The sequence below is a fragment of the Dermacentor silvarum genome, chromosome 5 (assembly GCF_013339745.2).
Source record: "Dermacentor silvarum isolate Dsil-2018 chromosome 5, BIME_Dsil_1.4, whole genome shotgun sequence".
Classification (NCBI taxonomy): Eukaryota; Metazoa; Arthropoda; class Arachnida; order Ixodida; family Ixodidae; genus Dermacentor; species Dermacentor silvarum.
In genome coordinates this window covers 93,635,433-93,884,838 of record NC_051158.1, presented here as the reverse complement: position 1 = coordinate 93,884,838, position 249,406 = coordinate 93,635,433, and the positions used below count along the sequence as shown (strand labels likewise).

General features: G+C 48.0%; 4 protein-coding genes and 1 non-coding gene across 5 annotated transcripts; 3 read left to right on the top strand and 2 right to left on the bottom strand.

Annotated features, from left to right (window-relative positions):
* Positions 1-10,635: 10,635 nt before the first annotated feature.
* LOC125945416 (uncharacterized) lies at positions 10,636-27,592 on the top strand. The gene is made up of 6 exons (XM_049667166.1): positions 10,636-10,782; positions 21,297-21,397; positions 23,623-23,685; positions 23,759-23,833; positions 24,591-24,644; positions 27,428-27,592. The coding sequence occupies exons 1-6, from the start codon at positions 10,647-10,649 to the stop codon at positions 27,509-27,511; spliced, it is 513 nt and encodes a 170-aa protein (XP_049523123.1). The 5' UTR covers positions 10,636-10,646; the 3' UTR covers positions 27,512-27,592.
* A 9,451-nt stretch (positions 27,593-37,043) lies between these two features.
* Positions 37,044-105,957, bottom strand: LOC119453621 (AP-4 complex accessory subunit Tepsin-like). Its single transcript, XM_037715678.2, has 12 exons — positions 105,820-105,957; positions 93,424-93,496; positions 86,799-86,893; positions 85,048-85,141; positions 79,746-79,795; positions 76,973-77,048; positions 70,795-70,878; positions 66,802-67,008; positions 61,486-61,633; positions 48,751-48,925; positions 41,840-41,974; positions 37,044-37,660 (listed from the first exon to the last, which is right to left on the bottom strand). Exons 1-12 carry the CDS (start codon positions 105,859-105,861, stop codon positions 37,616-37,618), a joined length of 1,224 nt encoding a protein of 407 aa, XP_037571606.1. The 5' UTR covers positions 105,862-105,957; the 3' UTR covers positions 37,044-37,615.
* LOC119453618 (tyrosine-protein phosphatase non-receptor type 21-like) lies at positions 99,057-105,825 on the bottom strand. Its single transcript, XM_037715677.2, has one exon. The coding sequence runs from the start codon at positions 105,296-105,298 to the stop codon at positions 101,921-101,923; it is 3,378 nt and encodes a 1,125-aa protein (XP_037571605.1). The 5' UTR covers positions 105,299-105,825; the 3' UTR covers positions 99,057-101,920.
* Positions 105,958-106,420: 463 nt separating the features above from the next.
* On the top strand, positions 106,421-207,625 carry LOC119453617 (fringe glycosyltransferase-like). The gene is made up of 10 exons (XM_037715675.2): positions 106,421-107,307; positions 156,566-156,614; positions 158,282-158,324; positions 162,997-163,056; positions 166,062-166,215; positions 167,207-167,292; positions 183,319-183,389; positions 185,117-185,211; positions 192,627-192,709; positions 203,227-207,625. The coding sequence occupies exons 1-10, from the start codon at positions 106,726-106,728 to the stop codon at positions 203,279-203,281; spliced, it is 1,278 nt and encodes a 425-aa protein (XP_037571603.1). The 5' UTR covers positions 106,421-106,725; the 3' UTR covers positions 203,282-207,625.
* A 22,368-nt stretch (positions 207,626-229,993) lies between these two features.
* On the top strand, positions 229,994-230,066 carry Trnaf-gaa (transfer RNA phenylalanine (anticodon GAA)). Its single transcript has one exon. It is a non-coding gene; the product is annotated as a tRNA-Phe (tRNA).
* The last annotated feature ends 19,340 nt before the right edge of the window (positions 230,067-249,406 follow it).

Sequence of the window (249,406 nt, the reverse complement as noted above, 5' to 3'; positions counted from 1 at the left end):
GTCTTCCAGCATGTTCCCTTGGGCCGCAAGTCAACTGTTTGTCATCGCATCGACACGGGTGCCAGTGTGCCACTGCGACAAAGACCATATCGTGTATCCGCGACAGAGAGCCGTGTTATCGATGACCAAGTAGCTGACATGCTCAAGCGCGGCGTCATTCAGCCTTCGTCATTCAGCCTGGGCATCTCCCGTTGTTCTTGTTAAGAAGAAGGATGTCTATAGACTTACGCATCGGCTATTGGCAAGTCCCCATGGCACCCGAAGACCAACCTAAAACGGCCTTTGTAACACCAGATGGCCTATATGAATTTCGTGTTATGCCTTTTGGGCTTTGCAACGCCCCAGCCACATTTGAGCGTATGATGGACAACCTGTTGCGTGGTCTCAAGTGGAAAACGTACCTGTGCTACTTAGATGATGTGGTTATTTTTTCGACCGATTTTCCCACCCATCTCTGTAGGCTGGAGGAAGTGTTACGGTGCCTAACTTCCGCCGGCTTTCAGCTCAACCTGAAGAAATGCCACTTTGGCGCAAGTCAGCTCACCATCCTTGGCCACGTGGTATCGAAACGGTATTCTTCCTGACGCCGCCAAGCTCCGTGCAGTTGCTGATTTTCCCAAGCCTTCCTCCGTAAGAGAACTTCGCAGCTTACTTGGCCTCTGTTCTTACTTTCGCCGCTTCATTCGGAATTTTGCGTCCATCACTGCTCCCTTGAATCAGCTTCTACGGAGCGACTTGAACGATTACGCCTGGTGGTCCGCTTGTGACGATGCCTTCCAAGAGTTATGTCGTCTACTGACCTCGCCGCCTATACTGCGTCACTTCGACCCGACAGCTCCGACCGAAGTACACACCGACGCCAGCGGTGCTGGACTCGGCTCTGTGCTCGCGCAGCGCAAATGTGGATTCGACGAGTACGTCGTTGCATACGCAAGCCGCACCCTCACCAAAGCCGAGAAGAATTATTCCGTTACGGAGATGGAGTGTTTGGCCATAATCTAGGCACTTGGTAAATTTCGACCCTACCTTTATGGCCGCCATTTCGACGTGATTACAGATCACCATGCACTTTGTTGGCTGTCCACGTTGAAGGACCCCTCAGGTCGATTAGCTCGCTGGGCTTTGCGGTTGCAAGATTTCGACGTGCGCATTGTCTACCGGTCTGGCCGCCGCCACACCGATGCCGACGCGCTTTCCCGTTCGCCCGTGTCAACCGAAAGCGGTAGCTGCCTCTCAGCCGTTGACCAGGTGCTTTCGTTCCCAGCAGGCTGCGACATGGCTTCGGAGCAACGCAAGGATGCCTGGATTAGTGCTCTTATCCGCTTCCTTTCAAACCCTTCGACCGTTCCTTCACCTTCTGATTTGCATTCGGGATGGACTTCTCTATCGCCGGAATTACGCCTCTGACGTCCGCAAGTGGTTGCTGGTCATACCTCGACATCTTCGTGGTGACATATGTTCTGCCTTCCATACTGACCCAGTGTGCACATGCGGGTGTCTTCAAGACGTACACCCGGCTTCGCTCCAGGTTTAATTGGCGTGGCATGTACACCTTTGTGTGCAAGTACATTCGGTCGTGTCCTCAGTGCCAACGCCGCAAAGTTCTTGCTCAGCATGCCTCTGCTCCGCTCCAGCCAATCCCGTGTCCGGCCAGGCCCTTCGATCGCATCGGCATTGACCTGTATGGACCCCTTCCGAGCACGGCTTCCGGAAACCGCTGGATAGTCGTCGCCATCGACCATTTGACGCGCTACGCAGAAACAGCCGCTCTGCCTGCTGCCACCGCTCGTGAAATAGCATCCTTCCTCCTGAAAAACTTTATTCTCCGTCACGGTGCACCTCGCGAACTTTTGAGTGATAGAGGACGTGTCTTCCTCTCCGAAGTCGTAAACGCGCTCCTTGCTGAATGTCGCATTGTTCATCGCACCACCACCACCTACCATCCTCAAACTAATGGTCTGACGGAAAGATTTAACCGCACACTTGGCGACATGCTCTCCAAACACGTCGTCTCTGATCACACTGATTGGGACCTCATTTTGCCATTCATCACGTTCGCCTACAACACTGCACCACAGGCGACCACAAACTTTTCCCCATTCTTCCTCTTGTATGGCCGCGAACCTTCGACTACCCTCGACACCATTCTTCCGTACAGACCCGACTCATCCGAATGTACGCCCATCTCTGAAGCTGCCCGCCTAGCAGAGGAATGCCGTCAGCTCGCCCGTTCCTTTACAGCCGTCGACTGATGGCAACAAAAATCTCGACGTGACGATGATCACCCGCATTGTCACTTTCTTCCGGCCTCCCTTTTGTGGCTTTGGGTTCCTGCCGTTCCTGCTGGACTCTCATTCAAGCTTGTTGCCAAATATCAAGGACCCTACCGTGTTGTAGCACAGACATCGCCTGTGAACTACCGTATATTGTCGAGCCTGTCACGCCACCTACGGACCAACGCTGTCGTGGGCGTGAAACCGTCCACGTACAACGCCTGAAGCCGTATTACGACCCAATGATTCTATGTTGACCATGAGTCGCCAGGATGGCTCCTTTTCTGATGGGGGGCGATTGTAGTGAAGAGGAATACCCGGCGCTGCAGCTACATCGCCAGTCGTCCGGGAGGCGCGAGCTCGAGATTGCCTGAGCTGTTCTGGTTGAGACACGCTGCCTGCTGTTCTCTTGTCCTGTACTCATATTAGAAAATAAATAAACGATAAGTCGTGATTACACAAAGAAATTCGGCAGTTACACCTGTAAGTGGTTTGATTAGATTTTTGATGGTGATAAGATATATATTTATGCTGCAACGCTATACGTAGGCTATCTCTAGACGGAGATTCAATAGTTTCAGCATTTGATAATCCAACCATTTCATTCAGTAAGGCACACCGTGTCATCGTTGGGCGCGGCTGATTAAAATATTTCATCCGGACCTTTCCCCTCGCCCGAAGGTTAAATACATCAAGCCGATTGTTTTGTTTTTTCAAGTATGGTTAGGCAGTAATTTGTAACTGCGGGAACTGCCCAGCGCCAGGACTTTGCGCAATGCAAGCGTTAATGGCGAAACTCGCGCGTCCTGAGGAGGCACAATACTCGCTGCCCAATCCGGGGAGACGTAGTAAAGAAAAGCATTATTAACGTCCATTAAGAAATAAAATTTAGCTTCAGTTGTAGTTTTCTTGGACTTTCCAGTGTGTAGCCGAAAGTGCCCGCTTTCGAAAGCGGGGGGGGGGGGGGGGGGGGGGGGGGGGCAAATGGCATGCTCTGCCCCCCCCCCTTTGATAGCGGGGGGGGGGGCAAGTGCCCCCTCTGCCCCCCCCCCCCCCCCCGGTATATACGCCTATGATCGCAGCCGACGGCGCCGCTAATATAAACGTGTTTTCTTCTTCGTGTACAAATATTGCGAAGAGTGATATAACAACGATAAGAAAATATTTCGGCTTGTGAGCGTCGGTAATTCATTCCGAAGCGCCGTCCGTTTTAGCTTTGAAGTGAGCCGGAAAAGGCCTAGCGACGACATCGGCGCCGTCGAGCGATCGGCGGCGGTGGCGGTGAGGCTAATGGGTCCCGGTCTCGTCCTCTCTACGGCAAGGAAATCTCGCCGTTCGCGAGGAAAACCGTCGTCAAACGGCGGCCCGCGAATGACAAACGGCATGGGGCGAGTTACTGTGCCGGTAACGGGGACGTGGACTCAGCGCTTTTCGGCTACCCGCTGTTGCCAGCCCGTGTTCATGCGACGCGTGCCGCTATAGACCCTTTGTTGCGCGCTCGTCTAGAAAGGCCAACACTGTCGCACTCTGTTCGCGCAGCTAATCAGACCGCTAAACACGACTGTGTTGGAACGCGAGCGATTTGACACTTGCGTTACGGGCTGTAATACTATAGAGGCTAGAAGGTTCCGATTCGCAAGGGCGCACAAGCGAGCAACACGACAAGGAAGAGCAGGGAGCGCGCGTACCTGCTAGCAGACTAACCGGAAGTCGTAGGTTCGTGTTCGACTAATGGGCATCGTCGCCGACGCTGACATCACCAGATTCACCCTGCTGACATCGTGACGACCGCTGGCGATACCGGAAAAGCCAGGAGAGAAGGACGGCTTTTTTTTTCTTTTTTGCGTGCCCGCGGCGCTTAGCGCTGCAGCGTTTGGCATCGTTGATCGTGACGGCATTCTGAACTCGATGCGCGTGTTTACTTGATATATCCAAAAAGTTATCTGAGGTGGTTTAGGGGCCCTTTAAGCAAATTCGCCCCAAATTCCGAGTTGGCCTATAACCCCAAATTTCAGCTGTGCTAACCCCAAATTTCAAGTTGGCGCACCCCCAAATTTGAGTTGTTCCACCCCTACTATCCACCTTGTGCGCTGGCACCGCTAGCGCCACCACGAGGCCTAGCGGAGAAGCTTTTGTACCTACCCTTGCAGACGCTACCAACGCGCTAACGCGAGAGAGAGGGAGCATTTCCGTTACTCCAGCGCTCCCGCTGCAACGAAAACAACTAGCGCAATCCTTCAACTATGCGCGACAACTGCCCTCTCTCACAACACTCTTGACGGTCTCGCTGCCTATTAGAAACTCCCTCTCCACGCTTTTGAATATTTTCGGCTACCGCGGAGAGCAACGGTCAGTGATGCCAATTCTAGGAATTTATCCCTAGATCTAGGGATTTCCCGGTCTGTTTAGGAATTTAGCGTCCTTCTCGAAGTATCTAGGGTTTTTTAAATACGCAGTTATCTCGCCATTTACGCGCCTATGCATACTCATAAGTACCCACGCAAGCTTTAGCAAGGTTACTGGAACAGGCAGCTCCTTAACTCTCGAACCCCACCAGTGGAGGAAGAGGAGCGCGCCCGGAGTAGCGGTCGCTAGAACTAGCGGCGCTGTAGTCAGTCGCGACTTTCTTCAGTTCTGCGGCGCTATAACGTAAACCAATTCCAAGCTTTTCTATTCCAATTCTGCAATCAGCCCTCCACAATTGGTCAAAAAAATTTCTGGCCACCCCTACTTCGCCTGTCTGTCACGCTACATCCCAAACCGCGAAAACTCAGCGCGTCAAAGTGACGTCTACGAGTTAAAGATGCATTAATATGCCGAACAAAACGTTTTTTTTTTTTCTGAAGAATCAGAGACTGCTGCTCCGTTCCGAAAGGAATTGAAGATGGCTGCCCACCAATCGCTCAGGCACTAACTACTCGCACCTATCGGGGAGCACGGATTTATTTCCGTATAATAAAACTTTTTGCGTGGCAGTATAACGTTATAGAGCCTTTCGGCACGTGTACGACATCGCTCTGCCACATTTTCGCTTGCTGAGATCCGTTTTAGTGGCATTTTTAACCTTGCATTGCACGCCGCCGCGCTTTTCGACCAGCCACTGCAAGCTAAGTAAGGGGAAGCGGACCAATCGCAGACGCCGGCAGCACCCTCTTCAACCAGTTACCTATTTTCACTGTGCTGGCTCGGCCCCATCGAAACCCTTTCCACTTGAGCGTGCTCCCCGCCTCTTGTCAGCCAATTAGATAAGAGAAACCGCTCAATGTAGGTAGGAAATGTTATTCGTTTTGAAAGCAAACAAAAGTTACCGTCTGTTAACGAGGAGAGCGTTTGATTGGGCTTTTCAGACAACGCTGTGGGTCACCGCCCGATGCTTGCGTCGTTGGTTACGTAAATTTCACGTCAGGAGATTGGAATAAAAAATTCAGAGCCCTTCCCCTGTCGAGGAAATGGGGGTAAGCGAAGCATATGGCAAGACGACGCTGTCGCAAGCGTTCCACTTCGTTTGACCTAAACACAGGGACGGCGGTTCTTCGCTGAGGGTTGACCTTAACATCGCGCTCCCGCAACTCGGGTTGCGCGGATCTTCGCTGACGTTTCACCTGGGCTTTGGAAGCCCTCACGCTAGAATCGGCACGTCGACGACGAGTTATTTCCCGAGTGAGTTCGCGGCGCCGTTGCTCAAACGCAGCCTGCTCATCGGCCGAACGCACCACTCGCGGCCTTCCCATCCCAACGCCGAAACTGATCTGAGGCGAGGGAAGCCCGTCGGAGCGCGCACCAACCTCCTTTCCTTGCCTTTCCGTCCCCGTGACACACCAAATGACCCTGGTCGCGCGCGTCACGTGATCCGGCGCCGGCGCAGCTTACGCCGCACCTGCTCTTTCTGTCTTTCTTTCTTTCCTGCCTTTCTTCTTTCTTTCTTTCCTTCCTTCTCTCTTTCTTTCTTTCGTTCTTGTCCCTAGCTCATACCCACGTATCCAATGCAGGTATGCGCCAAATTTGACTTTTTACGTGACTACACCGCCACCGAAATCTGTAACGCAATACAACCTTCGCTTGAAAACAGATTGGAATAGCTTTACGTTATAGGGCCCCTGGCATCGTAATAGGAGCGGGTGTCGCTGTTATCTTGACGGTCGTATGGGGCAAGTCTTTCGGCGGCCCTGTAATTGAGGTTGCTCTAGTAACATAGTGTTTCTTTTTGGCCAAGAAGGGCATTCAGCACTGCCACCTAAGCTTCGTTTTGGAGACCCTTGTTTGCTCCTCTTCGCGAAACGGCGAATAATTATTGCGGCTGGGTATTACAGGTGCTGCGCAGCGCGTGTAAAAGCAAAACTTCTGAAGCTTGGCCAGTTCTATCTCTCGCGCGCTCGAGAACGCATGCTTGGCAGTTTACAATATTTCTACTTTCACAGCACCTTATACGTTCATCGTTCCAAGAGCTAGCTCTATGTACAGCTGACACATAACCAAAGTACATGGAAACTTGTGGAACGGAAGGTGACGAGCAAGGTGAGCCGAGTAAAAAGAAACCAAATTACTTTCTCATTCAACAAGACATATACATATGTGAACAGAAGCGCGCACAAAGCTCTGCGGTCCCGTGAAGCATAGCGCACAACTATTTTAGGGATTTTTTACGGAACATAGCGATTTATAGGGTCTCAATCTAGAGATAATATGGCACACTGAGTTGGCAACACTGGCAACGGCACAACAAAGGTTACTGGAACCAGCAGTAACTGGTACGCACGGTAGCGAAGGTGCCATAGAAGCCCATATGTCCTGCAATGGTGGTTTGATGATGATGATGATGATGATTTAATGACCCCCCCCCCCTTTGAAGCAAGTCACCTAGCCTGCGTGATTTAATGAGGTATGCTATATATGTTTTTATCTAGCATTTTTGTATACATTTCATTACTATTTTTTTCCTTAATATCTAGTTTGTACCTTCAACTATGACTAAGATATCAAATCAGGTCGTATCAATCTCTTCCCTGCTTTTTTTCCCAATACTCTAAACGTCTCTTGCTTATCTCGACTGCTGACCGGCTCATTGTTTCGTCTACTTTAAACCCCAGCGCTTTGGAAGGTGTACGTTACCTACTGTTCTCACTGGGTGAATCCCTTCACATTTCATTAGGATGTGTTGAGTTATCTCTGGATCTTTGCTGCAGCATACATATGTCTCATCTAGTTCCGAATATTTGCTCCGGTATGTTTAGGCAACCGGCTCGAGCCTCAAATAGCAATGCACTGCCCTTTGTGTTATCGTAAAGATTTTCCCTACTAATTTCTTTCTTCTCATTCTTGTAAATGTCCATTGTCCTTTTTGTTTCCATTATTTGCACCCAATTTACTGTCTCTATTTCTCTCACTTTCTTTCTGATGACTCCTGGTTTTCTATTTACAGTTTGAATTATCCTGTACTTTGTTGCCAACTTTCTTGACCTCTTGCTCCATTCTGTGTCCACGCTTTTCAGTTCCAGATACTTGTGCACTTTAGCCTCCTCCTCTGTCTTCTCCACCGCCTGCGAAACAGATATGGTGTTGAAAATACGTTAACTTTCGGTGCCCAAGAAATGCCGTAGAAGAGCCTTGCGTCACTGGGGGGAAAACTTGGAAGCACCAGATGCCAGCAGGTAGACCTTGAACATGTGCCATCGCGACCATGGCTGCACGGGGCGACCCGGTGTCGGAAAGAATGGATCCGGCGAAAGCCATCGGGTAAGCGTGACTGGTTACATTACATTAGATTACATACGAACTGGCACCACCCCGTCGCCATTGTAATGGAGGAGTGATGGGACCAGCAGACCGTCTGCGTGTGGCATACTGAGCAACTTTGATAAACGTTCCGCCAATATACACAAGCACAGGGACACAGTGTTGCTCACCCTAAACACTGAAACCGAAACCACGTAAAATATGTACAGGATACAACACTCACATTTGGTACTCACCTTGCTTGTGGAGCCCTAAGAGTGCATCCTCGCTCTTGCTGATATTGGGGCCCAGAAGGGCCACCTAGATCAAGGTGGGCGGGTCGCGATGGCCACTGGAGTCCAAAAATATGGACCCACCCAGAACCCCTCCCTTCTCTTTCTTATCATCAATAAATATTCATTCATTCATTCATTCATTCATTCATAGCCTTCCTTCTTCTTCTTCAGGCTTTCTTCTAAAGGGAGTCCTGAGCAGGATAAATCAGTGCGTGCCATGTAGAGCTGCATTTTTCGGGGCTAGTACCAGCGAGCAAGCCTACATATGCACCCTGAAGGAATATTTTCGCGAAGGCAATAATCTTCATTACCCAAGCAATTAAGTAATGAAAGCGCTGAACTCATGTGAACAGCGCTTCAATGGCATTGGTACTTGGACTGGCACGGTCTTCAAAGCGAGGTCGCTGGTGCAGACGAAGACTAGTTGTCTCACAAGGACTCTGAAGCCAAGTGTGGAGATATGCCGCCATCACAAGGAGATCGTTGAGAACCTTCCGATCTTGAAACGAGTGAGTTGTAGCGCGAACAGTGAACAAGGTCGCGAGAAGGCACAAAGATTACACACACACAGCGCTGTGTGTTCTTTCTTTAATTATTCGTGCCTCCTCGTGTCCTTGTTCCCTGTCCGCTCTACAACTCGTTCGTTTCAAGAAGAACAACCAACAAATGCACATCGCCACTCTCATTGACATCGTATCTCAAGCTATGCTCAACTCAGGTTGCGGATACATCTGCGTGAACTGAAAGCACGGTTGATTGAGTGGTACTGGAGCAAAACATGCGCTGGAATCAGCCTCCAATAAATTTTGGCTAATTCAGTGCAACTATAGTCTACGTTTGCTATTTATTTGACGTATTATTTGGGGACGCGGCGGCTCTCCTCGCTGAATCATGCAGTGGGCATCACCTCTAACTTTCGAAATCCGTGAAGTGATCTAAATGTACCATGCAAACATTTTTGACCATTTATTATTTAGTTTTCAAAAGTTTAGGTGCAGAAATCATGAGACAGATGTGGTCTGTGGTTTCAGTTCACAACTGTAAACAAAAAACGATTTTTGGTGCACTAGCTCCGGAGACAAAGCTGTTTGAGCTGCATCCGAGCTGAAAAAAAAAGAAAGGAAAATGAAAAGGATACGCAAATAACTTGAATTGCAATAGGTCATGCGATATAACTTCTGAGAACGCTTCAGCGGGCTTATTCCTCGCACGAACGTCTGTGTATACAGAAAGACCATCTCGCGTCACCGCGCAGGCGCACGGTATACTGCGAATGAGATTGAACATGGCGCCCGCCGTAGCAGACGACGCGGTTGTCGCCACCCTGTATGGAGCGGCGGACGAGGAGGACATCGAGGCACCCTATGTGTACCGTGTTGCCTTGTCCTGCGGAAGCGAGTGTATTGGACAAACTTGGTGGTGTGCAAATTGATGTTAAGGGAGCATCAAATACAGATAGAGGAGCAAGGTTCATTCGGGAGCATTTAACGCAGCACGGCAATTTTCGCGTGTGGGTCCCCAACTCCCAAGACAGAACTCTCATTTATAGGTACAAACACACGGATAAAATGACAACTCTAGAGGCCTTCCACATTACGAACAAAGAAAAGTGCGTTAGTCAGGCGTCTGTCACATTGAGTGACAAGGAGGTAAAATTATTCCGAACAAATCGTAAATCAAGAGATTGTAGCAACGTGAACGCGCTACAACCATCATATTGGCTTTCGCATGTATTCTTGCATTCTCGGTGTTGAATTGCGCATGTGCAAAAAGAAAACGAGGCGAAGGAGTACACTGAAGGAATGTTTTCATACCATGTGTAATTGAGCCCAGGGATAGTATATTCAAACGTGTAAGTCAAGTCTACGCACGCATTTACTTTGTCCTTTTTTCTCGTTTTTTGAAATAAAATTCAGTTCTGAGTGAGCGCTATGTTCACTTCGTCTCTGTCCATTGCCTTCCCGTCGCACTGCAGTTAGTACTGAACCAACACAGACTATCCCGACTTAAGAGTTCCGTAAGTGATATATCGTAGCTGACTGGAGTTCAGCTGTGCGCAAATTCAACAATGGTAGTCGCACTATAATTTGATAGCCAGGAGACTAAAAACAGCCCAGGGCGCTTGCAATGCATGCACTTGTCCTCAAATGTGTAAACAAAATCTGACCTACCATCTATACTCTACTCGCGGCCGAGGTCTCTTGACACAGGTGCTCAAATCCGCGTTCCCATCACTCACGCGCACGTGTGGTGCCTCGAAGCACCTGTAGACGTCTGTGTTGCGAGACTTTCGTTGGGACCTCCCCATCACTGCGCCTCAGTGACGTACGCTGATCAGTTGTGAAAGTGCTGACCGCCTTGCAACATGGGCTTCGCTGGCGTTTCAGTCCGTGGGCGTGCCACCATTACCTCACCGTTGACCGTACTTGTCTTTGCAGTCTCAATAATGGTCGGCGCCAGCCACGAGCAAGAACGGCTGCGGTGGTGCGGTAAACGACTCAGTAAGTATACAGTCCGAATACGCACGCGCGCCGAGCATGATGTATCAGAAGTGCGAAACACTGTATCTGCCGGAGCTTGTTTAATGTTTAATCATTTTGCATTTCGACAGCACTTGTGGTCAAGACAGGCTCACCACTTGCCACTCAAAGTTAATTAAGCAACACTCCTTATTTATTTGTTTACTTGCTTTCTTTCACCACATGCGCGACATGTGGTATGAATTATAATCGTTTTTCATTTATAAGGTTCCAGAGAGGACAGAAAGCTGTTTATTTAAAAGCAGAGTGGTTAGCCGACGCATATTCACCTGCATGATACTCTGCAGGGAACGGGCGGAAGAGAAAAAAATACCTAGAAGAACGTGGGCAGAAGAACAAAAAAATTAGACAAGGTCGGCACAGTCAGGGTCCTAGGCGATGAATGCAGTTAATCGAGGTAAATCTTGACGGTTAGCAGATCCGTCGGCAGATCCCACGCGCTGTGGGAATATTTGATGTTATGCGAAGCAGAGTGCGGGGAGCCGACCAAGTTAACAGAACGACCATGAGAGCACCAAGACGTAGGTGGCTGTTTCATCACCTACATGACATGCATGCCATGACATTCATGTCATGAGTCCTCAGGAGTCCCTTCAACTATGCCTAAGAGACCTTAAGGTGAAACCCTTAGTCTTGCTCATGACTATGACTTCGACCATCAACGTTTAGCCTTTTCCTTCACTTAGTACAACATCCGAACCCATTCAATTGGTTTTTGAGTGTTACTCTTTCTTCGCTGAGTCATTGTCATTTTTGCTCATTTATGCTCATGATTATGACATCCACCATCATCCTTTAGTGTTTCCTTCACTTAATGCCGACGTCCGTACCCATCTCAGTGGTTTCTGAGCGTTAATCATTTTTCGCCATCATCCTTTAGTAATCATTTTTCGCCATCACCATCATCCTTTAGTGTTTCCTGCCCTTAGTACTCACGTCCAAACCTTTTACAGCGTAAGCTGTTATGGGCTCATTCCAATGGCCGTTTCGGGTCGCGATGATGCCGCCGCCGCCGCCCCGTAGCCGCTTGGCTGGGTCGAACGGCGCTAGCCATCGGCGATGGAACGCGTCGGCTTGCACGCCGCCGCCGCCCCGTAGCCGCTATCGCATGCGAAAAAAGTAAACGCTCTCCGCCGGGATTGGACCCAGGCCCGCTGCGTGGGAGGCGGATACTCTACCACTGAGCCACGCAAGATTTTTTTTCTTTATTGCATTGGTATAACAGTCAACCACGTAGTGACAAATTCATAATTTTAGAACTGTTTCATGTGTAACAAGCATTCCGTACGGGGCACCCAATCGGGTGCACACTTTTTCCATTTCGAGAAATTAAATGAGAGACTCGCGAAAGTACTCTATTGCAGGGCGAGCATCACCGTCTGAATGGCGAACAGCCATGCGTGACGTCCAAATACTATGCAGAGCCATTAACATAGTAATATATGAAAAAGCATCCTCGTTATCAACCATTAGGTACCTTATTTCCTGTGCATCCAAAGGGAAATCCTTCTTTAAGGTCCTTTGCAGGACATCCGAGAAGAACACGCCATCCCAGCATTCCAGGAAACCGTGTTCAAGCGCTTTCTATCCGAGAGCTGGAAAATGTACTATAAACACGCCCTATGCAAGCGCGCAGGCGCAGACGACGAGATGCGATTCAGACGCGCAGCGCAAACAACGCGGTCCCAAGCCTCCGCCGGTATGGTGGGCCATCTAGTTAAGGCGCCGGCAAACGCAACCTTTCAGACAAATTTTGCTGCCGCCTTAACTAGATGGCGCTAACATACCGACGGACGCTCGGGATCACGTTCATTGCGCTAGATTGGGCGCGTTGCAATGGGAGTGAATGTGACAGCCGTAGTTGCATTGTCGGCTGCTTGGCTGGGCCGACCGGCGCTAGCCATCGGCGATGGAACGCGTCGGCTTGCACGCGCGACGGCGTCCCAAGCGCGTCCCTGACGCATTCACTCAAATTACTAGGTAGTACTGTCGAAACGCTCTCTAGCTTACGCTGTGACTGCGCTGTGTGTGCCGCGCAGGCCTGGCATTTTTTCAGTGGTTTTAAATGCAAAGCATTTCTTGCCGGCGGCTCTGTCCCTCCCTCCCTCCATCTATCCGCCGTGCGGCGTCCACACCCACACTCCGCATGCGCATCCTCCTCCCCCTCCTCTCCTTGTCTCATCTCCTCTCGGCATTCCTCCTCTCCTCTCCGGATTGCGCAACGAAACGGCAGCGGCAACAGGCCGTTCCCGAACTTCGGGCTCGCGAAGCCGGTAGCAAAGTACCTCAACCTAACGTAAACGACGAACTGAACACTAATGGGAACTTGAGTCGACCCCATGGCTGCTTCACATACTACTCAGGATCCCCCTACGGGAAGATGGTGTAATTTTTTTTAGTGTTAATGTATTTTCACTGGTTCATTGTAATTTTAGGCGGGTGTTTCATGACCTATCATTTATGTTCGTCATGCACTGCTGTCATACTATGCCAATTTTGGTACCTACGAAGTTAACGAAACGGCCATGAGAGCACCAAGTCGTAGGCAGCTGTTTCATGACCTATATGACACACATCTTATGATATTCTTGTCATGACCTATCATTTATGTTCGTCATGCACAATTATCATACTATGCCAATTTTGGTACCTACCAAGTTAACGAAACGACCATGAGAGCACCAAGACGTAGGCGGCTAGACAGACAGACGGACGGACGGACGGACGGACGGACGGACGGACGGACGGATACTGTCAAAGTGGCAAATGTTCGCCAAGAAATGCTTTTCATTTAAAACAATAAGTTCTGGGCATTGCGCTATGTCGATAAGCAAGCCTAGGGACCCAGCACCCGTATCAAAATCAAGGAGCTTTGGTTAAACTTTTAAATGCGCAGCATTTCTTGGCGAACATTTGCTAATTTGGCAGTATCGATCTATCTATCTAGCCGCATACGTCGTTGTGCTCTCATAGGCACCGGGCGGCCGTCGTAAGGCGCCAGCGGCGCGCTGGCGATATGCTGGCGAACAGCGCCGCGAACGGCAGCTGTCAGAGCACTTGCACGTGAAGCGGACGACGGGACGAAGGCGCTTCCAGTGATTTGGCACTGCGGGTTTTAAGGGCCGACGCACCGGAAAACGCATTTTCGTGTGTCTGCTTTTGAGAAAGGTCATCACTTGTACGAGGCAGATCACATTCGTGGCATCAGGTAGTATATAAAACAGAAAACGAGCGCGAATTGCGATGCAAATGCTCCACGCGAACTCCAGCAGTTATATTTCAGATGTTATTTTGCTGTGCACGTTAACATTCTCGCGCATTTAATCATGTAAATAGGTGAAGAACACAAAATTATGGACAGAAAAGAAAGGAGACATACGTCTTCCTTATTCTGTTTCTTGAGCTGCTTCGCCGATCGCACATGTGTCAGTAAGTTCCCGTTCTCTATCCGTTGTAGCTCTTTTATCTTTGCGATCATTCCCCATTCTTAATTGCTTATAAACTAGCCCAATCTCCTGTCACGGCCCATTTTATATAGCTTAGCGTGACGGGAGCCGTCGGTGGCGGCTAGTGTGAACACGTCACGGCGTTGGCGTTCGCCTTCGATTCATGGGCCGGACGCAAGTAGAGTTGGGAATTGCTAGGAAGGACAATGTACATTAAAAGGAAGACTGATACACTGATAAGACGGCAAAATGACTGCAAATCTGAGTGTTCGCCTTCGGTGCCCAAGCTCCGGAGCCGTTACACTGCAGAGGTGAAGACAGGCAAGTGGGACACGAAGCTCTTGCGTATGAAGGGCTCTTTTATTAACGTTGGAACAACTACATCATAGCAAATCGGCGTCGGAAATGTACAGTGCCCAGCGATTTAAGCGCTGGCAGCGCGCGGCTGCCGCCGTTTTTTTTTTTTTTTTTTTTCGTGCCGCAGGTGAGCGCTGTGGGACCAAATGCAGTCATAATGCGTTACTTTCATTCTACAAGGTTCTCACTTTCACTCTACACCACAGTGCATCAGTTTGGTGTCCCCACTGCTTACAGTCAGTGCAAAAAGCGCTGGCGACCATGCGATTCGAGTATCGCACTGTACGCGCTGTTGCCTACAGACCGCACATATGCAGACTTTCCGCCTGAAAAACGCGATGCCGCGATGAACAACGATTGAATTGAATGGCCTAACCAGCTTCAGTCATGTTTCAGTAACTGTTGGCGCACCCAAAAACGCAACATGTTTGATCAGACTTGGTTTCACGGCAGCGCCTGCTGCGCGCGGCCCGGCCGCGACATGCCATTACATTCGCGGCGCCGCCGCATGAAGGCGCCACCGGTCCAAATTCATCCAGCGCCTGGTGCCTATGGTCGTTTCGTTAACTTGGCATGTACTAAAATTGGCATACTTTGACAAAAGTATCTGATGAACATAAGTGATAGGTCATGACATAAAGTTCATGACATGCGTGTCATGTAGGTCATGACAATGACCCAGCGAAAAAATATAACACTTAAAAACCACTTAAACGGATTCGGCCGTGGGTACTAAGTGAAGGAAACACTAAATTATGTAGGAAAAATCAGTCATGATCATGACTCAGCAAAAATTACAATGACTCAGCGAAAAAAGATTAACACTCAAAAGCAGCTGAAGTGAGTGCGGACGTGGGTACTAAGTGAAGGAAACACTAAAGGATGGTCTCTTAGGAGGTCTTGCGTGTAGCTAAAGGGACTCCTGAGGACTCACATGACATGAATGCCATGACATGCGTGTCATGTAGGTCATGAAAGAGCCGTCTACGTCTTCGTGCTCTAATGGTCGTTTCGTTAACTTAGTAGGCTCCCCACACACTGCTTCGCATAACATCGATTCCCACAGGGCGTGGGACCTGCCGGGTTTTTGCATGTTCAAACTGATACCTTTGTCGCTCATCTCTGTAGGGTCGGCACTCAAGCAAGATCTGCTGAGAGATTCCTCGGCGCCGCCGCAATTATACTAACATAGACTTGTAGTCAGACCATTGCGAAAAAGAAGACTGTTCACGCAACGTTTAGTCGAAGCCGGTGATAGCTCTCTAGATGCTATGGTAGCCTTGACTGGAGTTCCGAGTCAATGTTCCACAAAACTTGTAGTTGCTTGAAGGCGAGACCAGCTCCTGTTTCGTTCCGTGAGCACGTAGCACCGTGGCTTATGCCTCAATTTTAGTTTTTTAAAAATACTTCGATAAATCTAAAGTGATCGTTCCCGCTACGGGCTACCTCATCCGTTTTTTTTTTCATACTTGTAATACCAGTGTGTCCTGGAAGCCACAACCAAGTGCTACCACATGTCCACCGTTAGAAGTCCAGTGGTGTAGGCCTCCTCTGTCATGGCCAAGAATGCGACTGCTTGATATTGAGTTTTCATCAGCGGAGCTGTTTAAGCCGGCCGTAAAGTGTGCCGCCTGCCAACACAACCACCACCACCACCAAGGAAATATGAGTACGTGGACTGGGATCTCTTTCGTAAGTTGCGCAAGGAAACCAGCATAGTTGGCGAATGTTATGAGGAGCTTCTAAGTCAACTAAAGGCAATCTTATGAGGAGCTTCTAAGTCAACTAAAGGCAAATATTAAGAAAGCTACTAAATCAGTCTCGACAGAAATCGAAGTCCCAAAAATGACTCCAAACTAGCTCACGTGCTGGAGGCGAAGAATTCCCTCCTAACCAGATGGAAGAATCACAGACTTAATGGAAGACTTAGAGCAAAGATCGCCCAAGTTAATTGTGATATTGAAACCTACGCGGCTCAACACTCACGTCAACAATGGGACAAAGCTTGCTCTGAAACAGACGGCAGATTGTGCAGAGGAGGCAAATGTAACCTGTTCAAGCGTCTCCTTAATGACAAGCTCTCCAGAGGTACTACAAGCCTCGCCATAAACAGACTCGTCAATAAGCAGGTAGCTATAGGGCGGACAAAAAGAGAGGTTGCAAACGACCTCGCACACATGTACCTGCCACTTAAAAATGAATATGAGAAAGAAGCAGAAATAAGCGAACCTTAATCCGGACTTAGACAGTGACTTCACTGAAGCCGAGATAAGGCACGTACTCTTTCATTTAAATGGCAGATGTGCCCCGGGGCCGGATGGCATCACAAATAAGCTTTTGCAAAACCTGGAGGATGATGACATACACATAATCACGGTCAAAATTAACAGTCGCTGGAGATCCGGCACAGTCCCACCGGAGGCCAAGGTGACGTTTATGCCGAAACCCGGCAAACCACTAACCAAGGATAACCTCAAGCACATGTCACTTACATCAAGTATGGGCAAGGTAGCCGAACATGCTATTCATAACGGGATAGTAGAACACATAGAAAACAAGGAGCTTTTCAGGCACAACCTCATGGGTTTTTGGAGGGCATTATCCACACAGGACGACATGCTCATGATCAAACGTGCTATAATTGACGACCCTAGCAGGGACGTAAAGGGCCTCCTGGTCTTACCATCTTACCAAAGCATTTGATACGGTGGCACATAAACATATCCTAAATGAAATCTCAACATTGAACCTGGGAAGCAATTTTTACAATTATGTGGGGTCCTTTCTAGCTAATCGGACAGCTCGGGTCAAACTCGGGACAGTTACAGGCGGTCCATACAATTTAGGCAACAGCGGCATACCACAAGGTTAGGTATTGTCCCCACTCCTCTTTAACATTGCCATGCACAGGCTCTCGGAGGAATTGGCCAAAATCCTGAGCTTGGGGCACGACATATACAGGGTATCCCAGCTATCACGCAGCACGATTTAAAAAAGAGGGACGGCGTTACGCGAAGCAAACCTAGTGCGTATTGTTTCCTGTACAGTGGAGTAGCCGCGAGTAATTTTTTCGTTACTGATATTTAATTAGGTAACTGTAAATAGTTATCTAACTCGAGAAGTACTGTCCTAATTATCAAAGTGTCAATGAGAACGTTGTAGAGCAACATGAAAAATTCCCGATACAGGTTTCTGTTGCTCAATACGTGCTACATAAAAGTGTTTTTCCGAGCGTGAAAGAAGCCCGCGAATACATGCAGAATGGCCGCGCGACTGGCCGCTCGAGGCACTTTGCGTGTATTCGCGGGTTATTCGAGGCACTTTGCGTGTATTCGCGGTACATCTGAGCTGCTGCTCTTTAGACAGGGGAGGCAGGGTGTTAGGAACAGTGCGCCTTTAGAAACTCTGCCAATCAAAATCACACACAATGCAGGACGGGTCATACCCAGAGTAGACACAATTAAAATTCTGCGTCTCCTCATTGACGCAAAGAGCTGCAATGCTACGGCCCTAAACCGTCTCACAGGGCAGGTCAACAGTACTTTAAGGCTCCTGGGCGGGGTCTCAAAACGAAATGCAGGTCTCAAGGAGGACAATCTCATCAGAGCATATCAGGCCTTCTTCATCAGTCATGTCACGTGCATTGCATCATACCTGAACTGGGGGAAAGGAGAGAAGGCTAAGCTGAACGCACTTATACGCTCCGGACTCAAAAGCAGTCCGGGACTCCCGCACGGAACGAGTACCGAACTTCTCAACAAGTTAGGACTTCATAACTCTATAGATGAGCTCGTTGAGGCTCATTCGATGTCACAAATTGCAAGACTCTCCAACTGAAAGTCAGGGCACAAAATTCTAGATGAAGCCGGAATACTGCCTCGAGGAGGAGACGTCGCTAAGTTCGACCTACCCAAGGAGGTGGAGACACAATTACTCGTGGACCCCATACGTAGAAATATTCGTACTGCCCACAACAAGGGCAGAAGGGACGCCAGGGCGGCCGTCGAATGCATTCTGGGTAAACTGCACCAACAACTAAGCTCAGCTATTTTTGTCTATGCAACTAGTTATGGATCGGGCAACCGCTACGCTCTTGCCGTGGTCGATGAGAAGGGCGTCACTAAGAAAGAGCTCGATTCATGCCGCCGAAGAAGCAAGCATAGCACTGACAATTAAAATGAGGAGAAGCTCCACAATTTTCTCCAATTCCCGTACAGCTATTAGGAACTACTCAGCCGGCTTCGTCTCAGTGGAAGCACACGTACAAGTTACTTCTACACAGTCCTAATACTCATAATTACGAACAACTGGATAGCTCACACCTTGTCTGCTTTCCGGCTCATCAGGGCCACTCGGTCAGCCCCAATGGCTGCAATTCTAACGAGCAAGCTCACTCTGCTGTGCGAAATCTCACATGCCGCGCATCAGATCAGGAACTGCTCCAGGATGACTGCGGCTCCTACAAAGACCCACTTAGTACTTTTCACGCGATCACCTCACACTATAGGGATGGCAGGAGGTCACCCCCCCCCCCCCCCCTCTATCAGAAGCTCAACCGATCTCAGGCTGTCACATTAAGAATGATTCAAACTAAATCTTATCTCACACCTTTTGTGCTTAACAAAATTGACAAGGATTTTCCCGCGAAATGTCAAAGTGGACACACTCAGTGTCTATTTGATCATAAGTTCTGGCTGTGCCCCAACCAAAGGGCTTCGGATCTCAACAGTGAGGAGGACTGGAGTCGGCGCATATCCAGCGAAGACCTCCAAGATCAACTCATGGCCTTCCGGAGAGCTCACGACATCGGGAAAGCCTTTGGCCTACCGGTACCTACGTGGACGGAGCCACCGACTTAGCCTGGGGGCTTTTGCCCTCGGGCCCTAGTTTCTCTGGACCAGAATGAAGTTCCTTGCCATGCCATGCCCCACTACGGCGTGCTTCATGATGATGTCGTGGTTCTTGCACGTAAATCCCCAGAATTACATTTTTTTAACAGAAGAGGTCATGGAACGGACCACCGCGTGAACACTGCGCTCACACACTAATTAGCGCAAGCAACTTAAAAGACAGATGAAACAAGGAAAGACGGGGAGGTTAGGCAGACGTATGTCTGGTTGGTGGCCATGCACGGAATAAATAGGACGAGAGATTGAAAGAAGAAGGCAGAGGCAAAAAGGGAGGGAATTCCCGCGCACAGTTGTAGACATGGGGAGTCAAGGTATACGCGTCTGCTAAGGCCCGGTGATTTTATTGCGACAGCAATTATATGGACACTCCACGCGAGATTACGCCGCCGTCGTCGTCGTCGCTGTTGTCGTCGCCGTCGCCGAGAGGTTCCGTATAAAGTCCACGGGCGATAAGATCGTCGCCGCGCGCCATACGCTGTATGTGCGAGTTAAACCATACGACGGTGAGCCGGCAATCGCGGCACGCGCACACTAGGGCGGGAAGCGGGAACGAAGCGCGCAGTCATCCAGATCTCGTACAACACTCCGGAGGGAGGGTAGGGAGGTGGAGGGGCCGCGCCTTACTACAGTGGCTAGCCTTACTGCGGCTGCGCTCCCGCCGCGCCGGAAGTCTCCGGGGGGAGGGGGTTCTGCGGCGCGAGCGCCCGCCAGCGCGGCTGTATCTTGGGAGCCGTCTGCGGCGGGGCAGAGTCCGCCCTCCCTGTGTTTTCGCGGTTAATATCGCGTTGACGCAAGCGCCGGTGCGAAGCTCAATTCGTTCGCTGCTGCATGCTGCTGCGCTGACTCACTCCAGCGTTTTGACAGCCAGTTTCCGCAGTCATCGAGTGAGATGCGTTCATGTTTGCTTGTGCGTGTGACATCATGCTTGTTCATTTAGTTAGCATGCCTACGTTTACGAGTTTGTACGGCTGTTAAAACTACTATCCTTACTTTGTATAGCTGTCCACTAATTTGCTATCACGATCGATACTTGGTCTTTCGGGCGAAACTGCGACTTTTTATAGAAAAGATAATACAGTGCGCTTAACTTTCTGGCTTGATGATGTGTGATGCCATGCACCCAAGATTTGTGCCTCTAAGCCAGCTAACATTGATTAGCACTAACACGAGGTCACTGTAGCCTACATTGCTTCAAGTCCGGCGGCACTCAAATTGCTTGATTCGCTATGGCGACGGAAGTTGGCATGGTTCAAGCGCCTTTGGCTCCGAGAACAAGCTCGAGTAATTAACAGCGGAGCGGTAAGACAAAACGTTCGACGTGGTGGCGAAGGCATCCATTTGCAAGTATCATTTTACCATGCAGGCTAGTCTGCTATTTCTTTCAGTAAGGAGAAAACAGCAACCACTGGACGAGAAAATTGACGATGCCCACGCGTTTTGGCCGTTCTGCAAGCGAACCACGCTTCCATTATTAATCGTAAGCACGCGGCACAATCAGTTTGCGCTTTCCCACATGAAACTTTGGAATTTGGTAAGCTTGCTGTGAATCGAAAAAGAACACGTTAAGCATTAAATTTCACTTTTAGCCTTCCCCTAATGTTTGTGTACGGATGTCGGCCCACTCGTTTGGCTTCATGGTTTAAAGTGTATAGGCCTGCGCGCTATTTCTATGCCGTTTGGCAAAGATTAAGGGTAAAAGTAATGAGGTTGTGAGGCAAGTGCAAAGTGACTCTTTTTTGCGTGGTCTCGGCTTTCCACTCAGATCCGAGAGACTTCGCTCGTGCCATGCGGGCAGCGACAGATTTGATGCTGGCGTGCAAGGGGCAAATTATGTCGCTCAACCTTAGCCCACTAGTCCTCAAGGTAAGTATTTCGAGCACAGTATTTCGAACTCTCTCGCACTTGGCACAGTGCGTTCGCTCAGCTGAAGCGAAACAAGCAGGCGCGGATCCAGGTTCTTTTCAGGGTTCTTTTCAGGGAATGACCATCTCTTACCTTGAGATGGTCATTGATGATGATGATCACACGGATGCTTACGATCAACAACAACAACAACAACAACAACAACAACAACAACAACAACAACAACAACAACAACAACAACAACAACAACAACAACAACAACAACAACAATAATAATAATAATAATAATAATAATAATAATAATAATAATAATAATAATAATAATAATAATAATAATAATAAATTTATATTAGCCAATCCCAGTGCGTCTTCTGACGAACGGTTTCTTCTTTAAACAAGAAGCGTTCGCATTCCGGCATGCTGCTTTACTTTTGTGCTGGCCCCGACGCAACTGGTTTCATGAGGTATACACAGTCAGCGACCATGCAGCTCTATGTTAGTTTTGGCTGATTATTATAGGAACAAAAATATTTTAAAGTTAAATTATGCAGGCCAGCTGTGTGCGCTTTGTCAGTGAAGGGCCGGTGCTTAATATGTAGTCTGCGTTAAACAGGATTTAAAACGAATAAATCACATGAGGGCCAACTTGCGATGCTAAGTGCACTTTCGTTTAACGGAAATTCAACTTACTTGCGACATCAAAATTAATAGAACCGGGCGAGAACATTTATTTATTTATTTATTTATTTATTTATTTATTTATTTATTTATTTATTTATTTATTTATTTATTTATTTATTTATTTATTTGTTTGTTTGTTTGTTTATTTATTTAGACAGGACTCGTGTATAGCAAATTAATATTTTTTTCCTGAGTATGTCTCAGCCACCTTCATACGTTGCACAGCTCCCACGCTAATTATTCGGGACCAGCCATTCCGTGATCACGAAAGGTCCCTCATATTTGGCACGTAGTTCCTGGTCACACGTCGGGGTTTCCCACTTTACCCAAGCCTCGTCTACCGACTTCGTCCGTCGGCGCTGGACGATGACGCCGGTGCGGGCAGCTCTTTTGCGTGCCTCGATCGGCTCAGATGTTGCTCAGAAGCATCTCTCGTGCCACGGAGCGACCAGCATTTACGGGCGTGTCCGTGTTGAGCAAAGCCCCTTTATAACAGAGGGGCTCTAAGCATCATCATCATCAGCCTATATTTACGTCCACTGCAGGACGAAGGCCTCTCCCTCCAATCTCCAATTACCCCTGTATTGCGCTATAGCGTATTCCAACTTGCGCCTGCAAATTTCCTAACTTCATCATCCCATCTGGTTTTCTGCCGACCTCAACTGCGCTTACCTTCTCTTGATATCCATTCTGTAACCCTAATGGTCCACCGGTTATCCATCCTACGCATTACATGGCCTGCCCAGCTCCATTTCTTCCGCTTAATGTCAACTAGAATATCAGCTATACCCGTTTGTTCTCTGATCCACACCGCTCTCTTCCTGTCTCATAACGTTAGTCCTAAGATTTTTCGTTCCATCGCTCTTTGTGCGGTCCTTAACTTGTTCTCGAGCTTCTTTGTTAACCTGCAAGTTTCTGCCCCATATGTTAGCACCGGTAGAATGCAATGATTGTACACTTTTCTTTTCAACGACAGTGGTAAGCTCCCAGTCAGGATTTGGCAATGCCTGCCTCATGCACTCCAACCCAATTTTATTCTTCTGTAAATTTCTTTCTCGTGACTCTAATATTAAGACTCAAATCTGTATGGCTTCGTCCCAGCAGAACTCTGATACAAGGTGTTGATGGCATACGAGGCTGTTTGTAGATGCTGGCCCCAGATATCATCCGGTTTACTGTTTTTTGCAATACCGAGACAACCGAGCTTGGATGGTCTGCTTTGAACTTTGACCTATCGAGTAGACCACTGGCTTGGGGATGGTAGGCTGGTGCAAAGTGCTCGACTCCTGCCGCCTGGGTGTCGAACCAAACCGAAAATGAACCAAAAACCGGAGCTGCTACGCTATTTTCATCCGAACTGGATCCGAACAGAACCGATGTGTTTTGCGCCATCTAGGAACGTGAACCGGAACTTTCGCTGCTTTAAGTGTCACCCAGATAAAAGCCCTACAAACGAATCGCTGCCTGTTTTAAAGTATCCTGCCTGCCCTTTGCAAATACTCTAAGGCATTAGTCAAACCGGATCTATGTTATCGTTAATGCAGGAACATCGGCGGCTGTGCGTCATCCTCCGGATGTGCTACGCTTTCACCACCTACAGCGACGGTGTAAGTTGGAAGCACTGCTTTAGTTAAATGTTTTCTAGGAGCACATCTCTTGACACTGTACGATGCATTTCAGAATGAAACCGAATTTCAAAGGGCCTTCCTGTATTGTCTAGAGAGAATATTGCACACTGCGCAGACCATCAACCCGGTACGTACTCGAGCGTGCACTAGATATTATTGCGTACTTAGACCTTAGCCCAACTTGACGTGGAGAATTCGTCAAATTACTCTTTTAGGAACCATCAATATATTAATTTCATTCAGGTGAAAATTATTGCCACACTTATATAGAAAGATAAAGAAAGAATGTAGAAAGCTAAATGAATATGCATTTAGAGTACACGGAGCAGCCAATAATCCGGATAGTCTGGCCTAAAGACCCTGCTCGGTCGTCGTGTTCGTCACATTGACGAGCGTCGTCATAGTCGCGGACTCGCGGTGCTCACATGCAAGTACCGCAACAATGGCATGATGTCCCCATTCTCAGACGTAGTAAAGGTCCATATTACACTGCAAAGCACCCTAATGGTATCTTCTTAATGACCCGCAAAAACATCCTACTAATTGCACAGCGTGATATTTGTAACGCGGAGGTAGAAGTGCACTGAAAATGCTCTGGGGGAGTACAACAATACAACATTTCAATACACCCATGCAGCCCCCCCCCCCCCCTCCCCTACCGTATTTCTCTCGGCTTATACGCCTAAGAAAGAAAGAAAGAACACGAAGTTCTTACCATTTCTGTGGTGACAACCTCGTTACCTCGACATACCGCAGTAAGATTGCAGTATTGCAATCGTACGCGATAAGTTGGACTTGGGAGGTACACGATGGTATCAAAAAAGTAAGCAGCGGTATACGTTTAGAACTCTTAATGGTATTTTTTTTTTCGTTTTTCCACTAAGGTACTGATGGAGGAAATACGGCTGAATGTGACCAACCTGTTGAATGCTGCGAATGTGAGAAACGGAATTCTCTATACTTATGAAGGCTTGCTGGTTGGAGTTATTGGGTGCAAAAAGAGCGTCTCAAACTGCATGCACGTACTTCACCTAACTACCGATTAAGGCTGCGGACTTGCTCTCGGCTGGATGTCCTTAATTACTTGCTTGGTAGTGACCATATTTTGCTTATTCAGTTACACCATATGATTACACGAGACCCTATGCGTTTTATGCTGAGATATATTATATAGGAAATATTTCAACTGCACTATAAACAGGGACAAAGGAGGACGAAAAAGAAAACACGTCCATCCCTTGTCCCTGTTTCTAGCGCAGTTAAAATCTTTCCAATATCAACCTCCGGCGGAGCCACCGACTTGACCTGAGGGAGCCTTCGGCTCCCCCTGGCTAAAGCCCCTCCATCCACCCGCCACCGCCGACGCTTTTGCGGCGGTGGCGCGTGCACTGGTGGCGCCTGGTCGGCGAAAACGCGTATGGAGGGGCTTTAGTCAGCGTCAGCCACTCTCTAGCATGGGCATAGTAAAGCACTTGGTGCAGTATCTTATACAGCCGGCATTGTTTGTAGCTCGGGCCCTTCATATATTGGCTCCCCTGCGATCATATGGGACTGTTGAACATGGATAGCTTATGTATCACGCGACTTTTTGAAGCATGTCGTCCAACTATGGCCCACCGCATTCAATACACCTCAGTACGATTGTGAGCGCGCCTTTAGTTATTTTAGGGGTTGCGCACGTCCTTATCATCCATCACGGTAGCTCGGTGTCGATGATGTTGTGCTGCCGCAACACAAGGATGTGGATTCGATTTCGAGCCACGACGGTCACACTCTAATGGGGTATACCCGAGGCCGCTGAACTCGTGGACTGATGGAAAAACAACCTCGTGTATCGTGGTTATAGGGTGCGCTTTAAATAACCTAGGCGGTCCACAATAATTCGAAAACCAGGCAGACGAAATAATGTGTGCACGTTCACTCGTGCGTGCGTGCCTGTGTGCAAATATTCGCAAATATGCGCATTAGTCCGATACAGGCAGTCAACCACAAAAATTTACGGACCACGGGGATCTCAGAAAACGTTCAATTCCCGAGTAGCCTATAGCAACAGCCAGTAAAACTATATAGGACAATGTTGTTAGCACATTCTAGTCGAGGCCCGAAATGCAAATACCAGGCTGCATTGTTAGGCTGCGGAGATATTAAACTTTTTCTCAGATTTCATGGTCCGTTATATTTTGCGGTTGACTGCATGTTAGTGTACAACTGTTTGCGTGCCCGTGCGGTATACGTATTGGTACATGGGCGGGTCTGCGAGCAGCTTTGCAGTCCAGTGGAAGTAGCCCCAAACATGCGCCTCTCTCCCGGGAATAAAGCATTACCTCTGTTATGCGCAATGCATGATTAGTAGCGAGAAATGCCCTATTGGAAGGCGCGTCACAACGCGGAGATCTGCACTACTTCGCAAGAACAGGTGTTCAGGTGTGTAGGAAGGCTGGTTAATTTAATCTGATGCTTTATACATGGCATTCCATTTCATTTTTGCTCGGGTTGCTGCTTCTTTATAAACTTCCATCTTCGTTCCCGCCTATTAGCATGCGTCTTTTAACCCGCCACGGTTAAAAGTGGTTAAGGCGTTGCGCTTCCGAGCATGAGGTCGCGGGATCGAATCCCGGCCGCGGCGGCCGCATTTCGATGGAGGCGAAATGCAAAAACGCCTGTGTGCTTACGTTGTAGTGCACGTTAAAGAGCCCCAAGTGCTCAAAATTAATCCTGAGCCCTCCACTACAACGCCTCATAATCAGATCTGGTTTTGGCACGTAAAACCCCAGAAAGACGAAAGAAGCTAGATGGCGTCTTTGAATGCATTTGCATTCTATGGGTAATTCACGCACTTTCCGGGGACTATGTTTGCATGTGTGTGTATATATATATATATATAGGACTGCAGGATGTCCGCGATAACTTTTGACAGGTATATATATATATATATATATATATATAGGACTGCAGGATGTCCGCGATAACTTTTGACAGGTATATATATATATATATATATATATATATATATATAACCGTTTTTCTTTGGCGTCAACTTGGATAACTAGGTATGGGTCACTGGAAATGTGCCGATTTTGAATGACGAAAAATATCCATTAAATTTCATCTATGCTGAGCGGAATCGAACCCACGTCACAAGGGTTCCTCAAGGAGAGTAGCCGGACGCATTAGTCCGATAAGGTTGATAACGACCGATAATGGTTAATAAGGGTTTAAACTGCATGGTTGGATCAAGTTTGATAAGATTTGTAATGGCACCGGGCTGTGTGGAGATGAGCAAGTGGTACAATGATTACGCATACTTAGACAACTCCAGTGTAGATACTGCATTTTTTTTCGGGGATATTTGCCTGCAATACCGCGCCGCGTGCGTGACCCTTCCAAAACGTTTGGCGACTAATCCGCTAGGGCAAGGCGCATGCGCCGTCGGGCCGTGAGAAAGGTGAGTTCTAAGACAAATCCGTCAAGCACGAGAATACATTCGATTCTCAGTCAGTCGGTTCTCGGCCGCGGGGCAGATTAAGGGCGTTCACTTTCCGAGTAATAAGCCTTTACAGCGTATAGCTGACAACTTCAAGCTCTGTCCTTCGATTTTGCTATTTGAAATGAAACACGCGATGAATTATATACTCAGTATTGCCACATGCTTAGTTTCATATATTGGCTTTTTATTTTAGTATTGCTGTAATTCCCGGGTTTTATTCTTTTTTCGTTTCAGAGCTGCGCTTTGAAGCACATACCGCGTGAAGAAAAATACGCTCTGGCAATTTTGGCATACTTTGCGGACTTCGTTTCTGGATAAAATGAGATCAGTTTCACAAGAACAAATGGCATCCCACCTGTTCACTTACATAAGCGCGGATCTTCAAATAGAGAAAGTCAACAATCGACCTGTGTCCCCGTTTATTTTACTTCATCTTTACTATCACGTACGTATTCATATAAAGAGAAAATTTAACCAGACGCCGAATTTGTTAAGCATGTATCAGCAGCTGGCTAAGCAGCGTTCTTCTGCTTTGGGGCATTTCTTTAATGCCTTAGCATTCTTAGGGTACTCCACGCAGTTTCCGGGGGCTGTGCTTGTATCTATGTATGTTTCTACCGAACCGTGGTTACTGCACGGGCAGTCCGTGGTCGAATGGGTAACGCACTGGGCTGCTGTGTTAGGGTTCGAAAACAACCGTCCGACCAACTTAATTAGGTCAGTGAGTATGTGGCAATGTGTACATATGTGCCGCTGCTCTTCAACGAACATCTTTCTTGCCGACATGGGTCATAGATGCGGGACTGGGTATAAGTGCCCCTGCACGAAGAAACACTTTGAGGCCGACTGGGAGCACTTAAACGCGTAGTGCCGCTCGGTCTGTGCTGGTCTTCAATGAACCTCTTTGACGACAATTTGCGTAACCAGGTACGTGTGCCACGGGGAAATGTGACGCTCTACAATGACGAAAAACACCCCTTCGGTTTCTCTGATGTCGAGCGGAATCGAACCAGTGTCACCCGCGGATTCCTCAGGGACAGTAACCAGGCGCGCATTTCGCAGGCTGCGCCACAATTAAATGCACGGCGTATGTGCCGCTTTTCAATGAATTACTTTCACTCCAGTGCTTCAGCGAGCTGCGCCATAAATGACCATGAAACGCCACACGCGTCTCAAGGGGCCCGAAAGAGGCGCAAAGAAAGGCAGCAGTACACGCCACGCGACCATGAGACGATATGAGTAGGCCACTGTTGGCGGGTGGGGGACACCTGTGCCTTGGCAAACGCTGTTTCTAGGGCGTGAACAAAGCTGCGGACCCCGAAAATTTACACAATGCACACATATGTTTTGACCTATCTGCCTGCAACAGCAACCTACTTCCCCACCTAACGCATAGGCGGTGTTACGATTCCCTCGCACTGTTTTTGCCTCGCCAAAAGACCGGTCTCCAGAGCAAGCACATCGGAGCAGCACAACAGAAATCAGCGGACAAGAAACGGGATTTCGGAATCGACCCTCGGCGCCACAGCCGGGCATCCGGTCGTGGGGGCGATGTCCGAGCAAGCAGCTAATCGACGACTACGAGGCGAATGTCTGCGATGCCGGCGACGAAGAAACTCGCAGGGCTGTTCGACATCGTTTGACGAGCAGAGCCACGTGTCTGGGGATAAGCTATCCTTACCAATGCCCACTAACAACCTAAATAGAGAAGGAACTCAGGTAAACCAGCGCCTCCTCTACTCTGAGATGCCTGGCACGTCGGCCGCGCTCCTATTGTTCGCCCGGGACCGCTGTCTTTCTCCGGCTTTCCGCGAGGTGGCGCTAACTTCTGACACTACGCAGGGGGACCAAGGTATAGACACGTCTATACCAAGGTATAGACACGTTGTGCTGTGCGTGTGGAGAAGAAGAGGAAACGGCTGAACACCTCATACTTTTCTGTAAGGGGCTTAACCCTACAGTGCAAGGCAACGGGGCTGATTTTTTCAAAGCATTGGGGTTTAGGGACAGTGAAGGCAAAATAGACTTTAAGCGGGTAGAAATAACCAAACAGAGGTTATCTGATTGGTGGATAAAATTAAGGCAGGGGTGAAATTTCACCCACCACAAAGTACAAATTATCTTAATAGTCATGGCTAGGTGGCGTATGTCACCGCCCGATTTAAAGGGTTCAGCCTCATCCATCCATCCATCCATCCATCCATCCACGCACCGCTTGCTCCGCAATAGAAAGTCACTGCTCCAGTCTCTTTCCGAAGGTTTGCAGCGCTGAACTGTGGAAATTTTGTGCTTCAAGATTTGCAAAGCTCAGCAGAGTGAAATTATGTAGTTTTGAAGACGAAACGAGAAAGTAAATGAAGTAAAATAACAATAGCACACTGTTTATTTACTGCAGCAGAAGTGCAGGCTAAATATTCTTTGCTAAAAGGGCATGTTGCAGATAACGCATTTACACAGAACGGTAATAATGAGATCAGAAATTGATTCAATATGAAAAAGACAAAAGCAAGAATGCAAAGCGAGGTCAAACATGGGTTCATGTACATAATGATAAGGAAATTATGAACAAAGAATAAAAAAGAATATGTAAACAGTTCATGGCAGGAATAAGTATGACACTGTTTATGCATATTAGCAGCAGTTCCAGCAATGAAGAAAAATGCAAATGCAAATGGAGGTGCAAAACAGGAAATGACTTTGCTATCACAAACAAGGGTAGGGAAATGAGGGGCTTCGTTAATTATGCCATACATATGAAGGAAGCCAACAATTGTTGTTGGCTTCCTTCAGGGAAGAAAGGTTCCCCAATTCATAACACTGTTAATATCATAGTTTTTTATGTCGGCAGTCTGATAAAATCACTTCACTAAAAAAAAAAAAAACAAAGAACATGTCAAAGCCTACAGTTATTATATGCAGTTTCAATATTGATGTGATTAGGTGCAGATATCGGCTTCATTAATTTTTTTTTTCATATGAGCTGTACAAAAGCCTCCCGTGGTCGTCGTTGCGGCTTTCACATTTCAACACAGGCAAGACTGCGATTACACTCACGCTGTGCTACAAACACTGCTCCATAGGTTTCAGGAGAGATTTTCGGTTTGATAGCATTCCACATATTTCTGCAGACCACAAAGAACTAATGAGTTCTACTGTCTGGTAGTAGAGGCCACCCCTATCTTGGTGGGAAATCAACCCATCCATAACAGAGTTTCTCTTTGCCTTCTTAACTAAAGCCGCACAGTTCTCACACGCAATTTTTTCACTAACTACGCGAGATATACAAGACAGAAAAGCCAGGGAGCTTCTTGCGCTGGCTTGACATGCAAAAGGGCACGCAGCAATACCGTGTGGCTGAGCTTCAACTGCGGTTATTAGGCCGAGCAATGAAGCGGCAAGACAAACGATAAAAAGCAACACGTCGGGCGCCGAGAAAAACTAAGACCTAGAACGTTAATCCTGACTCCGAATGGGCTACCACCGATACTGCGCGGGCACTAGCGGTGCCGGTGGGGCGCACGATAGTGTCAGAACACAGCGCCGCTGCGCGGCAGCGGCGCACGTAAACAGGAGAGGGTTGAGCGGGGGCTTCGGCGCTGACGTGCCAGGCATCCTAGTACAGGAGGCGTTGGGTAAACACGTGGTCTCTTCCAACTGCGCCTAAGCAGCTATCCTCAAACAGAAAGGAATAATTACGAACGCAGTTTTTGTGCAGAGCGGCTGACTAAGTTTAGTTGGCTTGAGTACAGTTCAGAAAAGGACGCCGCGGTTTGATTTTGTTGCCGGGCGTACCCTAATACCAGGAAACGCGTACGCTAATAGAAGGTCACCCGATAGGCTGCTTATGCGTCTTCATGTTTTTGCCGCGTGGGGCACCAAACGTCATTTTTCGCGACCTTTAGTGAAGAACTAAAGATCCACGTTTAATGACAAAAACGTGGCCCAGGCTTTAACATAATTATTGAGGCAGCCATTTTGGCATTTGCGTCAACTCGGTTTTCAATGGGTGTTGACATTAAAATGTAATGGCTCTGCACATGAGGGGCAGGGCATAAGGAAGCGAGTTTGTGCATGTGGGGGAGCTCTGGGATTCGGTCCCCCTCTTGTTGCACCCTGCACACGCCTATGACTGTGTCCTGACGTCATGACACAGTATGTGGTCCAGAGTTGCGGAATGAGAACTCTGGAACTGGAATGACTCCAGAATCATTTCACATTTTCAAACACCCAGACGGAATAAAGTAGGAATGGAATGATGGCACCATTCTGACAGAGGGAATGAGAATAGAATATTGGGGCCTGAGATCCTGGAATGAAGTTGGAATAAATGGGAACGTAGTCTGGAAGTGTTAAAGGTAGATTTTAAGTGAGACTACAAAACTGGTAGATTTGCTAATCAGACTTAACTAGACTTCATCAACTTATTACATTTATCAATTTTTACTCAATACGGCTCTCTCAGTAGCTACCTACATGTGACTACCTCTACCGTAGGAATCATAAACAACATGGTATTCTATGCATTCTACTTTTAATGACCCGGAAGCCTTTGGTCATGACAATGTCGAAGTGCATTAAAAGACAGCAACTTTTATTTACCGTTAACCCCATAACATTTAGTTAAGGAGTTAAATTAGTTCATAGTTTTAGTGAATTTCGTGAAGGAGTTAATCTGCCAAAAATTTGATTAAGCTAAAGCATGCATGTCCTCAACAAAATGGTGCAGGCCAGAAACAGCCATGTAGATTCCAGGGCGATTTGGAAAGCGCGACATGTTTTCTCGCACACTGTTGAAAATACAGGTGGCGTGATAGCAGGAGGTCAGAAAGGTGTGCTGGAAAAAATGGCACCCGTTAATATAGAGTAAATGTGAAACAAAGTAAGGCAGCAGACTTCAGCGATTCCTTCGGCACTTGAGACGACCCTATCACATGGATCGGCAAACGAAAGAAAAAGGTGCACCCCAGACTCGTGAACGAAACTTTCATTTGCTTTTATCCCAAAAGACGCTGACCAGGTAAGTTTAGTTTTTCGCCTCTTTCTATCAGTGCAAAATATGCGTATTTAGCTTCTGAAAGGAAGACAGACGATACTGCCTATACAAGGCGTTCATTTTCTAGTTTTACAGAATTTTTAAAAATCGCTGTGGCAGGTAGCATAATTATTATCGTTGAGCCTCGTTATTCGAAGAGGCGGACATTAGTAGCACGAGAAATCTAAACACATATTCAACTAATTAACAAAAAGTCACTAATGAACTTCTTAGTTAATTACTCCACAACACATTGCAATTTACTAATTGTAGTCGGTGCGTTTGCAAGATGCATCGCATCCACTTGAAATGAATTTCCAGGATGACATCAGTTTCGAGATATTATTTCCCAAAGTGTGGGACGAAATACATGGGCGTTCCAGTTACTTTTGTGCTTCAATGTATAAAGCAGCATTTTGGTAAAAAAGTAAGTGGAACAACAGTGCATTTTTACGGCGAGTTTGATGGCGCATATGTCCAAATTGGCGTCATTCTGGAAATTAATTCTAAGTGCATACGCCTGACAAGCTCACCGGCTACAATTCGTAAATTGCAACATATGTCGTAAACTAATTAACTATGAAATTAATTAGTGCATTTTTGTTAATTAGTTGAATATGTGTTTCGATTTCTCGTGCTACTAATGTCCGCCTCATCGAATAACCCAGCTCAATGATAAGAATTATGCTACCTGCCACAGGCGATTTCTAAAAAATCTGTAAAATTTAAAAATGAACACCCTGTATATTGTAGGATGCTATGTGACATATATACTAGCTGCAAACGAGTCCCAGCTCTAAGTGTTGCCTATGAAGGTCGAAAACAGTCAAGTATCTCACCTGTAGCAGTGGAGCAATGCCCCGCACAAATGCTTGCAGCTAGCTTTCAGAGCGGCCACCTACACACAAACATGCCAATTCCTGTGCTAAAGACTTGCTAGAAAGGTTCTTTGTCTTTAAAGGAATCTGATGCAGCGTTTGCATGCACAGCGCAATCATTTCTCCGGTTTCGTCATTCAAATTGTTGAGACCGATCAAATAAGGTGATAGGCAGCAAGGACCCTTTCGACGAAAGAGTCCTTGCCGTCCAAAAGATGGTGGTGGCCTGGGCAGCGGAGGCTGCTGGCGCCCAGGCACTTTCGGCCGTCTAAGTCAGCAGCCATCTCTACAGTCCGGTTTTTGACCAATAAAGTTTTATCATCATCATCACCTCCTTTCGGTGCAACAATTCAGAAACTTGAGCACAGCATCAGCGAGAGAGCCATCGTGATGCTGGATATCGGTGTCGTCTTTGTTTATTTGGGCAGTGTTGCCACCACAAGTAACGGATCCTGGAGTTGCGAATAGCTTTCCCTGGCTCTTTTCCCCGCTTTCCTGGCGGCCGGACTTCCTCCAATCATAGGATGAGGGAGAGGCTATAGCCATAAGGTGGAGGAGAGGGCTGCCACGAGTGAACAGAAAGTAGGTCACCGAAGGAGAGGGAAAGGCACTGAGGTCTCCGGACATCGCTGGTTGGTCGTATATTAGGCTAATTACGAACCGGTGACTATAGAATTACGAGAGATAACGGTATTTGGTCATCAGCCCTCTTCCGCCGCTAGGATAAGTTTTGCATATTAACTACAGGGATAATTAGTGATTAAATAAACTACAGTTTAATTTTGCAATTGAGGGCATGAATACCGAGGGGACCAGTCGGGCAATGAGTGGAGTTAAAATTTTTAAAAATGATTAAAAAAGGATTAACCATGTCACTTGAAAATGTGTCAATATAGAGATTTACCGCATTCGGTATTTCCAGTACATGCAATGGCGCTCGAGTATAATACTGGATGGCCAAACACTGGCACTTACATATTGTGACTAGGGTTGCCAGCCTTCCCGAATTTTGCAGGAAAGCCCCAATGTTTCAATAAATGTCCCGAGTCTCGACTTGACCCAGTTGGGACGGCACAATGTATAATAAATTTACGGGGTGGCTAAAATATACAATAAAATATACAATATACAAAATAAACCAGTTTTCCTCTTTCAAATGTCCGTATGCTTGATTGCACATTTTTCTCTTTTGTCTTCTGTTGCCGTGTGATAAACGGAAAGGCATTCTTGTTTTTGTCTTGTTTTTAGTTGTGTTGTTGGCCATAACCGTTCACAGTACCTGTACCTCCACTTGTATCAGTAGCTGTGTAAGCCAGGAGGCAAGTACTGCCCCTGTTTAGTTGTAAATTGCAACATGGTAGGGCTAAAAAAATGTGTTCAAGTTTGTTTGTTGCACACACAGACTGGTGGCTATCCTGGCACTGAGAGAATCAGCTGTCGCCAGCCGCCAGGTATAGGCAATGGATGTCCACAGGATATCTACTGGAGGTCAAAGGACTCACTAGGTTAAAGCTGGAAAAGAAGCAAGTCTAGGGCCGATCAATGTAACAACATTCAAGATGGAATGATAAACAGTGGTAAAATAAGGGATATTGTTGGAGCCAACGTTTCGACAAGAGGATCTGCCTTCATCAGGGCAGCAGCAAGGACAACTCTCCTTGTTGAAACGTTCCTTGTTCTACCCCTGGTAATCACACTACAAGCCTCCATTTTCCCACAAATTTCTTAATTTCTTGGTTGGATTCAAAATGGCAGGAATATTTACAATACCAGCATTATAGGCACTAAAGGAAGCATTAATTTTTTCTGCTAGCATATAGATAGACCGTGAAAAATAATTGAAGCACTTGCAGCTGTCTGCCAAAATTGAACAGCTCTAATTAAGTCGTCTAATTCAACATTGTTATTAAGAGAGTGCGGATCTATCGACTAGGGGTGTTCGAATATTCGACACTTTCGAATAACGAATTGAATAGTGCCCTATTCGATTCGGTTTTCGAATCTAATAGCCACTATTCGTAAATGCGAATATTTTTCTAATACTTTTCGAATATTTCAGAGTGTCAACTGCGTCCAAATACACATAAAACTGACGCATAAGTATGGTAAGTTTCCACCCCCGCGAGCATAGCAAGGACATAAAACATGAGAACTTGCATAACGAAGTAGGCTATGTCACTTCGGTGGCCATACTTTACAGGCTGTTTCGCATTCTTTGCAGAGTCCTGTGCATGCGAAGGAACTACTTGTTTGCTCCTAATGCTCCGCTTGTGCTTTTAATAAACACCACTTCATGACGTACTATGTAATGGCAAAAACATGCTAACTTTAAGAATACTGAGATGTGAACATTGTTTTATATTATTGTGATAACGGTTATTTATTATTCAAAAACTATTCGGAAAGTATTCGATATTCGATTCGATTCGGTCTCAAAAATCACTATTCGCACACCCCTGCTATTGACCCTTTTCGCGGCGATCCCGTGGGCACTACCATGTTTGATCACCTAGAGACGCGTCCATTGCTTGCCTCGGCTGCCTCCATTGCCTCCGTGTTACAATGGATGTACATGGCGCCCGGTGCGACTCAGGAAACCTCTGTTTCAGGAGATATCGTAGACGCTGACTCGGTGGTCGACACAAAGCTTTGGCCACAGCTTCAAAGGACATGTAAAAGAGGTTTCGAAGCTCATTAAGCTTTGTCAAAATGGCGCGAGCAACGTATATATTGCTTGTTCTAATAGCAAGGCTAAACATATATTTCAAGCTATCCAAGCTTTCCGTTTATAAATTGAATCAGGATCAGTGTGTTTTGCTCTTCGTTCTTTATTTGGCCAATACTTTGAAGCAGCGACTTGTCACGTTCCTAACTCTAATTAAAGTTTGTCGGTGCGGTCCCTATCAGATTATTTTCTCTCTAATCGCTCGAGGGTGTGCTCAGTTGCATTAGGTTCTTGCTGCACACGAGGCTTGGAACGTAGCTGTTCTATTCTTTGTAATAGCTTGTAGCAAATACGTAATATCGCTAGTAACACACTTACTAGCGTCCGTCATGAAACATTCAGCTTCGACCAAACGTGTGCTGTCGGTGTAGTCGCTGTTACTCATGCTTCGGCGCATTGATTGAAGTGTGTGCCGATTCAGATATTCTTAATACATTGGCAATTGAGTGTACGTACATTTGCGTGCGAGTTGGGGTATATGTGTGCAGATAACATGCGCGAAACTTACTATGCCAGGAAGTGGCGCTACTCCCTTTGTCATTGTTTAACGAGCGGTACTCACGCTTGCTGACGTTCGGGGTTGAAGTCTTTTCCTTAGAGGTTAGCGATACAACGCTGACATGAATTTTTGTGAAAGGTGATTTTTTTTATCCACGAGGAAAGTCCGACATTGAGAAGGGCCGGTAATAGAGGCTGTCCATATGTAGCAATGGTCCGTGAACTTGGTCACACATATTCATTCCATTCCTTAATATGCCAGTCACTATTTTTCCGGCCAACTACTGTAGACGTCTTCAATCCATCGCTCCACATTTTGCAGCATGAATGGTTCACAGTGCATGAGCGAAAACGCAGTATCCTTTCTGACAGCTGATTGCACGGAAACGGCAGAAGCGGTAATGGTTTCGTATTCGTGCGCTGTCGCTGAGGCAAGGTATGGCGCACCGCTGAAAGCGCCATCTCGTTTCTCGTGAACGAACTGCTCCGAGAGAAGGTTCAATATTGTTGGAGACTGACAATGATTGAAATGCTTTCTGACAGTCCTTATGACTTGCTTACATCTCAAAAAGAAAAAGAAACAGCGTTCTTTGCCTCAGATATAACTTTCTACACACGTAGCATCAATCATGTGCGCATTCTTGCATAATTAGATTCTATCATCATCGCCTCTGCATGCTGACTCACCCTCTCAAAACGAAAATCCAGAACTATCCCTGTACACACAGTGCAAAAGGATTTGTTTATTAGGTTTGATACAAAAATTATCAGAAATGACAGTGGTAAACAAGAAAGCCCTGTCCCTGCATTTTGACTTGCATGACCAATTGACTTGTGTGGATGTGGCAGCGACTTTAATAAAGAGGCTAGACAAAGTGCTGTGTGTGTCCTGGGTGCAAGCCGCCAAGGTACTACTGAATCAAAGAAAAAGATATAGCCCGGTAAAACCTGCCGTGTCATCTTCGTTTTTGAGTCTTCATCTTGATTCGCTGCTGCACTCTGTCCTGCCAACGCAATAACTGTAGTCAGGAACAACTTAAGAAGAAATGAAAGGCCCCTCCCAGATGACAAAAGCGCAGCAGCCGATTGACTGAACAAATAGTCCCGCTGACGCCACTCGGCCCAGCTTGAAGCGCGGGCTCCCATGTTCTCCGTTGGCGGGGTCATCGGGCGTCCGGCTCATGACGTGAGTTTAGAGTGCGCACCCATTGGTGGAGGCTCGTGTGCATCCGCCTCTAAGTTGTACCCGACTATAGTTGCACATAGAGTAACATGCGTATACTTGGTAGTCATGTCTCTGGCTCCTCTACCAGCTTCTGGATGATCAGCGAAATCTGCATGAAAAAATACAAATGATTATATTTGAGAATTATAATGAAAATTATATATGAAAAATATAATAATTATACATTCATTGGGGTGGGATTTTATCACTGCACGTAAAAGGCAGAATTGCTACAATTTTTGCAGTCGTTGGAACTCTGCCCATAAAAGTGCTTATGAGTTATGCAACATATCAGTTGGATCAGCTGACACTCCATGGCTACCAATGTTAACGCCTAAAGTACAGCGGCAACATGAGACGACAAGCACATGCGCGAAACTCGAGACCTGGATAATGCAGAGACAAAAAATTTTGCAGATCCAATGCACATGTTGGAATCTATGCGAAGCGAAGCTTTTGTGAAGCAGTTAATGAAATGCCATAAATTTGCCCATTTTATTCCTGCGTCCTTGGCATAAAGGAAACTGACGTGTGCATGTGCTCTCGCACACCTGTGCTACACAATGTGACAAATCTGATATTGCCTTGTATTTCCTCCTTTCTTTTTATTTATTTTAATTGTACCGGCCGCTTCTTGGCCTATCCCCCATTGTAGGTGTGTGCGGTAGTATGAAATTGATAATCATGATAAACACACAGCTATCCTCTCAGAAAGCTATTTGGTGGCACGATATGTATCGCCCGCTTCTTGCCCAATCCACCTTCATGGTGTGCAGTACAGACAAGTATAGAGGACGTTACCTGAACCGCCTGATTGTATCACAGTGCTCGATGACTAGGTCGTATTGAAGAAATTTTAATCCAGTTGTGTCCACAAAACAGGCTGACTCATTTTAACAACTGCACTCTGTTTTGCCCTGTCAAAACTGGCAATAAAGAAAAAAAAAAGCGATTGTGGCTTAATGGTTAGAGCATCAGGTAAATGCACTTGGGAGGCCGAGGTTCGAATCCTGCCACCGGATGTGCTTCTTTTCTATTTTTTTTTCTTTCTTTAAAAGCGAGGTGGAGTCTACTCGGCAAGAACCCAACCAGCAATCCACCGACTGACCCAAGTGAAACCATGAGATGGCAGGCAAAGAAATTTAGGCATACAAGCTCAGATCCACAAAAGCAAAAGCACATAGAACAGACTGTCCAAAAAAATCTTCTCACTACAGCAAGTTCAAAAACCCAGCTTTGCCATTTCTCTTTAGTCGTGCTTAACAACAAACGTGAAGGAATTAAACCTGGAAAGATGTTGTTCTTCTCAAAAGCTAAGCCCAACGAATATGCATGAATTGCTCCTATTGAAATGAGAATAGAACCTATTTACCCATATCCTCAGCTTATCTTAGAGAGTGTCTACTGTATACATAAGTGCCAAAAAGGTTATTAGTAAATACCGCACCCCTACTATATGATCAAATGTTCAGCGGAACACCATCTGTTTAGGTAAAAGCATCATTTGTACAACAAGTTACTGGCCAATGTAACAAAATTAATTTCACTTGTAACCCGAAGAGGTGAGGCAATAGTTTGCAAAATATGAATTGCAGTATGCCTTAGACATACCCCTGTCACACCAGAAATGTAATGTCATTTACAATGAATGGCATTTGTTCATAATGTCACTGGTTTGCTACCACATGGGAAAATACACTGACATTCCTCCAAAACAACATTTTCAAACGAATGAGTCCATGGAACTAATTCGCATTACCTAGATTTGTGACCGAATGCATAGTTTCAACGCATCGGTAACTCATGTTTTCCTTATCTTTGTAAAAAACTAGCTTTTTTTTCTTGGTTCACCATAAGCAAGTGCCAGTTTATTGACGTAAAAGTGCATCACAAGTTTTTGACAAAAAGCGGTGAGGCAGGAGGGAAGGAAGGCTGGACAGGCTGCATAGTAACAGAAATTTCGGTTGAGGGGGGTGGGGGGGCACGTGTCCAGTGTGCCGCTCCCTGGCTGCAATTTCACTGCGAACTAGAACAATTGTGCACGCCCTAGTTTCCATTCGGCCACAGACTTACCACTCTATATTTCCTTTGTGTCACAAGTGAGAGAGTGTCAGTTTCTCCCATTCTTCCCTCATGACGTTTAGCGCTTTAAGAAGCTGCAAGTCTGCACCCGCCTTTGGGATAGGCCCACAGTCCTCAGTCCTCTCCTCATAGCAGATAACGCTACGAAAATGCCATGTGACACTTTATCGCGATCAGGATTGGCCCTGGTCATAACAGAAAAGGTTGTAACTCTTCGACCCGAAGCAAAGAAATAAGAAACTGTTGTAATGGCTTCGCTGTCATAATATCGTCGTCGTCTTGCTTCTGTCGTCACACACAGGCTCACGTCAAAGACAACTGCTTGCTCTACGCAAACACAATGGTCAATCTGGCAACTTTTCGAAGAACCCCAAATGCTGCTGAATTGCCAGCCACCCGCAAAATGCTTGACATAACACTGATTCTCACAGTGCATGGGATCTGCATATTTTTTTTAGAAACCTGTACTGCTAATCTGTTAGTCATAAGTTATAATCCTTGAAACACAATGAGAATTTTTTTTCTTTGTAATTTTCTTGGAAAGAATTTTGGGATTCCAGCGACAGCACCAACAGACGTTGGCAGACATCAAAACGACCAGGGGAGTTAGCTCATAGACTAATCGCCATAAAAATAAAACCTCATATTTCAGAATATGTACAGATCTATTGTCCACAATGAGCAAGGAAACTGTAACGATCCAGAAACATAGTTTTGTTTTTTTGGCATTGTACAGCGACCCGTTCTACAAATGATGCACCACTGCTGTAACCAAGTGGTCTTAGGCACCGTATCTTCCAGGCTTGGACAAATTGGGTGAAAACCTCAGTGCTGTCAAAGTATTTTTTCTCATTTCCCTCCTGCAAAATTTGGTGTCCGAATATATACCCCAGTGGTGGCACCCCTCTGAATAACAGATGCAGATCTCGAAGGCCATGCTTTTGCCAATTGCATGCAGCATAAGCAATTGCGGGAGCCGCAAGAAGGGGACGTCGGGTTTTGGACGCCACCTACTACAAACCAACAGACTTTCTTGAGCAGTTGCCCAATCTTCTGACCCACAGTCGACTGCCCGTAAAAGCAAAAGCATCATGACACGCCCCAGATGCGTGGCCATTCAAAACTGAGCAGTGCTCTGCAGTGTTTGCAATCCCAAAGACAGGCCAGTGCACACTTGTCAAAATTCCTGGCGATAAATCAAAATTCCGTACCGACAATATACACCGTTCACTTCCCACGTAGGTATATAGAAATGACTACCCATTCTGCCTGAAGCAGGCAAGTAGGGTGCCGTAATGTAGAACAATTATAGTATACATAGTTTTATTCTACATCTTGACTAATGAAGTCTGCAGTAGCCCTAGACAAAAACTGCTTCAGAGGCAAAAAAAAAAACACTTACATGCAAAAGTTCTAGCAAAATAATAGTTTAATAAGAGTCAAAGTGGTGGTGTTTCGTGTGCTTTGTTCATAAATATCAGCAAGAAAAATCCTGGAAACCAGGCCTTGATTGCACTGATCCAGCCTGCATTGTAAAGAACGTCCCACATCTGCCGCCACAGATCTAAGTGGTGCTGGCTAACACTCCCAGGACTAGGTCCATTACACAAACACAAGTACTAAAGAAAGTGGATGGATGGATGGATGGATGAACAGCTGCCACCCTAACTTGGTAGAGCACTGAACACGGGATGTGGAGGTTGGAGGTTTGGCTCCTGCTGGCAGCAAGTTGTCTATTCTTCTAATTTCATTTATTCCCCTTTCGCACATTATTTCTACATTTCGAATTTAAAGGAAAACAGTTAATTTTCTATGTGCTTTCCTTGGCTTCATTACATTGTTCGTAAAAGTGAGAGATACAGTCGAACCCGGATATATCAAACCCACATATAACGAATTATTGTAATTAATAAACAGCAGTAAAATCCACTTGAGAATTTTTGTATAAAATTTTTATTTTACAGATCGAATTACCAATATATCGAACTTTTTTGTGATCCCCTTCAAGTTCAATATATCCAGGTTCGACTGTGTTGTCATACATCAGTTGCAAGCCTTTCGCTAAGAAACGGAGAAAGGCACTTATGTCAACTGTTTTCTGCGCACGTCAAGCAGGGGAATAACTGGACCAAATGAGCGGAAGAACTATGGTGGAATAATATGCTGGAAAGGGGGAAGAGGTGCGTTGCCCCTTCAGTGGTCTCACCTTCCTCGCCTTGACTTGGACAGGATCGGATGATTTTGTCTGCAGGTCTTGAAGCTGTGCCAAAAGTGGCGCCCCCTGGCTGGCAAGATCGATGTGACCCTTTCGCAGCAAAGCTTCTATCAATACCAGAGCTCTCTGGAACGGGTTAGGGTGACACAAAAAGGAGCAGTGTCACTTGTGTAGAGTAGTGAAGTGACAGTCGGCACCATGTTCACAAAGCAATTGTGAGGATGTTATAATATACTGGTTGCTATTTCTTTTTTCTCCTATTTTTATGGCTAATAAAACCACAAGAAAGAAAAATTACATTGAATAAATGCTTAATCACAAATGAAAATGGAGGAAATTAGAAAAAAAAGTGTGGTCATACATGACTTTAGTAACAAACATCAAAATACATGTAATACAATCACTTTGCCTCGACAGTCAAGTGAAGGAGCTCTGACACTTCCAATGTTTATCTTAAAAGATGTCAAATAGTTCCCAGGCATGCTGGTCTACATGATCATAAATTTGAGAGTAAACACAAGGTCATGATATTACATATTCAATTAAAAGCGGACTTCCACAACAATTTGATAGAAACTCATCTGAATGAGAAGTAACATACTGCCACAAGCCTCAAAAAGAATGCTGACCAAAATTATTCGACTTGTCTTGACATTTAAAGCAAATTATGTATCCTCCATCAGCGCTTCATCTAACATGACTAAGGCTGCCACACATCTCAAGTTAAAAGGGACATTTTATGGATGCAGTGTCACTGTCAAGTGATGATGCCACAGCACTCTGTCCCTCCTTTATTTGTTATTTATTTGATTTGAAAACATATATAGTTCCCATGAAAGAGAGAAAAACGAAGCAAAGAGCAGACTGGAAACTGGCACTGGAAACTGGCACCGGAAGGGGCACAAATCCTGCCTATACTCTTCAAGGATGGGACAGAAGCACAAAAATGGAAGATACTTCCTTTCAGAAATTAACCACACATGTACAGAAACAAGAAGGATGCCGGCACCACAGGGATACTATGAACTCAAAACCAATAAAAAAAAATGCTTCAAGCATACACAAATAAGGGAGCGAAATTCAGCAAAAAAAAAAAAAGCCAGTCAAGAAAAATACAATGTTGACATGGTATTCTATAGTGCACAACATTTATACAGTGACTATGATACCAGCCATAATGTGGGTGCACGTTAGCAAAAAAAGACAGAAAGTAATTAAATTCGCAAGAAAAATAAGATACAAGCATGCAACAGTATTACTGAGCGCTGGTGTGTGTCCCCCTTCTTGTCTTCTTGTCGTGTTTTTTCGCGCTGTTTTCCCTTTCGACTATGTACTAGCCCAAGCCTCTACGGTCTTGCAACAGTATTACACATTTTCAAAGTGAGTAATAGGGCAAAGTATTCAACTAGCAACAATCAATCCTCAAGCATGACTCGTTGGAATGCGACAATGAGATAACACTCTCTGCATCAGTTGTAACCAAGCAACAACTTAGGTTGTTTATAAAAATTTGCGTCCTTAGAAGCAAGAAACTCAAAAGAACCCGTAGTCTTAATGGCTTATTGGAGAAAGCAACCAACTTAAATGTGTCTATAATGAGGCATCAGTTTCACTGGTCTTTCTGGTATGCAGCTATTGGCAACGTTCCTTCCTGTCTCTTGACACATCCTAACTCTCTTCATCCTTTATGGTCGGGAAAATATTGCCCCTTTATGCACAACCAAAGTGGACTTTGGTAAGGTACAACTCTATAAGGGAGGAAGGAAGGAGGAATAGACGGAAAGACAGGGAGGAATCCTATAAGGGAGTTGCCAAAAAAAACTGGGCTCCTTGAAGCTTTGATTCCTGCTAACTCAACTACTGCAAAAAGCAATTTCAAGCCTACGACTTCTGCCTATGTGTACAGAATTCTACATGACGTATGCAGACGGCATAGTGCTTCTAGCGGACGATGCAAGGCATTTACAGAGTCTGGCAAATAGATGTGGCAGTGAAGCGACATACCTAGCTCTTAATTTTAGCACAGAGAAATTGGGAATTATGATCTTTAATGAAGAGATGAGTAATGACGTGGTACCAGTTCAACAGAATGTCATACCCATAGTCAAGCAATAACTACCTGGTAGCATACATAAACAAAGGAGAGACCTATTCACACATCCACCAAGGTAATCGAGGAGTAAGGGGAAGCGGAATGCAGCAACAACGAAACGTAGATCACTTTGGGGCTACAATAAATATGGGGTAGTGTGTGCAATCTGCACAGAAGTAATGCTGCCAGCACTAACATTCGCAATGCTTAAAGGGGTCCTGAAATACCCCTCGGGCTTGGCGAGAAAACATAGTCCAAGGATAGCATACACTGCTGTGAACATCTCAGCCAAATTTTGCAGTCGTGTGCGGTGCGTGGAGCTCGCAAGCGGAGCATGAAGTCACTTTCCCTCAAACATTCTCTTTTCAACAGAAGCCTGCTCCTCACTCTTTTCTGGACGCTTTATTTAGTAATACAGCAGATTCCCATACACGGCTGCTATTGGCCAATAGCTGACATCAATCAAGAATGGCATTTGGATTAGTGCGTCTTCATACTGCTACTGTGTACTTATTGACGAAGTTTAACAGGCTGAACTAAGCAAAAACCTGCTTTTGAATTTCGAAAGTAATTACGTGCTTCCGGGAGAAGCCGACTATCATCTGTTCACGCTCAACCGCGGCCGCCCGTGTAGGAATTCAGCTTATCGGTGCAGTAGCCGTCGGGTCTTGCTAATTTCAACTAGTTTTGAACCCTCAACTAGCCTCAAACCACACGAAACTTAAGGTCAGACCACATGTGCACTTGCCACTCCTGGTTCGATGCGTTGGCGGACTTCACTTCCATACTTAGCTATCGATAGTGCTTCAAAATGCGCCAGTGCCACATCTTCAGCAGATTGGGCATACCGCGGACCAACGCTTCTGAGAACAGAACCCAGTTCGTCTGTGATGAGTTCGCAACCTTTGTCAAGAACAACATTATAGCACATCTATGGACGGCTGTATACAGTTAAACCTGCTTATAACGAACCTCCATATAACGAATTCCTGGATATAACGAAGTTTTTCGATCCCCCGCCGTTACTCCATAGAAGCACATGTATTTGAGACCTCTACGTAACGAAGTGGCAGCGGGAGACCCCCTCGATATAACGAATTTTCCCCTCCGACCACCTAGAAATTTCGCCCCAAATTTTGTAATTTTTGCGCGAGCAGCAACGGGAAGCACCTTCTCCGCCGCGATGGAATGCGAAGCGTGCGTGTGCGAGGCGGCCCTGCATCCCTCGACCCAGCGATCTTGCCCATGCCGCCGCGGGCGTGACCTTTCCCCCTTCCTTCATTCAAATCTGATCCTGCCGCTTGCTGCAGCTAGCCTAGCCCGCCAAGCCGGCACTCTCTCCTTTTCCAGCTGATGTTGACGACGCGCTGGTAGACGCTGTGGCACATCATATTCGATGAGCGCGGACACCGCTGTCAAACGCTGGCGGCGTGTGGAAGCGCCGCTGGAAAAGCGAGCGAAGTGACCTTCGTGCTGTTTATCGCTTCAACGCAAACTGAGCGCCGTGAACACACAGTACCCAGAAAGCTATGAGCCGCCGACGCACCTACACTGCTAGACTCTGCCCCAACGCAGATCGTTTTCAAGATACGGCCTGCGCGACCGCGCGCCGCCCCGCTATCCCTCCCCCCTCGCTCCCTCGCCGGTGCCTCGAGCGCAACGGAAGAAGGCGTGCTTCCTCCCTGCTTTTCTTGCGCGCGCGAGATTTAGACACGGTCATCGGCTCCCCTCGCACGTTTTCACTCGCACATACAGCATACGGCGCGCGGCGACTGCGTCATTGCCCTTGGACTTTAGGGCACGGCCACGCTAGCGGCAAAAACACGCAGCAAAAACGCGCGTCAGAAACGCGCGGCAACGCGTCATGCCGCGCGCGGCGAAAGCGGCAGGAATCGGGGGTCTTGCGGCGTGCCGCGCGAAATGGGTTCTGCGGCAAATGCCGCGTGCCGCGAGATGAAGAACCAATCAAGAGCGACGAGGGTGACGTCACGGAGCTATGACAACCGGAACGCCGCCGGTCGCGCTGGGTTTTCAATCGACGATCGTCGTCTCTCGCATGAAGCAACGAGCGGTCGCGGTGTTGCTCGCCCGTTCGGAGAGGGCGGGAGATCGCGCTGCCGCGCGGCGAGACGCGCGTGCCACGGTGGCCTCGCGGCAAGGGGCTGACGCGCGGCAACTTGCCGCTCACTGCATGACGCGCGCGTTTTTTGCCGCTAGCGTGGCCGTACCCTTATATACGGAATATCTATGAGCCAAAACCAATTTTAGGGCCACAACGCGTCATGGACACCATCTTTATATAGCAAATACGGATCTCAAGGGCCATACTTTTGCTGGCGGAAACCGAAAATACGTCACAGTTGTCGCCCCCGGGCACTTCGGGCGGCCAATGCCATCGTCAAGCCACCAAGCCAAGCGACATGAAAAGTCAAAATGGCCGCTCGGGCCGGCGCGGGGTGGCAGTTCGCAACGTATGATGCGGGAACGGTCCCACAGTTGCGACGCAACAGCGGGGTTACCAATGCATTGAGTTGTATGGGAGCTGTGCCGGGACCGGTCGAAAACGAAGTAACAGCCGGGAAAACGCAGCCCCCGGGAACGTAACAGCGAGGTTCTACTGTAACACGACGCTACGACGTCATCGTGACGCTCGCTCTTCGTTTCCGATGCCTCGCGCTTGTGCGAAACGACACGCGTCCACGCATCCGGTACCTGGTGTGACATTCCGAGGATGAGTGCTTCGACGAAAACGTAAAACGGGTGCGCGTTACAATTGAGGGCGCGTTAGAATCGAGTAAATACGGTAAACGTTTATTTTTCGAATTTTCGTGCCGAACCTGCATATAACGAAATCCTCTTTATAACGAAGTTTTTCGGGAATTTGTCAATTTCGTTATATCCAGGTTTAACTGTATCATCCCCAATCGAATGGCCTAGCTGAAAGGGCTGTCAGGACCATTAAGGATGGCCTCAAGAAGATTGGTGAAGGGTGGCTAGAAGACAAGCTGCGCAGGCTGCTTTTCAATTACAGGAGAACACCTAACAACTCTGGGAAATCACCGTCAGAACTGCCTTTCGGATACCAGATCTGATCCCACTTGGATACGTGTTTTCCAGCCGTACAAACAAGGCCAGCCTTTGAACAAGACGAGTGGACTTTTCCACCACAAGAAGCTGCCCACAACTACGTCACAGGGGACGTATGGTTGCCAGGAATCGTAAAGTCTATGACAGGGTCCCGAATGATTACCGTACAAAGACTAGCTGGTCCAATTAAATGGGACGTCGACCAAGTACATACATGGCGAAGGGTGACGCCACCATACGATGCAGACCAAAAAGTCGAAAATCAAACAGCAGAGATAGACATCCATGGCACATTTTCACTGAGACCATCAATTAAAGGCAACATGGCTGAGCCTGAGGCGCCTGAAGCTCAAGCAGAGGCTACGGCTAACCACACCATACTTGCGGATAACTTTCTGTGGCTATGAAGGGAAAGCTAGGGGTGCGTGGCTGCTGCACATGTGTTACCGCGCCAAGTAGTCCGGCAGCATTTGACGGTGCTTTTGGTAGCTTGTAACAGACGCTGAATCGACGCAACTTCCCCGTGCGACGGTTACACGTTTGGCGACATGCAAAATAAACATTACACTCAGTGGTGTGTTCTGTCTTATTAAAGCAGAGCTGTTATACGCTAGTTTCCAGCGGATCATTGTCTGCGTAGACCGAGTGCATAGACCAAAAACGCTTTAGCCTCGATACAAACCAACAGCGTATCGTCGGTGTGTCTAAGCTGCATTTAATAGCCACTGGGTGTGTCTCTTTGGCTGGTGAAGTCATGCACTGCATAGGCACGTTATCTCAGTTGCGTTCCGGATGTGTAATGGGTAGACTGCGTATTGTGCGGACCGAGGAAGAACAGCATGCCTACGAAGAACGACGGCGTGAGCAGAAGAGGGAATGGGTGCGAAGGCGGCGGGAGGCTGCGAACGCCTCCCGCCGCCTTTGCGCCCAATCCCGCTTCTGCTCATCGTTACAGAACCCATGGCTGTCTACCATGGCGACCACAAAGTTATAGTCACCTTAGTGACAAAATAATAATGACGGTAGAAAATGACAATTCATGTGGTATGTGTCTTTATTTAAATCAATATAGTGTATCACTATATATACAGCTTCGTCGGTCATCCACCTTCACACAGTGAAATGGCACTGAGTTTTTTAAGTGTTTCTAATAAGGTGTTTATGTTTTCTCTTCCCCAGCCTAAATTACCATGGATTAAAATGAGGGAATCTTTTCAGAAGTGCTCTCACTTGTGCACGCTTTGCCTCTGTAGCTTTCCCTTCATACCCACAGAAACTTGTCCGCGAGTATAGCTCGGCCGAAAGCAACAAGCTACCTCAAGCTTTGAGGCGTTCTACAAGCGAAAGAAGACCAGTACAGCGCCTACACTACTAAGGGAAGAGATGTTGTAGACAACAGCACCCTTCCACTCCCTTGTTTTATGCATATACTATATGCTCTGAGATAGAAATCAATAAATTGCATCCTGTTCCAAACCTTGAAATATGTGTTGTCAGCTTCAAGAGCACAGCTGGGTGTCCTAGCTATGCAACAATAAGATACTCAGAGAAGTAACTATAATAACATTACTCTGCATAGCAACTTGTTGCAGTAGTCTCCAAGCAGCGTTCTTGAGGTGCAGTGAACACTACAAGCGAGCAGTGCCAGTGGCTCTTTACTTCAGAGATCAAGGCACGTAATATTTGAAAACATAGTCATAACTGTGAAAGAGCAACACCTTACCATCTGCGTGCTCTCCTGCGGTGCAAAAAACTTTGCAGTAAGCAGCTGCGCAACCCTGTCCATGTTGAGAGCGGCACACCTCTCGCGAGCGTCATCCAGTTCTCGTCGCAAAGGTGGGAACTCCAGGCTTGGCTCGACAAAGGCATCCACGGCCTGCACCTCTTTCTCGTACAGCCTGAGATGATAACAATGTCAGCAATTAAATAAAGCTAGTCAAAGTTGCAGGGACAACCCGACGAAGTTCGAATATCAACGCCAAAACTACAATCATCATCAGCCTATTTTTATGTCCACTGCAGGACAAAAGGTCTCTCCCTGCGATCTCCAATTACCCCTGTCTTGCGCTAGCTGATTCCAACCTGCCCCTACAAATTTCTTAACTTCCCTCCACCTAGTTTTCTGCCATTCTCGACTGCGCTTCCCTTCCCTTGGTATCCATTCTGTAACCCAATGGTCCATCGGTTATCCATCCTACGCATTACATGTCCTGCCCAGCTCCATTTTTTTCCGCTTAATGTAAACTAGAATATCGGCTATCCCCGTTTGTTCTCTGATCCACACCACTCTCTTCCTGTCTCTTAACGTTAGGCCTAACATTTTCAATTCCATCGCTCTTTGTGCGGTTCCTAATTTGGTCTCGAGCTGCTTTGCTAACCTCCAAGTTTCTGCTCCGTATGTTAGCACCGGTAGAATACAATGATTGTACACTTTTCTTTTCAACAACAGTGGTAAGCTCCCAGTCAGGATTTGGCAATGTCTGCCGATTGCACTCCAACTAGCGATGCGGAACTATCGATAGCACTATCGATACTATCAATTGTTGAGCCACTATCGAACTATCGATGGCAAAAAAAAAACTATCGATAGCAATCTCTATAGTACTATATATTGTAATTTCAATAGTACTATCGATAGTATAAAATCAACCGCGCGAACTCATTGCAGCATAAACTTGGTTCGCCGAGTGCATAGTATATGGTGATGGTGGTAACTATGACAGGGCTCTTCGTTATCGCAGTCTACCCGTCACCGAGCTCTGCAGATGTACCCTACGTACAGTTGCTGGATAAAGTGTTAAGTGTCACAAATGTTCTTGCGGTGCTGGCAACAGCGACCCAAGATGCACCGTCTGGCGCGCCTGCTTCTGAGCTGAATTCGAGTGGGATTATTACTTCAGCACGTATGCTTGCTGAGTTTAAAGGTCAGCGCTTGAACTGAATCGAAGCTGCATAGACATAAAAGCAAGGAATGAGCACGTTGCCCTTAACACAGCAGTTGCGCACTATGATGTGTACCGCAGCACACCCCTCCAGCACTCTAAACAAGCCTGCTCATGAATGTACTATCGACCAGAAAAGTTTACGGACCAAGGGATCTGAGAAAATGCTGAATATCTCCGCAGCCTCCAAACGCAGCCTGGTATTCCCATTTCCAGCCTCTACTGGTATATGCGAACATTGTGATGCATGGTTTTACTGGCTACTTTTAAAGGCTGCTTGGATATTTAATGTTTTCTGAAATCCCGTGGTCCGTAAACGTTTTTGGTCGATAGTACATAAGTACAGACGCACCGTGGTTGCTTAGTGGCTATGGTGTTGGGCTGCTAAGCACGAGGTCGCGGGATTGAATCCCGGCCACGGCGGCCTCATTTCGATGGGGGCGAAATGCGAAAACACCCGTGTACTTAGATTTAGGTGCACGTTAAAGAACCCCAGGTGGTCCAAATTTCCGGAGTCCCCCACTATGGCGTGCCTCATAATCATATTGTGGTTTTGGCACGTTAAACCCCATAATTATTAAGTACATAGGTACAGTAGATGCAAGGACGTTGCTTGCTAGACTGAAGCGATGGCTGCACGTAAATGGTACCGGGGTTCAGCTTGCTGAATTGAAATCCAGGTAGACAACGGTCGAAAGCGAAACCATCGCAAAACATTTTAGCCTTCAGCATCATGCAATGATTTCGCAATGCCTTGCTTACCTGTAACAATGCAGCATTACACATGAGACAAACTCGCATGTTTCTGACTTTCCCGACGGGTAGGAATACAGTGCTAGCGATGTTGACATCACTAAAAACTCGCTTGATACAGGCGACGACCATGTGCGGCTTCGCTTACACAGCGGAAGTTTGCAGACACATACCGACGATGTCCAGTTTGTCATCGGTCATTTGTTTTACACTGACTAATACAAGTGTTCGCCTAAAACTAAGCGCTCACCTTCAATAAAACAACGCAATTCAATCGTGAAATCAAGGCAACTTGTAACTGCACCCAGACTGATCATAGACGGAGTCCTTCTTACGATCACCATCTTGGCTAGACCGCGGCACGGCTTGAAAATCGCCAATGTTAACAAGGCAGCGATATATAGCTCGAGAGAATTAAGTACTACAACATCAAGTGACCCGCGCCGCCAATATTTCTTTTTTTACTTCTTATGCAGTTTCGGATCTATTAGATCTGCCCACGGATTAGCAAAGCAAACAAAGAAGGTAGAAATCTATGGTACGATCGATAGTACCACCGATTGCACTATCAATGATAATACAATCAATATTGTCACGTAGTAGTGACGCTGAAGAAAACAGTCGTAAAACTGTGTACGACGAAACTGGTTGTTTATTGGGCGAACCTGTGCCCACAAAAGCAAGGTACACTCAAAGCACAACGATAGCGGCGAACACAGTCGGCGATCGTCGAAAATCTGATCAGCGGCGAAGCGCGTCGGCTTTTATACCTGAGTCATCGAAGGTTCCAGATTAATCCCTGATGCCCGCGTGTCTTCCAGAAAGTTCTAGACAATTCGCGTCGGTCATACAATCAGATAACATGAGCGTCGGTGAAAACAGGCAACGGAAAGAAGCATCGATAACGTTCTAGAAACTTCCGATACAGGTGCGTCCTGCGCCGAGCGATAACGTTTAACATTTGTTAGCCGGTGGAAAGCGGCCACCGGTGAAAGATAAACATGTGTACGTGTCAATACCCTCCCCTTAAAAAGCATCGTCCCGATGCTACAAACACGAAAGCGAAAACAAAACCATGCGTAATAAACAACAAACAGACAAACAAAAAAAATAACAAAGTAACGAAGTACCTAAGGTCGTCAGCGGGCGTAGAAAAGTTTAAGACGCACCACATGGAGGACTTCAGGTCGTGCCCGGCGCCGCTGTGATTGCAAAATGCCGTCTGGCACGACCTCATAGTCCAGTGCGCCAATACGTCGGATTATCTTATATGGTCCGAAATAGCGACGCAACAGTTTCTCGCTAAGTCCTCGTCGGCGAATCGGAGTCCAGGCCCAAACACGGTCGCCGGGCTGGTACTCGACGTAGCGCCATCGAAGATTGTAGTGTCGGCTGTCGGTTCTCTGCTGGTTCTTGATGCGCAGTCGACCTTCTTCGGCACGCTGCAAATAGGTGGCAACGTCGAGATTTTCTTCGTCAGCGACGTCCGGTAGCATGGCGTCAAGCGTCGTTGCCGGGTTCCTTCCGTAGACCAGGTTGAACGGCGCCATGCGAGTCGTTTCTTGCACGGCCGTGTTGTATGCGAAGGTCACGTACGGAAGGATGGCATCCCACGTCTTGTGTTCGACGTCGACGTACATTGCCAGCATGTCGGCGATGGTCTTATTTAGGCGCTCGGTGAGGCCATTCGTCTGCGGGTGGTAGGCGGTGGTGCGGCGATGGCTTGTCTGGCTGTACCGCAGGATGGCTTGAGGTAGTTCTGCCGTAAAGGCCTCGGTGATGAGGACTTCTGGGGCACCGTGACGCAGGAGGATGTTCTCAACGAAGAATCGGGCTACCTCGGCGGCACTGCCTTTGGGCAAGGCTTTTGTTTTGGCGTAGCGGGTGAGGTAGTCCGTAGCTACAATGATCCATTTATTCCCGGACCTCGACGTCGGAAAAGGCCCCAGTAAGTCCATCCCGATCTGCTGGAACGGTCGGCGAGGTGGCTCGATCGGCTGTAGAAGTCCGGCTGGCCTTGTCGGCGGTGTTTTGCGTCGCTGACAGTCTCGGCATGTCCTTACGTAATGGGCGACGTCGGCAGAGAGGCGAGGCCAGTAGTATTTTTCTTGTATCCTCGCGAGAGTGCGTGAAAAACCGAGATGTCCAGCCGTTGGGTCGTCATGGAGAGCTTGCAGAACCTCTGGACGCAATGCTGAGGGTACCACGAGGAGGTAGTTGGCTCGGAAAGGCGAGAAGTTCTTCTTTAGGAGAATGTCGTTTCGCAAGAAAAACGACGCGAATCCTCGCCTGGACACCTTCGGCACAATGACGGTCTTGCCTTCCAGGTAGTCTACAAGGCTCCTTAGTTCCGGGTCGGCTCGTTGTTGTTCGGCGAATTCGTCGGCACTGATGGGTCCCAAGAAAGTGTCGTCATCCTGGTCGTCTTGTGGCGGCGGTTCGACGGGGGCGCGAGACAAACAATCGGCGTCAGAGTGCTTTCGCCCGGACTTGTAAACGACGGTGATGTCGAATGCTTGAAGTCTCAGGCTCCAGCGTGCGAGGCGACCTGAAGGATCCTTCAAGTTAGCTAGCCAACACAAGGCGTGGTGGTCGCTCACAACTTTAAAGGGCCTGCCATAGAGGTAGGGGCGAAACTTTGATGTAGCCCAGATGATGGCGAGGCACTCCTTTTCTGTTGTGGAATAATTTGCTTCCGCCTTCGATAGCGACCGGCTAGCGTAACTTACAACCCTTTCTAGTCCGTCAGTCCTCTGCACAAGCACGGCGCCGAGTCCTACGCTGCTTGCGTCGGTGTGGACTTCCGTATCGGCGTTTTCGTCGAAATGCACAAGTATTGGCGGCGATTGCAGGCGTCGCTTCAGTTCTTCGAATGCTTCGACTTGCGGCGTCTCCCACTTGAACTCGACGTCGGCCTTCGTGAGATACGTCAGTGGCTCAGCGATCCGTGAGAAATTCTTGACGAAGCGCCTGTAATAGGCGCACAGTCCAAGAAATCTACGCACTGCCTTCTTGTCAGCGGGCGGAGGAAAGTTTGAGATGGCCGCAGTTTTCTGAGGGTCGGGGCGCACTCCAGACTTGTTGATGACGTGGCCCAAAAACAAGAGCTCCTCATATGCGAAGCGGCACTTTTCGGGCTTTAACGTGAGTCCGGAGGTTTTGATTGCTTGAAGAACTGTTTCAAGGCGCCGCAGGTGTTCTTCGAAGCTTGAGGCAAACACAACGACGTCGTCCAAATAGACGAGGCAAGTCTGCCACTTCAAGCCTGCCAGTACTGTATCCATGACGCGTTGGAAAGTCGCAGGTGCCGAGCAAAGACCAAACGGCATGACCTTGAACTCGAACAGTCCGTCTGGTGTTATAAAGGCAGTCTTCTCCCGGTCCCTCTCGTCGACTTCGATTTGCCAGTAGCCGGTTTTGAGGTCCATCGACGAAAAATACTTTGCGTTGTAGAGTCGATCCAAGGCGTCGACAATCCGTGGGAGGGGGTATACGTCCTTCTTCGTGATCTTGTTGAGCCGACGATAATCGACGCAGAAACGTAGGGTTCCATCCTTCTTCTTCACTAACACCACGGGGGACGCCCACGGACTCTTGGACGGCTGGATGATGTCATCGCGTAGCATTTCGTCGACTTGTTGCCTTATGGCCTCGTGTTCACGCGCCGAAACTCGGTACGGGCTCTGACGGAGTGGGCGGACATATTCGTCGGTTATAATGCGGTGCTTGGCGACAGGGGTTTGTCGAACTTTTGACGACGACGAGAAGCAGTCCTTGTATTGCAGGAGCAGAGCTTTTAGCTGTTCTTTCTTATGATTGGGAAGGTTCTGATTGACGTAGAAAGTTGGTTCAGGTACTACAGTCGTCGTTGAAGGTGCACTGGAATCCGTGAAGGCGAAAGCACTGCTGGCTTGTACTATTTCGTCAATGTAGGCGACCGTGGTGCCTTTGTTAATGTGCTTGTATTCGTGGCTGAAGTTCGTGAGCATCACTCTTGCTTTCCTTGCACGTAGCTGAGCTATGCCTCTAGCGACGCAAATTTCACGGTCGAGCAGTAAGTGATGATCGCCCTCGATGACGCCCTCCATGTCTGTAGACACTTCGGTACCGACGGAAATCATTACGCTTGAGCGAGGCGGAACGGTGACTTGTTCTTAAAGCACATTCAAGGCATGGTAACTGATGCTTGTATCCGGCGGTATCGCTTTGTGTGTTGAAAGCGTTATAGACTTGGACTTTAAGTCGATGACTGCACCATGTTGGTTTAGAAAGTCCATGCCTAGGATGACGTCTCTGGAGCAGTGAGGCAGGATTACGAAGCTCGCCGGGTAAGTGCGGTTGTTTACCGTGACTCGCGCTGTGCAAATTCCAGCCGGCGTTATTAGGTGACCTCCCGCTGTCTGTATATCGGGTCCTTGCCAGGCTGTCTTCACCTTCTTTAACTTGGCGGCGAACGTGCCACTGAAAACTGAATAGCCGGCGCCAGTGTCGACGAGAGCGGTGACGTTATGACCATCGATGAGCACGTCTACATCGGTAGACCGGCGTCTGGCGTTGCGGTTAATTCGTGGCGTCGGATCATGGCTGCGTCGGCTTGCTCTGCTGCTGCTACGTCGCGTCGGAAGGTCTTCGTTCGGCGGCGATGTGTTGTCAAGGCTGTTGCTAGGCGGCGTGCTGATATCTCGTCGTGATGATTCGCGAATCGGCGGCGGCGGCGGCGGCGGCGGAGGATCTTCGGCATTGCGTCGTACAGCAACCGCACCTCCATCGGTTGCTGCTTTTAGTTTCCCGGGTATGGTCTGGGAGATCGGCCCCGGGTTGGGCCGGCATACAGGCGGTGATGCGGCGAGATGTAGCGGCCTGGTGACGGCGAGCGTGAGGGTCGTCGTGGTTGCCACTGGGCTCCGGCAAGGTAGTCGGCGATGTCACGTGGTCGCTCGCCAAGCTGTGGACGTGGCGCGTAGATGGCGAACCCTCGTAGGCCCATCTCGCGGTATGGGCATCGGCGGTAGACATGGCCGGCTTCCCCGCAGTGATAGCAGAGCGGGCGGTGGTCGGGGGCGCGCCAAATGTCCGTCTTCCGCTGGTAGCTGCGCTGGGCGACGGGCGTGCGTGCTGGCGGCGGCGGCGGTGAACGACAGAACTGCGGCGTTACGGGGCCCTGGCGCGAGCGCGGAGGGGGGCCTTCACGACGGGCGACGGCGGCGTAGGTCATCGTTTGCGGCTGAGGTTGAGGCGATGCCGGAACTTCTGGCACTTCCAGTGATCGCTGAACCTCTTCTTTAACTATGTCAGCGATTGAAGCCACCTGAGGCTGCGATCTTGGGAGTAATTTCTGTAGTTCTTCCCGTACAACCGCTCTGATCACCTCGTGCAGGTCGTTGGCGCCTAGAGCTTGAGCTTCGGCGTAGTTTGTCAGCGCACGGCGGTTGTATTGCCTGGCTCGCATTTCAAGCGTCTTCTCGATCGTTGTCGCCTCCGAAACAAATTCTGCCACAGTCTTGGGCGGGTTGCGCATCAATCCGGTGAATAGATGCTCCTTGACGCCCCGCATCAAGAACCTAACTTTCTTTTCTTCAGACATGTCGGGGTCGGCGTGGCGGAAGAGGCGAGTCATCTCCTCCGTGAAGATCGCGATGCTCTCGTTCGGCAATTGAACTCTGGTTTCCAGGAGAACTTCAGCCCTTTCTTTTCGTACGACACTTGTGAAGGTCCTCACGAAGTTCTCGCGAAATAGGTCCCAAGTCACCAGGGTGGTCTCTCTGTTCTCAAACCATGTCCGAGCAGCGTCATCCAACGAAAAATAGACATGGCGCAGCTTGTCATCGTCGCTCCATTTGTTGAATGTCGCGGTCCTCTCGTACGTCTCCAGCCATGTTTCAGGGTCTTCAGCTGATGATCCACGGAAGGTCGGTGGCTCCCGAGGTTGCTGCAGCAGGATGGGGGACGTTGGGTCTGACATTGTGGTCGTTGACTTGGCCTTGATCGCTGTGGTCTTCTCGGGAAGAAGTCCGTATTCTGGCAAAAGTCCTTGCTGCCTACGGCTAGCTCGCTGGTCCTTGGCGACGTTGGTCTCGTCCTCCGGTTTCGGGCTTGGGTCGCGGCGTTGCGGGGGCGTTCGCTGCATGGACACAAAAGCACCTCCACCAGATGTCACGTAGTAGTGACGCTGAAGAAAACAGTCGTAAAACTGTGTACGACGAAACTGGTTGTTTATTGGGCGAACCTGTGCCCACAAAAGCAAGGTACACTCAAAGCACAACGATAGCGGCGAACACAGTCGGCGATCGGCGAAAATCTGATCAGCGGCGAAGCGCGTCGGCTTTTATACCTGAGTCATCGAAGGTTCCAGATTAATCCCTGATGCCCGCGTGTCTTCCAGAAAGTTCTAGACAATTCGCGTCGGTCATACAATCAGATAACATGAGCGTCGGTGAAAACAGGCAATGGAAAGAAGCATCGATAACGTTCTAGAAACTTCCGATACAGGCGCGTCCTGCGCCGAGCGATAACGTTTAACATTTGTTAGCCGGTGGAAAGCGGCCACCGGTGAAAGATAAACATGTGTACGTGTCAATATAGTACTATCAATATTACCATTGATAGTTTATTTATAGTAATACTATCGATAGTCTTTTTACACTATCGATAGTTTAAAAAAAACTATTGATGCTATCGATAGTCAACTTACTGATAGTTTTGCATCACTAACTCCGACCCAATTTTATACTTCTGTAAGTTTCTTTCTCATGATCAGGGTCCGCTATGAGTAATTGACCTAGGTAAACATACTCTTTTACAGACTCCAGAGGCTGACTGGCAATCCTGAATTCTTGTTCCCTTGTCAGGCTTTAGAACATTATCTTTGTCTTCTGCATATTAGTCTTCGAACCCACTCTTACACTTTCTCAGTTAAGGTCTTCAATCATTTGTTGTGATTTTTTGTATCTTGGTTGATTGAAGTCAAGTGTTGACCTGATTCTATTGGAAATTATCTTGGTGAATATTTTATAAAATACTAAAAAGCAAGCTCACGGGTCTATAATTCGTCAATTCTTTAACGTCTCCCTTTTTATGGATTAGTATAACGTTGGTGTTTTTCCAGCTCTCTGGTACACTTGAAGTCGTGAGGCATTGCATATAAAGGGCCGCAAGCTTTTCAAGTATGATATCCCCTCCATCCTAGATTAAATCGACTGTTATTCCATCTTCTCCAGCAGCTTTTCCCCTGGACATGTCTTTCACGGCCCTTGTAACTTCATCGCTAGTCATAGAAGGAGCCTCTGTATCCTATTCACTACTACTTCGAATAAAAGTAGCTTGGCTGCTCTGGGAACTCTACAGGTCATTATAGAATTCTTCCGCTGCTTTTACTATGTCATCGAAATTGCTGATTTGCAAAATTGCGAAAACCACAAAACTGTGGACGTAAAAAACATCCTTGAAACAAATAGTGATCAATCACTGCATTCTAACAGTTCTAACGTATGGGGCAGAAAGTTGGAGTTAACACAGAAGCTTGAGAAGTTAACCATACAATATGCGACGGAACGAAAAATTTTAGGCCCAACAGTAGACAGGAAGACAATCGGCGTAGATTAAAGAGCGAACATGGGTAGCTGATATTCTAGTTAGGAAAAAATGGAGTTGAGCAGGCAATGTAATGAGTAGGGCAAATGACAAATGTTCAATATTAGAGTTACAGAATGAATGCCAAGAGAGGGGAAGCGCAGTAAAGGACGGCAGAGAATTAGGTGGTGCGATGAAATTAGGAAATCTTCGGGCATAAATTGAGATTAGCTGGTGCCAGACAGGGTTAATTCGAGATTTCTCGTAGAGGCCTTCGTCCTCCACTGGACATAAAATAGCATGATGATGATCAAGAAGAGTGATCATCATCATGCTATATTCATATTCAGTGATCTCACCATCACTGAATAATATAGCTTGGTATGAAGCAACAGGCAGGTAACTACACTTACAAATGTATAGTCTGCAGGCCTTTATGCCATATCTTGGCTGTAACTGATGGCAGAATACTAGCTTTTTTTCTAGTGGGGATCAGGTTTACATAAATATGTTCAATTCAAGCATCAAGTGGTCACAGGTTGTGGCCGCTAAAGTATTCTTTCAATTAAAATGCTATATAGTTTATCAGATATAAGTTAATAGGTGGATTTTTAGAGGATAACATAAAGGCCGAAGTGCCTTTTTTTTTTTTTCATTTGAGCTGAAATCTCAGTGCCAGTACGTCAGTGTGACATCACAGATTTCAAAGTATTTTTTGCATATGTTGCCAAGTAAACATTCTTGAAACTTGCTAAATTTAACCTTTGGCTTTACAGAACACAATGTAGTCCACTTTTTACTAATACAGAGCAAACTAGGCCTGAGCAGACACTGTCAAAATTCATGACGCCACTGTGGGAACTTCAAGGCGGCGTCACCCCCTACCAGTCATTTTTACCTCTTTTCTGACTTACTGAGCCTCATATCTCAGGGAAAGTGTTTTTAAAAAATTTTTTTGTATTGTAGAGTAATTGACTAATACAACTGAAATCCTTTTTCTATTTAGTATCCCTTTAAGTGTAGGCAAGTTGCACACAAGCTTTTACAATGCAACATGCAAATGTCCACCTCTATGCTTAGACATACGGCATATGGCCGGCATTGCCCAATCCTGACTGGGCGCTTACCACTGTTGCCTGAAAAGAAAAGTGTACAATCATTGCATTCTACCGGTGCTAACATATGGGGCAGAACCTTAAAGGTTAACAAAGACGCTCGAGAACAAGTTAAGGACCGCACAAAGAGCGATGGAACGAAAAATCTTAGGACAAATGTTAAGAGACAGGAAGAGAGCGGTGTGGATCAGAGAACAAACGGGGATAGCCGATATTCTAGTTTACATTAAGCAGAAAAAATGAAGCTGGGCAGGCCATGTAATGCGTAGGATGGATAACCGATGGACCATTAGGGTTACAGAATGGAAACCAAGAGAAGGGAAGCGCAGTCGAGGATGGCAGAAAACCAGGTGGGATGATTAGGTTAGGAAATTTGCAGGGGCAGGTTGGAATCAGCTAGCGCATGACAGGGGTAACTGGAGATCGCAGGGAGAGGCCTTCGTCCTGCAGTGGACATAATATAGGCTGATGATGATGATGCCTAGAGATTAAATGCACTGACCATTTTATGTTCAGTTAAGTACTGAGATGGTCAAAAGTTCCCAGGCCACTCCACCCGGCCGAGGAGTGGCAGCTTGCCGCAACAGCTCGCCGCAAGCGTGGCGCTGCCATTGCAAGCCCACCTTGACGTTCTGGTTTCGAGCGTATGCGTGGAGGACGGTGCATCCCTCTCCCTTTCTTGCTCTCCTTGATAACAAACCGAGGAATGAGATAGTGCGGCATCTGCCCTCACTGTTCGCACTTCGAATTCTACTGCTGTGCAGTGTGTGGCGTAGGAGGCGGCAGTGTTCCGGAAAGTGACTCGCCATGCTTGCGGCCATGCTTAGTTAGACACCGTATTCTTGTCTGTAGTTTTCGGCTTCCTGGAGAGCAATATTGTGCATTTAACTTCCCATGGGCACTGCTGTGGCTCTCTCAGCCGTCTGCACAAGGAAATTTTCTGCATACGAACGCGGTCGGAGCCCGAAATGTCTGCTTGTGCTGCCGAAGAGTTACCTGCAATGTTGATAGCGCGCTGTCCTGAGCCGCGTGCTACTGAGTGGATTTACAGCCTTTTCGAATGCAACTCTAATGATGCTCGTAGGCTGGAGCAGCTAGCACGTGTTATGGTGCGCTTTTCAGAAGTGTTCGGAGCGTTCCTGTGCAGTACCTTCGATCTATCAATGCTATGTTTTCGGTGCTTACACTCGTCTGTCTGTGCTCACAAAACGGCGGACTCGTGTGCTATAATGTCAGAAAATAAACGCCTTACGTATGAGTTTCACGAAGCTCTGTAATATGCCCGATTAATGTGCTGAGGCCATGTGGGATGGTCTTGAAACTGCATGTTCCCTTGATTTTATTTTGTCCGCTGGCTGTGTGACGTACAGATAGATTCGTCATCGGAGGGGAGAGAAATAGTTGGTGCGCCGTGGCTACCTTCCTCTCTCTTGCTGTGTTTGTAGTTGGTGTTGCTGTCGCTCTATCGAACTCTAAGCACTTCATTCAGGACATTTCACGCTCCTGGTGCCATTCTTGCTCAACGTTTCCAGCTCCTCATTTTTTAAGGGAACAGTACAAAAGATGGCACAGGGTGGTAACAAACACATACACAGAGCGCTGACTTACAACTCCCTACCCACTTGCCCCACCCTATTGCTCCTAACATCTAGCTTTACTAATTACCCCCTACCCTAGCTACTTGGTAGGCTGTAGGGTAGTGGTAGTGGCAGGGTAGCTACCCCTACCAGCTAGCTCGGGTTAGGACCCTAGTGCTTTCAGCCCCTTCGTGAACGTTTGCCGTGTTATACGTGAGCAGTCGGGAAATTTCTGCATCATGTATAGATAGCAGCCAACTAAGGGCTGCTTTAGTTCTGATTTGTCAACTGCTACTGTTGCACATTTTATGACCGTTGCTGCTGAGTCATTGCTTCCCTTCCTGGGCACAGGCTTCACCAACAAAAGTGCAAGCGTTTATTTGTTCTTTCTGATAGTGTTTCTACTTCTTCATCATCACTACACCGTAGTAATATGTACACAAAATGTTCAGCAAGATGCACTGCTGTTGCTGTCAGCCCTTTCTGAAGTAGGCACACTTACTGAGCAACAGGTTCACTTGGAAGATCATTGGTCCTGGTGGAATCGCCGAGGCTTGCCGAGTCGCTCACCGTCCCCGACACGTTGCCATCGTCAGCCTCTTCATCTTCATCATCATCCCAGCCACCTCCAGCACGGCCCTTCTTACGGGCTGCAACAAGGGGTGCCAAATCATCAGTAAACCTTGTAAGCTCAGTTTCATCACTGCCAATCGTGGCCATTTTTTTCGTCAGTGCACACGTTAGGTGCTGAAAAGGTAAAGAACTGGTAGGCGCTCTACCTTTTCTGTCGTCCTTTTGTCTCTGCACCTCTTTTCATTTTTCTTAAGCACTGGAACATGTCTTTGTCTAAATTCCAACTAGCCCAACTTAAACCTGATCCATTAGTTGGTTGTGGCCAGACTTGTTCTGACACTATACATTACTTTCATGCCTATCACTTCTTACAAACTGATTTTGCCACAGGTCTTTTTTAATACGTTACTAGTCATTAAAATTACGTAGCATACACATTCAATAATAAAAGTGACAATCTTACATTTTCATTGCTTTTATTTTCGTATGCTCTCTGTATATATGACATTAAGATATGTGCATTACTTGACTATCTTACAGTAGTAAGATAGTCATTGTAATAGTAAGATTTATCCATTGGAAATTTAGTTTTACCATGATTCTTGCAACTCAGAATCATTTAAAAGTGTACTGCGGCTGAACAGACCATAATTTTCTAATTCTTCGGTGAGTTTCGTCAAGCCTACAAAATGTGGACTCCTTGGACGCCTTTCAACAGGAACGTCAGATACAAGTACATCAAGTACTTTATTAGGAAGCCCCGATCTAGCTGCTCGGAAAAATTCGGGTAGAACTCATCTACGATAAATATCCCAGTATGCAAATATCCGAAACGCGTCATGTATGGAGCGTGTGCTTCAACCGGGCTCCTCTCACGCCCTTCCCATTGGGCAGGCTGTGCCTTCTGGGGCCACCACAGTGAAGTCCACACACACCCAGTGGCACATACATTGGCCCAAGTTCGCGTCGGAGGTTCATGATGGCGGGGTGACGTAGGTAACAGGGGCACGATCGGAGATCTTTGTTCGAACCGCATTCTGTTCAGCTGCTGCAACGTCACAAAGTGGCAGTATGCAAAATTTGTGACAACGGGAGGGAGAGAGCAGCCAATCGGCAAGCGGTGAACCATTCCGTAGCCGCAGCCGCCACTTGGATCAAATCCAATCCTCCAGACATGCCAAGCGAAGTCGGTCTCGTAGCGAGCGGATGACCGCTCGAACTTCACATCTCTCGTCACGTTCTGCTCCTAGCAGATGACGTGCTCATAATCAAAATGATTGACACGAGCGTGTCGTCATTTTGACGTCACTGAGAACGACGAACTCCTCGGGCGTTTGTCGTTCGGGGAGTTCACCGCTTGCCAATTGGCTGCTCTCTCCCTCCCATTGTCACAAAAATTTTGCATACTGCCATTTTGTGACGTTGCAGCCACTGAACAGAATGCGAAACAAACAAAGATCTCCGATCGCACCCCAGGAATCCAACCGATATATCAGCGCGCCCGTTCTGCCGGCCTGACAACAGCCAGTGTCTGGCGCTACCGATGTGCTGGAACTTCCTCGCTAGCTTTGTTGGGCATGTATCACCCACCGGGGCATGAAAAGTGGTTCGTTACATTCGAAATTAAGCACATTGTTAGCAAGTGGACTTGGGCCGAGACTTTTGAAAAAAATGTATCATCCCAAAATTTGTTTTAGGCGTGGCCGTATCATCGAGATTCTACTATATCCAGATGTGCCTCAAAACGTTTGTGACAGATTTGAAACGGTATATTCTAGGAGGTGTGCGAATACTTCAATATTACCAAACTGAACTGAATAGTGAGCTTTCGAATTATTCGATTTTCAAATATTCGATATATTTGGTGTAAAGGCCGGCAGTGAATGGTTAAATGGATGCTATGAGCGTCCCCTTTGCAATGGGGCAGTGGGTTGCGCCACCAAGCTCTTTTTCTTACTGGGTCTAATGTCTTACCTATCGTTTTTTTTATTACAAACAAGAAATTTTCAGCATCATCAAACTTTCTGAACCACTATTGGGAACTTTGTTTTTGTACGCCTCCTGTTGTTTGCGGTATCCCTACTTTTCTGCTGCCAAAGCTCATACCGCCTTTTACTAATCTCTATTACGAACATGTTTACTTTCCCCCTGCTATCCCTGTACCCAAGGGCTTCAGGAGGCCAGAGGAACCTAAACCGACAGCTGGTATCTTCCCATTCTAACAAAACGTGTTAGCGCCCATCCTGTTCTCTCGTTCTTGTCCGTGTCTTCTAGCGCTATGACCCCCTCTCATGTTCCTTCGTTTCCCTAGTTTTACCGCAGCAAGCACATGCTTCTTTTTTGTGTACCTCACTTTACAACTACACGTTTTAAGGCACCCTGATCTCACTTCGAAAAGTAAAGAGCTCAACTTTGAGTTATCAAGAATTGTTTCTTTCCTGATTTCGATTTTACCTCATAGGTAGTTACTCATAGAAGGGTTCTTTTCCACTGCCACCACCCATGAGATTGTCTCAGCCTCTCTGACTTTGCGCTTGACATTCTTTGTTGCCATGTTACCTAGTATACCGGTTGCGTACTGGCTGGTAAGCTTTTTAGTTCTTTTCCTCCACTGTGTATCAACGTTTTTTTCCTGTACAAATACCTGAACTCCTCTCGCAACCCATTCACTTTCTTCCATATTCCTAAGTCATTGTTTGTAATCAATTTTACTCTGTGCTTTCCTCAATTCAAAACTTGTCCAGCCGATATCACCCTGCACAGCTTCACTTGTAGTCTTCCCACGAGCGCACAATGCGAGGCGGCCCACTGACCTTTGGTTGCCATCGAGTGCTGATTGTACCCCTGACTTCAAGCGAACAACCGCATTTCCAAATGTAAGTCCTGGAACCATTACACCTTTCCACATACCCCAGGCCACTTCGTATCTATTGTATTCCATAGTGCTCTGTGTTTCATTGTGGCCGCATTTCTCTTCCCCTTTGCTATTATTGTTTTTTCCTGTATTTCCATATATCTATTGCCTTCGTTCATCCATACCCTAAGGTATTTGTATTATTTTACCCAAGGTATTTCTTGGCCCAGTATTGATGTTGTCTGAGCACCGTTTTCATTGACTACCATATAAGACCTCATCTTTGATGCTAAATCACAATCCTAAATTCTCACCTTCCTGTCCACAGACATTGAACACTCTCCAGAACACACTCCAGCCAGACGTTGCACATAACTTTGCCTGTTAGCAAGCAACACAATGTCGTCTGCATAAAACAAACCTGGAAGCTGCTGCTCTACTACTGTACCCGCCTGTGTGTATGAGAGATTACACTCGGTATTGCTTCCCTCTAGTGCCCTTTCCATCCTTGCGATGTACATCATAAACAACACCGGGGATAGAGAGCAACCCTGTCTCAGTATACCTTGTTGATATCAACTTGCTCCTTGCTCCTCATCTTTTCCCATTCAACGGAAACTGTATTATCTAGGTAAATTTCTCTCAAAAGCTGCATACAGTCATTGTCTATACCTTTCCCCTTCCAGAATATCCCACAATTTCCACAATTTTGCGGTCTATGTTGTCATACACTCCGGTAATGTCTAAAAAAGCCACATATAGCGGTCTCCTTTCTTCTCTGGATATTTGAATACACTGAGTAAGGACAAATAAGTTATCATCCAGACGCCTATCGATTTCGAAGCAAGTTCTCCCAATATGCCATTATTCTCTGCCCATGCTTGCAGCTTCAATTTAATGGCCTGCATTGCTAACCTGTAGATTACCGATGTAATGGTCAATGGTCTATATGAGTGAATTCTATTGTTTTCCCCCTTTACATTTATAAATTAAATGCATTCCATTTAGTCGCCAGTTGTCTGATATTTGCCTATCTTGTTTTTTCCTACTGCTTCAACAGAGATTCCTTGATTGATCAGCCTTTTAACTAACTTCGAATGTGCTGAATGGTAGTCAAGCAAGGGCTTCTTGCTCCTAGGAGAGTACATCCAACACAGGGGACTATCATTTAGAATGATACCAATCTCTAAGAGGCATAGCTACTAACTGCCTGAGAACTGCTCTGGTTAAATCCTGTGAGCAACAGGTTTCCTGCAGTGTTCAGCAACAAGCAAGTTGTTTACGTAGGGCTGGGTATCCCAAAGGCACGTTCCTGTCAGTCAATGAGAGCCTCATTAAAGAGGTAAAAACTGGCCCGGCAGCCACTTGGTGCAATAACGCACGTCCCAGTGGGCGCCCCCGTGTGCTGCGCCTTACATACACGGGGTGTCCAACCGCCTGAGAAAGGTGGCGAACAAGTGCAGTCTTGGTGTTGTTTTTTCAGCATCACAAAAGCTCAAAAGAGTGTGCAGGTTGTTGGACAACGCCAGGAAAAAAAGACACATGTACTTAGAAGCATGCCACCCTCTTTGTTAACTGCAATATGGGGGTGGCCTACAAGATTCTACTTTCTTGTGGAAAGGTTATGTAGGACAAACAGGCAGATGCCTGAATGATCGTCTTAGGGAGCACCGGACCGCTTAGAGCGCTCTAGCAGGCACTGGTCAGTTGGCTGACCACTGCCGAAAGATGTAATTGCTCCCTGCGTTTTCATAACAAGCATGTGCTCAGACGGTTCGCCAGGCAGTTAGATAGGGAAATATTTGAGGTGTTTTGCATCCTAAACGCTGCTGATGAATACATAAGCGCACCATCCCTGGCGCTCACTGATAAAGAAGTGTTGCACCTTGAGAAGAACCTTGTTAATGCTTTGTAATGGCTCATTGTGGGCGCTTATCGGCTTCGTTGTACGTTTGGTTGTCTCCTACGTGGCACATTCGTTTACGCGTTTGTCTGCGCATTTATTTGAGCATACGGTGGCCTCTTTGGACGTTTATCTGAATAAAATTTGTCAGCTGAAGTCTAGCACTCTGTCCTGTCCCAACTTTTTCCAGTTAGCCATGTTCCAGTTAGTAACTATGTCTCAGTAATTGCAACAGGTAAGCAGTACAAGCAATCACTCTAGGAAGCTAGGCGCGGTGCATCATCGGGACATAAGATGCGTGAGCCCAATGCATTGTGCACAATAATATAGACAAGTCAGCACATCTGTCTCCGTAGCTCAAGATGCAATCCCACGGATGGAACTGCATGTTTCTTGCTACAGCAGAATGCTATAACTGCTGCGTCAATGCAACAGATCATAGGAGTACAACTTGATTAGTAAGTGCCTGCTTTCCAATACACATGTACCTTTCTGTGGTTTTGCCGCAATTTTCACAGGCTGCTGTGGAAGGCTAGTAGTTTTTCCGGGTATGGAAGCCGGGGACTGAACTGTCACTGGCTGAAACTTGGGCAGGCCTTCGGTCAGCAGGTCACTCCCAGCCTTGTCAGCCGGCTTCCCTGATATCTTGTCTACGACCCTCGCAATCCCGTCAGTCACTTGTTCAGCCAACGTCTCTGCAGAAGCAGTAGCATAGCTTGTTAGAATGCACCTCCTACACTGCCCTGCTGTTTGGCACAGCGAGCAAAGCAATATCTTTTCTCCTGCGTTTCTTGACTAGATCAATTAATCCGTGCAATCAGAATCACAAATGGCCTCAAAAACAGAGATCCACTATCTTACACTCAAACAGGGCATCCACAACATGCCCTTTCACAAGATGTGATATTGCAATACTTTGTGATTACACTCATGCCACATTTAGAACCACTTACAAGGCAGCTGATCTAACTGCCACAGAACTTCAATGCGAAATTTCAGCTTAAAGTTGTAAAGCTATTCGAGTGAAGCGGGTTGACAAGTTCTGCAAGTCACTTCATTAATATAGGAGGTTAAAAAGAGTGTTTAATCCATGAAAAGGTTTGTTGTACCATAACTATATATTAGGTTATGATAAGTACCATAGTGGGTGATTCAGGATTAATTTTTGACCACCTGGGATTCGTCAACATGTGCCCAAAACATACGCCGAATGAAGCCACGCCCACCGGCAGGAAGTTATCTTTTCCATCCACTTTCATTTTCTTTACTATTTCTACATTTAAACTTTAAAAAGGGCAGTGTTTACAGTTTCCTTTGCTTCACGGTCTGTTGTCTTCGTCAGGTTCCTGAGCTGACTTACAGACCAGTAAATAAATTTTTTCTTTGTATTTTGCATCGTTATCTAATTAAGGATGCTTTATCGTTAGATGACTTGTGATTTTGTTAGTACAGTGTGATGCCTGTCCTATTCTGACACTTTGTCACTGCATGTTCATGCTTAAGTTAAAGCATTCATGAATCAATTTTATTTTTAAATTGTTCTGCTTCCTTGGTGGACCTTAATGCGTTTGCATTGCTTAAGTGATGTGTTCGTTTTCTTATCTAGAAAAGAGAATATATTCAGTACTCAGTTTGGTATCTAAAGCCAGCTTTCTCTGAACCAGTCGCATTTGCTTCGATCACAAAATCTGGCTATCAAAAAGTCTCCTAGTCATGTAACACTAGATGAAGCAAGGTCATAAGCATGCCAGCATGCTCATACTTACGAAACCACACTGTAGGAATCAAGTGCACAAAAATGTAAGACTCAAGCAAAATGTCAAAGAGACCATTTTACATTGTAAATAAGCCAAACATTCTGCAGGTGGGTTGGGCATATTGTTGAGCACATTCACATGCCAGTAAACTTGTGAATGAGCCAGAAGCTGTTCAAAACAGTTTTGGATGTTTTGTTTGCTAAAGCGCACCATGCTTAACCGTTTTTGGACGGAGGACAAGCTGGGTTAGTCATGCACACACTTGGAAAAAAGACTAACGACGAGCCCAACTCGTTCAGAGCTGTTTTACTTCTCATGCATCTCTCAAGACGACTTGAGCTCATTTTCAGCTCTGTGGTTGTTGTAAACAAAACCACTAAGGTGCCTGTTAAAGAATGAAGTTGTGAATAAACACTTTTTTATTTTGTTGCTGTATCGCCAGCTGTCTATTTCAAATGGTGTCCCTCCGTGGGAAGAGTGATAGCTTCGAGTAGCATTGAAAAGAAAAGAAAGCGTGGTGATTCAGAGATCGAGCTGAGCCTTTGTGAGTGAGACCGATTTTGTGATACACTATGTTTTGTTGAAACATGTAAATAAGAAAAGCCAAAATGTGAAGTGGAACCAGCCTGTGTGCAGTGAAGCCCACCTTTGTTACAGTCCAAAAAAAATTTATTATAAAGTTCGACTTCCTGGCACAAACATTTAACTTGGTATTGCTTTATGTTATCAACAAAATTGCTTGCATGCAAAAAAAAAGAAATTGCATCGTTTTCGCAACGTGCTTTTTTTTTTTCATTTTTTACCGTCCTTAAATGGTTATAGAAGGTTTATAATCATCAGGAGCAGCAGCGGACCATTTTACAAGCATAGCAGCATGAATGCCTCTTTAGGTGATCCCTGTTTACACCCATCTTGCATCAGACGGCTTCATGCTATGCCTGCAAATTTTCTAATTTCATCAGACCACTCTCAGCCAATTGACCTCTACTACTGTGTTTCCTTTCTATTGGCATGCCATTCTGTAGCTCCAACAAACCACTGCTTATCTGTTCTGTGCATTATCTCCTTTAGGTGCCAATTAATTCTGTACAGTGAAAATTTTGGTCCACCCCATTTTTATTACCTTCATACCCAGGAAAAGTGTACAGCTGAGAACAGATAAAGAATTTTCAGTTCTTCAGTGCGTTTTGTCAAGTTTACAGAGCTTAGGCTCTATGCGAGAGCTCCATGCAGGAACATCAGATACGAGAATGCCAACCAATTCATGTCTAGAATACTCGGAAAACATTCATCCACCTAGTTGAGATATATCCTGAATTGAAAACATTGATAAAAACAATGAAAGGAGTGACCCTGCTACACGATCACACACCAATACCGAGAGCAAACACATAGCTGTATAGCTTTAAACTTGTTTTACTAAAGCACCTTACACATGTTATTCAAACTTGCAGCAGAGGTCCGATGAGAAGTGTTTCAAGATGTGTGCAACCATTTTAATTACCATTAACTAAATCAGTGATTTTGGACTTGATGCACTATTTTAAATGGCATGCCCAATTGTACACAGTGCCTGAAAAGGTTATATGGCCTGTTCAAAACTGCTTTTTCTTCTTAATCTCAACTAGAATGTCAGCTGCCTGCATTTGCTGTCTAATTCATAGTGCTGTCTTCCTGTCTCCTGATGTCCATGCCTATCGTTTTACGTTTACTCACTCACTGTGTAGTCCTTGGGTCCCTGTCAACTTTCTTTGTCAACCTCCTAGTTCCAACCACATAGGTTATTATTGACAGAATGCATTGATCAGTGATTATATGACAGCTGGTTACACAGTGAAGAAGTGTTCCATTATGGGAACCCCCAAAATCTCGCGAAATTATCTTTTGACTATTACTAAAACATAAAATATTGTTCAAGAGTGTAGGCATCACTGAGCAACTATATTTAACATACAACACCTACTTGCATGCCCCAAAAAAGAGATTACAGGAAGAAAAAAAAAGGTCTTAGAATTCCTCTCACACACATCAGTTTTGTTCCCTCAAGCCTAAAAGCACAAGTGAATGGAATAATCTGTCTGAAGCCATCATCCTTGCTTTCTAAAAATTTGCCTGGCCAAGCTTACACGTCATCTACTAGAAGTAACAGCAGGCAGCTATTAAATGTTCTTCAAAAATGATTTTCATTATGTTTCTGTTTTTTGTTTTTTCTATTTTGGTGATGCCAGTGTTTCATGACACTTTTGTATATTTAGTCCTAGAGAACACTTCACACCTAGTCACCATCCTTGGGCTCTCATCACAAGAGTCATGTACTCTTTAGTATTAGTATCAGTATACGTACAGTATACAGCACAGTAACAACTGTATCATCAACTCTTTAGTGTAATGTGTAAATAGCATGCAGGTAAAGATGTGAAGACAAAGGCTAGTCATGTCAACTGTGTGAAATTCTAAATATAGATTAAAAGTACAACAGTTTGAAGCTAGGCGAGTTGATTTACATTCGACATGGCAAACGTTGCAGACGACACATCCGTCTTGTTCGTATATTTCTTAAACCGTCGTATATATAATGTCTGCCACGTGGATCAGGTGTGTAACCCACAAGGGTTGCTTTGGACAATATAACAGCAAGTGAGGAGCAGTGAGCAGTTTTCGTAAAAAGCTAGTAGTACTAATCACTGAACAAAAAAGCATACTACTGAGCTCAACTGGACATACTTGGACCAATTGGCGCGTTTCCAAATCCCTGGTATTTCCCAGTTGTAGCCGCTGAAGCCCCGAGCCCAGAATATGACCGGGTTTCTGCAAAGCAATGAATGAGCACAGTTACAAAAAATACAGGCACACAGCAGACAAACCATTCTATTTAAGCTGCAAGACATACAAAGAGGAGGTGGTGCCACTAGGTGCCAACATTTACTTGATCTGCCATCTACATGATGGCTAATCACAGTTAAAACTGCCATTAAACTAAAGCTTTCACAAAGATAATTTCATAGAGTGCACAGGCTGCATTAGAATTGAATTAGGCATGTCAACTTGAATCTCAAAACAATTGCAACAGCTTTCATTTTCACTCTCTTACTAGCAGCAGAACCATGATGACAGACCTTGATTTTTTTTTATTCCAAGAAAAATGTCTTATCTAGGAAAGGTATGATCCGAGCTATGTGATCTTAGCCAAGTAACTTGTTCTTTGTAACAGCTGCAATTAAAGTGGGAAATAGTTTAAACCAAAAACTATAAATGAGGATCAACTGTACTACTTTCATCATCATCATTATCATCAGCCTATATTTATGTCCACTGCAGGACAAAGGCTACGATCTCTAATTACCCCTGTTTTGCGCTAGCTGATTCCAACTTGCGCCTGCAAACTTCTTAACTTTATCACTCCATCTAGTTTTCTGCAGCCTCGAGTGTGCTTCCCTTCTCTTGGTATTCATTCTGTAACTCTAATACCCGCCGCGGTGGCTCAGTCAGCTAAGGCATTGCGCTGCTGAGCACGAGATCGTGGAATCGAATCCCGGCCGAGGCAGCCGCATTTCCATGGAGGCGAAATGCAAAAACGCCCGTGTGCTTGCACTGTAGTGCACGTTAAAGAACCCCAGGTGGTCAAAATTTATCCGAAGCCCTCCACTACGGCGTGCCTCATAATCTGAACTGGTTTTGGCACGTAAAACCCCAGAATCAATTAATGTAACTCTAATGGTCTACCGATTATCCTATCCTACACATTACATGACTTGCCTAGCTCCATTTTTCTGGTTAATGTCAACTAGAATATCGGCTATCCCCATTTGTTCTCTGATCCACACCACTCTCTTCCCGTCTCTACCCATATGTTAGCACCGGTAGAATGCAATGATTGTACACTTCTCTTTTCAACGACAGTGGTAAGCTCCCAGTCAGGATTTGGCAATGCCTGCCGTATGCACTCCAACCCAATTTTATTCTTTGGTAAATTTCTTTCTCATGATCAGGGTCCCCTGTGAGTAATTGACCTAGATAAGCATACTGCCTGCACAGACTCTAGAGGCTGACTGGCGATCCTGGATTCTTGTTCCCTTGCCAGGCTATTGAACATTCTGTTTGTCTTCTATTAATCTTCAAACCCGCTCTTACACTTTCTTGGTAAAGGTCCTCAATCATTTGCTGTAATTCGTCCCCATTGTTGCTGAATAGGACAATGCCATCTGCAAACCGAAGGTTGCTGAGATATTCGCCGTCGATCCTCACTCCTAAGCCTACCCAGTCTAAGAGCTTGAATACTTCTTCTAAGCATGCAGTGAATAGCATTGGAGAGATTTTATCTCCTTGCCTGACCCCTTTCTTGATAGGTAACTTTCTACTTTTCTTGTGGAGAACCAAGGTAGCTGTGGAATCCTTGTAGATATTTGCCAAGACATTTACGTATGCCTCCTGTACTCCTTGATTACGCAATGCCTCTATGACTGCTGGTATCTCTACTGAATCAAATCCTTTTTCATAATCTATGAAAGCCATATAGAGAGGTTGATTGTACTCCGCAGATTTCTCTATTACCTGATTGATGACATTGATGCAATTCATCGTAGAATATCCCTTCCTGAAGCCAGCCTGTTCTCTTGGTTGGCTGAAGTCAAGTGTTACCCTGATTCTATTGGCAAATTATCTTGGTGTATATTTTTATGCAATACTGAAAGCAAGCTAATTCTTCAATTCTTTAATGTCTCCCTTCTTATGGATGAGTATGACATTGGCGTTCTTCCAGCTTTCTGGTACACTTGAAGTCGTGAGGCATTGCGTATAAATGGCCGCAACCTTTTCAAGTACTACTTTTACTGTTGTTTAAATCAGCTGATCAACAAAATGATAAAATTCTAGTTGATATAAGAACCATCTTGAAATGGCGTGCAACAGGACGGCTTAACAGAGAGGAAGACGAATACAGGCGCAAACTAACAACTGATTTATTGAAGCCAGACCCACAGGTATATATATATATATCCACAAGCTGTGCCGGCGCACCGTTACAAGGAATATGGGAACCATCAAAAAGGAAGTGATTACACCAGGCACGAAAGGAATTTCATTTCTGCATTGTACAGTGCAATCAATGTATCGCTTACACACTCCCGACCTGCTTTCCTGATAAAGAAAGCCTCTAATGTTTCACGAGCTGTTTTCTGCTTGCTCTTGCCTAAGATTTTTCATGCTATGGAAATGAATGAATGAATGAATGAATGAATGAACTTTTATGTCCCTTTTTAGGAAAGGGGGCGGGGGAGAGAGGGAGGTCTGTGTGCTCCAGTCCCAGCACCTTATGTTGCCAGACATCCGCCTACCAGTCGTGGTATGCCTGCGCTACCTCCTCAGCCCACCTCAGGACTCGGTCCTGCAGGGTGGGATCGGAGATGTGCAGGGCAGTCTGCCACAGCTCCTCGCTACTAATTAATGGTTTGAGGTCGCGGGGAGGGATATTTGATGGGGCATTTCCACATGATATGGGAGAGATCTGCTGTCTGGACAGGGCAGAAGCGACACTTGGGTGTTGGGTATGTGATGGGAAAGAATAAGTGCAAAGTGCGAGTTTGCAGTTGGCACCACAATATTTCTGACTGGCGCGTGCTCAGCACAGAGAGAGGTGGACACGTTAGAACCACTTTTCCATAGCGTGCAAATTTCATGGACACTCATGACATTCCATGAAATTTGCACGCTATGAAAAAAGTGCTTCATAAGTGAGACAGCTACTGCAGTGGTCAGCAAGATGCGCGTTTTCTCCTTATTAGCTAGATTTCTTGCATGCTCCCTAAGTCGGTCATTGATGCATCGCCCTGTCTTGCCGATGTATACTTTTCCGCAGGATAGGGGAATCTCGTTCACGACATTGTGGGCTCCTTTTAGTCTTCTGTATAAGTGATCAAGGTTGCAGGCAATGGTGGCAGGGGGGGAGAGGGGGACAATATCGGTCAGGAGACGGTCTGAATCGACTTCAAATGCTCAATAATTAAGTAAAATCAGAATGAGCTGATCAAATTACCAGTGACACAATGACATACTAAGTACAAGTTACTGTAGAGAGTGACACAAAGCAGAACATTTATTTTGAATATGCATTCTTGTCCACAATCTTTGTACACATGCTGTATGCAATTTACAAAGGCACAACAGCTGCTTTTCTGCATCGTGCATCAATGTCAAACACAAAAGGATTGCAAATTAGGTGAGTTTTAAAGTATTCATGATGACCAGCACACAGAACGTGCAGCTGTTAAACAGGTCTCATCCCGTGGGTTTCAATTTTTGTTTTGTCTCCTTGCTGATCATCCTGAACATCAAATGACTGGCATGATGCACAGCAGCCACACTTGTGAGAGTGGCGTGACCTTGCCAGGCCACTACATGCTCTTAGCTTCCCAAAAGACAATCATGTATGCTGTCTTCTATACGTAACAACAATACGAGGCCAACAGACAATGAAGCTAAGGAAAGCATGGGGGACATAATTATTTCTAATTGAAACAATACAGAAAAGAGAAGTGAAAAAACAACTTGTGGTCTGTGGGAACTGAACCCGCAACCTAAACTTGATTTGTGCAATGCTGTACCAAAGTACCCGTACTTAGCCATGGGAGTGCCACTCACGGCAAAGCTGGTGGATGCTACACATCCCCCTCCATGTTTAAGTACATACAATGCCCGTGCTTCCCAAGAGGACGGGAGGACAGTCGCCGCTGTGGCTCAATTAGTAGAGAATAGCACGCGACATGTGAAGGTTGTGGGTTTGGCTTCCACAGGCTACAAGTTGCCTTTTCTTCCACTTTCATTTTCTTGTTTATCATTATTCCTACATTTCAATAAACATAAAAAAAGTTATGCAGATCCCACACACTGTAGGAATTGACGTTATGTTAATAATATTGCAGATAGTTGGCTACATAACATCACTCGGGCTTCTGCAAGGCAAGCAATTCTGTGAGTGACACAAGCGTGTGTGATGACAGCAGGAAGACAATGATGGTGATGATGTATGATGGCAACGGTATTATTCATGCTGCGGCCGTTCAACGCGGGTTTACGATATGCTGAATGTTGGATTCTACATAGGCATTGCATGGGAGTAAGCAAAAGAAACCCAGATTGTGATGTCATAACTGACTACGTGTGATACAATTGTACACACCTATGTCTTATCATATGGCCTATGCTATAACGACGATGGCACCTCTACTCCAGCAAAGAAACGCTTACAGCTTGTTCAACCTGGGCCAATCACGAAGGCAGTACAATGTCGCACAGCCTCTACGTAGCATTAGCTGCCTTGAGGGAAGGACTGGGGAGTGCGGGCTGATCCTGAAGGCTATGCTGTCAAACACAGTTTCTCAATGTGCTAGCTGTCACAAGGGAAGAATGCGAGATACTGGCACTGGGACGCACGCACCCAAATGTTTAAGTGATAGTTGGCTTTTGCGCAAGAGAAGTACGTGTGCCATTGTGGCCTGGTGGTTCAACATGCAGCTTCGTGCTGTAGCACGAGGCTGCATGTTGTGCTGGAAGTCGGAGGCTCAATCCCGCTGTCAGCCACCCATTTCTCCTCATTGAAGAAGGTCCAAAATGAGGCGACACAGGAACCTGCCTATCTATCGCAAAGCGCCTGGAATGAGGCAAATATTGCTTCGCACTAAAATACAGCTAACTTCTCCTAATATTTCCTTGGCTTCATTGTCTGTTGGCTTGATTTGGTTGCTACCAACAAAAGGTCCAGTGGATCCTGTTTAGTCTTCTGTATAAGTGCAAGAAACCGACACATACATGAAGAAAATATCGACAATAGACTAGAACACTTGTGTTTCTTTACTTTGTTTTCGCTTAGCTTCTTTGCATAGCCACACATAACCACTCGACCTAACAGGTTCTTCAGAAGCAATTACAGCCATCTGTGCATATGGTAAACAAAGAGAGAAAGACACAGATTTACTAAGTTAAATCAAATCATATTACGGTGTTAAACATCCCAAAGCAAAGCACGGGCTATGAAGGACATCATAGCAGGGGGCTCGTGGTTCCACAGCTGTGGCCTCGTGCTTAAGTGTCGGCCTCAGCTGAAGGTGGACGTGGGTTCAAAACAACGCTGCCGCCGGTTACCCATCAGTCATTCAAATGGCCACAAGCATCCTCTGGCTCCCCGAGACTTGGCTTTCGTTAGGAGTGAACTGTGCTGAGGAAGGAGCACGTGCCATGCAAATCCCGTTGAACCCTGTGGGCACAACCAAACCCTGCAAGAGGATGGTCTGGGCTGCTTCGATGGCGGCTATTTCCCCTGTGGCATTCCCAAGCACTTTTTAGGTGGGGACACTCACAGGTTGGGGAGTACACCTCTTTCCAAGCATTGAAGTCCCATAATGGCTGAGCACCTGGCTGGCAGAGCACTGTACCTACTTTGCCAGTAAGTACCTGGCAGCAGCCCCCTCGCCTTTTCACAATTTTGTTGTACCCACAAAGTACAGCCAGATTTGCATGACGTGAGCTCCTTCCTCAGGACTGTTCATCCTTAAAGAAAGCCAAATGTCGGGATAGGGCAGGCCCTGTGCCTATTAGGGCAATTAGTGGGTGATCAGCGGAAGCGTGGTTTTGAACCAATGTCCTCCCGCAGTCAATGCAGACACTCAACCACGAGGCCACGGCTCCGGATTAATTTCGGCCAGCTGAGGTTCTGTAACGTGCACCTAAATTTAGGTACTCGAGGCTTTGTGCATTTTGCTCCCATCGGAATGCAGTGAACTCAGCTGGGAAGTGAACCCGTGATCTTGTGCTCAGCTGCAGATCACCACAGCCACTCGGCCAACACAGTGGATCTGCAGTGTTGCTATCACTGGTGATGTTGGCATCGTTTGGAGAGCAATTCACGCACCTTGCTGAGCAGTAGGAAGCTGGCCAGCAGTCTGGTGGCTCACAGCGCTATCATCGTGAACCGCATGGAGCAGGTCCTGTTAAGCAGGGAATGCAAAGCAATGCATTGAGAAACAAGGATTGCGAGCTCTCCTTGAAAATTCAGAGAACTGCCTCAGTAGTTTCATTTGATCAGACACTGCCCTAATCCATTCACAGCCAGACAACAATATTCTCCTGCACTACTCTGGGGCAATGGGAGAACCACTCTGAACTCGAAGCTGAGTGAACGGTTTATCCCTATCCTATGCTACCCTCCCCACCGGCACTCTCCCCTCTTTGCCACATGCTTCTCTAAAAGATATGTGGACAATACGTCAGTATCAAACTTCATGTTGGTGCTATTTTCTTGTTTGAAAACACCATTAACTTATGCTTGTCAAGACTCCATGGTTTCAGGCTACACACTGTTGTCGCCACATGAGCAGTGTGAAACATGAGGTGAAATCAGTTGATTGCGCAGGACACACAAGCAAGGCGATTAAGAGGAGCAAGCAGTATGACTGCATGGCAAAGGCATGCTAGAAAACGTATCAAAACTGGCATTTCCCGTATAGGGACCAATTAACAGCTTTCACCTTGGTGATGTCTTGTGCATAGCCCTGTTGACATCTCCATGTGTGAAGAAGGTACTGAACTAGTCCGCGGAGGAGTAGGCGACTGCTTTTGGAATTGTCAGGGGTGGTTTAGGGGCACTTCAAGGCTTATGATGCTGAGAATTCTTATGATGTTCCAACCAAACAAGCAGATTTAGATGCTATAATTTTTTTTGTTTCGCTTTTTCATTAAAAAAATATTGTTCGAAGAAGCTTATTATAGTGTATTTTTGCGTGCATTACTCGCACTAGAAGTTCGCTCCATTGCTATAATTTTGGTCATGATTCTGTGAAGTCTCTAAAGGCTTCCAGGGTATCGGTGTTTGTGTGTGTGCACACACGTGCATGTGCACATGCTTGTATGTACATGCGCAATGTGTGTTGTACCAACACTTTTAATAATAGTTCATGAGAATACCATGAGAATTGCATAGTGTGCACAATAGGCCCGCTTCACTAGCACTGGGACTTTGAGCACTCCTGATGCAAGGCCTGATACTGGTAATGTACCTCGTGCAAGTGCAGCAGAAATATGGCAATACTGATAGCATATTGCAACAGCAAAATGTTAAAAGTGCAAAGAAAAACAAAACACATACATGCAGCAAATATACCTAAGTTATCAAAAGCCGTATGTAGACTCAATAGTGAAACATTCTTGTACAGCAACTCGCAGGCCATAAATGTTGGTCACAAATGTTGTTCACTCAGTGCCCACTCGAATTTCTAACTCTGGTACTATCGGTTATGCTATGTCCAGTATCACAGCTCTCTTTGTTCTGTACAGGTCTTTATTGCTTAATTCTTACTTAAGTATTAATTACCTTGTTTGCCAGGTATTCCATAACATGCTTGTTTATTCAGTGCACTTCCTGTAACAATCCCTGATGGGATTGGCAGTGTGTCCTAAATTTAAAAATAATAGTAATAATAAAAAACACACAGTTGGACAACATTAGAACTGTCCGAACAAACTGGAATTATTACTACCTGGGTTCAAACAAATACAGCTGTCTAGGTGTGAGTTTACAGTCAAACCCTGATATAAAGAACACGGATATAATAAATTATCGGAGATATAAAAAATGCATCTAGAATGTTTCCCACTGATATCGGCAAGTAATAAATACCATATACATAGTAGATTTGCGTGACTCCACTTTTTTTTACCAATTTTGGCAGAATTCAACTTCCCAAGAGGGGTTGGCGATTTGCAATTCAATTTTGAGCTTACATATGCAAAAAAATCAAAAGGAACACTTTATTTCTGCTGTTACAACAACACGCTATCCAGCGTCTCTCTGCAGATGCACTTGTTAGCAGTCGTCATCTGTATTGCTGTCAACGCTGCTAGGACATGGTTTGTCCGCATTTTCAAAAAGGCAGTTGTCCTCAGTGCTGTCCATAACATGAGAAATGCCTAGTATGCAGTTACAAGTTTTCTTTCCATGGCAAGCAGTCATGCTATGCAGTCGTGGAAATGACTCGCACAAAGAAGCAGTGGGGCATGGCACTAGCAAATCACAAAGGGAAATAAAATGGGAAGGTCTCGCAGATAGCGCACAACCCTGTTTTCTTTCCTTCATTTATTTTTACTATTTTGCACCCTGTAATCATTCGACAACTGCTTAGAAGTATTGAATTACCCTTGTTTCTTATCCTGTCTAATTTTGGCTTTTGTTTCCTTTTTTTTTTGTTCTTTTTTTTGTCAAATTCTTTGTTTTGCCTGCGATGTATTTTATTGCTTGTTTTTGCTACTGCTGTTTGCTGCTTTAATTAATTTCTTTGCGTTCACTACTATAGGAGGTCTCGATTCAGTCTCTGACTATGGGACCTCCTTCTGCATACAGAAATTTAATAATTCATTTAGTGCCTAAATAAAACCACTTCTGACTCTGACTGCAATGTCCGAGATTTCTTTTTTTTTTTTTTTTTGCGCTGAGTTAGGGGGTGTGGCCCTCACATGCATGAGTGCGGCTAACGTATATGGTAGGTGCTTAAATGAATGTTGGATATGACGAAGATATTTTTAACTCATATGACACTTCATTATTAAGAGGTTCAACCATACGAGTCTTAGCCTGTTCAGATGTAAATCCCAGTGCACGGATTTTTGCATTGCATTATAGCACCGCTCACCTTGGCAAGCAAGCGAAGGCACTGGTTCTCTGAGCCACCGCCAGATACATCTGTTCCAACAAAGGCAGGAAAAAAGAAATAGAAAAAATTAAGAAAATCATAATGCTTAATGTAATGTAAGAAATGATAACAATACATGCCAAAATGCAATGAGCCCACTATACTCCATTTCATACGTAGCAGGCAACACTGCTGATGCTACGCAAGCAGTATTACGGTCATAGCGGTCTCTCTCCCCGCCTGTCACAAGGCAGATTTTGATCTGGGATGTGTTCTACAAAAGATCTACTTCATATTGCTACGGGACAGTTGCTGGTGACAGCAAAGCATGGGAAAGACAGCGAAGAGCTCTAGCATGAGCGGGATTTCACCTTGTTCAGCGTAGCGTATCCTGCTTAAATATAACCTGTAAATAGACTTGCATGTGTGTTTCCGTCCACTAGCATCCTTGGTGGAGGAAACATTACACATGGTGGGGATGCCTTACCATAAGCAACGATTGTCTATAACTTCTCTAAGCTAGCCTTACCATAAGCAACGATTGTCTATAACTTCTCTAAGCATGACACCGCTGGTTATTTTCCCTTTTACTTATTTGGCCAAAAACTCATGGTATCACTCGATACCTACCCTCCCTCTTCTAAGTGACCCACTAGCAAGTACGCATGTGACACCATTGCATGAGCGAATCATGTACGACAGATTGACCACATTGACAAGCAGGATTCCATCTTGCTCAGAATAGCGTGTTGCGTGTAAAATAACCTGTAAACAGTCTCACGTTTGTGTCTCCTTCCACGTGACAATATATAACAACTACAACTTGTGGACCCAAGTTTACGTCAAATCAGACATTACTTCTTCACACTTGTGCTTACAGATACAGGAGACATACTATATATATCCGTCACGAGAACAGGTGATGCGCTGTGGCCACTGGGCGCAGAAACATGTCACTTCACTCGTATGGTAGTAAATAGGTTCAGATTTCCGATGCCTGCCATGTAATAATTACGTCACATTTTTCAACATAGAAGTATGAAACTTATCATTTTTCACCGAATTACATGACGCTTACCTACAACACTATTTTCATATGTGGCACACCATTTCTTTTTGGTCAGATGCGGGCAGTGAGAGAAGTCTCTCTCACCTTTGTAGCATTGCCTGCTATGTATGAAACTAGAGTTTGTCATTTGCATATTAGGCTTCAAGGAGACCAACCGTGGCACTCCTAGAATAGTATTCTAGAGACCATGGTGGTACTGAGCTAGAAGACAAACGTCACTCACTATAGACTGCACAGCTATCATAATTATTAGCTGAAACATTTAAAAAAAATGTACCTTTCTACAAAAAATATATGGGAACGTTCAAAATACTGAAGGAAGGCTTTTCCACACTATTAGATTCCCCTACACAAGACAACCGACTTCCCGTTCACAGTACTGTCAGTGGGATGTCGGCATGGAGGAAGGAAACTAAACAGGAGAGGCCCTGACGTCGCTTTTTTGAAGCCGGAAGTGCAGCCATGTTGGTGTGCCATCTCTCTTTGCGCCTCCAATCAGGGGTTCTGCAGCTCGCCGGAGCAGATGGGCGCGAACTTTGAACTTGCATTGTTACGAGCCGCCGGAAGTGTGTGCTCCTGACGCGCGTCAAAACAAAGCCTACAAAACTTCTGTAGCAGGTTTAGTGAAGCAGACGCGCTCCTGTGTTTTTCCGTGGCACATTGAAGAAGACAACGAAGATTCGCGCCGTGATTGCTTGAGTGTATCTGTTGCTGGCCGACACTCACACTCACAGACCCAAAACACAACTTTCAAGCTTACACACCACACTCCAAAGTCAGCTTTTCTCGCGAACAAAAGGTGCTGCGGGAAAGACACCGGCGGAAAAATCGTATCTCACTTTTCAGAGACCGCGAGCAGCAGCGAAAGCTTCAGGAGCGCGGTTGCCATGGCAACGTTGACATTTGGGGTACCCGTCCCAGTGCTCCTTTGCGAGAAATAACACGTGACTTCCGCCAAACCTTCTCCAATACGTTTGTGCTGGCCAGGGCCTCTCCTGGGGTTTCCTTCCTCCATGGATGTCGGCATGGAGGAAAAAAAAGAAAAAAACTAGAAGGGAGCGTCATGCAATTCCGTTAGCCTCGTCCAAGCCAACCTGCGCCGACGCCGCCCCTCCCGCTTTCTGGGGCCTTGTGCGCGGTGCTTTTTGGGTAGAAATCAGCCCACATGGTTGCCGGACCATTCGAGATTGTTTAGTACATGGTCACATTTAGTGGCACCTGCCGTAACAGGCATGGAGGCATGCAGGAAGTATAACGGGTGGTTTTCTGCCACCACGCGCGTCGTTCTTTGCTTCAAATGCGTTGTCTTCAATCGTGGAGAAAGACTGGGGCGCCTGACCGATGACAAAAGAATTTTCAATGCGTCACGCGCTTACCAACATGGTTAGTCGGTTTTCCAGAGCTCTCGCCTCGAAACGCGTCCAGAATGCTTGAACGTGGTCTATAGTTCCGTCAAATCAGCTGTTGTGCACCTTAAACTGCAGCGCGTATTTCCTTGCTAATTTTTGTCCCACTGTCTTGCACCTATATAGGAAGAGATGAGACGTCTTGAGGGATACTTTTTGTCGCATTTTCGCTCAGTAAAAACTTCTGCCCTGCATCTTTTGCTGTGAGAAAAATAAATAGCATTAACCTGCACTCTAAACGCCGAAGTCGTTGCCTTTCCTTGTGATTTACGTGCACTATTTTGTAAGATTGTGTGGTGCAACATTGTTACGTTGTTTAGATGCGCCTGTTGAGTTCTCGCCAGTCTGCTGAGAGGCTGAAGACTTTGAGCAGAATGACAGCGTCGACTGGGACTCTCTGCCTTAACAATGAGACTGCACGGCCTTAAATATCTTCAGGGTCCCTGGCTCGCCAGTCTATGGTTGGGCACAAGAATGGACGAATTTTTTTCCCGCAGGAAAGCAGTCACTGCGGACCCTGGACATTCGCTTGATTGCCTGTCTATCAGGTCACTAGGGCCTACTTTTCCTTTATATTTTTTATAACTAGGTTTCAAGATTGTCACTGTGATGCTCCCTCCTATTGTATTCATTCCTCCATGGATGTCGCCCATCTTGTGTAGGGCATCTCACCAATGAGCCAAGAGTAGGATATAGCAGACGGCGAGGATATAGCAAGGAAGAGATGGTGGCGAGAATAGCATCGCCTGCTCATGTACTTCTGCTTTATTTACACTGGTAGGGTGATGTCCACAATTACGTGTGGGTTGAATGAGACGTGCAGGAAAGCGCACTCACAGAATTTCGCATATCTCCTTTTACAGTAATGCTGGAATCCATTAACAATCCGTTAACATGGGCTTTATGTTTTGTAACAATTAACAGGTGTAACATACTATAGTCCACTTTTATTTGTCAAGATAGCTGTGCAGGTGCTTTAGATGTTTCATTATCATGTCATCTTGGTGCTATTGCACGCAAAACTTGAGAAATTGTTCGTATAATAACCGAAGACCGTGGTGCCCATGGAAAACACAAAATAATTTATGCAAGGCAATTTCTAGCTCAGTAGCTGGTACAATTGCAGGGACACTGGCTCGAGTGCCTTTTTAGGCACGCCTCTCTTTATTACGCAAAAAGGCAATCTCATCTGCTAGGGGGCGCTGAGGAATGGTTGGCAATCCCAACAGTAATAAAAATGTTACAAGCCCTAGATTTTTTAAAAGTTTTTTCTCTGTGAAGAATGGAGTAAGAAAATAGCAGACTACAAAGTGCAAAACACGAAGCAAACCATTGTCATATTCGAGTATAACAAGTGAGCAGATTCACGTGACTATAGCATATGTAGATGTTGCATAAAAAATAAGCACACACCCTCAGTTACTGAACCACTTACAGTTACCTCGATTACCATGCCACGGTGTTCTGAAGTGATGTGGAACATTGACAAAAGTGTTATGCAAGTGCCAGTGGAGAAGTAAAACCGAAAATATCTGATAGGAGATAAACAGAACAACATGTGCATAATAAATTCAAGAAATAGAGGCAACATGAAGTGCAATAAAACCCTGGTAACTCGAAACTAAAAATTGAAAATTTTGAGATAGGCACAATTACAAAAATAGAAGCTTGGTGGCCTTGTATTGAGCACACGGATCATTTCCAAAATTCCACCAGTATATTATATTCTCGGTCACTTTCACACGCATAAGCATCAGACATGTCGGCATTTCTTGGCAGCGGCGTTTTTGGCACTGTGCCAATACAATGCACGTACTTGGCACAGAGTCACGATGATTGATCCTAATGCAATATTTTAAGCCAGTAATGCAAGCATAGCCAGTTCCAGGCATCCAAAACGGTGACGCTGCTATTTTCCACATTATAATAAATTCCAGACAATTTCACTTTAACAACCGAAACTGAACAATGAGAGGAAAAATGTCCACAATGTACTGGCAGCAGGTGCCACCACTTGAAATGCTAGCGCAAGCGAAGCTGCCGATGCTGCCCCGTTGCCTTTCTTTCTGGTATTTTCAAAGCAGAGATTTCGAGACATCCGAGGTCCGGCCAAAAACTTTTCGAGATAAGAGGCGATAAATACATGGGTTGACACAAAGGCCAGAAAAAATTTCAACTTAGCTGACATTACGAGATACGATAATTTGAATAAACGAGGGTTTACTGTATATGTTAATACACCACATTGGCTCAAAGGGGCCAGCTTTGGAATGCTCCAGCAGTTGTTCGAGAGGAACATGGCCAAACAGATCTCCGAGGGGCCGCATTCTTGGGCCATATGCATCACTGACAAGCCACTCTGATAACTTCTAGTTAATAAAACGCTAAAGCTGCCCAGTGCGAGCAGACTCAAGTCCAAGATCGCCGCACATGGCACGAAAGCAATGCCTAGTGGAACAGAAAATTGTGCTGGTTGATATTAGCTAGACATGATTTGCTCAAGTGCTAAAGACACAACACACGGCAGCCTCGTGTGCTGCCAAATGACACGGAAAGGGGCGAGGGCTGTACTTGTTATCTGCCATCAAAGAAGGCAAGAGCTGTGATAAGTAACCGCGTCATTGCAAGCAATGTAATGGCGCAACTGTTGGTGTCACTTCCATAATAGATAGAGCACGTAACTTAAGCTAGTCAGTGCAGTACACGCCCCCCACTATGATGTATGAGGCGGGGCTCGTGGGCTATTGAAGCATGAACAGAAAGCATACAGCAACAAGTGTAGCAAAGACAGCTTTTCATTATAAAAAGAAATAAAGAGCGTACTCACTTGCAGCTGATCTAATGGCAGTGTCTTTCCTGGTCAGGATAGTCCGTACGCTGGCATGACCATTGGTGAGAACATGCTGTAGGACCCTCAGGCACTGCTCAACATCAACATGAGGACAAAAGAAAAGCAATTTATAACAATGAATTATTGATCCCCGTTTTGCGGCCTCAACGGCAATAACGTGGTCTGTGCACAGTTGTCCTTCATCGGGGCATGGTGCAGGTTAACTAAATTTGTTATCCTATAACATATCTAATTATTCCTTACCTAAGGGGTGCTTCTTTTATCATTAACATAATTTTTAAACATCACCCATGGCATGTAGCACAATTCTACTTCTGGAGCAAGATTACTCTCCAAGAGGATATTACTTGCACGAGAAATCGGAATTAATATTTGACTAATTAACAAATGTTCTCTAAGTAACCTTTAAACTAATTACATTATAGCACATACTTCAATTCAAGAATTGTAGCCGGTGACTTCGAAAGTTATACCAAACCAGAATTAACTTTGAGGATGACACTGGTCCGTAGATGTGCATTCCCAATGTTTGCAGCAAAATGCGCTGGTGTTCCACTAATCCTTTAGCTTCATTGCATAAAAAGCTTTTTCTCTTTTTTTAAATATAAGTGGAACAACAGTGCATTTTTACTGCAAGTTTGACTGCTCTTATCTCAAAAACTGGTGCTAGTTTAAAAATTTTCGTTCCAAGTGAATATGCTTTCTGAAATCACTGGCTTCAATTTGTGTAATTATTGCAATATGTGCACTAAAGTAATTAGTTAAACAGTTGATTACCAAACATTCGTTAATTAGTCAATTATGCACTTTGACTTCCAGTGTAACACCCACCTCTTCGAGTAATGGCGGATGATGCCAGATCTGAGACCAACTTTAGTGTCAAATTAAAATATCTTACGACCTTCATACTTTCCAAGTGCCATTCTTTTTACATGTGAGAAGTGCGTTGTCGAGGTTTTACAACTTTGAAAGTATGTGTTCGTATTTGTCGCATCGAGGAAAGCGGCTAGGATTTCTGGCATAAAAAAAAGTGCAAGCAACTCTGTCTGATGGTAGAACACTGCGCTGTGAAGCAGGACTTGGGACAAAGGCGTGATGAACTGAGACACTATAGACAAACATGTGTCTAGTGTCTCAGTTCAGCGTTTCATTTCACGTGTGGCTTCAGATGTTTCTCTATGCTTCATGTGTGTATGGTGCCCCAGTTCTTCACATTGTTCTCCTTATAGTCTTGCTTTGCAGTGCAGTGTTCAACCATGTCTCAGAACAGACAGGCCCACTACCAAACTTTACAGGCAATTCTGTCCATTAGATAGCTCTATTAATTCTGAATGTGTCACCACCACTCAGAGTACATTGACGATAAATAAGACTGTGCATGCCTTTACAGATATATGTCATCTTCAAAACTTTACTGTAGCACGCTGAGCAAGTCAGTGTACATGCGGACCACGTCTATGTTGGTTGGTGCATTCACGGCTTCAGTTGTGGCAGGTAGTATAATTACTACTCAGTGGTAGCTTTGGCAGCTTACAGGGCAGGAGAGTTTTGGAAGCACTGACCAAGGCATTAAAGACAAAGGTTTACAGGAAGATGAAAACTTTAGGTGATGACAACAACAAGGCAGGTCTCCAGAGCTGACGTTTTGACAAGGGGATTGTTGAAACACCTTCTCCAAGGACATCCCTTGTTCGAACACTGTTGAAAAACAAGCGTGCCAGACTAACCTTCACTTTCGTTGGTGATGGTCCCTCCATTAGGGCGCCCAGAAGGTAGTCAACAACTTGCTCAGCATACTGACCATCGTTCTCCAATGTCATGGCTGTTTTTCATTCAGATTGAGAAAAATGGCAGCACGAGCTCAAGAAGGAAGCTCAAGTGTAGGATGGACATCTGGGATAGCTTTTTGCTGCAGCTGTTGCTGCTGATAATTAGAAAAACCAGTGCAAATGTAAATATGCAGAGAGGAGGGATAATGTGGTGTTCTTGTCTTCTCGTCTCCGACTTGTGCTTGTACTGTTTGACAGCTGTGCAAGGGTTCTCTGTCCATGCATACCTAACCAATATCATAAGGCACAATGCCTTTGAAAATGGCCCAGTGATCTACCTGCAAGAGTGTACAAAATGTCAGATCACAGGTGCAGCATGCCTGTGAAATGTTTTGGCAAAGTTGTCATGCCTTAAACTGTTGATAAACATATACATATATAGGTACCTAGAAAGATGAGCAAAGACAGCAGCATTGTAGATTTTGAATATTGCAATATTGAAAGACAAAGAAAAAAGAGGCCTAATAACAAGTGACTCGAATTTTAGACATTTCACAATTTCATTCACACAGAACAACTTATGAAAAACACATGTTAAAGGGGCCCTGAAACACTTTTCTAACTAATCTTAGAATGGCCTCACTGTTAAAGGACATTGTCTCACGATTCTCACGCCAAAAAAAGTTTTCGACTCCTTTAACTATAGATGGAGTTATCGCACTGATACCCAGCATTCTCTCGCTTTTCATCTATGCTAGTGCACTGGAAGCTACACAGCAGGGAAGCCAAGAGGGCGAAGCCCCCGCCAAAACTTGAGTGTTGCAGAAGTTAAAGCGGCCGTCGCGGCACCCGGTGGCAGCCACGGTAGACTACGCTACGCAGCACGCCACTACTGCCATCTCGGAGGCCACTCGCAGCAGACGCAGCTACGCGCAGTGCAAAGTTGAAATGCTTTTCCTGTCTTTTTGAGACTGCACACACATACATTTTTAATTTATTTAACTCAAGATGAGCAATTATCTATTACTAAGAAGACTCTAGCGACCACACAATTAGCCAATAGCGTTGACGCACCAGCTGTTTTCGATGACACTGCATGACGGCAATGCGGAATAGAGAGCAAGTAATTTTTCGCTGTTTCTGACATGAGATTGTAAAGTCCCTGCTGCATGCAGTGCAGTAATATTTGGCTCGCATGTTTACAGGGGCCTCTACGACAAATTGGCAATGTTTTCTTACCACGTTCCAAAAAGTGTTTCGGTGTCCCCTTAAATCACACTACCAAAAGCACTTGACTCTATCCTTACCACTATAAATGTGCCCATTATACGTGTTTTATGTTCCAACGTTTTCTTTCAAGACTTAGTAGTTGCAACTTATACAATAATACATGAAGTTGTAACATGACCACCGGTGTTCTGAATGGCAGTAAAACAGCGATAATTGCTCAGACAAATTTTAACATGACAGTATTAAGATGTGTCACAGAAAATCCGGGGTTGGTGTTGGCATCGTTGTCCATTACAGAAAATTATATTTAGGCATATGTATACGCCACGCCTTGCTATATGACATGCGGTATATGCGGGTTATATTGCCCCACCATTCTATCACCAAAATTGCTCATACCCTGTCTTACATTCCTGACAAAGTTATTCCTCAGAACTTTGAGAATGATAGCCCACAAACAAATGTCACGAAACAAAACACCGACAGCACATGCCTTTTATGTTGAATCTTCTTAGATAGAAATATTAAAAGTGCAAAACAATAACAGAAACCTGAAAATGATGTAGTTTTAATGGCGCGGCAGTGCACTACCTCCAGGATCGGCTCACACAAGAGGCCACGTTTCAACAAGAAAGCTCGCCTAAGTGTGCAGCGTTTGTCGCCAGCGTATCTCAGTAAACATTACGGTTACATAAGCTGCAGTTGCTGGGAAGCGTGAGAAACAGTCGGGGATCTATGAATGCTATCACGTTCCACTCTTAAAGGCGAAGCTTAAGCGTCCTCCAAGTTTTTGAGAATTCTTATGTGATACTTCAAAGAGGCACCTCAAGGAAACTGAATGAAAGTAATAACTTGCTTTTTCTAGTATACGTACTGATAGTAAAAGAATGAAATCTGAAATATACAAAACATGCACCTGGATTGTAGTTCCCACCTTCTGTTACTAGACCACAAAAAAAAAAATATATTATGCAGATTTGTTAGTGTCAATACTAGCCATCGTGATGCCCATGCTATGCAAGAAAGCCGTGGCTTCGCAAATGTAAAGACAGGTGAGTCTTGCAAAGCTTTGATTGTCCGGTCAGGGAGCATGCAAAAGGCGCCCCATACTTGATTATCAGCTTTTCTGTGCAAGCAAGGAGGTCTAGTGCACGTTTAAATGGCGCTGGAGCCTCCACATGATTTGTTCAGTTCCTATACAGTGCTGACTGTGTTGTACAGTAATGTAGAGTCTTGCACAATATTGTACAGTAAAGAATAAGAGCACTTGCACAGGAAGTGTTCAAAATGTGAGAGGTTAGACAGCTAGTCAAGCTTCGGTCGAAGGTCGGTCTGAAATCAACAGTGTGCTCTTATGTGAGTGAAAACCTCACACGGTGGGAAGGATTGCTCGCAATAATTTGTACATACCATATTTTTCCGCGTATAACCCGCGGAAATAACTGCCATGCAACGCTCAAATCTTTTCACAAACAGTTCACTCACGGACGCACGACTCGTCCACAACGTATCTTCGGCCAGCGGTTCTATTCCCCCCTCTTCGGCAAAGCTGATAAACCTGGATGCTGTGTAGCTTCACAGCAGCACGCGCTGCGCTGCTGTGAAATTACACCTCTGAGTAAAACTCGCGTATAACCCGCACCCCAACTTTTCTTTAAGCTTTTTGAATTTTTGGTGCGGGATATACGCGCAAAAATATGGCAGACAGCCGAAGCGCTGACAGATAAAATTAAACCACGGTGGGGACTTGACAATAGTTGCGCTTGATAATAGTCGAACCCGATTATAAAAATAACATGCACTCAAGAGCATCCACCGCTGTTTGAGACATCGTTAAAACAACCTACACGTTGGATCAGAACATTTACGACCATAGAGAAGCTTCCGTGTCTTCACTGCTGCTGTCATTTAAAAATTATGTTGCTGAGCCAACTAAAGCAGAAATTTAGTATCGTTAATTGAGGAAGCACTAGGATCACTGGAAGCTAGATTCGACGATACCTCCAGTCGACTCCCCACTCTGCTGAAAACTGTCAAACCAACAGTATAAAGTGCAGTTGTCATTTTATACAGTGCATGGTGTTACTAGTAGAAGAATTCAAACAGAAATGTTTAACAACATGTGGAAAAACTGTCAGCCAAATTGAAAGATTGCCTTGGGCCCGGTAAGGAAAGAGTTAACTTCTGCCGTAAAATAATTATGAAAATCTGTTGTACACAGTGGAATCTCAATGATATGATCTTCACGGCAACTGGAAAATAAAATGTATATTCCGAAAATCGTATTGACCGAAATACATTGCTCCTGTAAGACACTGGTCGGGAAATAAACAAAAAACTTATTATGCAGAATGGTATCAACGAGATTCCACTGTACTTAGTAGTTATTATTTTTGTAGCAATTATGTAATATTTCTGTACTGATTGGACTAACAGCTGTATATTTACTGTGAGATGCTTTATGCTGACTACTTTAACAGCACTAGTGTTTAGTTTTGTAATACTACTCTTCTCACTTATTTTCAATATTGAATGCGAAGTACACTAACGACTGTACTCCAAATACAAAAAAATGCAAAAGTGGTTATGTTGCCTGTGGAAGGGAAAGGTAGTCAAGCCATTTCAAGCTTTTTCTCTCTTTCACCGCCATCAACATTATCTGGATGGAAATAAAGCAATTAGTCCTTAGTATATTGAAACACAATGCTGTTAGCTCACCACAAGATTGCATATAATTTCGTGGGTTTTGCTGAGTTCACAACGTTTTCATGTACCATGAATGATGCAGAGCTTAAAGGATATTGATGTCCAATAAGGCTGCTTGTATTTTCTATTGTTTGTTTGTGCAACGAATGCTATACTGCTCCCTCGAAGACATGTTAATAAAATTGCCACCCCATCACACGCAACTATACTGGAGCAGGAGTAGGCAGTTGTTAAACAGTTATTCACAATGTACAGCTCTGTAAGCAATGAGACATACAAAGATATTGTTTTTTTCTTCTTCTGATGTTATAATCTAAGAAGGTAGCCGTATTTCATGCCCAACTTGAACCTTCCTTAAAACAGGAAATTACGTGAGGTGATAAATGCTAAAACACGTTTACTGAGGCATCACTTTTTGAAGTCTCGATTCCTGTGCGGGGCGACCCATTGGTAGGTCACTTGTCATACTTCTCTGGTGGGTCATGACCCACCGCTGAGTCACCAGGGGAGTTGTGCTCCTTTGAAACTTCCTTAAATTAAGGTGCAAATAGATGATGCCCCGACACCTCAGATCAGAAGCAAGGAAAGTTATTCCTATCCGTTGATGTCTCTAGCAAAGATGTCTCTTGCACAGGGAAGTCTTGCACAGCCACACAGGAGGAATAACTGCCATGACCCGCCTGCGACCCATGCCGCAGTGAATGTGTTAGCTGTAGCTAAACCCGCAATTTGCCTTGCAAGTGGTGTCTGCCTCTTCAAGTAATTGAGCTGATATGACAGAATAACAATATCGACTGCGGGAGATCTCTAATAGATTTGTTACCATTCAAACAGATAATTAGGCATACAGCATTCAGCTACAAAACTTATATGTGACTATAATGTCTTGTAGGACTATACGCATACTACTAAACGCTCTTGTACCTCGCCATTGTTTAAAGTATTCTGCACTACCCACAGGCTATCATGCAGTATCAACCAGCCCAAACTGTCATCTTCCTGAACCACTGAGTGCATTTATTAAAGGGGTCTTGAACTATCTTTCAGGCTTGGTGAAATAACACAGTCTGCGGCCGGATAGCATACGTTGCTGTGAACATTAATTAAATTCAGCCAAGTTCTGTAGTCGTGCACGGCCTGCGGAGCTCGCAAGCCGAGCGCGAAGTCACCTGTCTCTCAAACGCTTTGTTTTCGACAGAAGCCTGCTCCTCACTCTTTTCTGGACGTTTTATTTCGTAATATAGCAGATCATAGCATATAGGAATATGCGGCTGCTATTGTACAATAGCTGACATCAATCAAGAAGAGTGTTCTGATCAGTGCACTTCTTCCTACTGTTACTGTGTATATTTACTGACGAAGTTTAATAAACAGGCTCAAGTTAAGTGAAAACCTGCTTTTGAATTTCGATAATAATTATGTACTTCGAGAAGGAGTGGACTATAGCATGCTAGCGCTCAGCCACGGCCACCCGCGTAGGAATTAAACTTTGGCCACCCTGCTTATCGGTGTCGTAGTTGCTGGGTCTTGCTAGCTCCAACTAGTTTTCAACACTCAATTAGACTCGAATCACGCTAAAATTAAGGTCAGACCAAACACATGCTTTCCAGCGAGCACTCGCTCGTGGTTAGACGCCTAGGCAGACTTCACTTCGTATTGAGCTATTCACAGCATTTCAAAATGCGCTACTTGGATGTGGCTACTATCTGTCGGTCAAGCTGGTCAAGGACAAAGTCGGTCCGCATCACGTTAGCACAGTCAGAACGGAGCACTGAGCACGAGCACGCACTGAAGCCCAGTCGTGCACAAAGCAAACGCTGCACATATGCACTACAGTTGCATGTAGCTGCCGTCTGCTACGTAGTGTAGATACCGCAGCCGCCGTGCAGTGCCCAACGAGTCCGCTGGCTGAGCGCACTGCGGCTCGCTGAGGACAACAGCGTTTGGCGTGTTGTAGGAGCCAAAATCAGAAGTATTGGTGTCTACATGAACAGCCAAAATCAAAGTTGAACTACGCACCATGGTGATGTTCAGTAAGCGGAGTGTTATGGGCACGCCTCGCTCCATCGTAGCCTTCACAGTGCAAGTCATCGAAGAAGGACAGAGAAAGACTGCGTAGGGGATGTTTGATTGCCAATAACTCCGCTTCTGCTGAATGCATTGAAGTCCTGCTTACGGCAAAGTATTTATGAAATAGTGTACTTAATGTCTTGTAGGACTTCAAATGCATTTTGTGACTTCAACTTCAAATGCATTTTGTAACTTCGACAAAAAGTTGTTCAGGGCCCCCCTTTAAATGATGCATAGCATTCCTGACAGCCCTACCAACAGGCAGCATACTGGACCAATACAGCCATACTGTGTTATAACGAAGTTGCATTCAAGACTAAAATACTTTCGTTACATACGATATTTGTTAAAGCATATAATCGTTACCTGCCAATACCAGTGAGAAATATTACAGATATACTCTGTTATATGCAATAATTTATCATATCAAGGTTCAACTGTGCCAGTAGCAGTGAAAGTGTCTTTCTCCTTTTTTTGGTGGGGGGGGGGGGGGATAGACAGTAGTACCTACAAAAGAGGCCAAGCCCGCTCACCAACCTGGCAAAGGCCAGTAAAATGCCGACTTCTCAAAGGATACAGCTGATCTCCTTGTACAAGTAGCCAGGCACGGGGGCTTCAACATTGGACGTGGCTTCGGCCAACAGCGGCACCTGGTAGGAGACAGTACAAACAGAAATGCACTGTTATCTTAAAAGAGAGAGACTTTCACTGTTAAAATGTTGGAGGTCAGCCTGCAGTACACGCTTCTGACTTGCTTCTCCACATGAAGGGAAGAGTAAAATGGCACAGGTAGGAACAGAATAGGCGTGAAGATGAAACAATTGCATGATGTCACACATGGGGACTAGTAATGCTTCGGGCTAGTGCACAGAAGCCAGCATTGCCTCCACAGTCTGCATTACTTGCACTGTTGTTTTAGCTGCACGTGCGCTCAAACCAGCAAGCAACTGCTGCAAGGCACAGGCTGTTGGTTACAGATTACGGTCCTTCACTGTGCCATTACCAGCAATCCACAGCCACACCTGTGCGCGGCAAGTATCACGTTCATACGAACACTTCCCATGAACGTCCGTGCAACTTGAATCCCCTCATGGTAATAACAAAATTCACCAGTTGGAGCAAGTATGTTTCTTGCAACACAAATTACTCACTCGTAATTAAGTAATGGAGCAGTAAATATAGTTGCAATAAGCATCTATGGTTAAGGAATGTTATCCACATTCCTGTGTCATCACCGGTCAGACTGCTCGTGTGACACCAGTAAAAGATGTATACTGGAAACACAATTAACAGAATGCCAAACAAAATGGTGTTGTTGAAGGATTAGATGTTTCGGCTTCTACATAAAAGCCTTGTTCGCTGACTACAGTGAGCGAGCAAGGCTTCCGCATGGAAGCCGAAACATCTAACCCCTTCGACAACGCCATTTTGGTCGGGGTTCCATTAACTGTGTTTCTAATATGAATCTACTGCCCGAACAGACAAGATGTCATCCAATTATTGATTTCACCAGTAAATGAAGTTAGCAAAAGCAGGGTGGCAAATAAGAAGTTCTTGTGTGGCCAGTAAAAACTGGTGTGTGACATCAGTGCAACATAAAGCGGAATACCATTTACACTATGCTAGGCACAGAATCCGTGGTTGTAACTTTAGTGATATTTACATCATTGCTATGATGCTTGTTCTAGATCCACGCAATAAAGAAACACCTTCAAAAGCAATTTTTCCAGAAAGCTTGTGCTTATGACCTGACACTTTGTAATGCAAGAAATAATTTTCTAACAGAAAGGAAAAATTAAAGTAGGACACTGCCAATTGTTCATCGATGTAAAATGGGAGCATGTATAGATGTGAGCGTACGCACACATTCTGCATAATTGTCGTATATCGGTGCAGACTTATTTCAGCTTTACATTTCATGTTTCTGCACCCAATTATAACTTCGTCACTTTAAAATTTAGTCGGAACCCATTTCTTGCAGCTTCAGCATGATTACAAGCAGCAGCAGAACAGATATACACAATTTTAAAGTTTCAGCGAGAGACAGAAAGAAGATCCTCTTTACTGCAACCTCCAATCCGAGTCGCCTTTTCAATGAGTTTTGTTGCGCACACGAATGTGCCTTCACTCAAACCTGCAGTCCAAATCACATTTCGGATATAAGAACATGTGCTACTTCAACCCTAGTTTACTTGGAAGATTAGAAGTTTGCCTGATATACATCATTACTGCTAAAATGAGATGCGCATATACGTATTTGTGGCATTGTAACCGGCCAGACGTTGATTTTTCCCTGCCTTTTTGCAACAAATTTCACACACATTTAACAGATTTTACAGCACATGTATGTCAAAGAGCGTCTTAGAATACATAAGCAATGCAATTTAGATATCATTAATTTTGGTTCTGCTCATAATGTTAAAGCATTGTCATGGTGTGTAAAACTACGGATGCAAACTAAGGGATGCTGAAGGCGCATACTGAGGCAAGTGATGATTAAGATTCCAAGGAGTCCAAAGCATCACATCTGCCTACAACAAAACTTTTGTAAATGTGAAAAATGATGAAAACGTAAACAGGATCGTGCAAGTATGGTACCAGCTTCCGTGACATGACGTGCCTCTTAACTGGTAAATTGTAATCAACTGCCAGTACTAAAAGATCACAAGACTTCACCAATTCCTCTGGTTGTGAAGTCCAGTTACTGCCGATAGCTAATACTCCCCTGAACCTCCCAAAAGCCCCCCCCCCCCCATGTGCAAAACTTCAGCAGTCAAACAGGAAGTCCCTCCCACAGTAAGCAATGACAGCTGTATGACCACCATAGTGGCATGAAGAAAGTAATCGTAGCACTCTGCTGAACAACATCCAATCCGACGAAGAACCTCCTTTGCAGGATAAATAGCAAGAGTAACCGCAGCGGTGAACGCCGTACTGCAAATGACGGCCGCATCACACACCGGTCCCGCTATGGGAGTTCATTTCTTGCTCTTGCCTATGAAATACACTTGCAAACAGGACTGCACTCCGAAGACTGCATCACATGTACTCCAAGCCACGTACAAACTGCCAAGCATGGAAGACTTGCGACTGGTCGGTGATTAGTGCATCTGTCTCAAAATAGAACATTGTTTGCTGCAGTGGCACCAACCCAGTAGTGGTGACAAGCAGTTTAATCCTTTATGGTATGGTGAAGCTAAAGCTGAGGGTTAGGAAGCGATCAGACGAGGGCGGGTGGCACAATGACAGTACCATTATGACGAGATGACGATGTAATGGAATAGAGAAAACTGAGTTTTGGGCTTTTAACTGCTATTGCAGTAGAAGCAACATTGCATTGCAACGGGAAAACTTTTGGACAATTTGATTTTTTAATAGAGGAATCTGCCCACTGCAGAAATGAGTAGCCCTTTCAGTCGGTAATCTTTTTCTGCAACTAAGTCATCTCTTGGTACGACAGACATTGCAGTGTCTAGAAGGGCAATCTACCACCGAATTTTGGTTCAATGTTTGCATATTAGTGCAGCTTTAACATCACATTTATTATTACTCAAGATTCTGGAGGCATTACTTTTGTGCACACACTTGTAGATTGAGTGGCCGATGGTGATGTGATCACACAAGCATGACACATGAAAGCATTGCCCTTTGGTTATCCTGTGTCACTCTTAGGAAATGTTTTCCAGCATCTAGTGTTGATTACAGCCACGAGCAATGGTACAGGGGCCTCCATTCTTATCCGAAAAACTTCAAAAGAACATTTTGCACTCACTGCTGCTTTGTTCACACTCAAACTTTGCATCAAGAATTTGTTGGTCCGCACCATTTAACTATTATTACACTTCACATCTTTGCGTGTCTAACTTCTCAGGAAAAGATTGTTGACTTATGTATGCCAATATGACGACCGTCAACATAAACGAGTTCTTGCACCATTCGGACGTACTAGGGGCAGAGTCTAGGGATATGTTTGCTAGTTCATGGCCTAGCTCAAACGCAGTGACAGCGTTATGAGCATGGTCATTGCTGGCCGTTCTTAGGGGCCCCAACGCAGGCTGCACTGCAGGCAGCACCCCGATGCCAGCCTTCATTGCCGCAGCCGCACAAGCTCCTAGCTGACCTCCAACATGGAGCCGATATGATGTGACGTGAAAAACCAAAATTATGGACTACTAATTAAGGAAACCGTGCATGCAAGCTGTTGTCTATTTGAATGAGATCATCAACATAATCCTATATTTATGTCCACTGCAGGACGAAGGCCTCTCCCTGCAATATGTACAAGTGACTACTATTTTATAATCATTGAGCATTACATTTGAAGGCAAATTTAGGCCTCCGACACTAAGCTGCATTGCATTTACATTTGATACGAACCACACCAGCCTTCGCCACAGGAAAGCCATCGTGCAACTCCCCCGTAACAGCCTCACTGTAAAAATAACGCCATCGTATGCACAACTCATCATCAAAGAGCCAAGCTGCTACCGAGATGTGGACTGGTTTCGTTGCATGTTAGCAACTAAGTGTTCCAATCTAGCCAAATGTCAAAACCAAATGTTTCCTTGAATGATGTGAGCCAAGGAATGCAAATCTTTCAAAATTTGGGTAAAAAAAATGTCGCACTTTCACCCGAAAGGCGAAGCATCAATTGCGATAGCAACTTAGTACAGAGCTGTACGGAGTAAGGAAGGTAGTTTTATCAGCTGTATAAACTTGGACATGCAGCAGCAACAGAAACGCGCAGAACTGTTGTCGACGCTGTCACCGTTTTGCCCGCGTTCGCACCGAACGTGCGCGGTGCTGGCGACTGTTGCCGAGGCCTCTGGGGGCGGCTCGGAGGTTTTCAACAAGACCAGCAAGGGAAACTCGTCGATCAGCGTCGGAAGTCTTTACCACCTTCTTGCCTCGCAACATTTTTATATAAATACGCATTTGGTGCCGCAGCTAAACGTCACCTCCCCTCACTCCCTCACGTCCCCCCACGGCTTTTCGCGTGACGGAAGAAGTCGCGTTTGCTCTATATATATGGTGATTGTAAAGGAGGAAAGAGACGCTTAATTCTACAGCCCTTCAGGGAGCACGGCGCAGAACGCACGTTTGTTCTCCGCCATGCATTCGCTCCCTGTGAAAGCGCGCGTCCCTCGCGCCCTTTCACTCGCACATACAGCGTCCGACGCACGGCGATGATTTCATTGCCGTTGACGTCATACGGAACCTGACGGCGACGCTGACGGCAGAAATCCTCTTTGAGTGTCCATATAATTGCTATCGCAATAAAACAATGCATTAGTAAGTGTAAGACCTTCTTTTCAAAGTTGGGAGAGAACCCCTTCTTTAACCTGCATCTGGGGCCCCGCACTTGGAAGACCCTATGAATTTCCCCAAGTGCTCTGCTCAGTCTCCTACAAACGCTTGTCATCTGCAGACATTCAGGAATGAAGAACATAAGCGAAAAAGTGCTTAGGGGTGCAAATACACCAACCAACCAGCCACCCACAGACTATGCACAGTTAATTATGGGCGATAAGTTCTACAGGCCACTTATGCAGCTTCACAAGGACTTCACACATTTATGTAACAATTATATGCTGCATGGAAAATTGTGATATAAAAGTAAGTTACTGTATGTGGGCGCTAGTTTCCACCTGCGTATGTTGCCTCATCGGCGCCACATTTATGGTGCAATAACTATTCCGAGCCTTATACAACGCTTTCTGTAAACCACACCTTGTGCCACTTCGAACAGTGTCATGCAAGCTGAACAGGTTTAAAATTGTGCAGAAACCATCGAAGATAACTGTCACAGTAAGTAAAATTTATGCCGTTTTTAACCTATAGTATTCCTCTCGACGGTCTTCTCGTGTCTGGTTGAAGCATTCTTTTCTGTTGCACAGTTGCACCTCGCAATCCAGTGCTGGCGTGACGCCAAAAGTTGCAGCTGTGTCTAAACTTCATCGCAAATGTACATCTCCCTTTTGCTGTGTGTAGTAGGGTTGCAGAACATGTAATGCGGAAGGCATCCTTTGTGCCACCGACCGAGCACAGCAGTCCACTTGGCAGCGGATAACTGTGTGCACTATCCTCTCCACAACACCCATTTCCCCTCACATAACCCCCTCTTCCCTTTCTGCAGTCCTACAGTAGCACAATCAAAACCCATCCAAGACGGGAAACCTTACCAAGTTGTCAGAAAACGAAACAAACAACTTTTCTTGAATAGTTACCGGCTGTCTTTTATTATCGGTGGCAACAAGGCATTCACCTTAAGGTAGGCAACACAAAAAAGGTTCCAAAAATAGTTCTACATTCCTCTACATCTTCAGCAGTTCATGTTGTAAACAGTTGTCAACAAACAAGTCTCACCGTGGACGGATGCTACGAAAAAAAAAAGAAATAGAACAGCAAGCTCGGCATGACTCTCTACCAGTCAATATCGTCATCGGCGTTCCTCGCTGTTATGTTAACAATAAGTTAAGTGCACACAATTGCTCACGTTAAAAGGTAGTGACATACACAGTGACGGGCACATGACGTGTGAGCTCTCCGGTGAAAGAGGGCGCTAACAATGGTTATTTGCATGTGATTGTGCAGTGAAGATTTGCATCTACAAATTGCACGGTGTGTCAGTGTGCTCAGTACAGAAAGAGAAAACAATAACATAAGCGTTTGTGCACCGCCCACACAACACGGCTTTCGATGCCTTCTAATACACATTTCAACAAAGAAAACTGTTTAAAAAAAATGTACAGGCATAAACGAAAATCAGCTGCCTAAATAAACATCAGTTATTCAGCCTATGCCCACATTCGTTTTTAACTTTTTCACAACCAAAACGCTTCAAAAATGCTTCCAACAACTTGCCTATAATCAGCAACACAAACAGTAAAATGACCAACTGTAGATATAACAAAAAAGGTCAAGATATATTCAGCGCATCAGCTGCCATAATTCATATCAGTTATATGTCCACAACTACCCTTAACTTCATTACTAGTGAAGTGAATGCTTCAACACGATTTTGAATACTTCTGGCCTCAATCTATAAAGCACAATGGCATTGGACAAACCAGTACTCTCTTATCTAGTTGAAAACCAGGTCACCTGGTCGACGTTCACAATTTTGCTCTTTAACTCTTTCGCTATCATGTTACCAACTTACCAAATTACGTCACATTTCCAGTTCTGCTGCCTGAAACCAACAATGTAAAAAAGTGCAAAAAAGCAAGCACGCATTTTCAAACATTACCAACAGGTCCACAAAGGCCCAGCGAATGGCATGCAGATTTACACGTTCAGTCAAATTAAACAAGATCCGCTGTTTTGACTGCAACGATTTCCTTTTTATACATTTTCCTGCTTCAAGAAACCTGCAGGCAGCTAGTACTAAGTTAGCACTCTCAATGATGAAGACTTGAGTACTAGGCTCCACAAAAAGTAATCAATGCTTGCACAGCATCTACAGAGCATAAATAAATAAAGTAGATGGTCATAAAGGACTCTTTCAGCTAATCTGGTAGATTGTCCAAGCTCAAATTTCACATGCAGGTAGCATTTTGCAGTGTGTTTTGTTTAATGCAATGTTCGAATGCAGCGATTGCCCATTTCATTCAGAATAAATCAGAAGTAGGCGTCATTTGCAATGATATTGGACAAAACATGTCCATAACAATGACAGACAGTGCCACTGTTTCATTCACAAATATGCAGACGTTTACGGTACCAAATGATGTGTAGCTGTGATTTACCCTGGACAATAGAGGCAAGCATTACCCTCGAACATGGTATTATAAATCTTGCACTTCTAAGGCTACCTCTGCATGAAATTGAAGCATGGATGAGCCAGCAGTGCACCATGACCAGCCATTTATACCTGTCGCGATCATTCACATAACGTTCAGTATAGCGCTGCTAAGAGACCCGTGATGATGCTTCCTTGCAAAGGCAGCCTGTGCCTACAACGTATCTGACAGAGATTTCGAATAATTTGCTTCCGCTGAAAAGCTCTGGAAGGCCACTTGTGCAACTACAGCTATTCGGCTTTATGTAACAGATAACAAAATGTCGACGCCAAGGCACCAAACCTCAACTGACCCCCAGGGTAATTCACTGGCCAGAGTGAAACAATGTGGCCCACATGAATAGCTCGACCACCAAACACTGTGCGTCGCCGCAACTTTGTCAATGTACTCGTAATCTTGCTTGCCAAACCCGAGTGCATCATGATTTGCCGAACAGTAGGCAGAGGCATTCCGAGAAACCATGGCAGAGCGAGCCTCGAACAACGCACATCGACCCATGTGGTGAGAAAGTTCCCAAGGCAACATGCGACCACTCGGCAACTGTCATACCCCTGGTGGGTCACTTATTGAAAGGCCTTCGTCAACCGAAAACATTTTGTCAGCGAGTGTCCTTGAACTTGTTGATCAAAGGCACTGGAGGTTTTCCTGTTGCGAAATGCCAAAGTCTGCATGTGCATGATGTCGGCACTTCACAACCCCCCACGATGGTATCTACATACAAGTATAAACAGTGAAGACCTTTCCTTCCATCCATAAAACAATGGCACAGTTCACTGACACAAGCAGAGAGAGTCGTGTCTTGTAGGAGCTAAGTAGAACACCGACATTCAACTGCAGTGGTGAACAGTGGTAGATTTCAGCATCTGGGCAACAACCTTTGATTTCTTTTTGCAAAGTGCATTTGAAAGACTTGACAGTACTTTATCGCTTGGAGCAGACTCCAGCTGCGTAAAGAGGGAGATGTAGCACTGGCTTTTGATGCGTTTAGAGCATGCTTGTTCCCGATTTCATCTGCGTAAGATGCCAGTGTGTAGGTAGCGCACTACTGCTTGAAAGTTACAGTGGTTGCCAGACATCACTTGGTGTGGGTTTTTAGACAGGCGCTGGCACAGACAAGGAATCACACAACACAGGTGGTGTAGAGGACAGGCATCATGCGTTCGATGACTACCAAGCTGCCTAAAGTCGCTAGCAGTTTTGCTGGTAATGCCAAAGCATCAGCTCGTCTCTTCAGCATTCGATGATTATACCCGAGAATCGCCGCGCAAGGGCTTATATGAGGCGTGAATTCCGTAGGTACCGTATCAACACGTGGTACACAAACTTGTACTGTGCCAGAGTCTGTACACTGAGCATGCGCTGCATTCGAACAGAGCTCAGCACTCTCGGCACGTCCACTGGAACATTGTGATCCAGACAGAAGAGCAAGATGTCGCACAGAATCACCACACCCGACCTGCCCACACCTGCAGTGCAATGGACCACCATGGGTGTGTTGCGTGCTCGCAGCAGACGCTGGTCACCCGAGGCCAGCCTGCGCACAGAGTCCACTTCCTCCATGAAACCAAGGAAACCCTGAATGTCCCCTGGCGTGCCATGGTCAGGCCAGTCTGTATACCGAAGATGCCAGACGTTTCGGTGACTGCAAGCGACACCTTGGGATCTGCTCACAGTCAGTGAGGTCGTCACAGCCACTGCAGAAGACACGACACCCTTCCTAGTGACTCGGTATTCGCCAAATGACAGTGCTGCGTCATCACCATCAGCTGTAGGCCAGTACTGAAAGCACTTCTCACGGCCATGTTCATCTTCAGTTTCTGTCAGCATTACAACCACACCCACATGGTTTTCCCAGACCATCTGCCAGAAGCTTTTGGCAGTCTCCCTCGTGGGTCCCTGCGCCGCTATGTAGAAGCGCTGGCTATCCCCCACGCTCGCGGAAACATGGGAGGCATTAATATAGCCTGTTCGGTTGTCAGCTGTTGGAGTCAGTCGTACACGGTTCTCTTCGTATGGAAGGACATCGCTGAAGCGATTGCGAGAGGTGTTCTCCGAGAGCAGTGCCGTTGTGAAGTCAGCATTGGGCTTACGCTTGGCAATGCGTTCAAACTCGAGGAAGACCTGGCCATCCTCCAGTCGGCTCTCAAGGATTTGCTCAGGCCGTAACTCTTTGGACGTGGTGGTTGATGGCGACTCCTGATCCCCACTGCTCTGGTCACCGGTAAGCAGCTGGTCTGGCTGGGCTACTGTCAGAGTTAGACCATTCATGGCTGCCACCATCATGGGACCCAGTGGATGTGCTGGCGATGCCTCTTGACTTGGAGGCTCTCGTTTTTCCTCAGTCACCTGCTTCCTCGGGGGCGGCACAGGGGTGGCATCTACTGGCTTGGTCGCTGCTGCTGCCACTTGTTCCCGCGTCGTCGGAGAGCTGACACACACCTGAATCCTCTGGGGCTGAGCAACTCCAGATACTTGCGCATTCCATGATTCTCCGACTGGAACATAGGTTGGGAGCACAGGCCTTGGAGGCTCCACAATCGATCTCAGAGACTCGGACATCATGTTACCATTGACGGCTGCCTGGTAATGTGGCAAATTTGGCTCCGACCCCTGAATAGTGCTCTGGCTGAGGTGACGACGGGACACCAGATCTGGGCTTGCACTTGCTCGAAGCTGGTGATGGTTGCGCGTCAAATCTGGTGTGCTCGCACTCGGACGTTGGCCATACGGATATGGAGGTGGTGGCTTGTACTGATAGTTCAGGTGCATGTTGGCAAACAGCTGTGCAGGATTGACCTCGTACGACAGTCCCTGAGATGTCAACTCCGGAGTGCTGTATGTGTGCAACGGTGGAGCGAGGAGCGGTGGTGCTCTGCCATGTGCAACACCATCAATGCGGTTGTTGTTGTTCGCAAGATCACCAAAGGACATGGAGTCGCCAAGCTCAGTCAAATCAGCAAAGTTGCCATAATGCATGTAAGACAGCGGTGGAAGTAGAGGGTTGCAAGAGCGTGACAAACTCAAGTCCAGTTCATTTGTCGCTGCCGACGTCGTCAGTGCAGGATGCTGCTGGTGATACACTTGACTATTCTGTTGAGTTTCGAGAGGAAGGTCGTTGAGGCTACAGCTGGTGACTCCGTATTTGGTGAGCACTGCAGTTTCGTAGTCGGGTGCCTGTCGGTACGATGGCAGAAGTGCTCGCCGCAGATCAGTTGCACTTTCAGAGCTACGTGGGAGGCTCACATACGAGTGGTGCATACTGTTGACTTGCTGACCGATTTCATTAGACACCATTCTAGGAATGTGCTCCGTGGAAGCAACAGCATTCTCTCTGACAGGCAGAGGGTTGGTTGGATGATGGTCATAGCCGTTCTGGTTTGGGTTGACCAGTTCACTGGTGCTACCAGGAAATGTGTAATTCTCGCTGTTTCGCGTTTCAGTGTGGTAAACCCCCAGCTCGTCAAGTGACTCACGGCTCTCTCCAACATCTGTCCCTCGTTCCCCACTAGCGTTTTCCACATCTGGCACAGATGCCCAACGAAAGCTGTCGCCAGCACCAACGCTACCACTTGTCGCCCGCGTGTACGTCTCTCCCATCATGCCTCCCGGCGATGACGCAGTCTCCTGCATGCCCATAAAGAACCCGTGTTGCTGCACACACATCTTCCATATGTACTTTGCCGTGCTGACGTCGTCAAGGTGGAACTGGCCGGAGTGCGCGGCGTCGCGACCAACAATCTTGAAACAACGTTTGTGGTGGATGAGGTCCACGATTTCACTCCAATGGTACACTACATGTGGGAGCTGCTGCTCTTGGGTGGAAGTGTGCGCTGCAGCCTGCGAGTTATCCTGCTCGAAGCTCCGGCGCACATGTCGCGCGGTCACTCCCTGCACCGACACGCCGAGAACCATGTCGACGCCAGAGGCGTCGCGGACTTCGAAGCGCTCTTCGCCGTACCCTTCAAGCCTCTGCACGGCCTGTATGTAGTAGAGCTCCGCGGTCGCGTGATCCAAACCCTGCAGACTTCTGTGGGCGTTCACTATCTCGTCGAGCAGCGCCGCCTCCTCCTCTTCATTGGCGCACGCGAGCAGCACCGACTTCGGAAAGAGGGCGAAGTTGCGCAGGTACTCGGCGGTGTGGTGTTCGGGCCGATGGTCGCCGAACTCGGCCTGCAGGCTGTAGCTAGCCAGCCGGATCGCCTCACGCCGGTCGCACGGCAGCTTGCCCTCGATGACGTCGCTCTTGAGCTGCGAGAAGTAATAGTAGCGCGTCACGTCACTCTGCAGAAGGCGGCGAGCCTGCGCGGCGTCCGGAACGTAGAACATGACGCCCAGCTGTAGGCTGCAGCAGCCGCCGCCGCTTTCGCGCGACGACGCTGCGCCGTGCTTGTCGAGCTGCTTCTTGAGCGGCCGCTCCAGGTCCACCCATCGCTGCTGGCCGTCTCGCGTCTGGTATCGCAGGCCGAAGTACTCGGGTTGCGTGATCTGCAGTCGCTGGCACACATTCTGCAGGCACTCGCGACCCACTGTCCGAGAGGAGACGATGCATTCGACCGTCGCGTTCTCGAGAAGCTTGACGGCGATGACGCACAGGCTCTTGGAGACGACGCTGTAGTGCTTGCTCTTCTTGAGTTTGAGTCGGAACGGCATATTGGCGTTCGCAGGCCTCTCACTGCCGTAGCAGGTATCGTCACCGTTGTCGTCGCTCCCGTTGCTGAGGAGGCCGTCGCGACGCGCATCTTTTTTTCGCCGCCCTCTCACGGCATGCCCTGGCGGAGTGGCTCCTCCACCGCCGTAACGCGCCGATGACGAGTCACACACTCACTACTGCTGCTGCTGCGGCGGCAACGCCTCGCCTCCGATTACTGAAGCGCTCGGGAATGCCAAGCAGCGACGCAGCAGCGCCGATAGGCCTAGCGCTGTCATGGGGCGTAGGAGGATGGGCGCCGCGCCACTAGCGAACCAACGACGCTTGTTTGTGATCGGCGGTCCCGCTGTATAACTCGTTCTTTGTTTGGCACTTTCTCGTAGACACACACTCGCTCGCGAACGCTTTCAGCGCGCGCGCAGGGGTGGGAAAGCGGCCCTCGGCGTTGCGCCGAGGCAGCGAGGCAAGAATTCAGGGTGTGTTTGTTCCGCTAAGGCGGAAGGCTTCGTCAGGAAATGTGTACCTTTATCAGAAAACTCAGGTCCTCTTTCAGCGCTGCTTTCATTTTGCTTGCTTTTCGAGAATACCACTGCACGAACAAGGACGACGCACCCAGTTTATGTTTGTTTATCGCGTTATGTGGCTAGAGGACTCTGTCAAAGAGTTAAAAATTTACAACTGTTGCTTAAATTGTAACAATAATAATACAAATCTTTACGCAAAAATACTTAAATATAAACATTAGTGCTTTATATTTTTGTAATAATGAGACAATGAGAAATAGTAGTTGTAGTTCTATTTGTGCATGTGCGAACTTTAACGAATACTACCTATTTTTTTTATTTTGATGCCTTTTTTGTTTATACGTATCCCAAATTCAGCGCTGAATGCTTTATTTTTAACTTCAAAATGTTTTATTTGTAACATTAGTTTGTTACGTTTCCAAAAGATGGCGCAAGTTACTAAACACCGTGCGGAAAGGAGGGCAGTCTCTTGCGCGCTTTTTCGCGCTTCCCTCCCCTCGCTTGACCTCAAGCAAGCCTTCAACCTGTTGCGTGTTGCACGTGCGCACGCACACCCGGCAGCTGGAGTTGCCACTCTCTCTTCCTCTCCATCTACGACGCGCTCCTCTCTCCCTGCTGCTAAGGGAGAGATGGCTCCTCCCCGTCCTCGCAAGGATAATAAAAAGCAAGAGATAAAACAGTAAACACGAGGAGAGCTGCAAAACTCGCGGAGAGCGAGCACTCGCTCTAAAGAAAGCCGACCGCCCCGTCGGAGTGGTGCCGGAGCTGCGGCGAGCGGTGCGCGTGCTGGTGGTGAAGGCGTGCGGTTGTTGTGGTGCTGTGTGTGGTGTCCGTGCGGCCTCGGCGCCGTACGTACTACAGGGACCAGCGATGGACGGCAGCGTGAGGCCGGCGACGACGTCGTCATGAAGTTTCTCAGCGTGCGCAAGGTGACCCAGGGCACGGCTCTGGCCGTGTTTCTGGCCGCCTTCTACGGAGCCTTGCTGCTGCTCGGCTGGCCGCCGCTCGGCCTCGACTGGCAGCAGCAGACGACGGCGCTCGTTGCAGACGACGCCGCTCAAGATGGCGGCGCGCACAAGAAAGCAGCAGCAGCGGACGGAGAAGTTGCAGCGGCAGCAGCAGCTTCGTCCAACGTCAACAACAAGCTAGTGTTCCTCAGGGCCCCGCCCGGGTTTCATCAGAGTGCTAGTCGCAGGGTGTTGAAGGGGGGAAACGACTTTGATAACGAAGTGGAGGATTACGCCGACCAGCCGTCGGGCGAAGACTTTGCTCCCGACAGTGTCGGGGCCGATGCCGACGTACGCGACAGCAACAGGTCGGCGGGCCAGCGTACTGCGGTCAGCGGTGGGACGGTGCCCGAGGAACCGCAGCGGTCGCCCACCACGCGACTGGAGGACGTGTTTTTCAGTGTTAAGACGACGCGGACGTTTCACAGGACTAGGCTGGACGTCATACTCAAAACGTGGTTCGTCCTCGCACGCGAACAGGTGAGCATTTGCGATCGCTTCGAGTGAACGTGCTTGCGGTGCCGTGCATGTTCCCGTTCGCGAGACTTCGCGTATGTGCCTCTCTTGGTTTTCGCGTGCGTTTATCTGCACTTCCCGGGGCACGCGGCGAACGCGTACTCGCGCCGAGTGCGTTGCTGTCAGATCCGCACGACCTACGTCTAGGTAAGGTACGCTGTACTGACAGGAGACGTACAGCTACACACCTCTCGCAAATGTATGGCAGCTTACCTGTATATTGACATTTCCTTTCTTGAGCCATATATACCACATTCCACGTGTGGAATTCTGCGGGTGGCTGACATAACACCACAGTCAGGCTGATCGAGACAATGAGCTGTGCCGTGTGCTTGATGAATGCTTTTTAATAGCGTTCCATCGACGGTAAACACTCCTTAAGCTCGGTATTTGTTATCCGCGGATGTTTCCTGACCATTTCTGCGCTGTACGTTTACGTTTCTGTGAATTAAGTCTGTCGCTATAGGAAGTAATACTTTCTCACTTACATATAGGTACTTTGGCGTGCCCTCAATTTTGCGCACGTGCTCAAAAGCTGACCTGACACGCGTAATAAAATCGTACTGAGTAGACTGTCCGCGTAAAGCAGTACACGTGAGCGTGATCACATGTTACGTACGCGTACTCTCGCTCTACGTGCGTAGTGGCACCGAATTACGTCAGAAAACAGTGTAATTTATGGAACCATGATTCAGCTCATGTTAACTTATCGTAATGGTCTTCTTTTTTTTTTTTTTTTAATATGACTGCGGTGCATAACGAAATCAGTCATTCATTGCATTCACTTTTTTTTTTCGGTTAGATAAGACTGAAGTTTGACACCGAGATGATTTGACACCCTTGGCAATGATGATGAGGAACAATAAGAACAGTTTCATGAAGCAAAACGCAGCATGATAATTCGATTTTGAAAAAAAAAATGAAAACACGGTGAGAATGTTCATCTTTCTGAGTGGAAGCTCAAGTAGCATTGCTTAACCATTAAACGAGAAACCGTAAAAACAGTACAGGTGTAATCAAGAAACGGAAGAATGTGCATGCTAAGGCATTACAAAATACTCGGAGTAGGCCAACTAGTACCTGCTGTATAAGGGAAAAATGCAATTTGTACGCACAACGCATTTGCGTTTGAGTGGCAACACTGTTTCGTTGTTTCGTTCATCAGAATCGTACGCGGTGTTCGTTATATCAGATATTCGTTGTAGCAATGGGAACGGGAATCGATGTGAATAAGTGTGCGGCCTGCGCCTGTGCAATACGTACGGCGATGACCGACACGCGGAGATGACTTGGGGACCTCGTTGTGGACCTACGAATGCACTGGTGGTATATGCACCACTGTCCACCTGGGCAAGAATTAGTGCAGCACTACGTTCGGTGCGCACGAGCTACGGCGCTGTCGGGGCCGTGATGAGGTTCGAGGCAGCTTTGAGGGGAATGCCGAGAGCTGGCCGTGCCGTTGTTTATTTTTCCAGTGAATTTTAGGGGGAGGTTGAGGGGTGCCATGTCTGCTTAACCTATAGGGTTCCTCTGAACCTCAACCCCACTCTTGTATTCTGGAATCTTTTCTTTCTAGAGAGCTAAGCGGGTTTGTTACGGTGCACACACAAACGCTTCTCAAAGGGGTTGAGACACCAAATATTGAGGGTGTAAAAAGCCTGCTGCAGGCGTCCTCTGTATGCAAGAACACTCAACATGAAGTGTTGGACACAGCGAACGTTTAAAATACATTTTACTTCGCTTCCAAAGAGTGCCTAAATGCTCGTTCTCGCGATCGACACCCATCGCTAGCGCGATGGCCAGCGACGTCACTGTGTTGGAAGCGTAACGAAAGTTTTAGTGACGTCATACCACGTTAGAGTGAAGTACGTAAATGAGCGGTGACCCACAGCAGCGGGAAAGCCTCGAGAGTCTAGAGTTCAGTGAGCCGCATCGGCTGCGAACCGACACCGGGGCTCGCCTAGTTTTTCTCAGCGTATTGCCGAACTAGCCAAGCACGTGTGTGCGAGAGCAGACGATGCAGCAGTGCTTGCGTCACAGCTTTGTGGGCCCACGTGACCAAGCTTCCTAGACAGTGACGTCAGCTGCCATGTGTGCGGTATCGGGGATGGTATAATCCACGTGCCCGCTCCGGCAGTGCAAAAGGCTACGCCCAAATTGTTCTCCAAAGGCCATAGTGGCTTGCCCCGCATACAGTAGTTATTCAATGTGGCTGAGTGCTCGGAGGGAAAGGCCACTTGCCGCGTAGTTAAAATGCCAGATTCGAAACTGCACATCATGAATGATCGTCATTTTTGACATTCAGCTTTGTTGGACCTGGGTCACAACTTACAAGCGATGCGAGTTCGTGAATTCGGTGCCGCCAACCATGGAATTTCCTACAGAAATTACTAGGCAACTGTGGCGCAGCCATCGCTGACCTATAACCACGGGATTTCTGGGTAGTGCGTGGATTTTTTTTTTTTTTAATCATCGTGAATGTGCTTTCATACGTTCTCGCGGTGCATTACTTTCTGCGCTCGCACGTTTGACAAGCGCACACCTTAGACAGCACATAAGAAGGTAGGCGCTTGTCTTGCGTCTGTACCTTCTTTTGTCCTGTCTAAGATGTGCGCTTGTTGATCCTGCAAGCATGAACCAAATATTGCCCAGGAACTCGTTCTCTTTACGTACTTTTACTACGCTTTATCTTTCTTAATCGCCACGATTTTTTTTTTTTTGCTCTAAATGCGTGAAGGGCAATAAGTGCTTCCACACTCGCATAATCATTGCGATTTTTTTTTTCATTTATAATGCGATATTTTGTTAGCACTGGTCAATTTCGCGAAGTCATAGAGCTGCATTCAAAGTCTGAAAAACGAAGTTTACGCTGTGGTGCTATCCTGGGCATCGCCAAATTCCTCCATATTGTCGAATTATGCAATGGCGGTATTTTTGAGCCAATCAGAGAGGCCGTAGCAGCTCTCTGGACCAATCCGAGCCGACAAAATGGCGAATTGGATAATTAGTCGAAATTTGACACCGTGCAGAATAGCTAAACCTGGCTGGACCACCGTACCCGCTAGATACTATAGAGACCCCTCTCGGGCAACTTCTGCCACCAACTAGGCGATGTCTTGTCATCCCCGTTCATCACTTTACTAATGATGATAAGGATCATTATTACAGCTTCCGCCCTCACCCAGGTGGCGCAACAGTCGACAGGTAGCGAAATAGTGGGTCAGCTGGCGTTCCGTTTTTTCTTTCTTTTTTTTTTAATCGAAACACGTGTTCCTGATGGAAGTAGACTAACGAGCTACACACCGGGGATTATAGTGGATGTAAGATGTAACCCACTCGTGAAGGGGGGGGGGGGGGGTGTTCCTGCCGGTAGTCTGGTTGCGACCGGAAGCGGCACTGTGGGCGACTTCCGCAATGCGCGCGGTGGCGACTGCGCAAATGCCCGAAACCCGGAAACAACGTCCAGCTCGTGCAGTCTAGCCTAGCGACGCTTGTTGCCCAATTCGGGAAACGTGTCGTACACGTAGTGCGCGTCAAGCCGGTGCATCTGACGCGCCACCACGCCCCTTCTAATGTGTGCGTGCCGTTCGTGTTACGCAACAGAATTAGGCGACGTGCAGTGGTCGTGTCGAGGATAAGTTGGCGCATCCCAAAATGACATTTCCGTGACTTCGTGCGTGTCAACCGCGAGAAGGCGTTGGGTCCATCGCACGACGGGCGTCTGCCTTATTTTTATTTTTTCCTCCTCACCTCGTTTCGTGTGTAACCGCTGTTAAAGGAGTGCTCCGACTAAAAACGAAGAAGTACTTGGGCTATTTCATTTGTCTACTTACGGGTGGTCCAGCGCAGAGATTATGGCGAAACGGGCCCAAGAACAAAAAGCGGAAGTGTTACAAAAGAAAAAAAAAGAGGGGGGGGGGAGGGGGGTGCCCGCTTATTTGTCAGTCGTGTCATTTGTCTCAACTTCCGCGTATTCTTCTCTCTTTCCCATTTTGTAAGTGTGACTCGCGGCTTTTCCTGAATCTTGCGACCTGCCTTGCTATTGTTGTTCAGTGTTTTTCATGTCGGGTGCACAGACTCCATTGTAGGCGAGGCGGTATTATTAGCACGTGGGAAGGGGCTTTCTTTTTGCTTTTCGTTCATTTCTAAAGAAAAAGAAAAATTCTAGCGTTTTGCGTGCCACAACCTCAATTATGGGGCAGGTCGTTGTGGGGCACTCCGCATTAATTTTGAGCACTTAACGTTTCTGAACGTGTACCTAAATCTCTGTAGACATGCGTTCTTGCATCTCGCCCCCTTCGATCGAAAATCTGGCCGCGGCGGTAACCGAACCCGGGACCTCTAGGTCAACAACGCAATCTTTTTTAAAGAAAGTTTTTTTCACTTCCTTTTTCTTACCGAAGGCGCAGACGCTTGTTTAGTCGCACGCGTAACGCGACGGCAAGTATGACTTAGATTATGGTTTAGCGAAGATTATAGTTTTCAGGTTATCAGAAGGGGGGAGAGGACGGGGGGGGGGGGGGGGGCAACGTAATGATTATTACTGCCAACGCCTTGCAACAGTAGTAGTACGTAGGGCCTGCCTGGTCGGTGCAGTTGCAATATGTGTGCTCTTAGCTTGCATCAGCGTCACAAGATGAGACCACCAGCGATTGTGGACACGTCTCTGTCCCGGGTGTTCCGTGAACTGCATGTGAGGCGTTTACTGGGAGCCAAGCCGAGCTTGATCCATTTGGCTTCTTCAGCCGAACTACGACCCATGATAGCTACCGGCACACTGCTCTGTGTTCTTCACAGAGAGGTCATCGTGCGACCTTTTCATAGAATGTAAGGAGATGAGGGGGAGAGAGAAGAAGGTCGCTGCCTTGGCGGTGGCATCGCGGCATTGTTCCTGTTGGCAGACACCCCCCGTGGTGCCGCACCATCTGGGTCGTTGCGAGTGGCTCGGCGTTAAAAACTCCCTGCTTCGAGACGGGAGGCTCCCTCCTTTCACGGCAGGGAAAAAAGCATGCTCGTGCGCGGTGGGTCATCTCGCCTTTGTTGAAACGAGCGCCAGCGCGCGTACACCGGCAACACGTGCGGCATTGTGATGCACATGAGGGTGGTGTAGATGTGGAGACGGGTTGTTGTGCAGCGGTGTTTCCCTCGTTGGAAGCCAACGACCCGCGAGGGCGAATAAAGCCCCCCGTCGCTTTGCGGGAGAACACTGTGGATGCGTAGAATGACAAGTTGACCAGCTTTCTCTTGGGGAGCGGATTGTGTTACTGGAAGGCTCTACGTGATCAGCAGTGTTTTTTTTTTTTTCCTTCTATTTTATGTGATAAGGTGCACGATCAACTACTCCGGCTCGTTTAAGTTGTGCTCACGGAAGTCACGAGGTCGATAGCATCGCAAGCGGTGTCTTGCATACGTTGATTCCAATGGCTGATTAGATTCATCTTTTTATACCAAGTGGACCCACAGAGGCCATGAACAAAATGTCGTTAAATAGTTGGTACAGGGAGATTGCATAAAATCTGCCCAAATTTCCGTCCCACGCGCAGCATTGTGCACTTAGTCTCAATGAACCCTCGTTCTCTGGAGACAAATTTCGCATTTACTCGAAAGTTGCTAGCAGCTTTCTTCTCTCACAGCGTCACGCGACCTCTCAATGCTCACCAAAGAAACCTTTAGAGTCATTCGCATGCGCATGGCGCGCACATGTATTTCGGTGCCGTTTCGATGTCGATTCTGCTTTCCCTTTTAGATCGGGTCGCCGTGCACGGCGTAGCCGGAATACACGCACAAAAAGAAAGGAACAAACGAGAACAAGCAAAAAAGAAGAAAAAAACTGCAAAACAAAAAAGAACTAAACGTTCATGAGTATCGTTGTGCCCCATAATATTCCAATCTGCGCTTTGTACTGGGTACCGGTTGTGTGTTTGGGGCACTCGATGGTAATGTGCTCAATGGCCGACGTACTGCAGAGGATGATGCACTGTGTTTGCAGCCCGTCAACGTAGTGCGCTGACCGCTCTCTTTTCGCGCTGTTACGTCGATTTGCCTCGTCCTGATCCTTCCCTCTTTTTTTGCTAGTAGAGTGGGGTGTCACGGGTTTTGAGTCGAACGCACGCGCGGCTTGACAAATTCACTTCTCTCCGTCGTTCAGTGGTCATTAAAACCTGCCGACCAGCGCACAGTCGCGGGAACACCCCCGCCACCCGGGAGTCCGCTGGTCGCCTCCGTTTCGCTCTTTCCGGGTGGTCGGTGGCAAAATGAGCGCACGTTTCGGTCTAAAGGAGAGAGGAGGTTCAAGAGTGGGAGGGGGGATCGTTGGCTGATGGGAACCGATTTCGCGGTGTTTCCCGCTCGCTTGTACAGTTGTCCCAGCGGGGACAGTAGGCCTATATAGCTGCACGTTCGTGTATTCTTGCTTTCAAATTGAATAAAGGCGTAATGTGCGCTGGTTGCTGCGTCTGGGGAGGGGGTGTTGCTGATGGGTGATGATCTGCTCGCGCGGGAGGGGAGAGGGGGCGGGGCAGAAAGGAGGACCTTGGGAAGAAGGGGGACGGGGGGGTTCAGTTCGACTAACTTTACCGGGGGGGGGGGGGGGGGTAGCGGGAACGGGGTGTGTGTGGGTGGCTGTGTTATTCAATGTGCGTGTGTCAACGTGCGTTAATGGTGCGGCAATGAACGGTGCTCCCCCGGGAACCGGCGTGGGAAAAAATTGTGCGCTCCCGCCTTTGCTAGCATGCCGCGTAGTTAACTGAAATGCGCAGTTTGCGCGCGACGTTGTAGGCGAGTAATTCGACACGCTGGGGCGAGGAACGGCGTGAAGGAGTGCGGCTCTAGGAATCGTTGCCGAGCTTTCGGTTCAGACGAATTCTGAGGCTCTAGTGTCGTAGACTGCCAAATGACTTTTCATCGAGCTAGTTTAGGAAAAGAGGGAATTAGAAAGGTGCCTACGTAGCGGAAACAGAATTCAGCAGGCAGCCGCGTATGTAACTTGTTTTCGTGTAGGGATTCCTAAGGTGTCGATTTGATTCCGTAAATTCTTCTGAATTAACGCGGCACAAGTTTACCAAATCGAAACTTTCGATTTTGGCGTACCGCAGCTAGCTGCGTTGGTGAGGATTAAATCAGTTCTGGGCCATTTTAAAGGCGGAGCGGTTCGTGGTTTCAATGCGCGTTGAGCGTTTTTCTCTTCTGACCTGAACGCACAGTCACCACTAAATAAATAAATTAATATTCGGACCAAACCGGCGCACAAATGCGCTGTAGCCTGTGTTGACGCCTCATTAGGAAGGTGCGCGCGCGTTTGAGAGAGAGAGAGAGAGAAAGCCATTCGCCTATCTCGTTTAATTTCTTTCTTTTCTTACTCCGGGACGACGGGGGTATCGTGAGAGAGGGGCACTTAGAAATGTGGCGACGGGCCTGGCACCCGTGTTTATACACTCGCTAGCACAGTCGCGGACGCGCACTTAGGCCTTGTCACAAGCATGCCATGCGCCTGCTTCGCATTACTGCCGCTGCTTTTAGCGCGGTTTTCCTTTTTCAAGCGCTCGTGTGACGTCGGACTCTGGTGCGACACTCCAGCGTTGTCGTGTAACGGTATGCCACGCAGCCCTCGTTCGGTCGAAAGAACTTCGACCGTAACGAAGTTGCCAAGAAGAAGAAAAAAAGTCCACAAGGTCTTCTAGGAGCTCTGGAGAGAATGTGACGGAGGGAGGCCCCTCGAAGGTTGACGTAAGCCAGAAGCAGCCGAGAGTGAGCTGAGAGGAGGATACCCGAAGCGTCAGAGGGAAGAGGCACTTGCCAAAACGGGAGGGTTTACTGCATCTCTCCCCCCCCCCCCCCCTGCCCTTTGCTCTAGAAAGGATTTTTTTTTATATATATAGGAAAAATTGGTATCACAGCGAGCGTCGCCAACGTGACACTAAATAAAAATATCAAGTTCAACGACAAAATATGCCAACTTTATTATGAATGGACGATTGGTAGGCTGGGAAGGATGCGAAATTGAAAGACTCGTGGCGACTCCCGTCGTGAGATCTCTGCACTAGCTGCCCGTGACGTCGTGCAGTTTCGCGGCGTCTATTTTGAGAATACAACCACCCCCCTTCTCCCCCCCCCCCCCCCCCTCAAGCGAAGCAGGATAAGAGTACGTTCAGCAAATTAAAACCGTTATCTAACATAAGTCCAAGAGATATTTTGTGAAATAAGTCGCTAATTTTCTACCCCACGGTTCGTTCGGCTGAATGTGCGACTGCTTGTGCCTTTCACAATACGTGCGAAAGGTAGGAATTTGACCGGGAAATACGGAATCGCTCGTTATACGGGTCATTTCGTTATGTATGTAGTCGAGCGTAGTTGTTTACCATTGAAGAATGGTTACATCGCACTAGAAAGCAAGAAACTTCTTTGGGAACATTCAGTGGGTGTAAGAAAGGCCGTGACACGCGGTAACAAACTTCAAAATTCCTAATGTCACACTGACGTCGTTGGCGCTGATATTCAAGAGCGAAATGTCTCGACCGTCGTTTTCTCCGCTAATAATCCACCTTCTAGGGCTTGAGAAATGCGGACGGAAATTGCCTGTAGTAGCTTCAACATATTTATTTCGAAAAAGCTCACTTGCGCGCTCGCGCTAATCGGGCTCCCCTCTCGTTGGCCTGCGATGGCTCCAAAACGTGGCTGTCTTGTGTTGCGAGGCGATGTCCTCGACCGTGTCGCCAAAGGCGGCGACATTGCGTATTTGTAATAAGGGAGAGGACGCGCTGTCTGGCGTCCTTATCACCGCGGCTGAAGCTTATCTCGAAAAGTGTACACGTCGGCGCTCTTGTAGGGTGACGCCGCTCCTCTGGCCGTTCCCGCCGAGCGGCCCTGTATTTGCGGTTCTTCGGCGAGCCCACGTGGCCGTGACTACTCCCGTGTGCGCGGTTGACAAGAATTGCACTCGCGATATGGTTAACATGCTCAACGAATTTTAGGTTGCTGTCAAAATGAACAGCTTGATCGTCTGTTACGTTCCTTTGCTTCATAAGTATCGGAAAGTAGCGTTCTTAAGAATCTGGAGAGGCAATCTGAAATAAGCTTGCGGAACTTTTTTAGCCCCGAAGCGGCCCAGAGAGGGGAACACACTTAGAAATACATGACGTCACAATGGGGTCCACACGCTGAGGTAGATGTGGATCCTTGGGATATTCGCGAAATTTGAAAAGGGGGACTTTGGTCTTCGTTTTCATCAGTAACAATCAGTCTTCTTGCAGCCAAGCGGATAAACGTTTTGAAAAAATACCAGCATTTAGCGCTGCTCTGTATATAGCACACCCATTTCAAACGTTATGCGCCAAATATATATATATATATATATATATATATATATATATATATATATATATATATAACCTCATGAAAGATTATTGATATCGCCGAAGAGAAAACACGAACTCAAAGTGCGCACCAACGTTACTAGATACTTTAGTGCGCACGACTTGTGCTGGTCTGATGATGATAGTGATGATGACGATGTGGCTTCAGAATGTGGCTCGTACCCACAATGGGCTATAAGCCAAGAATCGGGTGGTTGTACGCATAGGCAGTGAATTTAAATGGGGGGGGGGGGGGGGGGGGACTTGTAAAGGTAAAATAGAGTGAGTAGTGTGTGATAGAGAAGTGAGACTAGATAAATGGGTGATCACATTTTCAAAGCACTAATAGAAGATTCATTGAACGATTTAGAATGGAAGTAATTTAAAAAATTTCAAATAGGAACTGTAACGACAGTAAGAAATAGCATGATGCACGTTTTGTCTGGCCTGTTCATTCCCGTTTCCTAATCCTTAGCGCTGTAAACCGTGTTTCATGATGCCAGCAGACAAATTTAAACAAAAAGTATCTCGTCCACTTAGTCATCTGCAAAAAACGCATGCATGGCGCATCTCAGACTTCGAGCGAGAAAGAGAGAGCGATGATGAGGCTAGCTTTAAAAATGAGCTTCGAAGTTACGCACAAACAAAACAAACAAAAAAAAAAACGCCGTCGTTGTCTTCTTGCCCCCAGTTTCCCCCCTAACCTGCCTGGCACTTTGCTAAGAAGCGGCATGCGCTCTTGGCACTACTTTCGAGCGGCAGCAATTACCCTCGGCAATCTCTCCAAACAGCGGCCACCGCCCAGACCCGAAGAAGATCGCTGGAGCGGAACGGCCCCCGTGACCTGTCCCACGGTCGGCAGTGGTCGTGTACATCTATCTAGTGTTATGATATAATCGTGCACGCTAGCGCCAGGTGCTAGTGCTACCAAGTTCAGCGTTCATCTACGCTGTTATGCTGAAGGGGAGGGAGCCTTGCTATGCTACTGCGTCTACTGTCTGGCCTTTAAAGGAACGCTCAGTAGAAAAATTAGCCTAGTTGTATTAGCAAAACGCTGCTACGAGCACAATTTAAAAAATGCCTCGCCATCCCGGCCCTACTAACGTGGATGTCCAGCGAAGCTGTGGAAAACTGCCATTACAACTGCTGGAAGTGGAGGGGGGGGGGGGGGGGTATTATTAACATATACGAATTCGTTATATGGCCCACGAAGGGCGAAAAATCCGGCGTCAACATCCGATGGCACGCAAACCCACGCAGCGAAGTGGTGACGTCACGTTTGACGTGTGACGAAACGTGATTACGTCATTACGTCGAGCGTTACGTGATAACGGCATCGTCACGTCACGGTATCGCCTGATGACGTCATGCGATGCCTCTTGGAGAGAGTGAGGGAACATTGGGGAAGCAGCATACTGTGTGCTTCCCGCTTCTTAGCACTGTCTCCGGGATCGGCCCACATTTTTGTGTGAGCAAATCTCGCGCCAACTACAGGCCCGACCCGACCATGTATACAGGCTGACAGCTTCGCTGCTACCCACGATTCAAAGTATAAAAGCGCGCCTTCTTGAACGAAGACAAGAAAACCGAAGTACAGGCAAGGACATGTACCGATTTCAAGAAGTCGCGCTGTTATATACGATACATTTAATCATGCAGAATCAAGCAGCCCAATCTTTGACGTAGGTGTACAGCTCAAACGCGTACGCGCCTCACGACAGTGGTAGCGAGTACACAACTCGTGCGTCGTACGTTTCCTCTGTCGTTTTGCGCATGCTCGTTTGCGCTGTATACCTCCCGTCATGCAGTGCCAGACTGTAGCCCGCCAGTCGGTCCTTTCTAATATACGGCGGTGCTTACCCGTGAAAATTGTAAGCCAGTAAAGATGCGAGACGGGTGGCGAAGCCGCCTTGGGAGTGCCTGCACCAGCTTCCCGTGGCGTCACAGATTTCTTGACGGTGTTTTCTGGGGCATTTCTTGCCGGTAAAGACGGCCTTCGCGGTATTTTGAAAGAGCCAAAGAACGATTTTGGGCAAGTTTCGAGAACAGTTAATGTGTGACAACGGTCAAAATACGTGCAAACTATTTTCTGTGACGTCGCAGTTGTTGCGGCTCGAGGTGGCGTTTGGGCCAAGAATCCACCAATCCCATTCCACCAATAAGGAAAAATGGTCTAATTTACATTATGTACACTGGCCCCTGGTACGGAAGCCCACTCCATCAGCAGCATATTAAACCTGTGAGTTCGCCTCGGGACACGTCAGAACCAAATGTGTCCGCTTATAAAGCAGTCGTCTTCCCTAGTTGAGCCGACTAGGGAATCTGATGACCTTGGTGCGGCCAATCAGAGGGGTTGTATTGTTCACAGAACTCCGCCTCTAATGTTGCATCCTCGCCTTCGCATTTGCTGCAACAGCGTGGCCATCTGGGAAACCGATGTATCGTTGCCCGTTCCCACGGTAGTAATTCCTCGAAGTTGGCCTGTCGCATCAATCCGTGGCATCTCCGTGACGGTCAGGTTGTCATGGTCGGTGTCGGGCGCTGTCGCTGTCTGGCCGGCGCTGCCTCGGGGCAACACCCAAAGGATGCGCACTGCCGATTTGGGACGCTTGTCTGCCCGAGTAGGGTAGCCAACCAGACGCATTTCTGGTTAACGTCCCTGCCTTCTCTTTCTCTCCTCCTCCTTGTCTGCCCGTCACCGTCTGGTACTGTCGCCGTCTGGGCGACTCTGATGAAAAAGGGTCTGCCTCGTGGGAAACGTCCAAGGTATACGCTGTTCCAGGTTGAGACGTAACACAGTGCTGTACCGGCGCAGGGGTTTCGGCGCGAAACTTATTGAGAATTGAACGTTGAACTTTATTATTTTCAACAGCGAAGCTGTTTAAGCCAGCCGTAACTTGTGCTTTGTATCAAGAAATAAAAGAAAATAAACTTTCCTGCCAAAGCGGGATTCGAACCCGCGTACCCATGGTCCCAAGGCGAGCGTCGTAACCACTAGGCGATACAGCCACGCTTGCCGGATGTGCATTTATGCGAACCATATGATTGCGTTCAAGCGTCGTCGTCTTTCTCCACAGCTGGCGCGTTCGCACGCTCGTGCTCTGCGAGGTGAAGAAGAGGTTTTGCGCGCTGTGAGAGCGAGAGAGAGAGAGAGAGAGAAAGACGCATTCACTGAGCGGGTCTGCTGGAACGCGTAGTCGGCATTGCAAGGCGGTGGAATGCGGTGTCGGCATTGCAACGCGGTGTCGGTGTTGCAAGCTGCGCTATGCAACGCGCAGTGACGGCCGTAAGTCCGAGACGCGCGAAAAAAAAATTACCATCATCATGAGTAATAACATGAGAAGTTCGCGCGCACTTCCGGAAAATGCTGGGCTACGATCGCCCAGCTTCGCTGTTTCAAAAGCTTCGCGGCCGAGCGCGAGGTTAAGCGTTTTCTTTTCTTTTTTTTTTTTTTTAAGATGACCAAGCGGACACAGCGAAGTTAACGAGAATAGCATTTTGAAATAATATTTGATCAGTCTAAAGTGATTTATTGTGTCCCGTTAGTTGTTCCTTTATCAGTGAAGGAAGGACGAATGGCAATGTATAAAAACTATAGGCGTCATAGAAGCGCATGAACTCAAGGTCTAGTCTTGCTAGCGACGCGGTCAACGTACACAGCCCAAAGACGAGCTAAATGAGCCAGTGATTCTTGTTTGGCAGCAAGCTTATTACTTTCCTGCTACGGGGGTCGATGCGTTACTATTCCGGATAGTTCAGAATGTTTTGCGGTCCCCCTAATAAGCGCTGACGCCAGAACAAGCGGTCATTTTTTTTTTTTTTTTTTTTGTAAAGCCATGTCAATCACAACTCTGCTCTTCCCCCCCACCCCCCTTCCCCACCCCCTTTTTATGTAATGCCTACGGGCATTACATAAAGACTGAGAAGTGACGTGGTTAGTGTCGGCTCGAACGAAACTGCAGTGAAGCGTTCTTTTAACCAATTCGAGCTGCGAGCCATTTGTTTAGGTTTGCTAATGACACGCCCGAATTTATAGCCACCCTCCCGGAATGTTTGCACTACGCACTCGGCAACAAGCGCGTATTCCATGCTTTGCGACTGTGGCATTGATAGACGTGCACCCACTAGTCCGTACCGCACTGACAATTGGGCGAGTTGGTACAGATGCATGGCTTCAGAACGGCGCAACAAAGAAGACGAAAAGATCACAAGAACACGAACGTGTTCGTGTGATCTTTCGTCTTCCTTGTTGCGCCGTTCTGAAGCCATGAGTCCGTACCGCGACGTTCGCTTGACTTGCAACCTAGCCACCTAAACCACCTCCGCGCCGCAGGGTGTTCTTTTATTTTGCTTGACCGGCCGGGAACCAGCGGGAAGGGGAGTGCTGTCCAGTCGGGAGGGGGGAGGGACGAGACACCTCACTCGGCTGCTGGCCGCGCACGACGCGTAATTCCGGCAGTTTTTCTTCGTCATCCCCTCTCCCGTTGGAACACTTCTTTGGAGCCAGCGTGCTCTGTCTCCCTCTCTTGAGTAAACCAGCACACGCGCGCGCGCGCGAAGCTTGTTTTGCCACGAGCCCCTTGCGGCTACTGCTTTAGTGACCGCCCCCCCCCCCCCCCCCCCCCCTTCATCTTGGACGAAGCGAGGGGGGGGGGGGGGGGAGACGATGCCGAGGGAAGACTTGAGGAGGAAGGGCCTGCAGTGCCAACCGGCCGTCGACGCGGGTGCCGTTCGCCTTCTCTACTCTGCCTCGGAGACCGGGCCTCCTGCAGGGCGTTTTGTATCTTCTTTCTTTCTTTCTTTCTTTCTTCTCTGCCGCCTTCGTTTACTGACGTTTCTCTTTTGCTTCGTCCAGTGGATAGATAGTTCGTAGTGGACCACCTTTCGGTACCCCTCGCTTCTCCAGCAAGAAGTGCTCGCCTTTCGCTGCCGTCGCGGTGGGGGGAGGGCTTTCTTTCTTTCTTGATCGGTAGCTGCAGGATAGTTGACTGGCTTTACCTCCTTTTCGCCCAGGCGGTTTCTAAGAAAGTCGGGCCCCTACTTCGGTTTACTTAGATTTTTTTTTTTTACTTCTGCTTTTCCTGCGGGTTTTCCTGCGGGTTGTACGGATGATGATGGTTTCCCGGAAAACGCGAGTTTCTCGCTTTATGCGAACTTTTCGCGACGGGTGACCGTGGAAAGGGATTCGTTGTACGCGTTATTTTATAGCGCTGCAGATGAAAAGACTGAGAGGGTCCCGGGAAACAGCCTGAAGTTGTGTATGCACATAAACTGAACTTCGAACTTCGTTTTCTTTGCTAGTAGCCAATACTGCCCCTTCACATAAATGCAGACGCAGTCGTGAAACGACAGGGTACGCGTTTTGGGAAGCCGTTAAGTGGGACGCCCGATGTTTTCAAATAGTACAGCACACTACTGCGTGGGACGGTCCCCAAATCCGGACATCCGATGGTCATCTAGTAACGCCGACTGGGATCTGCACGCTGTTGTTCAGCAACAAATGTGTCTCACATCCACTACGGAGAAATGGCCAAGAAGTGGGTGGAATAGATTCCACGTTACAATCGAAAATAAGTTTTTCAGTGGCGATACGGAGTAAATGATAAGGAAATGCGACATTGGACGTTAAATGAGAACGGTGCTGCCGTCATTGTATTCTGGACGCTGATCCTCTTATTTCTGCCTGCTACAAATGGGCCACTGCTGTCTTGTTACGACGAGTGCAAGCAGCGCGAGATGGCGTCTGACGCGCGGGCCCCTCCGACTATAGACCAGTATACTTTCTATTGCCAATCGTCCCTCCACATCGGTAGTTTCGAGGACTAGCTCCCTCTGTTACGCACAGTGCTCGCGCATGCGCACTCACGGCCCTCCTTCCTTCCTCGACGGTCCACTCGACTCGCGGAGGCGGAAAAAGAATAACGCGCGTCGCCTTGCTGCGATAAGTGGTGCATGCGAGCGGAGCATTCTCTCTGGAGCCATTTGCGCTGTCCACTGTGGCGAATGGCGGCGGGGACGCGCTCGGAGCCTTCTCTCTCTCTTTCTTTCCCTCTCTCTATCTTTGCTCACGGCGCGCAATCTTAAGTGGACCTGATTGCGGGGCGATAATGACTGTCCAGAGGAAGAGACGCTTGAGGAAAGCGGATGAAGTGGCGGTGACGACGGTCAGCCCTGCTCTGTCCGGGGAAATTCTGTGCAGCGTCGCTGTAGGCTTAATGCACTCGGGGACTCGGAAAGATGGCGTTTCATAGCTTGGGAGTGAGAGAGAGAGATAGCAAAAGTAAACGTTTTGTCTGTTGCTGCGGCAAACATCACGTGCTCGGCAAATTCGGGAGAGGTTAAGTTAACCAAATTAAGGAACATCTTTGACCCCCCCCCCCCCTCACTCTTCCCGGCGACGTTTGGAGGGCGGCACGAGCTCGTTTGAGTGCAGCGAAGGTGATTTGTTTGTTTAAAAACAAAAGGCGCGCCGACATTGAACAGAGCCCTCGAGCAAAGGACATGCTTCACGTTACAATCGACTCGGACGCAGACGGTGCACGAAGCTCTCTTTCATTGTCTCAGAGTTTGTCAGAAATGACTCGGTGGCGTTGTTTTTACTCGTACAGGACACTCACCTGCGCAATCACGGGAAATGACTGCCGAGTGCTCGGTAATTTCGACTATTCTGAGCTAAGAAATAGCGGTACAGTCCGAATGCTTGTTTTGTCACTTGATTTTTACTTTCTACGCTATCGCTCGCAAAAGCGATAGCGAAGTGTGATCTCCACAGGCTGTGCGAAGACTGTGAGGATTAAGCCTACAGAGGTTGGGCAGAATATCAAAATCTTTGCAATTCACGCTTCTCTGAATGTTTCCCGGAATTCCTTGTGACGTCCGACGCGATACTTGCCTATTCTTGCAACCACGAGTGAACAAGTGTCCGTGTTCTTCTATAGTTCCTTTCCTTTTTGATTTGAATGTAAGCTCAGGCTTTATAGACCTCACCGCAAGCAAACTTCCCACGTGATCGGTCGAGGAATACACAATGCCAGCGTCTACGGCATTGCACGGTACTGTCGAGGCAGAGCGTACAGTTTATCGTCGAATGTATACAGCCGCCTGTTCTTTCTCGTTCGCTCCTTATCTGGGCTTTTTCTCGTGCACGTATTGAGAACCTCACTTGCAGTCGATGATGGAGATAAGGGACCAGCTGTCCACTTTGTTGCCGGGCCGTAGCTGTCTCTATCGCGTCCACTTTTTCGTTGTTGCATATCGCGGAGTGCTATAGCGCGACTTTCCAGCACCCGTGCATTTATTCAGTTCGCCGGTTTTGCCTGTAGTCGTTGACCTGCCACTTTCGTGTGGGCCTTTAGGAAACGCTTTTAGCGCGAGCGTTTGCCGAATGATGTCTACATTAGGGTCCTGTCCGTTTCGCATTGGCAATGAATACCAACACCACTAGAACGAGTAAAGGAACTAAGATAAAGGTCGGACTTTAAGAGCACCCCTTTTATCAAAAACAAGAAAAGGTGAAGAAAATGGAAGAGAGGAAACGTTAAATGAAGTCGTTCGGGATAGGCATTTGCTGCTTTTAACAGTATCGAGAAAAAGAAGCCATCGAACTGGTTTTTCCCGAAATTTTGTACCTGACTTTCAGGTTTATTCAGAATTTCTTTGGCGGCCGGCACAAATGAAACTGCGGGTGAATAGACTGGAATGTATGTGCACATCAGTCGTGACCAGAGCGGAATAGCCTGTGACATTCGAGTAATAATAATAATAATAATAATAATAATAATAATAATAATAATAATAATAATAATAATAATAATAATAAAAGCGATAAGAAAGGACGCCAGACTGCTGTTTTTGCGCTTAAGTTCATTTTCTCAATTAGACTACGGAAATTGTCAATAAAGCATATGCAGAACTTTTCTTAATATAAAGTATGATGTACCCTATTATCAGTCTGTTTATTATATATAATCCATCGCAGTACGGTACCCTCTCCTATTACACCTGGCGTGAGTTATCCGAGTTATACCTACGAAGTTCCTAATCTCGTGGCACCACGTACTCATTTGTCGTCCTTGACTGCCTTTGCATTCACTTGGTAACCTTTACCCATACAGTCACGTGACCACTGCATGACACTACATGACCACATAAATGCTGTAGTCTTAAGACATAATACTTTGTTCCTGTGGTTAGAAAATGTGTTTTAAAACGATCTCCTGCTACGTGACTGTGGCGGTCTTTTTATTGAAAGAGTAGGTCTACATCTCGTTGATACGATTCGGCGTACTGCGTTTTTCGGGATAATACGTTTCCTTGTCTTTTCCCGGTAACACGATTTCGTTTTATATTACGTTGGATGATACGATTTTCGGATGATACGCTTTATTTCCTGGTCCCCGTGAAGATCGTATCAACGAGATTCCACTCATTTTGTTTTGTACCGGTGATCAACAGAAAAAAATTCTTGATTGTCATCAGCGGACGCCTTTGTCTTCTTTGCTCCCGTGTGGCTCCCGTCTTCCACTCCCGGCCATCATCGTTTGCCCGTGCAGCGAATTCGCTTCCTCGATTTGTGTAGTTTCGTATTTTCCAGCGGCGATGCCTGTAAAGTCTCTTTGTTATACAGATATGCGTGCACGATTCGTGCGAGCCAAGAGATCCAAGCCATATCCGTTAAGGTCCGTGGGAACGCGGGGTTTCCGATCGACGCTTTTCTTTCTGCCATTGCCGTGTTCACACGCGCGGTCTATTTCGCCGCGCCGGCGACGCACTGCGTCATTCTTTCTTTCTTTCGCGCGCACGCGGCCATCCGCGGTGAAACGACGCGTCCACACGCACACACAGCGCGACGACGTATTGTCCCTGACGCACACAGTCTGCTCCGCCGTGCAACCTGCACCGGTGCACTGACTGGCTCAATCGAAATCGTGCCTTTGTCTCCGCGGTGGCGCGTAGCAGAGAAGGGACCGCGGCATCGGCCGCTCACTTTGGCGATCGGCTCATAAAAGCGAAAGAACCGAGCCGGTATATAGCCATTAGGAGACTCACGTTCCTGTGGCCGACAGCATTATCGAAATGACCCCTCCGCGCGCGCCTTACGTAGTGTATCTGTATCTTACGTGCATGGAGCTCGGTGCATTGGCGCTGCGTTTGTCCACGCTGTGTTCGAGATACGGACCCCTGCGCAGTGTGTGTGTGTGTATTTTACAATGGCGCGGAACGCTGCCAATGCTGAGAACAGTGCCCCTCGTACGATCGCTGCGCTACCAGCTTCTGCAGCTGTCGCTGCCAGTCGGTTTTGAAGAAGGAAAGGGGGAGGAGGAGGCTACCCAGTGTGTAGTACAGCCACGATGTGTACGCCAGGCCAAAGAAAGTGGGCGTACCGGAGGCAGGGAAGGACCATTACGGTAGCGGTAGCACTGACGACCTGTACGCTTCGAGGCACCTTTGGAGGAAGGGAGAAAGAGACGGGCGTTCGAATTCGTGAGCTCGCGGCTTACTGAGCCGCCGCGGTCCATAAGCGAACTTTATGTGTGTCTGTATATATGCACGCGAGTAAAAGCGCGTTATGTTTAGCCGGCAACGGCGCTCTTGCGAACGCATGCGCGTCAGAGACAGTGGCGGCGGCTTCTGTGTGGGACGTCGGTGGCTCCTTCTCTGCGTCGTTTGATGTCTTTTTGGAGACGTTATTGTTATCTTCGTTTTCACTCCGTGGGAAGGCCCCGCGATGTTCGTGTTTCGTGCTCCAAATTGCCCCCCCCCCCCCCCCTCTCCGAACAAAAGGCGCATTACCGTAGAGGCGGGGCAGGTGCTACACCGTGCGGGATTCAAGAGGTGGTTCACTCAGGTTTCATTACTCTATGGCTGTGGTGATGGCTGCGGTAAACGATTTCTGTCTTCTTCTTTTTTTTTTTTCGCTGTACGTTTGCATGGAGGCGGATGGAGAGAAAGAGATATAAAATAAAAAGAAAAATAGACTACGTAAAGTAAAGCATGCACATCGGTTTCGTGAAACGAGGGATGCGTATAAATATGCGCCGCGGTGACGTGTGTTGTATACATGCATGTGCAGATCCGGATGTCTTTCCTAAATTGGAATTTCGTGATCCGCGCTACTGTTCGGCGTGCGGACGACATATCGCCTCCGTGGTCGATGTTTTTTTCTTCTTTTTTTCTTCTCATCGCTTATTCCACGATGCGCCACAAGTGCACGGGACAGCGCTTGTTTAGGTGCGGCCGACTGGTCACCGTCGCTGTTGTCCGCATTTTTATACATAGCTAAGCAAAATCGTCTTCGCCTACTCCGTTGTGCTTTAAGTTGCAGATGGAGCAGGATGAATGCTCTCCAAACGGATTTGCGCGGTTGTTCCGATGATATAGTAGATATTCGGAAATGCTTCTTAGCTTGAAGCCCATGCTTGATTTGACATTTAAATGACGCCTGGCGCGAGCGTGCCCAAGACCTTGCTCATTACGTTTCCTTTGGTGCGTTCACGACAGGCGTCATTTAAATAACAAGTCAAGCGTGGGCTTCAAGTTAAGATGCATTTCTGAATACGGCTGTAAGTGTAAGTGGCGTAAACCCTTTTAGCGGGCAGTTAAAGCTTCACTTCTTGTTCGCCGTGTATAGTTGCTTTAGCGTATATAGTAAGTCTTATAGCGTGATAACAAAAAAATAATAATAATTGCAGGAATACGCGAGGGGCACTTGTACAAGCGTTTTTTTGTTCTTGCATGGTCACGCATAGATTGCGTGGTTCCAAGGCATATTGTGGCGCCGAGGTTCTTACTCAGTAATGACAGTGACCAGAACGCTTATTACACACTCGCTGTTCCGGCATTGTTGTAAGAAAAGAAAGGTTATAAAGGAAAGATGCATCGCGTTGCGATATTGCAGTTCCTGCGTGGCTATGCACGTACGTACATTTGCATTCATTTTTATACACAGTTGAGTGTCCGAAGACAATATGACACGGCTTAGAAATAACTTATAGTACGTAACCACTACTGCTGCAGCCGTGCACGAAAATCGCGCGATTTTCCCTGTAGGACTGTACATACTTCTCCATTGCTTCTATATAATATACCGTATAGTTATAGTGTACTAATCGATGGTGTCGTCCTATGGCGTTCAGTTTAGCACGACCATAACGTAATGTCTCTCGCAATTGGGCCAGGACCTTTAATAAATAAATAAATAATAAATAAAAATAAATAAATAAATAAATAAATACAAGCGCTTTCCAAGTCCGACAGAAGAGTAAGTATACTCAGTGAACCCTGCCTGCGTGTCATTGGCTATCCTATATAAACTGCCACGGCAGCGAGAAGCCAGAATGACGCCTCCTCCTCCTCCTCTGGTTGCGCGAAAAAGCGCATTGTTCCACCCGGCGAGTGTCGGCGAAGGCGCACGCTTTGACCGGTGCTCGCACGATGCGTCCTTTACCGTGGGTCAGCGTGCGGTTTTGCGGGGCCGAGTCTGCGGCTATACAACGACCGGGATTACGAGAAAAAGAACGAAAAACAAACAAAAGGGAGAAACATACACGCGCGCGCAGTTGTTCTCCCGTCGTGGGAAAAGGGCCGCGGTCGCCCAGTAGCCGCGCGCGCGCGGGCGCCGCGTTTTGCCTTAAGTACCGCTTTGTTTGTGTGTCCCCCTTCGATGCCGCCGTCGCCGCGACGGAAGGGGTGGCGCCACCAGCGAGCCGGACAATTGCGCGCGCTTCTCTGCATGGTACATAGGTGGCGGTTAGGTAGCCTTCTCGGTGCATGGGCCGTCGAGAGCCCGACGCTTATATGTATCGAGGTCACGCGTTCGATTTTGCTGCAGCCCTCGGGGACAACGCCTGTCCACGTGCTGCGCGTATGATGTGCACGCATGTATGGCCGAAGCGTGGTTGCAGCTAGGGAGCGGTCTTTAAGGGTGTGTCGGCCATATAGTCGCAGATGACGGTTAAGTATGGACGGCAGCGCGGACTGGCGGCCATCTTAATTTCCCGTTCCGATACCGATTCGAAGCCCGGCAAAGATTTTCGAAGACAGCATCGAAGTATAGTGATTCTAGCGTACTCTAGTCGAAGTCAAGAACGATGTCTAAACAAGATGGCGGCTGAACGGCCTGCCTGGAAGCTCGGCGGAGAGTTCGCAGTGCGCACAGGAAAGCAGGGGTTTCATTTGCATATGCGTAGGCCACGTTGTGTTTTGCTTGGGTTCGCACGTGCATAGTGTTGATATTTGCGTTTATAGGGTTGGTATTTGCATTGCCTAGCTTTCTGTACGTGGAGACGCGAGGTGGCGTCCAGTCACGGAGACTGGTTCTAAAGGCGTTCATATGCGTATGCTTAGGCTAGAAGTGTCTCTTAAGGCTGTCAAAATAGATTGCTTTTAATGCTGGCCAGGCATGGAACATCCCATGCACTGTGGCGGCGTTATACGCGCAGAATCATCATCGTCAGCAGCCGCCTATATTTATGTCCCCTGCAGGACGAAGGCCTCTCCCTGCGATCTCCAATTACCCCTGTCTTTCGCTAGCTGATTCCAACTTGCGCCTGCAAATTTCCTAACTTCATCACCCCACTAGTTTTCTGCCGTCCTCGACTGCACTTCCCTCCTCTTGGCGCCCATTCTGTAGCCCTAATGGCCCACTGGTTATCTACCCTACGCATTATATGGCCCGCTCAGCTCCATTTCTTTCTCTATGCGCGCAGAATATTAGTCTGCAAACTTAGCGTGTGGTTTATTTTCTGTCTCTCTCTCCTTTCCTGGCTTCTTCCTGGCCCTCGTTAGGCTAAAGTGGCTGTCTCGCGTGATAGCTTCATGCCAGGTCACTTCGTTTAGGCAGTTGAGGACTTCCTTGGACTCGTATTGTCTTCCGAATGTATGCTGCTAGATATATATGTTTCAGTGACCCGTGTCCAGTCGCTCTTAAAGCGTCATTGGAGGTGTTCCGTTGCAGAGTATCACGTCACTGTCACGCATCCGCTGACGTCGCCCATACTGCGTGGCTGCCCTATTGTATGCCGTATAGAATCTGAGTGCGCTCGTCGCCGTATAATCCCCGCAACAATTTGATGCCCGCAGAACGCCGTTCGCACGTGACCCGCGTGACCGCCCAGGTCTCACCGCTTCCCAACCGTGTGTGAGAACCGCCCTGGGCGAGCGTGCAGTTCCTTAAAAAATAACAATAATAAAGAAATATCGATAAACGCTAAAAAGGAGCGCGGCCCGATATCTCTGCGTGTGCGCTCGGCCAACCGGAACAAAGTGCGCGCGAATTGATGGGGAGGGCGTTTTTCCTGCGCGAAGGTCGAAGCCCGCTTGATTCGGCTGATACGTGACCACTGACGGAGAAAAAAGTTCAATGCGAGAGAAAAACGCATCGTCGGGTATCAATCGCCGCGAATCCCCGCGTTTTCCGGAAACATCTTTGTGCACTTAAGTGACGCCGACTATAGAAATAATAAGTCATACCTGTGCTAGTAAATTACGCTTCTGCAATGACGGAACGGCCACTGTATATCAAGTAATCAAGATGAAGTAATAATAAGGTAATAAGGTCCGGAACAGGCCGCGCAGTTGTGACATCGCAATCTCGGAGCAGTGACCCTTCACAAGCCCCTTCAGATATTTTTTAATCTCTTTTTTTTATCAGAGCGATAAATGGTTCGCATCTCGCTCCACCGTCGGCTGATGAGGGACGCGGAAGGAGCCGTGCGTCTCTTTTTCGGCCCGACTCCTGTCGCCAAGAAACTCTTCGCGCACATCGAAGCGAACGAGCGCTCCAAATATAGAACCTCGGGAGTTGCACGCTTCGCTTTCGTCGCTGTTCCGACACTCCTCCGAAACTCCTCCTTAAGCCTCAGCTGCTGCTGCCGGTGTTTGGCTGCAGGCGCCACGAAGAAGGGTTCGCGAGAAAGAAGAAAAGAAACACGTCGGCGAGGACGTGTAACGGGGCTCGGGGGCCTTAGTCATTAGAGCGGGACCGGCAGTAGAAAAATAAAAATGAAAGGAGGGGGGGTTAAGTAAAGAACGCCGAGCGCGGACTTGCGTGAGGCCAAGCACGCGAAGAACGCGGGCTGCTTGCTGGTGGCACATGGTCACGTGCCCTTTCTCGGTCACGTGTTTGTGCCAGCAGCCGCCTCGCTGTATGCAATGGCAGTGTCTCACTCTCTTTCTCTCTCAACGTGGCTCTTTTTTTTTTTTTTTTTCTCGTTTTGCGAACGGCGTCAGCGTGGTCCCGTGGGAACGGGAGCGCGCTGACGGCTCCCGTATGCTCCCACCCCGCTTCGAGGGGAAAGGGAGAAGGAGGGGAGCATGGGAGTCTCTAGTTTCTGCTGTAGTGAATGTGTTAGCTGAGGAGTAAGGGGAAGGGGGGGGGGGCACATAGCGAGCATATTGTGTCTTTCTCTGCTTTCTATAGCCCCCCTCTCTGTAAGATTCAGAGCCAGACCTGCATAGAAATAGCAGCAGCAGTAGCATGCGCGTATATAAGGCGATGAGAAATGCCCCGGGGTTGGCGTCCCCGTGTTTGAATCGCAGGCAGTGGCGGGTTGATGTCGATGGGGAGGGGGAGGGGCAGCGTGTAGAAGGGGGCGTTTTTGGTGGATAGGAGTGGAGGTGTCTGGTATGGTGGGAATTCGCGAGGGCGTTACGGTTGGTCCGCGCCACTGCTGCCACCAGTGTTGCCGAATTATCGCATGGTTCGTGTGCTGGTGGCCGCCGTGGTGCCAATGGCTAATGATCCGGTCACACGGGACTCGGTACAGAGGTCGCGGTCGGAGCGCGGGTTCGTATTTGGCGCAGTGAGCAGCGATGCGTGCAGGAAGTTAACGTCGTCCCGTGGGAATATGTGTGGCTTTCTTCTTTCTCATAACTATCATGACGTCGGTGCATTTAACATGGCGACGGGAATCACTGACTGTTGGGCGGACGCTTGCCGTTCACTAAATCAACAGCCACTTTCGAGAGTTTTGGAAATATACCCCCAACCGAGGATTTCAGTTGTATTGCGTGGAACGTAGGCGTGACGCAGCAAACGCCGACACGGCTATAAATATTCCACGACCCACCGTATATACTAAACACGTGCGCACCACTGTAGACGCTTGCTCCCTTACGTAATTAGGTGCCGCGATGCGACGTTCTACGTGACGACAAGATTGTCGCGGTTATTTTGGAACCGCGGCGTGGCTCCGTCGTCTGGAATTTTTGCGGTGACGGCCAGCGAAGTCTCTTCGTTTTCACGCTGACTCATGGGCGCGGAAAGTAGAGGAGCGTTGTTTACCGTGACCCTGCCTTCTGCGCCTGACGTTGCAGTTTGCTTTAAATAGGGATCGGCCTCGCTCGGCTGTCTGTAGCGTGCTTCGCCGGCTTATTCGTGCAGTCCACCTATAAAAGGAACAGCCGCAATTTTGTTTCACATTGCTAAGGCATTCTATGGATCTTTATCCGCCGTGGGTGCGTGGTGGCATTGGCATTGCACTGCGAAGCCCGATGGCGCGGGTTCGAATCCCGGCCGCATTTCCATGGGTGGGGGGGGGGAATGCAAGAAAGCCCGTGTGCCGTACATTGAGTGCGCGTTGAAGAACACCAGGGGGTCAAAATTAATCCAGAGTCCCTCCACAACGCCGTGCCTCATAATCATATCGTGGTTTTGGCACGTAAAACACCAGAATTTATTTAATTGTGCACCTTTATTCTCAAGAAAACAGGCTGCCTTTTGCTGTGCTACTGACGGATGATGCTTGCAAGGTGCCCCATTGTGCCATTTCTGGTTTTGTCCGCGATTAGACTCACACAATTAAACTTTAAGTGAAGCGACCTTACGAATACGTGCACGACCATTCATCTGATATTATACGACAGTGGTGAATGTGTGCCCCATGCTTCGTCTCTTTTGAGGATGTTGGGAATCGGTAGGAATCGATGAGTTAGCGCGTGTAAAGTGAGTTCATCTTGACGCCGGACTGGTGTCTCAGAGATCTCTGGTGGGAGCCTTCATCCATTAGTGGACCAGATTAGCGGATTATATAGGCGAGGACGGTAGCTAATTGCGTTCTCAGAAAGTACGCTATTTCATGCGCAGTTTTCGTTGTGTCAGATCGAGCATTCAACACTGCACGCGATAACCATTATTGAGCCACGTTTCAGTCATTCACTCTTCCTTCGTTACTAGCGTATACTCGAGCTAGTTGAATGCAGTGTCGAAAGTTGTGGCCTCCCTCCGTATACGCAAGAAAACCTAAACTTTGCAAGGCCGCGAGCCCGTCCGGTGTGAAACCCCGACACCTTGCACCCCAACACAAAGCACTCCGACGCCTTGCGCTTCCTGCGTGCGCAATTAAGTGAGGTCATGTGCCCTCCCTCGTGGCCTGGCTCTTATACGTTCCCCGGCGCTGCGCAAGTCCCTGGACTATTACAAGGGCTCGTTCGTATATAAAACTGCGAAAACGTGACGACCACACAGGCGACACTGTATAGCCTCCCGCGCGGTTGACCTCTATTACCGTCTCTCCTCTCCTCTTATTCCGAGGACGCGGTCAGCCGAGGACGACGGTTAAACCGCGCGCATGTGACGCAAGCGCGGTCAGCAGTGGTGGTGGGCCCGACCTCTTCCGGCTGTTGCTGCTGATCTGGGTCGGCTCGGTGCTCTCGGCGCGTGGTGGCGGTCTGTCCGGCACTGCTGCTACTGCCGCTGCCGGACCACGCCTGATGGCAATCTACGGGTCCCCGCTGTACAGTAGACCTGCTTTCCGGAGCGACCGGCTGTACGTGGTTTTCTCCTGTCGTCCGCGGCACAGATATCGGCGCTAGCCCGCGGCGCAGCTTTGTACGCGTTTGCGTGTAGGCGCACCCTCGTTCGTGTTGAAAGACCTTATAGGAGGCTGGCAATTCGCCGTGGACGGTGATGTAGATATCGGCCCAGCAGCCGTTCGGTGTGTTTGCATATTGTTATCCGGCGACTCATATGTAAGCCTTAGACCCGGAGACTCGCTGCTGAGATATAGATATCAGTGTTCCTAAATGTTTTCCGGCTACTTCTCAGTGGAAAACAAACAGTGAACATGCTAGACGGAAAAAAAAAAACGTACAAAAGGGTTGGCTACACGGTGAATGGGAACTATATAGCAACTGACGTTGCTAACTAACGTGAACAAGTTCTCGTCCGGATCGTGTAGCCAGTTGTATACACAATACAATACATAATATGTATACATAATAGCGATAAACTGTGGGCTCAATCGCGAAACAAGGGCGCGGTGCCTCGTCCATTCGTGCAGCTGTTTCGCGATCCGGCTGCCAGTTTGTCAATGCTAACCTGCAATGTGACTGCATCTGTTGTCTTTTATCTGTCACGCTTAAGGCTGATTCACACTAGGCCGACACGGCACCGATTTTGGTCTGCCGACTGTTGGCGACAGCGTTTTCCTTTTTAAACCGTTGGCCACAGCGTTTTCCGTCGCGTTGTAGACTGCTGTCGTCATCAGTCGGCAGACGAAAGTCGTTGTCGTGTCGGCGTAGTGTGAATCAGCCTTTAGACCCATTTTACGCCGTTTTCCATGACACGTCGAACCATTCCACGGGCCGCTGTTTTCAGCTGCGCATATGCTAGGCTGTTCTGCTATACCACAGTATAATTAATTGATGAGCAGTGCTAGAGCAAGGAATGTTGCTGGAGCCGACGTTCCCACGAGAGAACTCTTCGTCAAGGCAGCAACTGTTTTCCTTAGCACTGCAGCGTTTTTATGTGTACTACGCGTAGCTTACTCTCTCCCCTACTCTCAACGGCGGAGGAGGAGGAGGAGAATAGGCCTGTGCGTAGAGTACTAATTCTGAATTATGGAAGGTGTATAGTACACAGCTAGTAAAGAGGTAGTTATGGGTGGTAAAGTTAGTAACTGCACCCTTTTCTATACCTTCTCACTAACTGCTTTTTTGAAGAGCGAGGCAGCGGAAGTCGCCATGCTATCGGCAACAGCAAATAATGTAGCGAAAGATGCACTGAGATCTGAAAAGTGGCTTGTCAGTCTCTGCTGTTCCGCGTTTGCTGCTGCTTGCGTCTTGTGTATAAATGTAAATCATCGTTAATAAATTGCGTATCTGTTCGACAAAAATTCTATACTTGGAACGCGTGCTATATCTCCTCTCCCGCTATAGTTATTTCCTCTGGATTTTAACGAATTTTAAGGTTCACAGGTTGGCTGGCAGTTAGACCCGGCGACAAAAGTTTACAGACCATGGGATCTCGGAAAACGTTCAATTCCAGATGCCGCCCGCGAGTCCAAGGACTTCGAGCCGACACCTGAGGCCACTAAAAGCAAAGTGCCGGCTCTTTAAATAAAGTTTATTTCTCCTTCTTCAATTCCAGAGCAGCCTGTGGCAGCATCCAGTAAAACTGTTTACGACAATGTTGCTAGCATATTGTAGACGAGACCCGACATGCAAATACGATAGGCTGCGTTGTGTGGCTGCGGATCGAGATATTCAGCTTTTTCTCAGATTTCATGGCCCGTAATATCTTGTCGCCGGGTGTATACGTTAATTATCCAGTCATAATAGTGGCGCAGTGTAACGTCGTACGAAATCGCTGCCCCATACGTCAGACTCGAATCCACGCATCGCAAGTAATCGTTCAGTCGTCTAAAAGAGCGGATTATACGGTGTTCCTTCTCACATGGCTCAGTATACTGCATGTATACGCGTATATGCCTGCCTCCTATAAAGAACGGCACGCGGAACGCGTGCGCTGTCGATCGCAAGGTCACCGCGTGGGCTGCGCGTTTCTTCTTTTTCTTTCTTTGCGAAGTTTAATTAGCGCGCATTAGCCGACCTCGCCGAGCCGTGTACCTACATCCGTGTCGGTGATCACGCGGCCAGTGCGAGCGCTTTCTAGGGCGCCGCGATTGGACGACGCGTATGTGCGAGTATACACTCGCAAATTTCTCGCACGTTCGCGCTCGGAGACCCCCGCCTCTAATCGCGCGTGTCGGTCGCATAATCGGAAATTCGCCCTGCAACCAGATACGATCGGCGTGATTTGCATGCCTCGTTGTCCGCGGTCTCCTTGTCGCATATATGCAACGCCGGCCTGTATATATAGTGCGGGCATAGTTAACGAGGGTTTCGCGTCGTTTCAGCATGCATAGCTAAATACCGCCTGCTGGTGTATAGTAGTTCTACTACACGTATGCGCACAGATGGGAGCAGCCATTGGTCACGTGGCTGTGTGCGACAAGACAGCACGCGTCGATTGCGTGTGTAGCTGCGGACGAGGGCACATATATACCCCACGTGTTGCGGGACTTACCAGCGAAGGCGACAGCGAAATGCGCGTATGCAAACTTTAAGGCGACGGGCAAACGTCGATTCATTGTCAATTGGGGCGACACTTGGAACATGTGAAGATGTGCAGTCGGCTGTCCTTGAAATGACAGCTTTAATTGCAAAGAAAGACTTCTTTATTAGTCCGGACCCGTGGTCCGGACATCTGCTCGAAATGTTATGGAGTCGATTTTATGCACAGTGACTCGCGATTGTTGTTGCTGTTTCGTCTTTTTTTTTTTCTCGTTGTATGTATATTAATTAATGTTCACGCATGCTCTATCTAGCGTCATTGCTATTATTAATAGCATTTCAGTCCATGCATTTGTTTAAGCATTTTTATATTCTTCCTATCACCGAAATGGATAGACGGAGGCGTAGTGCTTCCAACCTTTCTAGTTGGACACAATTTAACCGTAAGCTAACCTAACCTATAAGACAACGCATTAGCAAGCGCGCGTTATGTAGGCGCGCTTGTTTACGCGTTGCTTATGCGTGATGCGTTGTTTATGCGTAAGTGTGCCACAGCCGCGTGGCGAGCTTTCTGTGTCGTGTTGTCTCATTCGTGTCGGCCACTGCTCAGCTGCGATGTGCGTTGATGAGTCGTTCTTATCAGTGGGATGTTGGTTATCTACTCCAAGGAAAGGAGTAAAGAAAAAAAATAAGGGGGGGAGGGGATGCGGTTTCTCCCGGTGTCAGTACTACTGGGACAACAGCAGCTGGTGTAATATAACAATAATCCACTGCAAGATAAAGGCATGGAAATGCAGTCTCAGCGATTACATTTACACGACCACAAAATCGCAAGGAAACTTTGCGAAGCTGGTACGTTCAGGCGCTTTGATGCGATTGTCGATTCTCGATGGTTTAACATAAGTATATTCAACAGCACACATGTCGCAGTAATCGCTTCGCCGAAGTACACGCGATTCATGGTTTAATTCGTTCAAAGCACTCTGACACCGGGTGGCAGTGCGCAAAAGATCGAAGTACATATGCAGTCTCGAAAATTCTCTTTCTTTCTTTCTTTCTTTCTTCTTTCTTTCTTTCTTTCCTTCTTTCTTTCCTTCCTTCTTTCTTTCTTTTTTTAACACTCGGGCGTCAAATTGGCGCTCAGTAACTTGCACGTTTCGCCATTCGCAAATCTTGTTTTAAAGCGTCGAACGAGGCCGTTTGCTGTATACTATATGTGGAGCAAGTTCAGAGACCCGTGGAGTTGGATGTATCAAAATGGGGCGCAGCAGAGTCACGCGCTTATAAGTCGTCGCCGGGAATATGGAGCTTCGGCACGCACGCCGCCGTGGACGCGGCTTTGTGAATTCGCCGGTCAGTGGTCCGACTCGCGGATTTCGAATGCGTGTGTCCAGCGTGCGGGACACGAGAATGCGTTTTTCTCGTGCACGCATGAGTGCGGCGGTCCGGAACGGTGATGTAGGTGGGGCAGACGCACCCGACAGTCTATATATATGCGATTTTATATTCCATTCATGGGCGCCGTCATCTTGGGCTGTTACACACTATGAGTAGTGAAGTTTCGTAACATGGTCATGAAACGCTGGACACATTTATACAACTGTTTTTCATGCTTGCGAATCAACTGTGGTGACATACACTTCGTTGTTAAGGATATATAGAAAACAGCAGCGTTAGCAGCCCAAGATGTCGGCACCTAAACGCTTCCGTAAAGTAGTCTATCCTATGTATAAGCGCGCATCTAAAGGCGGTCCCTCGCGAATTAGTCTATATATGCACGTTGCGCGAAATGCGATAGATGTTTACTGTGTGGAGTTAATTGTTAGTGGAACGTAAAGTATATGCACTACTCTTGAAGAGAGCGTCTAATTGTTAGCAAGATCAACATGCGACTGGAACGTAGTCATGTAGAACTTGCTGCGAGAACGTGGCTGATGTTTGAAGCGCGAGGCAAACGCGGATGCGTAACAAACATTTCCGCAGACCTTTGTGCTAGCTATCGTATTCACCATCAGCGTAATTGGCTATATCAGGCTATTTAAGATTCATTGCAGGACGAAGGTCCCTTCCAGTTATTTCCAACGGCTCAACCGATTTCATTCTGTTGTTGGAAACTTGTTAAGCTCATCGCTACACCTTACACCAGCCGCCATCGACTGGCGTTTCCTTTCCCTTGGCAGTATTTCCGTATGTCTTCATACAGTATGTATTCGATGTCACCGTACTATCACGTCATAGCACACCAGTGAAAGTACGGACTGCGGTGGAAATTTTAGGGAGTGCAAACATAGCGTACGCTACAATAGTAGTGGCGGACTGCTTCTCCAGTACACAATCCGCTGTTTAAGAAGCGGTGTACGAATGCATTGCAGCGGATTTTGTGGAACACAGCAAGCGCACAGATTTTGTATAGTTATACACTGCTGTGAAAATCATGCATGCAGGCATCAGTTGAAGTACAGACCGTAGGTGTATTTGCTACAAAGGCTGCAAGTAATAGTTCACATGAAAGTGCGTACTGCTAGAGAAGTTTCAAGCTGGTTCGTTGAATATAGACTGGATTGCTAGCACGTCGAGCAGCCAGAGTGCAGAAATGCGTGTCATGCATCCGAGGTGTCACTATGCAGAAACGGACCTGGTGCATCTGCGAATCACGTTTCCTTGTTTTTTGCTCGCTGCTGAATACATCTGCATTTCGATACGACTTGCAAACCAAGACCTTGCATTTCTTTCAAGTTATTCGTTTCCTCGAAGCATAATGGGTAAGAAAAAAAAAAAAAAAGAATCGTGAAGGAGTATTTCTGCAACTTTTGCCTCAACAGCACAGGATGGAGGAAAAGCAGAAACTCGTTTGTAAACTTGAGCGCGGTGTAATCAGTTGCCTCTTCTGGCAGAATTCAAAATGATGATAAAACAAGAAAAGGCTCCGTCCAACCGTAATCCGATCGCGAGTGCTCGGCAATCAATTACTTCCTCGTCGACTAACGGGCCACGAGGCGAATAAACAGGTTCTCCGACACTGTCGCTCAGGATGTAGGAAAGTCGTTGGCTGGCTGGCTGCTATACTGCTGTTCTGTACGTATGCTGTTTTATGTATCAGCCGCGCTCCCGGAAGCGCGGAAGACTTGTTCGCGCGACGTCTTTTTATGCGCATAGGCCAAAAACGACAAATGTGGCTGTAACGGGAAGTGGCGTGCCACTACAAGAAGTCGTTGCGCCCCGATAAACCGCTTGGGGGCCCGGAATATCCACGCCGAACGCAGGCGTATACGTATAGTATAGTGTATACGACCAGAGTCGGCCGATTCCTTCGGCGAGATGCGCTCAACAGCCCGCCAAATTGAGTGGCTTCGAGGCCAGTGGGCCCCAACTTGCAGTGTCTCCGCGTCTCCGCGGAAAACAAAATTCAGAAAAATAATAATAAACTAGGCCGGTAGCCACGCGGTTTAAGCAATGGCAATTTACAAAGGTATATGCGTCTACGAAGCCAAACATGTTACGCTATACTTTACGAAACGCCATATTTATTTTTCAGTAATAAACGCAAGAATTAGTGGTTGCTTAAGTTAAGCAGTAAAATTAAAAGGAGCACTGAATAGCAAGAAAGTAGTTTACTGGCAGAACGTGTCCTGGTGGTTCTTCGCTTCGTTCTTTAGTCGTGCTACTCTCACAGTGGCGAAGTATCATCCTCTTTCAACATTAATTGCTTTCGGAATAATGGTAAACATGCGAAAGAAGATTGAAGGACTCTCATAATTACGGCTCCTTACGGCTCTCATTAAAGGGATATACAGGGTGTCTCTTTAGCCAAACCTTAAAGATATGCAGATGCCACGCAGCTGGACAGAACCAAGGTAATGTTGTTTGCCGTCGCTTGGAGATACTCAGATTATTTATTGCATTCCGCCTAATCGCATAATTAGTCGTAATTAATTATTAAAATTCTCAAGTACTATAACGTCATAGAGAAAATTGTGTAGCACCATTAAAAACTCCCGATACAGCTTACTTTTGCTCAATACGTGCTGCATAAACGTGTTTTTTCCGGGCATGAAAGAAGCCCGCGAATGCACGCAAAGCGCCCCGAGCGGCCAGTCGCGCGGCAATTTTGCGTGTATTCGCGGGCTTCTTTCACGACAAAGGCGCCCCACTCGCAACCCCTTCGCCGCGTCTTACGCCTTCTATATTGCGTTGGTTGGTTTATCTATCGTCGCGCATTAAAGTGAGCCAATTCCACCAGGCGCAGCACGCCGCTTCGTATCTCGCGGGTGCCGTACCGACCGCGCGCTATAGTCGCGCAGCCTTGAACGAATACACCGTCGAACAGATCCGCGCGTTGTGTAGACGCGATCGACTTCATTTAATACGCGGGCTGATGCTACCGAGCCAGCGAACCGACGTGCGCCCGTGTTAGGCGGTTTCAGAGACCCCCCCCCTTACTTTAGGACACGCCGTTATGGCTTCAGGTGCCTCTTTTTTCGCGGTTTGAGATAGGTTAGGTTAAACAAGGCTTATACCGACCTCGTCTACGAGGCGGACAAAAAAAAAAAAAAAAGCATTGCCGTCTTCTGAAAAGTCTTGAGATTCTCAGGTGGATATATAAGCCGAGAAAGATATATCGTTTGGAACGACTGCGGAACCACTGTCTTCGAGGTTGTCACAATGCTGCGCGCGCCGATTCGAGGTCGGGAGTATTGAAAACGCGCCGCTTCGGCATTGTCCGCTCCCCCCAATCCAATTTCTCGGCGACTGTTGAACGAAAGCGCGCGCGGGAGGACAAAGGCGGGCGACGGCCTGACTGCCTCCACAAGACGACAATAAAAAGAAGAGAGAAAAAAAAATGTAACAATGGAGGAAATGTGTCCCTTTTCAAACGAGTGAATACCGCCTGTCTGAGTCACGTGCAGCGACAAGGTGCATGCGAGGAACGAAAGAAGGACCTTGGGTATATAGTATAGTTTTTTTTTTTTGTATTTTTCAGTTTTTGAGCCCCCGTGCTGCGTCGAAAGGGGAGCACGCGCTGAATACTTGCCACCCGCTGCCGAACCGCTAAGTCCCCGTCGGCTTTTCCTTCTCGGATGGTCGCTTTCATCCTCTCCTACCGTCTACCCCCGCTTTTCTTTGGCGTCTGAATAGAACGGTGGATAGGATATCGAAAGGACCTCCGGGAAAGAAACAGAGAGCAAGAAAGAAGTCTCGGAACTGGCTCGGCCTTCGTTCGCATAGCCTCCTCTCTTATCTTCACTTTCGTGTCTGAATACAGCGTCGGACGAGATAAAGAATGATTAAATAGCGTTCGAAAAGATATAGAAAATGAATTGAAGAAGAAGAAGAAAAAAAGCACTTCTTCAGATTGCCTATGACTCAGTCTGTACCGGCTCGCCGTTGTGGCCTGAAGTGTCGGCTGAATCCAAAAGTACCCAAAAGCAAAGCGCAGCAAAGGAACCCCCCAAAGATGTAGTAGTGGCTTTAGAACGAAGTGGTATTTGACACTGGCCCCCGACGCGTCTTACTTCCTCCCATGGCATTTTTCTTTCTTTCTTTGTATTGCTTTGCTTTGATTCGCAGTGAAGTGGAAGGTGGTTTTTTGCTTCGGTGGCCTCGGGTCCTGGACTATCGCCTCCTCGTTTTTAGCAAACGAACGACCCCCGCAGAAGTTCTCTTTTGATGCAGTGCTTGACGCTAGCTTGCCTACGGCAGCCCCTCGCGGCGAAGAGGTGCCTCGACTCCTGTACTGTACTGTGCTGCGAGAGCGTCGATCCCCCCCCCCCATCTTTCTTCGCCGCCGTCTCTCCCTGTCTCATCTGTCCTGCGCAGGTCCCGTTTTCCAAGATTTGCATCCCTCTATACGTTGCACGTTCCGTACCACCCGTCGTGTCACCTCTCCCTCACTTTATTCATTTCTTTTTTTGGAGGTTCTCGACTCGTTTTGTCTTCCTTTCGCCGTTCGTTGCTACCCGGACCACCAGCCGGCTATCCGTGCGAGATGTTTATAGCGCCGTCACGACGAAGTGGCCGCTCTGTTTCCCCTGCATCTGTCGGACGGTCGCGCGAGACGTATGCTAAGTACAGCTTTGTAGTCATCTAGCTGTTATCTCAAGCTACTGCCTCTTCCTCCTCTCACAAACCTCGACGATTCGCTGTTTTCGCTGTACACCAGATTTCAAGCGCGACGCTATAAGCTATCCGCTATTTCGTCCTGTTCACTAGTTGCTGTTTTTGTATTCCTACCACGTATTTTTTATTTTTTTATTGCCTCTGCAACAACCAATATAGCTGTTTATGCCGCGTTACGTCTCTATCTCTCTCTCTCCCTCTGTCTTTGTTCGTTTGTAGTTGCTGTTTTGAACCGTTGGAACGTTGCTGTGGGCGCGGTATTAGCTGAAGGCGGAATACGTACTCCCACCTCTGGCTTAGGGCTCGAAAACTTCGTCAGTGCCGTGGAGGCGAGCATGCTACCGTGAAGCAGCTCTGGGAGCTCGTAAACCACACCAGATAGCGGTATAGGGCTATAACTTGATATTGCCTCCGAAACCTCCGGCTAGCGCATTGTATTAAACCGGTGGTCTCGGAGGCATTCCATTGCCGCTTTCTTTTTTTCTTTTCTTTTCTGTTTCTGTCTTCTTTTTTTTTACTTCCTTGCGTGTTGTACGGTACTGCCTTTGTATGCACTCTGCCGACGTTATCTTGTTATATCATCATGCAGTGACGAACTGTATAGGACTCCTATAGTCTGTTGTGGGAGCCTTTCGAGGAATCCCTTGTCATTGTCCCCGACTCCTCTTCTTTGTCCGTCGTGTTCTCTGGCGCTGTTTGCCACTATAATGGACCAACTAGCCGCACGATTTGTTTTGATTCAGTGTCCCTGTATCTCCGGTAATGAACATAGTCTGGAGGGCCCACTTTTCTTTATTAGCTGCACAGAACTTTCTTTTTACGCCCCCTCTTCTTTTTATGCATACTCGGTTTTCATTTAACGAATAAACAGTTATTATCGACGTCTGAGAAGTAGACCATATGCACTAAACACATTATACAGTTCGAAGGTCGAAAGTGTCATTTCGCAAAAAAAAAAAAGAGAGAGAGAAAGAGAGAGTAGAGTATGCACAGAGAACCCGTGGAACAAAGGCCCTGTGTTCTATTTCACAGCAGTTTTGTGGCTTGGCCTTGACGGCGGCAGTTTTGCGTTCTATGCAGGCTGTGGCCGTACGCGGCAGAGACCATAACTGTTATTGCAGTGTTCCTTCGAATAGTTTACGATAAAAAAAAGGAAATAAACAAAAAAGCTTTTTTTTTTTTTCACTTTGTTGGCTCTCTCCCATATTCGTACGACAAGAACTCCTGCGGTAGCTCTTCTCCTAAGCTCCCTCTGACTTTTGACTCTCCTCCAAGCTTTTTTTTTATGTCGGTGTCGAGGAGTCGTTTCCAAAGGCATACGCCGCCCGTTTTTACAGCGTCTCCCGCTTTGTGGAGCCCGAACGGTCGGGGGGCATGCTGTCCTTGCTACGACTGCACGTGTTTGCCCGTTGAAGCAAAGTTTACTGCCGTCTGAGAAACGCACCAACTCCCGCGTGCTATTTGAGTGAAAGTCCACGACGACGGTATCTACGGCTGGCGGTGCATCTCCGAAGGGACACCGCCATGTTTCCAACGTTTTTATTGGGCATTACACGCGGTACACGCTTCCTTTGTAACATTGTGCTGCGATCGCGTGTGTCTTTCTTACGCTTGTTGCAAAGGTTGTCCCTGTATAAGCTCGACTCGCGCATAGAGCGATGCGCGCCCGCGTCCGCCGATCGTAAAATTCTTTGCGGACCCGCCTTCCTTCCAAGTGTTATTTGCTGCTATTTGCATTTCCTGACGCGTGTTGTATTGGTCCCTGTAGAATCGATGAAGGAGCGAGAGTTGATCGTAAACATGAGCCCGACGCCGTGAACTGGTAAACTGGTAAACTGAAGAAGGTTTTGTTCGAGTAGATGTTTTAAAAGTTAGAAACGACGATTAAAAAAAAAAAAAAAGGAAGCTGCGATGTCTACAATCTTTGGCTGGTGCTAGCGAGACTGATTTGGCGGTGTGATGTTTTTTTTAAATTATTATTTAAGAATCATGGCGCGTAGAAACGCGAGATATACAGCGGGATAGTATAAACGACCGGCGGGGGCGCTGATTTATACCTCGTATAATCTGCTGCGCCAGGTGTTGTATTAGTCATCAGACTCTCGCTCCAAAAACGTGAGAAGTCTCGAGGAACTCGGTTATTTCTCCTTTCCTTACCAAGGGCTGTAAGTATATTACGGCTTCGCTTTCAGTGCGACCCATCGCTCCGGCAATTTCGACTTGGCGCATGCCTTCGCGTCGAACGGATTGGCGAAGAGCCAAGCGATTCATTAACGTCCCTGCCTTTCCTTCGCTTTATTATTATTATTTGTTTCTGCCCGATCGTATTTCTCGTGGCCGTTAACAATGGAAACCTAGTGAGTCGATCTGCCGTTGTGCCACGTACTTACGTGTCTCATCCCTCAGTCATGTACGACACCTTCGCTTATGGGCTTTCCGCGTGCGTGGAATTATGCACGAAAAGAAAATTGTCTCGAATGGCCATTTAAGAGGAAGTGCTAAATGGAACTAAAACCACTAGCAGCTGGCCTCACGGCGATGACTCACGTGTCTGGCTCGGCGTAACGATCCTGGTCGGTGGTGTTGTGAATAAATCTGAGTATGTTTTGAGTCTGCGGCACATATACCTTCAACCTGCGGCTGTTTTTAGTCTCTCTCTCTCTCTCTCTCTCTCACACACACACACACACACACACTCTCTCTCTCCTGTCTCTTTGGTACACCGTCATTTCAAGCGTAAGATCTGTGAAAACGTAACTTAAAACCAATACACGTTGCCGCCTCTACCGCATCACAGTCGCTGCTGATTTCGACGCCTAGACCCTACAAATGCTCACCGTTTCAGCGAGTAGTCGACTCCCCTACAATTTCTGAATGGGTTCTTTTCGCTTGTTCTATCGTGCGTTCGTTCGTTCCTACCTTGTTGTCATAAAGTAAGTTGTGCCGTCGACTTCGTGAATGAGTATTATCTCTCTCTCCCTCTCGGCTTGCCAATGGAGGCTCGCGAAATACCCTCACGAACGCGGTAGCGGAAGCCGTTCTCCGCAGCTGTTTTCGAGTTCTCACGGAGATTGTATACAAGATCAACTGGGCGGTGCTCGTTGCGTAACGCCGTCGCAATTTCGAACTCGTTGCGCGTGAGTACGCGTACACGCCCGATTGGAGCGCGCAGCGCCGAGGGTTGGTTTCGCTTGGCTAGGCTCGGATAGGCGGCTGGTTGAATGCGAGAAAAGGTGTATATACCGTAAAAGGGGGGCCCGCGGTTCGGAGCGTTCGTGCGGAAACTGTTGCGCGAACCGCGGCGCCAAATGTTTTGGTTTGTTACCGTGGTACACGTGGTACGTCGTCTCCTTCGGCGGTCAGCTTTCGCGCTGCTTCTATACGGATGCGGTCTGTAACGTCAGGTGCCGTGCAGTGGCGGCTTTCACGGCCGGTTTGTGTGCCGTGTGGCCGGCCGGCTGAAGCGGCGAGCCTCAGCGGAATCCGGTTGTTCGCGCTTGGCCGATGGCGCGTGCCAGATCGACAACGGGCGCTGCGTTAACAGGGTTCGAAGGCTAAAGGCTAATGCGCATGCGCGGCGCGTGGCGTCCGATCGTCGCGCCGATAGGCGTGAGGCGCGGCGGTGATTTGTGGTCTTACCCCTGCATCGCCCATTGTGTTGTCTGTGCGCGTTCAGCGCGCGCCGGAAAGTGCCTTTCCGGTCGTGGTGCTCATTGAACGGGCCAGGTGGTTTTTGTGGGCAGAGACGAGCATCGCGCATCGCTGACCGTGCCGTGCTCGTCGCGAATTGGCTGCATTGATTACGCGTGGCTTTCATACTTGACAATGTAGTTTGTAGGCTGACTAGGTTGCGCTTTGTGGTTCAGGAGTAACGCAGGTCGCAGCTAGTGCCCAGTGGCAGTAAAATAAATAAAGGCGCTCGTACTCCAGAAGTCGTCACGGAGCTGATTTCTAGATTGCATCGGTCGTCGAATGGCTATAGCAATTGCCACCTGTCCGAAAACCTATAGGCAGGTGGTTCCTGCGACTGCAATTTCGTTATGCGCGTGCGTTGCGCCTCAACAAGGTCTGTTCGGTTGCTTGGGACAAATGGAGACCGTATGCTCATTGACCAGTTGCAGATGCGCAGACGGCGTCTTCAAGTTACCGCATACTGCCACGTCTGCTTTTCTAAAGCGATGTCATCTATTCAGCGACAGCATGCGCACTGCTGTGCGCGTGCGCAGCTGGTCCCTTGCGAGATCCAGTCACGGCGTTAAGCTTACAGCAGTGTTTCTCAAACGGTGTTCGACGAAACCCTATGGCTTCTCGAGACAATCGACTCAAATCGGTCGGCGGGTGATTGTCTTGAGGCGCACCAGCCAGGAGCATTGCCTTCTGATTTCTAAAGCACCTACAAAACGTACTGCCATGCAGTTGCAATGACAAATCTGGTGTATTGCATGTATTCTCCACAGTGATCAAGATCGTGTCGGAGATAAGGTGCAAATCACGAACCGATTCAGGCTTCAACTGTCATGTTCATTTGAACCTTACGTAAGCACTGTCACTTTCGTTGTCCACGTTTGCCTTTAAAAAAATTATGGGGTTTTACGTGCCAAAACCAGTTCTGATTATGAGGCACGCCGTAGTGGGGGACTCCGGAAATTTGGACCACCTGGGGTTCTTTAACGTGCACCTAAATAATCTTAAGTACACGGGTGTTTTCGCATTTCGCCCCCATCGAAATGCGGCCGCCGTGGCCGGGATCCGATCCTGCGACCTCGTGCTCAGCAGCCCAACACCATAGCCACTGAGCAACCACGGCGGGTTTGTTTGCCTTTTAAAGCGAGTATTAATGCGAATAGCATTCTTAGCGTTCCCGGACCACTTTTCTTTCCGGCTGTCTAGCTATCCCCACAAAAGTGTGTGCCGATCCGGAAGGTAGTGCAGTCTAATATGTGGGCCGCTCACGTAGGTATGTGCCACTTTTCAATAAACCTCTTTGACGCCTACATGGGCCGCTGTGTTTGGGCCACTGGGCATGCGCGGGCTTCACGGCGCCGCCGCCAGAGGGCGCATCGGGCCCAGAGAGATACGCGGGAGTAGAGCCTGGCTGAAGCACACGCATCGTGCATGACGCGCGTTTCGGACGCGCGTTTCGGTACTATACTTGGATAGTCATAGTATAGTTGTGTTCTGCCCGAATTTTTTCATTGATCTACATCATATACGTGAACGGTCAATGATATACAGTAGTGGCTTCGGGTATAACTTTGCCAGTTGGTATTTGCATATGTGCCTGTTTGCGCGTTCGTACGTGTAAGAGAGAAAATGGTAAAAAAAGAGAAAACGGAGGATAGTACCAGCATGGTTTGGTCACAGATAAACGGGTCCGTGATACATAAAAATATAAAAAGTAATTAAATATAGAGTAGATAAAAAGTTCGAGAATCACTGGCGACCACTCTCCAGAGTTTAAAGTGACAGAGATGCAGTGAGCGCTGCCTCTTTAACTTAAGGGCACGCAGGAAGTTTAAGGTGTGTTACATGGCGTGAGACAAGACTTGATATTTTGGGAAAGTTGTCAGAATTCACTTGCCGAAGATTCTTCTCCGACGTGTGAAATAGGGAAGAAAAAGCCGGACTTCAGTGGTTGTATGGGTTCTTCCGCCTACATTACGCGTCGCCACGCCCCCTTTGTTTAACTATTGTGAACGCACGCGGCAGCAAGCGTGCAGGGCGGCACGGCAAGTTTACTTCGCTAGGTTGCTTTGCAGCCATATTTCTACTCAGCATAGTGTAAGCAGCATCGAAGTCCGTCGTCGTTTCCCCCGCTTCAGTTTGTGAAGGGTTCTCGATGCACAGGCAGGTCCAATATGAAAGGGAACCCCGTAATGGGCACTCAAGCAACTATTACTGTGAAAGTCTGACTTCATCTCTTACTTGATAATTAGCAATTCATTTCTACTTTATTCAGTTCAATGTAAAAACAAGGTCAGATCACGGTTATTGAAAGGAAATCAGATTGTGTTTCCTTCTTTTCTTTTTTCGGGAATACAGGTTGTCGCGCAGGCCCTAGCGACAATATACGGGCAGCCGGTGTTCAAGATACTCCTTTTTACAGCCGGTATATATATGCCGCCTATAAAAAAGGCGCGTATCTCACGCCCCCGCATTGGCTCCCCGACACTCGATACTGCAAGTGAGAGAGAGAGAGAGAGAGAAGGGAAAGGAGGAGGTTAGCGACGCAGCGCCAGCAGGCGTTTGTCATGCGCTTGCATTTTGTTTGAGCGACTGCCAGAGCGGACTCCCTCTGTCATACCGCGTCGCGCCAAGTCGTCGCGCCATTGCCGCGTCGGTGTGTCTACATCCAGTGCGGTTTGACTGCCGCGGGCGTTCTTCCCAGCGGTGTCGCGTTTCCTCCGCTGCCTGCATGCCTGCCTGCGTGCACTTGGAAAGAGAGAGAGAGGACGTGGGCGCTGAGATCGACAGGCGCTCACGCGGCCTGCGTGACGAACGCGCGCGTGAGAGAGAGAGAGAGAGATTGTGGTTGTGACGCGTTTCGTGGCATCTCGATATGAGCCATCGGGAGAGGGGGGCGTGTGCGTCTGGCGCGCTCGCGCCTTCCCAGCCCTTTGTTTCGCGCATTTGGCGCGCGCGCGCGCTCGATACTTGAGGAGGGCGGTCGCACGCTACGAAAGCACGCGGTATTCGCTTTTTGGCGGGAAACGGACGTCGCGCTGGGCCCCTGCACGCGCGAGAGAAATGCCGCGCCGTTTTTCCTCCGTTGGTCTCGAATCTCTAGATCTAAGGGACATGGAAAGGCATGAGATCTGTTGAGTTCATCATCGTAATTTATTTAACTCTTAAACACCCTATGTAGAACATTTTGCGCCTATACCCTATAGCGCCGGTTAAAAAAAAAGAACAATTATGGGGTTTTGCGTGTCAAAACCACCATCCGATTATGTGACACGCCGTAGTGGGGGACTCCGGAATAATTTGGACCACCTGCGGTTCTTTAACGTGCACCTAAATATAAGTACACGGGTGTTTTCTGCACTTCGCCCCCATCGAAATGCGGCCGCCGTGGCAGGGATTCGATCTCGTGACCTTGTGCTTAGCAGCGCAAAACCATAACCACTAAGCAACCAAGGCGGGTCCTAAAGCGCCGGTGATGTCAGTGCAGGCGTCACGGATTTCGAAGTATTTTTCCCGTATTTCAGTCGTTGTGGCGCAGTAAATGGTTTTGAAACTCGTAAGCTTATTCTTTGGCTCCTTTAGTATACAGTGTATAGTACACAGGCCTGAGCAGACGCCGCCAAAATTAATGACGTCACGGCGATCTTGTGCGGGAACGTCAAGGCGGTGTCGTCATCCATCTTTTTTTTTTTTTTTTTTTTACAACCTCCTCTGTAGACAAGAGTGGCTTTTGTGCTATTCTAGAAGCTTAATTTACAAATGCAGCTGAACTTAATTTTCTCTGTATTGTACGTCCCATTGAGTGGTCAAACCAGATGAAATCAGTAAGACTACGGCCTCTATAGACCTGGGATCTTTGATAAAAACGAAAAGTATATAGTTGTTCTGTTGACCACAGTATAGTGACGTACATATGTGGCGCTATATTTGGCAGACGTTGAAGATGACCCCGCTCAACACGCGTTAACATGTGTACATACTGAAAACTTGTCAGCATCTCACTGTTGGTGCACCAAAGATTCCTGTTTATCCTCGAGGACCGTACCGATGTGAACGGGAAACAAAATAGGAATGAGTCAGCCACCGCGATTGCTCATGGAGTAAATATAGGATTTGTTATGAAGTAGAACTCGGCAACGTTGACGTAACTGACGTCAGCGGAAGTCGCCTGTTTATTGCTTCTGCTGCGCCACGTCAAGTGCTGCTTGTTATTGCTGGCCGCCCGTGAATATTATGCAACGCAGACGTATTTACTTCTTTCATTATAGCCGCTAGAGATATCTGTCCTTGACTTCGAGCATCCGTAATGCATAGCAATCCCACAGCGCATTTGACGCTCTGCTGAACTTTAATGGTCGACAAGGGGAGACGTATATAGAACATAAGTTTGTGTGAGCCAGTGTTTCCCTTGGGACCATAATTTCACCTATGCTTTTGTCAAGATGTTTGTGTTTCTTTTTCAAATGCATTTCGGTACCATTCCTTACCGTGTGCTGTCTTGTATTACTTGAGTTGTCAAGTGTTTGTGGAGACAGCGGGGATAATTCATTGCCGCGGAATCTCAAAAACAATAAATGAAAACGACAGTACATAGCACTAATGTCTTTGAACCATAATCATTTGTCGTGTACGTTACGACACCCCACCTTCCATGCGACATCTGAAGACGTCAAACAGTATACAGATAAGAAATTCCTAAGTGAAACTTCCGAGCGCCTCAAACGACAGAACGATTTCGGAAGCCTGTACGTCAAGACTCTCTACACGCGGACGAAACTTACACAAGGAAGGCGCGCTCGACAAGCCGCCTGTTCTGTTGGAAGATACGTACTTCTTGCTTCGGCGGAGGTCTTACGTTGCTGTTCGGCTTCGGCAGGCGTGGGTCGTTACACGAGCGACGGCGATTTCAAAAAAATCGGCCGCCCATCAAAAGGCCGCATCTTGTCCCCGTGTCCGCCCAAGCGCCCCCATTATCGGAGCGCCGTCACCCAACCGACCAGTCCATTAAAACGCCGTCCGACAAGCGAACCTGATAAAACTTCGTGCGGGCAGTGGAGCCGATGTCCATGCGTCCGGTTCTGCCGAAGCGGATATTTCTGCGCCTTATGTTGCTGCGGCGGTGGTCTTGCTGTTGCTCGCCGGAGAGTGCGCGATGCCACGATTGGCGCAGTCGACAGGACCACGTCAAGCGAGGCCTACAAACGCAGACCCGCCGCGGTCGCTCGCCGATAGAGGTGGAGTAAAAGATGGCTGAGCTTCCTGTCAAAGAATCCCGTATGGTCAAAGCTTAATCGGGAGCTCTCTCTGCTGCGGTGGTCATTGGCCATGACATTCTGCTGCTGATAGCGAAGTCGCGGCTTTGATTCTCGGCCACGCCGCACAGAAGACGTTCGACACAGAAGACGTTCGTTCGCAAAATTAATCCGGAGTCCCTTACTACGGAGAGTGCCGGTTCTTACTACGTTCTAATTCCTTGCTTTATATCTGTAAGTTTTCAGTGGAGTTTCTGGATGTTATATACACTACAACTTAAGTTGATTTGGCACGTAAACCAAAGCAGTCATTGAATGAAGTAATCAACGAAAGCTGAGACAGCGCATATGATGATTAGTGATCAACGTATTCAACGTATCAACGGCCGTGCTGAAACGCAGGCGTTTTGCTCAACTAGAAATTACGAAGTTGCACTGTATAAAGGGCCAGATAGAAGGTCGCATAGCAACAAGAAAAAAAGATTTTTTGCACTATTAGTCGCGATATGTATGCTTCTTGTAAATATATCCTACTTACCGTTGCTTTACTAACGCCACACCTTTTAGCTCAATTTCATCCAGTAAACTTACCTATAAGTATACCTTGCTAAAAGCAGCAGAAAGCAAAGCACCTTTTCTACTCTAGCAGGATTGCAGAATACATTCTGCGTTTTCTTCAACGCTTGGCGTGTCATATAAGTTGTTGCGTTGGTAACAAAATATACTTCATTGCACTGTACTGGTTGCATTCACTCTAGACACCGTAATTTTACTTACGTTGTAGTCACCGAGATGTAACATGCGTCGGCCTTGCACACTTCGCGAAATTGCTTTTGTGCGCCACTTTCTAAACAAATTGAAAGCAAGCTAAGGACCGCGCAGTGACCAATGTGTATAAGGGAATAAGATAGGCGTAACTTATACGTCAAGAGATATAGGAAGACGGTCGCAGACGTGGGTAGCTGATTTTCTAATTGATATTAGGAGGGATAGCTGGAGGAGCGCAGGCCATTTAGTGCGTAGGACAGATAAACACCTAACACTTGTAAAGTGCTAAGGTATGCAGACCCCCCCCCCCCCCCCCCCCGTCCCCTTATGTAATGCCGCTCATGGGGCCTTTAAGGGTCCAATAAATGATGACGAGGATATGCTCGGGATAAGAAAAAGTTGCGTGAGCGGGATTCTTCAATAGCTGAACATCATACCAAATAGCAGTTAGTGAGGTGTTCTGACTTTCGCGGCTACAAGATACCGCTGTTTCAAGACAGATGAAGTGTTCCCTTTCCTATTGATGTGTGCGTCATATTTCCCACCCAGCACATGGCATGCCAGTTCGATAGCCAGGACACATCTCCAACCGATATCACTTTCACTGATGTGTTAGAGTATACCGAAATGGGGTCACGAGAAGAGAAACGCGTTCAAAATGGGACAGACGATTATAGGTGGCGTGATGAGATTAAGAAATTTTTGGGGTATATACGTGATTGTTGAAAGAGTGGCAGGGAAATGGTAAGTGGAAATCGTCCTGCAGTCGACCTATTTAGGGCTGGTGATGGTGGCGGTGTTTTACGTGTTCTCGCCATATATTACAATTCGCGCTTGGCTGCGTACCGGTGCCTAAGCCGATGCAGTATACACACCGCGTGTTCTATTTTATGCTTGTTCGTGTTAAAAGGAAAGCGCGTGTCTGTGAGAGAGGGAGAGGGAAAGACTAAGGTGTGGCCTGTATATTTCTCATGGCACTGTCGAGATTGAATGGCATTTTTTTTTCTTTCTTCATTTCGTCGCGCAACCCGGAGATCCCCATAGAGATCGTCGCGGTTGGTGGACGACGTGTGACGAATTCGTATAGCCCCCCTCTAGAACCACATAAACAGAAGGGGCCTATCTCTGTCCGTTTTTCACAGCAGTCGAGCAATAGAAATAAAGAAAACAGCCTGATCGTGCAGCTACTTGAAGAAGCTCCAGAGACCTTGAAGCTACACCACTAATATACAAAGGCGGCGATACACTATGTGTATACGAGACAGGCTTCTGCGGTCTTCGGCATTTCTCGCGTCGGTGGGAAAAAGTGATAGGGGGTGGGGGGGAGGGGGGAGGGGGGTGCGAGACCCAGGCACGTCCACAACGAACGCACGTAGCATTCTCGCTGACCGGCGCGATGGAATGCGGCGACAGCCGCTCCGCCTAACGGCCGCATCGGCCGCAAGACAAAAAAAAAAAAAAAAAAAAAAAAAAAAAAACTGGTTTCATCATTTATACACCGCGGCCACTGGACACCGCGCCCTTATCGCCTACCGAAACCGTCTCGCCCCTCTTCTTCCTTCCTGGCTTTGGCTGCCGCCATCGCTCTTATCGTTTAATTTCTTCCTCCTCCCCCGCTCGGTTGTCCGCAGCTATCTGGCGCCATTAGCGCTCGTTAGTTGGACCCTCGTATAATGCCCCGCTCTTCTTTCTTCTCCTTCTTCGCCATCTCTCTCTCTCTCAATCTCTATCGGCTGCTAGAGCTGCTTCGTCATTGTTGCTTCGTTCTTTTCCGTCTCGGTCGCTGGTTTCGTCCCCCGATGGTCGCGATGCGTGCCTGCGTAAAAAAATGGGTGGCCACGGGGATTATACGCTCGAAGTGGCCATATTTTCGGCACTTAAAGGAGCCGTTCGGCTGATAGAGGAGGAATGCGCTGACCGATCAAGGTGCTCCGGCGTTGGTCGTTTTTAATTGTTGCTTCGGTTTACGGAACGCTGCGTGCTCGTTCGTCGGACGGTGGCATGCGTAATGAAGAAGCGCCGCTGATAATAGGTTTGTGCCGTAATTGGTTTCGATACTGGTCAGTTTAGTTAATTTTTTTTTTTATGGTGCCTTCTACGATGAAAGCGTTTACGAGAGAAGGGAAGCATGCATGTAACAAGTCGGGGCACAACGAGACTGCAGCGTCCCCTCGCAGTAGCAGGGACGGCCACCTCGGGGTTGGTTCGAAGACGTGAGCTTTTGTATAGCACTGTTCTTTTAGACGGCTGTGTCGCCGTGCATTATCACTGCGCACTATAGTATATTCCCGAATTTACTACTGCTGTTTTGCTGTGACCGTTATCCACCTCACCCTTGTGATGCCCGCTCCGATTGTGGTGCTGTTCTTGAGCACGCGTGTATGCTTGCGTTATACGAGAGTGCGTTATAACCGGTACGCCTACATGGCTATATATAATCGTCCACACAAGCTCGCACGCCTAACGTGCCTATGAGCACGCGCTTGTTCTGAGCCGTGTTGCTATGCATGCGATATAATAGCAGCATCTGCATTGGCCTATGTTAACCTAACCGCGCTAGAAATCCCCCAAACTCACCTCTCCATTTTCTGTGCCCTTCGAACGTACTGACGTAATAGTTCAGCGAAAACCCGCCAGGTGGAGAGAAGCAATTAAATGGAAAATTGACGTCCACCCCAATCGTAGCAATTGCTAGAAGGGAAACCCATGCGGGTTCCTCGAAAGAAAAGCCTCGCAGTTAAAGATATTGCGTGTGCCTATAGAAAAAGGACAACCGCGTTGTTAGCGGCACGCTTTCAACGAACCCTCGATCGCCGAACCACCGCGACCGACTAGGTGGACTGGTCAACCGTGCGACAATCCGCCCTCTCCAATCGTGCTGGAATGCCCACACCGATCTTATCTATATATATACTGCGCTTCCTTTTCTATATCATGAACTTCTACTTCTTCTTATCTTTCTTTTTTTTTAAATCTTGTCTCTCCCTACAATTTGGTGATGAATCACGTGCGATTCGAAACGCCGGAGCCGCCGCGAAGCGCTCCTTCGATCCCCGGCCATGTGTCGCGCCCGTGTATATCCTAAGCTTGTTCTGCAGTCGCGTAATGGATGTCTCTCGTGCGTGTATCTCTCTCTGAATAGCTATTGCCTCCTCAGGATGTAGAGATAGAGAGAGAGAAGTGCGATCTCGCTGCTCTGCTAGCTTTCGGGGCCGCAAACGACGTGCACATCGCATATACGTGGACGAAGATGCAGCAGTGAGGAGGATCGCAGTTGCAGTTCCGGCGTTTTCAAACCTGTTCAATCCTGCCACGGTCCACGTACGCGGCAACTTCTCGAAAGAGTGGCCCGCTGGTAGGCCAGTACAAAATGAGAGAGAAAAAAAAAAAAGAAAGGAAAGGAAGAACAAGATACTGCTCTCGAAGAACGAGTCGACTTGGTTTCTTAAACGATCGGTCACTCTTGTCTCGTATGCTTCTGGTCTTTGCAACGACATCCCGAAGAAGAAAAAAAAAAAAAGAAGAGAGAGAAAAAAAAAGAAAGAAAAACTAGAAAAATATATTCCCGGGACTTCACTGTAATCCGGCGAGAAAAGTCCGGACCAGTGCTTTATCGGGTATTGCACACACCCGTCACTGTCTTCCTCTCTTTGCTCTTTTTTTTTTCTTTTATTTATATTTTACTTCGGTAAACGCCGCCGCGCGCTGAATGTTAATTGTCTCGCTTTGCACCGGACACACGCGATGTCACCGTCTCTATTTTTTTTCTTCGTTTTTCGATGTTGGAATGGCTTGGTGAGTGATTCGATCTCTGCGAACACTATAGGCTCTCCTTTGAATTTAGCAGTAATAAAGAAAACAACGAACAGAAAAAAGAACTGCCCCACCGACCAAGCGAGTCCATGCTTTTTTTTTGTGTGTGTGTGTTTCCCTGTTTACGACATGGCTCTGTTCTGAGAAAGTTGATGCTGACTAGGCGGCTGTTTTTCTATTATGGCTCACGGTAGCCATTCAATTTGTCAGCTGCCTTCTGGTGTCGCCATTTCAGTCGAGGTATGAAGTCGAGGGTTCAACGAAAGCTGGCATAATCAGGGGCACAACTGAAAACACACACTAAAAACCAGATGATTGAAAGGCGACACAACAAGAGGCTAAAATATATAACAACTAAAAACAAACGAAAGATCAGACGAATAAAAAAAAAACGTACATATCCTACACATATGCTGGAATCAGTGTGAATGGAAGCTTCCGTGCGGCGGTTATTTATAATGCGTTAAAACTAAATGCGATGCTCACATTGTCAATTTTAATCCTATGCGACGCGTAACCTCATGCATTGTTTATGTTTATACACTACACCCTTAACAAGAAAGGCCGAAATGCAAACAGCAGCTGATGGGGATTAGCATAAATCTGAATGACACTTAGCCGTGATCAACCCTCGCAGTGTGTGGTACACGAAAGACCAAACATCTTGTCGGATTGACGTACTAAATATGTCCCTGGCGTTTTCATTTCTTGGAAGTACCGTCACGGGCACAGTTTTGTCTTAAACGATTCTAATGGCGAGCTCAGTTTGGTTTTGCGTGGTTGAGGGCGTGACTTTTTTTTTATTTTTTTAGAAGTTGCATGACCTAGCGCGAGAAGTTGTCGTCCGTTTCTTTCGGCAATCGCTTACATGTAAAACTGTGAAATTTCACGCGGAGCGCATCCGTTCTTTTTCTCATTTCTGCGTTTCTGTTCTGCTTTTTTCAGACGTATTTCTTCACGGATGCGGCGGACCCGCTGTACCAGCTCAAGACAAGTGAGTCGTGCTTGTTTGTTTGTTTGCTTGTTTGCATGCTCATTTACAAGCCAACTTTTAGTGTACGTAATAACCTATTATCGTACTCGAGCATCAGTGCTTAGAAGAAAGCATTCTGCACGCTTCCCTGGGAGCTACATAAATTCAAAGAAAGGTGCCCAAAAAAATACCAAGCCCTAAAGAGTCCTAACCATAGCGTCAGAAACTTGACCGAACGTAACATCAACCACTGTAGACAGCAGTGCATTCCATTTCTAAATTCCAAAATTGTTGCAAGCGAAAAAAGTGGGTCTCTAAAGTGCTGGGTGCGACAAAGAACTTGAGTGAATGAGTGAGACTTAATTAGTGAATTTTCGCTCATTAGTCGATTATGCATTTCAATTTTTTGTCCAACTGATGTCCGCTTCTTTGAGTATAGACCAGCTCATGAACTAGCATTGTGCCACCTGCCACAGGCAACCTTTATAAAATGCGGGACGCGTACGTTGAAACACCCGGTATACCTTATAAGTGTTTCGCAACTCCATTAAGGTCATGGCCAATACTGGGACTTCTCATGACGCTGCAGCGCGCGCGCGCGCACGCCTGTGGATTTCAAGTTGCACATATATATATATATATATATGCAAGTTGGAATCCACAGGCGTAAGTTGGAATCAGCTAGCGCAAGACAGGGGTAATTGGAGTCGCAGGGAGATGCCTGCGGCCTGCAGTGGCCATAAACATAGGCTGATATATGAACCGCAGAATGAACTATGGGACGCAAAAATTTTGACACTCTGCGCATGAAAGTGTGACTGTAATCACTTGCGACAACAAGTTCAGGTCTCTTTTGCCTACGGCGCCGCTGACGTCCGTGCTCTTTGTCAGCAATTGCCCCTTTAATTGCACGTTGACGAAGTGGCGCCAACGTGGCGCACATACTGCGAACTTCGGGGACGTGTGCGTGCCCCCCCCCCCCCCCTCCAAAAAAAAATCTACAAGGTTTTGATGCACACCTCTGTCTCTTTTCCCACTTTTTCTTTCTTTTTTTGCGTAATTAGACATATGACGGTCAAGAGGCTTCAGACAAGATGATACGAAGCAGTGCACATGCTTATATAACCTTGCTGTTGGAGATAATCTGTTTCTTGGTTAGGCATCTAGGATGCACATGTGACACACAGTAGGCTTCAGATGACCGCCTTCCCGCTTATCTGAAGTGCGAACCATTTCCACCACTATATAGCATAACTTGTAGTTGCAAGTAAAAAGATGAGAAGTAATAAGAGGGAGTGACAGGAAAAGGTGACGGATATTCGTTTGAAAAGGGAGCCGCACGCTGGGATTAGTAATCGAAAATAATTTAACGATTTCAGCCAGCACAATTTTGTCGTAACCATCGCGTCCGTTGCGGCCACTCGGCAGCGGAAACGTAATACATACGCTGAGTGCGTCAAGCGATGCGCTGCACTGCACAGCGCGGCCTCAAGAATAAAAGAAGCCTTTACGAACGCACTCGTCCTCCGGGATGTTCTCAAAGAGCCCTTCGAGTCTGCGCGGTCGTATTAATTGCGGCGCAACTTTTCCTCGTCGAATTGTCACACTGGCGTGGGAACTGTCCCCTTCGTTCCCACAGTTCGCTCTCACGTCAATATCGTAATTTTCCTTGTCCTGTTCCGTTTCAGACGGTCACCTCATCAACACCAACTGCTCATCGTCGCACAACAGGTACGTGTCCTGGCGCAGAGCCACTTGTTGCTGCGTAGCTCAGCGACAGCATTTCTCCTGGGAAATGAAGGCTGTACGTGTGTGTGCGTTTGTGTGTGCGTTTGTGTTTGCTGGTGTGTTTGCTGGTGTGTGCGTGCCTACTTGTGTTTAAACGGATATTGTGGCTGGCCGCGGCTGGCTCTCAACGAGCAGTTAAAGATGTGAGCGTTTTGCGCTATTTTACGCATCGGTGCAGTCTAAATTCGGTATTGACAGTTTACCGAACCTTGGCGCGTTGAGATTCGCAGAACCACTTCGCTATACCCCACTTTTTCTACGTGGAAAACTTAAAATGATTGCGGATGTTCCTTTACTTCAAATAAAAAATGAGCTGCGGTAATTCTTCAGGATCGAGAATCCGCCGTTCCCATGTTTCAAAGAACGCACTACACCGCTAACAACGTATGCGGCTGAAATTTGGAGAATGGGAAAGAAGTTTGAGAAGGAAGGAAAAGCAGGGCGACAAATGGTGACGGTGCGAGTTAGACAAGAATATATACGGCGCTGTGGATTACAGAGTAAGCGCGTGTATAGCTTATATTGCGGCTCAAATTAATAGAGGAATAGGAGTTAGGTACGTCATGTAATGGGCAAAACAGAAGTAACCGGTGCACCTCCAGCGTTGCAGAATCAGGGCTTATAGTCTCCCTTCAGTGGAGGGGGGACCCTCACATAGGACTGTGATCAGAATAGCGCTAGCGCGCGCACATGCACACGCGCTGATATATATATATATATATATATATATATATATATATATATATATATATATATATATATAAGCGATGCGCCATAAATCAATAATCGAAAATTTAGGGTGTTACAATAGCCCCGCACCAAGGCACTACTGGTAATAGATCACTTCCACCGCTTGTCGAATGGGTGCCGCAGGGCTGCAGCTAATATGCCGTAGGGGGGCCGAGCCCCTCCTTAAAGAATTGAGGGGGAGGCGGCCCCAGCCCCCCCCCCCCCTCCTTACTTTAAGCACTGCGCAGAATGCATGTGTGCTCAATTCAAGGAAACATAATCGAGGTCGTGTGACGTGTGACAAATAAGTTAAATAAATTGTGGGGTTTTACGTGCCGACGTGACGGTTTCATCGATTATGAGGCACGCCGTAATGGGGAAAAAGTCCGGATTAATTTTGAACCAGTAAGGGTTAGGCATCTGTAATCAGCTGCACCTCAATCTAAGTACACAAGCGTTTGTTCTTCTTCTTCTTTTCTTCTTCTTCTTCTTCTTTTTTTGCCTTCCGCCTGCAGCAGCCGCTGCCGGGAGCGAACCCTCGACCTCCTGTTCAGCAGCGCAGTGCCATATAGTCAATGAGCTATGTATATATACCGCGGCGGGTTGCAATGAGCAATGTCGGAGGCATATAGGATGGTGTCAGCTTACGCTAGACAAGGGAATTGTGGAAATCGCTCGCAGCAGTATTGGCCCCTCGGTTGACACGAAATAAGTTGATGATGACGATGACCATGTGCGATTTCATTTCTAGAGAGTTCTCGCACGTCGTTGTATAGGTACACGCTCGCTTTGCGTCGACTGACAGAGTGAAGGCGCACTCAACCGAAGAAAGTATTCCGCGTACTCCATTGGGGGAGTACCATAACTGTCGAAAAAAAAAAAAAAGGGAGTTTAACTGTTGGACACGCAGTTACCTCCTGCAAGCAGGTGTTGCTAGTACACCCTTTGTACCTAAGAGTACGTCTCTGCGAGTCCGCATCGAGAAGGATCCGATCCCCGGAGCCGAAATAATTGCGCGGCGTTGCGTAAAGAAAGGCGACGGCACCACTGTTCCTTGCCGCCGCCGATTTACTCCCACCCACGCCACATCGCGAGAGGCTCGTCTTCGAAGTCGGCGGGGGGTTGGGAACGGAGAAATTTGTTCTCTGGCGGACTGAGCGGTGAGCAGAGCGCGCAGAAAGAAGCAAACGAAAAGAAAGACATCGCGGATGGCAAACGGCGGGTGTCTGCTCGCGCAGTCCGTGAATGCTCTGCTATAGTATCCGATGAAGCGTCTTTTTTGCCTCGTTCAGAGAAACCTAAGCCTGACCCCGCGAAGTCCTTGCTCCTTCTCTGTCGTCGTCTGCTTCGTTATCTCTCGTTCACGCGAATATACCGTGTATAATCGTGTACTATCCCAACGCGTGTAAAGGCCACAGAGCCAACCTTACAGCATGGCCGACGCACGACCGCGGTCTGCATTATTGTTTATTAGCTCCTAAGATGCACGAAGCTTGGTCACTGAAGCACCGGTTATCTCAAAAGCAATAGCCATGGGAACGAAAGAAAAAAGCGAGTCTATCTGGTATAGTTTCGTTTTCTTACGAGCGCTCTAATTTGGCTTTTTTTAAAGGAAAGGCATGCATTTATTAATGTAACATTAGAAAGTTTTGGAAATTGGTGACTTTTGCCGGAGGTCACTGTTAATGCAACGTTAGGAAGTTTTAGAAATTGGTAACCTTTAACTGAGGTCACCAATTTCTAAAACTTCCTAATGTTACATTAATAAAATCATGCCTTTTCTTTTAAAAAAATCCAAGTTAGAGCGCTTGTAAGAAAACGAAACTATACCACATGGGCTGAGCTTGTTTTCTTTCTTTTTCTTGGCTAATATTTTTGACAACCGGCGCTTCAGTGATCAAGCTTGCGCACAAGAAAGAAAGAGAAAGTCAACGCGATTGCATAGACAACCAAGCGGAGTTTGGGCTTTCGCACTTATGGCCAAGCCGCTTGGGATCGCCATTCTTAGAGCTCGCCCTTTTCACACCTGTTGCTCGCGCGTACTGTCGCGGGGTAAATTCAAACGTGCGTCCGCGGGTTTACGCGAGTCCCATGCGGCACACCGCGTGCTCACGAGGCGAGACGAGAGCGATAACCCAATCGTTCTCTTCCTTCCGATCGGAATCGAGCCGCCGTTCTGCGGGGGCCGCTGCCGCCGCGTGTCACTCTCTTTGACGAGCGCTGTCGTGCACGGTCCGCTGCTTTACCGACCTCAGCCACGCACGCACGCGGGGCAGGCAGGCGGCCGCCGATTGCTTCGCGACTCGCTCGTGCACTTTCGTTTTGTGCTTACTTCCAAACCCAGGGTGTAGTGCGTGCAAGGTGTGTGTGCGTGTTCGTTCGCCGACGCGGTGTATACACTTGCGCCTGTTTTGGTTGGTAGTTTTGTGTTGCTCCGAGTCAGCAAACGCTGACAGTGGAAGGAGGTCGGTAAGAGGAGGAGAAGGGGGGAGGGGGGTGGCCTGCGGGCGTCTTGGGTTGCGGAGGTGGAGGGTGTGCAACCGTGCGCTGAAGTCTGCAGTTGTATTGAGTTTGGAGCGCGCTATAGCGCGGCGACACAACCGGATGTCTTTGCGCTCCGCGATGGCCGGGCGAGATTGGATTCCCGCTGCGTGCACAGAGAGCTCGAGACAGCGGGAAAGAATAGAAAGGGAACAGAGAGACCTCGTTTTTCACGAAGCTTCTTTCTTTTTCTTTTTTTCTGCGCTCGTCGTCGAAGCCACCCGTCGTGGCCTTGTCTTTCGAGTCGAAAGTCGTTCGACTCGCCGGAATGCTTACTTTCTCTGCCCACAGCTCGTTAAGGTGCGCGGTTGTACTTTTTCTCTTTCGTCCTCTCGAAAATAGACCTCCGCTTTCGAATGGGCCTCCGGCCGCCCAATTTACGAGTAAAATGAGCCCGGAGTGCGGGCTCGCTAATGAGGGAGAGCTGTGCGCGTGCGTTGTTGGGGTTGCAGAGATACCGCGGCCTGGCTGCGTAAGTGTGGGCGGGGCGTCCTTTGTGTGCTAACAGTGCACGCGAAGCGAAGGCACGAAGCCGCTGGCTTTGGCTGCGAGTGAAAATCTATTGTTGTTTCTGCGCAGAGGACAGGGCAGAGTAGACAAAACAATGCGGCTGGACAACAACTAGAAGTTTACTGCGTATGCTTCCTAGCTTTCAACGGGTATCTGGACGAGCTTCGGCGTGTTCTCAACGAGGCGTTAAATAAAAACAGTGGATGTGCAAGTCTGCTTAGTATGCCTTGTTTTCATAACAGGCGGCGAAGCTTTTGGAGCTCTGAAGATTTCTGTAAGACTTGGAAATCCTCTTAGTATTCCGTTTTCCCATTAATCCCAGTGTAGGGTAACAAACCGGATACTCGTCTGGTTGACGTCCCTGACTTCCCCCTCATTGCTTTCTCTCTCTCTTTCTCTCTGTAAATCTGAGCAGTAAACTATCAGTGGATGTTCAGTGCTTGTTTTCGCCTACTTCTCCTGTCTCGTGTGCCTTCGCGCTGAAGTGGCGCCACGATGAATTCTGAAACAATGCGCGAACTACAATAACATATGCGCTATAACCGTCGAAGAAACAGTTTTCGATTGCAGGCTTTACAGGAACAGCGGATACGTCCTTATTCATTCCTCATTCGTTGGCTGTATTCCGAGTGCGAGCGTAGTCTTTGCCAACGACACCAGCGTTATCGCTTTATTTCTGCGTTTATAGTGTTTGCACCACGTGTGCATATGTGGCACTCGCAGTATATGCGAGAAACCTACAAGAATGCATACGTGCTTCGAGTTTTTCACTCCGAAATGTCTTTCCGTAGTGAATTCACTCTTTTCCTCCTTTTTCTGTCTGTTTCGTTTGCAGGAAAGCCCTGTGCTGCAAGATGTCTGTCGAGCTAGACTTCTTCCTCGACAGCACTAAGAAGTGAGTACATATGGTACACTTGTCTATACATACTATCCAGCGCGCATGTCTGCCAAGCGGCAGAGAATGACTTTGGGCTATAACCACGTGTGTTCATGTTTTATGATTAGAGTGTGTGAGAGCTTAAGTCCAAGATTCGAGCGTTCGCTCTCTCTTATTAGAGGTTGTTACTGTGGTTGTTGCTTCAAGACATGGTTACCCACGCAGGGTATCGGTCTCACTGTATTGATTGAAAAGCGCACCCAACGAAAGACAAAAAATTGGAAAAGTGCAAACTGTCAAAACGAAGCATTATAGGCAACTGCTTTGTCGGGTTAACCGCCGTACTCGTGCGCCAACCTCATCACCTCGTTGCCGTCTTTAATTTGTAGCTTCGCAGAAGTACGTTGCCCTATCACCTCAAATATTGTGAATCTCTAGTCGAAAAAAATGCGAGAAAGGTTCGGAGGTGCGCACGGACTGTTCGAGTGTGATGTTTCGCGCAGCAAACATGCTTCATCATTCTCATTTCCTAGTGCTCGTATCTGCCGCTAGAGGGCGGCCTCAACAGTATTTTTTTTTTCATTCTACTTTACATAATTTATGATAGTGCCTCCGAGACACTCAGATACTTCGTTCTTCTTTCTTTGGATAATTAAAGAAAAATGAATACGCGTCGATGTCGTTGCCTCACAGGTGCGCCAGTGATAGGTTGCTGCTTTTGTTTAATGCGTTTTTTTTTTTTTTTTTTTTTTTGAGGCAGCCAATCTAAATTTTTCGCGCGGTTCTCCGGCCGCACCCCTCTAAACGCCTGTCGCGCGTATGCGGCGTAGATATAGTATATAGAAGCATGCCTGTCGTCTAGGAGCGAGCCGCTCAATTAAACAAAGAAAATAACGAACCGAGCGTCTTCGCCCGCTCGTTAAGATGGGAGCGATGAAAGAAAGACTAAAACGGCGAAGTTGGCCAGGTCCACGGGAGTCGAATACAAAATGACAACGGGGCAGCCCCGCCGAAAACCGCAAAAAGTGGCCGCTCATGTGGCTAGGCTGCACAGGCTCTGTAGTACTATACATACTCTGTATACGCAGAACCCTGCTTTCTATAGCATCTCATCGTTTATCACGTGCTCTGCGAGAAGGAGCGCCTGGCTTTAACCTTCTTGTTTAGCGCACTGCCGGGGGGCTTTTTCTTTTCATTTCGAAAGCGAAGAAGAGAGATAGATAGATTAGCCAGAATGAGAAAGAGGGGAGGGGGCAACACAAACGGCAGATGCCACGGGATCACTTGTTATATATATCCAGCGGCGGCTGTCTGCGGAGCCGGCCGCTCCCACGGAGTCATTGCGCATGCGCTTAATTGGCAGCGTGCTGACTCCTCTTCGTTACACGCACCACGTGTCCTTTTCTCGCCGTGAGCTCGGCGTCGGCGCGTTGTAGAGGCTGATGAATCGCCGGCTGAAAGATGGCCGAGAGAAATATGACGCGTCAATCGATGGTCTTCTCCTTCCGTTTTGCGGGGCGTGCGTGCGTTTGTAATTTGTTGCGCGGAGGGCGACGGAGTTCATTTCGCCAGCTCTCGCCGTGCCACTATAGCTCTCATGCTTTTTGCTCTGGTCTAGAAAAATAGCCCACCTTTTCGGCGAGCTTGTTCCGCAGCACGTGATGCTCTCTCGACGGGGAGCCACATTCAGTTGGGCGTCCGCGGGAGCAGTCGGCGGGAATGTCTGTTTTACTCTCAAAACCTATAATGTATCCTGGTACGTATCCCGTACCCGTTATACTGTGTACCAGTGGTGGCGTTTGCGAAAAGAACATGTCTGTTTGGCCGAAAGAAATTGATATCCAGAACTCGGACCAGGCGATCGTTGCGTCCCTAGCTGTGTCTGTGTTTCTTCATTAACTGCCCTTTTCTTTTTTTAAGATTGAATGTTAGGCTTCGTGCAAACAGCTTTGTCTTCCTATATGATTGTCGTCGTTTTGCCGTAGATGCAAAGTGTATATATGCCTTTTGTAGACAAAAGTCTGTTTCCGGTGTTCTATTATTCGAGCGGTTTGCTATTAAGAAGCTGGTAACCATTCGTCTGCAAACTAACTGTAAAGTTATAAGCCCGAAGCATGTCTATAGACAACTACAGGACAGAGCAAGTTTAGTGGTATCTGCACAAGTTAACCTAGCGACAGTCTTGGAATGCTACAGCACTTGAGAGGATGAGGAGTGAAACATAGGGAGTGAGAAAACACACACACACACACACACACACACACACACACACACACACGCACACGCACACGCACACGCACACACACACACGCACGCACGCACGCACGCACACACACACACACACACACCACACACACACCATTTCGACAATTATATAGGCCTCAAAGAACAAGATCCGTAGAGTTTCTAAGCAATTATTTTATGAGGATTATTACTGGAACTTATATTTTATACGTCAGTAGCACAGCGAAATGTTACAGTTGATTGCTTTTCTGATTATTTTTTTACGATTGTCATTGAGTGCTTCTTTCAGGACACATCTGCGCAGTATATGTACGCCAGTAACAGACAGGTGACGTCGTACTCAATGGTTTGCTGGAAAGGAGAAATTGTCATCCACCCGACCGTAGCACGTAGCTACAAATGGAACTCGTACTCGGAGAAAGCAAACTTCGCAGTTTAAAAAAAAATGTATTCTTTCGGGGTTCGAACCCGTGACTAACGCATTTCTGGAGCAGTCGCTCTATACTATCTGAAGTAGCCAGCATGAGGAGCTCGCAGGAGCGAGGCCGAATTAATCGGCAACCGGAAGTTGCTTCCGGCTTCGAACCCCACGGACCAGGACAAATTTTTTGTTCTACTGCGAGGCTGTTTTTCTGTGAAACCCTTACGCGTTTCCTTTGCACACCTTCTTTCTTAGGTCGGGTTAATGACAACTTCTGCTTTCGCGAACCTTCCTCCACCTGGCGGGATTCCGTGGAACTAATCTGTCGATGGCTCGCTGCGTGCGAACGCGTTCGCAGGTGGATGTGCCACTTCGACGACGACAACTACGTCAACGTTCCGCGGCTGGTGAAGCTGCTGCAAGAGTACGACCCCCGCGAGGACTGGTACCTGGGCAAGCCGTCCATTCGGCAGCCGCTGGAGATTCTCGCCAGGGACAACAGCAAGCCGCAGGTACGCAGACGTCGGTCACGCACTGCTCGGAAAGACAGCGGCCTGCACATATACCTACAGTGGCCCAAGTTGGTTCTGCAGCGTTATTTGTATAGCAAGATAACTGTCAAGCGAATTATTCGCAAAAATAATCACACGCAGAGCGTGTTAGCAAGGCACTCTCTTCTTCTGTCTGCTTGAAGTGCTCGTACACAAGCCGATAACGATTGGTTGCATGACGTCTTGTGAGTCTCGTGAGCCGTTGGTTCTGCACTTAACCCGGGCCGTGTTACTGAAAGACAGGCGCACAAACACGGACACAAGAATTAACGACGAGGGCAACACAAACGCCGACAATTAACCTGAATGGTTTCAGAGTGGCGTAAAAAAGAAGGGGAACACAAAACTTGTATGCGCATGCTCAAAGGAAGGCAGCACCAACCCGCCAATCATGGACACATATATACAGGCATTCGCGAAACAAAACAATTTAGGCACAAAGATTCCTCTTTGTACAGGATAATCCCGGGATGACTTATGCGCGTTCTATACCGCTATTAATAATTTGCCACGCCTGTCCACGTGTCCACGACGCTTGGCGATGCCTTCCTTTGAACGTGCGCAGGTAAGTTTTGTATTCTCCTCCTTTTTACGCCAATGCGTGAGTAAAATTTTTGATTGATATGGGATGGCCCTCCGGCTTAGAGCGAGGGAGGGGCAATTAGGAAAGGGTTGAAAACAGTAGCCGCTTCGCAGTCCGGCTTCGTACGCTAAGTGTCACAGTGACATCAACGTGCTGCGGACGTCCAGTCTGGGCGGCCGGCTTAATACATTCATCCAGACAGTGCCACTCTTCAGTTCATATAGTCGCTGTTTGTGTTGTCCTTTTAGTTCCTTCTTGTGCCCGCGTGTTTGCACGCCTGCGTTTCAGTAACACGAGTCCTTAACAAATCGCTCTGCATTCAGTCGTTCTAAACCTAATCTCTCTCTTCCCCTTTGTTCTCTCCCACAGAGGAAGATCTCTTTCTGGTTCGCCACGGGCGGTGCGGGATTCTGCATCAGTCGCTCGCTTGCGCTCAAGATGCTGCCGCTCGCCGGGTGAGTCATATTGCTCCGGATTTTGTGCGTTTCGACGCGCTTCTGGGCCCGAATTCACAAAACGTTCTTAGGCTTGAATTGTTCGTAGGAGAAATTTTTTGCCAATCCTGACGCTGGACATATCATTAGGGAAGGGCAATGGCAGGAAGCAATTACGAAAGAAAAGCGTTGTGTTCTTGGCCCCAGGTGTTTTATGTGTCGGCACACCGCGTATCTTTTGTCCCGGTGAAAGTACGCGCATGGGGCGACCGCCTCGGTCTGGAAGCCCCTTTCTGACATCTGTGGTTCGTATAGGCGCAGTTGTAAGTTTCACTATGTGTACACGTACAGAGAGGGAGGGTGTTTTAATGAGGAGAATTTAAATGAGGAGAGGTGCGACAGAAAGAGCGCGTCTGTGGCTTGCTATCCTTCAACGAGGTAATTAAGGTGAAAAGGGGAGAAAGATGGCAGGTGATGATGGAGTGAGTATGCGCGAGTGATTTGGTTACGTTAATTTAATAAAAACCTGGTTAAGTGAAATTCCGCCTATACGACGGTCCCGCTCTAACTGAAGTCGCGCACTGAATACTTTCTATAGTTTTGCACTTCCTCAGCGCAGGTACTGCTCACTTATACGAAGGGCGGTGCTGACCGTAGCGACTGGATCAGCTTTTTCAAATGTTAGTTAACTCTCGGGGCCGACATTAGCGCGTAGTAAGGTGCTTGACTAGCCCAAGGGGCCGAAGTAGAGTGTTGTCTGTTCACACGCATACACGTACAATCACACACACACACACGCACACACACGCACACACACACACACGCGCGCACGCACGCGCGCGCACACACACACACGCACACACTCACATACACACACACACACAATCACATGCTTACACGCCAGCACGCACACGCACAAATTCAACGATAAAATATGTTACATAGCCAACTTACTTTGTTACTTTCGCGACGGCCACCTTCCCGACGCGCTGCAAGTTTCAGGTAACCGAGGGGCTCCGTATGTGGGACCTATCATTGCTCTCTTCTATGCATGCACGTAAATAGAGAAAAGAAAGAAAGAAAGTGGTATCTCCCGTCAAGAAGCACGCTACTGGAGCAGGAGGAGGGGCACTGACTCGACTGGCTGCGCCAAACAGCGGCGACCATTCCAAAAGATCTCACTATACCTTTCGGAACGGGGCCGTTGTCCCCCGTCGATGCAGCCCGGCATGAGGGTCTGGAGGAGGACACGGGAGGAGGAGGACGCTGCTGCGGGCAAACGGGGAGCAGGTGGTCTATGCTGCGGACGCCTGTCACTTTCCTCTCGGCGTGCGCGTTATGTGCCGAGGCAGCGCAGCAGTCTTGCATGTCTGAACGCCGGCGCATACACAAACAGGGCATGTCGGCTGCGTTTCTGCGAGCTAGTACACGCTCGGCAGCTATATACGCTCCGCTTCTTGTTTGTCCCTTGGGGTTCAGCTCAGTTGTGTGCATCATACATGTGGGAAACGAATGAGTATAGGAAGTCGTGTCTGAACGTTCCTGCGTACAGTCTTTCTCGAACGTAAGCGGGCGGCTACGTTGCCTGCGACGGCCGGGTTGTGTGCAGGCTATTTAAGTGAGATCCTGCGGCATGCCGTAAGCGCTAGCCCCTGGCAAGTGAAAATGACTCTCGTGATATCACCACCCAGAGGTCTGAAACAGTGTTAGAACGTTGAATGTCGTTGAAGCCAACAGTTGGACGAGGGGACACCCTTCACGAAACGTTGGCTTCGGCGACATGACTTGTTCGAACAGTGTTAATCATTTAGAGTCTACATCTTCCCGTCAACTTTTGATCCAGAAGGTGTGGTTGTTGAAAGCGCCATCCGAACCGCACCGCAGAACAGAAAGAAGTAATTTATACGGTGTGGGTCCCTATGATTTAGACTAGGGCTGTAACATTTGGATGGTATATTGGTAAGGGGGGGGGGGGGGGGGACTATACAGTTTCGGGCGCAGCTAACTTTCCCGAGGTATTTTGTCACAGCTGCGAGCACACGGCGTTAGAAAGCTGTGAGGCGCGCGATGATGGTTATATGTTGCGTTACGCAATAATCTTCTTCGTAGTTCGACGCGCTGTTTTGTAGGAACTAAAGAAACGCCGCTAGACGGCACAGTTGCGTGCATTAATTTAGTTAGCGCCGTGCTGAATGATGAAAGAAAGATTGTGAAGACTGAAGGAAGAGAAGGTACCTTGCGTATACACAATTAACAGTCGGTATTTCGTAAGGCAGCCAGTGCACAACTTTCACAATGACAAGTAGGTGATCTTGAGGGGTCGCGAGCATATAGAGAGATGCGAATTTAGCGGCTGCACACTGCAGCGGTGGAACCAAGAGTATTCGCATGACGTCACACACTCCATATCGTTGTCCTCTTCACAGCTTCCGCTGTGCTGCTGGATATGACGCGCAGCTTTTCACCGCGCTGGCTGTACAACGATGTGGCGGCCTCGATGACGTCAGCGCGTCTACCCCCTTATGCGTGCCTTCCCAGTCACGGGGTGCACCACACTGAAATGCGCACGATCTTGTCGCAGTACTGCTCGCAACTGCCGGGGTTACCGCGCCACAATCAGAGCGATGAAAAAAACCAGGGAAGCAAAGCTCTCGGCGAAAGCGACGAAACCGGCGAAATAAAGGAGTCGGTGCCCTTGAAACAGCTGCGCTTGGGGGTACGCCGTGAGCATGGGGCGCTGGCGGCGAAAAAGCAAAGTAATAAAACGCTTGTGAGACCGCGAAAATGGACGGACAGAGAGAGAGAGGGGCAGGAGGCAAAGAAGGTGGCCGCTTCTTGTTGTTTGGGTGGCAAATATTGCGGTACACGGACAACAAGAGGGAGGGGGAGGGGCGAGGAAGGTGCGGGACGGGGGGGGGGGGGACTATGGGTGAAGGCGACGGGCACAACGGTGCCGGAATGCACCCGGTTTGCGAGGGCGTTTGGGGGGAGGGAAACAGCTCCGCCATTAGCGCCACCTGCCGTCTCCCTCGGGGTTTGCGCAGTTCTTTTTGTTTGATGGTCAGGGAAACGCAGGGAGGAGTTCCAGCGGCTCACGACCCCACTTCGCCTCCCCCCCCCCCCCTCCCTACCCCCACTTTTGCTCGTCCGTATACCTGTACAGGAGCATACACACACACTAATCTCGAATGTAGCGGTAAGTTGAAGGGGGAAACCCCGGAGGCGCAACCACCGTTTCTGTGCTGACCCCCTGCGCCTCAGCGCCAGCACAAAAGCGAACGGGGCCCGCTCGGGACCTGCTGATACGTTGTTTTCTCTTTTTTTATTACACGCGCAATCTGTTTTCAATCAAGTCTTCTGGCATTATACTTCGTGCTGCGGTTCCTGCGCACGCGAGATTCTCCCACTTGTGCGTGGTGCGCAGCTGATGTTGCTGCCGCCCTGTATTTATGCTCCGTTCGTGAAGCGAAATCGCGTTGCATATGAGACGGCCGGTGGCGATTTATTCCGCACGCTTTGACCATGAGCCGGCCTTCGTTGGCCTACAACGTAATAATTTGACGCTGAATTGACGCTTATTTGACGCGTCGCGTTGAGCTGCGCTAGCGCATCGTCATCGCGCATTCGGTCGGCGGTTTCATTCGCGGTTCCTGGTGCTGGCTTACTTGGAGCGAATGCCGGCCGTGACGAGCAAGTTCGATATCGACAAGAACGGCAAGCGTCACCGCGATGTTGTTTGCCGACTGCATTATCGCCGGTTTGGCCGCACAGTATATAGAACGTTTCGGCCAGTAGCGTCTGTCCGAGGATACCGCCGTCGTTTCCTACATGTATATACATTGTACGTAGAGGGGCGTGGGAACTAGCGATGTTTATATTTCTCACAGCATGGAATGCTCTTTCAGGAAGGAGCCGGTATTCTTAGTCGATCCTTTTTCGTGGATATCACGTTGAGCGAACGCGGATTGGCTAAGCTAACTGGCCGAACGTACGTCGCCCCAGTGAGGCGTCTCACCAGAGGCCACGTCAGTCACGCGTAAGTGAAAATGTGGCCGGAAGGGATCGATCATACGGAATCAGCTGACGGAAGAGGATTAGCGTTCCTAAGTCAGCGACATTGAACATTGGGCACGCGGAGTCTTATGTTTTGGTTCTTTTGGACTCAGGGTCGAAATTGTCTTACTATTTCTAAAGCTCGCGTATTTTTCTCTCATTTCAGAGACAGCGTTTGGCGCTGTTCGTTTGTCGGGCTGACTTAATTAATCCCGTGGTGTAACATACGCCGCCTCTCGTTAAACTTCACTTGCAGCGTAACTGCCGGCGCTATTGTTCCGTTACTCATTTCGCTGCCTAGAAAACGCCACGTGTAACTGCATTCTCTAGAGCAAGCAGGCGGTGGATTGAACAGGTCCGAACGGTTTCATTACAGCCCTTTTCACGAATCGTTAGTGCTCTCCTCTCGGCTCGCCGTACACTCTGCGCTAAGTACACGTATTTCTTGCATTCACTTTGTCAACAGGGGCCAAACGGAGGTTCTATGTAAGTTTTGCGGGGTACTTTTTTTTTTTTTTTGGTTGTTTGCCGCGCGCAGCGGTATGGAAGGCGGTGTTCTGCCGTGCATTCTTCGAGAGCGAGCGCGCCTAATTGCGCAAGGATTACGTACTACGATAACGTGAAAGCTTCGTTTCCCTTCTCGAAGAGACGTTTGGGCGTATAGCAAGAGTCGACCAGTGTGCGTTGTTTCGAGCTCGGGGACCAAGAAAAGGAGGTCTTGCTTAGGTGAGGAAACAAACAAGCGAAAAAGGAGACTGGAGGAAGCAACGTCTCCCCTCTCTGCAGTAGCGCCGAAAGCGAAGAAGGGGGGGGGGGGGGGGCGATGGAAAACAGAAACTCGCAGTCTTAGCAGCCATCCCACGCAGTGAACCACGGAGTTCACCTCATCATTTCCAAAAGGAACCGTGGCAGAGGAGCGGGGGGGGGGGGGGGGGGGGGGGGTTAGTTTAGGGAGCGCTTGCATGCGTGCAGTGAGCGCGAGTGCATTTCACTTGGCCGCCGCCACTGCGTTCCGGCTGGGCGCTCACGCGATGCGGTCCGCACGTTCCCGAGAAGCACGAATAGCACGCGCATGCCAGTACCATCAAGCCTGAGACGGGCAAGCGAGCAAGCAAGCGCAAGGCCCTCTCGTGCTCGACTATGGCTGTAGGCCACGTCAGGCACGGGGGAGGAACGCGCAGCCAGGTGTGCCTGGTTTTTGGCCGCGGTGTACCGAGGCGCGTTCGGCACGCAATGCGATCTGCAGCATCAGCGCCGTGCACGAGAGTCGCGTGCAAGCGCTTGACTTCGCCGTGGGGGCAGGAATGCATTATGCGTGCTTGGTTTATCCGTCGGTGCAGTTGGCTGTGGAGCAGTAAAAAGAAACTTCCTCGGAGGAAAAGGTTGAGGGTGGCGTGGTCGGATGATGCGTGGCGCCGACCGAAAAAATTTCGCTGTTCGTCGTCAAGCGGTGTCCGGTTGACCTCCGGCGATCTCGCGTGTGTCAGCGCGCGCCTTTTTCCCGGAACGGCCCGACCCATCCGCAGTGGGAGGCCGCAGCGAATGCTGTCCCAACGGAGGGATGCATCCGTTTTGCGGCGGTCATGTGCGTGCACGGTCGTTTGGTCAGCGTGCCGTGCTACGACCGCGGTGCTGCCAGGCTTTAAAGCTTAGGAGGGATTGTGTACAGTGTCTTCCAGTAAAGAAGATGTGCCGGGTATAGCGCGTTAACGGCATGGTCAGGCACACATATGCAAACCACGGATACGTCCGTGTCTTTTTTTTTTTCGATTGAGACATTAGCGAGCGCGTGATAAACCTTCCGTGTCAACCCAAGATATGCGCAGATCATGCCTTGCGATTCGTTGGGTGGCTTCAATTTGGTGCATGGGAATAAGCAGAGCAAGTAGGCAGAGACATGGTCATTACCGATTGCAAGTGCACTCGCTTCCTACAGAGGGAGCGAGAAAGAAGTGGAGCTTGTTGTCAAATTACGAAGTAGCAACAATCTATAACTTATTCTGTAACATTTGGCGATCTATAACTAACTTCTCATAGAAGAGGGAGGGAAAGGGGGGGGGCGGATGGGATGGGTAAAATAGGACTCCGCTGTCAGCTTGTGGAACGCCTTCAGGGTCCGTTTTGTCTTTTCAGAATTCTCCACAAGAAAGAGCCGTCAAAACCGCCATCGATCTCATCTGGGTCTTGCAATAATACGTCTCCACAGACACCTGACTGGACTTCCCTTACGCCCCGACCCGCCGTGTCTTTGCGAAACGCGTCATTGACAGGCACAGCTCCGGTAGCGAGAGTACTTGAGGGAGGGGGGGGAGAGGTGGCGAACAAAGACGGCAGCCCACGCTCCTCAGCCGTCACGGTGTATACAGGTGTGGCTCACGCGGCACGATCCAATCTCTCTCGAAAACTGACACCTCCGAACACAAGTGGCCCCACGTGCGACGACGGCCCTGCTCATTTCCCACGCTGGAAGGAAGAAAATTGCATCTCCCATCTACGGGGACAACAGGCCCCGGTGCTACCGTGCCGGGCTTTCGGAGGCCTTCATTTTCGCCACCGTCACGACGCTGCTGAAGAAACGCGGGAGGCCGGGAATTTCTTTTTGACAGGAGGTCTTCATCATCGAAGCGCTGTCGCTGTGAGTGAGACAGGGAAAGGAAAGAAGACACCGAAACTGTAGGGTCTTGTAGAGTGTTCAGGCCTGTTCGTGCCTTGCTGGTCGTCGTTCGTGGTTTCTGCTCGTGCAAGATCTCCGCCTGACAACAAAGCGTGCGCCGGATTCTCACCTGCACGCAGCAGCTAGCCGATAGTTGTTTTCCTCTGGAGCACGTCGTGACTTTTTGTCCGGCTGAGGCCTGTAACTTGCATCCCCTATAACGCTGGAAGCTTGCGGTGTTGTTATTGCTTGGCGCTGAGGAGAGAGACATCACCGCTGCTGGAACTCCGGATCGGCCTAATGATATGTGTTACCATGTAAGAGCGACCTCGCTTTCTACAAAGCAAAAAAGAAATGAAAGAAAAGCTTAGAAGCGGGGGCAGCTGGCGGTTCCATCCACATTATTCATGCACGCGGAAATCGGCTTGGGAGCGAACCGAATCGGGAATGTTCGTACAACAAACCACGCGATATCACTATGGCGTGCCTCTTAATCCGATCGTGGTTTTGGCACGCAAAACCCCATAATTTAGTCAATAACAACAGACTTCAAGAACGATTATTTCCCTGAGCTGTCTTAGGGTCTGGTTAGTATATGGTGTCTTTCAAAAACAAAAGAAAGCCTTCAGTCGGGACGCCGCATCGCAGTAGCCGCGAGCATAAATCGGGATAAGTGCTCATCCCACGACGCTGTCAAAGGCTACTGAGAAACGTAAACGAATTCGAAGTGACGTAGGACCGGAGAGACGTCGATTCGTCACGCTGTGTTGAAGGACGCGCTCTCACGTCGAGGCGCAAAAGTCAAGATCGCATGAGTTGATAGAGACGGTAAGCCGGTGGCCGCGAAAAAAAAAAAGCAAAAAAGTCGGGCCGACCGCTGGCAAAAGAAAATCAGCGCGTCTAGAAATTACTCGAGAAGTACACGAGTGGATAGGAGGGACGTCTCAGTTGCTTTTTTTTCATTAAATGGACCAGGAGAGAGGGAGAAAAAAAAAGAGGGCTGGAAAATCAAGACCTAAAGAAGGACGACAAGATAGCACTGAAGTCGGCCGCGGTATGACCGCTCAGGTCCGCCACAAAAGACAAGCCGACACGCGATGCTCTTTTCAGAGCTCGTCAGAGCGGCGGCGTTTGACACAAAGATGGCTGCCAGAGAGGAGGTAGGGTGACTACGGTGGCGGCCTCTCGCGGGCATCTCCTGTCGAAAGAGTGACGAGCGCTTTGGCGGCGGCGGCAATTCCTGAAGATCGAGCCGGCGATTGGCGGTGGCAGGCGGTCTGACGAGGAGCATGGCGAGCGAAACGTAGCATCTCGGACCGACCCCCACTCGAGAGAGTCGTCTCGTCCTGAACTGTGCACAACCCGCGCGCTGGAGGGCACACAACGAACCGAGAAACAAAATGGCCGCGGCAACCGCAGGTCGTCGTCTGCTCCGCGTGGCACTAGCGGCTCCTGGCGGGGAAGGGTGGCAGACGACGGTCGTGCAGTGGCGGCTGCGTGATCATTTGACTTTCAGATTCGGCTGCCGCGTACCGCCTTCCCCACTCGGCTTCAGTTTCAAGGGCGGGCGAGACAGTTGGGAGGAGGAGGGGGATGCGACGTTCTCTATGTTGCGGGCACGAGTTACGAGAACAGTAAAAGTGTTTCGCCTCTCCGTGACGCCGTAAACTTCGTCTGTGCGTGCGTGCGTGTTTATGCCCAGCCTCTGCTACGACTGGAAACGGCATCGGTATGCGCGCCGCGGATGCCGGCTCGTGCCGGCCAGGCAGGCGGGCTGGCCGGCTCGCAGACGCAACACGACGTGCGTCCATCAAACGTCTGCCGCATCGTGGTCGGCGTGAAGATTCGTGATCGGAAACCGACTGAACAAGAGACAGTGACCGCTGCTGCTGTGCGCGCTAAGCACGTTCCGTCATTCTTCGTCGGCATGGCGTCACGTCACGACGTGGGAAAAAGTGAGCTCATTCCCCGATGCGCATGCACGGGGATATGTCGAGCTCGTTTGTTGCACTTACGGTGCTTGGAGTTGCACCCCCTCCCCTTCCCATGTTCGGCTCGGTCCTCTGCCGGGAAGCGCTGTGCGTCAAAGCGGCCGCCGAGTCAGTGACACCGGATAGGTGACGCAACAACTCACGCGGGCTTCTAAAACAATGGCGCAGCTGTTGAATGTCGTGTCATTGCTCCTCTTTTCGCTTTTAGCCATTTGCTACCCCTCCCTTTCGAGGACGCTTTCGGGCCCTCTTAGCTTTCTTTAAGGGTTCCTTAGTGAGGAATCGTATATCTCGCGTCATGGATCGCTCAGTGTGTTCTTTGCTGAGAGTAGTGAGTCGAACACCCGCCGTGGTGGCGTAGTGTCTATGGCGTTAGGCTATACTAAGCCCGAGGGCGCGGGATCGAATCCCGGCCGCGGCAGCCACATTTAGATGGGAGTGAAATGCAAGAACGGCCGTGTGCCGTGCATTGAGTTCAAGTTAAAGAACCTCGGATGGTCGGAATTAATCCGGAGTGCTTTACTACAGCGTGCCTGATAATCAAAACGCGGTTTTGGCACTCAAAACCCCAGAATTTAATTCTCAGTAGGGAGCCGACGAAGTGAAATGTCGCTGAGGGGGTGGCGACGGGATTAGCAGCGCGTTCTTGCAAGAGAAAAGTCCAAGCAGTTATAGAAGAAACCTCGAAGCTATCTCTGGCTGTCGGTCAATTCCCATGTTGGTTTAATGCGCCCTCGTTCCTTTTGCATCTGCAGGGCACTTACTCCGTCTGTCACATTTATCATGGAAGGACTTACATGTTTAGTTCGTACACGCTGCTTCTGTTTCGCTTATTTCTCTTTTCATCGTATTACCAAGTAGCTGCTTCTTCTTTGACTACTTGGCTTTACGGTCTTCTGTAGTTTCTTGCCTCTTCACATTATATAGGCTTGCTGTGCCTCCTCTTGGTTTGAAAATCTGCTTTCACTCGAACGGCTAGTAAAAGAAGGGTGCTGCCAAGCGTATATGCGCAGATTTCATACACGCAAGTTGCAAAACGCGTCGCCTCGCGCAAAACAGCGTGGTCATTACCATTTGAAGAAACGTTTATGCCCTACAGCCTCCTAGACAGATCCTGAATTCTGCCTTTTTTACGAATAACTCACGTTACAAAAGGTTGTTCGTTTAAAATCATAATGTAACTCATAAGTTACCCACTAATGCGCGGTTTTCTTTGCTTCCCAGTCTTGTCGTCGCACTGCGTTGTTTGTGTAATACAGTTTTTGTGCCAGATGTATTACGCAGACTGCCGTACAGGCATTTGTATTACAAGGGGAACAATGCGTCTCGTTGCTTCTGTTAGATCATGTCAGATAATTGGGTCTTTTCAGCGAACCTTGGACCTGTATCATGCGCAATCAGAACAATGCCAGCATCTATCGACAGGGACCGCAGCCGCGTTTCTGTCAAGAGCACTTGCGACTCAAGTTTGCAGAAAAAAATCGTCTGTACCCATATGTGAAATGTGGCATTGCAAATGACTTCATAATTACTGTTCCCGTTCTATCAGCTGTGTTAGACTTCTCCATCGGGCCGCCACTTTTGTTGACCTTGTTCGTCGTTATCCTGTTAAATATGCGCCGCCGCTCAAGTCTGCTTGCTTTCAAGAACACTTTACGAGAGCGTCTTCCCATATGACCCGAGTATTCCAGTTCTGACCTATTGAGTCCCCTTTATTCACTGACACCGCGCATTTTCGGCATTCAGGAGGCGCTTCTATTACGTTATCCGTCGTGAGAGCGCATTCTGCTCGGACGTGTCTCCTTTAACGCGAAAGCGTTAAGGGCCCCGTGTCGCAGAAAATCCGGTGTCGGCGCGGGCTCGCCGGCGTCGTTGGCGGAAATTATCATCCCGAACCACTCCGACCGCGCAGGCCCTCCGCGTGGCGCAAGGCGTTAGTGAACAAAATTGAATTTCTCAAGGTAAAATCTGTCAGAAAAATCGTAAAGTACGACTTCACACAACCTACAGACGTGATAGCTTCGGATTGTAATTTGAATATACGAGAAGAAAACTTGATAAGCAGCCAGGGATCTTTGAATGCTATCGCGTTCCACTCTTAAAGACGAAGCTTAACCGTCCTCCAATTTTTTTTTTCTTTTCGTTTCTTCCGCATGGCGATGCATTAAAATCAATATCTGAAACGCGAGGAATCTGCGACTACGTCCATCCTTCGATGTATTTTTTTTTCTTGTCTCTTATAATTACTTCGCATAAAGATAATGAATGACTCGTTACAGCGAGCCTCGTCGCGAGCGTCTAATAAATTTCATTCCCGCTCACTTCGCTCCACCTTTTCACTCGCAGCATCACCGCGTTGCGCGCACTATCGCCACGCCGAACGATTAAAGCGAACGGAAGCGGTGGCGCTGCGCCGCGCAGAGATATAGTGCGGGGAGCGGTGCTGGCTCGAACGGTCCACCACCGAGGAGGAAGGTGTGCACGCCCTCTTCTGGCTATAGCATGGGCGTTGGCTATGCAGTATAGGCTTATCTCTCCTTTGCCTGGCCTTATAGTATCTACTCTCTCTCTCTTTGTTTCATTTTCAATCTTTTTCAACGAAGGCCGCATCGCGCAAGCGCACGTCCAGTTTCGAAGGCGACCGCGTTCAATGGTTATAATGACCGGGCAGCTGGGGCGAAAAAGAGAAACCAATAATGGACTGGGAGAGAGAGAGAGAGAGGGGGGGGGGCACCCTGGTATATGCGGTGGCTGTTTGCTTGGTTCAATTCCTTCTTTAGTTCTATCGCACCGCGCCCGCGCCCTGCCTAATTGACCTCTCTCTCTCTCTCTCTGCTGTGTTTTCTTTTTCATTAAAATTGCGAACTGCTACCTACCTTTGATCCTGCTGTATCTTAGTTTTTTTTTTCTTCGCCCGTCGATTGATTGCTCCAGTTCCTTATGCTTCTCTTTTTACCTACTTCGACCGCTCCCCTTATTTTATCTGCGCGGCTTATCAGCGGACCTCCGCTGGACACTGCGTCCCCGAGGGGCTTGGCCGACGCCGATCTAGTCCCCGTATATAGCGGTCACCAGTCTTCATATCTTGATTGTTCATTTCTTTTCCTCCGTTCGAAGAAACAGTCTAACGGTGGGAGGGTTCGGCCCGGACATCTGTTCCGGTCCACCAGCTGCTTCTCGGGTGATTATAAAACAAAATGGACCGAACGCTCCGTATACGAGGTAAATGCAATCGACGTACTACACGGCCGCACTAGTGCGTCTATTATGCGCTATCCAAACCGCCGTGGTCGCGCAGCCCAATGGACCGGGACGCGGACGATATCAGAAGGACGCCTATCCGTTTCGCTCTGCTATGTAGACGCGTGCTTCGGACTTTGCAAATCGGCGGCAGCTGTCGGCGGGCGGCCGGTGATTATATTTCTTTTTCGAGGCTGCGACGAGGAGAAGCGGCGATGCAGTGCGCGGTGTGGCAGTGCTCCGAATAATTCGTGTTTTTTTTTTGTATTTTTTTTTCTGCGCGCGCGTTTTATATTTGCTGTTTTTATGTCGCTGGGAAGTTGCCAGGCGACGAGGCGCGGTGGCCTGCTTCTTGCGGCTGGACTGGCGTGTGGCTCGTGTCTGGACACGTTCGTTGTCTCGTATGCGCACCTGCCTTTGTGTGTGCGAGGAATGATAGGGGGGGTGTAGTGAAAGAGCGAGCGAGAGATACGGAGAACGAAAAAAAAAAAAGTGCATAACGAAAGACCGCTACACGAATGATCGCTACACGAAATCTCGCGATTTACACAAGGGCAGAACGCGGATTGCGAGGGCCGTTGTTGCGAAAACGGGGAGAAAATAAAATGTGTAATCGGTCGCGCGCTCGTTGCGTTGCGACCCACATTTGAGTCGACATCGCGTCTCGCCCACGTTGTTCTTCCCGCGCTGTGTGCAAGAAATGAAAAAGAAAAGGATCGGAAAGAAATGTTTGTGGCTTTGTGGTTTCGGGATTAAAGTAGGTGAACGCAGATGCTAAGCATCTTATCTGCCTTTCGCGACTGTGCGCGGACGCGTTTACATGGATGCGACATTATAGCGTGTACCGCGATCTTTGTGGTGCATCTAGTTGGGATAAATGGTCTTTCACGGAGTTTAACGGCCCAAAGCAACAACGAGCTATCAGAAACGCCGTAGTTTAGGGCTGTCGTTCCATGGCTGATGCCATGCCAGGTGCCGGGCGAAGGAGGGTTCCAGAGCGACGTCCGAGCGTTGACGAAATCGTGTTTTACGTACAAAGTAACGTTTGATGTTCGCAAGAAGGCTCCATGATTATGGAGCACATTACAAGTCGGAGTCTCTACATCTCTCACCAACCCCGCACAGTACCCAAGATCCGCTTTTTTTTCTTTTATTTTTTTTTTTTTAGGCGCAGCTGATTTTTCTCTAGATCGGTATACGAGGGAATTCAATGTCCTTGTCGCGTCCAATCGGAATGATGGAACTGTGCGTGACATCCCACCCAGGATGTCGCACTAACCCGCCGGACTCCGGCTCTGATGTCCGAACCTTCGAGCCGCCCGCGGCCTACGATGCAGTGAAGATGCAACTGCGTGTGAATCAGTGGTCGACGCTGATCCCACGGAAGTCGTCGAGGTTGGCTCTCCGTAACGGCCAGCTTGTAGCGATTTACAGTCGCTACCGCTTCCAAGGAATGCGGCGTTTGCTATCACCTTCGAAGGGAGCTCCTTTGTTGGCCGTTTGGAGAGCTAACGCGACCGACGGCCCGCTTCAGCTTGGGGTGCCAAAACTCGTTTATTTTGTCGGCTCTGGGTCGTCGAATATATAGGCGCGGTCAGTTATCTTGGCTGGTTTCGTCGCTGCTGCTCTTTGGCGTCGAAAGGATGGTGAAGCGAGGGTGGATTTCCAAAGCTGTGCGCTCGCCGGTGAAGCATCCTTTTCTCCAGAAGGAACGCCAGGGATAACAGGGCACTGGGTTAATTTTGAGCACCAAAGCTTCTCTTTAATTACTCTCGCGTCTGAACAAAGTCGAAGTTACTTTCTTTAAATATATCTATAGCGAAAGGTCTGTCCTTGGTGTCGTTGTTTGTTGCCTTATTATGATACGATTAACAAAATCGAGCTCCTCGGTTTCCCTTCTTCTCTCGTTCACACACACGTGTGTGTGTGCGTGCGCGCGCACATATCATATCATGATAGCATAATAAGCATACATATCTTCGCTTGCAGAGAGTCAATGTGAATTCCGCCGTATAACTTACTAGAATTATCTGAAATCGCTCGGCATCGCAAATGCGACCTTCCTTTCACCAGCAGTGTACGGTAAATGGTATGCCGTTTACATTGCATGCTGTGAGAACGGCCTCTACGTGACTACCACATGCCCCGCGATCCTCCGGACAGACCGCGCGTGCATCGAATTCCATCGAGAAAAAGCGGAAGTGACGGCATATGTATATATACGCGCAGACAGGATGTGACATAAATGTCTGACAGCCGCCAAATAAACTCCCCTAGATGAATGACCGCAACAAACTTCCCAACGTGGAGCGTATAACTAGATAGATGATTGAGAAAGGAAAACACGCAGTGCGAGCGGTTTGTTGTTGCTCACGAGGCAGTATATAAATTGCCGGGAACGAACTACCGCGTTGACTCGCATGCAACCCCATCCCGCATCTCCCTCACATCCGACCACCAGTCCGACCACCAAACAACCAGGAAAACGGGCGCAGGAGGAAAAACAAAAAAGCTATTCGCTTTAAAAGAGCCACATCGCAGGCTGTCTCGATGGATCAGACTGACAATTGTCTATGTGATATATGCCGAGACTGTTGGTGAACGTTGATCGAACAAGGGATGCCTCAAGCTGAAGCCAGCGTGTCGTGTCAGAGCTTCGCAGAAAGGTGGACAGTGTTCGAGTAATAAATGTCTGTGGAGCCGACGTTTCGACTAGGGGACTTCGAGTCGAGACGTTGGCTTCACAGACGTTTATTACACGTACGAACGCTGTCCACCTTTCTGTGAAGCTCTGTCTTGTTGAAACGTTGTGTTCTGTACTGTCGCGTTACAGGCGCGAATGACTCAACATTGGTGGCTATGAATAACCAGGATTAATTTAGCTGGCATATTTTTTTCTTAGGTCCCAAATGACTTAAAGTTGTATGGCTGTTTTCGAGTTTCCTATGAACTAATAAGCTGGACCTCGCACGGGCTAACCGTACCCCCATATTTCCCTCCATTTCCTTTATCTATTCGTCTTATAATAAAATAATATTTCTTGCTCAGTCGTCGTAATATATATATATATATATATATATATATATTATTTCTAAGAATCTCAATTCCATCGCAGGCTCGCTATCGTGCGTAAAACGCAGGTGCTTAGAGTCGAGTAAACGCGGTAGTTTTGGGGCGCCGGTGTACGCGCCGCATCCGGGTGGCTCGACCGCGGCCCAACCCAGGCGCGGACCTCGAGCGCCTGAATCACGTGTCGGAGGTCAATTTGATTTCCTCCTCCGTTGGGCGGGGAGCATCAGCTCGCCTGGGAAACCGAGCGACGCGGTGTATAGTGACACGCGCTTGATTGGGCCCGTCGTTGACGCCAAACCGACACCTTGTTAAGCTGGCGGATGGACACGCCCTTCGGATGGAAATTGATCGTTGTGTTTATTATTTTTCTTTTTCTCTCTAAACCTACTAGGAAACGGCACTTTATCGAGAAGATCATGGGCGATTAGATATATGTATAGTCGCGTATACACAGAAAGCGCGCAGACATCAGGGGGGGGGGGGGGGGTATTATCTAAGTGTCTACTTAGTGGCCATGTCCATTTCCTCTGCTGCTGAAGTACTGATTGGCTGCGCTAGGGTGCGCGTCAGAAGGAGACAGGCGCTCCCAACCAATGAGCACTTCGGCAGCAGATGAAATGGACATGTACACTAGATGGACACTTGCAGAATGGACACTTGCACCTCAGAACGGTGTGGTATTTATTACATCGCGGCTTGTGCCACTAGGTGGGACTAATCGTTCGTGTTTTAGTGCTTGTATCTAGCTTTGATTGTGAAATTTACAGCAAGCTCTTGTTTTCGTGTGGCGAATGTGGTACACAGGTTACATCAAGCCGTTTACAGCAAGTCATTCGTAAATTGAATAGAAGACAAAGAAAGCGGCAGGCAGTGAAGGAATTGGGCATGTTCTTTATATATATATATATATATATATATATATATATATATATATATATATAATCAGCTAATATACTCGTGAGATATCGAAGCAAGAAAGCCGATGTTTCCGTGTCAGAATCACCATTTGAAAGCATATTTTTTTGTTGGCTGTTGCAGGCGTGGGAAATTCATCAGCATCGGGGAACACATCCGGTTGCCCGATGACGTCACCATGGGCTACATTGTGGGTGAGTAGTCATATTTCCTGTAGCTGAATTGTGTGTTTTCGTACCCTGCGGCAGTTGTTTGGCATGCAACTGTCTTAACTGGAACATGCCGTGGACGAGGTGTAATAGCACACAGTGCAGAGGCCGAATCCCTGTCATCGGGGCCAAATTTCTTGGCGTAATGAATCGTGGCGGAAAGAAAAAGCTCTTAATTTGCCCAGACAACAACAAAGGGGCACTGGATAAAGCTGCAAACGGCACAGGTGGCTTCCAGTGTGGACGCGACTGGCTGACGATTGTACAGCAGCTGACTCTGGCTCCTGGCCGCGTGAAACCTCGCGCATCTTCGCAACTGGTACAAATAAAAACGTTTTGTCGCTGCTAGGCTCTTCGAGGAGTATACCGACTCATATTTCCCACGTTGTAGAAACTTTACAAGATGCCCCTCGCTCGTAAAATGATTATACTTAGCTGGTGTGGAGGTCGGGAAACGCTTCTGTGTTTAATTCGATGCGAAAGCCAGTTTGCAAAGGCAGACCTGGCGTCATCGACATTATCGTTGATGTCACCACACGCGGCAAAATTGGCTGACAATGCTGGGTACGTAGGTTGATGCTACGCGCCCGCCGTCGCGCGAACGTATCCGTGCCAACGTATCCGTGCCAACGTATCCGTGCCAACGTATCCGTGCCAACGTATCCGTGCCAACGTATCCGTGCCAAGGTAACCATGGCAACGTATCCATGACGAAGTGACGCATCCATCTATAGCTCCTTCATGAGTACCGTAACCGAAACGTGGTTCGTAGATATTTAGGGCGTCCTGGTACTTGCCATCATTTTTTATGCCAAATGGGGGTTTTCCGATCCCCCCGCCCGATCGAGGGCTCTCTCTGGGTAACAGAAGCCCTACACCTGTCGCGCTCCGTCGATGCGCAACAACGCGCGTTTTCTGAGCTTACTCGAGCGCGGCGAGAAGAAGCCAGCACGTGGCCGCCGGTGGCGCGGGTGTGCGTTCGCCACAGTTGGGCGGCTAAGCCTCCCGGACGGTTGGATTTTCGCCGTCGCCTCTTTTGTCGCTCGGCTGAAAGTGCGTCGCACGTGCGTGACTGGTGGCCCGCACTGAGCCTTGCTTCTTTAAGGCCTCAAATGCTTCATCAGACGGTGGCCTTGAAAACGCGGCGTGCGGTACAGAAAGTCACGTGAGCTCGCCTCGCGCAGAGACGCGCTCGTGCCACTGCTCGCGCGTTCGTCGTCGTCGTCTGCTTCATCAGCGGGTTCCGATTCCGCTCATTATGCCAAAAAAGTTAAAGTTAATTAAGACAGAGTTAATTTATGTACTCGAACCCACGACCTTCGGTAGCAGTCGAACCAGCGAGTTTATGTGGGGTGTCGAACCCGCGACCTTTGGTGTCAAGGCGAGGTTAATTAAGGCGAAGTTAATTGATACAGAGTTAAGTCACTCCAACCCATGACTTTTGGTGGGAGTCGAACCCACGACCTTCGGTGTTAATTAAGGCAACGTTAAGTGAGGCGCATTTAATTAAGGTAGCGTCAATTAAGGCACTCGGACCCGCTGCCTTTGGTGGGTAAAAACAAGTAATAAGAAGTAACAACGCATTCGAACGACAACGTCAAGTAATTTAATGAAGGTCCCTTGAGCGCGTAGGCTTTCTTCTTCAGCCTCTTTGGCGTATGCTAAAGTGATGTCAAGTTTTTTTTAATTTTTATTCTTTTTTTCCCCTGCAGAGCACCTTCTGAAGAAGAACCTGACCGTGGTCGAGAACTTCCACTCGCACCTCGAACCCATGAAGTTCCTCAAGAAGGAGGCCCTCAGCGACCAGGTCAGTGAACGCTAATGTTTCATCTGCTCCCTTCGTTAAGTAATCTTAAAGGGACGCTAACAGAGCGACGCCAAGTCTGTTTATTCTGGTTAAGTGTTCATTCCGAGATATTTTCATGCATTTGGCGATCATACGAACGAACATGTTGGTAATCCGTGCCAAATGGAACAGCGCAAACAAAAGACGAGGATGGCCGAGACAAGACCAATCGTCTTCCGTTTGCGCCGTTCTATTCAGGTTGGCGATAGAGATCTCATTTATAGCAGGTAAGATTTAAGCTCAAACTTCTTCCTATTTTTAAATGTCGCCCCAAAGCATCGCAGCCGGTGGGCCAGTCGCGTCACCGTCTCAGCAATCCGAAGCGTTTTTCTCGCATTCGGGCCGTATTGTTGCAGGAAACGCTATCGAAACTTCCTCGACTGGGTGTTTTGCTCCTTCAGGATGCGGCGTAGTAGAATTCTTTCTTTACCGATTAAGCAGTCTACCACACTCGCGTACACGATCTGAAAAATCCCTGGCGTCACAAGTAGCTGTTGCGGGAACTTTGGGACGGCGTCGGTACTTGTCCTTGCTCCTTGCTACTCTTCTGCCTTACCAAGCATTCTCTAACGGAAACAATTTAAGCTGTCATGCTGTAAGAAAATGAAATTATTAGAAGGTCATAGTTGAATCGAAGCCATTCTGAGCAGCCTACCCTCCCGTCTTTTTATTGAGGTCTGCATTTGGAAAGAAGCAAAAGAAGAAAAAAAATGTGAGCTTAGGTTCTCGCGAGCACGTAGCTGCATGCAGCGGGGAGTGGTTCTTCTCGCAATCTGAAGGACTGATTCCTTCGTCTAATAAGCACTGTGCCTTCTCGGCAGATTCGTATCCGTGCCCTCCTTATTTACCTCTCCGCGTGAAAAAGAAGCCCCGCTCCTTCTCGTCTTGCCGAGCAAGGAGGAGACCGGCTCCGATTTTGCCGTGTGTATGCGTACAGCAGCAGTAGTAGCAGTACAGGTCTCTGTCGTGAGGCCATCGGGTATTTATATGTATAGTGCGCTCGTCAATCGACGATTTGCCTTTCTTCGGCGCGGAACCGCAGTCGGCGCGATTGTGATCTTAGAAATATGGGTGAGGGGGGGGGGGGGGGGGAGCGTGCTGCCAATTGCACTAGTTGCACTACAGATGCATTTTTCAGACAGCGATGCAATTGTGTCTCCTCCTACTGTCGCTGTTCTTGTTGAAGACTGCGAAAGAATGGCTGCTCGACTCCCGTTGTCAGCGGGAGGGCTATTCAGAGGGTGACCGATGGGTCCGCGTTTTGCCGTGGCCCGTCTGGCGTGCGGCCGAATGCGGCGACTCGAAGGCTCGTTCGTGCAGTAGCTTTGGTATAGGGGCGGTTCGAAGGAAGAGAGGAAAACATTATGCGAAAATCGTTTTCTGAAAGTAGGCTACTCTTCCATTTTGAAGTACGCTTCATGCACGGCAATATGTTTGTGAAGTGGCACGTTTACCAACCCTATTACTCTATCTCTCTCTTTGTTTTGCTTAGTAAGGGCCGGGGAGCGGGAGTGAGAAACGTATACTTATTGTTAAAGGTATACACGAGCGCAACGACGTGCCGGACAGCTTTGAGAATGCTTTTGTTATTTTCAGCCGAGAAATATTCAATACAGAGTGGAACATGATGGTAACGTCACACGGTATAGGCGCAACGGGGATCGCAAAGCCAGAAACGTTAGGACCATCCAGATAATAGGGACAGTGGTAATGGCTAGGTCTAGTCGGGTACAACTTTACAAGGCAGCGGCATTTGCCCCTGAAAGTCGGATGCGCACGAGCCTCCGCCAGTGGGCGTGCACTCTACACTGACATCACGAGCCGGACGGCCGGTGACCCCGCCGACGGAGAACATGGCAGCCCGCGCTTCGAACTGATATGGGCCGAGTCGCGTCAGCGGGACTATTTTCTTTAGTCGTGGAGGCAATCGGCTGCCGCGCTTCGGTCATCCGGGCGGGGGGCCTCTCCTACATTCTTAATTTGTACCCGACTATAGCAGTTCAAACCATGCCTTACTGTCACGGCCTGGGGTCACCAGTGCACTCGCACCACTATCAATGTGTAAGCACCGACGGCATAACTGTATTGCCTTGCGAGCACCATTCAATAACGGACTGATGTACTCTTTGCACTGAAATGAAAAAGACGTGTCGCTGCGAGCTCCTGGTCTTCTTCGAAGGATCGAATTTTATTGCAGAAGCATTGAATTGAAGGATGAAATTCGCCTATCTGCTAACACCATACAGGAGAAAAAAAAAGAAAGTATAATGTGCAAAGGGTGCTATTATTGTCGCAGCAACACGACGTGGCCTTGGCCTAGTTAATAATCTTGATAAGTGAACACGTTGGGCGCGAAAGAGACACCACAGAGAACAAGACGGAATATTGTCTGAGAGTCGCATTTCGCAGTGGTGACGTACGCCGTTTTTCTTTTTCTTTTTTTTTCTTTTTTGATGGCACCTTAAAACACCCCCCTTTGCGGGTCAGGCTGACGCCATACGTCGCCCCCTTCTCCGACGTCGTAAAGACGCCCACGAAAAAGGCGCAACTGCCGCTATACCCAACACCAGGTGGCAGCACTTTGTCCCCACGCGAAGTTCCTCTCTCTCCCTCTTCCCATTCGCACGACTTCCAAAGTGGCTGCTGCAATTTATCCAGCCGTTTCTTCTCTTGCCAAGACGTAATGCACGACGCTGTCCCCGGGACCGGTGTCAACGTCCTACCACGTCGCACTGTTCCTATCGCGGACCCGTTTATCGCTGCATCTTCTTTCAACGCACGTTTTCCAGCTCTTCTTCCGTGGGCTGCCTTTATAGTCCACACGTCTTTGCTTGCGTTTTCCCGGAGGAAGGCATTCGTTAGGTGTCTCCGCGTACGGTACACCTTCTCTGCCCACCGACGTTTCGAGTGGCAGCTGTGATGCCACCTGGTGCGCGGAATCGCCGAAGTTTTTGTTTACGTGTGGAATGCCGGGATGAAAACGCGGACAGGCCGTGCTCGCTATGACGAGTATAGTGATGCGGCACACAAATTAAAATACCGATACATCCTGTGTAACACTTCGCGGCGGGGAATTCTGTACTATGGTGTTAACAAGCTTGCTTCGCTGCAAAAAACGTTTACTCCTGAAGGTGTAACACAGCGAAGCAACGTAGATAAGAGGCCCGTGCACATTTCGGACTACGTGAGCACATCCTGTGCTGCTTCCGTGCTGGCGCACGTGTAAATTACATTTGTCTGCATTGTGTGAACGTGCATTCTGATTTTCGTTCTGTCCTGTTGTCTTATCATGAAATTTTTTTCTTAACTTTTGATTCATTGACTGTATCATTAAGCGAGAAAAGGAGTGGGCCTTCACCACGCTGTCAAGTCTCCAGTCATATTTTCAGTCCAACAATGAAACAGAAAAGAGACCCACGCGTTGCGGGGTTCAGCAATGTCACGAGATGTCGACGACAACGCGATTATAACTGTAACGTTATTATTATAATGTTCTGCTGAAACGAACAGTCCATAACGCAAACGTTTATAGAGACCAATACTCTCGTCACATGCAGGGGCCGTTCCTGGCCACGTGCGTCCCCCGCGACAGTTTAGACGCTTAAATAATAAACAAAGACGACAACAAGGAACAACAACTAGAAAGGTCCACAAATCTCTCGTCTCGAATTAAACCGGTGAAGGTAGCGAAGCCTCGTCCTGGACCGGCCGGGAGCCAGCCGCTCGCTTAAGCCTGCACGACGCGGGAGACAAAATTACACCTTTCCAGAAGTGATGATAACAGCGGCGCGGGGCAAGTCGGCAGCCAACGGAGCGCAGGCCGCGTGGGAAATTTTGGCTGGGCTGGGTCCATGCCGGCGGCGACGGCGGCAGGGCTATAGTGTGCGAGCTTCGGCTGCATCGCAGCCCTGTCTTCTTCCCGCTGCTCCTCCGTTCGCTAATCTTTCTTTCTTCTTACTGCTGCCGAAGGCGGCGATGGCGGCGGTCATTAGCGGCTACCGGCTTTGGCTCGGATTGCCCGCAGGCTTCTGCCGCCGACCGCGCGATGCTAAAGAGAAAGAACGAGAGCGAGATAGGCGCTCGTTGATGTAGCGAAGCTGCTGATGAACGGCCGCCCTGGTGGGACGTCCCCTAGTCGGTCCTGCTTCCGCGTGCTACCGGTCGAGTTTTCTATACGCGCGTTTAACCGCCCTGTAGGGTGTGCGCAGTATCGCGTAAAGCTCTTCCGGGTGATCCGCTTCGTTCTTGTTTTGTCGCGAAGAGCACCCCGCCCCCCTTTCGATCGAAACCCATTTAGTCGGTGTCTATACTGCAAGCAGATACGTTGCTCCGTAATCAAATCGGGCCCCTCTTCCAAAACTCGCGTTCTGTGAGATCGCGCTTTGTGCGCGGTCCCGTTTTACGGTCCAGCTTCCGCTAAATCTTCTCTCTCTCTCTCTCTCTCCCTGCTTGCACCAGCGTCCGACTCCTCTTCCGCCCTTTACCGCTCCTTCACTTGCAGATGCTTGCCGTCCAGCGCTCGCTGTCTCCGCCCTGTCATTCTATGCTGTCTCCCATCTTCCGCGCTCACGGACCGCGGTCATGTAGGCACTATCCAGCCGAACCGCGTGCTTTTCTCAGGTGGGCCGGCACCGCTGTTTCTTCCGAAGCGTCCCCTTAGCTGCGCGGCACGTGCTTCTCTCGTTCGTTCCGTTCCTGTTAAGGTCAGCTCGCGACGGCCCCGGTAGGAGACCTCCAATTCTCGGGCCGCCTCTCTCCTCCGCCGAACCCCGCGGGCGAACCCGCGCTGGCGAAAAAAAAAAAAAAAGGGGGGGGGGGGGGAGGAGACCCGTCCGACCGTCATGAAGAAGGCGGCTCAGTGCGTGTTTGCCACGGGGGTCACGGCATGCATAAACACGTTTCGTTCTCTTTCTTGCCTCCGACATATACGTCTGAAAGCAAGCTGGACTCACTCGTTGCTGGCGGCAGAACCAGCAGCTCTTCTTCTGCGCCTCCGCGTGTTCTTCTTTCTTGTCCGCGGCTCGAACTTGTAGGCACAGGGAGCGAGAAGGGACCGCTTCTTCTTTTCGTGGGGCCACGCGAAAGAGCACCGAGACGCTGTGCTGTGTTGCGGGTGTGTGTGTATACTGCAGAAGAGGAAGGTAGGAGGGGATCCGGTGGAGAAGATGCGATGCCGCAGGGCGCCGTTCGGGAAGGCGTAGCACATAGCAGCGGGCGGCCGCTTGACGCCGTAGCCGCCACTTGACCTGTCTTGGCGCGGCTACCGTGGTGCCCGCGACAAACAAGTTGCTGCTGCTGTTTCTGCCGCCGCCGCCGCCGCTGTATTCGGAGATGCGGTCCCTCCCCATCTCTCGGAAGCTCACTCGGGGCCTTGTGCGTACCGCGTTTTCCACTGTTCAGCCTCGGATGTCGCTGCGGGACGCATTTTATTACCCAGCACAGTTTCACTCATCGTTAAAAGGACGACCACACACGCGCACGCCTGTCCACGTGCGCTGTATAGAAGTCCGCAGGTGGATGCGACTGAGCCGAATTTCGGTGCGCCGTGTATACAGCAACAGTGGCGACTGCTCACTGGAAGGTGTACAGACGCCTAGAAGGCGGATAATATAGCGCGACAATTTTCCAGATTAAAAATTGGCCGTGTCTGTGAGGCCTCTGGTATATCGACTTGTATTGAATCTCATTTATGATCGCAATATCGTTATATGCTGGCTATTGGTTTGATTTTCGCCTCTAGTCAGGTGCTTCCTTGATTTACAGACAGATGGGAAGAGAGAGAGAGAGATAAAATTTCTTTTTTTTTTAGGAAACAGGGTAGTTCAGAATTAATAGTAGAATATGTTACTATCCCAACAAGTATCCGCTGCAATTGAAAGCACAGTTGTAGCACAGTGACAAGTTCGTGGTTGACCATGGAAGTCGCGGTGTAGCGGATCCGGCCGCGACGACTGCATTTTTCGTCGGGGGTGACGGCATAGTCTGAGGTTTTTGAAGTTTAGGCGGTCTCCGGATCAGATCGAGCAGTTTAGGGCATACTCCATAGCGTCCCTCGCAGCCTACAGTGCAGCATTGGGAAGTTGCAACATTTAGCAATTGCCTTTCTTCTTTTTCTTCTTATTCCTGTGCGGCAAAGTCAGTTGCCCCGAACGTTGAACATCTGATTCCTACGAAGCAGCGTTGTGAACCAACAGAAGTGACCTGAGAGTTAAATAAATAACCGACCAATAGCTTCGTTCTCAACGATATCGGCGGTCTGTGCGAGAGAGGCCCACGAAAGGAGTGCATCGGGTCTCCGATCTATGTAATCTCAATGATTTTTGACGGTGATCGAGCGATTGCATATCGCGGGACGTGTTCCCTCCGGCATTCTTCGTGTGAAACGCTTAATGACTACTGCGCACTTTGGGAAAACGCCTGCACGTTCGGCGACCCAACTCCGTGCGAAAGCTTCGGGTCGACCGTTCATTTCGTCGTCTGTATATATAGAAGGACAGAGCGGATCAATTGGAATGGAGCGCCGATCTCTGGCTTTGCTGCTGACGCTCGAGACTCCGTATATAGAAATGACCGCCTTAAGCCTGAGTATACCAAGCTTCTGCGGCCTCCTTTCATGTACGGCGTTAATGGACTTCCCTTTCGTATTCACCTGAACCTTGTGTCTACATATTCTGTGTCCCTGTGCACGGTGCATATACAAAGGAGCAGAAGGACACCTTCCTCGAGCGGCTAGCTGTCCGATGAATCGTGCCGTACTTGATGGATTGACGAAACAATCTGGCGGGACTTTGGATCACGAAGCGGCACTTTGAGAGGCACGCAAAATGGCCAAATGAGGCGCGCGCTCGTCTTCCGCATGCAACGCCCTCCCTACTGGTTTGTTTGGACGTTCGTAACGGCTGCAGCTCCGTCTGGGATTATTAGCCTCGCTTCCGTTGGCATTGCCTCGTCAGTAGGCTAGAAGCTCGAAAGAGAGTCTGCCGGCGAACAAGTCGTCCTATACAAGACGTGAAAGCGCGTGCATATACATCACGGTATTGAAAGAGAACGCCGATTGCCTTGTGCGTGGAAGAAGTGCGTCGACGCCGAGTTTGGCTATTCGGACGCCGGTGTGTGCTAAAGTATGTATCGAGGGTGCGAAAGGAGTGCGTGTTTGCAGCAGATAGTTGCACAGAAGCTTGCACAGAAGTGAAGACCTCACTTGCTGTTTTTTGTCTGCTGCTGGACGCCGTAGCCGTCTTCTTGTCTCCTGTAACGTTGCGCCCGTGATTTTTTTTTTTTTTTTTCGTTACACCGCTCGCTGCGTAAAAGGTTTCTGTGTACCAGCGATTCGAGCACTGATTAACCTGGGCGCTCCTTTCCTCGTGTTTTTGCAGGTGACCTTCAGCTACTCCAAGTTCGGCAAGGAGCTGAACGTGCTCAATATCGACGGCTTCCCGCTCAGGGTAGACCCCACTAGGTAAGAAGCCACTTTTTAATTTCAGCATTTTTTTTTTCTGATTATTCTTGAACGAACTGCCATGTCATGTCAATCACTGTTACATACAGCCTATCGTAGAGAGGTAAAATACCAGTCGGCCGTTGCCCGGAAAGGGCAACTGCAGGTGTTACTTTTGTCATAAGTCGTAGTTATCAGAAAACGAAAGTGAAATATTGACGTCTCGTTTGAAGTGTTAGTGTTTACGGAATGGCGGGATTCTGGATCCGTTGGCGTCTGCGCCATTATACTGACATCTTGTGACGTTGAGTTCAACTAGAGTACATCGAACTAGCGTTGCAATTACCTATGTTGCGCTAAGCTGCTTGCTCTAAAGGCGTAGACAGCAACAAAATCTTGTCGAATACTGACTTCGACAACGACACTTGCGCAACACGAAATGTATCCATTGAGCGCTGTCGTTGAATGCTGCGCGTCGAACATTGATTGCCACGACCGGTACGGCACCTGTATTCGTCACTCCATTATTGTATAAACTGTAAAATACGCACACAAACGCGCTAAATCACTGAAGATAAAGTTTATTTTTTTTTATTTATTATTTTTTTTGTAGATGCCCAAGTGCAGTGATATCCAGTGCTGCGATTCTAGCCAACGTGATCGTGTCAGGTTTAGCCGGAGCCCAACGCGCGTGGTGAACGATTGTCACGTGGTGAACTGCGCCGACGAGACGGTGGCAAGTTATACGCAACCGTACGGATTCGCTGCATTTGCACAGTTGTACTCCGCCATATATTATATATACTCGGCCATCAGCAATTCATCAACCGCCTGGAGGTCAATGCGGAGAAACAGCCTTTTAATCTCAATGCTGCGCGTCTGCCGTCGCGAGTTGACTGCCTATTAGCAGTACGTTTGCTCGAAAGCGTCGTACGTCATTATCCCATAATACGATCGTACGAGCACCTATGTAATTGAGAATACCGTGAAATACCACCCGCTGCGGGCCGAAATAAAGTGCCCGTATGGACGATTCAGCAGATGGGCGTCGCACATACAATTCCCGTGACGTGCGCTTAATTTACGTTCCCGCATCTTCCAGCGTTACATGTTTCATCGGCGCTCTCTTCCAGTCTACCACAGTCCTAGTGCTTATACAGTATACTCTGGCAACAGTCAGAATAGACACAGCGCCTAGCCACCTGTAGTCGAGTATAGCCACGTATCTCGGCTTCGGATTCCGCGCTCGATCGTAACTCGCGGATCGAATTATCGCACCGGACAGCCGGACCTCCCGTTCCGAACCCCCCGCTGCGAACGATGACACATCGGCACGATATATGATGAAAAGGACGAACGAAGTATACACGGCGAGGTTGCAGAAGGGTGTGCGGTAGACGCCCGCAAGGGCAATCTAGCGTTGCGCGCGCAGTAATGCGGACGACCGTAGCCATTGTCTGTTGCGATGATGATGGCCGCTTGTCATTCCGAGGCAGGCGAGAAAACGTTTCCCGCTGGGAGGCGCTCCGTCCCCGTGCGAATGAATGCCCCCGTGTCTCCCCTCGTTGACAGCCGCGTCCGGGAGTTTCGCCAGAGTGCAACACTCGATGTGTTGTTGCTGCCTCGCCGCCGTTCGTGCGTGGCTTTCGACCGGGAAGCCAGTGGCCAACGGGTTGTTGACAGCTCCGCTCTCTTCGGTTTCTTTTTGTATCCTATGTGTAATTAGAGCGTTATTTTGAATCGTTTTGTTCACCCTTTATTTACAGCATTTGTCTGTCGTTGCCATCCTGTTGTCGTGCATCTTCAAATAATTACTCGGGAAAAGAAAACTAGAGCGAGAGATGTGCATTTTACCCTGATATCCTTGTGGGGAACAAAGGCGTAAAGGGGGCCCGAGCCACTTTTTTTTTTATGAAAGTGGAGAAGGGCATTTGAAGGGAAGAGAGCCACTTTTTTTTTTATGAAAGTGGAGAAGGGCATTTGAAGGGAAAATAGGCTATTTCAGAAACACTTCGCCGCAAAAAGTACTTCAATGCGTTCAGCAGAGGCGGAGTTATTGGCAGTCAAACACGGCCTTTGCAGTGCTCCCGTTCCTTCTTAAATGCCTTGTACTGCGAAGGCTACGGCGGAGTGGGGCGTGGCCACAACGCTTCGCCTTCGAAATGTCACCGTGGCGCGCAGTTCAAATTTCATGTGGGATGTTAACGTAGACGCCACGACTTCTGATTCAATTGGTGCCTACGACGCGCTAAACGTAAGCCAAACGCGGATGTCCTCAGCCGTAGTGCGCTTAGCCAGTGGACTGGTGATGGCACCCCGTGGCGGCCGCGGTGTAGCCGACCGCAGCGACCAATAGCAGCCGCGTACTGGAGTGTGCTTTATTACGAAATAAAGCGCACAGAAAAGAGCCAGGATCACGGGGTTTTTGAAACGAGAGCGTTTGAGAGAAAGGTGAATTCGCGCTCCGCTTGCGAGCTCCGCGCACCGCGTACGAGAGCAATACTTGACCGAGGTGTTCACAGCAGTGTTTGCTGTTATTTCACCAAGCTCGAGGGGTGGTTCAGGGCCCCTTTAAAGGGAGAAGCGTAAATGTAGCCTGAATATGGCCTGAGCGCATTTGTCTTTCCTAGTTTGTCTAAATGGTTCGCAGCAAGGCACATAACTTATAAATGTGAAGAATGTTGGCTCGGGTGCGCTGTAATACTGCAGAGACAACAGGCTCTCTCTGATGGTGATTGCGGCTTCCTGTGGCGTGTACAAAACGTGTTCGGGCGCATCGGTTGCTTTTCAAGGGGCGCACGCCGTCCTTCTGCGCTTGTGCATTTCTTTAGAAGCGCCTGTAGTTTCACCATACAAAGAAACATTTTCTTTTCTGGGCACACAGCGTAAATAATTATACGCAAAGCACGCATTATAGTCTCTGCACCGTGTGCGTGCTCGTAGATCGGAGTAAATATAGTCACTTGGCAATTCAGGCTCTTCTCGTTAATATACGAATATTGAGTATCTTCTCCGTGTTCTTTGCGGCTTTCGCAATGCAATTAACGATTCGCACTCCTTTACTGCAAGTATCACTAGCTACATACTGAGTACAAACACATATAAGAGGCCGTGCTCAGAAAGAGTTAAGGGCAAGGGCGGTGTGACGCGACAGACTACAACGGTTGCTTTCAGCTATTTATCATTTCTTAGAGGAAATTGACGTACTGAAAATGCAGGTGTCACGAGCGCGAAAGAACTGTACGTGCGCGGATTTCGAGAAGCTCACGCGAATAAATGGAACGCCGCTCTAGCGGACTCTCCGGCACAGTTGTCCGTGCGTGCGTGGGACAAAGAGTTCGCCATTGTCGTGCACCGTGCATGGACCCACGCGGCGCGCGACTGTCCCGACTTTCTCGCGCGAACGCGGGCGTGATTTCACAAGTGCCGCAACTGTTCTCGGTCGCGGCCACTCGGCGCGCTGTGCTTGCACTGTTCGTCGTGCTCTCGTGCGCCACTCGTATGCGCTTCGCCTTCGCTGTAACTTCACTTCATTACTTTACGCCCGTTGCCACTCCCGGCGTGTTTCCTCGCGCACGCGTTCCAGCGTGGCTTCTTCTTCGTACTTGTCCAGCCGAACGTGTCTATCCGGGCAAACAAGATTCGTCTCCTCGCGATTGAGAGCGCGCAGGCAGGCAAACTGACGCTGTAGTGTCAGAAGCAGCGTTCCAATCCAAATATACTGCCAGGCTCTTCGCAGAAGAACCCATTGTCTGAAAGCGAATCTGGGCCGGTCGCGTATTCCCATCTGTGCGCCGTCTCGGTGAAACAATGCGTCCCGCTGAGTGACCCGCAGCTATACGTGGCTTTCGCAGTAAGCGCTCTTTCAGATAGACAGAGAGAGAGAGAGAGAGCGACCGCTTGTTTTCTTGACGAGCTGGCCAATTGGCCGGGAAGCCAGGGTCCACATTGACTTGGAGGAGGCGGCGTTCACCATCTATAGGCACTTGAAGTGGAGGGGAAACTGCCTCCGTTTGGCGGACTCTGTATGCCCGTCTCTGGAGCGATGTGGACGATGCCGGTTGGAGAGCTCTCGAGCCTATAGCAGGTGGCTCGATTGCTGCTTTGTCGATACAATCGCGTGTGCGTATGCGGAGTGACTGGCTGTTTCGAGAGCGGAAAGTGGAAAACAAAACGTCGCCGAGCGTCCTGGAGGGAAATAACTAAGAAATCGAGCGAAGAATCCATTGTTGCCCGTGTCCTCTTGCGTTCACTAGAAAAGAGCAGGTCGAAACAATGGGCAGCACTCCAGTGAAATCCAGTGGCGGCCCCACTTAAGCCGCGTGTCAAGATTTTCGCGTCGGTTATTACACTGTTATGTGCTCGCGACTGCGGTTTGTGTGTGTTCATGCCGGGTTGCACTCGAATCGACTAGCTGCTGCTGCGGGGTAAAATGAAAGACAGGGCTCCACGAGTGCCGGATTTGTGTGGGGAGAATGATAACATTTACAAAGTTGGCATTGTTCTCACTTTTACGAAATTTCCCGCGCATATCCTGCGCTCTATAGCACTGAAGCGTCGGCAGTTCATGTCGATCGCGCAAGTGGAGGTAACCGTGTAGGCGGTAGAGATTTCTGGCCTGGTAATGTTTGGCTGTACATTTCGTGTCGTCGGTTTTCTTTCTCTCCTTGCTCACATAACCAAATCTGCCCGCACGTGCATAACCTCTACGTAGGCTTTCCTCAAGACGCCGTCATTCCCCTCGCGAAAAAAAAAATGCAGGTGTAGACAATACGTACAGTTTTTAGAGCGTCGATCATGTTAGCAGATTGTATAGCGAACTCCGTCGGGGCGGCAGCACCTTATGCTTCAAACAAAACTCGATGCCACCATGTCGTGACCTTTTCTTTTGGTGCGTGAGCTCCCATTATTTTCTAGAATCCCCAGATAAGTAAGTGTGCAGCACGCACGCACGCGTTGGCGACCTTGGCGCCACCTGCCGTCATTCCAAGAGTGGCAGCAGCAGCAGCAGCAGCAGCAGCTAGAAGCCATCCAGCCACTAGGCCCGGGGCTTATTACGCGTCGTCACCGCCGCCGCCCCAGACAGGTCGCAGACGCGGCGCAACATCTGGTAGCCGAGGGAAGCTCGCACCGCGATGAGCCACCCCCCTCTACTGCGCTACGAAGCACGCGAGCTGTCTGCTCCCGGTCACAAAAAAAAAAAAAAAAAAAAAAAAAAACTACACAGACATAGCTGGAGGAGCCGCGGACTGCACTGCATGCGGGGGTCAAGGAGCAACAGTCCTCGCCCGCGGCGAAAGCACGAGCGGTAAAAGGCGCCCGCCATCTCGAAGCCGTCCTCGAAGGAAAAAGAGCAGCAGTTCGGGGGGGCGGGAAAAGTCGAGGCGCGCACCGCCCCGACTGGAACTCTACACGTGGGACGCAGTGGATTCCGTCTGCCTCTCTTAACTGGTGCTTGACAAAAACAAAAAAAGGAAGCTGTTACAGGCAAGGTGGCCGGGGCCCTGCGCTACGGCTGCCTTCTTATTCACGGCGCCGTCTGGAGCTTGTCACTGTTCCTCCACCGGGATATTGCGTAAGCAGTGTTGCGCTGCCGGTGTGATGATCGGAAAGATCACTGTGGGAATTTCAGCAGCGCTTCTGGACATAAGTTCCTAGCAGGGCGTGGTGGTGGTTGCGCAACCTTAATACACAGGGTCCTGCATATTTCGCTGCGCCTGTTCGAAAAAAAAAAGGTCTTGCGCTCACGGCTGCACTGTTCTTGATCCAATTTGGCTGAAACATCTCATTTTGGAGTCTACGTCGTTTAGTGTAACATTAACCGCAGTTCATTGCCTGGTTTTTAAGAAGAAGAAAAGAAAGTGCAACACGCGGCAAACTTCCCAGACCGGCTGCAGAAAGCAGCCGGTCTGGGAAGCTTGCCGCGTGCCGAGTTTACGCTGGCGCCGTCGCTGCAGCAGCTCTCATCCCCACAAGTGAAGGTAAATTTGCACTTTTTTCTTTAAAACCGGCCAACTAACTGCGGCAAGTGTTATACTAAATGACGTACACTCCAAAATGCGATCTTTCAGCAAAATGTGAGCAAGAACAGTGCAGCGGTGAGTGAAAAACCTTTTTTCTTTTTTTTTTTTTTCGAACGGGCGCACCGAAATATGCACGACCTGTATTTAGTAATTAGTAATTCCCAGGATCCGTTTCCTCCTCGCTTCGGATATACAGCTTGACCCCAGAAACACCCAGTGACACTCGCAGCCGACCTATACCTCTGCCACTATGATGAAAGTAATCGGGCTTTTCCTGCGCGTATGGCTTGGACGCATTGTGATGGAAGCTCCAGAAAACGCCCAAATGTGAAAACGCAACGACAGCCGTTGAAGGGAAGACGGTATTCGTCGCACTGTGCTGCCGGGGAGTACGGAAATCGTTTTGTATACGTTCCTTGCTGAGAGAGGGTAGTACACTTCATGTGGGTTCGTATTGCGTGGTTGTGTTCACAGCAGAAATATGAATGTGCTGGCCGGAGTTAATGTCAGCGAACAGAACAAGAATGAATGCATAAAGGGACGGCAGGGGATTGAGTAATGAACATATTCGGGGAGAGGCAGTGTATGGCTGTTGGAGAGGGCTGAGCAATATAATAAGCTTCCGCCCGTGCAGTTTGGTTGGTAACAACTTTATTGATAGTCCTGCAGAGCTTTTGCCGACGGGGCCTTATAGGTCTCCCACGTGGGGACGTTTGCCTTGCTGGTGACAATTACTGTGCAGTTACTGGCCAATCACCAGTAACTGGTTATTGGCCAGCTTTCATGGCAAGAAATTAAAACAAAAAAAACTGCGCACTGTTGCACATGTTGATTGAAGTGCTCTGTTGGAACAAATAAGACGCAGAAAACGCAGGGACGAAGCGCAACCTTAGCAATCACGCCTGAACATACGAGCCACCAGCAACGAGTTCTGACTGGGATTTATTAAAAGCGGAGTGGAAGTTTTAGGCACCTGCAAGTGAACTCCTTATCTACGCCCCTTTTTATTATTATTATTATTATTATTATTATTATTATTATTATTATTATTATTATTATTATTATTATTATTATTATTATTATTATTAACTGCATTATCTTGAGTGCTTACTTTCCCGCTTTAAGCATTGACTTTCGCATATCGACGGTGAGTTATGTTCAATACAATACGCTGGCGCCACAAGAATTCGCAGTCTGTGTCAAATAGTATAGTTTGCTCCCGGACATCTCTGTGGCGTTCCTCCGATTGCACTCGCAACAACTCAAGGCACCTGAGGGTGAGGACAACGTTTCCCCTGCCCTCAACAGCAAATACTAGGCTAACTTCAAACCTTTTCCTCTCACGGTCAAGAGTGCCGCCATCTTTTGACAAAGACGTAGACGTAAAAGGACGTGCAAAAGCTGCCATTTCTCGGGTGACGTACAAGAGCGAGCACAGCACGTTGTTATTGTTAATCATTCCGTTTTGTTTCACGTGTTACCTCCAGCCAGCACACTATAGTAGCGGGCTCAGAGACGTGCTGCTTCGTTGGTCGACGCCTTCCTTGTATCTTCGGCTAAGGTATCCTCGACGTACTGACATTTTCGCCAATAAGCTTAGGACTTACCGAAGCGTCTCGGAAGGTACTAGACGCGCTCGCTAGCTTGGAGGGACACTTTTCACGACGATTATGCGACCTTCTGACCTTTGGCCTCACGCGAAGGTGGTATTTCCATGTCTATGCCCCGTCCTGATCGCGAAATAGCGAAGGCATACGAGATGAACTCTTCAACGGTTCATCGCATATCGCGTGGCCCGCTCGCGACCCAAAATCGCTCCGCTGGACGTTTCCTCCTTATTTTCGGGGCCGTGTCGCAAATAAGCGCATTCGCACCGAGAGGTCGCCAGGTCACGTGCAAACGCCCCGTTTGCCACCGGGATTGAAACATTCGGAAGGGCGCGCGTCGGACCGCGCCGAGGTTATAGCGCGAAAACGGCCATGATTCGGGGGCCCCCTGTTATTTGGGTGCGCTAGCAGGTCGCCGATCGCGGCGCCACCTATGATGACGGCCGCTGCCCTGCACGCTGTGTTGGTGTCCTTTAATCGTGCCACTTGCGCAGCTCCGCTTCAAAATCTGGCCGTCGACCGTGACTATGCATCAGCCCTTCGAGTGACTTGCGAGCGCTGGAAGGCATGTTATTTGGCCTCTCTCAGTGAGACAGATGGAGGGGTGGAAAAGAACACCTGGGTGTGCGTGTCACTGCGACGTCAATCGTGGAAGATATTTGGGTCGTTTTACTTATCGCTGTCTGTATGCCACGCGACACTTCGTAGACGTCTAAATTGTGCCTTCGAACACCGCGTCGGCATCTACTGGTTGATAACCGTATCTGGGGCCATATTCACACACACGCAAAAAAAGGTACTTGGACTAAGAGCAGATGCAGGCAATCACGAACATATTATTAGAGAATGCGGCAAGTCTATGGCAAACAGAACTTACGAAAGAAAAGTTCTGTGAATTCGACCCCGTGGTCCTTTGCCGCGAGCGCCCTATATGCACTGTGTCCGTGCGCGCGGTGTTGCGTGGTTCGGCGTTGCCATGGCCACCAACAAGCTGTCGCTACTAGGAGCTGTGGCGCCGGACAGCGCTGTCATGTCGCCATGCGTGGCTCGCGTTGAGCGGAATCAGCGTCCACCGCTTTTTTTTTTTTTGGTATGCGTGTGCGCGTGGTGGCTTGCATAAATTAAAACCGGCGGATAGTCGAGGGTCGCCTTCTAGGTAGTTTGAACACTCTTTGCATTTTGAACACCCCGTCAAGTGCCTGAGCACCTCAGATGGTAGCGTGGTCGTGTTTTGCAATTCTTAAAGATGACCACGGAGAGTGTCCCAACAGGCGTGATTAAAGGAACATGCCGCCTTCCCTGTCGGAGTTTGTTGAACGGGCTTTCAGTCGCGTCATTCTCCCTGCGGGCTTTGAAACAACTTTGTCCGGCGGCGCCTCCCGGTCCCGACGCGTGTCGGCGGACGGGGAGGGCGCTGCGGGCGCTTTGTGCTTTTTATTCGTATACGCTCTTTTCTGCCGCGGTCGCCAGTGGGCCGAGGCTGTGTTGCGCTTCGTAATTACAGGGACCCCTCGGTGACTACGGCTCGTTCGCGACCTGTCTTTCATCTGGGGCCGTTCTGGACAGCCCTCTCCTCCATCTTTTTACTCCACCCGATGTCGTGTCGCTTTTCTGCTCATTTTGTTGTCTCAGTCGCCTGACCGGACTCAAGCGTCGTTTGTAAATTGGCCTTGCACAACCGCGCGATCATTGCGGGCGACGAGACCGGGCCAGGTTAATAACCAGTTCGAAATGGCGCCGCCTTGAACTGCTCCATTTCTTTGTTTTTCTCGCCTCGGCTGGGCAGTCTACGTTCGCGAGTTTCTCGAGTGAACCTGTTTCTTTTTAACATTATTTTTTTTTTCGCGTGGAGTGCTATTTATCAAACGCGGGAGTAAAAACAGCACTTGACGTTATATAGTATAGGGCCGCCACCCTGGGAGAACCAGCTCCCCATGTCTGCTGTCGGAACACCACTGTCCTAGGGCGTCAGTTTCACTCGGCGCATGAGGTGTCTCGTGTCGAGCGCTAAGTGTCGTCCTTGGTTGGGGTGCGGTGACGTATTTCGAAACTACCCGATAGACTATAGCACTTCAGTGAAATTAGACACGTGACTGTACTTGCGCAGCTGCGGGTCGCGGCAGGCATTGGAAACTGTGGTGTTTGTCTCAGAAATTGCTTATACTTAACGCTTCTGCGTGTATGATGTGTGTTATCCTAGTTCTTGCCGTCTTGCGTATATTGTGTGTGAGAGAGAGACAGAGAACACGAGGAAAGTTGGGAGGTTAACCGGAAGTGGTCGGTTGGCTACCCCACTCAGGGGAAGGAAGAGGAAGGAATCGACAAATGCGCGCGCAAGATCGAGTGTCACATGGTCAAAGGTGATCCCATAGACAATCATTAAAAACACGCCGTAACGCAGATTAACGGCGTGTTCTGTCTAATCATTGTTTATTAGAATAATATAACGAAAAAGCAAATGAAAGAAAATTATACTTCTAACCGCACTGAAATTGTGCAGCATCGGCTGATGAAACCCCGAACGGCGGTTAGCAGCGATGGGAAGTGGGTGGAGGAGTAGAAAGACCGTGAGAGAGGATAGGGTAAGAGAATGCCAGCTGTTTAGATACGTACAATCCCAGTACCTTATCTAGACTGTAGGCAAAGACTGGTCGCGTGTTTCATATTTCGTGCTTACGGAGATGACGCAAGAGCCTGGTTTTTTGTGGCTGTGCATTCGTACGTTTTTCTCGTGGGGTTTTTGTGACAGTGCGGTTAGATTATTCCTGCGTAGTTCTTTTTTTATCTATGTAGCTGTTTGTGTGTCGCGCATGGCATCTGGAGTTTACTGCGCAGAAGAGTCTGGTTCCTCCGGGAATCGAGACAGGGGTCTCATTCTTCTTCTCTTTTTTTTCCTCTATTCTCCCAGGTTCCTGTCCTTACACTGCCAGCTGTTCCCGAACTTCAGCTTCTGCCCGAGGTAGCGACACGCCTGACGCGCGCGCTTCGGGAGTGCGGCGCGGAATGTGCCAAGAGCCACGATGCCTGCCAAGCACCCGAGAAGAAAGAAGCACGCCGTCAAGCTGCAATCGACAGCGCGTTTTCTTTTGTAGTGCGGAATACTGTCTGTGTGAATTGTACGAGCGCACGTGCTTCAGCCATCGAGGACATTACAGCGGGGCCCTCTACAGTGTGTGTGCGGAACTGTGGTGCGGAACATTGCGCAGTGAAGCCTTGACTGTCAGTTTTGAGACGTTGCTGTGCGGCGGTGACGGCGCTATGGGGGCGGCGCGTCAGCGTTGATTCGACGTTGGCGCCTCGAACTTCGGTTAGTGCGGCAGTGTGACGTCACTAGTGACCTTCCAGCTCCGCGGAAGACAGTGCCTCGCTTCACGTGGTATCGCTGCATGGTGTGCGGACTTTCCTTCGGTCTCGTAGCGTCAGAAGGCTGTGAAGTTAAACAGTTCAGTTAGCTGAGCCCCCCCCCCCCCCTTCTTTTTTTTGGTAAACCTGGCTGAAATTTCTTGCCTCGTGTACCGGGGTACGAACTAAGCACAGATCTCTATTTGGTTTTGCACCTTAAGCAGAACGTGTACAGAAAGACACGACCGTATTTTTTTAGAGGGGTCAGGTTCGTGGACAGCGTCAGGGAACAAGTGTCGATGCTCGCCACAAGTGCCAGTAGACGCGGCCATATCTGATCACCTAGTAAGACTGAGTAGCGTGCAAAGGTAGCAGTCGCAGCCTAAGGAAACTGCGGACTCACGGCAACGTATACAGGCAAATAATAAGCCTGCAGCTCGCTGTTTGTTCGTCAGCGGCAAAGGAACATTCAGTGCAACTATATATGTATGACGGAGGCCTTCGGGCCCGGCGGGTCACTGTCGTAATACTGAAAATGCTCCAAGAAAGTCTAAAATATTTTCAGCGGCCTCTGACAATGACTCTTACTATGCCGGGTGTGTATGTAACACCAGAGAATATTGGGATACGATGTGATTGCTTATCGGGACTCGGCGCGGTGGGGTCGACGTCGTTGGTGCAAATTTCTATCGTAAACCTGTATGACGCCATGACATTGAACTGTCATATCAGGGTGAAATAATTCCTCCTTACCGATCCCACGTCGCTGGTAACTCTCGTGTGTTCGGACGTGCAGCGGAGATTCGACCCTTGATTGCACGCGAATTGGATTAAACGCATCGGGTAATGTGGTTACCTTCGTTCCAGGACACATCGGAATTAAGCCTGCTGTCACAATCATTGTGCCATTTCGGAACGTATGGTGTTCACTGTTCAGGTTTCCTGCGCTAAACGATTATACCTGCACAGAAGACAAATCACGTGCGTTGACGCAGCTCTTACTGGTGGCGAGGAAATAGGGCGTTTCACAGTCACGGCATGCAAAATAGTAATGATTATATAGATATTGAGTCACCGGTTCAACGCTATGTGTTCAATGTTGAGGCGTTCGACTCGCAAATATTTCCTTCGATACCGCTCCTTTTGTACAGTATATATTTTATTTCGCTTTATCCTTAGGAATCCGTCGTACTTTTTTTTTGGTTTCCTTCTTTTCACGGAGTGGTTGTTTTACACCACCAGTATATGGAATATCTGTATTCAGCGTGTTCAATTGGGCTCTATTCAGTTATCGACACGTTCATTCATGCGGTGTCGCACTTGAGTCAGAAGTTGTGCACGAACCGTAAGACGAGGTCAGCCAGAAATGTAGTCACTACTCTTGTTTATTCGTATCGATGAGATATGCTTGCTGCTCCGTCGTTTACGCACGATTCCTGCAGCAGCAGTCTAACGTACGTTCTTTATGCAATCTGCTAGTTAACGTGGTATGGTTATAAGACGCACTTGCGTGATACTGTCAATTGAGGTTCAATCGCTCGTACTTTAGCAGCGAGAATTCCCCACGCGCTCTCTGCTATAACGTATAAAGGAAAGCACGTAATTCGACGCAGATGCCTCCTCCAGTATCCTTATACCGCGTATTCAGCGTTTCTTGCAACATGGCCGAAATCTCCTGCAGCTACCTTTAACCTAACACTTCCTTGCTGCTCGCACCAACTTACTTGCTTCCTGTCCTACCTCTGTAAGTCTTTCGACTACAAAACAGCGCCTCAGGGTCTGCAGAAGCAACGCCCGCGACGCCAGTTGCGACATCGATCCAGAGTGCTTCGTCACTCTCTTCGCCAAATGACGAGGCAGAAAAATTCGCTCCCTTAGGCCTCGCGCCCTTGTCTTCGAAGCCAGCACGCGGACGACGCATTCGAGCCGCGTCCTCGTGGACGCGAAAGCTCCGAACTATGTATACAAAATCAAAAGTGCGCGCACAACCTCACCCGACCGCTTCTTTCTCGCCTACAGTTTGTCCGAGGAGAGTGAGGCGCGTAACAGCAGTAGTAGCCGGCGGTCAAGTCTAATACCTCTTGCCTGTCGCGCGCTGGTGCGGAAGCAACGACCTGTAATTGCGTCCCCGTGCACGACGCGTCTCGTCTGCGCTTAATTGAGGAGGCCGCCTCGTTTTTAACGTCCTTTTTTTTTTCTTTCTTTCTCATTCTTCAACCTGCCTTGGAACACGTCGGGAATGCCGTCGCTGCATGCGAGGTCGGTAGCCGAGACGAGCCACGCAAATAGCCGCGAGCTGCCTCTGCGCTGACCAATCAAAGTCGAGCGTGATGCTGGCCAAACGAACAAGCAGACCCTGTCCATTTGGCGGCGGTGACCGCGGACGCCGCGTCGTTTTAAAGATACCGGGCTCGCGAAGGGATATATATCGTCGGAGAACGAGCACTTCGGACGGCGCGTGATGTGCTTCGAAGATAGCCCGCCGTAGTAATTACGTATGCACTGGAGCGAGCTTCGGTTCTTGTCTTTTTTTTTTTTTTTTTTTTTTGAGGATCGCGTCTGTGGTCACTTTTCGTGTTTTCCGCTTGCGCTTTCCGGTCTGCCAAAAGAAGCTGACAAATGAACTCGGCGTGCCTTAATTCTCCCAAACTTTGCCGATAAGATAATCCAGCCGTGACGCGTAATGGAGGACTCGTTCTGACACACTCCACGACAACGCTAACAGAGTTGTGCTGCATTCAACGACGTTCGCGAAATAAACGAAAAAATGCGGGAGCAGGGAGCAAGTTTACCGTCTTCGAACGTCTTTTCATTTGAACTGAAAACGAGACTTGCTGCAACGTCACAGCCGTGTAGCAAATCTGCTGACGGGATAATTTCTTTTCCCGCTTGATGTGGGTACAGAGGAAGGCAGAGAGAATAGCCGCGCTTAAGATTTTTCAGACTACTGATTACATAAAAAACACGACACTGCTACACAAACAAAAACAAACAAGCATGACCGGAACGGCACTATCTCTCAGTTCTGCAGTCTGCATAAAAAGATCATTGCCAACTAGTCCGGCTATCACTTCTTTTGCTATTAATGACATGTCGCTTATTGTCACGAAGGGTCAGTGATACTCGTCTGAAGTCAGGTCATGGTTATCAGTCGAACTTCTTTGTTCATGATGTGATTTCATATGGGCGATATGGATCTGGTTAATTTTAATGTAGTGACATAATGTAGTCGAGAAGTGGCGGGTAATGATGCTCCTGCATCAGGAAGGGAGTTGCTCCCTCAAGTGATAGTCGAGTAGAAATTGTTGGCGCAAATTATTGATTGCGTCCTTCTGAGCCATCTCCTGTCATGATGGACTTCGCTGCATGATGTCACAGTTGGCTGCTTCGAATTTTGACGACCGCGTCACTCTTCTCACGCGGGTGCAGTCGTTTTTGTGCAATCATGGTTTGCCTCTCACGTGAACAAGAAAAAAATGTTTTGCCTACTTGTTTTTTTTCTTTTCGTGAGGTTTCTGAGAGCCATTTCCGTTCGTCGGTCCAGAGTATTCCCTGAAACGCTGTATCACATTGTGGCAATCCTCAAAGCGGTGTTTTAGAGATGTATTGTAATGCGTTTAGCATGTCTCACGCTAGACTGGAAGTATTGTGTATATATGCGTGTACATAGTCTAGTTCGCAATGTGGGACACGCCTCGTCGCCACGTCGACGAGTGCAGAACTGTGTCGCAGTTGTATTTTTCTGCATTGTTGTACATATACGAGGCGACGAGAGAAAACGACGAGAAAGAAAACGCTCGAGCCTTTCTGTATTTTGTATAAGAGACTCGTCGCGGCCGTACACCGCACCGTAGACAGCTTTTTTGTGGTCTTGTTATTATTTTTTTGGCTGGCCGATACGGTGAAATAGCCCCATTGGTCACGAACAAGACTGAGACTGCACGACTAGGAAAATAATAAAATAAATGTTTGAATGAGATGCATTGTGTGTTGCCGTGTTTTTTTCTTTCGGACGACGACGTCGGGAAGAGCTGGAGCAGCGCCACTTGGAGAGACTACGTCAAGGTCGGGCAGCTTTCCCTGTGACGTAGTACCAAAAGACTGACGCTTGCATCGTGTGAGCTCGCTTGTGAAGCAATGCTCTCTTCGCTATTTGATCTCACCTTGCTGTGCTGCAAAAGTGAGGGACAAAAAAAAAAAAAAAAATCCGCAGTGCAAGGAATCCCCACAAACAAGCTTTGCGCATGTACAGATGCATTATAACTAGGGCTCCGTGTTTTCGGATAAATCCGAAAAAATCCGATAAACATTCGCCGGCAAAATTTTTGACAATTCGGATTTATCCGATAAACCCAGATATTTACGGCCAATATGACCCTGTTCCGTTCTATATCGAAAGGGCATGTTCTAAGCAGTCATTGATACATTGGCCGATATAAACTTTACCTCACGTCAACAGTATCTCGTAGACCACACCCATCCCACATATAACAAAGGGCTTGTCGCGCACGGAGCGAGAGACTTATGACCGCTCAACGACTGTGGCGGACCTTCATGGATACTAACTACGCTGCTGTTACTGAAAAGTGGAGACAGACAGTTGAGAGGAACCTTTTCGGTGTACTCCAGTACACCATGCAGTCAATCGTTTTGATATAGTGTTCAAATTTTGAATCTAAATGTGAAGCAATGTGTTACCCCGCGCGTTAGAAACCTATGCGCCGTTATTTAAGTTTGTGTTTCTTGAAACTGACGACATGAGCCAAATCCTGGGTGATTTTGCGAACTATCAGAGCTAATTAATCAGTGACATTGTTGAACCCCTGTCGCTTTGGAGACTTCACACTGTCCAGTGGCTAGTGCTTTCTCGCTGCGCGGTGTCTTCTAGCGCAAACGTTGAAAGGGCATTTTCAGAGCTGAGAATCATCAATCGAAAGGAGCGTGCTTCTATAAGTGACAGCAACCTCGTAAAGTATGATTGCGTCTATTACAACAAGCGTTAAGGTTGGAATACGCACAAACGTAGGTGTTTTGTACTCAAGTATTTGTGGTTGTGTGTATATGTGTTTGTGCGTTCAAACCTTCCAGACAACAGAAATACACTTCGTGTGTTCCGATGCTTTCGTGTTCAGATATCATTTCATCTAAGGTTTTCGAGCATTGAGAATAACGCAAAATGTAACTCCGAATTTCCGAGAATTGGGGATTGACGAGAAATAAACTCCGATAAACTCCGAATTTCCGCCAGAAAATAAACTCCGAAACACACCCTCCGAATTTCAAGAAAAATATACGCCGAAAACACGGAGCCCTAATTATAACTCCTAAGGTTTTCAAGTTCTTGATTACGGGGCTTGTCGACTTTGTTCCGAGCGGTTAAATTTAGCCGTTGGCACAGTTTCTTCAATATGCCATGTGTTGTGGTGCATCAGCGTTCGTGATGCACACAACACATGATGTATTAAAACAGGTTCATCTTCGGATTCATTTCCCGCTGCAGTCAAAATGTGGAAACTATTCGTCAGCCAGGAACCTAACGGTTATCTCTGCATCTTTCTCGGCATGGTCTATCTACGACGCCGCCGCGTGGTCGACGTGCTACGCGGTTTTATTGCGATAGCAATTATATGGACACTTCAACCGGATTTCTGCCGTCGGCGTCGCCGTCGCCGTCGTCGTCGCCGTCGCCGTCGCCGTGGGGTTCCGTATAGATAAAATCTTCGCCGCGCGCCGTATGCCCCAGCGGAAGCGTGGGGGGACGCGAGCTATCACGGAGAGCGAACGCACTCAATCTCCCACGCGCAAGCAAGGAAGCGGAAAGCCAGCGCCGGAGGGAGCAGGGGGGGGGGGGGGGGCACTTCTCTGCCAACAACCGCGTTCGTCGCTCGTCCGCACAGTCTCTTATCTCTCCCACGCGCAAGCCAGGAAGCGGGAAGCCAGCGCCGGAGGGGAGCATGGGGGGGAGGGGGGGGGGGGGCGCACTTCTACGCTTCCAACAACCGCGCTCGTCGTTCGTTCGACCGCACCGTCTCTTATCTCCACACGGCTCTGACCTTTATGCCGCTCAGTTTCCGTTGATAGACCGCACGTACCTTCGCCCGCTGCGCGGGCGAAGGTACGTTGCGCTGCCAGCGTTTTGACAGTCGTTGGCTGCAGTCATTCAGTGTGATCTGTTCATGGTTGTTTGTGCGCGCTCACACCACGCTTGTTCATTCAGTTAGTAATAGTCGGGCCACATTTTCCAACGCACGCTACACATGCAATGCTGCCCAGATCGGCAGTGCAGCACTACAGGTGTGTCCCTTCGCACGCGCTGCCCACGGTAAGCGCTTCTCATCAACACCACCGTTTCACACGCGCCTTCTCGTGGTCATCGAGTCTCTCTTCATGTCGGTCTACGTACGCCGCAGCACACCTGCGTACTTAATCAGCTCATGTTTACTACAATTCATATTGCTACCAAGGCCGCTCACCTTACTTCGTATGACATTGCTGTGTTGCTATCGCATTCATTGCTTCGCCCTTAGGGCGAAACTGTGACATTTTTTGATTGCTATACTCGCGGACAACTTTCTGTGGCAATGAAGGGAAAGCTACGGGCGCGTGGATGCTGCACATGTGTTACCGCGCCAAGTATAGTCCGGCAGCGTTTGACAGTGCTTTTGGCTGCTCGGAACAGACGCTGAATCGACGCAGCTTCCACGTGCGACGGTTTCGCGTTTGCCCAGACGCGGAAGGGAAATGCCACAAAATAAGTAAACTTTTACACTCAGTGGTGTGTTCTGTCTGATTTAACTGTTGCTAATAAGCTGTTTATGTTTTCTCTTCCCCACCTTAAACGAACCTAGAGTAAAACACGGGACTCTTTTCAGTAGCGCTCTCACTTGTGCGCGCTTTGCTTCCGTAGCTTTCCCTTCATTGCCGCAGAAAGTTGACCGTGAGTATAAAAAGTTTGTTTCTGCTACCACGACGCGAGCCCCCGCTAGTCCCCTACCGCGAAAATGAAGCCTTTTAACTCGGACGATTGCTCACGTAAAATACGGCGTAACTTACCGGCCTTAAAACCCTTTATCGGTGGCGTTGGCTAGAGTGGAGGGCAGCTGGTTCTATACTCAGCCTTCAGCTACCGACTGTTAAACCAACGAAACCATTTAGATAACACAAATCTTGGCAGCTCAGGTCCCTGATCTCAAGTTAGTGGGCCGTTGTTTCCGATTCAAAGCACTCCGCGACATCGCTGAGGTGGAAGATGGTTCTGCAAAGGCATGCAGGTAAATGCTCCACCCAAGCGTCTCCTTCCAACCTGGGCATGGTAAATATGGCACAGTTACATGTAGCATAAGCATGTCACGTATCACTAACGCTGTAAACAGTAAATGATCAAGGGGATCAGACGAAGCAGAGATAGGATGAGTGCCTCCACTATACACCAAGTACAGTCTTACAAGATCAAGCGATCGGTGGCTATTAGAAAGCACGGTTAAACTTCCCCACTCCGTGGACAACTCGATCCCGAAGCTTCAAGAGGAGGCGGAACACCTCTCTCCTGAAAATCCTGTGCCTCTGCGGGAGTACAAAGAACTCCCAAGGTCGCACACGGAGCAGCTGTACGTTTCAACCCTTCGATGAGAGAAATGTATAATCCGGCATGACTGACTCAGCACGAGTGTCGCAAGCGCGAGAACGTCTGTCAGACGTAACTTTAGCTTCTGGGATTCGCGTGCGCCCGACGTATACTTTTAGACACAGAGATCTACAGCAAACACACGTTTTCAATCCGCAATGCCTGCGCGCCTAGGGACAAACGCACACAAATCGAGCACAGAAACTTCGCTGCGTACTCTGGTAGTACTATAGGCAAAGTCACATATTCCAGGAGCCAAAAGCCCCCAGATATTCTCTCTCGCACCCGCTCGTACTCGCGCCTGCGCACAAACGGCTGGCGATTCCCAGCATGAGACACTCGTCGTCACCACCTTCTACGTGATGATAGAATTTGCCAACAGCGTACTAAGAAACCAGGCCCTGTAATCTTAAAGTTGTTTGACCATCATGTAAAAGTTGGCGTTCTGGGAAACAGATACAAATTAAAGGGAAAGGGCGTCTCTGCTTCGGAGGATTTCTCGGCCGCCACTAGAGAAGTTCGAGGGTGTCTCTGGGATAGCACGGTTGATACCAGGAGAGATTGAATAAAAGTAACAATTGTCTATGATAAAATCAAAATTGGCGGAGAGTTGCATGGCCTGGGATAGCGCTAAAAAGGTACGAGCACCGAGGAATCAGCGCCGCGGAAACAGGCGGATGATGGACCGTCAGCTTTGCGCCGATGCAGGAAGCACTCAATGAACCGAAGGTCGCAAGAACACCTTCCGGCGTCTTCACCTTAATGCCCGAAGTATAGTAAACAAAACAGCTGACCTTGAAAGCATAATTATCGCCCACAGCCCCCCACGTAATAGTTATTACAGAATCCGGGCTGCATGGTGACATGTAAGTGACTCGGAAATCGTACCACATGGTTATCGTATCTACCGGAAGGACCGGGATTCCCGCGGCGGTGGCGTTGCTATTTTCTACATGGAATCGTTATCCGTTACAAGACTACCAGCTATTACCGAAATAGAGTGCGTTTTGGTGAAAACGGTTCAAGCGCGACGCCGGCAAGCGGACCCAGAGGCGGCGAGAGCGCGGGAAGCGGCGGCAAAACGCCTAAGCGTTCCCTACCTGAGGTTGGTGGCGCCGATGCTCGGTTCAAGCGCGAGCTTCGCGGGCCCTCAGCTCCGCGTCGGGAACGAGAGAGAAAGAGAGCGCGCATCGGGAACGAACGCCCTTGTGTACCGCAGCGCCCCTAGCGGACTCCATGCAAACCAGAGCTACGGACGAGAGAGAAAGAGAGCGCGCGTCGGGAACGAACGCCCTTGTGCACCACCGTTACTAGATTGCTTGTGCACCGCAGCACCCCTATTGGTCTCCATGCAAACTAGAGCTACGGACACAGGAGGACGATGAGGGACAAGGCTCTGCCGTAAGGTGCTTCGCCCCTAAAACTTTGTTCCACACAAACGTAAGTTACAATGTACACATAATGACGAAAGAGATCGCACGTCACCGACGCAAGTTAAACAGAGCAAAAAGGCAGCTCAGATAGCATCCGTGTCCAAGCGGTTTAGATAAGATATCAGAACTACGTGAGAAGCTAAAGGATGGCATTAAAAAAGCCAAAGATTCTTACGCACGCATTCGCCTAAAACATTTTCTTATAACGTCACCAGAAATGTCTTGGCGATATATTTTGCCAAAAAAAGAAATCTTCCCCTACCTTTCAGTCGGTGGTATCCCTGTGACAGATAGCACAGTAATTGCCGAAGCCCTTAATACTTATTTTGGTTCTGTATTTCTTGTCGATGACGGCCGCACACCCGAATTTCTGAAACTTGATAACATCGAACCTACTAATGATTTGTGTATATCCGAAGAAGGCATACTTGCGTTGTTGTTAAAATTAGATGACAAGAAATGACCCCGCATAGATAATATACCGAATACATTTCTAAAGCGTTATGCAGAAAGGTTCTCAGAATATCTATGTCTGTTGTTTAAGAAATCCCCGTCCAATGGGGAACTCCCCAGCGATTGGAAATACGCGAAAATCACTCCAATCCCTAAAGCAAGCGCACCATCAGATGCCTCATCAGATGCCATCATGCGCAAACCTATTAGAGCACATAATACACACATCAGCTTTTCTTGAAAATGAGTGCCTAATTGGTCTCTTCCTGCATGGTTTTCGCTGTGGTTGGAGTGTCAGCTCATCGAAACTGTCCATGATATAGCAACCGCCCTAGACAGACATAATTAGGTTGACATTATATTTCTCCATTTGGAAAAGGAATTCGACCGTGTTTCTCAACGAAAATTATTATTGAAGCTAAAACCAATACTAAAGAATGGTAAATTACTAGCTTAAATAGAAGCCTACCTTTCATGTAGATGTCAAGTCGTGTCCACTCATGACACAACTATACAAGCGCGATTTCAGTAACTTCAGGCATTCCACAAGGGTCCGTCCTTGGTCATCTCTTTTTCCTTGTATATATTAATGACATCGTTCAGAATATTGCAGTAAAGATCTGGCTTTTCCTGATGATTGCATTATATATTACGAAGTTACTGCGTCTAATGACCAGGCTTTACTGAAAGATTCTTTGGGCCGAATTCATACATGGTGTACAGACTGGTAGATGACCATTAACAGAAAAAGAGAAATGTTGCAATGACTATTACTCGCAAGAAGCGCCCCATATCCTTCACATACTGTTTTGATAATCAACGCCTTGCAGTCATAACCAACTATAGGTATTTGGGAGTTGTCATTTGTGATGATCTTAGGTGCAGTGACCACATTGACTACATCCAGGTGAAGGCGATGAAAAAGCTCGGATACTTAAGAAGGTGCCTGGGTATGTCTACACAAGAAGTAAAGCTTTTAGCGTATAAAACCTATGCCATTACTAGAGTACTCTGCAGCTGTATGGGATCCATATACAAAAAGAAACATTCGAGTATTAGAATATATACAGAGGAAATCAATTAGGCTTATCTATAACAATTACAGTTGGCAGGCATCATTACATCTCTTTTAGAAAACGCTAAACACGAAAAGCTAAAAATTAGGCGATACGGCGAGCGAACGAAACTTTTTTATCTCCTTTACCATGGACAGTTGCGTATTACGAAGGACACATATCTAAGTGACGTACACCGACGGTCTACACAGTACTACCATAAAAAAAAGTAACTGCGATTTCATGCAACACCAATATATTTAGATATTCTTTTTTTTCCCACGAACTATAACCAATTGGAATTTACTCCCCGCATAGTCGAATGCCCGACGGTATCATATATCTACACGCCCTTGAATTCATAACGCATAGCGCTGATGTACACGAACCTTGATGTTCTTTATGTCGCATCCTCTCTGTATAGATTTCCTCGTCCGTCTTCTTTTTTTTTTCTAGACCAGTATTCTGACTAATTAAGCTATTTGTTCAAATTTTCCAGTTTAGGTTGCACGTTTTCGCATGTGTTTATTGTGACACTACTGCCTAAGGTCTGAAGTCCAGACCGGCAGTATTGTATCAATTAATAAATAATTAATTAATAACATCACGAAACAACCGCATCCGGACAACGAAACCGAAACTCGTTCGTAGAAAAACTTTATGGCCATCTGAGGCGTGCCGGTATTTTTGCTAGGGCTTAGACGTCTAGGACCTTCATTTAACGCAGGAAAATGAATAGTCGAAGATGGTATGTCAGTACTCCTTAAGCAGTGCGGCTGAAGCTCAACGTTTGTCGTGTGTCTCATTGTGCAGTCCGGTCTCCTGCCGTACAATGAGTACAGGATTCGTACAGAACATTTGACTCGAAATTCAAGGGCAGTTCAAGTATTTCAAGGATGCCAAAGGCCATAATTCAAGGAGGTGGAATCAAGCCTTATTCGTACAGGGAAACTGAAAAATAGTGAAACATCTTTTTATGCAGCAATTTCTTGCAGCTGCAGAGTTGGACAGAAGCTTCAATGTCTCCATGTCGCTTTTGCAAGTTGACTTTCCCATTGTAATGATGTCGATCGCCTTCTGGCTTGATAATGAGTAGTGTCCGACTTCAGCCTAAGATACTTCTCGGGTTAAAGCCAAATGGCTGAAACCTACTTTCCACCAGGCATTTCCGGAGCCATGACGGCTGCGGTGTGAGCAGACGAGTAAATCAACGAAATAGTGGCAGGGCTTTTACTCGTTTTATGGGGCTTTGTCTAGCTCCACGATGGCAACGGTGATTTAAACAAGTCTGTCATCGATGGCTGTGGACACGCCACATTGCAATCGTTTAGCGACACTCTCAAAAGCAACTATCTAGGATTATTTCCCGATATATAGACAGTGTCCATGACATAGCCCCTTTGCTGAGTTTGTTGCTTGATATGTTCAAAATTCGCCCGCAAACCAAGTTTTCAGGGAATTCAAGGAACACATATATCTTCAAGGAGTTTTCATCATCATCATCATCATCAGCCTATATTTATGTCCACAGCAGGACTAAGGCCTCTCCCTGCGATCGCGACTTACCCCTGTCTTGCGCTAGCTGATTCCAGCTTGCGCCTGCAAATTTCCTTACTTCATCACCCCACCTAGTTCTCTGCCGTCATCGACTGCGCTTACCTTCTCTTGGTATCCATTCTGTAACTCTAATGGTCCACCGGTTATACATCTACGCATTACATGGCATGCCCAGCTTCATTTTTTCTTCTTAATGTCAACTAGAAGGTCGGCTATCCCCGTTCGCTCTTTGATCCACACCGCTCTCTTCCTGTCTCTTAACGTTAGTCCTAAGATTTTCGTTCCATCGCTCTTTGTGCGGTCCTTAACTTGTTCTCGAGATTATTTGTTAACCTCCAAGTTTCTGCCCCATATGCTAGCACCTGTAGAATACAATGATTGTACACTTTTCTTTTCAACGACAGTGGTAAGCTCCCAGTCAGGATTTGGTAATGCCTGCCGTATGCACTCCAACCCAACTTTTATCTTCTGTAAGTTTCCTTTTCATAATCAGGGTCCCCTGCGAGTAATTGACTTAGATAAACGTACCACTTTGCAGACTCTATAGAGGCTGACTGGCGATCCTGAATTCTTGTTCCCTTGCCAGGCTATTGAGCACAATTTTTGTCTTCTGCATATTAATCTTCAACCCCTCTCTTATACACTTTCCCGGTTAAGGTCCTTAATGATTTGTTGCATTCGTCCCCATTGTTGCAAGGAGTTCTAAGGGCCCTTAAATCTATTTTTCAGAATTCAAGGTTCTTCAAGAAGTTGCACGAACCTTGCCTGGCCGTACAAATATACATCGCGCTCTTTCGTTGCACAACTGGATTTCGCGGCCTCGTGGCTCCCGCTATTACATCTCGTTCACGTTTTATGCGCGAAGAATCACACACGTACATTTTAAGGGGCAAATGTGCTCACCGACTCATTGCTTGCTGCAGTGAAAAAAAAAAGTATAACTAGGACAGTCGAGCGTTTTGGTTCCCTTGGGAGAAGTGCGCGCGCCCTCTCAACCTTATTCACGGCGAAGCAAGAACCTCGCAACCGGGCAACAGCAGCGTCTTAGTTCCCACAGAGTTCGGCGGCACTCACACGTGCGCATCCCACGCTGGAGCGCACCTTTTTCAAGCCGAATAAACTGAGCCAGTCGGCAAAAACAGTGCGAACCTTCCGAATCCTACTGTGTCAGATTTCACTGTGCGTGGCTCACTGTGCATGGAGATCCTGCTATATAGCGTGCTAGCAGTCACTTTAAACGACATAGCTTAGTTCTCTAGATTTCAAAAACTGAGTGAACAGTTTATCTTTGGTTTTTATTTGGCGCATTAATTCGCACGTGATCTAAGGCTTCCTGGCTTTTTGCTTTCGAGTGCGTTGTATTGGAAAGCATTTTTCGTAGACAAGTTCGATTTTTGTTATGAGTGCATTATACGAATCTTCTACGTCGTTCAAAGACAACGCGTCGCATATCATTCAAGTGCAGTAACGGCAGTCCAAAAAACGATCTGCATCGATTCGTTGATATTGCGAAGGATTACTGGTAGGAGTTTGATGGGGGTTGCGCATAGAAAAAAAATACAGGAAGGTGATCGCTGATGTCAGACATTATTGTACCGGAAGTAGTTCTGCCGTCAGAATTAGTGATTATAATATCTATGGTTGTAGAACTGGAGCATGTAACACGCGTCGGGGCATCGATGAGATTAGAAAACCGTAAGCATGCAACAATGATACAAACTCTTTCTGTGATGGTGATACAGCTTGTACATCAATGTTAATATCACCAGAAAGAAACAAAGGAAGGTGGTTTCTTGACACATAATCTTGGAGACCCTCTACAAGACTAAGACATTTTCTGTGTCACCGTGCGGTGGGCGGTACATCACAGAAAAAAACGTTGTGTGCATCTTCGACTGTTAACGTTTCAATGTCTGGGCTGGACAACGTAAAGTTCTTGTTTTCCGTAATCTTCAGTGTATTCAAGACCTGCAGTGACACCCCACCCCCTCTGCACCCAAGTCTGTTTTGCACGAAATGCGTACCGGGTGCGCGAGGTATTTGAGAAAACAATGTTGGCTTCAGGCAAAGAACAATATATCCAGCAAAAATAGATAATTTCACCAAACTTTGGGATTTACTTCTCTTACGGTTTATTTCCACAATTAGTCAATGAACCCGCCATCCGCAGCAATAACCGATTAAATTCGGCTTCGGAGACGGCTGCATGCACGGATCAGATGGCCCTTATAGAGATGTTGGCCATTGAGCCAGTAGTGGCGGCTTTCAGCGAGTCTTTTGTATTATGTGGCTGTTTCTTGGCCTCTCTCTCAACGACGCTCCATACATAGTAGTCGAGCGGATTTAAATCTGGAGAACTAGGAGGCCACAAGTTGGGAGTGACGTGGTCGTAGAAGTTGTCAGCCAGCCACTCCTGAGTGACGCAGGCGATGTGGGCGGGAGCCGAATCTTGCTGAAAGGCATAAGGTCTTCCTTTCGAAACAGTCTCTATCCAGGGCTTTACAACCGTGGCAAGCACCTCCATGTACGCGGCAGCATTAACGCGGAGTCCTCAAAAAAAAAAAAAAAAATGGGGGCAGTTTCACACTAGTGGTGCGAAGTCTGAGCAAACAGCTAGCGAAGCTGGGGGCCCTTACCTTGGGTTTTCTTCAGCTTTCACTTGGTTCTCTCTTAGCGATAACTTGGCTTTTAACTGCGAAGTATTTCTTGGCGAACATTTGCCACTTTGACAGTATCTATCTATCTATCTATCTATCTATCTATCTATCTATCTATCTATCTATCTATCTATCTATCTATCTATCTATCTATCTATCTATCTATCTATCTATCTATCTATCTATCTATCTATCTATCTATCTATCTCTCTCTCTCTCTATCTATCTATCTATCTATCTATCTATCTATCTATTATCTATCTATCTATCTATCTATCTATCTAGCCGCTTACGTCTTAGTGCTCTCATGGTCGTTTCGTTAACTTGATATTTACCAAAATTGGCATAGTATGACGAGAGTGTATGAAGAACATAAATGATGGGTCATGACATGTATATTATGACATGTGTATCATGTAGGTCATGAAACAGCTGCCTACGTCTTGGTGCTCTCATGGCCGTTTCGTTAACTAGGTAGGTATCAAAATTGGCATAGTATGACAACATTGCATGACGAACATAAATGGTCATGACAGGCGTGTCATGTACGTCATGAAACAGCCGCCTAAAATGACAATGACCCAGCGAAAAAACATTAACACTCAAAAACCACTGAAAGGGGTTCGGACGTGAGTACTAAGTGAAGGAAACACTAAAGGATGATGGTAGAAGTCATAGTCATGCATGACTCTGGAAAAATGACAATGACTCAGCGAAAAAAAGATTAACACTCAAAAGGCACTGAAATGGGCTTTGACGTGGGTACTAAGTGAAGGAAACACTAAAGGATGATGGCAGAAGGCATAGTCATGAGCATGAATCAGCAAAAACGACAATGACTAAAAAAATAACACTCGAAAACCACCCAAATGGGTTCGGACGTGGGTTTCCTTCACTAAGTGAAGGAAACATTAAAAGATGGTGGTAGAAGCTACATTCATGAACATGACTAAGCAAAAATGACAATGACTCAGCGAGAAAACATTAACACTCAAAAACGACTGAGATGGTTCGGGCGTGGGTGCTAAGTGAAGGAAAAGGCTAAAGGTTGATGGCCGAAGTCATAGTTATGAGCACGACTAACGCTTTCGCCTTAAGGTCTCTTAGGCCTAGCTAACGAGGTTCCTGAGGAACTCCATGATGACATGAATGTCCTGAGATGTGTCTCATTTAGGTCATGAAACAGCCGCCAACGCCTTGGTGCTCTCATGGTCGTTTCGTTAACTTCGTAGGCTCCCCGCACACTGCTTCGCATAACATCGATTCCCACAGGGCGTGGGATCTGCCGGGTTTTTCTATTAGCTTGGCTTTTCTGGCTCTAGGTGTTGGTGCTGGGGAAACTCTGGATCGGTGCGAAGTCTTCGGAGTGGCTCTCGAGTGGCAGCGCGGAACTTTTCGCGCCGCTCCTCCGCGTCTTCGGGCGTGACGATCTTCTTCGGACGACCATGTGCTCTGCGCAAACTCACGAGGCAAAGTGTGTCTCCGCGCCTCGGCGACGCGGAGCTATATACTCTGGAGTGACGTCATTGCCTAGCTTCACCCCCGCGCGGCTGCGGGGAGAAGCTAGACAGAGCTACTACAGTACCTAGAATATACTTCTAGGCACTTCTGCACACTTCTAATCCGTCTATGGCTTGGAGTAGCATATTCAAATGTGTACTCGTTTCGTATCGGAATGGCCAATAGCCCACTTTGTGAATCCTGCGGGTGCAACGAAACAATCGCACACCTTCTTTGTGAGTGCCCTCGTTTCAACCCGCAGAGAGCAGCTCTCTCAGCGACGATAGATCAGCTGGACAAACGCCCAATAACAGAAAAGAACATCCTTGGAAACTGGCCTACACAAACAACGGCGCGAGCCGCCCTGAAGGCACTGCTGCGTTACTTGCTTGAAAGACACCGGACTCAGTGACAAATTGTGACTCTGCATTGTGTTACGTAAGACGGAACGTTCACACTAGGCAACACGAGAACGCCTTCGCGGACTTCATGACAGTGCCCACAGAAACAGTTCTGTTTTGTGTGCGTGTGTGGTTTTCTTTTGTTTCCTTCCGTTTTGTTTATTCTTTATTTTCACTTATTTTTTCTCTCTCTCCTTTCGCATCCCTTTACCCCTCCTCCGGTACAGGGTAGCCAACCGGAGATAACCTCTGGTTAACCTCCCTGTCTTTCCTTTACCATTTTCACTCTCTCTCTCTCTAGGCACTGTAGAGCTACGGCGGAGGAGCGAGCGGCTCTGCGCTGCTGCGGAGATTAGGCAAGGCGTCGCTAGGTGGCGCTGTGGCGGGAGCGGCATTCTTGGTCATGAAACAGCCGCCAACGCCTGTAAAGAGCATTTACGGATTAGTGGTACATGGCAAGGTAAAAAGACGTGGCTGGGAGTAGCTTACCTATGGACAGGTAGTGATAGCAGGGAAAAAAATAAGGAATTGGTCGATTGCATTAGAAGCGATATTAATGAGTTCAGTAACTCGGGCCAGGTGATATTAGTGGGAGATATGAACGCGCACATGGACGATTTAGACGGATATACTGATTACAACGGCTCTCTAGTGCTGGATTTGTGTGATGAACAGAACCTTATAGTAGTTAACAGGGAGAATAAGTGTCATGGACAGGTAACGTGGCAATGCGGAAACAGCCAGTCATGTATCGACTACGCCTTAGTCTCAGAAATGGTCTACGAACAACTGGACCAAATGATAATAGACGAAAATGGAAAAAAATAGCCTGGGAAGCGATCATAGACGTTTAGCATTAAAGTTTGGGAGAGATACCAGCGCAGAACATGAACCAATAGTCTCAGAGTTTTTAAAAATGAATGACGAGCAAATAACAGAGATCGCAAACAACATAGAGAAGAAAATTGAGGCTTTTCCTACAGCAGTCTGGGAATATAAGGAACTGGTGGAGGTTATGCAGCATGAAATAAGGCGGACACGGCAAAACAATTGTTGGATTGGAAAGAGGAAACCACGTAAGTGGTGGAACAAGGAAATTAAACAAGCTATAGAAGAGCGTAAAGAGGCATCTAGGGTTCATCGAGAAGCCAAAAAGTTGGGATTTCAAGAAGAAGAGGTGCTCCTTAGATGGAATACATACCGAGAAAACAAAAGGGTGGCGAGTGAGCTCGTGCAAGAGAAAATTAAATGCGCAAGTGAACGTTGGGTGCATAACATTCACAAAAGAGACAAAGGCGCCCCAAAAAGATTCTGGAACCATATAAAAGCACTCGGACCTCCAACTAGAAACTCGCAAACGGCTATAAGGGATGAAGACGGTAAGATCTATGAAGGCGATGATGCGCTGCGGTACATCACAGACGTTATCAGGCATAACTTCGGCACGAGAAAAAGCGTAGTTCAGACAACAGATCCAGCAACAACAGAGAGGCCTGAGAGATCAAAATTTAGCATAGAAAGCTTTTACTGGAAAAAGGCAGCAGAAAATGTCCCTAACAACACGGCAGCAGGACCCGATGAAATCCCAATACAGCTAATCAAAAACCTCGGTCCAAAAAGCAAGGCACTGCTGACTAATGCCATAGAGCAAGTGATTAGAACAAAGAATATTCCCGTTGGATGGCGTGAAAGCAAGATGAATCTCATCTACAAAGGCAAAGGAGATAAGGATAAGACGAGCTCGTACAGGCCAGTTACAGTAACGTCGGTGATATATAGAATGGCAATGCAAGCCATAAAATTAGAACTGTCGAAGTGGGTGGAGGAAAACGATGTATTGGGGGAACTACAGAATGGGTTCAGGCCAGGCAGACGCTTAGCAGACAATATGTTTGTACTAACTCAGTGCATAGAGATTTCAGTAGCTCAGAAAAGACCTTTATGGATAGCATTTCTAGATATTAAAGGAGCTTATGACAACGTAGACAGGGAATTGTTGTGGGATATTCTTCAATACGAAGGCATAGATGACGATTTCCTGGAGCTGCTGAGGGAGATATATCGAGACAACCAAGTACAAGTGGTATGGGAAGGCCGAAAAGGAAATGAAATGGCGCGAATTCACCAAGGATTGAAGCAAGGATGCCCTCTGTCACCATTGTTGTTCACGCTTTACGTCAAGGGCATAGAAAGACGACTGGAAAACAGCGAATTAGGTTTTGATTTATCCTACATGCGTAATGGACAAATAGTGCAACAGAAGGTCCCTGGACTGATGTACGCAGACGACATTGTGCTACTAGCGGACAATAAAAAAGATTTACAGATACTTGCGAATATCTGTGGGAACGCAGCGACAAATCTAGGCCTTAAGTTTAGCACAGAGAAATCAGGGATTATGATCTTTAATGAACACACGAGTAACTTCGTGGTGTCAATTCAACAGCAAGTAATACCCATAGTGAAGCAATATAAGTACCTCGGCGTACACATAAACGAAGGAAAGAATTACTCAAGCAACCACCAAGATAATCTGAAAATAAAGGGGAAGCGGAATGCAGCATTAATGAAACACAGAGCACTGTGGGGCCACAATAAGTATGAGGTGTTGCGTGGAATCTGGAAAGGAGTAATGGTGCCAGCGCTAACATTCGCAAATGCCATTATATGCTTAAAATCGGATATATTGGCGGGTTTGGAAGTTAACCAAACATCAGTAGGCCGGTTGGCTTTGGGAGCACACGGTAATACGACAAATGAGGCAGTGCATGGAGACATGGGTTGGGCCTCTTTTGAAGTCAGAGAAGCACAAAGCAAAATTAGTTTTGAAGAAAGGCTCAGGAACATGGATGAAAATAAATGGGCGGCTAAAGTGCACAAGTATCTCTACATGAAAAGCGTGGACACAGAATGGAGGAAGAGGTCAAGGAAGTTGGCAACCAAGTACAGGATAATCGAAACTGTAAATAGACAACCAGGGGTCATCAGAAAGAAAGTGAGAGAAATCGAGACCATGACTTGGATGCAAAGAATGGAAACGAAAAGGACAATGGAGATTTACAAGAATGAGAAGAAAGAAATTAGAAGGGAAAATCTGTACGATAACACAAAGGGCAGTGCCTTGCTATTTGAGGCTCGAGCCGGTTGCCTAAGGACGAAAACATATCGGAACAAATACTCGGAACTAGATGAGACATGTGTACGCTGCAGTAAAGATCCAGAGACCACTCAGCACATCCTAATGGAATGCGACGGGATCCACCCAGCGAGAACCGTAGGTAACGTGCAACTCCCAGAAGCGCTTGGGTTTAAAGTGGAAGGAAACATAAACAGATCAGCCGTAGAGATCAGCAAGAGACGATTAGAGTACTGGTGGAAAAAAAGCAGGGAAAAGATGGATACCACCTGATCTCTTAAAATCATAGGCAGCGGTACAACCTAAATTTTTGAAATAGAAAGATGAGAGGTATACAAAAATGCTAGATAAAGAACATGTGTAGTATACCTGATTAAATCAAGCAGGCTAGGTGACTATTTAGTCGCCACCCCGTTTCAAAGGGGATGCCAATAAATCATCATCATCATCATCATCATCGGCGGGGCGAGGAGGTGGCGCTCCGTTGCTAGGCGACGCCCGTGACGTCATCGCCAGGCGGAGGAGTTCTCGGCATACACCAGCGGACTACCTCTAAACAGCTTCGCTAGCTTCGCTGTTAAAAACGGTGGCAGCTTTACGTCACTCTCGTTGCTGACGACGGCTAGCACCATCACAGACGACGGAAATTTTGTGTGCATCACTGAAGGCACCTCATCAGCGCTTGCGCAAAGCCACTTGTCGTTACGGCGGTTAACTTTTTGGCCTTGGTCAAAGTTCTTTTCATCTGAAGAAAACCAGATCATTCCAGGCTCCTCAGGTCTCTTCAGCTTGCTTAGCAAGCGCTTGGACCGGAGCCACTGTACCGGAGCAGACGATTCTTCCGAGTTTTATCGGATATGAATTGCCCCCTCCTCATGACATAGAAATGCTACCTCAAGGCCTTGTGCACAGCGAGCCTGACAGTCGACTCTGCGACTTGGAACTCCTTTGCAATGGCCCGCATTGACTTCCTTGGGTCGTCACTCACGGTGACTTGCAGCCGCCGGAGAAAATCAGGCGTTCTGATGAGGTCTGACCGCTGACTGCGCTTTTCCTTCTGCGCCACAGATGCCACGTCACCGCCAGAACACATCAGTACTGTGCGCACCTTGTAAACGAAAGACTTCGCTATACGTTTAGAAAGGTGGTAATTTCCAAGTCGCTGTGGTGTGTGGCCAGTGCGACGAGGACTGCATGGCGTTTCATTTCTTGCGTCCACCTGAACAAACTGCGCAGTATGAATGATAAGGGGTCAGCGAACAAGCAAGGAGGTTTAAAAAAAACCTCCTTTCCAACAAGAAGCCGCACGCCTAGATAGATATGATGAGCCTGCTGGTGTCTATGGCGATAAGAAATATAGTGTTCTCAAATACCTCGCGCACCCTGTATAGTGTTGTAATACAAAATGACTTGATTCACTGCCGTACCAAGTCTCACTAAACGTAATAACGTCAAAATCAAAATTAAAGACGTCAAAAAGACACTGCAGCTGGTCAGTTTTATTGTTGACCGAGCGACAGTTCATGTGAAGCACTTTTAAACTATTGTCACTTATGAGTGCTTTTAGCGCCCGTGGCGCGACTAGCTTGCGACAATCCATGTTGAGCTTTCGAATTTTTAGGTTATTTTAGCCACATGGGGCTGTGTTGAAGTTTTTATTGCGCGACTACTTTCACTTTTTCTCGCGCAGATTTTAGCCATGCACCGCGGACCCAGACAAATTTCCAGTCTGAATCGCGTTTCTTGTTGATCCATGGCTTGTGCAAGCAGGTGCTTACGACCCGGACGCAAATGGTCATTCATGTATATAGGCGCTTTTGTTGCAAAACCAAGTCCTCACATGAGAATATATATTTTTTCTGGCCTTGTCGAGAACAGCGTTCCACTTTTGTCGGTGAACGAACTGAACTATTGTATGTTCTTTGCCGACGGGTTGCCAGGGAAGGCGACTCTATGGCGTACATCAATATCTGCGGTGGTAATGTCTTCACCGATTGTGTTACCAATCTTTGATATTATCTTAGTCAACGTTTCGTCTGCTTCAATCGGTATTCCCTTTACTTCAACGTTGGCATTACGGGAGTATTATTCGTACTGTATAAAACGCCCTTCATTTGTCATGGCCTGAGCAGCAAGCATGTCACATTGTTTTCTGAGATGTATGCTTTCACCTTTCAGTTGCTTTTTTTCTTCAAGAACTTTCTTTATTTCGGCCTGAAAATCATCATACTTCTTGTCCATGAAAGATAAACTGGATCTGATTTCCTTGAGTTCATTCCGCAGGTCGCGCTCAAATGAATCTTTGAAAGCCTCGAATTCTGCCCTTAATTCTTTCTTCAAATCTTCAAGCACGGAAACTAGCTCTTAGCTTATTTTAGCCATGGCACTTTGAAGCGTGCGCCGATATGCGGCACATGTAATCAGGTACCAAAAAAAAAAAAAAAAGACAGAGCAAATGTAGGTATCACAGTGGTGTTTCCACAGTGGCAGCAGTGGCACGACAGTTCACTAAATACTGTAGTGCAAATCATAAAACCGTAAAGACACCAATCTGCAGTACAAAGTGAAAGGCCACATGAGCAGCTGGCCGTGCTGTTCGCGTCACTGCTGCCATGTGAACCAGGATATATATATATATATATATATATATATATATATATATATATATATATATATATATATATATATATAGCCCCATCTGTTCTACCCCTACAGATGTGCTGGCGGCCAGCTCTCATCACTACGAAATTACTGAGTGAAACAACAAACGGTACCTAAATATCCTCAGTACAACAAATAAACAGCTTAGAACACATAAACCCTTTTTTAAAGCAACTTCTTTTCTGCCTTTATTCTCGATGTTAAGCGAGACTGCTTGGTCGGCTTCTTGCCCAACAATACTACCAATACAAGTTTAAATCATGATCGCTACCTCTATTGCAACTATTGAGACCTATAAAGCATTTTATTTGTCTAATATAAGTCTAATATAATATAAGTTTATATCACTACTTCTATTGCTTCAATTGATACCCATAAAGCAGTTTATTTGCCTTTTAGAACAGTGTATTGCCATGATACAGGACTGGCAGAAAATCTTTATGGTACCTGTACAGTTTGCTATGGGACCTGTACATTCTGCTATGGGAACTGTAGGCTATTGGACCTCAGTATAAAAACACCGCCCAAGCACTCTGTACAGATAGTTAACCAGCGAAGCTGAAACGTGCGACCCCGGTGTTTAGCAGTGGGTTAATCCCGACGCTGTATTAAAGCGTTTCTCAATTATTGGTTACATGTTTGTGTTTCTAGTGGAACGCAAGCGCCAATCGCGGGTGCTTGCGCTAACCACGACGCCTAGCTAACTCGAGATATCGAACGCATGCGACAACGGCGAGCCGAGGAGCCGGCGATGCGGGCAGAGCAGGTGCGACACTGGGAACGACGTCACTAACGGCGATGCCAATGGCGCGCGCGCTTAGGTGTGACGTAGAGAAGACGTAACAGACAGACGTTTAGCGAAAGGTCGAACGGGTTTTCGTTTCGCCTAGCCATATACAGCTTTCGCTGTAATATTTCGTATAAGACCAACAGTGCTTTCTATTGGAATTTTCCCTAGGGATTGGTTGTTACTCGTTGCAGCAGGTACTTGGTTAGTTTTTTACTGCATTATGTAGGCTCGCGGCGCAGCAATGGTTGGTAGGTCTGGGAGCATGCTGAAGCCTCCGCACACTTAATGAGTGCGTCCGATGAGCTGTTTTCTGCGCAAGCAATGTGTTGTAGTGTGCTTTCGACTGGGGCTGGAGCCTCCACGTTCTGTGTACAGTTCTTGTACAGTGCTGTACAGTAACATGGAGTGTTGCACAATATTGTACAGGCAGAATAAGCGCACTTGCACAGGCCGTGTTCAAACTGTATTAGATTAGACTACCCGGCAAGCTTCTGTCAAAGATCGGTCTGAAATCGACTACGTGCTCTTGTGTGTGTGAAAACGCCACGCGATGAGAGGAGTTGCTCGTAATAATCTGCACATGCGCTGTCCACACACCTTGGCCTTGCACATAGTGCGTCATGACGTCACAATTACACCCGCCGTGGTTGCTCAGTGGCTATGGTGTTGGGCTGCTGAGCACGAGGTTGCGGGATCGAATCCCGGCCACAAAACACCCGTGTACTTAGATTTAGGTGCACGCTAAAGAACCCCAGGTGGTCCAAATTTCCGGAGTCCTCCACTACAGCGTACCTCATAATCATATATCGTGGATTTGGCACGTAAAACCTCGTAATTTACAAAGTGGAAACGAAACCGGAACTGGCAGTTGAAAAATATAAAAATATTTTGGGGCGCAGTGAGGCTTGACTCGAAAATATCGTGTCAGTACCCAATAATTCTGAACTCAGGCAGCCAACGTGTACTCAGTACAGGAGGCAATGTCAGTACTCACTCATACTTCCGCTACAGGTGAATTTACAGGAGCTTCATCTGCAATTTCCCCGAACTGTCACTTCTTTAAATATTTTTATATAGACCTGTATTATGCAAACAACTACGCACGTGGGTTCGCACGAGGTGCCAAAGCGAACAGCACTGACCCAACGTTACGTAATAATCGAGATGATCCTGATGATGGTGTCATGGCACTTTTTTACTTTTTGTAGCAAGCGGACGTAAAGGTTACATCCTGGCCACATGCTTTCTTCATCTCGTGGTGCAACTTCACGTATCGGGACCATGCATTCCACGCTGCGAAATGAACAGCGGGTAACAGGGCGACTAATGTTGAATTCCAATGGTAGATCCAGATCAAGTATTTCTGCTCTGTGTGGAGCAAGTCTATTCCAATGGCAGAATGGGAGCGTGAGTTGTGTGTTCCAATGGCAGATTGGGACCAGCCGCCGATTCCGGATCGCTCTGTGGAGCAAAAATATCTGCTCCGCCGAAATCGGCGGATTTCACCGGAAGTCCGCGTGACGTATTTCCTTCACCCGCCTCTGCTTCCTGTCATGGTCGCCTGTTTCCGGTCGCGGGCAGTAGACATGGAAAACATGGACCGCATGGATGCTGCGACGCGCCGTGCGCTTTTGTTCATGCTACTAGATAGTGACAGCTCCGACTCGGACACAAGTTCCAAGTCCAGTGATGATTCTACCGACACCGACAGTGAATGTGACGCTGCTGTGTGTCAACGGGCGTTTGATTTGATGTTTCGCCTGTCTGCAAAGAGGCCTAAAGTGATTGGGTTCGTCGAGGATGTCGTTCGGCGATACTCGGACGACGACGTACCATACAGCCCAAGGTGGTACAAGCGCGCCAACAAGCGCGCCAACACGCGCGATGCTCGCGCGAAATACCAGAAGGAAAACAAACCCAAAGAATCCTGGGACGATGCACATGAATGGATGGATGCTATAAGCATCTCTTTTGAAGCGGTGTGGTGGGCTGCGCCACCAAGTTGTTGTTCTCCTCTCTATTTTACCTCTAGTTCAGCGCCCTCTCAATTCATTTCCGTGTACTAAGTGCCCCCGCGGGAGCGCATGCATTCCATTCGCAGATTTGGTGCGAGCTGGTTGGGAGCGATCCGAGTCGGAGCGACGCGCTCCGTTCGTGATCTGGCCGAGCGCTCGCGATCTGCCATTGGAATTCAACATAAATTACTCCGTGTCCATTGCCAAGCCGCAGATGCATGCTGCCATCTATCGCTTACTGTCATAACGAGCAAGTAGTTGTGCTGGCCTCAAAGATGGCAAAATGCTTACTCTTTTTCCTGTCGTCATGCGTAGCATATCTCGAAGGCTACGTAAACAGCTAACGTTGCATGTTCTTTGCATGGCTCTAGTACTCTCTAGCATGGCCTTTAAGATCTAAAACGTAACGCGACTCCACGCGTTGTTTCTTTTCTGAGGCGACGCCGAGCAGTGCTTGTTTTCTTGAGAGACGCGCAGGTGCCGCCACCAGTCAGTATGTGCATCGTAGATGGGGCTTTCACAGCGCAGAGGATTCATTTGTGGCTTTCATGATGTATGTACAAACCAGTGTACGAACATAAATCGGGGCGTTGGTCGTACTAAGCCTTGAAGAAAAGTAAAGTGAGGCGGTTATGAGCTTTGAAGTCGTTTCGACTTATATCAAGCAACTTAAGCAAGCTCACCAGCTCTTGCGCGGAGTGATCACATTCGCTTTGCTGACAAGACTTACGACGCTCACGTAGTTTTATATGCAGACACTGCTTCAGTATTTCCTTCTCCCACGAATGTTCTATTAAGTTGATAACAGAAGGAATGTGCATAAGTGAAACGTATATCGGCGTGTGGCGATCGCGCGATACGCCAGCGCAGCCGCTACGGAGATGCTGACATTCCACCGTTCGCGATATTTACGAACGCTGATGTATTTTCGCCAACCACCTGTGGCTTGTGGTATTGATAAACACATAAGAAAATGCTAAACAAGTGTAGTCGTGCACACACAATTGCAGTTGTTTGTTTAGTTTGCGATTTAGCGCTATTGCGAACACCGGCCGAAATAGCTCAGTTGGGAGAGCGTTAGACTGAAGATCTAAAGGTCCCTGGTTCGATCCCGGGTTTCGGCAGCCTTTTTTTTTTTTTCCTCATTATTATATTCGTTCGTTTTTTCTTTGCTCGTTTTTTTTTGCGTCCCAGACACGCAACGTACGTCATCCTCAGTAAGCCGGCGGGATGTCAGCATCAGGACTTTCGTACATCCTAGGATGTCTTGCACTAATCAATCCTAAAATGCTCCTGACCAGGTCCATTTGCCCGTTCCGAGTATAGATACTTAGACCATACGAGGTATATAATTGGAGGAACGTTTTAGGGCGATGTCAGGATGTGTTCCAAGCCACTGTGGTTTGACACTGTAATTAGAGGGCAATTAATGATTCACAAATTGGGTTAATATATGCAGGTAGCAGGCATTGACACTGGTGACATCAGTGTCAAATCGCGGGCTCCGCTTTGATTTTTGTGTACTTTCATGTGCTTTGAAATCTCAGAAATTTTGGCGTTTTGGTTTCTTGCCACCATCAAAAAGTCAAAAAGCCGTTCGGTATCAAACGCACTACCTCAGGTACAACACCTGCTACACGTAGGATACAATACATGTACAATAGCATAGATTTCGAGATCGGCTTTTGTTACTCCAAGGGAGCGAAGGTGGGCATTGAACACAATAATAATAATAATAATAATAATAATAATAATAATAATAATAATAATAATAATAATAATAATAATAATAATAATAATAATAATAATAATGTTTATTGCCGCCCATAAAATGCAGAACAATACAAACAGGCTGGTCTAGTTTTGAGCAAACAAGATACAAGTGATGTTGCCACGATAAGTTACTATCAAAAATATTCCAATATATTTAACACTCCACGTATGCAATAGGCGCACATTTACAATAAACACAGTTCGACTTTGTAAGTAGAGATGCAAGTTAATTACAGTAGTCTTGAGTGGAGAGCAAAAACAAACAAGTTGTTTTTTGGGCATTGGTAACCATTCCTTTGTTAGTGAACCAAAGCACGTACACATAATTTTGCAACATTTCAGTGGGCATTTTGTAAGAAAGAAAACAGTGTCGTCCGTATACTGGAACACAGAACATTTGGAAATTGCCAATGGAAAGTCCTTAACGAAGATGTTAAGCAACAATGGCTATAAAATTAACCCCTGAGGAACACCAGCATTCAGCGACAACTTAGAACTGAAAACGACCTTATCATCAGTAGCGACCACGTGAAATCAGTTGCTCAAGCAATTTTCGAAAATGTTGTAAAAGGGCCCAGGAAATCCCCAAAATAAATACAGTATATTTAACAAGATTTGGTGGTTCAGGGTGTCAAACGCTTTCGCTACATCTAAAAAGAGAGCGCACGTGAAAAGATTCTGATCGAATGCCGAGAACAGTTCATCTGAAAATTCCTCAAGCAGTGCAACAGTACCACCACGCCCAGAAACAAAGCCAAACTGGCGATCAGTCAGGATAGAAAATTTGATAAGAAAAGAAGCCATAGTGTGGAAAAGAAAATTTTCTAATACCTGAGCAGTAACGGGTAAGATAGAAATTGGCCGATAGCTTTCAATCTTATCTTTCTTCCCTGCTTTGTGCATTAGGAAAACAACTGCAGTTTTTAGGCATTCCGGAATTTCGTCACCTTCCAAAAACCCATTCATTATATGAAAGATAATATCTTACAGAACATTGAAATGCCTTCGGATGATGTGTAATGATATTCCATCATATGCAGTTGGTTTGTTAGGACGGAAACTGAAACGAGTTCCTTCCAGATTACACCTCGAAGTTCTCGGTTAACGACCGATTGTTTATGGATAGAGAAACAGCGCTTAGAGGCGCTTTCACTATACGGGCCTGTTGAAAGCATGAGCCACTGCTGTGGGAGGTTGCTGAAAGAATCGAAAACAGACCGTTTACTGGAACTCACCCCTCTGAGATGCTTTATCAAAGATCATGTTATGCTTAGATTATTCGAAGACCACTGGAGTTTATGATCAAAGTACCGGCGCGGCGGCGTTTGGCGCCACGCAGGAGAGCAACAGCTCTATTTCTTGCCGACTTGTATTCTAATCGCAGTGCTTGGTTTCTCATATTTTTTTTCAGCGTTTCCACAAGGTTTCTCGATACAAAATCGCACCAAAAATTTCCGTATTCATGCAGCAGTGCCCCTTTCTTATCGGTTTAGCTACCAACTGTGTGCAACATAATTCAGCATTTCCCACTTGCGTACTAAACCTCTCATACACCTTGCCCGACGAATCTTCTTTGGTTAAAGATGCCCAGTCAAACGAAACGATAAGATTATCAAGCTTGAATTGATTAACCATAGAGACAAGGCATTTGCGCTGCCCAGATACAGTTCCGACCGACGGCGTTCCAGGCGCGTCCGGTAATACAAGACGGCATGCTACAAAGTAGTGGTCAGCCAAACTTTGTAGAATAGCACAATACCTTAATGAACAGGTGGGAGCTCTGACCGCTATGTGATCTAATCAGGACTGCACTAGGTTATTATTAACTAATTCCGCTCTAGTTGTACATTCTCCAATTGTACATTCCAGGCCAGAAGAAGGCAACGTAGATAAATCAGATACTTTTTCAGGGCACAAAATGTTGAAATTAAAGTCCCCGATCAAACAGAATTGGCCCACTGAGCTCCACTGCCGTAACGTTTCATGAAGCTCTACAAGAAGCCTAGAAAGGCGGCATAAGGGCAGTCGATAGACCGATAAGATATGCACAGAAAATGACCTCTTACAAACTTTGGCCATCGCAGATTCAGCATGTACAAAAGAAGCATGAGCCGAAGAAACTTCACAGTTGTCGTTTACAAAGAGAGCAATATCTCCGCCACGACGCCCGCTTCGTGTAACAAAATCGGCGGCAAAGCCCTGTAAGTTAAGCTGTATGAAGGCAAGCCTGGGAAACCTTGATTTCTGTTAATACAAAAACGTCCACAAAGCCAGCTGCAGAACCAGCCAGAAACTTAAACTCTTCCCTGTATTTCCGCCGACTTCGAATGTTAACGCTCACAACGGCGAAACTTTGATCAGAATTGCATCGAAATTCTGTTTTAAATGAACTGAAGTATTGTAGTTGGCTGAAAGAAAAAGGCACGCTGGCTAAACAATGTTTTTCAGGTCTTCTTGTTTACCGATTCCTGCAAGAGACGCTGTTTCATTCTTTTTTTCACGAAAACCTTGCCTCCTTTCGTCCAACAAAACTGATAACCCTCCTTCTTTGCCTTCGTTCTGGCTTTCCAGAAGAGATCACGGTTAGCTTTGGTTAAGTTATCATTCAAGTAGATCTTTGGAAATTATACACCTTCACATAGTTTTTCAGATTCCCACGCGCTTCAAACCATTTTTCCTTCAAAATTACAGATGTAAAGCGCACCAGGACCACCGGTGTCCCACAGATTTTGACTTTCAAGCGATTTACGGCCGTAATGTCGTCAGATGATAACCCAGACAGTTCCAGTTTTGCTGCCATTTGCGTGATTGTTTGTGCTAAGCTTTCATCGCTTTTCACTGGCAGACCGTGAATCTCAAGATACTTTCTTCTGCTGTACTGCTGACTTTCATTTTGGTTTTCTTCTAGTTTTTGTTTTACTGCTGTCTGAGTTAACACCGTTGTTTTCAGAGGTTCCAGTTTAGCCCCATCAGACGTTTGACGTTCATGAATATCCTGCTGCTGTTTCAAAACGGAATCGTACTTCTGGGACAAAAACGACACGGATCCTTCGAGTTCCGTAACTGATTTGTATACCGCCGTGAACTCTTCCTGCATCAACAGGAGAGAATCAACCTTCTTAAGCAGAACCGCCAAATATTGCAAACTTTTTTCTGATTTCCCTTAGCTCATGAAACAGTGATGGCTCTGAACCACCCGTTTTCCTCAAGAGCAGTTGTCTGTGCCGCTGTTTAGTATCTTATTATTTCGGCACTGTTTACACACCTAAGCGTCTCTCTTAGCATGACCCATGGTAAAAAAACATGTTAGCAGCTATTCCAGAGCATGACTGTCCGAGATGACACAAAAATTAGAATTCAGTCGATATAATTTTGTTTCCATCGGTAGGCAGCGTCTTATGAGAAGCAAGATGTCATCTTTTCCCATTGCACGCAGCAAAATAATAATAATAATAATAATAATAATAATAATAATAATAATAATAATAATAATAATAATAATAATAATAATAATAATAATAATAATAATAATAATAATAATAATAATAAAATTAGTCAGCTAGCCGAGAAACGAGCCTACAAAACTGGTGGCAGTCCGGGAAAACTGTTAATCGAAGGAATTTTTGCCGAGGCAATCACGACGAGCATCGCTCACCAGGAGAAGCGAAGAAGTCGCCCTAGGCCCGCAGTAACCGTCACTGAAACTGCCAACGTGTGTTACCTCCTCGCAGAGAGCAGCCAGAAGCGACTACTGCCATAAATATAACCACAACGTTTACAAGTTCGTAGTTCTGCACCAAAAACAAGTATCGCAATTCTGTAAATTTGATTCGTTAAAGCATGTGGGCACGTTTGGTGGACACGTTTGGTGCAATAATTTACAGCTCACGTGGATTCGTTACAATGCTCACAAGAATTTCGCAAAACTCATATTCACAAATGAAATAAATATTTCACAGGGGTCTATTATAAGTAAATTTGGCCCGCTTCAGATGTGATTAATAAATGCAGTTTGCAGAATTGCGATATCGTTTTTTATTGCTTAACTAGAGAGCTGTAAACATTATAGTTTTGTTTTTCTAAATTTTGCAGTTTTCAACAGTTTTTATGAAGAAGTCTAGGGCCGAAATCAAAAATGTGTTTCCTACATTCATCCAAGTCAAATTTTTTCTTTGAAATGTAGCAATGAAATCTTACGGAATTCGGTCCCGTGGTTGCCGAGAAAAACGGCTTCTGCTTTCCCATGTACGAGGGCGAATCAGAAAGTCCTTGTCCGTATTTTTTATGAGCCAAATAAGGTACATCCAGGTAATTACAAATATCCGTACTATTCTACGTAGGTTACACTATTTTTCCACATAGTCACCACATTGGTTCAGATATTTGTCCCATCGTAGCAATAAATTTGAGATGCCCCTGTGGTAGAATTCGTCCGGCTGATTGTGGAACCACTGTCGGACGGCTGTATTGGCTTCATCACACCATATAACGACACCCCCACCTCACACTTCTCAACGCGAGACACCTTTCCCCATACGTGGGCTGCATTTCCCTGTGGATTACGATGGGCGTTCGTCCCTTAATTTCTCCATAGAAAACCAATCGCACTTAGTTGCTCGTACGCCGTGGACGTGTGAAGTAGAACCGCCATCTTCAACAACTGACAGCAGCGCCGTGCCGCGGAGCTACCGGCAGATAAGGCCGGGCCGGTCCAAAAAACGTCCACCGCTGGGAACGGATATGTGAACTTCGCATTTACAGCCATAATTTGGCTAAAAGATTAAGGGCAGAGCTTCTGATTCTTTCTGATTCGCCCTCGTATTTAGATAGGAGGTTCCGAGCTAAAGCTTCCTCTTTAATATGTCGCCGCTTTTCATCCTTAAAAAAGAACCTTTCAGAAGCACAGTTGAGACAAATTCGCATAAATATTTCCATTCTGGTCATTATTTCTTTGGGAGCTCGAGCTCCTGTCTTGGACACTGTAACAGGGATGCTTGCTGAACCATAGATAATCTTTAGTTGCCAGCTGAAACTGATTTTCTGAATATTTCAAATATTTCCAACAGAAAAGTTATTTTTATTATTCTTTTCCAACACCATCCAAATCTTGGCCAATCCCCCACGGTGGTTAGGCGCCATCAGTAAAGGAAAACAAAACTAAACGAAAGGATGTGCCACGGGTCTTGCACCCGTAGGGAATTCTGCCCAACGAATAAAGATCTTTTTTATTCATTTGATACACTAGTCTTTCCATAGGACATGTACAGCGGCACTTGTCTCGTTGGGGTGGAGAACCGCCTTTCGTTTTCTGCACGAGATTTCTATGAAAGCAGTAGCGCGTTATTTTTTTTTCGGCTTGTACGATGGCATAACAAAGACGAAGAAGAACCAACTGAGCGTCATCATGGCGGCACAGGCTGCAAGTGCGCTTCCTAGGCTTGCTTCCGGGGCTCCGAGCGATAAAAGCGCGCCGTATCCGTCCACTCCACGCAACTCGCCCTGCCAGGTCGCTCCGCCGCATGGGCAGCCCGCAGCTGATCCGGCGATCCTACGCCGTGGCACTTCGGCAGCCGCCGTTCCGCCACCAACGCCCGAAGTAGGAGCCCAAGGAGACGGCCTGCGGCCCGCACGCTGTGCTGCTGGCCACGCAGATCGGGGTTCTCCCGACTCCAACGCTTTGCGCTTCGCCGTGGCCTTGCTGGCCGCCGTGCTCCTCTTCTCGGTCGTGCTCAGCGTCGCTTTCGTGCTGCGTACCAACCGCAGCGCCGCTTGGCGACGCATAAACAACGCCACCGCGTCGACTTCGATGCCGCAGCAGGCTGCGGCGAACGCCACCTGCACCACTGTCACCGCACCGTGTGTAGCATCGGGCTGGAAGTCTAGACACACCCGCCGCGCGTCGCACAGGCCTACCGTCGGCGTCGCAACATGATCCGCGGTCGCCGGCCCACCGGCGTGACGCCGGCTGAGCTGTACATGAATGTGGCGCCGGACGGTGGGTTGTTGTTGGCCGGACAGTACGGCATATAGGACGTCGCACGCCCCGGCAAGTGGCTGCCCGAAATGCAGTGTCGACTTCAAGCCTGAAGCAGCCGTGGTATTTCCAGCCTACTTTTCTCCGTGCTTTGATCACCGAGCGGACTGGAGATCGAATGAAGGGGAAGGGAAAAGGGTACAAGTGACACTTGCTAGGCGTACGTATTTGTCATTCCGCAAGCTGCGCCGCATCTCGAGATGACGGCCTTCTATCGACTGTGCATACGTAGACAGTTTACAAGTGATTTCAGTTCTTATTGGAATAAACTAGATACAATAGGCTGTGGTCACATGCATCAGCGTGACGTCGTTGATGGCTTACGACGTCGCGAAGGTAATTTCCGCAGCCAGTGTTAAGGCTTCTATAAACTGCTCTCGAATCGGTAACTGCGTGCACTTTACGGAGTAACAGGGTAAGTTGTTGTGAAGTTCGATTGCACACAGCGAGGCTCATTGGTGCAAATTCTTGTCGTATAGTATCCCTCTCGTGTTCGTGATTAGAAGGTGCTAAATGAGAAAGTGGGTGCAGTCCCGGGTGAGAGAAGGGTAACCTGGCGCAACCACGCTAAAGTTACGACCCGTCTCTCACTTTAACCTTAGACTTTGGCAGTGACTTCGCGGAGTCTACGTTATATCACTGTTTCGTGTGCGTTGTGTGCAACGTTAGCGACACTGCGAAGAGAACCCCGAGGTTAACGTAGTTACCGAGTTTCAGAAACGCAGAGCAAGTTTCCCACATTTATACCTATCTTGCACTGCGAAAGGAGAGAATTCATAATTGTGCGCGAGGACATACCTTGCACCCACTGACGGCAGTGCCTGAATGACGTGTAAAGTTTGATCAAATGCCGAAACGCTTTCTTCAGTGCCGTCGCGTGCGTCGTTTTTCGGCGTACTGCAAGCGAATTTCTGTTGGGTGTAGTAGCCTTACGGAACAGCTCTTGTTCTTTATTTGGACTCAAAGGTTTTATACGCTGTTCGAGAATATCCGGTGTTTCTCCATGCCCATTGGAGCTACATTTTGCTCTATACGTACTCTGGAATAATATAAAGCAAGGTACAGTTTCTACTGAAGCTGAATGATTGTTAAATTGCGGTGGCAAATTATAAAGCATGTACAGCCGCCGTGAGATAGGAACATAGAAGACACATTTCTAGCAGTTTAACTTGGATTTCAAACACTCTTTGTAAGGAGCAAACATTAAGTGTTTTGGAGACAATACGCATTAAAATACATAATTCAAGGAAGCCCTCCCAGAAACCACAAGCACCCCCGCAGTAGAATACGAAAGTCACTTAAAGGGGCCCTGAACAACTTTTTATCAAAGTGGCAAAATACATTTGAAGTGAAAATAAGCTATTTCAGAATAACTTTGCTGCAAAAAGTACTTCAATGCGTTCAGCGGAAGCGGAGCTATTGGTAATCAAACACGGCCATCGCTGTGCTCGCCCTTCCTCCTTCAATGCCTTGCACTGCGAAGGCTACGGCGGAGTCGGGTGGAGCCACAACACTCCGCTTCGGAAACGTCACCATGGTGTGCAGCTCAAGTTTCATTTTGGACTTACGATTTTGGTGCCTACGAAGCGCTAAACGAAAGGCAAACGCGGTTGTCCTCAGAGAGCCGCAGTGCGCTTAGCCACTGAACTCGTGGCGGCACCTCGCGGCGGCCGCGGTGTAGCCGACCACAGCGACCAATAGAAGCCGTGTATTGGAGTGGGCTTTATTACGAAATAAAGCACACAGAAAAGAGCGAGGATCATGGGGTCTTTTGAAACGGGAGCGTTTGAGAGAAATGTGACTTCGCGTTCCACGGACCGCATACGACAACAAAACTTGGCTGAGATGTTCACAACAGTGTATGCTAGCCGCGCACTATGTTATTTCACCAAACCCGAGGCGTGGTTCAGGGCCCCTTTAAGGCTCATTCAGGTTAAATATGACTGCGGCTACAGTAGATTTGCGAAAAAAGCAAAGTCGATTCGCAATTGTTAAGCAGTCGAATACATAAAGCGAGATATATGAGACTAATGCAGTCTGCCATACGCAAGGCACAACGACATATCTTGTAAATCTACGACCTTTATTTGGTTTGAACATGCGAACGAATCTTGCACGTTTGGTACTCATCATGTATTCTTTATTTTCTCGTAGACAACGGGCGCAGAAACCTCTATCGCATCGGTATAATCAGTCAGATCCTCATCTTACGTAACATGAAATGTGGCTCCATTATATGTATACATTTATGTTGTAAGTATTTTTCTTACTTAAATTATAGCAGCAATATATTTGCTGGTACATAATTAGTGAACCCTCATTTTCCCCCGATTTTCATACTTTATACGTGTTGCGTGGTTGGTTTTCACAGTGTCCACGCTGAACCAGACACCTTTTTTACATATATGGCGAAAATAAGGGGCATCTTATGCGGGAACTGTAGGCAAACTTCAAAATCTGTCGGTCAATTTCGGAATTTGCACCAACTTACGCATCGAAGTTCTGCGGAGCATTCTGAAGGTTTTTTGCGAGCGGCGCAAAATTCTAGCCGCTGCCCTGGCATAACATTAAGGGCCCATTCACACTTGCGACTATGCGAGGTCGCGCGACCGAGTTGGTCGCAAGGCGACCAGTCGCAAGTAATCGCAAATGGTCGATTTTCTCGAAATGCGACCATTTCGGGCCATTCGCTCACTGCTCGATTTTTCAGTCGCGCGACCGCAGTCGCAGAACAGCTGAACCAATCAGATGCGAAGGAACTGGACGCCCGTATACGCTGACGCTTATCTTACGCGGCGATCGATGACATTTCAAGCAGACGTGACCGGCACATCGGGATACATTTCGGTTTAGCGACTCGTCGGTCGCATTTGTAAGTGTGAACATCGTTCGTCTTGAGTAGTGTTCTGGTCGCCAGTCGCAATTGGTCGTGCGATCTCGCCTAGTCACAAGTGTGAATGGGCCCTTAGGCCGCCCTATCACCGCTCGTACTGGATACAGGAAAAGTCGTTAGATCCAGCGCATAACGTGAAAAGACGCACCAGTCGCGGCCATTCACTCGCCAAAAAACTAGGCGCCTCAGTGATTTCTTCGACAGCATACGCCTGATATTCTGAGAACTCTCTTGCCAGCAAGGTAATGCCTTGCCGTAGCGACAAAACTGCCAGAAAGCTGCCGTTTTAAAGCGAAGTTGTTTATGGCTAGGGTTCGGTGCATTTTTGATCCGCGTCAACAAAAATGTGGGCCGATCCTGACGAAAGTGTTGAAAGGGTCCAACCGCAATGACACATACCCCTGTGGACTCCGGGTAGTGGGCTTCGGGACTTGTAACGTGCCTTTGAACTGCCCGTGTCACTTCTGGTACTCAAAACGGTCCCATGCACAAGGGTAAGGACATGAACTACGATCGGGTCTTCGCCGAAAAGGCCGACCCGCTTCGGCCATATCTACGTTCGCAACGCCTTCTCTTTGTCGGCGTTCCAAGCGCTTGCGTATCTTGTTTCCGTTCCTTCCGCTCTCCCGTGGTGGCGGTGCCGTCGGACGTCACGCCTGTATAGTTTCCTCGGGTTCCTCGGGGCGGCGGTCCCGTCGTCCACGCGAATGTATATAAACAACCAGAAATACACGTTGCCGTTTGCTGGGCGTTTTGGGCACGATCTTCATCGGTGGTGTTTGCCGCCCGACGGTGACGACTGCATTCGGCTGGCTCTCTTTTCCTGCCGTTGCTCTTAGTAGGCGCGTCGCTCCTCGGCAGTCCACACTATGCGCGAATATGATGAAATTAATATAATTGTAGCGCCCACCGACGCTGCTAAGCGCGAACGCTAAGGTCAGCGTTCTCGGCCGGCGCCTTGGGGCCGGCTGCGACAGACGAGAAAAATAAAGTTGGGCGGCGCGTGCCAGCGGCGCAAGCACGGCACGCGCTAGTCCGTTCTGAAAGCCTGCTAAGCTGGTCCTCTTGTTCTGGCGCTCCGCTGCGACCCCTCGGTTCGCGACAGTGGTGACTCCGGCCTAAGAGATGACCGACCCCAGCAACCTCCCGCCCTCAGGCAACCTCCCGCCTGACGCTACCTCGCGCCCACGGGACGTCGCAGCTCTACAGCTCCGCCTGCCCACGTTCTGGCGCCACAACCCGCAGGTTTGGTTCGCCCAGGTCGAAGCCACCTTCGATCTGCACAACATCACCTCGGAGACTTCGCGGTTTCGCCACTTGCTTTGCAACCTGTCTCCTGAGGTGGCTCAGGAAGTGGCGGACGTTATCGCTGCACCTTTGAGTGATGCCCCATACCAGCAACTGAAGCAGAGCATTTTAGAACGTACCACGGCGTCTGAGAGCGCGCGCATCCAGCAGCTGCTTACCTCCGAGGACCTTGGAGATCGCCGCCCTTCCCAGCTGCTCAACAGCATGCGACAGCTCCTGGGCACAGGCAACGTCGACTCGAACAGTGCGCTGTTGAGGGAGCTGTTCCTGCAGCGCTTACCACAGTCCACCCGCCTTGTCTTGGCCACTACAGAGGACTTGTCCCTCGACCGCCTCGCCCGGCTCGCTGATCGAATCCACGACGCGACTTCTCCTTCAGTCGCCGCCCTCTCTTCAACGCCACAGTCCTCAACCATGGCCCGCTTAGAGTCCCGGATCGACCAGCTCGCCGTTTCCATCGACGCCCTTCGGACGTCCTCCCATGACGAGCGCGGCTCCACCTCATGTCCCAGCCGCCGTCCTTCTTCCTCGACCAGTCGCCGCTCGCGCAGTCCTCGACGCTCGCCTATCTGCTGGTACCATCGCACTTTCCAGCACCGCGCCCGTCAGTGCAAGTCCCCATGCGAATGGTCGGGAAACGCACCGCGAGATCACTGACGGCGGCATGTGACCTCGCCTTACAACCCGGCCGCCTTTTCATAGTCATGGATCGCATTTCCGGCCTGCGGTTCCTTGTAGACACGGGTGCCGAGGTCAGTGTACTGCCGTCCTCCAAGCGTGACCGCGCTTCTAAGTCACCTGGACCTACACTCCGCGCGGCAAACTCTACTTCCATCGCCACGTATGGTCTGCGGTCCCTCACTCTCGACCTAGGCCTGCGGCGCACATTCCGGTGGGTCTTCATCGTAGCCGACGTCCATCAGCCTATCCTCGGTTCCGACTTCCTGACTCATTTCGACCTTGACGTCAGCATGCGCCGCCATCGCCTGATTGACAGCAAGACGCGCCTCTCGATCCCTGGCGTTCTGTCGGCTGTCGCTCCCACCGGCATCCGCACGCTGATCCCAACATGCCCGTATGCTCGTATCCTCGAAGACTTCCCTGAGGTGACAAGGCCCTGCAATTTAAATCAGCCTCCCAAGCACAGCGTCACCCACCACATTGTCACACGTGGTCCACCTGTCGCAGCCCGTCCGCGCCGCCTCTTCGGTGAGCGTCTGGACGTTGCTAAACGGGAATTCGAGCACATGCTCCAGCTCGGTATTATTCGCCCGTCGTCCAGCAGTTGGGCCTCCCCGCTTCATCTGGTGCCCAAGAAAGAACCGGGTGACTGGCGTCCGTGCGGTGACTACCGGGCACTCAACGCTCACACGGTCCACGATAGCTACCCCCTTCCACACATCCAAGATTTTACAGGCCATTTGGAGGGATGCAAAATCTTTAGTAAGGTGGACCTTGTCAAGGCCTATCACCAAATCCCCGTTGAGCCAGCCGATATCCCGACGACAGCCATTACTACACCCTTCGGCCTGTTTGAGTTTGTGCGCATGCCCTTTGGGTTACGCAACGCAGCTCAAACGTTCCAACGATTCATTGCCGAGGTAACGCGCGGCCTCCCGGCTGTATTTGCCTACATCGACGACATCCTCGTCGCGAGTCCCAATCCACAAGATCATGAGCGTCACCTCCGGGAACTCTTTCAACGCCTTCAACAATTTGGCCTGGTTGTCAACCCCCAGAAATGCGTATTTGGATCTTCCGAGCTCGAGTTTCTGGGCCACCACATCTCGGAGCTGGGAATTCGTCCGTTGCCCTCTCACGTCCAGGCCGTGAAAGACTTCCCAGCACCCACTACCCTACGCCAGCTGCGTGAGTTCCTCGGCCTAGTGAATTTCTCCCGACGTTTCATTCCGCACTGCGCTGAGCTTCTACACCCACTGACTAACCTTCTTCGCACGACCAAGGGCTCCTCATCTGCGATTTCCTGGTCTCCCGAAGCTGACGCTGCTTTCAGGGCTGCTAAACAAGCCGTTGCCGATGCGGTACTTCTCGTACACCCGAGAACTAACGTGCCAACCCGCATCATGGTGGATGCTTCCAGTGTGGCCATTGGCGCTGTTCTCCAGCAGAAAATCAACTCCGAGTGGCGCCCACTGGGTTTCTTCTCTCGGAAGCTCCAACCTGCCGAGACTCGCTACAGCGTTTTTGGCCGCGAGCTGCTCGCCATCTACTCCACCATCCAGCACTTTCGGCACTTCTTGGAGGGCCAGCCATTCTATATTCTAACTGATCATAAGCCTCTGGTGTATGTCTTCCGTACAAACTCTTCCAAGTACGTCGCACGTGAAGTTCGTCAACTGGCCTATATATCGGAGTTCACCACGGATATCCGGCACATCAAAGGCACCGACAACGAGGCAGCTGACGCACTTTCACGCATCACCTCCCTCGGCACTTCTACATCGACTGTGGATTGGGAGGGTCTAGCTCGTGCGCAGATGGAAGACCCCGAGCTGCAAGCGCTGCGTGACCATCCCCGTTCCCTCCGTCTACAACTCGTTCCTCACCCGTTTGTGCCTGGCTCCCTCTGGTGCGACATGTCAGCGGCTACACCTCGCCCCTTCATTCCGACTGCCTTCCGTCGTGCGGTGTTCCAATCACTTCATGACATCTGCCATCCCAGCGTCCGAGCCACGCAGCGCCTCGTTACACAGCGGTATGTCTGGCCAAGCATCAACACCGATGTTCGCCAGTGGGCCCGCTCATGCCTCGCATGCCAGACCGCCAAAGTGACCCGCCACACGAAGACTCCCACACAGTCGTTCTTGCCCCCTGGCTGCCGTTTTGACCACGTCCATCTTGATTTGGTGGGACCACTTCCTCACTCTCACAGCTGTCGCTACATTCTGACAATGATCGACCGCTTCACCCGTTGGCCCGAAGCCGTGCCCATTCCGGACATCACTGCAGAAACGGTCGCCAAAGCCTTCGTTTCAGCATGGGTTTCCCGCTTCGGCTGCCCCAGCATCGTGACAACTGATCGCGGCCGGCAATTTGACTGCACACTTTTCACTTCACTCAACCGCCTGCTTGGCACTAAGCACTGCCGTACCACTGCATATCATCCCTGTGCCAACGGCATGGTTGAGCGGCTCCATCGCCAGCTCAAGGCTGCACTCACTGCGCGCCTGGATCGAGAGCACTGGGTCGACCACCTTCCTATGGTGCTTCTCGGCCTACGTGCCGTCCTTCGTCGCGACCTTGGCTGTTCAGCGGCCGAACTCGTCTACGGTGCACCCCTGCGGCTTCCTGGAGACTTGTTCGTTTCTTCGGCCCCCTCGCCCCAGCCGCTACAGTACCTCCAACGCCTACAGGACTGCATTCAGCACCTACGCCCCGTACCACCTCGGTCATCGGACCACAGCATCTTTGTCCACCCGGACCTTGAGTCCTCGTCCCACGTCTTCCTCCGACGAGACGCTATCAAGGCTCCTCTTACACCCTCCTACGACGGACCATACCGTGTCCTCCACAAGACCCAGAAGTCCGCCACCATTCTATTGAATGGCCGCGAAGAAGTCGTTTCGCTGGACCGCCTCAAACCAGCCTACGTCGAAACGCCTCCCAAGGAGCTCCCCGCGGATGTCGCTGGCGCACCCGTCGATATGCTCGACACCAAGACAGCCCCATCTCTGCCTCGTCGACGAGTCCATTTCGCCGTTCCGTCTAGGCGGGGGGCCTTGTAGCGCCCACCGACGCTGCTAAGCGCGAACGCTAAGGTCAGCGTTCTCGGCCGGCGCCTTGGGGCCGGCTGCGACAGACGAGAAAAATAAAGTTGGGCGGCGCGTGCCAGCGGCGCAAGCACGGCACGCGCTAGTCCGTTCTGAAAGCCTGCTAAGCTGGTCCTCTTGTTCTGGCGCTCCGCTGCGACCCCTCGGTTCGCGACATAATAATAACAGAGGTCACACGAGAATGTATGCGCGTACCTATCGTCACGATGACAACCGATCAAGATGATAAATGTGCTCGTGCCTTTGTCCAAAATTCTGTGCCACCTTTGTGTCGTGTGCTAAACAGCTTAGCTGGCCGTCCACCTTCACAGAGTGGAATGGTTTTTCTTCAAGTTGGGATTAAGCCAAATCTGACGCTAATTTCTCACTTCATAGTGCACCTAGTTTTCACGTACTACAGTCTACAGCTGCCAGCTTGTGACCACTGAAGTTATCTTCACTTCAGCTGCAGATATGTTAGGTGTTTCTCGAACGCATCGCACACTGACACACAAGCAAGGCTTGCGTTCTAAATAAGATCGAATATTAAAAAAAAAGAACTTTATTCATTCGAAACTCAATTGCCTAAGGCAAAGCAGAAAATAACCTTACACTGGTGCGTATGCCACGCATTCGGCTAGATTATTTTGTAACTTTGAGGACTATCGTAAAAGCGAAACGCATTCATTTCTTTTGCGGAGCGATAATACTTGCTTCACGTCTACTCGCATATTAAAGGGCACCAATTTTTGTAGGGCACCTCTCGGAGTTCCTCTTATCACTCCTTCTGGATACTCGACAGTGTGCAAAAAAAAAAAAGAAAAAGGAGTATATAGTGCTGTTTATAATTACCCTCGCAGAGGTAGCAATCGAGAGGTAGATATTGAAAGAACCGATAGGACAAACATAATACATTGACCAAGTCTAGTTTAGTCTAAATGGTAAATTTGCCAGTTTGGTTTCGTTGCTCTAAAGACAACGTATAGCGTTGAAAGACGATGTTCTCATTGCATTTCAACTCAATCCCGGAATCTCGGGCTCCCCCATTCGATTTCCATTCCAGCCTGACTGGTGCCATCGTTCCATTACCATTTCATTCTGAGTGTATAAACATGTGGAATTGTTCCGGAATCAATTCAAGCGCGGAGTTGCCACTCAGCAACTCTGGATTAGATAGACTTAGCTTGAAGTTCACTGTCCGTTCCTCTCAGACCAGTGTATGTGTACCATGGTGTGAGTTGCACAACGCTAATCAGCAGGAATGATAATATGTGTGCGCACTGCGCTTATTCCAGCAGCGGAAGACGGAATGCTGCCCCGGAACGTAATGAAAAAAGAAAAAAAAGCAAGCAAATTTAGTGGTATTTCTCGAGAGCCCGAAAAGAGAACCATGTAAGACATAACGTCAACTTCATTGGGTGTCTCTGAGCATGCTCTACGCCGTTTCAATTACGGCTTCTGCTCTAAAATGAACATGTAAAATTTTGCAGCATTAAAATTTTCTAAGAAGCTGACTAATCGCACTTAAAGAAATGATGCAGAATCCATCTCAAGATGACTGTTGACGGTAATGCGTTAGCATTGAATCAATAGAGCGACAGAACTCATTGCTAACATCGAAACGATTTATGTACGAGGCGTGCACCCTTAAAAAAAGAGTTTGTAGAATGTCTATAGACTTCTTGTAGACAACTTTGCCTTTCTATAGATTTGTTCTTTCGTTGATAAATAATCCATAGACTGTCTATAGACAAAAGTTGATACGATTTTTTTTCTTTTGTCTACTCACATTCTATAACAGTCTATAGAAAAAAGTCGATAAGATGTTTGTTTTTTCTTGTCTACTTCCTCTCTATAGACTATCCATAGAAAAAAGTTGATACCGTCTCTATTCTTGTTCATTCATTGTCTATAGACTGTCTATAGACAAAAGTTAATAAGATCTTTATTTCTTTTTGTCTACTCCCATTCTATAGTGGGTCTACAGAAAAAAGTCGATAAGATGTTTATTTATTTTTGTCTACTTCCTCTTTATAGACAACCTATAGAAAAAAAGTCGATACGGTCTTTTTATTCTTGTCCATTCATTGTCTATAGACTGTCTATAGACAAAAGTTAACAAGATTTTTATTTCTTTTTGCCTACTTCCATTCTATAGTCGGTCTACAGAAAGAAGTCGATAAGTTGTTTGTCATTGTGATCTTCCGCTCTATAGACTACGTATAGACCAAAGTCGATACCGTGTCTATTTATTCCTGTTCATTCTGTGTCTAAGGACTGTCTATAGGCGACAGTCGATAAGGTGTTGATTATTTTTGTATACGCCCGGTTTATAGATTCTTTATAGGCGAAAGTTGATAAGGTGTCTACTTCTTTTATCTATTCCCCGTCTATAAATTTAGTCTTGACGAAAGTGGTTAAATTGTGTTTTTTGTCTATATTAGCGGTCTATACGCCGTTTTATGCAAACGTTTTTCTGTTGGCTAATTCTTTAGCGGATTGCCAGTTTATAGAATGTCTACAGAGAAAAGCAATAAAGGTTACCATGGCATCTCTGTCATTGAATTACGCAGTTCTTAATTATTATTTTACCAGATATAAGTGCTTAAGAGTCTGCTCGCCGAGTTTCATCCAGTATTGCACTGGTTTTTAACATGTAACCTCTGGGCCCGGCACCCTAGTTAGTCGGGAATGCATCCCCGACGATAATTTTTCCTTGCGAACCACACGGAGGCGGAATTTATACTTCTATGTGATTGAAATTATTTTTTAATGGTTTCCTATATCCCCCCCCCCCCCCCCCCCGATGAAGGCTATAGGGTGGGACATCACCAAATATCATGTTAACTCGAGCGAACAGACCGTATACCGATTGCGGTAAGCTGTGAGATGAACCAAAGGGCAGCCGATATTGTAACATTCTTATTGCTTTAGGTTTACTTGCCGTCTATAGACAAAAGTCGTTAAACTCGGCCCAACCCGTGGACGCTGTAACCAAGCGGAGGTACAGGCGGTTATCTAATACGGGGCTACGTTTGATATAACCAACTGGGATTGTATATACTGCTGACATTTCTTTAAAGCCTTTTTGTAGAGTTTATTATAGACATGGTGTATATATTTCAGCATTTGTTCACCACATTATATGACCTCCGTAGTCGCTCTCGGCAATGCCAAGACAGTCTTTACAGTTGTTTTTCATATCATTACTTTTGCGGCAGTAAAATAAAGAAAGAAAAATGCCGATCCAATCATGTAAATAGAGGTTATGAATGCCAGTTTTAGCGAGAAGCGGATTACAAAAAAATGTCACAGTTTCGCCCTAAGGGCGAAGCAATGAATGCGATAGCAACAGAGCAATGTCATACGAAGTAAGGTGAGCGGCTCTGGTAGCAACAACACGCAGAACTGTTGTCGACGCCATCGGCGTTTTGCCCGCGTTAGCTCAAAATGCGTGCGGCGTTGGTGACTGTTGCTGGAGCCTCTGATATAAATAGGCACTTGGTGCCGCAGCTAAACGTCGGCTCCCTTCCCTCCCCCTCCCCCACGGACTCTCGCGCGTCTGAAGAAGGCGCGTTTGCTCTACATATATGGTCATTGTAAAGGAGAAAAGAGACGCCTACTTCTGCAGCCCTTAAGCGAGCATGGCGCAGAACGCGCGTTTGTTCTCCGCCGTGCGTTCCCTCCCTGTGAAAGCGCGCGTCCCTCGCGCCCTTTCACTCGCACATACAGCGTTCGGCGGCGCGCGGCGACGATTTCATCTCCAAATGACGTCATACGGAACCTCACGGCGACGGCGACGGCGGACGCCGACGGCGACGGCGACGCCGACGGCAGAAATCTGCTTTTGAGTGTCCATATAATTGCTATCGCAATAAAAGGCATCATGCTAACAGCACAGAGACTTGTAATGTGTATAGCTGACAACGCAGAATTTGCTAGTGTGCGATGAACCGATGTCGCGTATGTGGTGTGCGCCTTATGTGTCGTCTGATTCTGAGATACACTTTAGGTTCTCGCCATATCTAGGCTGCATCACTAACATCGGGTGGTTTTTCGCAGACTGATATCCCGCGCTATGAATTCATTAAAGCTTCTCGTTCACTTACAATGTGCGCCAGATACTCTGAGCCCACCCAGTCCTTTCCAGGCGCTATATGCCTGTGCGGCCGAGCATATGCGTACGTCATTGGTGTATTCATTGCTTTGACATATCACCGGAACAGACAAATGTGCACTAACACGTGCGCTGGTATCACATTTGGCGGTACGTTGGAAGCTATGCTAGAAATGCACTGCATTACTCATCGTCGTTGGCCATAATGCTAGCGCCTGACGTGCGTGCTAACGGTTTTATTGCGATAGCAATTATATGGACACTCAAAAGCAGATTTCTGCCGTCGGCGTCGCCGTCGCCGTCGCCGTCGCCGTGAGGTTCCGTATGACGTCATTTGGAGATGAAATCGTCGCCGCGCGCCGCCGAACGCTGTATGTGCGAGTGAAAGGGCGCGAGGGACGCGCGCTTTCACAGGGAGTGAACGCACGGCGGAGAACAAACGCGCGTTCTGCGCCGTGCTCGCTTAAGGGCTGCAGAAGTAGGCGTCTCTTTCTCCTTTACAATGACCATATATGTAGAGCAAACGCGCCTTCTTCAGACGCGCGAGAGCGCCGTGGGGGCGAGGGGGA

Bases quoted from the DNA above. Each gene is read 5' to 3' on its own strand.
- LOC119453621 (XM_037715678.2), bottom strand. From the start codon at position 105,861: ATGAAAGCAGCGCTGAAAGAGGACCTGAGTTTTCTGATAAAG. The intron at 85,142-86,798 runs GTTAGTCTGGCA...GATGTTGAGCAG, and splicing joins CATCACCAACGAAAGTGAAG to TGCCTGAGGGTCCTACAGCA. The intron at 61,634-66,801 runs GTACATGTGTAT...CCCTTGTTGCAG, and splicing joins TGCGGCAAAACCACAGAAAG to CCCGTAAGAAGGGCCGTGCT.
- LOC119453617 (XM_037715675.2), top strand. From the start codon at position 106,726: ATGAAGTTTCTCAGCGTGCGCAAGGTGACCCAGGGCACGGCTCTGGCC. The intron at 156,615-158,281 runs GTGAGTCGTGCT...GTTCCGTTTCAG, and splicing joins GCTGTACCAGCTCAAGACAA to ACGGTCACCTCATCAACACC. The intron at 192,710-203,226 runs GTAAGAAGCCAC...CTATTCTCCCAG, and splicing joins CTCAGGGTAGACCCCACTAG to GTTCCTGTCCTTACACTGCC.
- LOC125945416 (XM_049667166.1), top strand. From the start codon at position 10,647: ATGGGCTTCGCTGGCGTTTCAGTCCGTGGGCGTGCCACCATTACCTCA. The intron at 10,783-21,296 runs GTAAGTATACAG...CTTTCCACTCAG, and splicing joins GTGGTGCGGTAAACGACTCA to ATCCGAGAGACTTCGCTCGT. The intron at 24,645-27,427 runs GTGAGAAACGGA...TTTTCGTTTCAG, and splicing joins ACCTGTTGAATGCTGCGAAT to AGCTGCGCTTTGAAGCACAT.
- LOC119453618 (XM_037715677.2), bottom strand. From the start codon at position 105,298: ATGCCGTTCCGACTCAAACTCAAGAAGAGCAAGCACTACAGCGTCGTC.